This window comes from Orbilia oligospora (genome assembly GCF_000225545.1).
Source record: "Orbilia oligospora ATCC 24927 unplaced genomic scaffold scaffold00054, whole genome shotgun sequence".
NCBI lineage: Eukaryota > Fungi > Ascomycota > Orbiliomycetes > Orbiliales > Orbiliaceae > Orbilia > Orbilia oligospora.
The window spans coordinates 443,717-722,002 of NW_011645611.1; the positions used below are offsets into that span (position 1 = coordinate 443,717).

Sequence of the window (278,286 nt, forward strand, 5' to 3'; positions counted from 1 at the left end):
AGAATGTTAGTTCATACCCTTGTATACTGAGATTAAGATGATTTTTTGGCTAGTGAGTAGACTTACATCGCTTTACGCCGTTTGTAGTCTGATGCAGAGGTTTCAGTTAAGCAAGGACCAAAAATTTCGTAGTCTTTCGGGTCCTCCGCTCGCCTTTTACAGTTTGGTTTCGGTTTTGGCGTCGAAAATTCAAGGGGTGGTGGTGACCCAGGGACAGACATATCATCTTCGCAATATAAATAACTGTCCCGTCTACTTGTTTGGATCGGGGTAAGGTCGAGAACATCGCCCAGAGTCATTGTCAACTCGACAAGCCTTGGAAAAGAATCAGACGATTCGGAACTCGATTGCGAAGTCGGGGTCGTAGGTCTACTAATCATGGCTTTTGTGGGACTCGGTGGTGGCGCACGAGGTGGAGATGGCGGATCTTGTCGGCTTCGGGACTGGACCGTCGAGAGAGAAGTATATTTCTTGGTCTCAGGACTAGGTGGAGGTGGGTTGGGCGGGCGAGGAGGGGACGGAGGATCTATTCTTGTAACCTCAACTGGTGCCATATCGAATAATTAAATACAGCAGAAAACCTCAAAAGATAGACCTCAGTATAGTAAGCCTAGTTTTTTTTTTATCTTAGAAGCTTATTGTAGGCCTTTGGAATGTAAGTGTAAGCCGCTGCCGGGGTTTCTGCCCTTCGATAAAAAGGCTTAAATTTAACCAAGGAGGTTAGATTGAAAACCAAAGTTAACGAGGAGAATGTAAAGACCGTATGAAAGGGAGTGAAGGTAATCAAAGATTAAATATTTGGTAATGATATATACTTTGCAGCCCAAGAGCATATTATGAATACAAACTAATCTAGGTCTAGGAGCTAGGAGACGCTGGACGTTGACTTTATATATAGATTGAAGTCAGACATCTTCACATAACGGTTGCATGCCACCACCATGCCACCACCCCTCGAAATCTCCGCCGTATGGAGGACCAGTGGGATAAATCGAGCTATAGCCCCTCATCCTAGTAGGAAAAGTTTTCTAGAAATAATTATGGAAAAGGTGGGGCGAACTGTTGCAGACTTCCAATTGTATTCGATTACTGAGCTCATGGGTATCCCCAAACATTCAGAGCCGTTTAGTCGGTAAAAAAATACTAGTGACGAGGTTCAAACATAACATTCCTGAAATTTTGAGGCATCTGATAGATTCGTTTCTGTTCAAAAGTTTTCTTTGTTTGGGAGCTGGACTGCTCATCCAAAGATTCAGAATACTATTCGCACACAGGGCTTGTGATCCCTGCCCACGGATACAAGCCCGAACGGTCCCGGCGATCGAGTAAGATTAAGCCCAAGTCCACGGTCGCGGTCAGGGGCTTGACCTCAAACTTCCTCTGATCCTTGCCTTTTAGCCGCCACTTTCCTGCCCACCCAAAGAACTGGTTTTGGCGAGACATGCTTTCTTTGGGAACGAAGCTCGAGAATGCTTGAAAGAAAAGCCGAATATTGAGAATCCACTCTCTCATCCCTCGAAATATCATGTTTCCGCCAAGAAATATTTGTTTCGCGAAGCTCATAAGGCGATGTCTCGGTGACCACGCTAGTCAGGAACACTTTCATTTCTTCTTGTCTCTCAGTAATTTCGCCTCCGATGGCTGCGGAAAAATGCCTAACTACTGGTCATGGTTGAGATGCCGGGATAATGGAATACATCGACCCCAGCATTCATTTCCTCCCGCTTTCCGTACCCGTAGTTTGCTCGTGGCACGGTTCATGCCTACACAGTTCCGTAGCGTCATGAATATTTCTTCTGCACCCGAAAATAGAATTCTATAATCCCTCCAGGTACCAATATCCCCTTGGCAAGAATTTTGGAGGGTTTTGATGATAAGAAAACTACCCCGACGCAGGAGACTTTCATCCAGGCAGGTAGATTTTGGGGCTAGTACCAGTTATCGTATCGATGGAAGGATTTACCCCTGACATGCGCACACCTGAAGAGACCTGCGGATCGGTGATGAAATTGCCTCACTTGGTTAGACAGACAGTAGGTTGGAAAGTTTGATAATTTGTGACTCAGATTCCTCAGTGCGAAGGGTTGCGATATGCCGCAAAACTAGTCTATTTAATGGGAGGTGGGATGGAACAAGGGTGTCATGTCGTTTCCACGTTCCAGACCCCGTCTTGAGTTGTAGACTTTCAAAAGACAGCTTCAATTGATCACCCCATTGGCGAAAAATTGGCAATGTTTGAGACTATGCCGTTGAATTATGATTTCGGTAGCTCTATTGGAGTTGGCTTATCTGTACATGTAGCCTGATGAAGCGGGATCGGGTTCTTGTAAATCGCGATTGAAGAGCATTGGGTTGAAGTAAGATACAGGGCCACGAGCACCACTTCCAAACGAGGTGGACAAAAGTCCATTAAGCAGGGTGTAAACAGTGGCCGTATTGCGAGAAGAGTTCTTGAATATCTGTTCGCCCCGCCGTGACAGCGAGTGCCACTGCACTCTCTGAAGTTTGACTGATCGACCTTGCCGAGGTGTCTGGGTGAACGCCATGATCGAGTAGAAGTTTGACGACGTCCTTTCTCCCATACTTTACTGCCGTCATCATGATTGACTCCTTTGCCGGCGATCGCATCACTCCTCCTGTCAGTGTATCAACAGCGTGATCGATAGGCTCCTCAGGTTTGAGACCTTGTGAAAGCAAATACGCAACAATTTCAGTGTTACCAAAAACCACCGCGACCAATGCAGCCCTTTGCATTGCGGCCAGTTTTATGAGACGATCGTCGGGTATTTCACTAAGAGCGTCCCAGAGAACCTTCAAAGTATCCAAATCCTGTGTAAGACACATTGCTTCTTGGACTGCGAAAGTCAAATGCTTCCACCACGGTTGATCCCCAATAGCCTGGCGTAAAATTTCAGCGTGCCCGGCGATTGCCAACTGTCGAATAATAGCAATTCCGCCGTGTATCGAATTAACGTTATATGTGATCGAGGTTTCGAAAATTTCACACCAGTGCGGGGCACGCAAGTACCCAGTTGAGGTCTTCCCCAGATGGGGGAATTTGGTTTTCGTCCGTTTCGCGATGTCCAGCATTTCTTTCAATATGTCTTCATTCCCACGATATGCGGCGACCATTGTAGTAGCTACAATGGCATCCTGGCAGTTCGGAATACGCTCCCGTACGCTGCGGTACAATTGGATATCACCTGTATACACTGCGAGACCCATTACGAGGTCAGCGGACCGGCGAAGGACCATTTCTCCATCCTTCTCGCACATTTCTATGGGCTTATATCCCGCTCGCTCGAACAAACTCCACAGCCATAGGTCTTTGTCTATAATCACGATAATCTCGGAGAGCATTCTAGTATTGAAAGAACGGTTGGGAAACTCCTCCTGAAAGTTCTGCTCAATCCAATCAACTGCCCGTCGAATAGCAAGTGAAGCAGCGTTTAAGACATATCGCGTCGACGACAAAGCTAATGTCTCTAGGATTGGGACGATATGCCAATGCGGAGGCCTTTGGAGCATGTGAGGAAAGCATCGATGGTATGAATTTTCTAGAGGACGTTGGAGACTCCCATCACTACGGCCATAGTTTGAAAGAGGGTCTAGAGCTCCTTCAATACAAATCGCCCGGAGTACGGTTCTATCCCAACTTCGGCTTACCCGCCTTAGGATAAGGGAACTCCAAAGTCCTTCTTTTTTGACTACTTCATTGATAACCTGCTGAAATATCTCTTGCGGAAACCGTTCCATTATTGTAGTTATTTTCGTATAGCCGGCGCCGGCTTAGTTTTGAAAGATGGGAGTTTTGGTTTAGATAACATTAATATTGATAGGAACCAGACGTGACTCGACTCCTTTGAATGTGGGGCACACCGCAGCTGCGGCGCCCTTACGTGACTCTAACGCTATAACTGCAACAACGGATAACAACATGAATGTGTTAACCTGGGACTAACACGGGCCCGACTGTGACAACGCAAACCTCGTGTGGTATTTTACGACAGTATATATATGTACTGGGCGAGGGTTGGCGAGACAAATCCAGGCCTGGTGCATACATGAACTAAACGAAGCATGCACTAGCGCACCGAAACTAGATTGTATTTTAACTAGATCGGTGGTGCAAAGATAATACTTGCTTGATAAAGCTTCTATTGATTAAGGTTCTATGTTCTAGTTGTCGTATCGTTGTTCCGGGAAATGCCCCCGACTTCATTCCCAAACCCGATACCCGGGTCATTTCCACCGCCAGGATATTCGTTCCCACCATATTCCTTGTCAAATGCAGAGTGAGGCACTACGGGAACAGGGGGATAGTTTCTTCTACTCCCCAGTCGGTAAGCAACAAACACAGCCAACAATAATACGGAGACTCCAATGCCCACAGCTATGCCAACTATTGCTGGGGTTCCTAAACCTTTACTTTCACTTCCGGGTGTAGGAGAGTTAGAATCTAGCGGAGAATCTGAGCTCTTCGTTGGCGTACTGCCCTCCGTATTCGGCGGCCCATCAATCTTATCGGTCGGTAAAGTAGTATCGGTGCTTCGGCTTGTAGGCCTAGGCGTGGTGGTACGAGCTGACGAGTTTTGTTCGGTGATCGTCGACGAACCGCTCGGCCCTGAAGTTTCCCCGGTCCCTGTAGTCTGCGGTTCCGAAGTTATGGACGAAGTTAGGGGCGAAGTTGGCGAAGGGACAGGTGACGGAGGGGGATTCGGAGTTTGGGAAACTTCGGGGTCGTTCGATGTTTGCCCTGCAGCTGAAACATCGAGGCTAGGGCACGCATATGCGGATCTGCACTCTGCTTGGTTCTCTGGACTGCTCGAATTTCCTGTATATATGTTCCGGGTTACTTTCTACTAATATTTCATGAAAGGTATGCTTGGTCGAATATTAATATGCCACAAGGACGTAAGCTAATCGCTATAGTAATACACGACTTTTGATCCGATCTTCGCAATCCTCTAAGACTACTAGACCGATATATCGGAACACTAACAGCTATAAATAATATCATGGAGGGCATGCTCTGGACGAAAAAAGAAGGGCCCCCAAGTTTCGACAGATAGTAAATTTAAACTTACCTGCAACGCACTGCCTGATATATTCCAAGCATATGAAATACGCTAGTGAGCCCTTATAGAGCTGAGTGTCTGGCTGCAGAAATGTTTCGTCGCACTGGCATTGCACTAAGAAATTTGTAAGGATGCAAGTATTAAGCCTTACGTTATCGAAATTCCCGCATAGCGTCTCGCAGACGTTTTGTTGGCTGGTGCACCATCCATCGCGGATTATTGGCGAAACAGAGTCGGGATCTATCGTTTGAGCGGCTGAAAGGTTGGATCGGCTGGCAATGAGAACTCCGAATGCAACGAGGAGCTGGAGGGACATCCCGAGACGTTCTGGGTAGCCGAGACTTCTAGACTTGATTTTTACTCGAAAAATGGTCGGCCCCTTAGAAACACTCACCTCACTTAGTGTGGTTTACGGTTAGAGAGGTCATCGCGACATCGATTCACCATGGTGTGTTTTTGAATTTAATTCAGCCAAACAGAGCTGAACTGAGGCTGTTGACATCGTGTGGATTGGAAACCGCCACATGGCTTGGCGTCGCCATGGGCAAATATCCGAACCCCCAAATTCTTTTTAAGATACTACATAATATGCGTTCAATTCGAGCCTACAGGTAAGTAACTATATTGTTATTGATAAGAGCGAGAGCCCCTAAAAACGTATGAATGGTGGTCGTTGCAACGTACGTTGGTAATATTTTGCACTTAAAAAATCTGGCTGGTAAATATCCTAGGGATTGAGTATCCTCACTAGCAAATACACTTATGTTGGCACGTCATGGGGACTTCAAACTTTCCTAGGGAATATTTATAATTATTGATTTTACGTCACTTATATTATTTATTTCCTAGATATTGTGAGTTTTTATGACCAGAAATTGACTTGTGAAATATAAAATTCCTCGCTGTCAATATATATGAATCGAATTTGCTTTGGTAGGCATAAATAGTTTAGCTCTAATGCGACAATAATCTTAAAACTATGGCAGTTTACAAGAACAATTATAACTGAGAGGAACATGAATTTATCAGAAAAAAAAAAGAGAGAGAGAGAAAAAAGCAACAAAATACTCGAAAAAACCACCCTTCTCATTGTACATAATTGAAGACCCAAATAAGCGATCGATATTCCAGAACGGAGAAGACGGATACGTAGCAAGAAAATACAAATGAATGACTGTAAATAAAATGTATTCTTAACAGTGTTTCCTGACAAAAATAAATTCGAAGATTGTTTTTTAGCAACCACCATATCCGTAACCCCATCCTCCAGTCTGAGGAGGCTGTGAAGTTACACCTGGATAGCCCATTGGTTGAACTCGACGATTGTAGTCTGCCGTGCAAATAAAGCTAGCACCGCATTGGGGATTGCCGCATAGGTTTCCGGAGCCGCCACCACCGCTAGTTCTGGCTGGTGTATAACTGGAACTTGATCCCGAACTATGGCCGTGATGTCCATGGCTATGGCCGTGACTGTGGCTATGGCTATGGCCATGACTGGATCCGTGGCTACTATGCCCGTGACTAGACCCATGGCTACTATGTCCATGACTAGATCCATGGCTTTTGTGTCCATGGCTAGACCCATGGCTTTTATGGCCGTGGCTAGATCCGTGGCTTTTGTGGCCGCTGCTGGATCCATGTCCAGATCCGCCCCCACTAGAGGTTTTTGTACTAGATTTCTTATGGTCTTTGGGAGTTGTACTAGTAGAGCTTTTCTTGCTACCAGAATTTGTATTCTTCTTGCCGTCTGTCTTGGAGCTCGGGGGCGACGGTGGGGATGTCACTGGATACCCATACCCATACCCATACCCATATCCATATCCATAAGGATCAAGCCCTGGATAATAACCGCCCATGTTGATGATTTAATTCTTGAGATATATGTATATATATGTGTATATCTTATAAGTATCTTGGGAGCGTTAAGAAAAATAAGATACGGTTGTGGCTTCTGTATGAGCTTTAAGTCGAAAATGTGAACAAAATTATGATGGAAAGGTTCGGAATGTAGGAAATAGGTAAGTCGAGTTAAATCGTAGTATGATAGTGATTTGATAGTGAAGAATAAAAAAGTTCTTGGATTAGATGTTGGATGATTTATAGCCAGTTCTTAACACCGTTAGGATCCAAGGATATATTTCCCTGACTAATCAAGAAAGCCTACAAAGGCGTATTGCTGTTGGAGGAAGACGTAGCAGCCAACACAGCCCCCGCCATCGAATCCGCTCATCTCATCCCCGCACAGCTGCCTCGACGATTCAAACGGGGCGGCAATTCCCCATTTGAACAAGAAATAAAAAAATAAAAAATAAAAATAAAAAATAGGGAATCATGCACAAGTATTCCGCAACTTTGACAAGGGTTCAACTTATCCTCGGGCTTGCTGAAAAACTGTGCATATCAGGTCAGTAGTTTGTTTCTGAATAGCTGGATCCTTCGGGTGATGTAGATATCGTCATGCATACATGCATAAATATGCACAAACCCTCAGAAAGTTGATACCGAGGATCCTCAAGTTATCCTTGAGTTGTGTCCACTGCTCGGAACTCAGCCTATGCTCAGGGATAACAGGAAAAAGGAGGGGAGATTTCTTCCTAAAATTACTTAAGTAAGGCTATAATATGGGCTTTCAAGCATATAATAGCAGCATTCTTATTAACGTGTCCTAAATATTTAAATCCTAGAGAAGGTACATGTACGCACATACGTACTACTGCTAAGGATTCAAAGAAAAGGCCGAGACTCCAAGGAAGGTTAAAATGTGTTGGTGACTCGAATCTGCAACATTTGCTCGAGACAACGGCAGATCAGCGGTTCGCCCGGCGCCCCATATCTGCAGGCAAGCCGTGGGGCGGTTTGCCAACCATATCCAGGCCAGAATGGGATGAGTGATGAGGTGTACTAAAGCTGTGGTTTAAGACTTCGAGCCCCTCATTAGATCTAGATATTAGCAAATCGAATCAGCGAAGCAGGATCCCTCAAAAATCAACACGCAGCATTGCATTACATTAATATTAATTGCCAGCTAATATTGTAGGACATTGTGAATATTGAATAGCTAGTCTTTCGGCTGGCCCTTCTTCTCCTTTTCTTGGATTATGAATTTTAGCTAGTAGGTATTATTACGTATTGGTACTATTTGTATTTGGTGTGTAGATAAAATATTCTAACTCGAACGTAACCATATAAAGGCTTGCCCGGATATCGATATATCGGTTGCAATACTAATAAGCTAGTACGGGTACACTATATATTAGGTAGATCTACCTAGTCTCGTTACTAGAGCTAGATCGTCATCTTTTCCCATCGCCAGACTAGACTCCTCAATTGCGTTGATCAACCGTGGAAAAAGCGAGAAATACCTTTTCAAGACATCTGGAGCGAATTGAATCGCAACTGTATTCAACGTAAGTCTTTTGTCCTAACTGTGAGAATACAATGTCCCATCTTTGCTTCTTCTTTTTGGGCGCTTAGTTTTATTGGCTTTTTGGAGGCAGATGGCATACCTGATTTGATTTAATCACCTGTACAAAATGGTCGATATCGATACATGCATGGCTCGAGTTACGTTCAATCGATCGATCCGTTAATCGCCAAACATGCTAGTACCTTTGAATGTTTTTGGCTAGAAAATTACTTTGCATCGGACTAACATTTCTTGATGGTAACTATACCTGCTAGAACAAAGATATTCAATAGCTAAAACTGCCAACAATGAATGGCATGTATTCCATGTACAATTATACTGGCACGCCCGGTACCGGTGGGGCGACCAGCTTCTTTGACCGTCGAGGACTTTTTGGTGACACAAATGCAAGCTCCGGTTCACTCGGTTCGAGGACTTCTTCCGTTGCCGGTGAAACCGATCACGACTTACTTTCGTTCCTCGCAATGGTCCAAGTAAACGAAGTTGATATTTTGCCTACGACTTGGCAGCCAGACCTGGGCAGAGTTGGTGCAGGAGGTACAGCTAATATACAGCAATCTCTCTTCGATAAAAAGCTGAGCTATGTCTTCAAGCGAATCTATCGAGGAGTTGATGAACAGTATGCTTATAAAGCCTTGGTCTCCGAGATTTCGATCCTGGGGCACGATGACATCCGCGGCCATCCTAATATCGTCAAGTTGGCGGGCATCTCTTGGGACGTTATATCATCCCTGGAACCTATCTGGCCAAGCCTGGTTTTCCAGAAGTCAGATCATGGGGATCTGAAACAGTTTATGAAAACTGAAGCGGGAGCATCCATCGATTTCAAGGCGAGAATGAAGCTTTTTGACGACATTGCAGTTGGTATCACTGCCTTGCACGAAATAGACGTCGTGCATGGTGACATCAAGCCGATGAATGTTTTGATCTTCGAACGGGAATCGGAAGAGAACGATTCTAGTGCTGTTAAATATATTGCAAAAATAGGAGATTTTGGATATTCGAGCTTGCACGAAAAGCAGGTCAATGAAGAAACAAAAGATGGCATCCGAGTTCCTATTTCAAGGCCATGGAACGCCCCTGAAGTGACAGAATTTTCATCGACATTTCCCCTTCAGGAAGCAAAGCTTACAGACGTATACTCCCTTAGCCTGGTGGGCCTATGGCTCCTATTTAACGATCGACTCCTTGAACTCGGAGTTGATGTGGGGAGACCGGTTGCTGATCCGGAGTGGAAGCGCGATGAACGATTACAAGAAATTACCTCGACAGTGGTAGACAAGCAGGATGGGCTCGAGCCACATGAAGTCAACAATATCAAGGAATTTTTTAAGTTGACATTGGCAGAAAACCCAGCCACGAGGTCTGTTGACTGGAAAGAACTCGTAAAAAAATTCACAACTCTGGCGTAAGGAAGTTTCTGGAGTCCCTCGAATAACTTTTGAGTTTCTAAAAGATCTTCTTTAGTCCCGCACAATTCGAAAACGGTGGATACAGCGACTACGACCGATGGGTCATTTATCAGCAGCATGCTTCATTGATTGTACCGGATGTGAATCATAAAAACTTTGATCCTAATGCGGTCCGTGAGGCCTACCAGGGCCACCGGGCTGCTTTCCAAAATCCTTACAACTATTGGAACCCATATCACCCCGTGAACATTTATACCAGCCCTCTTTCAAGGGGGTATTATACGAACCCGGACTTGTATCCTGACATAACTAAGACTAAAGGGTCTCATTTCTTGGTACGTGGCTTGCAAGGAAGCTCATCCCTTCGATGTTTCCCCATCACTTTCTTCCCAAAAACTTCATAAATCTTTATTCATGTGCAATGCTATATAGATCTACAGAAGTTTCAGACAGCTAGTCTATGGAGACTACCGTATCTGGAAACACATATTCGAGACTCTGAAGAGAAGGACTTCCGACGAGCGTGTTCAACAGGCAGACCACTCCAAGGCCGCATATCAACTTGCATTTTGCTACGAAATGGGCTTTGGCACTGCCCCTGATGCAGAGCAGGTCACGTCCTACCTCACAAAATCTGGAAAGTCAAGGGGAAGTCTGAACCACGAGATCGGACTCATCCGCGAGGATAAACAAGCCGACATGTTTATGTTCAAGAAATTGGATGGCAAGATTGAATTCATCCAACACGTTGATCATTACCTGGCAACTGAGAAGCTAGAGGACGTGCAAGCGGCCTATAGCCCCATAGCCCATGCTGCTAATGCGCATTTCGGCGAGGATCATCCTATATCAATTCAGCTAAATAAAATTCTCGCCTCGAGTTTCCGCGCCGCCGGTGATCTCGACAAAGCCGAGGAGTTATATAATCGTCTTGCTTCAGTATGCGAAGAGTTCTACGGTCCGCGCGCCCCAAATAGACTGGATATATTGGAATGTCTCGCAGACTGTAGTAGGAAGCGGGGAGATATTGCGAAGGCAGAGTCGGGGCAAGAACAAGTGGCTGCTGCTTATCTGGGCCATCGGGTAGCTGCTGAACACAAGGCCGATGCGCTCGACAAGCTTGCAACGATCCAAATGGAAAAGGGCAGCTGGGCTGAAGCTGCAGAGCTGCAGTTCGATGTGGTTAAATTGAAAGAAGAAAGATTTGGGGAAGCACATAAAGAGACAGTTGCAGCTCTTTTGAAATTAATGAGCTGTTTGAAAAGCCAGAGGCTTCTCCGACCAGCTGAAATAGTTGCACTTGATGCTTTAACAGGATCAGAGGAACGTGCGCTTAGAGAGCAAGAGAAAGATATTATTGAGGCGCATGCCTGTCTGTCTTCTGTTTACGAGAATATAAAAACCGGACACAGACGACTGAAGCCCTTCAAGGTCTCAATTATGGATGCATATGGGTTGGGCTATCCCTGGCTCTTGGCCGTAAAGGGTTCTCAAGAAAATTCTGGTACTTAGTCCTATGCCGCAGCTGAAGCTGATCCTCCCTGTCCGGGCACAGGAATAAATAGGATATCCTCCCAAGGCTTATGAACTTAAAAAGGGTGCCTGGCAGCATGTTAATGTTGATGATGAATGTTCGAAAAATTTGTTAAATATCTATCTTACCGTGCTATTCTTCCAAACATACGCCCTTCACTTGTAGCCGAGACTGAGATATGGAATTTGAATTTCCGAATCTTATAAATCGGTGCGGATGTATCATTTCCCAATGATTATTCATAAGCCCCGCTCGAAGCACAAATAGGAATATACTAAAGTAAATGTCCTTGGAACCCTCATTGCGATTTCGCCTTGCCTTCGAATACTCCCTTTGCAATCTCATCCCACTCGCCCTCCCAGCGCCTTTCAACCTCTTTCATCGCTCCCTCTTTCAAAACTTCTAATTCATTACTATCCCCAAATAACCTCACAAGGGTCTCTCCGAGCTCCTCTCCTTTTGTTTGTCCTGGGTTTACTCCAGCCTCAAAGACAACACCATTAATACCATCCTTGACTAACTCGCCTATAGCCTCGAACTTAACGGCGGCAACCGGTATGCCTACACCAAACATATCCACAACCTTCATGGGTAGGTCTACACCGGAGGACGACGTATGTAGGCATACGCCTAAATCTGCACTTGCAAGGAGTTTTGGGTACTCCTCTGCTGGTAGAAACGCCGTCCGGATGGTAACGCATGATTTTGACTCGTTCAACTCGTTTATTAATGGTTCGTAGTGTTTTAATAGAGGGCCCTTCCCCGTGATGACTGCAAGGATGTTAGGCAGTTTTGCTGATGATGGTGATTTTTTTGCAGTGGTTGTGTAGTATTGGAGAGCGGCAAAGAGAATAGAAAAATCCTCATCTGGTGTCCAAGAAGTGGACGAAATAAGTAATTTTGTATTGTCGAATGGCACATTTTGCGCCGTTAGACGGTGAGTAGAGAGAAAAGCGTCGCGCTGCTTGTGATCGAGTGGCTGGAAGATGGTCGGGGGGCGATCATGGAGTGCGAGAATCGGTGTGCTACCCGATACACAATTGTAAGAGCCATGCTAAGAATGTCTACAAGACGATTTTTTTTTGGATATTGCTACATACGTGATACCCCAGTCTTGCCGTAGCACTTTTCTCATTTGGTCTGTAACCGTAAAATTGGCGTATGCCGAATTTCCGAATTTTGTTTCGTACCATTTCGATATCTTGACGAGTGGATGGTCGTCCCCCAATTTCAACGCCAGAATTGAATATCCAAAGTTGTGCCAGTCAATTACTAACCGCGAATTTCGGACAAAAGCAGTGATACGAGCTACGATAAGCGTCGGTATCGAAGGCGGGTTTTGGACCAATATGTAGGAAGGTGGGCGAATGATGTAGAAAAGAAGATAAAACAAAGCCGAAAGCTGGAAAAGAACCTTAAACGGAGCGATTATCGGGAATAGAGCTTTCGAGGAGACCCCGAGTACAGGGGGCGGAGGCGGGAGGGGGATTATTCTGATGTTGGGAGACGATAGAATTTCTGGACGAGGCGTAGACTCTGTATATCGAGTTATCAGTACCAACTGAAATAACTAAAAATCCTAAGCAGTTAGAATTGAACTTACCGTCGTATCCGATTAGATCCACAGCCCAGCCGTTGGCAGCAAGTGATAAGGCATGGTACTGCATGCGAGGGCTTCGGCCGATATCACCAAGAACCAAAACAGCAACCCGACCCTTCTTTTCTTTCCCTTGCGTATGCGAATGTGTATTTCGTGAAGGAAGGCATAATATGGCGGCGGTTAGTATTATAGATGTCAGAGTTATTAATGGAAGTAGCGTGTCTAGGGAGCCCATGGTTCTAGTAGGCCAGTACGACTCGGCGACGTCAAGTGGGGGCGGGGTCTTCAACTACTGCGGGTTAAACAGCTAATAAAAACCACATGCTGGAGAAAGTAATCGAGACCTCGAGGATATTACGGTCTTCGAAAGCGACGGCGCACGCACGCTTTTGTTCGTCGAGATTGACGTATAGTGAAGTTGAACTTCAGATGTGGTAGCAGATTCGAAGCAAAGCACAGAACGGAAGCCGCGTTGGCGGTCGTGTGTCGAGGTTCATCAGCCACACTCGGGCCACACAAGCCACACAAGCCACTTTTCCTAAACAGAAAATACAACAGTTAACAACACATAGAGTTGTCGAAGAATATCAACGAGAACCGAATGCGCAGTGTTGGAGACTCAAAACGAAACACATCAGCTGCAGTATCCTCGGGGCGGCCTTAAGGCGAAGCGCTAATTAGCACATTCGGTCATGGCCGGTCTCGTTTCTAGACATCACCGTCATGGCGCATGCATCACACTAAGGTGGTGCTATACACAACGCAAAATTTTCATCATGCGCTCAGACATTCATCTAGCTAAGCTAAGCTGGTCGGCGCCGCGGCGCTAGCTCAAGATCAGCGCGGTGTATGGAGTATATACGACTGGCTCCACCAAGGGCTCCGAAATCGCGAACTGGTAATCACTACTATGTAAATCTGATGTATCGTGAGTTGGTGGCGCTTCAGCTTTGTTGGAACTTGCATTTTAGAGCCAGCGAACACCAATGAGGTACTTGAACAGCAGCCAAATTTTAACTTTCATGCAGGTATGAATACCTGTCAGCCGCACAACCCGTTAGCCAAGTGCCAGGTAACCTCAAATTGGACGCCAATCTAAACCGGGTACGGATCTGGCAACCAGAATCGAAATCAATATGCACAATTTCATCAACTAGAAAGCCACTCAGCTGCTTGGCTGTCAAACTCTGTTTTCGGGACTATGTATGTTCGAATATTCATGTATGGTACATGTTGTATGCACGAATGTTGGGTCACAGCTAGTGGCGGGCAAACCTTCATAAGCCCGGCAGGGCCTAGTTCACATGGCCAGCTAACAGCGCAATGATAGGTGTAATAAAGGTAGCCGCTGGTATTCAACCAAATTAATTCAAATGGGTGCTGGGAAGGAAGTTTGACTAGCTGGACTAGAAACCAGCGCGCAAACTCAGCCCTAGAATCTAGAGCATGCACAAGTATCCGAAGGCCTGGATAGGGGTAAAGCAAGTACAGGTACAGGTAGCCTGGATTCGGGGCTAAGGTACAGGTACTATATAGCTAGAAGAATGTGCACCAGTCCATTGGAACGTTCCTGCAAGGACCTAGATTTCCACGACGATCGACTGCCAAAGACGTACAGGAACGAAACGATCGAGTAGCAAAACTCCAAAAGATTTGACCGACATGCTTTTGAAGTCTTTTATTGTCGGATCGAGCTTCGTCGCTCTTGTATCCGCTGGATGCAATGCTGACAACTGCTTGCGAGGTATAAGCACTCCTATTGGGATTTCTCTATCACCCGGACTATCTCCAAAAATATCTGACTAACGTATTATGTTTGTGTCAATGATTAGCCATCCGTGCGACTTCGCGGCTTGCCTCTGCAAGTGTGGATTGTGCTTCTTTCTTTGCTATCCCTACTGTGTAAGTCTAGATTGCGACGCCAGCGCCGGTACTATGGTGGGCCGAGAATGAATGACGCAACGGATATCGACATACTAACATAATACTTACATGAGTGTAGAACCTACACGGATACACTGAGTTTCTCTGAAACTTCTTTCTCCACGACCTTCATCACCAAAACGACTACTATCGAGCTTACAGCCACAACATCAGTGGATACAGCCACTACAACTACTCTCAACATAGCCCCTACCACAACTCTTACAGTCCAAGCACCTCTGAGAAAGCGAGACGAAGTCCAAACTATACCCGCGTATGCTTCACCATGTTCTGGCGCTGTTAGGTTTTCTAGTGCTTGCCAATGCATTGGAATTGTATCACCCACAGTGACCCCATCAACGACAATCACAATCTCGACTACGTTATCGTTCTCCACTATTCAAACTAGCATCGAGACTTCGACCATCTACACTACAGTTTCTACCAAAACCCAAACAAATGTAAACGTTGTTACAAATACTGTTGGCGGTGTGGCAATACAGACTATTAAACCATTCCAGATTGAAGTCAAGTTTCCTGACAATTCAGTCAAGTACCTCAAGCCTTTCGTGCGATTTCCTTCTAGTAATCCCGTTATATATACTGGATTCGCAGATACTAAAGCTGAAACGCCGCTTTGGTACCTTGATGGCACTACAATCAGGAGCGTTGCTGGAGATGTCTTAGATTGTCAAGTTGGCATCACGTGGGGTTGGGTATATGCTCGTAATTATGACGGCGGCATATGTGTTTGTTCAATTGACGCCGCGCGCCAAATACAATGTACAGGGTCAGGAAACAGCCTTTTTGTGGCGTGGGACTTGCGATTGTCAATTGCTGCTAATGCAGGTTCAGTCTGGGGATCTTATCAGTTTGTCACTCTCAAAGCAGTTGTGTAAAGTTTTGAAAACCTGTAGTTTCTTGAGCCCAAACTAGTTCTCTTAGTTAATCTTTCGAATGCCGAAAGAAATAATTAGACTTGGGTTTCAGCCCTTTAAATATTCCTTGAATTCATGAAAGGTCCGCCCACCAATAGTTGTGCAAGTACTGGCCAGTAGTAGTATTTGATCTAGTACGTTTCTCCTAATTGGCCAACCAGATGTATTTTCTTTTATTACAAATTCGAAATCAACTTTACATCTGAGCAGTCAAACCTCGAGACTAGTAGCTACCAGCCTCCAGTTTTGACGCATGTTTCCAGTTGGAATATGCATATATGCATATGGCAAACTCGTTGCTTTCATAATCCATTGCTGTCCTTGATACAACGGAACCTTTTGAACCCGTATGCACCCCCACAGGCCAGCGGTCTATCCCTTCAAAGGTTTTCTGATTTCTCGTGCTGCCGTTTTACCCGGGAGGCTGCGTTACACGATGCTCGTTCGCCAAAATTTTGCCATGACTAGCGTATGTATAGATATGTATGCATACACGTTTCCCATCGTGTTATCCAAATAGCGTCCACGCAGCCTAGAGCTCAAATAAATTTAACTTGACGGTTAGCTTTCAGTCTCTAGATTTCCTACTCGCGTCTAATGTTAACCAGTTTCTTCGGTAGGCATAAGTATCCCTAAATGAAAAAATGAAAGTCCATCAAGCTTAGAATTTGGATTTCGGCGTATCGAAGTCTATCGCTTAATGACTACAAGTCAATTTGCTAGACTTCGATTCAGGCTGACATATCATTTCCTGTTTCGTTTGATGAAGTGAGACATTCAAGCCAGGTAGTAGCATAGATAATACTGAGCGTACCATGTGTTCAAAGTCGTTTTTGGTCCGCTGGGCCCATGGGGGCGCTCAGTTTGGTATTGATTGCACAGAGTAAGACACCTTAATCGCGGAGAGAGCTCGAGTAGGGTCGAGCCGGATGGTATCACAAACCGCAAGCCTTGAGTATCTAGGACGTTTCGGTAATTTAAGCTTATAACCTTCCGCCAAATCTTCCCGTTTCTGATATCCATAGCTCTGCAGCTTTGTGGGTCATCATATCGGTTCTTACGTATACCTTTTTCAAGGAAATAATATCATACCATAATACTAAGCCTTTTCTGACCCATTAACCTTAATGCAATGAGTTTGGCCCCGCGATATTTTGGGATCATTGAGCCCCATCTGTATATATATAGGATGGCGTTAATCCTTATAGTGGCTTGGGCTATACATTTACTTCAGTGCGTCTATATGCACTTTTTTTTTTCGAAGTCTGGTTTGAGACAAGCTTTTTCCATCAATACTTGACCGTAATCATAATAAATACTTCCTTTAGAAATATTCGAAATTCACTCAAACAATGACCGTCTGTATGGAATTGTCTTGCTGTATACATGTAGTGTCTGAGACGATTTTAAAATTCGATATCGTCACTAGCTTTTAATGTTTGTCTCGTACCTACGATAGTTCCGGGCCGTAGCTAGTTTCCAAAGCCACAAGAGAAAGGGAGAAAATGGGGGGGGAACGGTATCATCTGCATGTATGTCGGTAATCGATTCGAGGCGAAAAGGTCGGGGCTAGCGAAAAGGAATGGGCAAAGTATGCATTTAGTAGTTTGAGGGTGATTTTCATGGAGGAAACCGTATTGGGTATAGCTGCTTCCATATTCTAACGGTCAAACAACAAATTTTGTGTGAGGAACAAGTACTTGGCCTTGACCAAAGAGGAGTTCCCAAACATCACGTCCGAGTATTCTCATTCTAAGCCGCGGAAAGCTGGCGCTTTGGCTTGATGCATCAATTATGTCCCGCATCGATATGGCTGGGTGGCTTTTGCAAATTTTGCTTAGCGGCCTTTCGCAGGTTTCGTCATTTTGTTCTGTGAAACCACCCATGCGCATGCAGTATATTGGGATTAAGCTGAGGGGTTGTTGCTTTTAAAATACCACAATTGACATATTCTGTCTGTGAAAGTGGCCGGTATATCTCGAGGTTATTGTCCTTTAATTAACCAGTGGGAAACCGTTGAGAAGACCCGGGTATCTCTTATCCGTGAGCTAAGCCATAATATTATGGTGCGACCCGCATGCATGCACAACCTTCAGTCTCCACTTATAAAGTTAAAGCACTTAATTGATGATCAATCATACGATACAACATACGTACGCACCATACCTCTAATGTTGGAATCATCATGCACAAATAGTAATCCGTCGATACCTTCCCCAAATAAGGGTAGTCATGGAAATAGCGGCGACGATTGAGGCAATACTGGCAAACCATGGAGCAGATACAGAAATGCGATCGATAACGGACAGAAAGACTGAATTAATAGCTAGGCTTATATTAATATATATTGCTTCAGCGTGAGGCAGTAGAGGTGAAAAATATGTATAAATACATCGCCAGCTTCTCCAGTCAGTCAGATCAGATCAGATCGACTCACTATCTCATCAGGCAAATTTACTAATATCTACTCATCTGCAGTGGATTATAGTTTATATAACCTGCCCCATATCATAATATTAATACTAATATATCTTGGTATAATATCATCATAAGATTTCAAAATGAGGTACTCTTCGATTATCCTGGCTATGGGCCTAGGCCTCGTCACATCCGTAACGGCCCAAGTCGAAACAGCACGAATTATAGGCTGTAATGACGATAATTGTCTTTGAGGTAATGTTGAACTTCCTGGTCCAATACATTACAACCTGAATTCTAATTCAAAAAACAGCCCTCAAAAACGCCCAGCGTACTGGTGCCTTCCAAGAGTGTATTTCCTTCTCGTCGGCAATCCTAAACGAGAATCCTGTGTGAGTTCATGCATATGCTCAGCATTGGTATCTTGACAAAAGACTTGAAAGGAGTTCTAACGATGAGGCTAGTACTGAGACTGTAACCTCTACAACCACCGAAGTGGCCACAACCATTACTCCCGGGGCCGGAGGGACGGGGAATAATAACAAGCGGGATTTCGTCAATTTCAACCGTCGGAATGTACAGCTGCCGGGCTACGCACCAGATAAATGCGTGGGGAGCGTTACAGCTCGTTACTGGAGTGCCTGTTCTTGTCTTATACGGTCTTCATCTCGCATTGGAATCACAGTAACCATCCCGACAGTCACTGTAACAGCTACTAGTTGGTCGACTATCCCAGCTACTGCCACAGCCCTCGCCACCAATGCACCTCCATTTAAGATATCCTTTGTGGATGGAAATGGTATCAGCCAATACTTGTCCATGCAAGCAGAAGAATCAGGCGAATTTGGAGCCCAGGATGCCATCTTCACCTCAGATTCCGGGGAAGCGGTGCAATTCAAGGTGGTTGCTGACGGAAAACTTGCCGATGTTGCCACTGGAAAAATAATTCACTGTGATATGGCTGGTACTCCGGTGGCGTTTACTTGCGCCTTCTTCGATAGTCAACAAGAATCTATAGCGGGAAAGGCGCCAATGAAGTGTGCACGCACTGGAACCTCTGAACTTAAATGTAGCATTCCAACGGGAGATTACCCTGTATGGGCTATTCTTGGAGGTGGTACCCGTCGAATGAGACGTAAACTTCAAAGGCGAGCAGACGAGACACCTAAGTTTGGCATCCTCCCGAACGCAGAGGCATTGGCAGAATTCATTGAAGCTGGAATCAACATCGCCGGAGCACTGTTGAACAATATTGACGTTACCAACCTTCCGAGTAATACGACGACGACATCGAGTGGACCAACAGCTACAACTACATCTCTGTCAGAGACTACTACTGCTACCACAGAGTCTGAGTCTGATACTAGTACTACTACAGCGGCGCCCCCATCCTCTACAACAGAGCCCGAGGAGTCCGAGACCACCACAACGGCGCCATCATCTACCACAAGTGAAGAGCCTGAACCTACTTCAACGGTGTCACCATCTACCGCAAGTGAAGAGCCTGAACCTACTACAACGGTGCCATCATCTACCGCAAGTGAAGAGCCTGAACCTACTTCAACGGTGCCATCATCTACCGCAAGTGAAGAGCCTGAACCTACTTCAACGGTGCCATCATCTACCGCAAGTGAAGAGCCTGAATCTCCTACAACGGTGCCGCCATCTTCTACAATAGAATCCGAAGGGTCAACTACCACCACACCAGCGCCTCAATCAACTACGACGGAGCCTGATGAGGAGCCCGAGACCCCTCCTATAATTTCCCTTACCTAATTTCGTGATTGTCACTATCTTACCTATCTAGTTTAGTCTTTGTAGTGTAGGTACCACCTCCTCACTAGTGGAATCTAGAAAGGTATCAATATTCAGATATCTTGAATTCAATTAAACTTAATCGTCACAAATAATTAATCTCCGTAAAAGTTTTAGAAGAGGAGTTATTCGTCACGATAAATAGCATGGGGGTTGTTTAAGCTGATAAGCTGGTAAATAGTGCCGCTTTTTTGGATGATTGGGATCAAAAGTCTACAGTGGAAAAGGGGTGTAGGGTGTAGAGTTCTAGGAGGATCAATTTATTTAGTACTACGACTACAACGGAGAACAATGGTACTGGCCTATCCCTTAGACTTTCATTCTCGCATCAGAATTGACTTTAATGCGCCGTTCTATTTTACAGAATCTCTTGAAAATGATGATTAACAGGTGCTATCATTCATCCTCTTCCTCCTCCTCCTCCTCCTCCTCCTCCTCCTCTTCTTCCTCTGGCGCAGCCGGGGGTTGAGAGCAATATGGTAGGTCCACCGTTGTGGTCTTTCCATAAACCACTCTGACGGGCTGTTTAAGGTTGTAGAATCATTAGTAGTTAGCCAATTTCTGCGTATTCCAAGTTTACATTGATTGTAATATATATAGCCGTTCTGCGCCACGATGATAGAAGATTTTGAAAACAGAAATAACTTTACTTACAGTCCCTCGTGTTGACGTCTTGACTACAACACTGCAGGTAGACTGTGCACCGCAGTTCACCGCAGTTGGCTTAGATTCCACGTGCTTGAAAACTGTTTTAGTAGCTGCAGCGCCAGACTTAGCGTAGGTCTCTGTAACCGTGTATGTGAATTGGCAATTCGCAACAGCTCGTCTGGCGAGGGAACCAGGGACGTCCGGAATGTCGGCACCAGGGATAGATAAAGCTAATGCGGTACTTGAAGAGCATGGAGAGTCAGTAATATCCTGCGTTAAATGATCAATAGTGAACTAATGGTATATATATATGCATCTTCTCGGATTTCGGGTGATGATAGCTGAAGCTAGTGGGATTGGCTAACCTGGCCAAGCCGATGGCACTTGTTAATGTTACTAGTAATTGCATCTTGGTACGCGAAATGACGTCTGTAAGCTACTGAAAAGGATCGGCACTCAATCCCGTCCGGGTTTGACGTTGAAAATATTAATCAATATGATACAAAGGAGTGACGAAGGTTAGGAGCAACGCTGTAGGGCGAACGCGGACGGCCACGCAATCCAGGATCCAGAAAAGATACGCAACCAGGATAAAAGAGCTACCAGATTCAAAAAGAGACTCGGCAAAAGGTGGATTGTCTTATATATCAACGAGCTTTTTGGACAAAGCAAAACTATTTCTACAGAAGAGGAACCACGTTGACGGGGGGCTGTGCACGGGAGCCATAGCTAATTTAATCCAATTTAGTGCTTTTCATTACGATTGCATAGGACTTCTCCGACTGTTACCATGAATAAGAACCATAATGGACTGACTAGTCTTTTATGCGCGCATATGTGATAGAGCTGTCAGGTTAGTGTTGACATTGTTGCATCTTAAAAGAACAAATATTAAGACGCAATTGTGGCCATCCGATGCGATTGCAGCAAAAAAATCTTGCGAGGAGGAAAGAGTTATCTCGGGTTTTGTGCCGTCCTTAACTGGCGGCTCGGGCAGCTATAAAGAGAAGCCTTTCTCGGGTTTGGATTGATATTCGAGTAAATACTTGCGGTGGAAAACCTGGGCAAGACTGGGCAAAATGTGTACGTATAGCGGCAAGATACACGACGAATCCATCGAATCGACCTGACTAACATAGTGTGCTAGCAATCAATAGTGACGCTGTTGTGCATATCAAATTGCAATTGATTTTGAGGTTTTGACTAAAACGACCTATATACATTCCAACAACTATTGAGCTTTCGCACCGCCACTGCCTGTGGCAACGATAAGGTTTCTTTGGTAGCTGAAGTGGCTGCAGCTGCTTGAAGCGAAGTTCAGCCGGTGCCTAGATAAATAGATTTGCAGGAACGCATCGCATTCGGGTATGCATATCTGTGCCATATTGCATTTGACACGAGGGCCTTAGTCTCGAGCCTTTCCGAATCCGATCCGACGAATGGGATATCTCCAGCTATGATCAGTTGTCAATTGCTTCGAAGCTGAGAGCCATCTCGAACCAATCAGGAAGCAGCAGTTTGTCAGCTATTTGGTTATCGAAGCTACCCTAGCTCTGACTCAAGCCTAAGATTTGAGACCTTCGACTGATAATGCAATTTTAACATGTCAAGATCATGTTGGATTTGCATGTTTGAGCACAATCACAGGGCAGTGACTTGCTTTGGCAGGTGTTCCCACCATGCCATGGATCCTTTCCAACACGCAAAGTTATTCCTGATTGTGGCCTGATCCTTCTCTGTTGAACCACAGGCTATTATCCAGGCATGGCTTGGAAGGGAGAAAGAAAAAGCCACCGTTGACTACTAAATATCCGAACCCCAGGTTTTGACAGCTAAATCGCTGAGAAATCTATTTGAATGAAAGCTCGCCAAATGGGTCCAATATTATGTGATCGATTGGGTGGACTCGGGTGACAGGGGTATCCGAAGCTACGATGTACCGTACCGTGTCGTTTATAATTATTACAAATGGCAATGGATTGCAAAAGGTTACTTTCGAATTCGATAGAAAAACTTTGGTTATCAATTGGGGATGCGAGCTAAACCGAACCCCAGCTGGTCTTCTGTCTTACAGACCAACCGTCCGCCGAGAAGAGCGATATTTTCTCGAGAAGTGGTCACTCACAGTCATTCGTTAATGGCCTGAGTGGTCTAGCGTTAGATACAAGGGTCCCAATTTAAGCATGCATGGCGTGCATATGAGCTTGCGAAAGCGATAGCTGAATATATAAAACGTCGAGAACTGCCCTTTTTACGGAGCCATCAGCTCTCCTCAGTTTTATTTGTAGATTTTTGGAATCTCCACTTTCGCCGGTTGTAAATACCCAAAGGCTCTGACTAAACCCCGAGAATATCTCCACTCCGTCCTTCGAAATTTCAGAAACTATATATACCCTATCCTTCTCTCCCAAAATCGATACGTGCGCTTGCGCAGACTCCGGTATCAAGAATATCAGCTCTTAAAAACAATCGATATTGTCACCGTCTTCAAAAAAGTCCTAGATTTTCCTCTAGACGAAAACTTCTTCCTTACCGGCATAAATTCCATACTCTCCCCTTACAATCCTCTGTCTATATACTTCGAATTTCCGTCGAATTTTCAGTGCTAGTTCACTAGAAACCAACCCCTAACGAAATCCAAAATGGTTGCCGCACATTTTGTTCGCCAATTCTCACAATATGCCACACATGGCTATCGACCAGTTGCAAGACTATCTACTTCCACGATCATAATGTACGGTTACCTTCTGGGTGGGTTGACTGTACCATTTGTGGCTCCTGCTGTTGCAGGAAGGAGCGATGCACCAGAATCGGGAAGCACTTTGGGTGACTTTGCCGGGCACTGCTGTTCGAGGTAGATCTCGAGCGTCGGAAGCAAATTTGGAGAAGTTCATATGGCCGTGACCGACAGGCGTTTCAATTCTTCGCATCCTGTCTCGTTGGTTGGGGTGCTCGGGTTCACACGATTTTTTTGTTTTATTTTCGTCAGTCCCTGTGGTCTTCGGTCTGTCTATTGGCGTTCATGGCGTGAGGTTTTTTGTATAATAAGAACGGTCTAAGTTATATATATTTAATGTGTTCTTTGTCGAAGAACAAAGTTTGATGACTGTATAAGGTCGAGTAGCGTCAGTTCTCGTAAATGTACAATTTTGTGCTGCCACTAAGTCTATTGTAAAGCAAATAAAGTCCCTGAATCCAAACTACTCCCATTATCATATTTCATCTCAGTTCCTAAACAATTCCGAACCGCGATTCGGATTGTCGGAGGCCAACTCAGCTAAATCTGTCACCTCTTCTTGCTTTGTATGGCTGGGTGGCCTCGAATTTACTTTTCGATGTCACCCTTTCTTCTTCATTATCTGGCGTATGTCTTGTCGGTGCCGGTTCTTGTAATTCCGATAACTGGGCTGCGAGATGATCGCGAGGGCTTTCGCTTTGTGTGGGAATCGGATGCCCAGAATTTTCGAGTTCTTCGTTGCCTATAAGCATGATTCCTGATGGTCAGAGTATGGTAGGAGAAATATAAACTGCCTTTAGAAGGTACTGACGTTTCTTGAGCATGATACGTTGCATGTGCTTCTCTCGTCTGTCGGCGTCAATGGACTGTTTGGCAAAATAGTAGGCCGCTCCGCCACCTACATAGAAATATCAGTATGATCATTTTAAATTTAGGGAGTTATCAGGCACGTTCATACCAACTATTAATGAGCCCCAGCCAACCCTAGATATGGGTAAGGCTTGTTAGTATTCAATCGAAGCCGGTGATCCGGATTTGCATCTGAACCTGAACAGGCGTACCAGAAAGATTTTACCTAACCAAAAGTTAACATGATACTTATATTAGGAGCACGCTGGATGGAACTTACTGTATTCATTTTGAAGAGAGTGTCGATTGTATCACGAAATGTACATTTTTACAAGAGTGTGGAACACTATCGGAGTTGGCCCGTTGAACCGGGCTGGAATTTAATTCACGGAAAAGCAGCGCAGTGATGTCAGGCCACCACAGCTATCGCACAAGCCACACAACGCGCATTTGTGGCTGTGCGGATCCTGACTAATTACCGCCACGCTCTGTAGTTAAGCAACGGATCCTCCCAGCAACGGCTAAAGCTTCTACCCACTTTCACCATCGCCATCGGCCTGTCCTAAGAACCTCAAGAGTTTGTAAGCAACGATGGCGACTAAGCGTAAAGGCTCAATCAGTACGCGTCTACCATGACCCGAAGCTTCTTCCTCCTTTCCTCAGGACATCTTGGAGCTAACGAAGCGATGTGACTTGCTATCTAGCCGAACTCGCGAAACCCGCGCCGGGGCCAAAACGAGCGAAGCCTGATGTCTCGAGCGACGAGGATGACGATGACCTCGAAGAGGAAGTTCCAGATGAGGAAGAACAGGGAGCTATCTCTCGTATGCAGTCTTTTACGCGATACGCGATATTTTCAAGTTGAAAGGATAGGCCTGATGGTTTATGTCCTATATAGGTGTCCTGGACAAGTTCTCCTTCACTGGCGCTCGCGAACGGTCAGAGGTGCCGACGAGTGATACGGTATCACGCCTCTTTAAACGTGATGAATTGAGCTTCTTAAAGATGAAACCGGACCATGAGAGCCGACCGATGTGGATCAATCCACGAAACGGAAAGATTATCCTTGAGAGCTTCTCGCCGTTGGCTCCCGCTGCCCAGGATTTTCTGACCGCCATCGCTGAACCGCTTTCGCGCCCCACGTATCTTCACGAATATCGAATTACGCCACACTCGCTCTATGCTGCTGTAAGCTAGCCTATAGCTGGTTGTGACCTAAATTTGTTCTGATGTTTTGTCCCTAGGTCTCTGTTGGGCTTGACCCTAAGGATATAGTTGCCGTCCTTGATCGTTTCTCCAAAATCCCTATTCCCGATGAAATCGTCCAATTCATCAATGGCTGTACCGGGTCATATGGAAAGGTTAAGCTTGTCCTAAAGCATAATCGGTACTTTCTGGAATCATCAGACATGAAGATGCTTCAGATTCTATTAAGGGACCAAGTCATCAGTGAACAAAGAGTATTCACTGATGTTGGCGACGGCGATGGTATAACGAAAGAAAGTGCTCCGAAAATGGGGGCACTCGTAATTCCAGGTACCAAGATCGCAGCCGGAGTTGCACAAGGACAACAAGTTGTGCAGCCCAATGGAGGAGAGAACGAGGAACAAAAGCCCGAGACTGCTGAAGAACTTTTTGCTTCCGTCACTGCTCTTAAGGAGGGCGAGGAAGACGACGACGACGATGAGGAAGCCGAGGCGGTTCATTCGTTCGAAGTTTGTGCCGAAGGTGTTGAAAAGGTACAAAAGCAATGTCTGACACTCGGGTACCCTCTACTCGAAGAATATGATTTCAGAAATGACTCCCGAAATGCAAACCTTGATATGGATTTAAGGCCGCAAGCTCAAATTAGACACTATCAGGAGAAGAGTCTGAGTAAAATGTTTGGTAACGGAAGAGCGAAGAGCGGCATCATTGTTTTGCCTTGCGGCGCGGGTAAGACGTTGGTGGGGATTACGGCGGCATGTACGATTAAGAAGAGTGTGGTGGTTTTATGCACATCCTCGTAAGACCTCACTTATCCATACCGCCAGCATATCAAAGGCTAACAATCATCTAGTATGTCTGTCGTCCAGTGGAGAAATGAATTTTTGAAATGGAGCACAATCAACCCTGATCAGATCGCCATTTTCACGGCTGAAAACAAAGAACGGTTCCGAGGAGATGCTGGTATTATTGTCACCACATACTCCATGGTGACGAACTCTCGGACACGCTCTCATGACTCTCAGAAGATGATGGATTTCCTGATGGGCAGAGAATGGGGTCTCCTCCTTCTCGATGAGGTGCATGTCGTCCCCGCCAACATTTTCCGAAAAGTCATCCATTCTATCGCAACTCATGCAAAACTCGGACTTACAGCCACTTTACTCCGTGAAGACGACAAGATCCAGGATCTAAACTTTTTGATTGGGCCAAAACTCTACGAAGCCAATTGGATGGAACTCTCGGAACAGGGACATATTGCAAGGGTTCAGTGCGCCGAGGTTTGGTGCCCAATGACGACGGAGTTTTATCAAGAATACCTCAACGAAACCCCGAGAAAACGTGCCCTCTTCTACATCATGAACCCTAGGAAGTATGCTTCCCATTTATCCTATGCCCTTTGCATTCCGTACTAACGAAGGTTTAGATTTCAGGCTTGTCAATTCCTTATCGACTATCATGAAAAACGTGGAGATAAGGTCATCGTCTTTTCCGACAACGTTTTTGCTCTTGCGGCTTATGCCCGCAAACTCAATAAACCCTATATTTACGGCGGGACCCCACAGCAAGAACGTCTCAAGATTCTTCAAAACTTCCAGCGTAACGAACTCATCAACACAGTTTTCCTTTCGAAAATTGGAGACACCAGTCTCGATCTCCCCGAAGCGACGTGTTTGATTCAAGTTTCATCTCACTACGGTTCTCGAAGACAGGAAGCACAGCGCCTTGGTAGAATTTTGAGAGCTAAGAGAAGAAACGATGAAGGATTCAATGCATTCTTCTACTCTTTAGTGAGCAAGGATACCGCTGAAATGTACTATTCATCGAAACGACAGGCATTTTTGGTCGACCAAGGGTATGCATTCAAGGTTATTACGCACCTTCAGGGAATAGAAAATCTCCCAGGCCTGGCGTATGCCACACCGGCGGAAAGAAGGGAGTTGCTTCAATCCGTACTCTTGGAAAACAGCCAGAACGCGGATGTCAATTCTATAGAAAAAGAGACTGATGGCGGTTTCTTCGATCGTACGCGTGGAGACTATAAGCGGTCTGGCCCGTTGGTCAAGCGAAACAATGCTAAACTCTCTGGCCTTTCGGGTGGCGATACTATGGCGTATATGGAGCAAAACGCTAGTGCGAATAGGAGGATGAAGGTTCCACCCGGCCAACAGAATAAGTTTATGAGGAAATTGAAGAGCGACGCGGTTAAAAAAGCTCGAGGCTAGAAATCTCGTGATTTGGAGACTGACGCTTTCAAACAGGCAGTAGCGAAGGTAGATGAGCGGGAGAGTAATAGAGTGCGAGGTGATAATAGAAGGAAGAACCTAACCGAGAGAGGTTGGGGGGCCGGGATGTAAGAAATCATGTGCGAAGCATTTTTGGAGTTATGTTTTACTAGACTGGGGTGTATATTATTGTCGTTTTACATGGCATCCATCAAATTGACGAGAAGCCAGAGATATATCTGGGAAGTGACGAAATATGAATAAAAAGGTCAATAAAACCGTATTTATTTGATACATAAGCTTTTTTTGGTGTGTGGCTATAGACTAAAGCTCGCGTATGATTTGGGTTACGAGCTTTCGGGATTTAGATCGGTGATGAACGAATGGTGCATGCTTTTATATACGTATAGTCTACAGTTTTTCCTAAAAGGATGATGCCGTGCATTGTATCATGATAGCCTCGGATCTAACAGGGCGTCCAGAAACCACTACTCTAGAAAACTGAATTCGAAGTCAGGCGAATTTAAACAACCGAAACAAGACAACTCGAATGCCTATTCCACAACTTTAATCCTGTATGCTTTAATTGGCACCAGATAGTAATAGTTCGACTCACTCAATAGCCTCGTTCGTATTGACTATTACGAAGCCATCTGTAATGTCTTCTCCCACGCTCTCCCCGCTATGGTCTGTGCCTCTCTAATATAACCCTCATCAACAAGAAAGTTCTCCGCTGCACCCCAGCACGCATCCGTGAATGGGCATCTTGCAAAGTGAGCCCCTCCCTTAAACCTATAGTTATCCAAACACCCAGCACAAAAGGCGTGTTTCACAGGTGGGAATGCTGGGGTAGAACCATGCGTCAGAATCCAGTACATCGGCGGCACGTCTTTGCAGGTGACTACTGGATTAACCATGGGATTTTTACAGAAGTGACAGATCTGATGGGGTGCTTCAGTTGTCATCATGGCGTAGTAGTGTCTCTCGAATAATGAACGCAGCACGTTGATTTTGGTCGCAGGGTATAGAGTTGAGCTCCCAGATGCAGTTTGACGCGGCCTTGGGAAACGTCGGGGGAATAAACTTGCTCGCCATTGTGGCGGAGCAACAGAACCGGGATAAGCTGGTGGGGTATAGGATGGTACACACCCGCGACAGCATATGCATAGTTGATTTGTTTCTAAATGCCAAAAGTAGACGGGGTCGTTGTAAAGTTGCAGACATACGCTGCATTTCAAGAAGAAAGGTTTATTATCGACATCGATTTCGCGAATGTAAATTTCTGCTGCTTGCCGACTAGTGAGCCCGGGTCCGTCTGGCCCTGCTCCAATTATTGGATCGTGTGGTAAGAGCGACGAATTGTTGAAAGTTGAAGGTCTTCCATTTAGGCTTTCCCAAGAATTCTGTATTTGGCGGATATTTCGGAGATCCTCAACAGCAGCACGGTAGGCGGAGGAGCGTAGCTCGCGATCTGTTGCCCATAGTAAAAAGTCAGGCGAAGGAGTATAGTTTCGAGTATTTAGCCTTGGATTGAATCGAGTTCGGGGTCGAGGAGGCGGAGTAGCGCTAAAAATTCCATCCCCGGATACTGTGAAGTAGTGGAAGTCGCAGTATGGAGAGAACTCATTACGAACATTATCAAAACAGCGACTATTCCCAGCATTGAACTGACAACGTCCGGTGTATCTCCGAGGAGGCTGAGGGAGATCCCAACCTGGTACATCCCAAGGCCCATCGCTAGTGCCAATATTTCCTGAAGCTGACTCCCAAGAATCAAAGAGTCCCTGACGAGAGGCAGCGTAGCGTGCTTTGAGGTTGTCCAGAAACTCGGAACGGAAAACATCTTCGTCTTCCCATGGGGGTTCGATATCACCGACACCCGGCACATCTATCGTGCCATCTAGATCTCCGTTTATGGGGCCCAAAATCGAAGAATCTTCTCCGATACCATCAACTCCAAAGTTATTTCGAAATCCTTGGCGGTACCTATTCCAGTGGTTGGCTCGACGGAGAGTCAACGCTAAGTCATTAGGGTTACGTCCGTTGGAGTTGAGCCCACCGCCCCAATGATGCGATGTATGGGGCGCAAACATCTGAAGTGCTGAATTAAAGACTGATTTGATAACGTGCTACGTTTTTTTAAGGGTAGAGATATTGTGGTTGTTCGAATTCATCGAATCTGAGTGATGTCGAGTCTTGATTAAGGAACTTCTTTGCAAGATTTGTATTTGAGGAGGATACATGTATATTGGGATCGTTAACCTAAGTGATGCGCCCTTTAAAGATTGGTCGGCCGGCTGAAGAGAAAGTAATTAAATTAGGCTTGTAACGTTTCAGCCTATATTCGGGAATGATAGTGGCGATGATTGCGATTTTAACTTACAGATAGAGTCACAATAGTGGAAGATTTCTATGTATAGGAGATCCCGACGAATCGCTCCCACGTGCTAAAGCCGCGTTGCGCGGGCTAAAATGCAACATTCCAAGCTATTTTAGCTCGAATAGTTTACAAAAACCTGACAGTTAAATTAAAGCTTATAAAGTCCATCTTGATATTTCTATAACTGCCTCCCGTATACCGCACACACCCATGGCTTATGGATTTTCTTAAGAATTCGAAAGTGGAGGAGCTAATGGCTTATGATTGTGGGCAATGCAAAGAGGCCTAGAAGGTATGCTGATATCAATAAGCCCTACCGTGAGTCCGTGAATTTTAAAAATCTATCCTTGAGCTCTTTAATTTTTTGGGATCGCGATTAGTCTGGTCAGCTAGTCTCGTTTATCGGCCATAGACCTATTGAATAGCTGGTTGAATGCTATAGAATCATAATCTGTTCCTTAGCTACAGAAATCAAGCTTTCGCTAGCCAAAGCTTAAAGAGGCTATGACTTTCCTAGCGCTAGCTGCCACAACGATCCTAACTAAATCCCAAATGAAGATTTCTTGAAGATACATAGGAGCATGGCTCGGAGCTGGGGTGCCGATATAAACACCAAATAGTCGTGTTTCGCTTCGGCCTGAAATTTGAAGAAGTCGTAAAGAGGTCTACGTAACATCGACGACTGGAAAATCGGTAAGAATGATCCTCGCTCGGGAACACTCCCGACTTGTCGGTGAACCTTGCCAAGATGGCCAAGACATGTGGACTAGCGGATAGGTGAATATCTTGACTTGGATAATATAGAAAAATACTAAAACCGTTGGTTTCCCAATATGAGAGGAATCATATCACTGTAATGCCGAAACTAGTACTGCAAAGTTCCATCTGTGGTCATAACGATCCATGCATTTCGCTTAATGCAAGCCTAAATTTACTCAAGGATCTTAGCATCCAGCTGGTACTTAAATCAAGCTTTCGAATAGAGTCTACAGGCCGCAAACTTGCGGGAATATGCGACCGCTAGTTTAAAAAACCATTGTCACCTTACGGTCTTTCTCGTTAAACGAAGTGTTCCCGCGCTTAAGTCTAAATGCCATGTGCAACCGCTCAAGACACTTCGGAGCGAAGTCTTGTTATCTGAATACGACATAATACCCACTTTTGCAGTCAGCTATCCAAGAACATCAACGGCTCTGGTAGCTTCAACGTCTCCAGGTGCCAAATGTGGGGTGTTCCTCCCGTTACAACCAACTTGGTTAGGTTCAGACGAAACTGTGGAGGTGTCAAACATTTCAAAGCAAAAATGTATATAACAGCCACCGCTATCCCTCTTGAGATCATGGAGAAGAAAAGAAAAACTAAAGGGTTTATATCGTAAGATTTTTCCCCATTGGCAATTTCTCTCTGTTTTTATTTTTTCGACTTTCATTCATTCGTTCCTTCAATCACTTCTCTACGCTTGGTCTTGCAATTTGCCAGTTGGTTGAGGCTTTGAAAGCTTCCCAAATCCACTCTCTGCATCACACTCATTTTACAACAAAACCAACACGTTCATTCACAATGGTCGCTATTAAGGCTTCTGCTCTTTTGGCGCTTCTGCCGTTACTTGCTATTGCCGACGAGGCTCCTGGCTTTACTATGGACCTGAATCCTGGAAAGTTGGTCCCTAAGATGCCAAGCGGCTCCAAAGAGGAAGCCTGTATCAAGGCCTACAAGGAGCGCCACGTCGAATGTGTCCCAGAAATTATGCACTTGATCACACTAGGTGACCCGAACGAAGTACCTACTGAAGATCAACTCAAAGAAGTCTGCACAAGCACTTGCCTTGACAGCTTGAGAAAATGGATTCGTGGTACCAGCGACTGTGGACCGGAGAAGTTCTTGAAATTCCTCAAGCTGTCGAATAGCACAACGACAGATGCTGGATACAAGACCGCTGATTTACAGCAATTCTTCATCAATGAGGTTTATTGGGACAAGTGTCTTACGGATCTGTAAGATTATCTGTGACGGCTATTTCTTTTAGCATTTCTGGAAGAGTCACTAACAAAAAGTTTGTACTATCAGTGGCAAGCCACAAAACGGCGGTAGCAAGTGGTGTGTCCTTCAATGGGAAGCAATCATCGCTGCAGAGAATAACCATCTTCCGGATCTATTCGCTACTTCAGATCCAGATGATTTCTGCAAGGACCAAACCTGCGGTGCACAATTCGCTTACCTTTCCGCACCTAAAAAGTATATCAGAAAGCTCGATGATAAGAAGGGACTCAAGGCTGGTGAAGATCCAAAGATTGAGATGATCACTCTCAAAGACGCCTGCCCAAAGATTGATACTAGCAAATTCCCCAAGAGAGAAGAAAAGGTCACAGTTGCCGAATCAACCGCGGGAGCCGAGAAGGCTGAGACTGATAACAAGGCAACAAGCGAAAAGTCTACGTCGGAGAGTAGTAAAGGTACCGAAGCTAAGCCAGAGGGTGCCACGAATTCCGCCGCAGTGAAAAGTTTCCAGGCTGGCTTTGCCGTCTCTGCCCTTCTCATAGCCGTTGGGGCCCTTATCTTGTAAACACTGCATTTCTTTCGAGGAAACTTGAAAAATAGCAATTGTGATTGGGAAAGGGATTATAGAGGGTTAGAACGGTTTGCTGACGAATATTGAATTTACGTGTCCACGATTGAAACAAGTTTTTAGATTTGTGATAACCTTATCCGAATCTATTTTCTCAGTATTGCGCTCTTATTTTGAATTGTACGTTTCTTTATGGGCTAGGCATCCTTTGGAGTTTTTCTGTTGTAACGTTACTTAACTTTTTCTTGGATTTCAGAAATCAGGTTGAACAAAATTAAAATGTAGCTTTGGAATATTTGCCTTCTACGCGATTAAAATCACTTCTTTGGGTAAATTCGCTCGTTGGATAAGTATATACCGCCAAAATAGTGATATTAGCGGAATATAAGCCTCCATATACCATGGTAGCTAACCAGGATTAAGTAATTGAGTAATTTTTTGCAGTCCTGGATTTCGATATGTTTTTTCTCCATTCTATATGAAACTGAATATAGCACTTTTTAAGGAATCAAAAGTCCGGTGCAGCTGCTTTGGGGCCAAATCTTCTAGCTGGTCGGAACAACGGGTAAATTTATAAATCTGGGAGCGATACCAAGGTACATGGCGTTTTGATAGCCTCCAAAGCACCATGGATACAACCTCGTACAATTTTACGACGATTATCGAATGATATCATAAAACTTTGTATCTGTGCAACCCGAAATACAGAATATAACTCAAAGCGTGTGAATATTTGGCCACCGATATATTATAAGCTGATTGCAGGGTAGTTACATAGTATCTCAGAACTTTAAAGGGCAACGACCCTTCATGCATGGAGTACCTTTGCCATTAAAGGTATCTATGAAACTATAATATAGGCATAGAGTCTCTATTTGTACTGAATATCTTCGTGTACCTTGAATTCAAGCTGCAGTTGTGGGTGGGGCTACTAGTAAACTCCCATGAATGGTCACACATAGTTTGTACTGTATTAATAACTGGGCCATGGAAAGGACAGCATTCCATAAATAATGAGAACCTAGTCTAGTTTTAGACGGGCGGCCGTGAGAACCATATGATTTGCATTGCATTGCAGGAAGTAGAAACAAGCTTCACATGCTTTGTTAGGATGGCACGTACTATAATCGCTGTACGGTATTGCACTATGAAGGTTTCGTCGTATGCGTACTACGAGCTTTGGAACTGTGGAGAAGGGTTCGAGACCTTCGCGAATTCGGGGGAGCTCCTTGGAAAAATATATCATAACTAGTAGCGCTATAGCTCTTATATACTATTTATACACTTATCGTTACAGTTAAACCGATTTCACCCCTTCCTATCGTACATTTGGAGTACACTTTGAACGTGCTCGCGCGTCGCAGCCTCGTGGGATATATGGCGGGAGCTGATCCCTTTCGATAAGAGTAATTCTGAATATACCTCCCAACCGCCTTTAGCCTTTCAAGTTATAAGATAATCACGTCTCTGGCACTACCTTTTATTATGAATGGCACCAAATTCCTCCTGGGTCTTATATCCCTTAAGACTACCTTCCTAATAAGCCTTCTAATAAGTTCATGTATGCCGACGCCGCAATCAGGAAGTCTAGCCACTTGTGCCTTAAGATGCTTGTCTTCCTCCGACGTACGAATTTTAACAGGTTGCGAGGCAGAAACCTGCTATTGCAACAACTCTACTAACTTGAAAATACTCAATGATTGTGTCGATAAAAGCTGTCCTAAGGGGTTTCAGGGGACAGATAGGGATAATCCATTCTTCGGGGACTCCTATTGCTCGAAGTCCAATTCCGGAATGACTATAAATCAAGTGGACACCCCAACGTCACTAGTACAACTAGTAAACACGGTATCATCATCAAGGCTACTAAGTAGCACCGTTTCAGTTGCAAGTTCGATGGCTACAACCACAGCCACTGCAAATCATGGCGCCGCTGCTACCGCTGTGAGCACAACACTCCCTGCAACAAATACAGGAACCGTGCCACCCTTCCCGAGCGAACGAAAACCGGCGGCGGCAATTATTGGGGGTACTATTGGTGGAATTTCAGCAGTTATATGTATTACGACTATAACAATACACAAAGTTCGGAATAGAAGGAGAAGGAAAAGAGCTTTGGCAAGACTTGCGGAACTACAAGGGAGAAACTTTGATAATGGATACGAAGTTAATGGAATTTCTAGGGCAGGTGGAGACGAGGGAAGTCAAAGCACCTGGAGTGGGGGTCCTATAGTGAGTTTTGTATTGGATGGTAGGAACAGGAGGGACACAGTTATGACTACTGGGTCAAGATTATAGGAGTTATTAGTCGAAGAAAAAAGAGGATACTGCTTCAAGACAAATATCGTATTAGATTCTGCATTAAAAATATGAAAACTCAACGGGGATTTACCTATCGGAAAGGGTTTGTAGTTTCCATAAAGTTTGGTCGGAATTTTTGGTGCATAACAAGTTTCTATATATCCGTCAATATATATCCCCAAGGGTATTAAATAACGAGAAAGGAACTCACCATTCGATTATTTTCGTATAAGTAGCAATGAAGCTCTAGGCTGATATCGACAGACGGTTCAATTTTTGTGACTCTTTAGGAGCTTTACATCACCTTTGTCACTTTCAGCCTTGGTGTCCTTTGGGATGTATTTTGTTGTCAGTTTTGGAGCCACAGAATGTGTCCTAGTTTTATCCGTGGAAGGAATATCGACCGAGACATTCTTCATTTCTACTGTATTTTCGTACTGGCCGTTGCTAGTTTCGTCATTGCCAATAATGGGATGAACAATTCCATTTGCATCGTCCTCCTTTTGAATCATCATCTCCAAGCGTCGGCTATGATATAAAGCCCGGAAAAGTATGAAGCAAACGAAAGCTGACGAAAGGAAGATCAAGATGATTTCCCATGGAGGCAGGATATGAGAAGGTTGTGGAACACCACGTGGAGGACTGACGACAGTTCCGACAGCCGTGAAAGTAGCAACAACGAAACCTCTGGTGACAATGCTAAATGTGTGCGTCGAGGTTGTCGAGGTTGGAGTCTCACTGTTATTCTCGATCGCCTCGTTCGGGAACTTAATTTCAGCTCCTTGGCCTTGTTGTCTTCCGACTAACGTACCCACGACATTCTTAGCGGTGTTTTCTGGTTTAGCCTCTTGTTTGAATTGAGGGTAGGCGTAATTCGGGATCAGAGGCGTTGGAGTCTCGAGGTTCGTGTATACGACACCCTCGAGGTTGACGTTGACTGTTGCCATCGTGAAATCTCGAGATCTTAAGCTATGTTCTAGAAGTTTTCGAGACTTTTTCCGGTGTTTGAAAATATGGAGCAAGAAGTAGGAATCAAATAATGTATACTTAGATGAGCAAGGATTTGTAGGAAGGAAGGAAAGGAGAAGAACCTCAAGACCTTTATAGAAAGGAGTGAAGGGTGCGGAATCAATAGATACTTAATATATTAGGATTATTTTAATTTGGTTAGAGTTATGATAATGCATATGAAGATTAGGTTTAGTAGAACTCTGGGTTGAATAGAATTCGAAGAAGATGAGTTGATGAATAGAAGGGCTTGAGTTGGATGGAAGAGTATACGTATGAGTTGATGAATAGAAGGGCCTGAGTTGTATAGAAGGGTATGAGTTGACGAGATGAAGAGTAGGAGGTGATGAATAGAAGAACAGGGGTTGATGAATAGAAGAGTCTGAGTTGCAACCTTGGTGAAATTAATTAATAGTGATGTTCATTCAAGCTTCAATACGGTCTCGACACTAAACTGGTTAAGCTTCAGCTTCAATGAGCTTTTCCTTCGAAGCTTCTCAAGGCGTTTATGCCCACCAAGGTCTGAGTATGAGGCATATTTAGATCTCTAGACGATATCATAGGGATCACGGTCAACTCCACTTATGTGAACTTCCCACCCTTCGACATCCAGCATTTCGTCACTACCTTCCTCCTCCACTGTTTCTTCCCAAGCTCTAGGCAATGTTTCTAGAAGCTTCTGTCTCATAAATGGAAGATAGCCCCTCTCGGTATTCGAATGGAAACAAGCAACGATACTAGTTCCACTTTCCTTAGCAGCAAGTGCTTCATGGTGGCTCATCTCACCGGTGAAAAGCAAGTCGGCTTTAACATCTCGGAAAACGCTTCCCCCAGATCCAGCACATATCCCAATTGTTCTTATATCCCGTTCCGTCGGTGTAGCCGTATGACGCTTAGCCAGAGCAACCTGTAGATAACTCATCCCCAGGAAACTCTTGACCCGTTCAACGATGCTTCTGATATCCGTAGGCTCCTTTAGTGTCACTAATCGACCGTACCCAGCACCTTCGTGTTCTGTTCCTTGAGCAGAGGCACAAGGTTGTATTGCCGTTCTCGAAGCTTCGTACTCTTCACCCCCCGAGATCCCACTGGCCAGCCAATCATTTACCCCTCCTCTAACCGCATCAACAGCAGTATGCGGACTGTACACACTAATCCCGGCTTGTACTAATCGTAGTAGAGTTGTTTGTTGAGTGTTATCGGTAGTCAAAGACTTTAAAGGGCGAAAGATTATGGGATGGTATGTGACCACCATCGCCGCATTAAGACTGATGGCTTCGGTAGCTACCGCTGTGGTCAGATCGACAGTAAGCAAAATTCTCGGGGCCCTGAGAGTTGAAGAGGATAGCGTGAGTGGTGGCGGAGAGAGCAGTAGTCCGGTATTGTCCCAGGCTTTGTCCGCAAGATGCTCAGGATATAGGCGCCTTAGCGCGGTAAGAATTGTTCGGAGGATTGGAGATGGTTGAGTAGACATGTTGAAGCTTTTAAGTACTGTCGAGGAGCAATTGTTTCTTCATATATCAAGCATCAGGTATACATACGGTGGAATCGAGTACAGTCCTGCTACCAGAATACTTATATACATAAATATATGTTTATGTTCGTGGAGGCTGGATATCGATGCGCATCGATGCTTTCTAGATCTATGCATGCAAGCGATTTTGATAGCGCGACCAGACTTGGAACACAAAAATAGAGCAAATCAGCCATGCAAATTTACCACAAATTGAATTATATTTTTGTGTTGGCCTGCAGAACAGATATCATACGTATCGATACTACTATGGGTAGACTCGACTCGATGTATCTAGACCTATACTTCCAGGTCTGGGTACGAGACAAACCTATAGCTATAGTAACCAAAGCTTGCATAGTTTGGCTACAAGACTACGTACTGTGGTCTTTATATATAAATTGAAAATGTCGAAAAATTCTGAATATAAAGTAAACCAGCCACCAGTCTCCTTGAAGACACCTCTTTTCTTGATGTTTCCTACCTCACCTATTGTGTTAACATTTCCTATCGATGTCGCCCGCCGTGGGATAGCCTCTCGGCCACCGCTGTCGGATCTTTTATCCCGGCCCTTAGTTGGTCCACTAACAGTCCGGGGCGCCTCCACCTTGAATAAGACGTAAAATGGTGGCATACCGACGGGATAAAACTCTTCGCTGTCTCCCATTATTTCGTCCCAATCCTCCGGACTTCCCTTAACCTGAGCAACAAGGACTTGAGTAATTCTTTTCCCCCCTAGCGCGTTTGAATGATCGTATAACATTCGGGAAATTGCTCGTCCGAAAACAGTTGCTCGTAAAGCATCAAAGGATGCCTGCATCTGAGCATCATCTGATGACTCTTCGAGAATTATATATTCATAACCGTATGACCCGTGAATAAATTTAGTCTGTATAGAGCCTTCATGGAGTTTGAAGATATACCTAGCAACTGCTAGGAACTCCAAGTTTATAATAGTATCCGCTCCGATATATTTGAGGCTGGTTACTGTGACTTTCGGATCCCTGGGTTGCCGGTGGGCTTCATTGAACCATACACGATATAGTATCTCTGAAAATCTCTGTTCTTTAGGGTAGGCTCGATCAAACGATTTAAAAGCCATTTTGATGACTAGGAGCCCATCTAAACGAGAATATGTCAGAGTATACGCACATAGTGGACGAGTACCTTCATCCAAAGACTTAACACACGTTTTTCGCTCCACCGTAGGAGACTTATCTGTTAAGAGATAATAAGGGATGAAACTCGTTTCCTGCGGGTTCAACGACCATCTTTCAAATTCATATTCCAGCTCATACCCGTTTTTTTTGCTCATGATTAAATCCGAACCGGCACTAGAAAGGTCCTCCTGGCGGCTTGGCTTCGTGTCAGTCCGCATCTTTCTTCCGGCCTCCACACGTTCTCCGTACGTATCGTGGTCTCTTTGGGGGCCCTGTATATAATCTTCCCGTTGTACAGGTTCAAGAGTTCCAAGTTTGTACAGAAGGTGATGGGCTAGAGTTCCATCAGGACCCATACTGGAAAGCAATACGACTTCTTCAATTCGTATTGTGCCGAAGGCTTCGGAATGATCCTGAAGCATTTGGGCAACTATCTTGCCGCTTTCACATCCGACAAGGGCATTAAATGCTTTAGTAACTCTCCTATCTTCAGGCTCAGAATCGGACCACGGCTTTAATTGCATGCCACGGCCAGTAAAATCAATCATCGGCGCCCACTCTTGGCTCGCCGCAGAGAAATCCTCGATCCAAAGCATAGTCGACTCTGTGCCACTCTCAACTTGTGCGAAAGTAGAGATAACTGAGTTGATAACTGATAAAGTACTCGCGTCTTGTGGGTTTTCGATGATGACAACAGACAGAAGTCTCAAATCCTCTGCTTGTTCAAACGAAATCGGTACCGAGGGGTCTTCGATATCCGCCAGACGCAAATCCCATTCGAATATCTCGTGAGCTCCAACCCATATTCGATAACATATTTCACTCATAGAGCTCTCAATTGGTGAACCCATATCGCCCTGGCGATTTATAGCTTTTATGATTAGTATATGAGATTCAATTGAAACTTCAAAGTTATATAAATGCTCGCCCGGCCTCCGTTGTGTCGCTGTCGGCCTTATGTTGTCTACCGATATTATATCAAAAATTCTAGGCAGCATCGGGTCTCTGTCTTGACTTTCTGTCACATAAAATTCCAGCATAAAACTAATAGGCCCCCTCCGATCAAGTGTAGTGGGCTCTGTGTCCTTATAATTAATTTCGTAGTTATTGTTCGCTTTTGTGATGATTGTTGAACCTCTTTCCGATATATCCGGTCGACTAACGATTCGGAGAAGGTCCTCCCCTAAGTTAGCGGCGAGATTGTAGGCAGCTAAGTCACCAGATCTTATGTCCTTGGGAGGATTGGGTCTTATATCATCGCCTGCGGGCCCTCTTTTATGAAGCCGTTGAAATGGGGCGCTACGTTGTGTATTCTGCCCCGTCAAAAGGTCACTACGTGTACGTTTAGGTCCGTTTGAGTGAGCTAAAACTTTGCTACTGTTCCAGTTCGAATGTATATTTTCAGGTGTCCAGTTGTTCTCTACAGTTCCGAATCCACCATCTCCGCCCCTTTCATTCTTCCTAGAGTCCCAAGCTGAATCCAGCTAGAGAAAACATGAAGATAATAATTAGCAAAGAGCTACTAGATAACAATACTTTCCAAATAAATCAATTCGAATTTAATCTCTTACAACATGTGGACGTAGGCTGGGCCAAGTCGGGTCATATGGAAGCTGAGGAGGTTTCCAATCATCCTGTGGTAGCCTCAGGCGTGCAACTCTGAAAAGTATACATGGGTTATCTCCACCAGTCCCATAGAAGAATATCCTTATCTGAACTACCGTTTTACGACCAAAAGCATGTGAATGTTGGTTCAAAAGATATGCTACACCCCGTCCATTTTCACTACCCAAAATAGCATTGAAAGCTTCTTGCTCTATAATATTGTCCGAAACGGCATCCAGCACTATTAAAAATCCGGATTGGGTCCCAACCTCTTCATCACCTTGCACTTGTCGTATCTTTTCCGGTAGAAACTCTGCAACTGTATTTATAACTTTTTGTGTGCGTGTATTCTCGACATCTTCATGGATAATATACTTGAGGCGCCCAAGCTTTTTTAACCCATCTGCACGTAAGGTACTGGGATTTCCAACTGATCCTCTGACCTCTTCATACCACACGCGAAACATTATCTCTGAAAATAGTTCTTCCCTCGGGTTTCCCATATCCCTTTCTTTGTACGCAGAATGAACCACTAACAAGCCAAGATCGGATGAAAGGGAGAACCCATAAGGGAGGGTTTCTTGCCCAGGCCTTTTGCCTACGGGATTTTTAACAAATATGGAGAGTAGGGACCTCGGTGGCTTTCGACCAAGCGCCAGTAACACGTCAAGAAACGGCGCCCCGCCAATTATGTCTTTTGCATTCTTGACCGGGTCGCTTCTAACTGATTGTATTTCGAGTTTGTAATTAGCAGCCGCATCGCTAATGAGCAAAGAACCGGTTCGAGAAGTGTCAAATTTCGGTATTGACATCAATCGAAGTCGATACCCTCTCAGAGCTAGCTCTCGATATTCCTGATAGATTTCTGGGTCCGAAGAGTCTCCCATTTCTATGTATTGTGACGAATCTAGGCTTTTAAGCGTATCCCGCTTCCGCAGATCGCTTCCATGTTCCGGTTGACATTTTATATCTTGCTGGGATGGAGATGGCCATCCTGTTGAATGATTGAAGATAGCGTGCTCGATGTAATCAACGTCGCAAGCTTGCGGGATTGTTCGAGCAAGAGTCTGGATAGGAACCCATGGATGCAGAAAGAAAATGAATAAGAGGAACCACAAGAACGGAAACATTTTTAAGATACTAAATTTATAGAGGTAACAGTATACGAGTAAATGAAATTTGGAAAATCTTGGGCGTGGAGATAGAATATGATAGATCTTGAACCTAGTTATTGAAAGACGATGTGCTCTTCTTATAAATATATAGTACAGAGGAAGGGGAGGGAAGGGATTTTTGAATACAAGCAAACACTGAGGTATAAATGGAAGTTAAGAAGAAGTCTCTAGTAGAAGGGTGCACTAGGCTTATTTACTATCCACATAATTGTTCAATGTACGTATACCAGGTGATCCAGACTCAAGATGATTTTTTGTTGGAGGAGGGTTGCTCTGGCGCAGCTTAGCCGAGCATTTCGTCTAAAATATCTCAGAAACCCAGTAGACTTCTATGTAAAGCCTGAACCAGAGCTCTAGAGATTTGTCTAGAAATAGGTGTATGGGAACCTGTGGGACAGCGCGAACATGTGTACACAACTATCGTTAATATTTCTGTTTAATTGGCACGAGAGTAGTCTCATACCCAGACCTGGGAGGCACGGAAGTTACAAACTTAAGTATTTCTTCCCAGTCTTAGCACGAGAAATAGAGACAATTTTTCACCACAGCTCGCCCACAAACTGTGCAAGAAAGTTCTTGCCATAAAGGCTCATGCTCGCAAAGCAAGTTGTCCGTATAGAGTCCAGAAATTTTAACTTTAACAGCTTCGAAACAGCACAAAAATGAGGAATCGAATTGTTCGACGTCAGTTGGTCTCGTTCGTTTCAGTCCGTCCAAAATGTTAGTTAACAACTAAACTTTGACCTTGAGATCGATCTGACCCCGGCTATGTGCACGGCTGCGGCGCACCTGGCTTTGAGACTAATATGGCTGCAGGGAGGCAACGGGGGATTTGTTGTTGGTGTTGCGTTTCGAACGAGGAGGCTGCTCTAAGCACCTCGCGCCCAAGGTTGAGATGGCTCAGGCAGCGGCTATATACTTAGGTAGCTGTAGCTAGCTATAAAGTGCCTACGAGCTGCTCAAATCTAAAAATACGCCTCCAATTGCGATCCAAGACTTCATTAAGGCGAAAGTGAAGTGCATGATATGACGTTTGTATTTACGTACTGTACCTATAGCTAAGCCCTTCGAATCGAATCCAACACAGCTGCACAGCAAGTTTGGAATTTTGAGTTTAACTAAGTACCTAGGTAGCTACCGCGTCCAAATAGCAAGAAGGCAACTGTATGATTATAAAAAACACCAGTACTGTAAAACATGTTGCAAATAACATTGCAAAACAACTTTGCAAAACAATTAAGAGTCAATTGGGCAAGAATTGAAAAGAGTTACACATGCACAGCCATAAAGCAGGAGCGCAGGTAAAAATATGATCCGTGCGCCTACCTATAGTTAGGCCGCCTTCGGAAACGAAGGTGCGGTCCTACGGCTGGTCAGGGCACGGAGTTATATACGTGAGCTTTATTGTGACTTAATTATATATCGAACCACGGTAATCCAAGGGTTAAAGATCGGGACCAATAGCACCGAGGAAAGGGGTACGTAAGCCTGGAGCACTTAATGAACTACACAATATATTTTCCAATGCAATGGGATCCAAAACTATACTATCTTATCAAATGCGTGACCGTATGTCGCGACATATCGCAATTATGAGTTTCAAGCAAACTCTAACAAAAGACAATGAAGTTTACTGAGGCCCTAGCAAAACTAAATTTGAAGTCCGAGAATTGGACTGGGCCCACTTTGTCGCGAACCGTGGAACCTCCCCTTGTGACGTCTGAGAACGAGACCTATGGAACCTTAAATATTGGTTATTGGAATCTCATTCCACGAGAGGGATCCATGGAAAATAGGTAATTTTGGGTGGAATCTAGAGATATACTCACACTAGAACCTGATTCATGACCGGATACCGGCTAGATCAAAGGGCCATATCTGATCCGATCTGATGTGCAATCCCAGCTTCGTTCCTCTCCCTCAATGTGAATGGTGGAGTATTTTTTTCATCCCAACACGGCCTGGCCTGTGCTCGTCTATTGAAGACGATTCCCTGCCAGGATCCCTAGTTTAGAAAGACTGGCGTTGCAAGGGTTCCGATCGGTTTCACGGTAGAACGCTTCTTCGACCCGGCTTGGCGCAGGCCGCGGGTCTCTAGGATGCTGCATCCCTAAGATATCCAGATTCTCGCTCGCTTTCAAAATAATAGCCGAAAGGCGGAGAGTCCCTTGACGCAACTGCCCTTTCCTTGTCTATTCTTACTCTCCTAGAATTTCAGCCGAAGATAGACAGTTTCTATTCGCTTTTCGAATTATGGAACGGATGGTCGCTCCGAAAAGGGGATTATTGAAATGCCTCTGGAATCGGGGCTGCAGAAAGCGCACCTTTGCGCCAACGGAGATGCCAATATTTTTTCCAGAAAAGTTAATTGGCGTCCGCGATCGATTGCGAAACATCAGTTCCCAGGGTACTAACGGACGAAACCTCCGCCAAGGACTATGGTAATTACTATAAAGTAGTACTAGTTATAGCATGTGCAACCAAGAGCGAGGGATATAAAGTGTATATGTACTCTCTAAGTCTTGGTACCATATCGTCTTGATATCACCGGTCAGAATACTTAGGTCTCAATCGAAGTTCAGAAGTATCATAATACTTATCATTATTTTACATATACAGCAGAATATTTTTGTTTGCTGCGAATTCGAAATACTCTCAAAATGCGTATCTCGAAGCCCTTGGTGTGGGCCTTTTGCGTCCGCGTTACCTTCGCAGCCTTTGGCATCACAACATCAGGAAACAACTTCGAGGTTGATACTGGAGCAGGACTAATCTATCAAGTTAGCAAGTAAGTTTGCATAAGGCTAGATTCTATGGGTCTAAAACCATAGGCCTCGGCTAACAGCGACGTCTTAGATCAACTGGAGATGTTGTTAGTTTGAAGTACAACGGTGTAGAATACCAAGACAGCAGCAAGTACACACATATCAATTCCGGTCTTGGAACCTCGACAGTCTCTGGGTCACTTGTTAGTGGATACACCAAAATTACTATCCAATCTAGTGGTCTCCCTGTCACCCAATATATCGTATCCAAGAGCGGCGATCCGACACTGTACCTTGCAACGTATATTACCGGGGAAGTTGACCCTGGTGAGCTTCGATGGATCGCACGTTTGAAGAAGAGCGTACTTCCAACCGGTGTTCGACACCCAGTTTCGGATACCGTGGGGGGAACGGCAATTGAGGGCAGTGATGTTTATCTCGTTAATGGTCAGACAAGATCTAAATTCTATTCGAGCGAGAGATTTGTTGAAGACAATGTCCATGGAGTTACCGGCAGTGGTGTTGGCGTTTGGATAATCATCCCTCCACAGGCCTATGAAACATCATCTGGTGGGCCCTTCATGAGAGACATCAATAACCAAGGCGGTTCGGTCCAAGAATTATACTGGTATATGAACTCTGGCCATGTTCGAACCGAGCCATGGAGAATGGGACTCAAGGGGCCATATGCTATGACCTTCACAACCGGATCGACCCCCTCAGCGAATATCGATACTTCCTTCTTCAGCTCCCTTTCTGTAAATGGCTACGTTGCCCAAAGCGGACGCGGCCGTGTTTCTGGCACCGCCAGTGGAATTCCTAGTGGGTTTGAGGGCGTTGTTCATTGGTATAACAACGACAATCAGTACTGGGTTAAGTCCACGGGCTCTTTCACTTCTCCATACATGAAGCCGGGAACGTACACTATGAAATTGTACAAGGGTGAACTCGAAGTTGCTAGTTCTAGTGTATCTGTTACTGCCGGAGGAACGACTAGCAAGAGCATCGCATCAACTGAGGCTAACCCATCCATTGTTTGGAGGGTTGGACAATTTGATGGTCAGCCGTTCGAATTCAAGAACGGTGACAAGTTCTTGCGAATGCATCCTTCAGACTCTAGAATGTCTTCTTGGGGTGGCACATACACAGTAGGTTCTTCCTCCGCAAGCGCATTCCCTATGGCCGTCTTTAAGAGCATCGGGGGTTCCGCCATCGTCAAGTTCACACTCTCCTCGAGCCAACTCGTTCAAATGACCCTCCGTATTGGTACCACTCTTTCTTTTGCTGGAGCTCGCCCGAGTGTTACAATCAACAGTTGGAGTGGTAGCATCCCAGCTGCTCCCGTCAAGATCGATTCTCGAGGTGTAACACGTGGCGCATATCGTGGTTACGGAGAACAGTATACTTGGACCGTTCCAGCCTCTGCTTTTGTTTCTGGCACCAACACCCTTACAATTGGTGTTGCCTCCGGATCTGACGGCACGGATTACCTCAGCCCAAACTTCATCTTCGATGCTGTTGAGCTCCAAGGACCTTCTGGTAGCACGGGCGGCACAACTACCGCAACTACTACAACAACTAGAACAACTACTGCCGCCACTACAGCTGCGACCACCGCCGCCACAACTGGTTCCCCCGGTGGCTGCACAGCAGCGGTCTACGCGCAATGCGGTGGCTCTGGCTTCACTGGCTGTACCAATTGCGTATCTGGCACAACCTGTAAATATAGCAACGAGTGGTACTCTCAATGCTTGTCCTAAATAACCAAAGATATCTTGTAAATACCTATGCTTTTGTACATCCGTTGTCTTGAATCTTGTTCAAAGATGTAAATATTCGTGCTACTAAGATTTTTTTGCGTGGGGCTGGGTACGAGACAAGTGCTACTAGTATATATCTAAATATAAATTTGCGCACCAGCGTTGTTCCATATGAAACGACTACCTCTAACTTTCAAGTTATATATGAATATTAGGTAGTTGCAATCCGTTACGCAGCAAAACGCCTATTATAAGATATTCTAAAATCAAGATTCGAACTTCCTGACGCAACAAGGTAGTTAGACGTCGTCCAACATTTAGACTCATTCCCCTACTGAAATTCGTTAAGTTTCAGACAAAATAGTCCTCGTACTTCGTTGCACTCTTAGCAACACAAAATACATTGTGTTATTTTAAATTCCGAAAATGGATGCCGAAGGATCGGCAGGGGACGACGGCCCGAAGAACGACACACAACGCAAAATCCGGCTGTTCCGAATCAATATCTTCGACGGTTAACAGCGAACCAATGCAGGAAGCCAGCTATTGAACAACTGCTTTCTAGATTTTGTAAGTAAAGTACCCACAGGCATTTCGAAGGGCCCAAATATAAGGGTTTCATAAAATCTCATCGTTATATTTATCATTTTCACCGTCACGTCAACCCGCAATACCCCGATATCAATTGGGTAACGTTGAGATATATCGATATTATAAAACTTCAAATATCATGAATTTCATATACACAGCCAACCCATCTCGTGTGATATTCGGGAGCGGTACACTCTCAAAACTTCCATCAGAACTTACTCGACAAAGCCTCAAAGCCCCTCTGATTCTCTGCACCCCTCAGCAGACCTCTCAGGCAGAACATGTCGCCTCCCTGATCCCCTCAGTGGCAGGCACCTTCACAGAAGCAACTATGCACACTCCAACCCACATCACGCAAAAGGCGCTGTCGTACGCCCAGTCTATCAATTCAGACAGCATAATATCCATCGGCGGCGGCTCCACAATCGGGCTGGGTAAAGCCCTCAGCATCCGCACAGGTCTCCCGCATATATGCATCCCAACGACCTACGCAGGGAGCGAAATGACTCCCATTCTCGGAGAAACCGAGGACGGCAGAAAAACTACGCGGAGTGATCCGAAAATTCTGCCGGGAACTGTTATCTACGATGTTGATTTGACCATGACGTTACCTGCCGGATTGAGTGCTACAAGCGGTGTGAATGCTATTGCACATGCAGGTGAGTGTACTTTTCTTTTCTCATTTTTTCCTTTTTTTATATATATATTCTTTTATCCCAACCAAGGTTTTTGTGTCTTTTTCTCGCAATATAATTGACGGAAAGTGGGAAAATACGTGTGCTACGTCACAAAAAATGAAGTATACCGTCTTGCCAAAAAGAAAAATCCAACATGCAACCCACTCTAAGCCCCATTCACAACGTTTGTAACCAATTCTAACCATATCACATAAATAATATACAGTTGAGGCCCTTTACTCCTCAACCGCGAATCCAATCACTAGCCTCCTAGCCCTCGAGGGCATAAAATCCCTCGCCCACAGCCTTCCAACAATCACCAAGGATCCGTCGAACGCTGAAGCCCGTTCTCAGGCCCTCTACGGTGCATGGTTATGCGCATCCTGCCTGGGTACCGTCGGCATGGCGCTCCACCACAAGCTCTGTCACACATTGGGCGGTAGTTTTAACCTCCCTCATGCAGAGACACATACGATCGTCTTACCCCATGCTATAGCTTATAACTCAAAGGCTATCCCGGCTGATATGCTGGCAAGATTAGCGGATTCGTTACCGGAAAGTAACGGGGATGCGGTGGAAGGATTGAATGTGCTTTTGAATAAACTGGGGGTTAAAAGAGCATTGAGGGATTATGGCATGAAGGAGGAGGATGTGGATAAAGCGGCTGAGATTGCAACTAGCAATCCATACTATAATCCAAGGGAGATCAAGAAAGATGAGATACGTGAAGTGATTCGACGAGCAGTTGTTGGAGAGGAAGCTAGAGCCGATATTTGATTTCTGTTCTTTCTGGACTAAAGGAAAAGCAAGAGTAGTATATAACAAGAGAAAATAGACGTAACAACAACTTTGTGATAGGTTCCAAGGGAGGACACTATAGATTCGAGATCATTGATAGGCACTTTGTGGAACCGGAGGCTATATATACAAAGGCTACGTTCAAAGCACAAAAGACACCATCTTACCGTATCTTACATAAACCAAGACTAGCTCGCATGCAGCTTGCTCACACTTAGACCAATTGGGATAATACCCACTCTGCCTAGACTCGCCCCCCTCCCTGCCAGACATCTGAACGAAATGCACACTATACGAAAGCATTTGTGCATATGCGGACGGACGCTCCCCATACTTCCAATTCCCTTCCTCCTCCATCAACACCATCCTCACAGGGAGACGCTTCCATCACCCTAATAACACACATATGCAGCATGCAATAGAACCGAATCGAAAGATATCGAAGATTGAGTCCTTTTTTTTTCTGCCTTTCTCAAATCCTGACCTGAATCATAGCATATTCCATCTCCCATCCCCCTTGTAGTGCATAGAATTGACATTACATGGTCACTTTTTTCCCTTCCTTTTTCCTATTTAACAGATATGCTTACACAGCCTAACCCGCGCTTGCAGAAAAGGGAACAAAAATGAGAGGGCTGGCTGGTGAAGAAAAGTGCCCCCCAACCTTCATAAAAAGGAATATCAAAGAGGAACGTAAAAATGTTAAACCCGTTTTTTTTATGACGTGGCAAAAAATAGGTCTCGCGTGTTATAGGCATAAGGAAAACAACCTTGCCGGACGCGGAAACGCGAAGCTTGGTGCCTGCAGGCGCGGTGTCCTGTGCTTTGAGCTGCAATTGATTCGGCGTGGGGAGGCCCGTCGCAAACCGTCGTGGATGACCAGGCAGAACGATTCAAAGCCACCGATTTCTTGATTTTAGAAGGGAGTCTATGCAATGGGACGCATTGACTTCCAAGCTTCGTATGCGCCCAAAACACCTGATTCAATGGGTTAAAAACCTCGCAATCACACTTTTCAAACCCAAAGTCACTAAGGTGAGATATCACCGAGCCGAGGTATCTGCAAGCTGCAGGCATGCGCTGAAGCGATCTGTTGCCAAAAAAAACCCCCCCAGATACATGTATAATGTCAACTTTGAGGGCCGATAAATTTCATAATAAAATAAACTACGTAACATTATGAGCGACTCTGTTATGCATGGAGAGCCGTGGCCAAGGAAAGAGTCATTCGTAAGAAAGCGACAACAATAATTGTAGCGCATTTTATTCAATCCATGAACCAATATGCTACTGGGTTATGCGGGTTTCGCTATATTTCAGAATTGAAAAAAATAAAAATAAACTGCAAAGCACGCTCCGCTATGATGGTGTGATAAGCCCGAATGATATGTAAGAAGAAGAAAACATAGATTCGACAAGAGAAAAAAAATACCTGCATACTATGTAGTAGAGAATTCTTAGATGCCGATTGGTGGACGAAGTGGCGCTTTTACCAGGTCCAGAGAAACAAGATTGAAGGGCGTATTCGCAGGAAGAGACCTCCACGAGAAAGTTATCTGGTCCATCCAGAGAGTGTCCATAAAGATCCAGGATCCATAAAATAGGAAAATAGAGGATAGAAGAAACGCATCATGCAGATTTCGATTTTTTTTTCAACGTTAAAGAAAAACTGTAAAAATTGAAAGGCATTAATGAGATTCGTTAAATTTTGAAGTATTGAGTTTTTTGAACAACTGAAAATTAGACGGTGAACAGGAGAAAGCGTTAGATTGACAAAAGGCTATATCGCTATAATTGAACTTATGAAAATTAGTAGTTATATACCCATAAACTTTGCTTTCAAAAGACCATAAAATATTGACAAAACTTCCAAAGAAAAGGTAAAATGAATCTATCATGATCATGACGCTATGGCATAAGGATATCATCAAACGGTAAATCAGAGAAAATGCTGCAAAACGAATAATTATGCCGAAAAACCCAATAAAAAACAATGTCCAATGTCATCCGGAGTCCCATGTCTGCGCAAAAAGTTACATAGAAATATGAAAAAAGAAATCGTCAAAAATAAAATAAAGTAAAATAAACAAAAGGGTATATAATGAGATTTTTACCACTCATCTCTCTGCCTGAGATATCTCTTTGCTAGCTCATCCTCACGAGAGGACAGCTCCATCCAGTGATGGGAAACACACAGTCTCAACGGATCACACTTCTCCGGGTCAACTCCTCGGGTAACTGTTGAGTCGTTGCGGAAAATATCCTTAGTCTTGCTCATCGGCATAGTGGCCAGTGGTAGCAATGCCGGATTAGTAAGATAAAAGATAGCAAGCTCGCGTTGTGCAGTTGCATCTCCTTCCTTGGCTGTAATCAACCACATGCTGGCGGCGTCCTTCATGGAATAACGGGCAATCCATTCAGAACCTTGCGGCTGTGGAGACTTGGATTTGAGATCTGGGTTCTTGTCGAACTTCTCCTTGGAAATAGCGGGTTGGGCAGCAGCAGACTCTGGGGTACGTCTCTTAGTATGATAGCCGACAACCTCATCAGCAACCTCTACCATTGTCTTGACAACGTCAACCTTAAGGCGGAGAGCAGCATTAGCCATATCCCAAAAAGCCTTGCCTTGGACAGTGAGGTCTAGTTGGTAGGAGGGGATGAAAGAAGCGACGAATTGAAGATCCCGGAAGAGAGTGCGTGGTCGAATATCAGCCTGACGGAAGAGCTCCTGCCAGACTTCGACAATGATTTCTGTGGAAGGAAGATTGGTTACCACTGGGGTACGAGAACCAGTTGGTGTCATGAAGGGAGATCCAGAGAGACCAGCGTGCCGGCGCTCGTCCGCATGTGCAAGGCTTTCGTCGAGATTAGCGGGCTGAGTTATGAGGTTGCTCATACGAGCGCTCAACTCACGAGCAACAGGCTCAAAGTCAGCAGATGGAGTGGTGGGGAATGTTCCACGGCGAGTAAATGTCTTGCCGGTGGTTGTTGTGAGAGAAGCAACAATGAGGATTTCGAGTTCATAGAGAGCATTGAGCTTGTCGAAGGGATTTGGGTGAGTAGAGAACTTTGTGAGAAGGCGGCGGAAGGCAACGGCATATGGGAAGCTTTGGTAGGAACCCTTCTTGTTGTTTGATGATGCACCAGTGGCAGTAGTCGCAGACCGGGCAGTAGCATCGCTGCTGGAGGAGTTGTCTTCACCGGAATGAGGCTCGTGACCAACAGTCTCATAGGTAGCTACAGGGGCAGCTAGTTCACCCTTCTCACCACGGCCAAGCGCTTCCAAGATTCCATTGGCGTGAGAAACGGATCTCCTCAAGCTTTTGTTGCTCTTCTTGCGATTCAGCAATTTCTTAGACGCAACGGTATTCAAACTCTTCGAAGAGGCGTTTCGCTCTTGCAGAGCACGTTCTTGGTCCTCGCGACGTTGCATGCACTCATCGGCAAGGCCACCCGAGAACCAAGCATCGGTTTCACTGCCCTGGCTCCAAACGTCAAGACCGAGGTCGCTCAAAAGAAGTCCGATGAGTGAGGTTTTGAGGGAGGAGAGGAAAGCTTTCTTCTCTTGGTTTTCACCTTCCATGGACCTTGAAGTGCTCAAGGTTGGAAGGGCAGTGTTAGCCTTGCCACGAGGAGATCCTGCCAGTGGTGTCACACTTCCAAATGGACTCCAGAAAGCAGAAGTTGGGGTAGATTCCATGGACAACTGAGGAGTTGGGGTGTTGAAAAGGTCGTTCTTATCCATGAACGATTCTGAAGCACTGCCTCGACTAGCACGTGGGCGATTGTTTGGTGTGGTTGAGAGAGCGGAGAAGGTGCTGACGATGCTTTGAGATCTCGGGCGCCCAATACCTAGACCGAAGAGATCACTTGCGCTAGCCTTTGGTCTAAGCTTGTTGAGCTTGTCGCCGTCGGCATCAACGTTGTCCATGGTCATATTTAACCCGCCAACACCAGCGAGGTGGAACTCTCCCTTCTTACGGACATTGGCAAGTTCTCTCTCGTCTCTTGCAAACAACTCGCTAGACCAAAGAACAGGACCTGTAAGGATCTCTTTGCCCACAAGCTTGTTGACACACTTGTCAATCTCGCAACAGAAACGATGGATTCTTTCCTCTCCAGTGCAGAAGTTTGTGACGGAGTAGCGCTTGAGCCAGGCACTAGTGATCTCGGCTTGCTCGTCGCTAAGCTTGTTCGGGCCGCCGTTATCAACGGGAGCGGCGAGTGTATCAATCAAGCTGTCACCTTTGAGAAGAGAGAAGCTGCTGGTTGACATGCGATGGGTGAGACCAGTCTTAGCACGTTGTTGAGGGATAGGACGACCATCCTTTGTCTTTGGTGGAATAGCCATCTTCTTAAGAGCCATGGCAACATTGCGAGCATCATCATAGGCGGCAGAGTTGCGAACATCTGTGACGTACCACATCTTCACGCGAAGCGCCTTAGTAAGTGCAAGCATGTCGTTGGTCGCAGAGTCGTGTCTCTCTTGCGCCATAGTCAACCACACAAACCAGGCCTCAAGGTGCTCGATGCAGGCTGCAGACTTCTCGATAGAAACACGGAAGCCGCGGGAGAGGATATGAAGAAGTGGTGCAAACCCATTGCGAGTGAGAGAAGGTTCAAGTTTGCGAAGGAGGATGGTAACAGCGCGGTGAAAGATTTGACCGTCGACATAAGCTCCACGAGCCATGCATTGAGATTGAGCGGCGGACAACATAGTCAAGAGAACATCAGCGTTGCCCTCCTTACTAGATTGTCGGAGGCGGTCATTGCTGTCGCGTGGGAGATCAAGTCGCTGACGTTCTCGATCAGGGCTGCCATTGAATAGAGCGCTCAAGCCACCAGTGGCTTGAAAGTACGGATTCTGGTCTTGGATATAGCTGGTAACAGTAGAGGCAACCGGAGCAGCGTGCTTCCGGTTAGTCGCAACCGATGTTCTATTGCTGAACTTCTTGGATTGGTTCTCATCTTCTTCGATAAGTTCCTCTGGCACCTCATACTCTTCTATCAACTTCATAATAGCTTGCTTGACTTGATTATAGTCTCTGGACACCTCACCCGGAGAATCGTCGTCACTATCATTATCGCTACTGCTATCGCTGTCATCATCATCCTCATCTTCCCAATCGGTTTTCATGCGACCGGAAAGAGCTTTGCCATCAGCGGAGACAAACAAGACGGCCCATTTCTCAGCACATGGGTGTGTTCTTCCGGAGGTTGCCTCCGCGCCGAGTTTGCGAGTCATCTCAGTGATTGCCATCTTGACGTCCATCATGAAGACTTCAAGTTCATCATCTGGCTCGGAGGTAATAGACTGGATTGAATAGATAGAAGCCTGGGAGGACTTGATATTTGGAGCAATGGTGAAAGAGTTTGGAGAGCCAACTAGGGAGTTAGCGTATTTTTCGTCCATGCTTCCATATTGATTCTCGAGCAACGGGGCATTCATGGTAGAAAGTCCGTTGTCGCTGGTAATAGAGGAGCTACTCTTGAAAGATGCACTAGCATTTTCGAAGATGCTTGGAGGGCGCGATACGGCTGAGCGACCGGTATTGATTGAGCGACTAAACTTCTTGGAGCCAAAGTCCTTCTCAGATGAGGAAGTAGCAGGCCTCTGCGAAGCTTGGGGGAAGAGGGCGTGGAAAACGGTAACAACATCGGTCGGGCACAGAACCAGATAAGGTTGGACTTCGATAGTTTCACGAGGAGATGTGACAGCTTTGACTGGAAGAAGAATTGGGTTGCTATCCTTTGGACGAGGATTGCGGAATCGGCCCATGATGCTTTCAACATGGTTGCGAACGATAGGGTCAATGGGTCGACTCGATTTCCTATAGCGATGATTGTGAGATATGGTGGATTATTTGTACCCGAAGATTGAAACAACTTACAATTCAACAAAGCAAATGCTGAAGACGTCGGTGCACATCCTCTGGATTACCCGACGCAGAATCGCTTGACGAGCGTACTCACTAATGTAATGACCCACCATGATGCCATGATACTAAATTCATTATTAGCAAAAATTAATACTGAAGGCGAAATGCGTGACAACATACTTCAGGATATTGGATGGCAGTATTGAGGTATCTACCAAAGAACCACTTGGCGACAATAAAGACCTCGGCGAGCTTCTTCCTCTTAGGATCCTCGATCTTCTCCAAGATGGCATGTCCTAGTTCCAGGATACCCTCAGGAATACCACCAGCGCATGGCTCGTCATCCAAAGTCTGGAACAATGACCTAGATGCATTGACGTAAAACTCCTCTTCTTGTTTACGGATAAGATCTTGTCGGACTTTGTCGTTAGAGGTATCCTCTTGTCGGTCCAGTTGCAACACCGCGGCGCCATCCTGAAGCATTTTCATGAGGCAGACCTCAATGTTGTTCCTAGCAGGCCATTCTCTCATGGAAGACCATGAGTCCATAACAGCATACAAAAACTTTTCACCTCGCTTCTCATTGAGAAGTCGAGCACAAACAGTTGACCAAACATCAGTTCTTCGACGATCCTCCTCGGAGTCCGGTCCGCTGGAATTTGCGAAGATAGTGTGGATAAGGGTATGGAGAGGGTCAAGTCTATGAAAAGCTAGTAGCTTATCAACGGCAAGAGTGGGAACTGGAGCTATTGGGTTAGGAGTGACGTTTTTTCTATTTGTAGGGAGCACTGATTCCTGGGTTTGTGTGATTTGATTCGACTTTGCAATTGTGTCGAGATCACTAGGAGAAAGTTTGCACAGTCTATCCGCAAGGAACTTTGGATTTGACCGCAGTGTGGCAATGAAGGAGAGGATTGTGTCTCTCGTCTGTGGAGGAATATCTTGGAGAAAAGTATGCAAGGATTTAGGGCGTTCCGACTCTGAATCTCCGTAAGATATTTTGGTGACATCCAGTTCAGGCTGAAGCATGGCCAATCGCTCGCAAGAGTCCTTGAGGTCGTGAACGGCATTGTATAACACGGCAAATTCCCTCTTCTTGTCGTCCTTAAAGTAATCGACCATATGGGTCCTAGCTAAAGCACCACATCTTTCCAGGCGTGCCGAAATACCAGTAGATATTAATTGGCGGTGCAACCGTATCCTGGATTGTGTGTGTTTGAGTTGTTGATAAGACTGAAGCCTAACAAGGTGTGCAAGCTCCGCCAGAGAAGTAGTGTTGCCTCCAAAGGTCCCAGACGGCGGAGGGGGGAGATGATAAGTCGCTGAACTAATCAATGGTTTAGTGTAGGTTGCCGCGCGGGCAATAATTGCCGTTTGGCTGTCGCTTCCACCAGTGTTCTGTTTTTGCAATTGTAGCTTGCTGTCGCTATTACCAGTGTCATGTTTTCGTATCCGGCTTTCCTTTGGCTCGCTATTTCCAGTTTGATGCCGCGATAGTTTGGTCTCCTTCGGTTCGCTATTACCAGTATTATGACGAGCGAGAGCACTTCTCGACTTGGACCTCGCTAGTCTTGTGCGAGACTTTGCCCTGGACTTAGCCTCTGGCTTGTGGCTATACTCATCCTGTGCTACACCCATCTTGGCAGTTGGTTGTGATACTGTATCAACTGGCTTAACAGGCGGGACCGGGCTAGGGACGTTCAAAGATAGAGAGGTAGCAGATGACGAACGTCGCAGATGAGAAGAAGAAGGAGAAGAAGTTCGAGAAGAAGGTTGAGAAGTTGTGGAAGGGGGTGAGGGGGCTGTATTAGATGTCGAACGAGGGTCTACTTCCAAGAAGTCAAGACCGAGAAACAGAAGCAGTTAGTTAGCGCATTGATTGAAGCTTTGCAAACTACAGTAAGGCCGGACTATGCAGGTGATATGTACGTATGTATGTATGTATGTAATGTATGGGGGTATATGTATGTATGTGTAAATGCCAAAATAAATAAAAAAAGAATAAAAATGCGAGTGATCGAGAGAGGTAAAATATGATGAAGAAAATGCCCCAGACCAGAAGAAGATATGGGAAATCTCAAGGGAAGATTCCAATGTAGAGGAAAGGGAATGGCGGGCAGGTGACTGGGGGAGGAGCAGTGGTATAGTAATATCAAACCAGGCCGGACAGGACTTGATTTGAGCTACTGCTTGCTGGACAAATTCAATGCGAACGGAACAGCTAGAAACACCACGCAGAACTAGTATAGTTCGGGTATCAAAGGAAAGCAAATTCGGAGGAAGAGCGAGAAAACAAAGATTGGGAGTGAGAAAGAGGGAGGGAAAAAGAGAGGGAGGGAAAAAGAGAGGGAGGGAGGGAAAGAAACAAGATCAGACGATAGTGTGGGAGAAAGAAGCATGTAGGAAGTCAGAAGTATGTCCTGTGCAGCATGTGTATGGGTGGATGATATGTGAGGTGTCTGCAGCATGCTGTCGGTTGACGGTGGACAACACATCATGCAGCGGTGGTTGGCCAGTGAGGAAAGTCCCTCGGCCAGCAAAGCAGCATGCAGCCTGCTGGCTATTCCTGACTATTCCTGACTCGGGTCCACCTTCAAGGCAGAGAACACCGAAAAGAATACTCCGCTGTCAGAGATAGCGCCCTCGTGCTGTGACATATAAGACCAGCCAGCATAAGGGACCCCAAGAGAGCGAGAAGAGAAAAAAAACCGTGCATGAAGTCCAGGAAAGAAAAGAAAAGAAAATCAAGATTTCCAATTCAAAAAATTGAAAAGCGAACGAATCGCCACTCAGCATGCATTAAGAAGAGGTAATCTCGCTTTCCTCGTCAGTGGGACAGTGGAGGGAGAGATGCAAGAGCAACAGCAGCAGAGGAAGAGGGAAGAGCAGCAGAGCTAGGAGATGCAGGAGCAGAAGCAGCAATCATCACGGGGTTGTGGACTTACGAGATGACAAGGGAGATGTTAATGATGTTGTCGATATCGTTTTCATCGATCCATCGGGTTTCTGACGGATAGTTGGATCCGGCCCACCTGTCCGTGATGATTTCTTTGGATTATCCAGTATGGCGACCTTGTCGAATTAATTCGTTCTCACGATAGTTCTTCCGGGAGGTTGGACACCCCGTAAATAGAAACGAGCAATAGCCAACGGCCGTCCCCGCTAACTACTTTTCAACGCGCTTGATTTTTTTTGTAACAACCGTCAAGATATCAAATAATCCCGAATTTGGCAAAGAGCGAAAAATACTTCAGTGTTCAGCTTTCGCAATATTGGCGCAAGAAGCGCAGGACGATATAATATCGATGGAGCCGCTATAGTTCAAATGCGGGAAACAGCATCGAATTGCGACAAGGGAAAATCTGCGAGGGAAAGCGTATACGTATGTGCCTAGATGATTTCGAGAAACTGGAGAAATCGCCTCTGGGGTAAATCAGAGGGGGCCCAATGGTATGGAATCGCCAACGTATGTACGAAATCGATTTTGAGGCTTTTTGTATTTCTTTTTTGTAAAGAAATCTCGGGATGACGATGGCCTGCCTTCTTGTGATGTTTCTCGATTATATTCGGAGCTAGACCCTGGCTACAGAAAATTCCTGCTCTTCTTGTTGGTCAGAGAGGTCTTCAGCCTTTTTGGAGGTCGTGACCGTAATTATCCTATTCGACGATAAATATGGGGGTAGATCTCAAAGAACCAATATTGTTGGCTGGCTATATACGGTCGAAGGGCCTGCGGAAATATGTGCGACTACGAGAATCGAGCGGAAACGGTAGCTCCTTTAGAGTATCAATATCTCGTGTAGAATCGGGATTGGTTCGGTGAGTTGTTCGTGGGGCAAAACAGAGATATCCCACTACCTTTCGCAGATTTTGTAGATTTTTCTTTCGATTTCTTTCCCCTTCAGCTAGTTTTGATAACTAACTCTCATAAAGAAAAGAAAAATATTAGACGGAGTACCGTGTCGTAGTTCGGGCAATAAATTGTTTTGTTGTCACTGGGGGCAAATTTTGCAGATTGGGGGCTAAATGTCCTAAGCTTTTGCTTTTCGCGTCTGTCTACCTGAGGATAGACTAGGATAGTAATACTGAAGCGTGGACAACTCAGCAGAATGTGAAAGATCCTGAAGAAGGAGGAGGCGACGACCCCGTTATAGCTGAAAGATGTCCGCTTTGTGGATTTTGAAGATCCTCGCCGTGCCCCAAATCGAATATATCAACCCAGCCTGAAAGTTCCGAGGGGCTCCTAGCTTCGACGAGGTTAGTAAGTAGGTAGCCTTTCTCTCTTTCCGCGACTGACGACGACCTCACTGCGACAGCGGATTTGGGACTAAATGGCAAGCTTGCATCCAGATAGTGACTTTGGTGAGATGTGAAAAAGCTTGCATGAAGAAAGTACTGCAGCGACATGCACAATCTTGCAATAATGCACACCAAGGGCTTCTATATGCAGCCATATCTTTTCCCAATAAAAAGGGTACTGTTAGGTTTCGCAAGAACTTCCTCTCATCTTGCCATGCGCTGGTACAGCCAGCATCAGTGGCGGGGGAGTAGACCTATGATTTCTCGGTACTCCGTAAAGATCCCTGACAGCCAGGGCAGGTCGTTGAAGGAAAATTTTGGGAGGGTGGTCGAGGGAGTCAAGGGTGGGTGCAGCGATGAGTTGTCACTGCTTGATTGGCCCCTCAAGCGAACCGTCTCCTTGAGCCCAAAAGCTGGAAGAGCCCACCGAACTAACCTGAACGAATCGCTGGGAAGAAAACTTCGCCAGAGCCAATCATAAGAGCTTTGCATCGTGGTTGGCTGTTCAAGATTCTATTCTTGTTTCTCCTGGCACAGAAGGTGGAAATAAGGACCACAGGCCCACCCGAACCGACGGCTACCCATGAGATTTGGCCGCTGTTCCCGCGCGAGAACACTCGATCCTAGGTATGAAAAGCATCTTTAAGGCCAGAATCTTCAAAATTACGAGGATCTCTCGAGTAGATGCGGTAGAAATCTTTGCCAGAAACCCGAGCTCCAATCAGTTATCTCTGTTTAAAAGATATCGGCCGTTATCTTCCCGTTTTTGCTGCAGCAAAAGAGGGGAAATACATCCACACATCTGATCATGTGACTTCAAGTTCATGCGAGCCATCCCGTCTAGTAGCCTTGGCGTGCAGATTTGCCATGGGGGACCCCACTTCCTGGCGAGCGGCTAGAGTGGAGGGTTGTGAGAATTTGTAAGACTGACTTCTGGTAACCTGGCTTAGATTGGTGGGGTGAGTATCAATGGTGTCAGTTATCAAGAGGTCTTTTCCGAATCGGCTTCAAGGAGGGGCATTTCGGGTGGGATAGCTATTCAAGATACTTAGTCAGTAATTTATGATATCACTTTGCTTAGTCTTGAGTTTAGCCGTTAGAGCATAGATGTATAAATTGGCCAAAGCTGGTACAAGAACATACCTCAAATATGATAACTAAGGATGCTCACACTTGTTCTGCTGACGTTGCAATTTGATAGAAGATATGTGTTGGCAAGCGGTACTGAGTTTAGCTCATGAGCTCATTCTATCACCGCGATGATAGACGGCCTCAAGGCGAGGAATCTTATGAAACTTTAGGACTAGCCCCGGACGAAATTGTAGGCTCAGGACGACTAGATTCCTAGGCTACCTCTGAGTGTCGAGTTCGAAAGAAAAAACATCTCAAACGAAACACTGCATCATTGCAACACCAACCGCCAACATATGTCGGAGAGTTTTTTGTCTTTGTACCAGGTACGAAACAATACAATCAACTCCGAGTCTCTCAGTTTAAACCCGCAAAAAAAAGTACTCAGACAGATGCATGTACCTACATGTATCATACGACCGGAAGTCCCCTTTACCTAATACTCTTTTACCTAATTATCTTGAATAAAAGGAAAGACCTGAATCCTAGTCCCCATGACTCGGGCGTGCATGCATGTTTAAAAAAAAGGAAAGGAAAGAACGAAAGAAGAAAGAAAAGAAAAGGATTTAACGAACATTGCATCAATACATCTAAGGTGGAATATCGATGTCGGCTATAGTATTGTTGGCCATAGAGCCTACAATTAAAGAAGAACAATATATATGGTACCACGTCATACTCTAACCAGTAGTTCAATGTTCCTTGAGTGTTCGTGAGGTCTAGCCGGATCTAGAAGAACTCCTCTGCCACTGTACACCAATATAATATACTTGGGCACATACGATACATACATGTGCCAATGCTTAAAAGAAGAAATCGAAGCTAAAAAAAAACCTTTTTAGTTCGAACACCTGTAGGTTCTCAGAGACTACACTAATTTACAAGACCACTTGGGGGAGACCATTGTTTGATCGATTTATGTATGTCTCTTCCAAGAGAGAGAGAAAATAGCCATTAGAAACAATAAATTTATTTAGCATTGCGCAAATTGGTAGAATCGGTAGACCCACTAAATAAAAGCTGGCAGCTTACAACATGCAACATGTTGACAGCTCGTTAGATAAAACAGAATAGGATTACTAGCACAGTTAAAGTAACTACTAATACGGTTGCTATTACTATTGTTTCCATTACTATACTATTACTGCCTACTATTCTCCTACTTCTTAGTCCAGCTATTCGTTCTTTATGCTTGTTAAAACACGAAATGAAACGAATACTCCCGCCCTTAATTTCTAGGAAAATTTCTTATCTGTTAAAAAGAATCCCAGGGCAATTGTAATATTGTAATACTGTACTGGGCCCCGAGTTTGGTTTTAGCGAATCATTGTTATGAAACACCCTCTAAGGCAGCGCTCGTATACCTAGAGTTTATATAATTATCGAGAAAATTTGAGGTTAGAATACGGCATATAATAGTGTCGGTACCTGCGCGCTCCCATTATTAGTTTAAGTGTTACATGTATTTGCAAACATCCAGATATATATAAACTATCTAGGTATTTACTGAGGTCGGTATACGGCATGTTATTCGTGGCGAAGGATTTTGAGAACTATAATACTAACGTTGCGGCGTTGAATCGAATCAATAGCGTATTGTGCCCATGTTTGCATTACCTCTATCCCATAGCCAGCCTGCCATGCAAAAAAGATGCGTGGTAATGTTGATTTGGTGTCTATATATAGTACATATATCTATGGCAATGTTTAAACATTTTCAGAAATTCATTTCACGAACTCACTTTATTTGCATATGCGCATGATGGTATGATATCGCTAAGAGAAGTCCGGATACTTAGGCTCTCCAAATCCACATCCCGATTTCAAAGTACACTACCAAACTTGTAGCTGTAGTTTTAGATCATTTTATCAACTATTTTCATGCAGCTAATTTATTTTCATGCAGCTAACTTATTTTCATGCAGCTAACTTTGGGTAGCTCACAATTGAACCAACGCTATGGGCCTATCAGCTCTAAGCCTTAGGATAATACCAGTTTTGATATTCTCTCTGTTGCTTCTGGCCATCCCAACTGTTCAAGATAATGCTGGTCCCAAAGGAGGATCAACCGATGAGCCCCCAGAGGCCGAGCCCCCAGAGATAATCCTCCCAAAAATCGGTACTTATGAACAATATTCGTATCTTTGCGTTATTGTTCTTGGACAAAACTACCGACAGGAGAATGCATATCCAGCTAGATACTCCGACCCCAGCATTAACCTTGGAAATCTTCGCAAAGAACTCACGAGCATAGCACTGCCGCCCCAGCGTCACAGTATTTACAATGTTCGCAGCCGGCACCTTCCGGGCACCGGTCGTGGAACCTGGGTTCTTTTGATCGATGTTATACCTAGATATGCAATATATCTAGAGTATTTAGAAATTATTGAAAAGTATAGCGCAATTGTAAGCGTAGCCTATGCCCCATTAGGAAAAAAAGAATAAAAAAAACGTCAGAATGCTGATATCTGAGATCCGAGGGTCCTGCAAACTAGATATACCATCACAAATGCACTCCTGGGGTAACCGATAAGGCTCTAGGACCCGTCAGAGTCATGGAAAGAGAGCAAGACCAGCCTCCCGCGGATGATGTGGCATCGGATTATGATCAAGAAGAGTACCGTACCCGGGCAAAATCAAGACTCAAATCTAGATCTATCAATCGGGGTTTTGGTACAAGGTCTGCATCTTCAAATACTTCGGTTGGGGGGTATCTAAAACCTAGAGATCTATACTTTGATGGGTCAGTCTTAGTTCTAGATCCTGCTCCTCAAGAGCTAGTCATGATAGCACAACCCAGCGGTGTTCAGTTTTCAAAAATGAGGGGACAATACTATACATATCATAACCCAGGAAAGGGTGTCCTAACTTACGTTCTAGATTCGGGCTGCGACTTAAACTCTCGTGTAAGTGAATGGCGTGTGCAATCGAAATTTGAAAGATGCTTTAGGTTTCTAACGTAGCTAACATCATCTACACATTATAACGTACCCTGCCAGTATTTCTCGCACATAGATGCATCTTCTGTTGACTGGTTATTCAGCGGGCCCTTTCCAAGCGACGAGAGGTCAGACGACGATGGGCCCTCAAACCCTAAGGCTTATGGACACTTCGAGGGTGGTAATACATTTCACCCCGGATACCATGGCACCATGGTTGCAGCCTCTATTGTTGGAAAAAATAAGGGAACTGCACCAAGCGCTTCTTTGGTACCTGTAAAAGTACAGAATGGTCGTAACACAACACCCGCATTCGCCGAAATCGATGCATTGCTTAAAGTATACGATCATATGTACGAACAATATCTAAAGAAAAAGGACTCTTGGCCAGGTTTTGTGATCAATTATAGTTATGCTATTTACTCACTCAGTGACGGGAGGGAGGAGCTTTACAAGGAAATACTCCAAGCCTTGGAAGCGCCAGAGTTGAAAGGTTATTTTGTCGTCCCGGCAGGGAACGGGGAACCGGTAGGCGCACCACTACTATAGTGTATATGTAAGGTCTATGGGCCTATAGCGCTAAGCTGTCTGCGGTGCCAAATTATTATAGGACAATCCTATCGTACACTATCCCGCCATATTGAAGGCCAATCCTACCGCCCAGCTCCCACTCACGCATTTGGTAGTCGTAGGAGGTATCGACACTACAACTGGATTGAACAGCTATCAAACGGCAGATTATGTAAAGCTATTTGCACCTGGCACAGGCTTGAGGTACATGACTCCAGCGAGGGGTCTTGCAATTATGGGTGGTACTTCTTTTGGTAAGTTCCCAGTATTCCCCTTGGCCAAAATAACGCTCGAACGCTCGTATTCAACTATACTGTCTTAAGACGCTTTCTCCTATGATCATATGCATCAAAAGTATTGTGGTATACTCTATGAGAATGTATACCCTACGCAGGAGTACCCATATCATGAGAATGTTTTATAGAGTGGTAGTGCTAAAATACCCCGGAATTCTCTGTGCAGCTGTTCCTCTAGCCGCTGGCCTTCTAGCAACCCTCCTTAGTCGGGGAGTCAAAAACCCAGTTCAGCAAATGGAGGAATGGTCATACCCACGACACCAAAAGGGCCCAAACGTCATTTGGAATGGGATTACTAAAGACATGTGGCCAACTGACGAAGGAGCGGAAGAGTCTCAGCGGAAACATCGAGGGATTCGCGATGAAAGCGATTAGTTAATGGTACTATCTTTTTAAGCTTAATACGATGATAGCGGTTGGTTATATAATTACTTTGGAGCGTTTGCAAGAAGAAGAGGATTTAGACCATCAGGATTGTTGCCAATTTTATAGCATATGGCTGTATCTTACCCTTAAGATCAATTCGGACGTTTCCTCGGTGCCCAGGAGACTAGATTATAGGAATTAAGATAGACAAAGCTCGCATTACGCGTATACGCTACGAAAACTTATGATTTATTTCCACGGGTTTATCAGCTTGGAACATCATTCTCGGAGCCAATTGGCTATCGGTTGCATTGACTTCATGACAAATAAATCGGTATACAGTGCCAAATTGAATTAAGAGAAACCAGGTCCTATTTCATAGCCAGAGTTCAAAGTAGTTTACACTATGCCAGAGCCTTACTTTCTCCCGGTTGCAGCCAAAGCAACCATCCTTAACTTCCAACCACCTTCCGACGTTTCTGGAATCCCATAAACTTTCGCAGCTTCCACGAAAAGAGGACCCCACCTTGCCTTCTCTTCGTCAGTCCAACCTTCAAATGCATCTTTCACAATAGAAATCAAAGCATCACCGGTTTCCGATGTCGTAGAAGTATAATCCTCAACCTCCCGAACTTCCACATCCTTCCATCCCGCCTCCAGCATCCTTTCCTTGACCCATTCGTTTTCCTTGAACCCTGGAGGAGCCGGGAAGGTCCAGTCCTCTTGATCTGGCCTGACCTTCTTGATGACGTAATTAACCAGTGGTAGCCACCCGACTACCTTCCAGGAGGTGATAACAGTCACGGATCCTGGTGCCGCGACACGGTACATTTCACGGTACCCGGCTTCATAGTCTGGACAAAAGAAAACACCGAAAGCACAGATAATGTGAGAAAAGGAGTTTTCAGCGAACTCAAGCTTTTGAGCGTCCATGATCTTGGTTTCAATTTCGGGGAAGTCATTGAAGAGCTTTGAGACATGGTCAACCATGCCAGGTGAGAGGTCGGTGGCATTGATCTTAGGAATAAATCCTTTTTGATGGGTAGAGTTGATTATGGCCGTAGTAACTGCGCCAGATCCGCAACAGTTATCAAAAATCTTGGATTTCGGAGTGATTGGAACGGGAAGGTTCGCAATGAGATTTTTAGCGACACGGGCAGGCCAGCCGCCGGTCAATTTTTCATAAACATCAGCAGCAGCAAATCGGCTGGCGAGAGGATGATTTGGCTCAGACATTGTGGAGTTGATTTTGTAGGCTGGCAATATTGGGAGTATGTTAACGTTGGTTTGGTAGCTGCGTTTGGGGAAGTAAACCCGCTTGCACTTGAAGAACTGTGATTGAAAAATGGCTTCGAATTCGTTGCTAAGAACTCCGCTGAGCTGTTTGATGGCTGGAAAGATAATTACCCCGGATTTTCGAAGGTCAGAATCAACGATCTAAATACTTTTTTTCCGGACTAACCTAGCTGCAGTAGTTCAGCTGCTCTTCTGTTAAAGCTCACGATCGAAGCTTAGCAGGGAACGTTCGAACTAAACTTGACTGCTCCACACACGGAACGTACAAAACATACAACGACCAACGTTAACGTAATTTGGGTGCATCTAAGGCCGCATCGATGTAGCTGCAGCCTGTATTGATAAGCGAAAGTGTCAAAACGTCACCAGTCGCTTCGAGTCTGGGATGGGATATCTATAATCTTCAACCTGAGGTTCCTTCGGATGCTTTATATGCAAACACACGGAGTCCTCCTGGTCGCGAATCCAGACTGGTCTCATATGTTCACCATCGAAATCTCGAGATATCGGCACCGAGAAACCTTAGTCACTTCCGGCGCAACCGAACACGGCTTGGAATGCAACAATGTTGTAGCTAGTTAATTGTGCAACCATAAACGCATCGGTGCATTTCTGGACCGATTCGAAATATCAATATTGATCAATCTAGGCCTATAAAACTGAGCTAACTAGACAAAAGGATTTTCACATTTAGTAATCGAGGGTATACCGTACCCGACCTGCTACACCATGATGTTCCATCTGATAAGGCCGACAGCGGAGCGTTATCAAAACGATCTGTGTGCGAGTTGTGCGGTTTCTGAGCAAGTTTTGCGTTTCCGAAGCGCGAAGAGGTATCCCCAACCCCTCAATCGGCTGACTTTGGTGGGGCTTCCCCGGTCTGAGGCCGATATGTATCAAGGGCGCTAGCCTCTTCGTCACAAATTTACATAATTTTAATCCAGCAGAACGGGAATCATCGGTCCGACAAGACCGTCCGGAAGATGAAGTTCGAGGTTGGCCGACGGGCACGGGGTGTTTGTGGAACGTTGCACGGGGTTAAGGACGAGTTTATTTTATTTTATTTTCCGTTCAATTTAATTCAACTAGTTTTGGATCCCTCGAGACGAACCTCCCTCGCAATGTATACCCCAGTTATACTATGCAATTACAAAAACATCAACATTCAATAGAAAAAAAGGAAGGGAGACGGGAGAAAAAGGAAGAACTAGAAGAGAGCTCTAGAGAAGAATGGAAAAGGGAGGAAAAGAAAGATGACAAAAGAGAGAGAGCTAGCGAGAGGAACAAAGGAGCGAAAAAAAGAAGTCAAAGAATAACGAACGCCAAAAAGAGAGATACAGCAAGCATATTCATCCAGAACTCCGAGTACTTCCAAACAAAAATTTATACAAGAAAAAAACCAAACCAACTGACGCAAAGCAAATCCTAAGGCCCACTTAAGAATGTTATTGCATCCGATTTTCAGTGTTCAATTCCCTTGAACATATTCTTCACAGTCTCGACCTTACAGCCGCCACCGCCGCAAAGTCTCACAAACTCGTAATAAACCTTTGCAACAGTTTTACACCACTTCCTTTCGAAAAGCTGTTTCAAATGAAAGACATCCGCCTTTGGGAACTGTGATTTACACTGGTCCATCAAATCTTTTTCGAAATTATCGTCGAGAAGCTTTCGGTTCGGTTCAGTAAAGCGATTCTGTTGCTTATAATTCCTATATCCGAAATCATGGCGATAACAAGAATATAAGAATTCGTATCCGTATGGGAAGTCCTTATCGATCTTGAAAAAGTCGGCAACTTTTGCAGGGACTGAGCAACCATCTGCGTCGTAGATCAAAGGAGGAGAGTTTAAACCCTTGTTCCGATGATCTTCGATGAAGCCCTTCATATCGGTCGAGAAAATTGCTTCATTGGTCTGACATTCGACATCGTTGCCGCATGATGGGTTTCCAGCATCATGATCTTCGTCCTTCGGACCCCCTCCGAAGAAAGAAAAGATGGAATCGAAGAACCCACGGGCCTCAACGGCAGAACTGGAGGCCTCCCCACCGTCGACGTGGATGTATGGCTCTTTCGCAGGGAACGGATTCTCCGCTCTCAATTTAGCATATTTGGATTCTAGATCTGACGGACTTGAGTCTGCCGGTGCTGGTAATGCTTGTGAGAAGGTAACAAGAGTCGCAGATACGACTAGAAGAATGTTCTTGTAGAACATGGCTAATTAGGGAAATTATTAAGATTATAATATATGGCAACCTTCCTGAGGTGAGTGAGTGATAGTACAACTGTAGTATTCGATTATCCTGGGGCGACCACGAGAATTTATAAATATCATGGTGAAAAATCGGCTGGAATGAAAGCCACTCTGATCTCGGAATATGTGTGTTTCGAATAGTGAGAGGCCAGGAAACCAAGAAGTCCAGCGACAACCCCAACCTAAAAAAAGGCTGTGCACCATGGATTAAAAGCCAGGAAACTATTAATATATTATACCAAGGGCCAGCTTGTGGAGAGGAAATTAGAATAAGCTGTGGATTCGAATTCTGCGCAATCGTTTTACGGCCGCATGTTCCAACGTCAGGACCGCGTTGGAGGCGATCATCACTACACATTCCATAAGACATGGATCCAATCTTATGAGATATCCCTTTCCCCACAGTTTAAATTGGGATCCGCTGAGATATCTTAACAAATCCAACCAAGTGGAGGGTATGTTCACAAAATCCTTTATGTGGCAGGAAATTCCATTGGGAGGTTGATGTCTTCCAGGTTGCCATCGTGTCGACGTACAAGTTTCACGAATGCTGTACCACCGACCACCTTGATGCATAGCAACATGTGCACACCATGAATGTCCGGCGCCGAGTCTACAGAGCGTTAAGATAACGTTCGAACCATATCGACCCCTCTGAACTTAGGCTAACAGCTGTTTCATGAAACTGCACAGCTGCACGGCGTTAGTTAATACTACCGCCTCCACAGATCAAAGGATTGACAGCTATTCTCTCTATAACTATTCGGTACGCGGTACCTGCTGTGCGAGTGGGTTTGTGGGAGCACTGCGAATCGGTTTCGCACCCTGGCGCCTTCCCGCCACAAACCTATACACTATGTATCAATGGTTGCCCTGGATTTAGGCGTAGAGAAGGGAGTGATCAGCGCGGAACCCGGCTATTTCTCTCATTTCGAAGCCCAAAATGAGGATGACGAAGGACCAGTGAAGGTGCCAATCGGTGGAATGGTGGCTGGCTCGCCGTCCCCTTGCAGGGTGGCGGTCGGGTGGTCCTGTCAGAGCTAGGGGTCAAACTTGGTGGTGTGGGTCTTAAATGATCTATCTCTAAGGGCAAACCGTCAGGCGCCTTGTGCCACATTCCGAGTTTGTTCGATGTTCGATATACAGAGTACATAGCTTGTAGCTATGGATCAATTGGCTGGCAGCCTTTATGTTGGTATTCGCATTTTGATTCGGACTTATCGTAAGTTCCAGATAGAAATCCCAACTTCAATTGAGCTTCCTTTTGCAAAAAAAAGTTTATAGTAGCCGCCAGAAAACAGCCAATCGATATATAATTTCGTATTCAAGGCACATACACAGTACACATGTGATCGCCGGGTCCCACTATCACGAAGCTATATTACATACTAATACTCCACGAGACTTCGGGATATTTCGCGATCCTAGAACCATGGTATATCTTTTTAATTTCGCTCAATCTCGCCTCCGTGGATCCAACCCTGTACTATGTATCCTCTCCATCTCATTCAACATTTTCGAAACTTCGCCTCAATTTAGCAACATATTGATGAATGTTATAATTGACATGGCTTATACAGCATCGAAAGTATTGGATTCTAATGAATTTCAAAGACTTTAAAGTAAAGCATAATTTGCAAAGCCGCGTTATTATTATTGAAAACTGTACATACGTTGGTGTCAATAGTTTGACAATGTCACCTAGCCTCGAGTCCTCTCCTTATGATCCTGAAACAATATAATTTACTCCTTCGAAGACTCGGCAGTATACTCGACTCTGGGCCCAACCTTGGCCCACGCTTCAGGATGTCCAGTGCTCCTCACCCAAAGTGGCTCCTCCCCATTGCTTTGCTCCTGTTCCTCTGCCGCATCAAGTGCCATCTCTGCAATTTTCAAGTATAAGCCCGTTCCAACTTCAAATCCCTGAGTTTTGTCGTACTGTTGGGAAACTTTCTCCGCGTTTACCAGAGCACGCACCGTCTTGCTAACATGTCCGTCGTCCTTCAAACGAGTAGCCCTAGCGGCCACATCAGCCCATTGGCTGTCCCTCTTCCTCGGTTTGTAATTCTTTACTTGATCAAAATTGATATCCGCGCATCCCCTCGAGACATACATATTAACCACCATCCAGCCAAAGTAGTTGATTAAGACCGATTTCTCGGCGTTGCCAAGCCATTTCTGTCGGACCCAAACGTCCAAGAATACACTACTGGTAACGGTATGCATAAGGAAGAAGTCGAATTTGACCTTTTTATCCAACCTAGGAGTGGCCGAACAAATAAATGCAGCCGCAGACGCCAGTTCCGCCGATGCTCTAGCGATGGCTTCGTCGCTAGCAGTTGGTGGAATGTACCACTTTGAGGCAAGTGCGACCATTTCTTCAAGGGCGTTGGCATAGACGGCCTTATTCTTCTGCGGGTCAGACCATTTTGTGGATTTTCTGAGCTTCTCGGATCCATGCGCCTCATTGAAGAGCGAAGTTATCGTTGTACCGTTTCCATACTCTACGTTCTTAGATGAAGCTGCAGTTGCCGCTGCCATGCATGCCTTCAAGTACTTCCCTGGCCAGTCATCGTGCACAGCTGTCTGTGCAAGTCCCTCGGCAATAATCGCAGGCTGCTCGAATTCGACTCCATAACCAACATGAATCCAAGGATGAAGAAAACCGGCGACAAGCCGCTCAGGCATTCCATCCGCTACCGCCTTTTCAGAAAAGATATACTTCTTGATCGTCTCCTGCCATCCAATCTTTTCGATAGAATCCTGGAAGTATTGGAGAAAAGTGGCATAATTTTCGGCGTCTGCTAGGTATTTCCCCCAGTCGTCCGAGTTGGAGATATCTCGAAGCACTGGAGGCTTTTTGTCCCCGATAGGGATCTGAGTTTTGACATTGGTGTCGTATGCGAATTGGAGTTCTTCGGCTGTGGCTCCGAGGGCATAGACCGAGAGAAGATGGTGGGCCACGTGGTTATGTAGACGATCTTCGAAGTCCCAGAAGATATGGAAGTTATCGTGGTTTTGTTGTAGTAATTCATTCGCTTTCTTTGTGCTTCCATCGGTAGGTGTGCGAACGGCGGCCCCAGAATCTGGCGACCCTGTCAGTGCAATCTTTGATGGGGATGATGAAGCCATTTTTTGATTAGTGTAAGATGTATTAATCAATTAATTAATATATCAATACTAATTGCAATTTTGAAACGATAGAATTGCTTAAGAGTCGATATATATATAATCAGTCAGACACGTTATGAATCCCTTCGAAGTGCTGATTAATACCCTCGCAGTTGTATACCTGATACGTAATGCGATGTCGATTTAAATACCGAATATAGCATAAATTCCCGGGCAGCCGTTTGGTCGAGACCAAAATGATCAATAATCTCCAGGCCAGTAGATAATAAGGCTAACGTTAAGTTACTTGGTAAATTATAATCAGGACCCCACCCATCAGCCTCATTTATATATCTCGAAATATGAATGGCGAATCAGGTAACTCCAATTAATGTTCGGCCGATTAGAATACGAAATCTCGAGATTCAAACTTAGAACGTAAGTTGACGAGAACGCGAACGAAAGCACAGAGTGCTTAATAATTAAGATTGGAGTGAATTCTATTAGAAGACAGAAAGACAAACACAAACAGGCTCTACACTCTGCATGGCCATGGGCAAAGCATTATAGTCAACGTTATAACGTTAAGTTTTCCTCGAGGTTAGCACGCGCGCGAGTGACGTCGACAAAGCGCAATGTTGCACAAACCATTTTTAATCGGCCGAATGAGGAAACTGCTGAACAGCTCTTGAGAAAAGCAACTCGGTTATCACCGACGAAACGATGCGGGGAAGCCAATTACAACATTTGGTTTGTAAGCTGCCCTGATCTAGCTCTTTGCGGGAAGCTCGAAACTGGACATTGCATTGAGGTAACCTCGGATTCTCTCTTCCAAGTCGACTAGTCGGATATTGCTTGCTTACAGACCCGAAGTACACGTTTTACCGTATTACCATAGCAGAATGTGTCGAGCTCTTTGAACGCGAAATCTAGACCTAGGTGGATTCACTCAATTCACATTAACTAATAGTCTACTCCACCATATACATATACGTATATACGCCCAGAACGATGCCGTGCAAAGGCATATACCACATCCCAACTGCCAATTCACCGGTTCCAAACACACAGATCCTCTTCGAGTATGGTCTCACACCGGAACGACTAGAAAGGTTAAGAGCGGCTGTTCTAAGCCACTTGCCTTTCCCTCATACTCCGGAGCCTGATTGGGATGGAGGCTCAGTCACTGAATCCACGGACGAAGAATCCGAACAGTAGAGGACATCTCGATATTACTATATTCAAATCCATCCCGCGGCTACGCTCTCTAGTATAAATACCGAGGATCGCAAACCCGGAATTCAGAATTAATTTATTTAATTTTTAATAGACATAGTCTCATTTGACTGTGTCTTCAAATCTCCCCCCTCCCCCCGAAATGCAGGTCGATGAGGAAGCTGAATATGTTGCTGAACTTGTAAAGTTCAGATTGCACTTTGGCCAAGTCGCGGCTGAAGAAATGCCATCCAACGATCAATAATTAATCGGACCCTCACCGCGCCGGAAGACACATAACCACCGACAACCAAATACTTACACACACCCCAATACGATGCCCTGTAAATCCACCTCGAGAGCTTTCTTCCCTTACCTCGATTCCATCGAAGACCCAAAAGACCTCTCTAGATTTCTCGAGAAAACCCTTCTTTTTGAACGGCAGGTTATAAAGGTTGGAAAAGCCAAGCACCCTCTCGATCAAGAGAGGACCATCAGATACGGCTTGGGGATTTGGCAATCCAGGGTACTTCGGCGGCATATTCCGGGTTTTGATTCGTAGTGCTCTGTAGCTAACTTGGTATTGATCTCTTTTGTTAAGATACCGAACCTACGGGGATGGGGGGTAGTTTCAATGATTTATGATGGCCGGTTTAGTGCATTTATGGGGTTATATTAAAGGTTGAAGAACTCCTAGTCTCGAGGCCAGAAACGTTCGAAATCTTCCTGTGGTACCCCCTCTGCAGATCTGCTTTACATACTTAGTATGTGCATAAGTATGTTCGGAGTTATCTCGGGCAAGCCCAACACCAAAATTGCAACACCCTCTGTTTTGATCCCAGAGCGAATGCAATGCATAATTAGCTTTCTTAATATCTCAGTTTATGATAAATATATAGTTAGTTTTATAAATTTTCCGTTCACGTTGTGTATAAGAGCTTAAAATATGATGCGATATATATTCAATTGAATCTAGTTATACATAGGAAATCTATACAATGATAACATGGTAATATCAAACAGCTCTGGTAGACCCCTAAGCCTCTTCCTGCCTAGAGTCAGCGGAGGATCGCTTTCCATAATAAGAGCCATAGGACTGAGGAGCAGGCTTATTTTGGGCTCGGTTGCCGCCATTGCCCGTGTAACGGTTTTGGCCGTTGACAGTATTGGGCTTAGGCTTCTGGTTGTTTGAGTTGCTTGATGGTCGGTAAGTGTAAGTGTAAGTGTAAGTAGGTCTGCGGTTTTGGTTATTGCTGTTGTTTGGCCTTGCATTTCCATTGTTGTGGGGAGTGTAGTAACCGTTGTTATTGTTATTTGCCTGGTAGTAGCCGTTGTTATTGGTCTGGTAGTATCCATTGTTCTTTGGGGCTGGGCTGTTGTAGTTGTTCTTTGGAGCAGGAGCATTGTAATTGTAGTTGTTCTTAGGGGCTGGAGTGCTCTTAGGTCTGGGAGCTGGAGTGTTCTTGGGCTTAGGAGCTGGAGTATTCTTTGGAGCCGGGGCATTGTAGTTGTTATAGTTTTGCGAGGGAACATTCTTCACGGCGCTTCTTGGTGGAGGAACATTGCCTTCGAATTGTCCCATGACATTACCCTATAGTATAGTGTTAGTGAGTCTATCCAAATAGTATTTTTGGGATTTATATAGTATAGATATTTTACTTACTGGGCGGCGGTAGTTGCACTTAACATATGTACCCTGAGGACACTTCTTAACCGCGCAACCGACCTCAGTTGTAGCCTTCCAGACCATCTGAGTCATATGACCAGTAGACATTGCAAAGCCCTGGCGACCAAAGTTATAAAGCCTGAGTTCATTCTCATACCACATGGTCTGAACCATGCTCTCAGGGCTTCCAGGTCCATAGAGGATATTTTCACCGATTGAATCTCGTCCCAGGCTGCGGCTATGTGCAAAGGCACAGGTAGGGGTGTTAGACTGGGCGTAATTGACTAGATCCTTGGACCACTTTAGCGCGGGGACGCCGTGTGCTTCACGGCAGTTGTTATGGACCCTGAGCATCGCATCCCGGTATTGGGATTCGGGAAGGAAGCTGGAGGTGTCTGTTGGTGGTCTGTAGCTGACGGGGTTGTATGGTTGTTGATAATAGTTTCCGGGTGGAGCAGACCTCTTTGTAATGTCATCTGGTGAATCCGCGAATTGGAATGAGGTTGGTTTGATTTCGACTGGTTGGCCAACTTGTATTTCTTCTGATGAAGGCTTTTCTACTTGGGGTTCTACTGGTGCCGCAAGAATTGCAGTACCGGCAGCGAGGGCTGAGATGATCACGGAAACCTTCATCTTTTCTGATTTTTAGATATACGTGTGTAGACGTTTTAAGTTTGGGTATGTAAAGTCTTATATGTTCTTGTAAGGGAGTGTACTGTAAAGATAAAACCTGGCCGGCAGGGACAGCGTATAGAGCCAATTGGTATTGAAATCCTTAAACGGCCGGAAAAAAGAGTGGATAACGACAGGAAAATGAAAAAAAGAACTGTAGAGAGTGTCTGATTTTTAAAAGAGCTTGCTGGCAAGCCTGCGAAGCTGAATGAATGTAGTTGTGATCAAATTGCCCTGTGAGGAGTTTGTTGGTTGGCGATAGTAGAGTGGGTCTATGCAATGGGCACCGAGGGGGGATTTTATATTTTCGATCTTCGATAGTCCCTTGCTTGCAAGTTAACTTGCATAGCCGCGATCTCTGTCGCATTCTTGAAATTAGCATGATCTACGAACTTCTATCGCGGTTCGACATTCTCCGAAGGGAATAGCAACGCTTAAACGCCTGGGGTGAACGGGTGTCTTCGAAATTCCGAAACCACGGTTCGACACCAGGAGGCCATGTCAACTTCCGCCACCACGCTTCCTGATGTCATGCAACCTTCCCTTCGAAGGACGCAAGGTCGGAATCAGGTTATTAAATATGCTTCCAACCGAATCCCGGGTTCCCGCCAAGCGTAGGCGGGCGTCTACCCAGGTTTTCAGCTGTTGGATTTTTCTTCGCGAACTCTTGCCTCATGTTGAGACAAGGGGGAAATGAACTTCCCCAAATGCGTATCTCGTTCCAGAAAATGCACAGGGGCACTAACACACCCGTCCTTCGTGGAGTTGAAACATCAAAATGCAGAAAGAAAAACGAGAGCCCAGGGAGAATTAACGTTCTCCGTGTCCTACTCTGATATATCGCCGGGGCTCGACGATTTCTTGGGTAAATTATGCCATAGGTATCCTTCGTCGCGTATATTATAGGTAGATACTTACATACTTGGTTACGTATACATAGTTATGTCAAAGCCGACTCGAGGGGCTTGAAATTTCGAAACTACAGAATTTCAAGCCGCTTGCTGTACCTTTTTTTGGTGACGAGCTCGCTTTTAATTTTGGATTGACGACTTTGACCAAACAAACAACTTCCCCGCTTTGGAATCTAAGATCGCTTCATGAATTCATGAATTCAATTACTATCGAGGCCGCGTAGCACATCCAGGGACTGCTGCACTGAGTGGCAGTTAATTGATCGGTCGGAATGCCTTGCATAGGTCTCGAGCACCCCTTTCACATCGGGGAGGCCACCATTTTCGCGATCATCAGCCCCCAATCTCCTGTTACACTTTCTTATATCTTCTACTACAACACCGAGAATATTAAAAACTCCCAACGGCGAAAGGAGAATCGACGCAGACAATCGAAAAGAATACTGGAACTAAATTCTCGAGGAATGCCGTTGATCTTGAGGATCCACCAAATAAATACCGGCCCTGGAAGATAATCATTTCAATTAATTCTCCGTTATAATTAGGCCCGGAGACACTCAAGATCTTCTTCCACATGCATGGCATTGCAACCAGATGCAAATTCATGTTTGGTTTGTTAAGTTCAGGCCCGCCGCATGAGACCGTGCCCTTTTCAAAACCTCAAGCCAGGGCACTTCTGGTAACTTCAACCCCCTGACATCTATGTCAATATTATTCGAATCGAACGACAACCCCGCTGTACAGTACTGGCCATGCCTTGTTCTATCTCCCCACCACTTGTGAACCAATTCCCTCTCCGGATTAAAAACGGCGTCCAGGTCGTTTCGAGAGACTATGATAATCTCATGGAATCGTATCGGGTATTGGAGGCATTCAAGTACGAAATGCTGGTTGACCTGTTGGCGCACTATCACAGGTCAACTAATCCCAGGCCATGCCTCCTCCATAGAATTCAGGAACAGAATCGCCACGACTAGCATTCTGAATGCGATGCTATCTAAGCTTTTGGGCCCACGATCGTACGATGCTTAATTCAGTTTATCCGGTCCTTATTCGGCCTCAACCTTGCAAGTCTCAAGACAGGCAGACCCACTCGAGATCTAGACCAGCGAGTCCCTGCTGCATCTCGTCGAATTTATAAACAACATTAACACAGTTAATATTCCCACTTCACCTCGGATACAAATATAAAAAACACCATGAAAGGCGGGATCGAAGCATGTTATTTGGGTTACCCTTCGGCGGGGAAAGGAAAAAAATGATGCCTCGAGCTCGCGGTACAGGTACGCGCAGCAAGCGTCTATATGGGCATAAACTAGCTTGGTGGCGGCGGCTTGGCGGCCTTTTAAGATTGCTGCCGGCGTTTTCGTCTTATATTCATTGGCTTCGCACTTCGGGATACCTTCAGCCGCACGCAAAACACGAAAGGCACATGGATTGAACCCTGAGAATTCATTAAAGGGGAGAATATGTTGTTTGTATATATTTCAGGGCCCAACCTGCTTCTATTTTAACCTCGAATTCTAAAATTAATTCGATTAAGCCAGCTTCGCGACATTCGTTTGTGCCTAGATTGAAGTATCTAGACATTTGATATTTAGTCTTTCAACTTTAATAGTTCTATATGTCTTTTAATATTTAAATTTGCGACTTTGATGCAAGTACTCGCCTTTTTTTAAAAAAAAATTCAACTTGATCAATTGAGTGTACGAGGACTATATCAAGAGAAAGATGGTTCGAATATCTTTGTTATCAATCGCGGTCACGGCCGGATTGATCCCGACTTTCGCTTTCGCTCAACTAAGCCTGCTCCCCACTTGCGCTGTAAGAAGACATCTTACCTAGTCTAATTAGTTAGGCATATTACATTCAAATAAACTTACTGACTTGAAGATTATGGACAGCTTTCCTGCGGAATTTCTAGTATCGGTATCACAGGCTGTTCCCAGACAGATTTCAACTGCATTTGTAGCGCGAAAGCCTTTCTGGCCACAGTCACGGAATGTGTAACAGTCGCATGCACTGCAGCGGAGTATCAACAAACCGTTGATGCGGCTATTGTCCTCTGTAGCGATGCGGGAGTAAATGACTTGCCCATCCCGGGGGCAAGTTCTACGACGACTTCTACGACGACTTCGACGACTGCGTCTACTACTGTAATTACTACTACTTCAATCACTACTACTGCAATTACTACTACTGCAATCACTACTACTGCAATCACTACTACTGAGTCTACTACTGAGTCTACTACTGCGTCTACTACTGCGTCTACTACTGCATCTACTACGACTACTGCAACCACTACTACTGCGGTCACGACAACATCTGAATCCACTACAACCCCTGCGGTGACAACCACGACCGATATTACGACTACGAGTACATCAACTGAATGTCCAACAATTTGTCTCGACTTCATTGATAATTGCGGATCTCTGTGGGGGACTTGCATTCCAAGTTGTATCGGCCAATCTATTCCAACTTTCACACCTCCGCCATGTACTTCCAGGACGACTACGTTCGTAACTACCACTACTACCACGCCGACAGCAAGGTCAACTACTACATGTAAGACGTCATCAACTACGAAGAAATCTTCAACAACATCTAAGAAGACAACTACCAAATCTGTTCCAAAACCCACGCCGAAAAAATGCACGACTACTATCAAAAAGGTGACGACTAAGAAGACAACTACCAAAAAGACGACTACGAAAAAGACGACTACGAAAAAGACCACAAAACCTTGTACAAAGAAAGCTTCGCCAACTCCAAAGCCTTATGGAAAGCCGCAACCCGCGAAGGGAAGTAGATGCGGTTATGATTCCCGGGGTCGTAAATACTGCATCAATTGAAGCTAGAATGCCGTCAGTGGGATTTTCAACGTAGATTTCGATATCTAGACTTTGACATTGAGAATTTTTTATTATACTGTCCATATTTATTTGAAGTCTTCGAAGCTTCCATTTAAGTCCATAGATTATAATTATTGATCTAGTTTGATGAATAATTATAGATCATGGTCCTGTAATTTTATTCACGAACATGCACATTGTTGATATATTTCTATGTATAGGGGGCTCCGGCTCCCATCACTATTGGACCTCCAATCATACACTATTATTATACCCATACTAAAAGCTAAGGCTTGAAATTGGTCCGGAGCGCTAGCCAGGACCGCCAGAAGCATACTTGACTTCATCCATTTGTGTTGAACCGTGTTGTAACCAACTTCAAAGGCAGCTGAGATGCCCAGTCTGTCGCACATCCCAAAAAGACGTCGGCCAAAACCTAAATACGGAGCCATATAAGAAGTATGCGTATATGTTACGCATATGCGGACACATGGTCTCTTAATAAGGCTATATAATGGACTGGTATAATATCTACTAGAGAGTGCCCTGCTTGCTATCACCAACCTCATCACCCATCAACAGCAAATTTAAACCTTCATCAAATAAAATACCCACCAATCACATCAAACAATGCCGTGTAAAGGTACCAGCACTCCGACGATGGTCGGTAAGTCTTTCACGAAGGCTGACTGGTCCCTCGTATTCCATCGCCGTCGCATCTTCGAGAATCACTGGCAACGCGAGAGAATCTACATGGGCTACAGTCTGTTGAGCTCCGAGATCGGGTTTTTATATAACACGTCTAAGAATTCGAAGCCAAAGACTGAGGCGGAAAAGCGAGCATTGATCATTGCCTGGCAGGAGCGAAAATTGGCTAATTTGTTAGAACGACGTCGTTGAAAAGTGAGTTATACAAAATTCTGCTTTGACCGGATGCACGCGGTCAGCCTGCACGCTGCACTATAGCTAAAGCTAATCATTTCTGACCCGAGACAAACCATTCGGAGAACTTCCTTTACTTCGACAACCTTTATTTTTAATCTCTCTCAAACTTTTTACTTACCTCTATCCTTCGTGAGTACACAGGTTATACCTTTCCATAAAGTTGTTCTCTTAGTCATATTAATATCAGGTCTTAGCTTAGAACAAAGAAATGCCCTGCAAGTCATTATGCGCGCCGTTCGAAATTCAAACAGACCTACCAAAAGCCCTGTGGGACCAAATAACAAAAAGAATGCGTCGAATCACGCGGAAGTCAGAGGCCGGGGCAATCATACTAAGCCCGCTTCAAATACGGAGACGAATTCAATCAGAAATCGCACAGTACAATTATCGGTCAAGGAGGTTACGGCTCTTGCAAATGCAGCTACAGGATGCAGCACAACTCTAATATTCACCTTTTTCTTTTTCCCATTATTATTATTCCAATGCTAAATTGAGCCCAAGGAGGAAATTATACTAGACCCGTTTGCATACTTGCTTACTTCAAACCATGGTCTAGATGACAATAACGCAGTACCATGGTTCAAGTATATAGCTTACCAGCACACATCGTGGTACTCTCGGGGTCGAAGCTTCCTGCCTTGTAAATATTCCCTTTAGTATTAATACAGTAGACTCATCAAGATTACTTCTGCCCGCCTTATCGAGCCTCGGGAAACAAATGGTCTCTAGACCCTTTATTGTGGAGTTTATGTCGTATACGTCAGTACCTAGGTTTGCATGCAACCAGGGCTGCTTGCTGCAACGATACAGCAAAGCCGAATCAAACATGTGCGCAGGCAGCCGAAAGAAACCTCCCAAGCAATACAACTCGCCTTAGATTAAGCTAAGGACATTGCATTACCACGCATTCAGTCCTCAAATATATATATATATACTGCGGTATCAGCCTCCGCAAAACAATATTCCCACTCATTCCCCATCATCTGTACGGCCGCTCATACGGTTATGAGACCATAGCCGCAAAAATCAAGAAGTATCCGACGGGATTTAAAGTCTCTACGTCATGCCCTGCAAAGCTTCTACGGTACCCCTTGATTTTAAAATCCAAGACAACACACCTCGAACGGTTTGGGATATAATGGTTCAAGAAAAGAGGAAGCTCTCCTGGATATTGAATCTTCAAATAGACAGCTTGAGATTGCAGACGGATATTTGCAGAAGTCTCTACCTGCAAAGTATGTCGCAGTGGCGGTGGAACAACAGCAACCTGTCATTCGGCCCTCCTAGGCCTCGGCGATGATCATCTGAAATCATCATTGATATCGACTGTCATTGATATAATCAATGACCCCTACGATCAAGACTTCGAAATTAAACCAATATTGTTCTGGAATACTGTTTGGAAAACTAGTGGAACATTTTTCTATATGATTATTAAGTCGTCAACTGGAATCTACAGCTACAGCTTGCGAACTAGGAAGCGCTAGTGTTCCGTTCTTGTATTCCAAGTTCACGTCGCAGCAATTTCTCGAGATCCCAAAGGCCACCTGCTATGGCAAGACGAAGCACCGTTCGCCCAAGCCCGTCCTGTCCATCAACAATGGCTCCATTCTCTAACAATAACTCGGCCATCTTATAAAACTTCTCTTCACCCTTTAGACAGAAAAACAGGGGCGTCTGTCCCATATTATCTTTCGCGTTAACGGAAGCTCCCGCATCAATTAATTGCTTCGCAATGGCGTACTGCCCCATTTCCACCGCACAAAATAATACGCTTTTCCCAGTGTGGTCGAGGCTACCAAGATCAGTCCCTGCTTTTAATAACAGTAATATGATATCGTAGTGGCCCCTTCTGGTAGCCTTGAATATCGCTGTTTCGCCATTCGCATCTTTGGAATTGGGAGAAGCTCCGGCATCAAAGAGCAGCTTGACGATGCCATCTAATGATGAAATATTATCCACAGCTGCGATTAATGGCGTTCGCAGACTTCTAGTTTCGTATTTATTAACACTAGCTCGTCCGCCATGTTGCAGTAGTGTCTGAACGATACTCTCGTAGCCTTTAGACGATGCTACATAGAGTGCTGTCTCTCCAGATGCAATGATTGCATCTCCATCTGCGCCGGCCTCGACCAAAACTTTCAAGACTTCCGATCTCCCATATTCTGCTGCACAATAGAGCGGCGTTTTCCCTAAAGTATCCAGCGCGTGGATGTCTGCCCCACGATCTAATAGCATCCGAGCAATCTCAAATCGATTGTGAATTGCCGCTTCATGGAGGGCTGTGTGACCGTTCAAAGCGACTACACCGACAACCGCCCCATGCTTCAACAAATATTCGACGATATGGTTATCCCCCCTCTTCGTCGCAATATGAAGGGTGGCCTCTCCCTTCTCACTCCTTGCGTTTATGTCGGCACCACTATTTAGGACCAACTTCAAGATGTCCAGATTCCCTTTTCCTAGCGCGGAGTGAAGTTCCCAAGTCTTCTTGGTACCATCAATGGTCGTCCGTTTCTTCAGTATTAGTTGCACCATGCTTAAATTTCCCGTTCTGATCGCTACTTGCGCGACCGTACTCTTTGCGTATATCTGCTCCAGACGCTCTTCTGCGGTTGGATCTATTATATAATTGACAACTCCTTCATGTCGACCGATTATGCCTTCGTAAAGGCATATCCCTTTGTTATCATCCCACCCTTCAGATTTCTCGGTTGAAGATTCGTTGCCTTTATGTTCAAAAAGAAGTTTCAAGACCTGTAAATGCCCATGTTTCGCTGCTGGACGTACTGCTGTTCGTCCGTGTAGGCGGTCACGGAGTGTCCAAGGAGTTACGAAGACTTGTGCACCCTTCGTTAAAAGGATAGTAACCACACCCACATGGCCAGATCCAGCAGCTAGGTCTAATGGAGTTCGACCGGTTGAGTCCTGTTGTTCGGTATCTACTCCCTTATCGAGAAAGTATTGCACAATCCTCTCGTCTCCACGGTTTGCGGACATGTGAAGCGTGGTCAATTTCTTGGACGGTTCTTCGGCGGATATATCGGCGCCATGGGATAACAGCAACTGTACAATCTCGAAATGGCCCTCCATGGTTGCAAGGTGTAGTGCCGTATACCCATTCTGGTCCCGACGGTCGATGGCAACATAAGGTTCATTTAGCAAGAGTCGAACGCATTCGATAAACCCTTGCTTTGCTGCAAACATCAATGGTGCCATATTCGTCAAGTTGTCTGGTGTGTTAATGTTTAGGGTATTGTTCTTCAGCAAGATTTCCAAAACACCCAGTAGCCCATGTTCAGCTGCGTACGATAACAAAATTTTGCCGTCCTTATCTGATATGTTAGTTTCGACGCCATGTTGGAGAAGTAGCATTGCCATTTCTGTATTTTCGTGGATTATGGCCCAGAATATCGCAGAAAGACCGTCCAGATCGTCGCGAGCATTTAGGTTAACATTTTTCCGGCCGGTAAGGTATTTCATCATGACGATGTTGTTCCGCTTTGCCCAATCGATTGGATTCAAGCTGACTTCAGGTGTATAGCTATACCCAGGGACTAGATCGTCCCTTGCTCCACTTGCCAATAACTGTTTCTTTTGGTCGTCGAGACCTCTTTCTTCTGCGATCCGGAGCCCAATCCAGGCATATTCCCGAACCTTTGGTAAAACATCTGGGTCCTTGTTTTCCTTCAACATTTTAGATATCCCGCTAAAACCTAGGTTGGATATCGTTGTATCAAGTTCTCGCATTGCAGCATAGTACAACTCTGCAAGTGCTTCAAGGGCAGTATGGGCCCCGGCTACAACCGAAGTATTTGATAGCCATTGCAAAAGACCCTCTGCATCTAGCCACTTGCCATGGCGTTTGTAGGTCTCACATTGTGTGAGGACGGCGTTGAGTACATCGCCTACGTTCGGCATCATGTTGAGGTGCTGGAGAACTGGGAAGATGCACATATAGGCATCTTCTCTAGATCCCAGACCACTTGTTTCAAATCGATCTGCTAGTGACTCGACAGTACTATTTTGAAGGGCCATGGCAATGGAGTGTCTTCCCGCCTGGTCTCGGGTTTCAGTGGTCCCCTGAATGTCGTCGATGTCTTGCAGAGCGGCCGATAAGAAGAACATGAAAACATCCTGAGCACACATTGTGATAGTAGAGTTTTGCGTTTTAACGGCGAAAACCTCGGGTTCTACCTCATCGGCTGGGAATGGGCTTAACCTTCCAAAAAGGTGTTTATCGACGGTGTAATTGCGGTTTTTGTGGATTAAGTCTCGGCGAATCGGTCCACATGTTCCTGACAGCCTTCTTTGAACCCAGACGTGATACCAAGTATTTGTTTTGGCAAAGTCCCTGGTAGAAATTATTCGATGGTTAGGAATGATCTCGTCTTCCTTTTCGTCTCGTATATCGTATACGGTTATTGATAGAGCCCAGAGTCCGATTAGAGCCTCTAACTGTGATAGTCTGGCTTTCCACGACAGACCGTCGCCTTTCTCAATGAATAAGGCGAATGTGTCAGATATTGGGACACCTCCGGGGATTTCTTGGGCATGGCGCCTTGATGACAAACTGGAGAGCGGGAAGATCTCGCTAACCTGTCGAGTACTAGCTCTAACCGGTGCCCCTTCAGGCGGATTTGAAAGAATTGTCGGTCGGCTTAGGCTCGAAATCATAGTAGTATTCACAGCGACTTTCCACTTGAGAATCTCACCAGGTGAAGCGGTAGACCCCTTAAGTGTAGCTAGAACTTCCATCACACCTTCTACAGTCGCTGCGAGCTGCTTAGCAGCGACTCTGACCTCTAAATCATCCCATGTAGGGCCTTTGACGCAACTAGTCATGTCTGTCAGTTGTTCACGAGCTTCTAAAGCTTGTGTGACATTCTCTGGTGAGCCTCGACCGATATCGAAATTTAGTTCCAAGCTATTGCTCCGCACGCCCGATGACTTTCGCATCGGTCTTGGGACAACTATCGATAAACACCGTTTTAGTTAAATACTCTAAATCGATATTATGCGACTTAATATTAGGGGCATACATTCCAATTGGGCACCTTTGTCGACACTAATAGTCATAGTATCGGCTTTGAACAAATGCAAAGCAAGTAGGTCCAACTCATGACCATGTAGAAGCCTTGGGTTTTGCGAAAACGGGTGTTTTCCTCCATTTCGACTATCATAAGAGCCCAAGACATTTTTTATGCTATCTAGCCGTTGGGTTCGCAACATCGCTCGTATGATCGCCATCAATATAGTAGAGCCGACTTGGAACAATATCACACTGGCGTGTAGAGCTCTCAGTCCCACGAATTGGAGTATGAACCCAAGCACGGAAGTAATAACCGCAATCCATAGCATAATGACATCTCCGCCTCCTTGATCGGCTTTTGTGGATCGGATATAATGTAACTTCTCGGAGTACCCGATGAAAGATCCGAAGACTTGGTCTCCAATGTTCTGGCCACCGGGTTGGACCCAGTATATCTTGCACTTGTTTTTAGGGTCGGGGTCACGCTGCTTGTAGTGGACCTCGTCGGTGCTGCGTTCGATAATAAATGCGCAGAGAAACATGCCGAAGCAGACTAGAACCGTACCGGAGAGTGTCATGGGGAAAGCATATGGTTCTGCTGGTTTTTCCGCAGCAGTTAGGAACTTGTCGGGGTAGGTATACACTGTGAGCGCTGCAAATACTAGCATCCCTAATTTCTTCGGGTTAGCCAGTACTAAGAACTCAGGTCTATGGATTTATAGATACCAGCTTGTAAAACCACACCAACAACGGCAGCACTATACGTTACCAATTTTGGCAACTGCGTGATCCCCACATTGAGAGAAAGATTCGGCCGATGATATCTTGACTTCAGCTTCTTTTCAAGATCCGTATGTCCAACCCCGTCTCTTAACCGCAAAAGCAGATCTCTACTAGAAATTCCGATTTCTTTCCAAAACGGTCCACGGACGTCCGAAAACAATCCAACCGTTAACGCTCCCGGGCTATCATCCCTAGCCTTTACCATGACCTCGAGGATTCGAGGTTCTCCGAAAACACGGGCTATACCACCCTCGTTGAATAGCTCCGCTGTAGTCTCTGAAGTGCATGATAACAGCTCTACTTCGGCTGTACCGGGACTTTCTTGGGCCCTGCCTATGAATGCGCGCATGGATGGAGTGCCGCATACCCGAATTGCCGATACGACGGCGGTAAGCAGACCCAATGGGGCCATTGCGAATATTACATTGTCCCATATGCTTAATGATTCGCTCAGGAATTGCTTTGATACTTGTTCACCGAAGAGGGTTATTAACGGTGCCTATTTTTTTGATCGATTTCAATTCAGTGTTAGTATAGTTCTGTCGATTTAGAGTATAAGAGTGTTAAGCTGGTGGATATACCAAGTCTGTGGCGAAATTATTTGTGAACTCCTCCCAGTCCAGTGCAGATACACAGGGCACTAACAGAAGGAGAAGAATCGATCGCGAACGGCCTAAGGGCATAAAACTTTCAGATAAGTCTCGATCTTGGTGCATAATGGTTCCTAGCAAATCTGCGATAAAGATTTACTCACATATGTGTTGCATGTTGTATTTCGAGGTTGACAAAATCCGGGGATCGCAAAGGAGAAGCGGAAAACTTCGCGTTTTGTCTGAACTCAAATTGAGCGCCCTAGCCTGACAACCCACCTTCGACGGTGCAAAGTCTCTCAATTCTGTCGGGATGCTATTCGAAACGGATACATGATAGCATAAGCGTCGGGTTTTGATCAATGTTTCGGAGTTGAATGGTTATGTCCTTTTGAACCTTCACAGTCACGCGCTTACTTTTCGAGGTTCAAAACACTTGCGACCCCCTGTTAATTTTGTGGCAGTGGACGTCAAGGTACCAATGGTGCAGCCTCACGATGCGGCCCATGCACATATGTTCTAATGAGCCACGATAGCGCTTGAGTTGATTGAATTTTAAATTCATATTGTTCCCGAAGCACTAGTATATGAAAATTATTTTTGTGGGGAGCGACACAATTAATTGCAATTAATTCCACCGGTTTGTATTCGTCTTTATCCTGGCCCTTTCACCTGCTGCAGTGATGCAATGCAGCCTTTGCATTGAACGAGGCTAGAACTTTGCGCAGGAGGATGCCTAGTTTTGCATTGCCATGACAAGCACAACCTCGCCCAGAAGGAACCCAAGGCTTTCTGATCGGCAGCGCAACTTTCTTGGAATAAAATTTAAAATACATGTCTAACGTATAACCATAGCTTCTCAGTTTACAGAGACACGAAAATTATGGAGCCTTTACAGCCTAGCTTGCTTTGTGTGATACCATACGTAGTCTTTCAGGTATACAATTTGCTTCGGAATTGGTGCATCGATTCTCCATACCTCGAGGGTACAATCGAGAGCGTTATACGCTATCGGGGAGGATAGGTGTAACATTCCATTGATAACACGAAGAATGGATCTGGATTTCTCTCATTACAAATGCCTATAAATTGTGTTAAAGTTCTTCGTATTCTTCAGAAGCTGCTTGCTGCTGTTTCCTTTGCTTTCTAACTTGACAGCTCGATCACTTAAGCAATTTGAATGTTCCTTCGCCATATCGATATATCGGTAACTCCTGCTTTAGTATATGCATATACGAATTATCTAGTATATTCAGTTTTAGTCAAACTATAATCTGAACTCAGTCCTGGTAATTATTATTTTTCCTATTTAAAACATTGCCTTCGGGCTTCCAGGTAAATATCATTGCATAAGAGTTACCCACACAAAAGCTTTATTAATCAATTGAGTTTGATTCCTTGCGGGATGCGGGTTCGATCTACGGATCTGAAATATAAATTCAATGCGAAATCAACCCATTAAATTGTTATGATAAATGATAAAATAATCTTGTTACCATGCTACTAACAGGGGATCAATAAGAGCTTACATACCTACTCCGACACTGAACAGGCACAATGGAAACCCGTGTCGCAAACGAGACGCAAATATCACCCCCCTTACCCGGGCTTACACACCACATAACAGCAAATAACAAAGAGGGGAAAGCAGTCATCCACTCCTCCACCCCGGCAACATGGATTCCCCTCTTGAATGACAAAATGGCCTTCAATGTCGTATACACCAATACAGCTACTCCTCAACTTTCAACCACTGCTGATATTGAATCTTACCATAAATTGATGCAAAATGGGGGACCAGGTCTTACAATGCAGAGAGGAACTGTCTGTCGTATTGTAGATTTTGGACCGGGAGTGGAGCCGGTTATGCATCGAACGCAGAGTCTTGATTTTCGTGTTGTCATAGAAGGGGAGATTGAATTGGGCTTGGACGGAGGAGAGAGTGAGAAGAGAGTTTTGAAACGCGGGGATGTGGCGATACAGAGGGGTACAAATCATGGTGAGTGGAAATATCGATGATATCATTACTTGACGAAATGGGAACTGACTTGGATAGCCTGGCGTAACGTAACACCAGATAACGGGTGGGCCAGAATGCTGTTTGTACTTCAATCATCGGAGGAAATAAATATCGAAGGGAAGGTCCTACGAGAGGATGTTGAGGGGGCTAAGGAGGATGCAGAATGGCTTAAACAAAGATAAGGGGGACTTACAGTTGGCAATTGGTAGTACGCTATCAATCAGATCGGATTAGCAGCGGCCATTAAATTGTATACAATATATGCAGTACTTGAAAGCGGTATTACGCCCTTCATATGGGGCCAAGGGGTAGAAAGATGATTGGGTTTAGTGCCTGGCGTAACCAAGTTGCTCTGTTATTGAACCTGGAGCTATGGATAATAAGATGGTACTATCTTAATTACAATGATGCACTACGAAGTTTAATCGCATGTTAAACCTAGAGCATCTATTAGCTATGCATGGATCATCATTTTATCTACGTATACGTAGATCACCGGCCTGTGGGCTCATATGATCATCCGTTAATTGTTCCGGAATTGCAAATGAACTGCCAGCAGAAATACCTATGTGATATTTTTGAAGTTTGATTTATATACAATGCGCGCCTCAAGGACGTTAAGATTTACAGGATAAATTTTGTCCAGCATCGAAAGAAAGTTAGGAATTGCAAAGAGAAGTAGCAACCAGTTCATATCCCGGACCCACCGACCGGCTTGCGCCAATATTGTTAATGGATCGAACGCATAGCCAAAACTTGATCTTCAGTAAGTCTCTTCATATATTGTCACATGGACTAACTTGCTCCCTGTATTCTAGTTGAGACACTGAGAGTAGTAGGCATTTGAAGATTTACAACTTCCCGTTGAGCAGCATTTAGGGCCAGTCCAGCCAATCCCTCCACATTGTCCCCAAAGTGCAGAGCAGGTGCCTCCGTTGTTGTTGTTTGGCGTGGTGGTTGGGTTATTTCCAGTTCCAGTTCCGGTTCCGGTTCCACCCCCACCGGTATTGCTGATAGATTGTGAAGCCGACCCGCTGCCACTCCAACTCTCAACAGCAATAACTTGGAAATTCATAGTTCCAAGTTGCATCCCCAAACCCGCCCAGGCCTGGAAGTGGTTCTGGAGCGTCACAGTACCGCTGCTGCGTGCTCCATTCCTGACGGAAATGAATTGGGTGAAGGTTGATGTGCCTTGAATAGAAGGTTGGTTGACACGGGTGTTCGTGTAGATGGTATACGTGCCGCCGTCGCTACTCACAGAGCCCCTGACGGTTCCGAGACCACTGATTCCGACGTTTGTTTCCATAACGTAATACTCGATGAGCGGGTTGGTAGTCCAGCCATAGACACCGAGGCTGCCTAGTCCACTGGAGACGGAGAAAGTGCCAGAATATGTAATCGCACTATTAAATTGATTTGTCAGAAGTCTGTATGATGCTACCATTGTTAGAATAATCGGGGAGAATGAAATGGAATTCGTACGCAGTGCTACCAGGATTCCAACCGACTCCGACGACGAAGTCATTCTGGGTATTCCAATTCACCGAAAACCCGTTTGTTCGGGGCGAAAATTGGACTGTCCCACCAGTGGTATAGTCTTGGTTATAGTTCGTATTAGAACGGCGAGCTAGCGTCTCATTGCGACGAGCAATAGCTAGTGGGTGGTCTGGCCCGAACAAAAAGTTAAAATCGCCTCTTTTTTCGAGAGTATTCTCGCTAGAGGTAGGGATGGCAAGAGCGAACGCAACGCTCGAAAGCCCAAAGGCAAGGGTAGAGAGTGCAACCATGGTGGCTATAATCAGTAGTATAGGAAATAGAAGCTTGTCGATATAATGCCCAGAAGGTAGGCCAAGCTCGCCAAGTAGGTCAAGCTTTATAGAATTTGGAGCCGATGCAGGATGGCGTTCTTGGAAGCCTTTTAGCCTGAACCTCTAAGCTCTAGTTCGATGAAACCGGGGGAAAGGAAGACATTATTATCGAATCATACGTCATTCTTTAGAACGTCGAGAAGGGGCGAAAAGGATTAATATCGATTTCCAGGGTCTATTTAGGCATATTTTCAACTGGTCTCCGTCGAGAGTCAATTCTGGAGAGGGAAGTAATTAAGGAGCATCTGGCGTGTGTATTACAGATCGAGTCTGCCTTAGCTAAGATGCAGATGGTTGGTTGCATCTGTGTACGCGTATACGTGCTCATTGGCCTCAGGATAAAAGAATAGGATGATTTTTTTGAAATCGACAAATGTTCAGATGATCTATTTCGCCGGCAAAATTGGAGTTTCTCTTTAGCCTATGGAGCCATAAAATGAAACACTTGCGGGGTGCATTCGGTAAGCCGGATCGTCGGGAAGTGGCTTCTTTTACGGGAGGTAGTCAAGCTTTTGCCCCAATTCCGTCTATGCATTATGTACCGACCGAAAAGGATATAAATATAATTTTTATTATGGCCTTATTTGAAAGGTATAGAAGCAATGAGATATCATACCAATCATTTACTTTGCATTTGTGCTAACCTGGTCGGACGAATTAGACGGTCCCGGTTTTAATCAACTGACACTATGGATATTAGAACAAAAATAGCATAGAATTTGAATCTCGCCTTGACTATTATGCTCACTAAGCCGGATATAACCACACAGCACTCTCGAACAAAGATATTATATTATCCGCGCCCGTAGTTAACAGTTTCTGACTCTTTTTTCTGACATGGCCTGGCAGCCTAAAGTTTAAAATTTTCGAAACGGCAATCAGAACCCGGAAACATATACGTGGGCTCCAAATTCTGTATACACCGGCATCGAACAAAAAGACAAGGAAGCGGCTATAATTTATTTCGCAAACCACCAAATTAAATGCTTTTAGGCTAACGAATAAAGCCAGACACATCGTTAACTAGCAAAAGGAACTGCTGCCCCAAAAGCCTGACACCAGCTACTGCTGTGTTGTTTTTGTTGGAAACTATATCTTATAATTGTGTTGTGGTGATCGGCTAGCAACCGGACATACCAAGCGGCCTCCATGTGGTACTAACTGAACCACATCAACCATTCATATTCCACGTTATACACCTCAACTGCCGAAGTACCCATCCTTTAAACTCCAAGGGTAGTAAGCACTGCACTATAGGGTACAAGATGCCTTGCAAAATCTGGATTACTCCTGCGGATTATGTGGACTACGTTCCCCCAAGCAAAGGCCTGACGGATAGAGTCTCTCGATTCCAGCTGGAAGAACGAAAGAGGACTCATGCGCGTAGACCTCCGTGGGCTGGACACAGTACTACCGAGACAATGAGTTTATTGCGACGGATTGGTACCCGGAACGGGAGCCCATAACCAACAAAACTGAATACTGGGGTGTCATCCGCTGATACTAAGCAGCTGTCGAATTGGTTCTATCTTATAAAGAGAGAACTTAGCATAGTCCTTCAGTTTTATATTTGTTCCGTCGAACCAATCCTATAAGTTCGTTCAGTTTGTAAGCTCCAGTTAAAGAGAGTTATTCAATGATCACCTAGTATATCCTTGGAATAGTTCGAGTCCAATATAAAATACAGCGGAGGACCCTCGATAAGACTGTATATATCGTATTAACATTTGTACTCAAGTACCCACCAGATCTGGTTAATTACGTTAACATCATTCCGTCTGATCATGCCTTGCGACCCTTTGTCCCACCTCCGCGAAACTCGGGGCCCATATGCCTCACTCAACGCGCGGGACCTTGTAGTCCTCGATCGGGTTTGAGAACTTACATTTTGATCCAGTTTTGGAGATTCTCGAAAGTCTGCTCATTTAAAAATCTATGCTTCAAAGAATCCGAGCATCAAAAGACCAAGCTCCATCTACCAACCTTAAGAGGAAAAGGAAGTAGGCATTGATAGAGCCATTCAGGGCTTGGACATCAAAACGTTTAACTTCCTAAGGGCTCGATAAATGATAATATTCAAACAGCATTCACACATCATAACATCTTCGAATACTATATATAGTAGCTATTAGTTTTATGTGTTACATAATTATACGTTTCACTTCATTGAAAACCCATGAGGCTCATGTGCCTAGGTCATTGAGCGTCTTAACCCCAATCTTTTACCTCTTGTTTCTTTGGTGCTTGAGTTGGCCTCAGGCGGGTCTGAATTAGCACTTTGTTCAGTGCAAGGGATATCCGGATTGGTGCTGACAACATGCAGTTTCGCCAGCCAAAGGCTGCTAGGACTGCATTTTCGAAGCTCTTGTTAACTCACGAACGCGCGAAAATTAAGTACTTATCAGCGGGGCTTTAATGATCAATTGCGGGTGTCTAACTTCCCAATTCCTCGCCTTACCTCCTCTAAATAATCTCAGATTTCAAAAATTTTGTTACTTGAGAATCGAATCAAATCGGATAGGTACGGTGCGACTAGATTTAGAGCAATTAATCCCTGTCTCGTGATACCAAGCTCATGCCCTACATATATGACATCCACAGTGAGCTTGACGTTTGACTAGACTCTATTAAAGTTATAAATGTTACGAAAAGAATGGTGTGCCCAAAAAACTAACACAGCTTTAGGTAGTCGCGCGATCGCAATCAACTAGTTAAAGATACCTCATATGCTCAACGACATCCGGACACGTCGACACCCAATTAATGCGATTGAGAGGATCCGGTCCGCGCCGTACATCACAAGCTTCTTAAGCCATAATTCGACTGGGCCTAGGTACCTTCCAACCATAAGGACGTTTTATGCGCGGAGAGTATCGGTTTGGCCATTGATCACCGCTGCGTTGGTTTTGCCAACGTTTTGATGCAGACTGGGTAAAAGAATAGCTCACAGCTGGGATATCTTGAGGGAGGTACGTGCAGCTTTTGTTCATGGCAGTACCTAATTGACTAGGGCCACCTTAACCTATATAATCAATCCTCGAAAGGATACGAGACGCATGTGTGCACAGATCCAGCAGAATGATGGTTGGGTGGAATCAAAAACCTGTATATAAACCATAACGTCGACAATTATATCTGAGCACAGACATTGACAGTCGGGTTTCAAAATGCACGCTCCATGCACGGGCCTTTTCCAAGGAAGCCAAAGCCCATTTGGGCCTAATGTATACTGCGGTAGTGTTACCCGGCTGCCAATTTTTCCGAGTTGACTCCTGCCTGGTCCCAAACGCCCAATCACAACCAAACCATTTCTACTCATGGCGCAACAGTTAACATGTTAAATAGATCCTGGTCTGAAAGCGGCCTTCAATCGGCTGCTATTTGGATATCCAACCAAGCTCGAGAAGGACTTGAATTACTCAAATTCTGAGTACCGTTCGCAATCAACTTATCTTTATGTCGCGAGGATTTTCTATTCGTTATATGCGGACCGGTTTGGGGTTCGGTTCCGGTATACAACCGCTTTGGAGAACCATCAGCTGCAATTGTACCTGGGCCCGACCGTATAGATACCTGCTCGACAATCTCAAAATAGCACCTTGAAAAGCAAGACAAGTGGCCAGAATCACAGGAAGCCAGGTTGGCCAACGAATGGAGCACGCGTAGTGGGACCAAAGTTTCAGGTGGCTTCTTCATTCCAATGGGAATTATGATAGAAAATGCCGTTGATAACAGCCTATCTTTCCCTTCAGCCTTTATTTTTCCTGGGCGACTGGTATATTAGCGGCTAGTTCCTTCGCAGTGCTTGTATCTTGAATTTCAGACCCGACGTCCTTGAGCCCATATTAATACTGTTAACCCGCGAGAATGCCTTGCACGACGACCGCATATCCGTTTTTTGACCTTTACGAAGATAGTATCCTAGGATACCCGCAATTCCAGCCTTCTCCAACATTTTGGTGGGCAAGATTGAAGGAAATGATCAATGAGGAATACGCTATCTTGAGAGTCGCTCAGATATATCAGATGGAGGCGAGGGAACCTGCAACGCTACGAAATCCAAGCGAGAATTGTGAACCAGAACCACTGATTCAGAGATTACGCAGGGCATCGGAGCCTAAGCTCTGAGTCAATCAATTCTCTACTCATACTTACGTATACGGTAGCACGCCGACAGTGGAACACGCAATTTAACATTGGATTCTGTATAGTACTCTGGTGCTCGACTGGAGCCTGGCCTTGCAGCTCTGGTTCAACGAGATCTCCTCCAATCCCGACCGAATTTCGAACCCCTCTCACTACATATATATACACTCATTCAAATTCAGGAATTCCACAATGCAGTTTCGCCAGCATTAGTGCCCGACATTTTTTTTGGAAAACCGCAAATTTTTGATATCAACCAACCCACAAATCGGTCAATTGTACATGTGGTTATACCAACTTCTTGTATTTTCGTTCGGGTCTACTCGGACAACTCGCCTGGGGGCAGTCAGACTTTCACGAAAATCGGGCTTAACCTGGCTTTTCTTCGATCCTGGAACCAACATATATAAATAAATATAACCCGTCGGGCTCCTATGAATTAAACACCGTCGCTCGATTTGATCTTCAAAATATCTACACGACAGATTTCAATTACATCGTACACGTTATAAAACCACTATACCACATATAAAATGCCATGCAAAGCCTATTCAGTCGACTACCTACGATTCTACGACCTCTCATACTATCGACACTCAATTAGCCGTATGATCCAAGTTGAATTCCTTGTACTTCGAGAGCGCTGGATCGAAAGGGCAGAAATCGAAGCAAAAAACAAGTTAGAAATATCACAAACTCAGTCGTCTGCTCGGGATGTGCCTGATTCTTTAATACAGAAAATCAGGCGGCGAAATTAAACGCCAGCTATGGCAATCTATGTGAGGATATCTATAGATCCTAAAAGTTGGAAGGGTCATGACATACATATATATACTATTTTTACAAAATTATAGAGACTAGATGAGTGCTTAATTTTGGTTTGAATTATTTTTCTGGCATACATACACTAGTTGTTATAGAATCTTACTATCTTCTACCAAGGTATTTCCTTCATCTGTGGAATTACGCCTCGAATTTGCTACGTCTACAAGCAATGTATCTAACTTCGTACCGGGTTTCTAGCATTCTTATTGATGTATTTTTCACCGCCTGCAGAACCATTGTCACAGTAGATACATGAAGGGAGTCTTGAACCTCCAAGAATACATATTTCGATCCTAAGTAGAAAAGAATGGACTATAGTACTAGACTGTTGGAGGAGCCCTCGAATCTGATTGCTTATACGAACAACGGTGGTGTACGTTATCTTTGATATTGAAGAAGAAGCCTATCAAAGCTATGGTTGCATCCTCTAGTTACGGAATTATTATTAGTTCCATTTCATTCTAATTCGAAATAGTTTGGAGACTGGACTTACATTATGGAGATCTCGTCCACACCTCTGTCTATTAGAACACCATCCCACCTAAATCCTATGTTGGTGCAGCAACTAACAAGGAAGAAATAGGAAGAAAAAAAAGAAACCGCTTCAAAACTTTTTTCTTAATGATATTATTCGCCTTCTTAGAAATCCAGATTTCTAATATATTCTGAAGACGGAATTTTCGAAAGGATAGGCCTGCCGCCACCAAAAACCAACCCGCCACCTAGCCAACCAACCAGATCAGCCACAAAGTACATTCCGTATGTTTTATTGTGCAGAGACTGTGATCTCCACAGCTGTATTTTCTCTAATCTTTTTGATAATAGGAGTTCCGGTAGCCAATTTGTAATTCCAGCTTTTAAATATGTCTCTGCGAGCTTCGGTCTCTCGGTGTTCTGAGATTCGACGGCACCATCTAGACTCCGTTGCACATCTTGAGAAAGCGACTTCCGTGCCGAGAGTTACTTCGTGAGTACGGTCGATGTACTCGAGACACCGTTCGGTCTCTTCGAGGGGCCAGGCGTGTGCTCTACAAGGCATCGTTGTGGTTGTGGTTGTGGTTGTGGTTGTGGTTGTGGTTGTGGTTGTGGTTGTGGCGAGGTGTTTGGTGGTGGGTTTGATATGGATATTGAGGCCTATGGAATTTCATATCATATCAGATATCAGATAAAAGCGGATATACGGCAAATGTGGGGGATAAAACTAACCTGGAGTATAGGAGATGCACTCGTGTCAGCAGGATTATTTGATCGGTCTAGCCGTAGGATCGTCGAGCAAATTCGCAAAGGAGTTTCTTAAACTTCTGTTGATGGAATGTGGTTGTTACGAGACTTAGTTGACGTGATTGGTGTTAGGTATATGTTGAAGTTCCGCACAAGATTAAGGAAATGGTGCATGTGCTTGATCATGGGAGGAATCATCAACAATTATATAAACTCCTATTCGCAATTGCAGCCATATCCGGCTTGAACACAGGCACACTTCCGTGTGCTAGATCCGTCAACGCCATACCACATCAAGTCACACGAATGACCCTCGAGAAGGTTACTCCCGTCGCCGATATCCAGGGTACAAGAATACACAGTCTAGTCATGTCACGTCAAGATTCCAGAGAGAAGGGCGGGGGGAAGTCGTTCCCCGTACGGAACTAGGCTTAGCTCCATACAAAAAAAGTCCTGAATCTTTGAAGCTATGTGATAGTTTAGTTCCAGGGACAGGGTGGTATAGTGTTGTTGGTTCCGCAACATCACGAAGAGGAGAGATGTTGCATTTTGTTTCTGTTGTTTCTCCTGCTTGGAATGCCCACTGGATTTGAAATGCTAAGGTTCCATATCAAGGACAGAGCTGCAGGGTTCGCTTTCAGCCTCATTCCCATTTCATTTGACACCGATGCCGAAAGCATATGCGTCCCGTCAGCTCAGTATTAATAATTTACACTAAGACGTTTCAAAAAATCAAGTTCAGGAATACCAATTAGCTTTAGTATTCGATGTTCATGATGCTAGCTTCTTTGTTCAATCAATTATAGTTTTAATTTTGTGCCGATTCGGTTCCAGCAATTTAACACCGGGAAGCCACTCGATTAAATTATTTCGAGCCTTCGCGTCGGTAGCGGCTTACCCCGCAACCAACAGGGGATAGTTGATTCGGGGGCCTCGCGTGATAGGCTCAGTATCGATCCTAACATCTAATGTAGGGTTGCCCCTGCATGCATGTTGTGACTTGTCTTAAGGCCCTGTCTTACTAGGTCTCGAGGCTACTATCTTACCATGGTCTATAAATTTTCAACGACTGGTTGCTTTCATGAGAAACGGGCTGGACCGGCATAGCTAGCTCCTAGTTCAAATCCGTCCATCACATTCCTTCAACATTCTAGACATTTCGAAACCGGAATTCCTTCAGGGTGAGATTTTCTCTTTATCAACTAGACAAACAAAAAATTGAGCAAGGCAGCCGAATGATCTGACAAGAAACTTGTTTCTAGGCTTATTAAAAAAATGTGCACGCGCTAGAGTGGTTGTTTCCAGGCATGTATTCTCGATTCAAAGTCAGTTCGCAAAGCTGGCTGTTCGGCGATCACCAAGCCTAGATTTAAACCCAACACCTAACAAGCTAATGGAAACAGACGGTGAGTGTGTTAAATCTTTATCGTCGTTCATAGCGTAGCTTTCAAAAATCGTATCTTAGTCCGTTTAGATGTTATTGTTGCATGTTGTTAGACATATACTGCGTATGATTCTATTAGCTAACTATGTAATTATGTAATGGAGAGCATTGTAAATTATAGACTGGATAAACTCTTCGGAATAATATTTAATTTCTGCATGATGAGACAGTATATTAATTTTATATTCACAGATCACATCTTGACATCAATTTGGGAGTTTGACGAGTTATTCCTAGGACCCTTAGTGTCATCAGAGCAGGCTACAGGGTGGCTACCCAACATTAACAATCCTGGTCTGAAGTTTTAGACTGGAGATCCAAACCGATTCCTTATATAACTAAGTAAATATTTGATGATATAGATCTAGTAGCTATATAATGTCCCAAGTCTAGATGCTAGTTTTTACACCTGTGGGATACATGCATGCGTTGGCCTTGTGGTATCTTGATCAGCTCGCAATTGGATCACGATATCACCACAGGATACTGTTGTATGGCTTCTAGGTCGGGACCAGACGTTTATGATATCATGATAGGCATTTATAATACATGCATGTGGAATGCGCATGCATGATGTTTGTTAGGTCGTCGGCTGTACAGCCGATATCGTCTTAATTTCAAGTATCAAACGTGGCCATTGCATTGCATGGTAATTAAACTAGCCCGAGTTACCCCTCCTACAAGCGCAGTACAACATTGAAGTTTCACGGCTTTGGTCGATAGTTTTAATCACGTCTTAGGAATCTCAGCATTACAAGATTTACAAGCAGCCTAGAGCACTCGATAGAGTCGGTTCAAAAAAATCCATCGCAGTCTAGCCTCCAGCTGCTTTACATGCATGATACTAGATTTTGACATTTAATTTAATATTTGAATTTTATCGGTATATCAGGTGCCGGCTAAAGAGATATATTTAAAGCCCTCGGGGTCCATCGATGATATTAAATTATCAAGACCCAGATCAACATGTTTTTCCCGATACGCTACCAAAGTAGTAACTAGCTCCTGTCGACTGTTCCGATTCCCTGTAAAGTTTCCTTTTCGTCTCGACATCCTTGGTACGCGTGTTTTCCTTCGAACAATTCGCAACCAGTTGCTTCGTTCAGCAGGCCGCTACAGCCTATTGTTACTTCTCCTTTGCAGTATCTGTTTTTCCACCAGTTCACCTTTTGATGCTCTTAATTTCGAATTTCGAACACACGACCTTGACTTTGCTTCGCCTCTGCAACTTAACTATCCAGAGGATCGTGAAGATGCCGTGCAAAGCTCACCCGCCGCCTTACCCCGCTCTAGATTCAGCCGCAGACTTCCTCGCCTTTGATGTGCACACGCAAATGAGATTATGGGAATTCAGATGGACGCATTCGACACAACCTTATCAGCGCGTCGAGGGACCGCCTTGGCGAGCCACGGATACAGAATCTCGTAACGCTAAAGAGGCAAATAGCTCTTTAATAGACAAGATCAGGCAAGCGAAAGGTCGGATTTGAGATATCTTGCGCCAAAACGGCCTCTTGATCTCCCTCTCTTCAAACGTGCAACCCTTTCCCCGAATATCACGGGATCGAATTTTTTTTTTTTTTTTTTTTCCCGCTCCGCACTAAGGATCATCGAACTTCTGGCCTTTTGCCACTTCCTCGGATTAATGGCGGTGTTCGGCGCCGCCTGCTAGCACCCAATGCAACGCACTGTACAAATGTCCTGTACAAGAGCCCCCCACCGTTGACAGCTGTCCCAGCTGTACCTCCAGATCAGCTGGACCCTGGATATTCCAACTACCCCTGGGAAAGTGCGACACGAGGCCATGCCGAACATTTTGGCCAGTGAGGATTCTCTGTGAAGCTGCATCCGATTGACCGCCATGTCAGACATTTGGAGCAGACTAATGAGTTTCTACTGGCAGCTTGAGCAGTAGTGGAACCGCTGGCATGCACCTCTCCCAGCGGACAAGGTGACATTTCCGGGCCGGATTAGGAGATAAACGCTAAGACCTTCAATGGGGGAGACTTTAAATTCTGAGCACAGTCGCCATAGCTTACTCCAAAATCCTCGTCTTCCCCCGTCCTAACGCTCGCCGTCACTACTACTACTACTACCACTGCTCCTGCTGCTACTATCGCAACTTTCTGCCCCAATTTAGCTACCTACTCATCGAGACCTAAAGCATTAGACGTCTAGACAATGCCTTGCAAATCTCACCCACCGCCAGCGGCGAATCGAACTGCAGTTTCAGTCCAAGACGAGGTTAGAAGATGGGAATTTACTTGGCAGTACGGGGTTATGAAGGCGAAGCTTCGGAGCCTCGTCTGGGGCTGGGGAGGATCAGGGTGGCATATCGGCCAAGTTGGCGACGGGCTACTCGATCGGATCAGAAGCATCAACCGGGATATATCCAAGGTCATCGCGCGCAGTTCAACGACTGTAGGCCTCTAAATCGTGGAAATTTCGAAATTTTCTACATATAATCGTTATACCCGCGCCCAGGCATTCGATATGCGGCCCCCTTTATTATATTGCCACAGTCGGCGCACCTATTCCTCAGGAGGAATATACTACAGTACCCCATATTCCTATTTTATTTAATGACTTCTAAGTCGAGGCCGATACCCTTTCCCTCTTCACCCGCTGAACAATCGTACCGGAATTTACGCTCCCATATACCTTCATAATATATTTGCTGCACTCCTTCATTCATACACCGGCGTTGATAGTAGCTTCCTGATCCGATAAAGCTTCCAAGCTGGTTATGACAACACAGGCGAAGGAGCTTAAAGTCGAATGATTTCAAGAGAACGATTTTTTTAACACCAGCTAGTTCGCAAAGAGGTTTAGATACGCAGATCTCGTAGTTATGGAGGCAAGGTGGAAGCGCTGAACTCTTTTTTTCTTACTTCTTTTCATTTGGGAATTAGAAGGCGTCACGGGACATTTGTCAAACCATTGCTTAATTAATTGATTGATTGATTACGCATATTTATAGAGCGCAAGTTTACAAAGAATCATGATGTTTTGTATGTACGCCCGCTGCAGTCTTCGTTAGTTCTTGAGCTCTTCCTTTTACGACGTACCGGTTATCTGCCCAGGTATTGGCACCAACTATATCAATTCTTCCTAGACATGAGAACTTCTGCCGTATTGTCTGTAAGCTTCGAAGGACCGACAATATAATAGGTTTCGCTGATAACCGTTTCCTCAACTAAAAAATTTTGAATTTGAAAGAACCCAATAGGCGACTACCTAACTGTCTTTCTCAACAATATTCCGGAAGAAACCGGTAACCCGCCGTGTCCGTTTCAGGGTGAGACGTGTAGACGTCTAGGTTAAGGCTGGACGAAAAGCCAAGTAGCCCATTCACCTTCTTATCTCACCGTCAAAAATCACAAATCATCACTAGTCCTGATAGCTACGAGCAAGATTAATTAAGTACGCTGCAGGTTGTACATGTGGATATACTTATTATGAGCTCCCTTGCTTTGCGAACGAACAATTAATTCGCAACATCCGCCGGATACACGTAACCAACGTTGCAACCATGCCCTGCAGTGCCTGTTCCCCGTGGCTACCCGTCCCTTTAGGCCTACGGCTCCGCAAGGATGAAGTCTGGTACCGAGAACTGATGTATAAACATCTGCAGAGGGGTCCCGAACTCCTCGAGAGAAGGTGGAAGGAGTTTCATACACCCAGACTTGACCCTCCAGGGCAGGCCGTCATCGAGCGCATTCGAAGTACCAGTGCGAAATTGCATGCGAAAGACCACTAACCCGCAATTGAAGCCATGATTACCCCTCCGCTTTCGAATAAACATGGGCAGGAAGCAAGGGCTATACTCAATTCTTACCAAGTCACCGTCGCAATTGGTCTCAGGGCGGGCATCTAGGGTTCGTTCCGTAGGTTTAGCCAACTGCCTTGTTCAGAAGCCTGGTTCCGAAGGGGAGAAGGTGATGCAACAGGGACAACACAATTGGCGAAATAGGAAATTGGTCGTGCGACACCATTCCGATTCTAGATTCGCTCTTTCACCTTTGAATTTCTCGAAATGCTTATATCCACCAGTATACAGTTTAGCATGGCAATTATACTCCCATCAGCATGAGAATTGTCGAGCGTCATTACGAATCTTATGCTAAGTTGGGGTTAGCGAAGAACAAGGCCAGTTCGGATGGCGGCGAGCGTTCCGAATTTCACATCCTACTCTGCGAAGATCTGGGGCAGTTCTTTCGCTATATAAGGATGGGACCCGTACACATGATACTTGGAAAGAATAGAATACTCCACAGAATCATCATCTCTGGTCTAGGAGCCTTCTGGAGAAATCTGTAAAGCTTCTCGAATATCAACGTCAAGATGAAGTCCGCTCCAGTTCTCGCTATTCTCTCGCTACTCCCCGCCGGCAGTTTTGCCTCTTGGGCCGGGAATATCAATTACCTTTCTCCTTCTATGCACCACCCTTCTCTCGGAATTTCTATCCGTCGTGTGGCAAAGCGAAATGTCCCGGGTACAGAATACACCCCTCAGCAGCTTAACTTCACACATGGAGTTGCAAGTGGTGACCCGCATGCTTCGTCTGTTATCCTCTGGACCCGAGCTGCGCCAATGATGCACTCAGTTAACGACGACGGTGCTGTCACTGGACTATCGCCAATGTTCTGGCATGGGCCTGAGGTTACTTCGACAGCCCCGGTATGTGTGGAGTGGAAAGTTGCCAAGGATAAGGCAATGAAGCAGACAGTTTGCAATGGGAAGGCATATACTAGCTCTGATATCGACTTCACAGTCAAGGTCGAAGCCAAGCATTTGAAACCATTCACCAACTACTACTACCAATTCAATATCTGTAACTCGAATATTAAGAGCCCTATCGGACGAACAAAGACTGCACCAGGAGAAAACGATCACCTTGCAAGAGCTCGCTTTGCTGTGTACTCCTGTGCTTTCTATGGTGAGATACCCACTCCATCTGATGCCTAACATCAGAATATATACCAAGATTTTGGGGTATCTTAATATGCTAACCAATGTTTCTTATAGCTTATGGTTACTTCAACGCCTATGGCCAATCTGCTAGAAAAGACTCAGTTGACTATGTTCTCCATTTGGGTGACTATATCTACGAATACGCACGATATGGTTACACCGGTGAAGGTCCTGACATCGACCGTGTCCCCCAACCTGAACACGAACTCTTCACCCTCTACGACTATCGTGAGAGATTTGCGACCCATAGAACTGATGAGGATCTCCTTTTGTCCCATCGAATGTTCCCATGGATCGCAACATGGGACGATCATGGTAAATATTAAAATCCCATATACCCCCAAGCTTTAACGAGAAATATCATATTAACTATAAACCTTTAGAGGTCGCAAATAACGCATGGCGTGACGGTCACTTCAAGATGAACAATACTGAGAACACCTTCATCGAGGATGACCCGGTTAGCGTTGGTCAGAGGAAAATGAATGCTGTTCGTGCTTATTTCGAATGGATGCCTATTCGACAAGTTGATATGGATGGTAAGATTTCACTCGCTAATTTCCCCCACGTTATTATCAGTTCCGAGTGTTGAAGACTAATGATAAACTTTAGACAACCTTCGAATCTGGAGATCAACTGCCTTTGGAGATCTTGTCGATTTAGTCATGTTGGATACCCGCCATTACGACCGCTCTATCACTACCCTCTGGTATAACGATGACTACATCTCAAAGATTTCTGGTGAACCAAATAGATCCCAAATGGGTCCTCGTCAGGAAAGCTGGTTCTTCCGTCAACTTTCCGAGTCTCATAAGCGTGGAACTACCTGGAGACTCGTCGGCTCGCAAACAGGTAAGATTTGCCCCTTCTATCAAAAAAAATACGCCTTTTTTTACGTAGTAGTATTAACAATTATTCTATAGTATTTTCATATTTGAACCTTGGAGACCCAAGTGAACCAGATGAGCCTAGTTTCAGATTGGACGCATGGCAAGGTTATACCGCTTCCCGTAACCGCACTCTCCACCATCTATATAGCAACAACATCCCCAACAACATCGTCCTCGCCGGCGACTCACATGCCAGCTGGGTTTCCGATCTCGTCTGGTTGAACTCTACCGACCCAGATCCAAGGCCAGAGGACCATCCAGACTACGATCCAAGAACCGGACGTGGCTCCATCGGTGTTGAATTCGCTTCCACATCGGTTGCATCCCCAGGTATTGGCGGGTGGGATCCAAAGCGGGAAGAAACACAAGAAAAGTCGGATTTATTCATTAAGACCAATCCTAGCTTGCAATGGACTGACCAGCACCATCGCGGTTATATGGAACTTGATATCTCTCATGAGAAGGTTAAGACGACCTACTTCGGTATTCCATCTGTTCTGTCTCGCAACCGTAAGGAGATTCAGATGGCCCAGTTTGAGGTTTATAGGGATGAGAATAAGGTCCACAGACCTGCTGGTGGATTTAATACCAAAAGTGGTTCTGCAAAGAAATACCCTAAGGTTTAATCAAACCTATGCCATTAAGCATATGCCCGTTTTGACACAATGCGCAGGGTTTTCGTTATGACATTCGATTTAGCTACGATTTCTAATTACTAGACATTTCATATATATAATTCAATTTACTGCCTTTAAGTTTAAATTTGCTCTAATATTGCAATCTTGGTCTACTAATGATTCCCGTGTCATTTGGTTCACGAGATGAGTCCGCGATAGAATTGAATTCCAGGACGCTAGCCCTGCTAAACAAATTATACCACATATTTGATTTTGAATCGAAGTAATCATAAGTCTTATGCCCGCGGGAATTTAAATTCTCGATAAAACAACCTTAACGCCTCCGCTATGCTGCATTTAAGATACAATAACAATCGTAAAACAGGATTTCATAACCTCTACCTCTAAGATGGGGCTTTGTTTTGGGTGACATTATGTCTATCGCTAACCCCTCCGTTTTCACCCGCCTTCGGCTTCTTTCTAGGCTGCAAAACATTAACTACCGGTTCCGGCTCTTTTTCGGGCTCTTTAACCTTTTTTCGTGGTTGAAGAATATTGACCGTCGGTGTTGCATTTGCGACTTCGTCCGTTTTTCGCCTGGGTTGTAGTACATTCACCGTCAAAGCATCGCTAGCGCTAGTGCTCTCCGATTTCTTTCGAGGCTGCAGAATATGAACCGGCATATCTTCGCCCTTAGATTTCTTTCTTGGTATCAATATGTTGGCTGTGCCGTTGCCTAATTCTTCCTCACTCTTTCTCTTCCTCACTGTCAATACGTTGACCTTCGGTTCGTTCTCATTCACGGGTGTCGATTCACTATCTTTCTTTATGGCATCAGGCAGCTGTTCCTTCCCTGCCATTTGAATCCACAACTCCGAGCTTTCCCTAGCGCACTTATTCCCTTGGAAATCGCTATCTAGTAAACTGTGCATCAATCGGTCATAGTCCTTTTGGCTCATAACTTTGCCTTTTCTCCCAGTATCATTGGAAGTAGCATTGGTGCTAGAGAAACTGCTGGAGCGGCTGTTCAGCCTGCTAGACCGTCTTAAGATAAACTCTCTAGTTGTCGGGTTTCTTAATATCGACGCGATAGTATATGTGGATGCAGACCTGATATCGTCTGGTAATTTGATCTTCCTCTTCTTTGGGGTATTGTCTTTTGAATCTGGATTGGGAGATTTTCGTTTCTTCGAGACGGACGGGCTCGGGGATTTTGTAGATTTCTTGCTCTCTTTGCTACTTTGACTGCCGTTCAAAACATCTATCCCCTTTCCTTCACTGTTCTTCGAATATTCAAAAATCAGACTTAGGAAACCCACACTTTTCCCCAGACTACACTCTTGTCGAAAGGACATCAACTCCCAGAAGTCCTTCATGTTCCTGCAGCCTTTCCATCCTTCCTCCTCAAGTTCATTCAAAAACCGGGCTTTAGGGTCGTCCTCAAATTGAGGAATGCATTCCCTGACAGGTTTTAAAGGGTGTGAATAAGGGTGTCCATGAATCCACTCCTTAGACGGAATAACGTTTCTAAGGTCGGTTGCTTCGAGACCAGGAACAAGGAGATAACTTTTTGGTGGCTCCGAGAGATGGCCAAGGTTTGAAATAGAGCTTATGAGTGGATCAAACACTCGTGCCCACCAACGGATCAATTGAATATCGGAAAGAACATGTTTAGATTTGTTATTGATGGAGTTAGGGAAGAGGTATTGGTCCTGAGCTCGAGCAAAGAGTGTCAAATGAGTTGGAATCCCAGGACGGTTGTACTCAGTGATGAGGTATTCGAGGAAAGCGGTTGTGGTAGCACGAATTGGAGATGCCGAGCCCTTTGGCACAGGGTTAGTCGGCTTTGGGAGAAACCCTGTGCTATCAGCTTTCGAGACAAAAATGGTAGTCGAAGACCGGGTCGTGTAGATATGGACTTCGATCGCGTATACGATAATAGAAGTGGAAACGGAGGATACGGCGAGAAAATGACGAGTGAGTCTCGTGGTTAGTGGTTTCTGGCCTCGAGGAGCAGAATACAGCGGGTCGCATCGAGTTGGAGGGTGGGAGATATGGTGGATACTGAAATCTGAGGAGAGGAAGCCTGAGAGAACGGACGCGAGAGCTGAAGGTTGGTGAGAGGGAGCTGCCTGTGGGGATTCAGCAACAGGTGCTATCGCTGAGATCGAAGCTTGGATGGATGCCATTGAATATGGAGGAAGGATACGAAATGAATTATCTTGATGGGATGATGATAAGGCTATGACCGAAGCTTAGGTCTGGTCGCAGTTGACAAGTTCAGGAGATGGCGATACAAATGTGTTGATCGGTGTGTTGTCGCTGCATACACACAACACAAATCATATTAAAAAAAGAAAACTGAAATCAAGACCGTCCGAACCCCAAATATAAGAACGACCAGCAGAGATAGACAGAAGAATCAATCCCGCAGACTGAGTAAAGAAAGGATATTGATAGATGGAGAATAGATACTCGTATGGCATAAGCCGGGTAAATGGATTCACCATAATGCTCGGCCCATTCTCTTCAATCGTACCATCCGTTTGTTCACCTTCTCCCACCACTGCTCGGAGTCCCCGGAGGGAACATACTCGCCATTGACCCAGTGTATTTTATCTAGTATTGAAGGCATGGTATATTCTGGGCGGCGGGGAGCGGAAGCCAAACTACGATACAGCCGGTCTATTTCTGCCCGGATCTCCATACGCCGTTCAGTACGGACATGTTGTCCCCAGAGGCGGGCATAGCTGGTGCCAAACTTAGCATCCGCGATTGGGACCGGTGATGGGAAAGCAGAGCAGGGCATCTCGAGGAACTGTCGTCAGTAAGATTTAAACAGAACGTGTAGTTTTCATGGTCATCACAGTCAGATCGAAATCTTGGTTGCCTGTTGTTGGAACCATTTTGCCTGTTCTGGTAGCCTTGCTAGCGTGATTCTATCAGATCTTATCAGATCCATCTCTCGGCTTGATCTAATCTAATCTAATCTCCGCCAAAACTCTTTCAACTCGCAAAATTCCACAACTTCAAAGCTTCAACTTCACCTTCACCAAAACATTAACATTCTTTTTATATCTTTTAACAGCACCTCCAAATCTCTCCAGTTCGCCCGGGAAGGCTCTCCACCATCGCAATGGCCTCTTCACGGTCCTGCCTTCGTCCGGTTCTTTCTTCCTCTCGCCAATCTCGTACAATCTGCGCTCAATGCTCCTCAACCCCACGTCCACATACCCTCCCCACCAATCATCAGCGGTCATCTCCCTCAACTAGCTTATCAAACCGTCAATTCCATGCTTCTGCATCGCCAGCTATCAGTAGACCTCTCCAACAGGTCCAACAACAACCTGTACCCCCTCAGATCAATACCCCACCTGCCGGATATCGTATGAACAAGATCACACGTCCATTCGTTCCAGTCGCGACCCACATGCGAGTTCCGTTCGCCGTTAATACTTCATTGGATGTCCTCAACGATATGTACAACAAGCTTCTCGGGGAAGGTGGTGCGAATGCTCTTACAGATGACATAAAATGGCAGTGTGTAACACACAAGAGTTTCGATCACGGATTGCAGCCTTATAACACCAAGCTTGCCTTCTACGGTTCGTATCTAATACGAGAAAAAGGAATATCATATGGACTTAGAAATACTGATTGGGTGCTGCATACAGGTCGTAGAATAGCTTACCTTCATACTACACTTTCCATGATCCATCAGCCCGTCGCTCCCACACCACAACCCAACGCCATAATCGCTGGAAGTGGAGAACCAGAAATATCGAACGATCCAACACTCAAGTTACCCGTTATTGCCAGAAGAAACCCCGTAAACAGAGTTAGCTATATGTCGGTACAGAATCACCTGAGCTCAACAAATCTTTACGGCATCGCTCAGGCATCGGGCATGGTCCCTTGTCTGAGATGGAAGCCCAGAAATGTAAGCCTTTTTTCAGTAAAATGATTTAGTTTGGTCAGGGAAGTTAACTATTTTTGACAAACAGCCTGCAAACTTAACCGATTCCGGTGTTATAAAGGTGGCAGAGGATACGATTATGGCCATTCTTGGTGCAGTGGCACTTCAGAAAGGTGGAGATGCCGCGAGAATTATCATGGAAGAACGGATATTGTCAGCTGCTAGAACAATAACTCGATTAACGGAAGAAAGGCGATAGAAGGGGGCTATATATTTACTCTCCCTTAAGGTAGGCGGTTTACACTTCTACATGTATTATATTTACGGCGATAGAGTATTTTTTTGTATAAAAGCATATAACGGTATAATTGAACTCTTTAAGACGATTCCCTCTGGCCCCTATAATATTGTTACTGTGCAACTCGATATTTGATTGCTTTGCATTTTTCACATACCCAACACCAGCGTCACCAGCTCCGGGAGTATACTTCCATACACTATTCGATATGCATGAGTTTCTTCTTCGAGATTTCTACCGCTAATTATAAACTCATAAATCCGCAAATTGGTAACTTTCAGCTGGCAGACCGCTTAACGGAGCGGCGGTCCTCATTCCTGATTTCCCTAATATAACACGCAATTGTCTGCGTGATAACGTCCGTTTCAACAAACGGAGTGTGACTAAGCTCTCTTGTTTCAATATCGACAGATACAATATAGGCAAACAGTGCAATATCGCTCTGCATGAAGGCTTGCATACATCAGGCGAGACGCGGATTTATGTATTCGAAATGATCAATCTTTTTTTCGGCGCAGACTTTCAACTCTCGTATAATAGTCATGCACAGTATAGCGTAGTTTAGCCTAAGGTCACATAAATGCACGTGGACATGGAATTCTCCGTCTTTCATTAGGTGTAGATTATGATCAAACGGGGACCCGGGATCCGGATAGATAGATAATAAATTTAAAAAGTTAAAAGCTTAAAGTCAGAGGTGGGGGAATATAAAATCCAGTAAATGCATAGTTATATATACGGCAGTTAAGCGTTGCACAACGAGCCGCAAGTTTGAAGTTTTTCATGATATCTCGTTCGTTTTGCGCGAATACTTCACCGAACTTTTTATACTGAGCTCAAATACACTGATAGAACTGCCCAGTGCCGACTCGATATAATAGAGCACTACTGACTAACACCATTTATAAATTTTCAGTGTATCGATCGGCCCGGCGGATATTCCAGTCCGAAAGCGCCAGCGAAAGCGAGAATTTTGGGCAAGGATAGCTGAAGGCTGACAAAGTCTTGGCTTCGTCTAATATTTCTATTATCGTAACTCTTGATCCTGGCAGGCTTTCGTTTCTGTATATTGGATAATTAATTCTTTGTGTCACAGCGCATGTCTGCGCGGTATCGACTCAGTTCAGCAAGTTGAAATCAAGGGGACGTCAGGAGGGATATATTGTATCAGGAGATAGTGGTGACCGTGGTAGAGTATTTTTGTAGGATACGTAGTACCTGGTTTATTTGACGAAGGGGTCTAGAGGCATAAAAGTATAAATTGAATGGGTTTTGTCTGATATATTCAGTTCATCCTAGATACTTTATATATCTTCTATACCTAGATTACGGTAGTATCAGCATAATTGTAACTGGGCCCCGACAAATAGACCAAAAATACACCACCATTTATTGAGTTTGGAACTCTACAACAATGGTTTCTGTTAAGCTCATGGCCGTGGCAGTCCTGCCAATTGCATATGCACAAACTCAAACACTATGGGGTCAAGTAAGCATTCGATGCCACATGCATATGGCCCACTTACCCAGTTAGATACTAGTAGTTAGATATTGACTTATTCCTAAACTTTAGTGCTCTGGTATCACCTACAAAGGCCCAATAGAGTGCCCTGACGGCGCTACATGCACAGTCTACAACCCTTACTACGGACAATGCATCCCCGCTCCGGATCTCACCACCACTCCTCCTCCACCCACCAAAACTACAACCGCAACAGGCTGCACTTCATCAGTCTCTACCTGTACCACTATCACCGTCCCCGCACCTTGTGCGACCTCCATTCTAACCTCAACATTTTGCTCAACTTACTGCGCAACTGCTGCACCTCCCAGAATCACCGTTCCAGCTGAAGCTCTTGTAAAGAGATGCATTCCTACACCTTATACGACGGGCTGTAGGACTACTACTTCTACTTGTACGACGGTGGTGGGGCCAATCCCATGTGCTACTGGGCTTTATACATCTACGTTTTGTTCTTCGTATTGTGCTAGCACCACTGCGCCGCCAAGAATTACTGTTCCGGTCGCCGCTCTTGAGAAGAGATGTATGCCACCCATCACTACCAAGGCTTGATTTCAGCGGTCAAATTTGTCAGGGTTCATGGTCAAGAATGATCTAGATATTTAGTGGTATAAAGACATATATATAACCGGCAACTGGGGAATATCAGCCGTTTTCAAGAAATGTACATATTTCAAGATAAAATTTAGGATTGGTTTTATTTACAGCGCAAAGGCTGGTTATCGATAATACTAGAACTCACTACGTTTTTTCCGCTAAATTTATTAAGATTTAATCTAAGTTTGCAAACGATAGACGGGTATTTGCAAGTATAATCCTTCAGACTAGTATCTTATATAGTGAACTGCAGATCGAAATCGAAATTTTGAATGCTCTAGGCTTAAAATTTCGTCGACCAAATCGCGGAAACCAAGGAACTACAAAAATGTATGTGAACGATCAGCTATAATTATAATTAATATTAGGGAGCCTGAGAGAACGATTTTCCGCTTCCCGTGTTATACTACTACACAAGCATCAGACAGCTAATATCGGGTGGCTAGTGTCGACATGTCGCCAACCTCTAGACCGGGTTTAGCCAATTTCAGTCCGCTTATAAATTGCTCAAGATAAACCGACTATTCTCGAAGGCCTACCAATAGATCAAAAGAATTTTATTGTTTCCCTCGGCTGATAAGCTTAAAAGGATTGCATAAAGCTTAATATCATCTGATGTCTATGTTTTTATTTAACAATATATCGGAAGGACTGGCCCGAAGGTTATGTTTGCCGAAGGTACGCGCTATAGTATAACAATCTTAAAACCTCCATCGGGGAAACATTGGAATTTTAGAGATTACCCATCCGTCAGTCCTTAGCAAAGTTGAAAAAGAGCCTCGAAGAGAAACGACTTTCCATAAATGAAAAATATCGGGGCTTGGAAATATGTAACGTCAACAAGATCTATCCATGCAATTGTTGCATTTTAGAGGGCGACAAGAAAGCTTACCACAGACACAACGCAAAACTAGCCTAAAACTGCTGAACTAACTCGCGATCGATCCAAGTTCGACTAGAATATCCAATCTGATGTTATGTAGCGGATCCTCTAACCTCTAGGGTGTCCTGCTAAAGTTTGAATTTGTAGAGAAACGAGAGCCTCTAGAGACTATAAAAGGAGGCCTGGAATCCTCACGAGTCTCAAATATCCTCCTCCACCATCAGTCTTTGCGTCCTTGTGATCTTCGATAACACTCCTTAAGTTCTTTTTCCTCGAAGAATATTTAGAACAGTTTTGAACTTCTAAGCCTTCCAGTCTTTACTAGTCTCGTAAACCAAGTTTTTACCGAAGCTTTATTATTTCAGCCTTGCTCATTGATTGCAATTTCGAAATAAGATATATAAAGCTGATAGGAGAAAGCCCCTGAACTGCTCAAATCGCGAAAATGCAGCTCACATTCGCTATCCCGGCTCTCCTGCTCCTCAGGTATGTATAACTTGCTGTTAAGACTGTAAAAGCACCGCATTGTACAGAATTCGATCAATGATGCTAATGATTCAATGCATGTAGTTTCGCCGACTCAGGGTTAGCCCGCACAGTCAAGTATCCTACCGTTACCAAAACTGTGGTTAGCTACCGAACCACCGTTACCGTTAGATCACCGGTTAAAACCAAAGGCTGTATCTTAGATACATTCAAGGTCTTTGTTTCAGAGAATGGTTGGAGTTGCACCCACCCGAATGGCGATCAGATCGGTCCTAGGCCAAAACCTTCTAAGCCCACCGACAAGCCCACGCCAACAGAGCCCACGCCAACCAACGATGACTTTAATTGTCCTCCTAAAATCATCACAGCGACAGCCAAGAATTGCCCTGCTATAAAATGTGCAGTTAGCCGACCGGAACCCTGCATAGCATATGATATCAGGGCAGAAGAATGGGACTGCAGATGCAGTACTAGGAAGGGAATAGTATCAACCTATACGCTTCCGTGTCCATCATGCTGCCCGTCGCCGCCACGCCGTTACTGGAATCCGGGGTGCAGGGAGACTCCAGTTACGCCGTTAACGAAGGCGCTGCCAACGAATGAGACAAAAGAAGGGCCAAATATAGTTATTACTGAAAGCGACTCAAAGGAAGATGATGTTGAAAAACCAACGCCAACACCAAGGACAAAGGAAGATCCAAAGCCTACGGATACCGAGGTCATCGTTACCGAAGCACCAGAGCCAAAGGAGACCAAGGACGTAGAGCCAAAGCCAGCTGAGAGCGAAAAAGAAGATGCTGGGAATCCTGGGGGCAAATCGACAGAAGAAGTTGAAGAATCGACGGAAGAAGATGGGTACTAAGTACAATTGAGCTACTGGAGTTAGTCATGGTGAATCCTGTGGTTTAAAAGAACTCAGAAATGTCACTGAAAATTCAAATTTCATTCTGATACATATGCATATCAACCGAATACTAGATGGCCACCAGCTACTTAACTTTGACTTATCATTGATCATCCGCCCGGTAAATACCCAAAGGTCTAGATTCGATACCGCACTAGGTGAAGCGCTCTAATGAATAAACAGGTGTAGAGTATCTATACCCAATGGAACGACATACGTACATAAAGAAATACGTAACGAACAGCCTTCTAGAAATAGAAAATTTATAAATGTAATTGGGTCTCCGTCATGCCTAGCGCAGCCTAGTACTAGTGCTGGCTAGTGCGAGTGCTGTCTTTGAGCTTAAGGGTGTGTGTAACCCAAATGTCGGAGTCTGAGATCTCCGATTTCCAGCCTTGCCAATCAAGGGCTCCTGCAGCGCCGACTAGGAAAATAGCCAATAAGGCAGCTCCATTCTTGCCAAGGCAGACATCAGCCAATCAATTGAAACCTCGGAGAGGGAAATACCGAGAATGCGAACCAAAAAAAGTTCGGTTAGAATTAGCCAGGGGCTCTGAAAGCTCCAGTATCTGTGCAACCTTCCTGGTGGTGAAGTCCGGAGAGTCGGCTTGGAGCTTCACATGTTTCGACAATTCTAGGCTTTGAGGAGGAAGTCCTGGAGAAATACTTATAAGGAACGTCGCGCCTCGAAGGATATTTGAAGTTCCAACCTCGCCACAACACATCAGCGACACAACTCGCTCGAGACTATCGCTGGCAGGCTACACGATCCCGCTCTCTCACCAGACTACGACGCGGCCTCGAGACTAAGTTCTTACGCAAATCGGCCAACTTCTGTCAAGATGGGTCTCCCGTCGAAACCCGTGGGAATCGGAAAGATTCCAACCTCGGACTATAAAACCCCATTTACGGACTACTCTCGATGGCGTCTAAAGGACGACCATGGTCGTCAGACATGGCATTACCTCTCTGAGGCTGAAGCAAAGAAATGGAAGCAGTCAACTGCAGACAAGTACTTTCTTGGCTTAAATACCGTATGTATACGCTTTCGTGTTATATTGTGCAAGCCAATTGTCTCACCCTTGAAATCTAATGATAGGAACAACCCGAACTAGCGCCCCCGAGAACCCCGTTGGATGTCGCCCGTAATGGGTTGACCTTCTTTTCAAAACTGCAATTGCCCGGTGGTAACTGGGCATGCGACTACTCTGGTCCCATGTTCCAACTTGCGGGGATGGTAATGTGCTGGTATTCGACTGGAATCCCGTTCCCAGAAGATTGGGCTATTGAGATCATTCGGTACCTATGCAATCGTGCACACCCCGAAGACGGTGGTTGGGGTTTGCATACCGAAGGCGAAAGCTCCGTGTTTGGTACCACAATCAATTACACAACCCTTAGGCTCCTAGGGATGCCAGCGGATCATCCTGTCGCAGTGAAGGCGAGACAGAAGCTCCACGAGATGGGAGGAGCATTGGGTGTTCCCCATTGGGGTAAGGCCTGGCTTGCAATGATAGGTTGCTTTGAGTGGGAAGGAATGAACCCTATCCCGCCAGAACTCTGGTAAAATTACTTGTTTCTCCCACTATAACATGAATAGTGTTAACACTGGTCTGATAGGCTACTTCCTGACTGGATTCCTCTGCACCCTTATCGGTGGTGGATTCACACTCGCGCTGTCTACCTCCCGATGTCTTATATCTGGTCGAAACGTCACTCTCGACCTTTGAATGATCTAACCCGTGCTCTCCGTGCGGAACTCTTCATTCAGCCTTATTCATCCATAAACTTCGCTGCTCACCGTAACACCATCCGCGCTGAAGACATATATCACCCACATACCCTCGTTCTCGACCTTTTCAATACTGCCTGCACATTTTGGAGTAAATATTTACTCCCCAATTGGTTAAAAAAATGGGCAGAAGACTATGTATATTCTCTGGTTGTCCGAGAGGACGAAAATACACTCTACGTAAACCTCGGCCCCGTCAACAACCCACTCCAGATGTTGTGTCGCTATATTGCAGAAGGTCCTGATAGTCCCGCGGTCCTCGGCCATATGGATCGTCTCCAGGACTATCTCTGGGTCAACGAAGAAGGCATGCTGCTTAATGGTACCAACGGTGTCCAGGTTTGGGATACTTCGTTTGCTGTTCAATCCGTTGTTGAATGCGGTTTCTCGACTCAACCCGAATGGAAAGACATGCTCAACTCGGCCCATCAATTTTTGGAAGACCAGCAAATCTCTCTAGAGATTAGTGATGAAAAGCAGAAATGCTACCGACAACAACGCAAGGGTGCTTGGGCTTTCTCGACTCGTGATCAGGGTTATACAGTCTCAGATTGCACAGCAGAAGCACTGAAGGCTGTTATACAGATCCAAATGACACCAGGATTTCCAGAGCTTGTCTCAAACCAAAGAATGAGAGACGCCGTCGACGTCATGTTGGCATTGAGGAACCCAAGTGGAGGGTTCGCCAGTTACGAAGTTATCAGAGGCATCAAACAATTAGAATGGTTCAATGCTGCGGAGGTTTTCGGGAGAATTATGATTGAGTATGAATACCCCGAATGCACAACAGCCGTAGTAACAGCATTGGTCTATTTCCAAAAAGTAGATAAAGTCTATCGCGCTGAGGAAATCAAGCAGACTATCAAGAACGCTGTTGATTGGATTATATCTGCTCAAAGGAAAGATGGAAGCTGGGAGGGCTCCTGGGGTATCTGCTTCTCTTACGCTATGATGTTTGCTCTTGAATCTCTCCGTCTAGTTGGATATACCTATGAATCCTCGGAACGAGTTCGTCTGGCCTGCCAGTTTTTGGTGGACAAGCAGATGCCTGACGGAGGGTGGGGTGAAAGTTACATGAGCTGTGTAAAGGGCCAGTGGATCGACCATGAGAAGAGTCAGGTCGTGAATACTAGTTGGGCTTTGATCGCTTTACTTCAAGCTGGATACCCAGGAAAGGAGGTTATCAAGAGGGGTGTTGATCTATTGAAGAGCCGGCAGCAAAAAAATGGGGAGTGGCTACAGGAAGGTATTGAGGGTGTGTTTAACAGAAGCTGGTATGTATTTTCTGGGGTATTTCTATCAGTGGTGATATGCTAACATTATCTCGTATAGCATGATTACATATCCTAACTACAAGTTCGCGTTTCCGATCAAGGCTTTAGGGATGTATGCGGCGAAGTATGGCGACGAAAAGCTTTGGTAGACCTTTTCCTCGGATGGATTCCTTTTAACTGGGGGTTCGGCGTCCCTTGTTGGGCATCTGGAGTAATTAGCACTGTATACAAACTAAGGACTCTTTTTGGCGTATAGAATTATTAATGACTAATTCAGTCTATCACGATCGGGCTGAGAAACAAAGATCATGCGAGCTGCGTAGCAGAGAGCACCCTGAGCCTATTATACCTGTTACAAACATTTAACGATCCCATATTGCATCGCCGCACCCGATGGGGGATGTATTTATGCCGGCGTCCAATACCGAAATCATGCGAACATTCGCAAGGCGCACACGAACCCGGCATTGGAAAAGGCGCCACTGTCCGCAGCCGACCCCACCCTGGCCTGATCCTACTGCATATTACTGAGTAAACCGAAAATTTTAACGCATGTTAGAGTTGGGTGGTGACAATCGACGATCTTCAGAGCTCCCTGACTGATTGCGCGACTAACGAGTTAGCATGTTCCAAGGTAGCGTGCTACAGCTGCATGAATTAGGGCAGTCAAGCAACCAGAATTAAGGCGAGACCTTCGAATTCGTACTCGGGATATGATACGACTCGGTCCCGCTGCTGTTCTTTAACTGTGCCCTCTAGTCGCAGATTTAGTTCACAGGAACTGGATAAATGAAAGCTTCGAAATCAATAAACTTGGAACCAGTACTATTCTCGATTTGCCAAGTGAACTAGCTTTCTCGGAATTGTGAGAACCGGCTCGGGAAGCCACAGCGTCAAATCCTGTAAGACTATTGACAGGTATATATATTCTACAGAGGACCGGGAAGCAACCCTTTTCTAGCTTCTGCCAGCGTACATACTCGCGTTTCAAACCCCGATAATAGCGGTGGGGTTCGGTAAGATATCTATAGATCGCTAACATACGCTGGCCAGAACCGCAAAACTGGCGAGTCTGACGTGAGAACCTGCCTGTTGTTCGATTCACCACTATTGCACGTACATACAATTATTCCCAACCCCCAGACTCCAAAATGCAGCCGGTACAATTGCGGCTGGATGAGAAAGAGAAAAAAAAAAATGATAAATTGAAAAGGAGCACACCAATACTCGCCAAGGTATGCGGGTTCTTTCCTGCTCGGACCACAGGTTATCAACCAATTATCTTGCGAGCAGCATAACCCATGCTTACTATCAGCGGCTATGGCAACAAGCTCTCCCGTTGTCATTGCAGCCTTTATCAAAAACCATGATTGGGCTGGGGGGGAGGCTAAAATACTCACTAGGGCTTTTAGGGAAAGTGGGGCCCAGACGCAGGCGCGAGGCACAGCTGGCTTTCGTCCCTCTTCTACCAAATTTAGGTTTACTAAGACCCAATACGAGATTTCCAAGAAGCGAAAGCAAGTGCAATTGCTGTGACAATGCGAATTGTGCATACGGCGGGCCAGGGAAAATTCAAATCAGAACAATGGGACGGGAAGTTGGCAGGGGTATGCACCTCAGCTATTGTTGCTGCAGAACCTGTGACCTTTAATAATAGGTCGGTAAGTATAAACATATTGTGCCCCGACATCGAGTCGAGTCAAGGGGACTCTTCTCGAGTACCACCGCCGCTTGTAAAATTTCCTTCCTGTGGGACGTTTGGCTTTTATACCCGCGAGTCTATAGTAAAGATTTCGCTGTTGGCGTTTTTTTTTTTTTAATATAAATTATTTTCACCGCTACATAAATTTCAGCCTCTAGATATCTAAACTTTTTCTTCTTGGATATATTGGAAAGATCACGGTGGTATCAGTTTAATTTATAATTTGGCCGATCGAACTTCCCTTGCAGCTATGTCGACGAATGTTACCATCGATCTACCGGATGATTATAAATACAGACTTTACGATCCTGTAACGGAATTCTGTTCGCTTTATCTCCACTCAAGTAAGCCCAATTCTCGTTTCTTTCTCTCTTTCTAGTTGATTGCACTAGGTATAGAACTAACAAGATACCACCGCTAGCCGCCGTAGTTGGGGATCAGCTCTATATCGTACAGGGATATGCACAATATATCAGAGATGGCAAAAGAAAAGGCGCTGGTAGTAAGTTCACTGAGTGCTGAATATATCGATCGAGCAGTACTAGTGAGTTAGAGCGTCGACTGATAAGCCTTCGGAATGGCAGATCCCAACCTACGCTATATGAATATCAATCAAAGGATACCAGTCGCCCGAAGTGGACAGTTTATCTATGTCTCCAACAGAACCCAATACCCAGAAAACGTCCCGCAGACAGTAAGCCCGGCGTTCTGGTTTCAGGCCAACGCGTTCTCTCTGTATATGGTAATGGGTGGTACTGTGAATTTTCAAGGTCTCATTCTCCAAAATGAGGATCTATATAACCCAGGGAGCCCTAGGGAAATATGGCGGGGTAGTACTGTCTTCGCCGATAACCCAGTTTTTGGCCCTAAAGCAAATGTTTTCAGGAAGTGGGAAGCCTCCGCTTCTGGCTTAGAAGACCCGACTGGGATGGTCGCATCACGAAATACGTACTGGGACGACTCTTTGCGGAAGGGATACATTGTAGGAGGCTGGGTAGACGCCATCACGAATCCAACCGACAGTTTTCTCATTTGGGATTACGATACAAACGTTTGGACCAACTCCTCGCTTCCCTGGGGGAGATCCTCTGGGAATGGCGTCATGGGGTCTTTCCGAATAAATGACCGTCTGGTACATATCCATGTTGGCGGTGAAGTCAATGGAGTCTTTATACCTATGAACACAGCACGGATTTACGATTCGGAAACACAGGATTGGTATAACCAAGAGATCTTTGGGGAGCCACCAATCCCTCGTGGCGATGCTTGTACAGCGATTGTGGCTGCTCCTGACAAATCGAGTTATCAGATGTATATGTTTGGTGGTTCCGAGAGTAACAGCAAAACGGCGCGATATTTAGGTGAATTGTGGGTTCTGAATATTCCTTCTTTCACATGGGTACTCTTGGACGACTCGAGGGGAGATTTTGCCCCCGGCGCACGGTCTTCCTCTTCATGCAACATTTTGCAGAATCATATCCTTATGGTTTATGCTGGGAAAAAGTCAATCACAGCAGGGCAGGCGGCAGATTGTGAGATCAATGGGAATGCCGCATATTTCATGGACTTGAATACTTTGAAGTGGCTCGAAACATACGAAGGGAATAATACTAAGCTAGAGTATTGCGTCCCCAGTCCGGTATACGAAATAATAGGAGGAAACAAAGATGGTGGAGCAAAAATTATAGCACCGCCAGATGGGTTCAACAGCGAAGTTTTAGCGACACTATTCTCTATAAATGGAACGCGAGTGGTTAATCCTAACCCACCCGCAGAGCCGTCAGGTACCGAATCAATATCTCGGAACAATAATAATACGGAGACCACTTCGGTACCAATAGGTGCAATCGTTGGGGGGGTCGTAGGCGCCATTTTACTAGTCACCCTTGCCGTTCTAGCGTTTATCTTTATTAGAAGGAAGAATAGAAACAGCAAAATTATGGGGGCACATAACGACATTCCTGTAGGCGGCAGAACCGAGCTACCGGTCGATTCTGAAGGAGGAAGTTACGATCAGAACTTGACAGCCTTCAAAGACCCAAGGGCGGAGTATTCGGGCTTCTACCAGAGTACCGTTCTCGGCGCCCCGACGACTCAAGGAGTATATATTTATGAGCTTCCGACAGCTTATGGTTATTCAAACACGGGTGTAAATGCGCCGGAGCCTATGCCGCTGCAGGATCATGGTGCCGAAAATCCGACTTCTACCCAGTCACCAGATCACGAATTGCCTCTGCCACCGACCCCCCCGGGTGTCCCAGCTCCCGAATACCGAAATCAACCATGATGCGCAGTAATATTCCTACATATTTGCAGAACGATTTCAGTTTTTTGATTTTCGTTATAATGATTTTTAAAATTTTTTTATTTTCGATTTGAACTGCACAAGCATACGTACCTTACCATCATTGCATGTCTTGCATTGACACTGGGCACGTGATATTGTCTTTGAGTTATGTTTTTTCTAGCGGGCGTTGGGTAAGTAAGTACATAATATTTACATGTATATATATATATAAACTAGCTTAGTTCGCAGTTGCGTATCTAAAATTGGAATGCTCATGATATCATATCATATCAAGAATATAACTTCGAAATCAACTTAACTCTAACCGATAATAAATTCAACATTTTCGAAACTTCGAAATTTCGAACCATGGAAACGACTCGATCCACGATATCGATATCCAGAATACGAACGCCACACCGTGATTGCGAGCAGATCAGAGGCTTTTAACGGAGCATTAATATTAGCAGCATGCTAGCATATGCAGGCGCGCTCACCTTCCAAATTGTCCTGCTCTTATTTGCGATGATAGCGGCTAGGGTGTGCCCTCCGCTATAGCGCTAGCCTGATCAGGGAAATGCTGGCAAAATAACGGCTGTCAATTGGTCAGCCTAGCACTTGGAATGTCGCCAAGAATTATGATACTGGTCGAATCCGTGACACGGATCTGACACGGCATGCAGTCCAAGGGATGGATTTCAATTTATTGGTGAGCCTCAAATTTTAAAAAAACCTGTTTCAGAGAAAATCCTCAAAATGGGAAGCTTGTCCGGCCAATTTCTTGGGGTTGGGCTCTGGTATCCTTCTTTACACTGTTTACCTTCTTTCGTCGACCTAATAATTTCGTCGTTTAATTCTCTAATTCTTGAGATATCGATATCAACCCGAAGCTCTAGCTATACCCCGGATCTGGAGAGGAATGCAAAATAACACAAAATAACAAATCTGATAACATTAAGAGATTAAAACCAATATGAATATCAGTGCGCTCGACCCGCGAACTGATTTCTGTTCTGTTTGGAACCATGCCGGTAAGTCCAACCAGTATATTTGAACGGCGCTATAGCGCCAAAATTAACATTCGGGAATATGCGAGTTCAAATTCGTATATCAGTGTCACTCCATATGCACAGCGTTCGAATAGATGTTACTACGCGCGCGCATGCATGATCGCGAGCCTATCGACGGAAGCATGAGTATTTTATCTTTTCTGGACATATGCTAACTATATTGATAATCTCACGGAGTAGCACTTGTCTATAGGAATCAACTTTATATAGCCCAGGGCGATGCAGCTTACAGGGTCGGTCAGGCGGCCTCAAGTTCTGATGTCGTCCTCCAACAAGGACATAGTATGTCGAACCCTTACGACAAATTAAAGAAAGCACAGCTAACGAATGCCCCGGCGTCGGTCCTTAATTCTGATAGACCCTTGGTTACGTTATATCTCCCTCGATGATTCGTTTTCCATTACCGACTTTGGAAACCAAATATCTATCGTTCCTTCACGTATATCCAGTAGAGACCTCCCACAACGGAAGAATCCGTTGCTTTGGGATATTACAACCCCAGCATTTTCGGATGGCGGGAATAGAGGAATTATTATATCCACTCTGGGCCTCCCGGTTGGCAATATTAGCGAAGCAGGCCGTGGAAATTCCATTTACTGGTCCTTGGCTGGTAATCTCACGGATGAAGCGAATTTTGGAGATTTTAATCCACCGAGCGGCGCGTTTGATATCGACTCTCCCTTCTCAGACAATACGAGATTTTATGCCTCCAGGAACAGCTATTTCGATAATGAGTTAGGCTTCGGGTATGTTGTGGGTGGAATGGTAAACAATACACCCACTGCTTCCTTTCTCACTTATAGTCCCGGCTCGCCCGCATGGCGAAACAATACCTTGCCATGGGGCACCACAGCTGGAGACGGAGCTATGGGAACTTTTAAAGTCAACAATCGCACCATTCACGTATATACCGGAGGTGAAGTTAACGGTGTGAATTCCGATCTTGACATAGCTCGGATATTTGATTCACAATCCAATGCGTGGTACGACCAACCTTTAACCGGGTTTCAAGGAAGAATACCATCGCCTCGCCGGGGTTCGTGTACAACTGTGGTAGCGGCCCCAGACGGCTCTAGCTACCAAATGCTTGTGTTTGGTGGCATCTCTGACGACGAAGGCACATCACCTTTCTCAGAGCTATGGGCATTGAATATACCCACGTTTACTTGGGTTCTCTTGGATAACTCCGCGACATCTGGCAATACCCCACATATTCCTGGTGGACGATTCGGTTCATCTTGTCACTTGATCAAAGGGAACAAATTGATGGTTTTTGGAGGATCCAAAGTCAGAGAGGTGCAAGCCATCACAGGGCCTCTAAATTGCGACGTCAATGCAGGTGCAGGATTTGTCATGGATTTAAACAATGCCACATGGCTAGAAACCTATGACGGTCGGCAAGCGGACTATACAGTACCCGAGAGAGTCCGAGCAGTTATTGGCGGCGGTCCTACTGGTGGTGCGACTATGGGACAACCTGTAGACGGCTTCGCAGACCCTACGCTATCGGAAATTCTCAGGGTGCCCATCAGTACCGGCTCCCCCAGCTCAACGCCAACAGGGTCCGGGGATCCTCCAGCCCCAACATCTGGTTCCGGCGGGGGTGGGATATCTACAGGGGCTATTGCTGGAATTGCAGTTGCTGTCGTACTCGTCGCCATTGGAGGACTGTTCTTCCTGTGGAGATGGAGAAGGAACAAAAAGGCCCAGAACTTGGAAGGCGACGGCCCGAACAACCTCAACGGAAAATCCGAACTACCAGGTCTTTCAAATGAGCTTGGATACAACCAGCAAAAGAAGATATATAAAGATAACGCAGGCAATGTTATCACGCGGCAAGAGTTGGGAGGAGATTCCGTCAACCCTATGGAACTGCCTGCTGGAGATCTAGACAGCCAGCATGTTATGGAGCTTCCTGCTAAAGATCCGATGCATCCTGTTGAGCTCCCCGCCGAAGTACCATTCGCCGAAGTACCATTCGCCGAGCTTCCAGACCGACAGCTCCCAACGCCACCGGTTCCACCCAAGGCACCCGGAGCATAACTTTATTTTACAGCGTGTTTTGACTATCGGCGTTTAATAAGTTTACCACGAGGTTTTTGGAAGGTCTTTTAAATTTAATATCCCTTCAGCCCTAGTATAATACCTAGCTATACTTACCTAGCTTTCGATCATGTATATATATTTTATTCCCCAACGATTTCAGCGACACTTTTTAATCAACATCCGATATTCCATCGGTATTACGAGGCCTTGGAACAATAGTGTAAAGAAGAATAATGTTTAGCATTCGATATCTCATCCCTGCAAGAAAAGCTAGCTAAAATGTAGTAAACGACCCGCCCAGACGCCAACAGATGCGTATATCCGAACACAACTTTAGCTAAACAAGACTTTCTGGACCAGCAGACTGCGAATTAAAAATACAGATCATAAACCACTTAAGAAATAAAACGGAAGGAGAAACGAAGCAGAGGTCGTGAGGATAGCCCTACAGGAAAGTTGTATTCGCAGGTAATGCTATTATAATCCTCCGTGATCCTCAACTAGATATGAGATGTGGTTACTTGCGATGAAATGGACGGGAGCTATCTTTGCTCGATTTTTCGGATTTTTCTCGTTGCTCTAACAGGCTAAGCCTACTCTTCAAGCGAGGAGTCATCCCAGGATCAGTCATGAAGGTTTTTTCGTAGTCAGCTTCTGCTTCACTATCTGAATCTGGGATAGTAGGAGTTGGCGTTCGTCCAGAAGGTTGAGCCGCGCTTGCTTCCGGAGTCGCAGTTTCCTTTTCGTCCTGGATGGTTGCTTTACCTTTCCCCTTGTCTTTGCGGCGAAGATGGTCAATTTCACCTGTCTTATCTCTTATGATAGTGTCTCCTAGCCTCTTGAGTCTAAAATTACCCCATGGCAAAGAAGAAAGATCGTTCAGGTCAATTCCATTAAAGTCGATTTCGCTACCTTGCTTCGGCCGATGTCCTAGTTCGTTCAAGATCTGAATACCTTCTGAAATCCCGGGATCCGTAGCGATAATTGCTTTTGAGAGCTCTAGTTTCCAGATGCCTTTGTCCAGCTGCTCTAAGAAAGATCGAGCCGGTCCTCCGCGGTATCCAAACTTCTTCAGGACGTCGCGGATATGTAGTCGACCTCGAAAGACGATCCGTTGCTTGGTTTCATTTTCTCCATCCATGATAGGAATACTAACAGAAGGATCGAGAAGTGGATCTTCGTCCAGACGATTAAGGCTTTCGAGGCTTTTGTGATAGCGGCTTTCTTTCTTTCGGAAATCTTGAAGTAGTGACCCAACCCGGTCAGAATGGTAATGTTGAGACCTGGCTGACCCGTCCTGGGTATTTCGATCTTGGAGATGCGGCAAGAACTTCTGATCACGCTTAAGTTCTTGTGCGTCGACCTCGAGATTTTTTCGGTAGTCCTTCATTGTAGATTCGATACGCTTGATAGTGCCACAAAGACTCTCAAGGGAATCAAGAGTTTCGTCAAGTGTGCCTCCGGCAGAGGTATAGCCACGCGGATCTCGAGCAGAATTCATGTTCCCCGGGTGAAGGGCTTGTGGGTTGGCAGTCTACATATGTGGTTAGCATATACTTACGATAATTTAATTCCAATTATATTGAATATTAAGCACTTACCGATTCAGGGGCTTTTGGAGATGAATCAAGTGGATGTAATTCTTGAGAACTCGTACCAGCTTTTGTCGTGAGTGTGAGGCTCTTTGAAGCTATGGCCTTCGTCTTTTCTTTAGCTGAGGCTGCCTTAATGCTCTTTCCAACAAGCGGCGAATCGTCCTGAAGGTCTCGAAGGTCCCTGTAAAGACCACTCAACCTAGTAGGTAACCCAAGCTTGCTCCCAGAAGCTTCCTCTTGTTGAAGTTGTCCTGGTCTTGAAGTAATAGGATTTTTCCTGATTATGGTGGAATCTGCTGGAGTGCCTCCTTCGGAATCACCTTTTGGTGTTTCAGCCGAAACTTTCCTTAAAGTATCCCGAACGTTATGGCCAGCTCTCAGACCAGGGAAAGATGTCACATGTTCTGGGGGCAGAAATGAGAGTGGCATCGCTGTGGGCGGTTCTGGACGCCCAGGAGATTGAAAACCACGTGGAGTAGCCAGTGCCGTTGACATTCCGCTCTTTTGAGTCAAAGAAGACGTACTCAGACTTTCAAAGACCGACTGGGTCGTAGGACGCGGAACTGGTTGTGTGGAAGATCCACCAGCCGACTGAATATCCACCGCGAATGGAGAAGAGGTCGTCCCGCCGATGGGAGGAGAAACATACATTGGAGTGATTCGGCGGCTCCCTTGTTGTTGGGTGGTGGAAGATCCAGCTTGCTCGACACGCTGACCACTCGACTGATCCGTATGAGGATAAGAGACCGGTCTTTTTGGTGGAGCAGTGCGTGGAAGACCAATCCCCCTTGCCTCGATACCAGTTCGGACAGGAGCTGGAGTTCGTGAGAACTCTTGAGGAGCCCGTCTAGTGCTTCGGCGAGGTGCTGTTGGAGGAGGAGTAGGACGAGGCGGCGGTGTGATTTGTCCAGATGACAAACCGGGCGTAGTGGCAGGGCCAGCCCATACTGGGTGAGGGGTGGTGACCTCACCGACTGGTGAATATAACACCAAGAACCTCGAAGCGTCAGCACTGGTTGGGGACATTGGCAACGCGATTGAAGCTGGCTCTGGAGAGAGTAACCTCCTGTCAACCCGATCCAAAGGATCGGATGCCAGGAGGCCCGAACGTTGCTTTGGTCCTGGTCCAGCAGCTGGCCCAGGAAGAATCACAGTTCTTAAGCCAGGGAACTGTGGGCCTGGTGTTGGCTTTGGGTGAGGTGTCCTTGGGGAGGACCCCTCTGGCTCAGGGACACCAGTTGGTGTCCCCGAGTTTAACTCGCGCTCTAGCTCGAGAGCGCGAGTTCTCGAGTCAGAGACTCGAGGTGCGAAACGCTGCTCCATCTGCAGCATTTCTCGCCGGAACTCCTCTGTGCCTACATTGGCCGGAGGCTTCGGCTGTACGTGGCGAAAGGGATTTAACTCCCTTTCGCCACGACGGCCAGCAGCCTCTTGCCGATGCTGCTGTTCCATCGCGTGTTTTGTTAGTAGCGTTCGTTAAACCCACAAGAGAAGGCAAGTAGGAGAGTGTCAGGTAGCCAGAAGCAGCTAAAGATGCTAGCAGAAGGTAGATGACAGACACAAGAAAAGGTAGTAGGAGGGGTGATGACTAGGGAGGAGGTGGGATGGATTATGAGATGATGAGGTGGTGGAGGTGAGGAAGTGAGAAGGTCAACGACAAGTGATGGTGATGGTGGTGGTGGTGGTGGTGGTGGTGGTGGTGGTGATGATGAAAGGAAAGGCAGCTCTTAAAAACTTACAGGCACAGAAAATATTTGTGGGCCGAGAGCCCTGAAGCAGGCGGAAGCTTCCCGCCATGCTTCCTGGAGCGAGGAGACTACGACTTCACGGGCGGGGTAAGGAGCCCTAGGGCGTACGCGTGAAGATACCGAGGTGGGCCGACTGGCCCCCTCTTCCTCTTCCTCCTTCCAACCCCGCCGCTTTTCCCTCAACCTCCCTAGGATCACTCGAAACACTAAAATGCGATGGCCAATCGGCCATGCAAAATGCTTGAACAAAGAGCAGGCCCACGGAGGGCCGCTCAATCCGGGAGGCTGCATGGGATGCAGAAATGGCTGTACCAAACACCAAATGGAGCAGGCCAATACCGTGGGCGCCATCTCAAATGGCGTCTGCATAGTCTTCTTCGGCACCGGAATAGTGGTTCTGTTTAGAACTGGTAAGTTAGCTTCTTTGTTAGAATAGTATATAATATATCAGCGATTAATGGCAAAAAAGGTTAGGTGTGGTTGTAGACACGGTATTACGAATTCAGTATAGGCCCTGGAGTGTCGGATACGTCTCAATGCAGCTCATAATGTTGACTAGTAAAAAGTCATCGAAAATGGACGACAGATACTTCGAGTGCAAATTCCATCAAGAGGCCTGGGACCACCTGGCGAAGATATAACTACTCACCAGCTCAGGAACTTGGAACGAGCGAAGGGTTGGACGAATGAGCAGCGGCTATAATAGAGGTGGCAGTGATGAGGTGATGAGGTTGATGAGGTTGATGAGGCGGAGGAGAAAGAAGATGTGAAGGCAATGGTGCCGGGTGGAGGTGGAGGCGATGGTGATGGTAGAGGTGGAAGTGGAAGTGGAGGTGGAGATGGGTAGAAATGGTGATACTAACCGTTGAGGTTCGTGTCTTAGAGAAAGCCGACAAACAACCATTTCGAGCTAGCACTTATCCTAAACGCTACCGACGATATAACTTAGGGAGAGTAACCTGAGGCTAGAATGGCTATCTAATTTTAGATGCATCGATGGTGGAAAGAAAAACCCTGAAGGTAGTATAAGCTAAGGGAGCAGCATGTTCTACTAAGGTCGAGGCCATAATGCCATAGCACTATAGCGTTATAGCATAGTTGTGTGTGGCCTTACTTTGAGAGTGGAGTGATTAATGGTGGATGGTGGCGGACACAGTCGAGGAGTCTGGCAACGAGGCAAGTGGCGGAGGGGTGAAGGTAAGCAATCTAAGTTTTAGCCTCCTGGGACTTAATGCCTCCAGACCAGCCTAACGTTTAACAATGGCAGTCGATATCGAACTTCAATCGATCCTAGATTACTTATTGCACGTTGATATAATATATACTAGTAATTATAATATACGCCTGCTAGTTCGCGTTCGCTCGGCTATCAGAAATGTTTGTGGTTCACGTTTTGAACCGCACAGCTAGAGTACGCGTGCGAAGACCCATCCAGTTTGCAAATTTCTCGAATTTGGCAAATAAAAACCAATATTTTGCAGCAGTTTTAATGAGGTTAAAGTAAGATTCATTAACACTCTGCTGCGCAGCTCACATATATATGCAAATCGATATCGTGGAGAAATCGATTATGTTGTTCCAATATCTGTGTAACATGAAGGCTGTTGCATTTCCAAAATAGGTTCGAGCATCTACCAAATTTGGTTTGTCAACAATCAAATCGATCTTGGCACTTAGTCGGCTTAGCTTATCTCAGCGTTGCTACTCCACAGCTAAGGTTAACCAACGGCTCACGCTCGCCCCAAGTCACTTGTAGCCTGAACGGAACGGATCATTAAATTTCCGCAAAATGTCTTTGATACCGGAGAGGTCATATCTGGGTCCGGTTGCGAACGATTCTGTACATCCTTCAAAGTTTAAACCATGGATCGATTCCAACGGATCGGGTCGATGTACATGTCCGCCCTCAGAGTCAATACTGATCCGAGGAACTAAAATTAACTATTCTGGGACCCAAAGAATATTATAGATCTTAGGTTATCTCGTAAACCAAAATCCTAGGAGCCCGCCTTCTGACGCAAATCCATATTTAATTGGTCTCTACAGTTTGTGATGCTGTCCAAATGGATGTTTTTTTTTATTTGGTCTACAATTTCAGGCTGTCAACATGTTGGGCGCAGGTTCTTGATGTCTGACTCAGTTATGCTTCGGAGGCAGGCCTCCGCCGTTATCCATGTTAATTGAAGGTCTCAGCCGTGGATTACTTGAATAGCCCTTGTTGGGAAGAGAAAATCCAGTGCACTCCTGAGCTCCTGCTTGTCGTCTCCAGACTGCTAGTCACTATTTTGGGTGAGGCAATGTATCGATGCATCTTAAGCTTTAAATGATTTAATGACTTCGGTCTAGACACATTAGTCTTAACCTTGTCTCGTCGCCAGACTCTTCAACTGTGGTCTTAACCTAATAATCAGTAAGTCTACACCAACAGGCGCCACGATATATTAACCCCAGAGTTTTTGAATCCACAGTGGACCATGGTGTCGATACTACGCCTAAATTGCGCTCCTTGTTGCGAATCGTTGTCCCGCAGTGGATTCAACGGTTGCATTTCCTGAAACTAGTTTTCCCCACCCACCTCTCCGACATGTCTCCAAAGTCCGGCAGATAAGCAAGAATTTATTATTTTCCAAGAAACCCAGCTTTTGATAGTAGATTTTGGTGAGGCGAGTGTCCGAAGGGATTGAACAATTTTCAAGAACAGCAAAAGATTAGCCGTTTGTTCGTCCGGCTTGGATGCAGATTGTGACGGGCTGGATATTGTGGCGCTTGGTTGTGATAACATTCAATATTCATGCATCTCAAAGTGGCGTTGTCTCTAGAATTTCGGAACCAAAGTCGGATTCTTGGTTATGAGACTGGATTCGAGGCGGACGAAGGCCAAGCCAACGGCGCTTTAGCTCCTACGAATTAAGCCGAACCAAAAGATAACTTCTCGAGCTAGGGCTACGAAATAAAGGTTGGCCCATTGATATCATTTGTGACCGTTCCCACATGTATTAGTCGTGACCGTGCGGGTCTGACCGGCACTGGCCAAAGTTTTCCGCCACTAGTATCCCGTCTCTGCCCGACGTTTCCTAATATGCTATAGCTCCAGAACGCTCTACTATGTACTAGTATACTTCCAAGCTTGTGGAGAAGCTTTCACGGCCGAAACACCCAAAGCCTCGCACCCGCTCTGCTATGGTCGTGTTCATGCATATATGGCTTGTAAAACAGTGTGGCTGCACTCGGGATCCGATGATCAAGTGAGCTAGTGATTATAGCTGTATATGTTAATATGTGTACCATAAATTTGATATCTTGGAAGACATCCCGTGAGAATGGCTGCATATACCAAGACCTTGACATGCGAGTATCAAGCCACCAAATATGGGAGTTGAGAGAGATCTCAACCTTCGCTCAAGGTGTTATATTTCCATGTCTATAGCGATACGGGCTGTTTCGTTTCAATTGTGATGGATGCCACACCATTCTACCGTTCCTCTCATATCTTCGGCTCGTTCAGATGTAATAAACCTCATAAGTTACCTTATATTGCAGCTAGAATCATGAGGGGAAACTGGACTCAGACACACGTCCGCACATGAACTTCTGTCGCAATTAATTGCAACTAATATATATGGATTTTTTCCAAGGCGCAATTTTAACGGTGTCACACAACAGCATAAGATTAGCGACTAGATACACACACCAAGATCAGTGAGCCCGGTGCCGTCCATGTTTGGCACACATTGACGGATTTTTTGAACCATTATCAACGGTGATATAGGATGCCTGGTGAGAGCATCACGATATACAAGCAACACTTTCAGTTCGTATAGGTGCTTAATTTCGCATCGTAATGGAGGTGCAGAAAACCTCTCCCTTCCCCAGTTACTCTCACCTCCATTCTATTGGAGAAGACGGGGAACCTGTCTTACACAGGAAATCCAAAGCGGGGAGAAAGACAGTCAGCTGCCGACCCCATCATGATTCTCCGATTGTTCTAGTGGGTGAAGAGTTAGCCTCGCTTGCCAAAACCTGGATAAACCCAGGAGCGATTAATATATTTTTAAGGCAAATTTTCTTCGTACGGATCCATCTATACCCCGTTTTTGCCCAAATTATGGACCTGGAGAAGATCTGGACACTCTCTGCTGGACAAGGGGATCCATATTATCGTCTCCACTTTTGACTGTCCTTTGGCTTTACCCAGCATTGAGACGGGCGATGCCTGGGCTATATTGAGATCGGCGGTGCCAGACACCTCGTTTGCTCACATGTCCGCCAGTAGAAGTTGCCTTTGGCCCATGCTGCAGAATACACCGTGCTTCAGGCTAAATCTGTGTTGTTGGGGACTCTCCTGCAAGCTGCAGGCTGGAACAACCCCAGTCCCTGACTTGAATGGGTTGCTTTTTTGTCGAATTACGTCTCCCCTGATCCATGCTCAGGCCGGGTTGGAGCTGGAAAAAGTTAATTGCGGTGTTCGGATGAAATCCCCCTGGTTGCGTGTGACCGGTGTGATTCTCTTAGCAGGCCCAAGACCGAACGCCGTGCAGAATTGTTCCTCATGAGGGATGGCGCGTGATGCTGTAAAATGTTACAGGAATTTTTTCGACTTATCATCAGCGGAAAAAGTGTTCAAAAATCAAGTACGAACGGAATATGAACCTCCGCAAACTAATCAAAAAACTCGAAACAAGTTTTTTCAGTGATTTTTGAAGTCAGTGCTCAGCTTCGTCATTGCGAACAAAGAAGCCCAAGCTCGATTCCCGCCGGGATGAAGCTCCCACGTGGGAAGGCCGAAGGGACCCCAAGGACCGTTTAGGAGAGCACAAGTCCGTGCACGGGAAAATAGATGCCGCGGCTCGGCCTGATGAACTTGTCTTCCGTAGAGTGGTTGGATGTTAACTGAGGCCAGGCTTCAGCATAAAAATCGTATACGCATTAAAATGCTAGCTGAAACGTCATGCGTGGAGCGTGAAGTGCAAGCTCAACAGCAGAAACGAAGCTGAGGAAGGTTCTACTGTAGTCGTCTTCCTGTCCAATTTCGCTTCGTTGGAAACAAGCGGATCTAGATTGCGCACAGATGTGTGACGATTCTGAAGTATGTAACAGCGAACCTGAGGGTTTTGTCCCGTGCTCGCGGTACCGAGTTCGATTAAAAATGCAACACCATGACCCCGAATCCCTACCCTCGAACATTCTGTGATATAAAATAAGAGTTCCAAGGTCTGATCGACGGTGCGAGGCCCGTACCAGAATGTAAATGAAAAGCTTTTTTTTTGATTTTTTTTTTTTTTTGATGTGATGATTAGAGCGATACATTAAAAATTCCTCGTGCAAAGCTTGCAAAGAATGTAACTGGTGGACCCGAATGTGTGGATTGTATCCCATCTATTGAAATCTACGTCAAAAATAACAGTATTTTAGGTGAAACACGAACCATCGGATAGTGAGCCCCATAATGGCTTTGGACCTCAATGTAGACTAAAATCTATATTTAAGGTTTCGAATTTCCTACAAATAGCGACACGTAAAAGGGGGGAACACTCTGTGTATGATTCGTGGATGCATTGAATTCTGAATTCGGGTATCTAAATATACATAAATATGATATAAACATGATAAAATTATATACTGGAGGTGTCCCCTGTGGTCTTTCTCCGAGCTCCCACTAGTCTGAGCTGACAAAAGCAATTGGGGAGTGTGGTTGCAGAACGCCAACGGAATGAGTCCCCCCAGGAGATGGAATAATATTTTACAAATGCGCACTATTGTGAGAAGTAGAAGAAAAACCCATTTTATGCGCCGCTAATGTTGGAATGTTCGATAATATGATAAAAAGTAAAGGTGAAAAAAATATAAAAAATTCGCATTATACGAAAAAATTCGCCACTCTCCGTCAATAGATTAATTAGAGATATCTGGGTTTCGAGGCTGGTCGAGCACCCTCATACTTTTCAGCAAATTCAGCAGCCGCAGTAGGGAGCGCAGCAGCATTGGCAACTGGGAGGGGGGCTGGTGCAGCGGCTGGGCTAGGGGACCTTCTGCGGTTCTTAGCAACGGGTCTGCACTGAGCATACCAACCACCATCGTCAGTAACGCAGCTTGCACCGGCTGGGCAGAGTGTAGGCGAGTTCCACGAGGAAACGCTTCCATTGACATATGTGCTGCCACCGCAACGACCATACTATTTGAGATATTAGTATTCGTTCGCCTGTTATAATTATTAGAGCCATGAATTTGACATACCAATGTTTGAGTACCAGCTCCGACTGTATTGCAGGCGCTAGTTGGGAGATTGGGGATATTGTTACAGATACCATAAGAAGGATTGTAGGTAGTGCACTGGTATCCGCATGGGCAATTTGAGGGACCGCTCCAACTGATAGAGCTGCCGGCTGCGTTGACAGTAGCACCATAACATTGACCATATGGGGTTTGAGTGGCACCGGTTTGGGGTGTGCAAACTGGAGCTGAGGTTGCAACGAAATCATAGGGAATTGGGTAACAAAGATTGGTACGCCAAAGGCTGGTTGGTGTTGGCGTCGTGGAATAGCAGTACGCGTCATATCCAGGGTTTGTATATGTCTTTGTCCAACATTTCATGCCATTTGGACAGATACCATCGACTTTACCATTGGCCTTAAAGCAATGACCACCACATCGGTCGCTATTTTAACCATTATAAATTAGCATCTATTATTTAATGCAACTGAATGTTTGGTACATACCCTTGAGCAGTGGCATAAGAGTAGCTTTGGGATGCACAGGCCCAGTACTGCCTTGGACTGATAGGAGTCTGCGATGCAGTGACTGGAGTACATTGGCTGTACCAAAAGTTGAGTGGGTTACATCTGTAGTTGACGGGGCAGAGCGTTTGCACGTCCCAGGCTAAAGATTATTTTTTTATCAGCATCGTCTGTTGCCAAATAAGTTATATAATTGTATGATGAGGTAAACTACGAACCTTGTGTGATAATACCGTCTGAATAACCACCACACTGTTGGTAAGCCGTGGCCATGTTGGTGAGTGTGGTTTGCCAGTAGAATTCACATTGTGAGCAAGTTGTCACTCCAGAATATGGTGAACAAGTGGTAATCGATGCAGGCCCGACGGTCGATGTTGGAAGGCAGAGGCTGCTACCACCGCTATGGCAGTGACAGTAGAACTCAAGAGGACAGATGGTTTTTGTTGCTATTCCTCCTACTGTTGTAGTTCCACCACAGGAGGAGAATGGTAAAGCTGCCCAGAAAGGAATTGGTGTCAAAGGGTAGATAGTTGCATATGGGTCGGCTTGTCTAGGCAAAAGGTCGTTCTTTCCGATATCACCAAATAATGCTCTCTTCTTAGGACATCTATTGGCGACACAGAGAGGTAGACCAGCAGTAACGGTCTCTACACAAACCAACAAAGCGGCTGCGGCCACCGCGAACATTTTGCTGTGAAGCATCTTGAGGATATGGTGCGAACGACTTCTCCTCGCGCTCGATGGACGTCTGGACGTAAAGTTAAGTGAGAGTTGAAGTTCAAGATTTGACCAAGTCTGCAGAATCCGAAGATGAGATGAAATGGTCAAGAGAGCTGATCCTGTACCTATTAGGGCCCCTGGACTCTCTTTTTTCTCGGCTCAGGGAGGTCTCTGTGTCTTATATACATTGATGATATGGAGCCGCTCCTCAGGATGAACTAAGTTTTCTGCAGAATTATCTTTCGTCCCTTGCCCCTGTTTTCTGCGGGGAAATGACAATAAACCACGCAGAAGTTCCGGAGAAGGTGTGAAGAGACATTTTGCCTTGTAGTCCTTCTCGGTGTTCATCCTGTCGATTCTAAATTAATTATGAACCACTCGCTGCGTATTTCATCAGCCCGCATATCAGGAATCTGTTTCCGGGCGAGAATGCTCACCAGTGTTGGCGCACTGTCTATCGGTGTTCAAGGGGCCCTAGCCGTCCCTACTTTACGCAAAAGTGCCTAGTATTTTTCCAGAAATGGGCCTGCTTCAGTCTACGGAGCCCTGCACATTTTACATTGAGTTATGTTGGGTATCACAGCACCAGACCCACCCACCATCTCGGTGCTAAAATTTTAATTTTTGTTACACTTTCTTTTTTTTTCTTTTGGCTTCCCCAGGTCAAGATCCCAGATCCCGTGCTCTTAGTGGCTGAATATTTGCTTACGTTCTTTTTTCCTCACTTGTGGAGACGGTCCGACTGTGAGTCCGGAGTAACTGTTTGGGGTTGCAGAATTAGTCTCTTGGCAAGATTCTGGTGGATCTAACAGGTTTCTTCGCTGGCTAAGGATGATTTGGCATTGACGTTGACGGCACAAACGTGGATGAAAGTATGGATGTATCGTATAATGACCATCAAACGATCTCCTCTCTACATACACACTTACATACTAACTTATGTGCGACTGCACAATAATTCAGCTGTGACGCGACGGCTGGCAGTCCACTCTATGGGTTATGAAATGCTCACACACCCTTGGCCTTGCAAGCTTGTGGCGGTTTGGGTGCGAACATAAATCGATTGAAGAGATTAAACTTGAGATGAATGGAACCACCATCAAGGTAGCGAGCTGGTACCGACTTCAGCACGTTACAAGTGCATTCACGTTGTGATACCCTTTAGACGGCTGCATGGCAAAATTACAATATCCATACATGCTAACGATAATTTCGTCAAGCTGAACAAGCGATCAAGCAAAACGGGAAATCGGCATTCTGCACAAAAAGCAGGAACAAGAAATTTGACCCTGACCACGCCTATGCCCTGAGCGTTTTATGTGTGTGGCGCTTGTCGAGATTTTCTTCTTCGTCAGATTATCTCCTTTCCGTTCAGCTGGGCGAGCCGTTATCATCACAAGAATTGCTAGGCTCGAACGTGGCCGCGCAAAGACCAGACGTTTGAGCTTAAATCCTGAATGGGAAGGGACAAAAGCCTGTTGGACCTAAAGCCTAAATCAACACGGTCAACCTAATCAGACCAAGTGGTGGCCACCAAACCTACACCATATGCGTGAGCTGTTATTTTTGCCGACAGTGTGAAGAAGCTGCTAGTAGATGGCCCTGGACCGCGTGATTAATCTACTGCTGAGGAAGGCAAATCTGGACTTTGAAGCCTGATGGCTGAAATTCGGGAAAATTTTTCCCAGCGTAGAGGATTTCGAGGATACCCACTTTTGAGGCGCTCATCGAGATCACTCCTATATAGTGGGTTCCCTATTACATCCACACCTGTGAGAGATACCCTTGCTCAAACCACACTGAGTCCAACATTCTGAAAAAGGTGTCGAGACGCTGGGCATCTACACTGTAGTACGCTGGAGGAGGAATTCTTGATGTCAAGACATTCGGACTTCAAATAGCTGGTATTCCCCTCCATGAAATTATCAGGCTCAACCAGCAAAAGGCGTCTGTTTTTTTTTTCTATCCTCCGCAAAGCCTCGTCGCAATGATTGAAACTCTGGAGAACAACGTTAGATCTTCGTATTCCGCTGACCATTTTTGTCATAGAGAGGCACACCAATAAGCCGTGCCCTTCTTCCGTCCACAAGAGAAAACAATGGTGAAAAAAAGGACTTGCGCTCAGGCGAAGTCTGTGCTCGTATGCAAGGACCATCTTCATGTCCCAGTAGTTTCGTTTCAAGCAAAGGCATCCTTCTTGCTGGTGGTCACAGCGCTCTCCTGGCAAAAGTCAAAAACCAAAAAAAACTTTTTGTGACAAGAGTGGTGCTTTAACAGGGCATGGTTCCCTGGCGACTGCAGATCTTGGCGCATGGATTGTGACTTGACCGGGAAAAATGCTTTGGTCAGGCGGAAAGACGGCTTGTTCTCCCATCTTGGCCCCTTGTCATCTCGTCGCTTGGCGGGTCATTCAGACCCCTGCTACCCCGCTATTTATCCGGCGCCGGTCATGCGGGATTTTCGGCTGATGTCAACCAATCAGATTCTCAAACCTGTCGCTCAAAAGCTTCCAGAAGGAATTCCGGAGAAACCCAGTCCTCAGTGCTTTTGTGGAGCGGCGGTCAAGGCGGGCATCGAGAATAAGCTAGCCTTCTGGGAACTAGACTTGTACCCCGCCTTTTCTGTTCTGGTGATTATGGTCTTGTTCAAACAAGCATACCGCGGATGTATCAAAACCAGTTTAGCGATCACCATGTTCCATACTTCTAGCTTCTTATTTTCTGGGGTACTTATGAAAAAGTTAATGGACAGTCGCCATCTGGTGGAGACTTTGATCTCGATAGGGGAAAGGTAAAAAATCTTGTCCCGTCTCTTAACTTATGCGGGTGCTTTTCTGTAAAAGTAAATGGCTGGCACAATAGCAAACAAAAAATATTACGTTCACCTTCGAGACGAGGGAAATGCGCTCGATCAAGGCTGCGCAAAGAGAAGCTTCATTAAGCCTGCGTTTCAGTTATTGCTGTGCCGTAGATATGTCAGTCCAGGATTGTCTTATCGCCTTCAAATTTTTGTTCCTGAGTATCGATACCAAGAACGAAAAAAGTCCTTGGCCCTGTAATTCAAAGTACCATCGCAGCAGTTATTGGTAATAAAGCCTGTGCAATTATGCATGCTTGAGCATGTATAAAAGGTTTTAGATACGATTCAGGAGCCAGTCAGGTCGCCAGGATTTCGCCAAGGGCCTAAACATTATATCTGCCCCATTATATCGCGCCATCCACAATACTTGCCCTCAACGGGATACCGGCACTCACCCATATTTATATAGCTAGCCGCTCGAGTTTAGCAAATTATCTTTTCCTCAAGCTCCTCTTGTTCCTTAGCGACTACATATTTCAAGTTTCAGGGAGAATTGATAATTGTAGCCTCAGGCCTCCAAATACACATAGTTTCAACAAAGCTCTCTACTTACAGCAAAATGTCTGCTGACGAACCCTACGTCCCTACTGCGGTAGATATCTCAACAACTGGTTCTCTATGTATGTACTTTGCAGGAAACGCTGCTGCCAAATGGCAGAGTATTCCGTCCAGCGGCATTCTAGAATGGTTGTCGAAGTACTACCTCACAACCGACACCCCAAGCCCGGCAGACATTCTCGCAGAAACAGGCTGGAGTGAAGATTTCTATATGACATTCGAAGCCATGATGGGTAACATTAGCGATATCGCACCGGTCTATGCTGATATCCTAACCTTGGCCCCACACCCAAAGGTCCGCACCTTCATCATTCCTGTATTCGCTGCCTTCACCGCGATTTCCACGATTGTTCTTGCTCTCAGAATTTGGTCCCGTATTTCGATCGCCGGAAAGTTGCAAGCATTCGATTGGGCGACCCTATTCGCTTACATGGTGATTGTCGCGTGGGGCGGACTCGCCGTACATGAGAGTACTGCTGGTAAGTAATCGCTACCTATCTATAACTACAATCAATATGTCATAGATTTTAACTTAAAAACTTATATAGTTGGCGGCTGGGGATTTTACTGTGACCAAACTTTCGAACAGGCACATGCTTATGAAAGGGCCTGGGGTATCTTGACATTCACCTATCCGATTGCAGTTCTCACCATCAAAGTTTCATTGCTCCTGTTCTATCACCAACTCTCTGCCTGGAGGCCACTCCGCATCAGCGTCTATGTCACCGGATTCATTTGCTTCGCTAACGCCATGTGCGGTGTCTTCCTCTGGGTTTACCAATGCACCACTCCTAATCTCTGGGATCATATGGTCGATCTTTCTAACAACATGAGCTGTCCACTCGACCAAATGACCGTTCTTATGGCCGTGGGTGGAGTTGGTATTTTCACTGACGTCGTCATCTGGTTGATTCCAATCCCTATGGTCTGGCAGCTCCAGTTGAACACTCGAGAGCGCGTCCTTGCTGTCTGCACATTCGGTGTTGGTTTGGTTGCATGCGTTGGCTCTGTTATGAGACTTGTTGCAATCCGTCGATTCTTGTACTACGGAAACGAAGACGGAAACGACTCTCGTGACCCCATTAATGCTTGGGCTGTGTAAGTGCACCCACTTTCGTTCTGAGCGTCACCTTCAAACAATTTACTAACAATCCGTTCCAGTGTTGAAATGAATCTCGCCCTCATCTGCGCATGTGTTCCTGCTCTCCGCGCACTTGTTGTTAAGCACGTCCCAAGAATTATTTCGCGTACTTCCGAAGGTACCGATGTCAGCAAGGGCTCCAAGGGTTCATCCAGCTATAAGGGACACGGAAAACCAAGCATTGTTAGCGAAGAGGAGGGAAACACCAATGCCTCTGAGCTTGGAGACTATCCAAGAAACTCCAACACTGAGAAGCCAGAGCCAAATGTTAAGGTCTGGAGCCCTATCACGAATTACAAAGGGGAGGAATATTCTCGGATGCAGGACTGATTTGCGAAACCTGTATACTTGACCGCGTGTAGTTCTAAATTCTTACCCTCGGGCGATTTCCTTCTCACATTTGTTTTTGGGTCCACGGATTTGAATTTGGGACATTTGGGAGCTATACGGCCTGGGTTTCTTTCACGTATTTCAATTTTTGCTTCCTTTTTTTTCTTTTATGATTCCTCTCTGAAAGCTAATGAGCCGTGCCATTGGCTCTTTTCATGACATAATTTTAATATTCACTTGTATATATTCTGAGCACGGGGTTGGCGACTGGATGTGGCGTGAACGAAGTTATGGTCTTAAATTTGTATACATAGATTGATACAAAAGCAGGAACGATTTCTCTTCAAACCTTGATCCTCGTATTTTTAATTCCGATCAGTTGATATTCATGCTACAAGCAACATCAATTGTCATCGGCAAATCAGGTCATTAATGCATTGGCGACTTCTCCGCTGTGTCGCGAGTTATCAGAAAACCCTAGTTCATCGCGGGCAGACAGCACCCTTCGAGATAGGCGAGTTTCAATTTCTCAACTTTCGGCAAGATTATACGAACATACTGCGTATAGCTACTTACTGGCCATAAACTTTCGGTTCGGTCTAGATATCGGGGTCTTAGCTGTTTCATTTTTTTTTTCGAATTCTCTGTGGAAAAACATTTTGGAATCCTCTCAACCTAAATTAAACCACTCGGCATCTCATCGGGTCTACTCCATCCGAGAAAAATTTGAGGGCTACCGATGCGACAACACCAGTTTGCAAATTTGTCAAGGCCAACTGTGTACTCGTATTTTACCATGAGTCGTATTCAACTGCCGGGGTATGTTAAAGTATGGCCTGTGCTTTGAACACACTGATAACAGCACTTCTCTCGGGGATTTTCATAGAAGCAGCGCTGCCTGTACATAATCTTCCATTTGAGCTGAGCCGTCTGACATCTCATCAAATAGAAACTTTGACAATTGTGGTGTATATCAAAATGTCATTAATTCCTGCACTCAAGTGTAGCGGCTTCGGCAAAATTTGCTCTTGGAGGGTACAGATTCTCTCTTCCCCTCTCGTTAAGTGCGAATATATCGACGAAAAGACGAATCCAAAAAAGCCTCCTGCAAGGGGCAACCATATTGCATTTACAGAATAAGCCTGGCGAGATTGGGAGTTCCCGTGTCTAGAAGACAATACAAATGTGCCTGAGTTTTGCTGTTCCTGGGGGCAAGTAGCCTGTAAATCCATAGTTTGCAAATTTGCATTTCTAGGTCAGACTCGCTAAACACCCAAGCGCAGTAAATCCATAAACCGGATTAGAGCCTAGACGTATGCATGCATCGATGGCATTTTGGCTATGTTGTTTAAATGTTTCATACCTTGGTAGACGTGGTAGGGGCTGAAATTAAAACTCACTAAACCCCTCAAAAACCTGTTCAAGTTCTGTGCTGGTTCAGGGAAGCCTGACAATCGATTTAATTGCGTTGCCATTTTCAGATTTCAGAGCAAGGCATTGAGAGAAAGTCTAAGCGCTCTATTCACGGAAAGGGTTGCCGGCCGCTATCGGATGCTGGTCAGAAACTTCTTGGTCTGCGATCTTGGTGCAGTTGATACACAGGATATGCATGCATCCTCAGGGTCTGCCGTCACCTGGAACTTCCATACATGTAACGGGTGCATATCAAAATGTCTCTCGCCTAAATTCAAGGGAGAGAAATAACTCATTTTGGCAATACCTCTTGTACGCTTCCCAATATAGGTACGGACGAAGTCCAAGCTTGCCATGCATATGCATGCATGTAGCATCTAAGTTATCCAGTTAGATCGTACTTGAAAGCTCGGATCACCATAGCCATAGTTACAAATGACTTAGGTCGCAGAAGTTGGGTGCATCCAATTTTCCCTATCGCCGGGGCTATGGCTGGCGGGATTTTGTTGTATCCCAACATCCTAGGATATTTTATAGAGCAGGCAGTGCGGTGTACGTGTGCATATCATGATTCCGCATTACCACCATCCTCGCTCCGAGTATCCCGATTGTTTGGACAGCTAGCATTTTAAACTTCTAGGGTTTTGAAGCTTCGTTTATTATTCCTGGATTCATTAAAGGGGATGTCGACGCTTTGATGTCAACTTTGAGCATGAGTAGAATGTGGAAAGCTTATTGAAGAATTGATTGAACTGGCGCCATGGCTATGCTATAACGCTAGCTAGATGCGGTTGAAATCAAAACTCTCCTGATATCGATACATCACCCCGATGCTCAGTACTGTTACAAAATTGTATTACGGGTAACGGCTTCATATCGAGTTCTCTGACGAAATATTAGAATATACTTAGGTAAGAGCTTGTGAAATCCTGTTTGTAAAATGGAGTCAAAAGTTTGCCAAGTGGGAATGTGGATACGATGGCTTTCAAGTCAATCATAGCGACCATGCTATTCAATTTAGGAGAATTTATACTACAGATTAGAGAGCCACTTATGATGGTGGACCGGAACTAGGCATAACCGATTTCCTGGCAGTGCTTGATCAATTGTACTACTCTACTGAACAACATACATGTACATTCTGCCCCCTGATCTCGTCATCCCCATCTAAATATCGAGATATTCAGCTCTATATTGACATGCTATCTAGTATGCTGAGTTTCAATACCGAAGCGAGTATCAAAACCAAATGAAATCTGGTTGACACTCGCACTCAATCAACCAGAACGAGATTATTAGATATAATATTCCACCATCTGTCAAAGAGTGACCAGGAGGTGGACTATATTTTTTCCGATGTCTAAGTCCGAGTCTCATCCCCAACTTGCGGTAAAAAAGGTATAGGCTTACATATTCTAATCATTTTTGCCTCCACCTGCGCTGCGTAGGTGATTTAATATTTCGCTATACAGCACTCACTGAGCGAATCAATCGGACTTCAAACCTCATTCAAAGTCTGAGGGCGGGTCAGATGAACATCAACCATGCACGTTTAAACCTTTGGGGAAAAGATTTACAATGGAGCGTTTGAGTACATACATACACGGTAGCCAATGTCTCCTAGCTTACGGACCCCGCAGTCGTACTCCTTCTCTAGTGTGGAGATTACCCGCTAGCTCAGGTCTTCATAGGAAAGATTTTCGCCTTAGAACTACCCCGCACTCTCGCTTCGATGGAGGATACCTGTCGATCCTCTTTGTAAACCCACAGCGGGTTTCGCGAATTCGAGGGAAAACAGTATAGCAAGGATATAGAAGCAACAGGCGTAAGATAGCCCCTATGGGTGAAGACCCAGAATATACGCAACGAAACTGATTAGTTGGGATTATAGAGCACCTGATGCAGCCCATCACAAATGCGGGCTCTCGAGGAGGAACCAAGTGGAGATTTGGTTTAAAACCACAAGTGGGGACAGACTTATAGAACTCCACTCCTGAGATTCCCCCCTGATCCATTGAAGTTTTGAATCACTCGAAACTCGCCTTCGATCTACTTCCTCGACGGACATCTGCGAACGCTACAGCTCATCAAAGTAACATTACGCGATGAAATCGATGCATCAATGCCTCAATTTAGAAAACATGGTGATGATGATGCGTTGTTAACGTGGAAATATTCGAAATGAGGCCTCTACGCCACGCTTTCGCGCTTTGACATTGTGACGGAACAAATCCCGACAACCACGATGGAACTTGTAAATTCGGAGCTAAACTTGATCATGATACAAGATTTTATGCCGGTACAACACTTGCTGTCTGTGCTGTGCTGGGCAATGCATACGACTTCCAAAATCGACCGCGAACAGACAAACCATGTGGAGAAGCTTTGGCCAAGGCCTGAGCGTTATCCCAAAAGCAGGTGACCATAACGTGGACTGGAACGTTGTGGTGGCGAATCGAATCCGAAGATTCAATTTAAAAAAAAAAAACAGGTCTAAGCTATGCATCAAAAGGTTCCAAGGGACCTTCGACAATTAGGGGAAGAATTTTCACCTAGGGTGTATATCGTAGAGATAAAAATATAACCGAAGAGTGTTTATTACGCCAAATATTCCAAAGGCGTATTATAAAATCATGCTATCATATGGATAGCCTGTGCATGTGGAAATCTCGCCTAAGTTACAACCGCGCCAAATAACGACACAGTACTTAGCCTTTGACACAAGAGGTATCACATTTATGCAAATTGTTTGAACAATGTCGACTTATCCCTGTTAAAAGCAATACTCTGTAAAAATCTAATGGCGCCTCCGCCCCACCACTGTGCCGGAGAGATTATGGAATACCAGGTGGACCCGCAATAGAACATTTTTTTTCACATTCAGGACTATGCTTGATCCGTGCGGTGCTTCTAGTCCCGTGAAATCCACATCCTGCTCCAGGGAAGACCTTGGCAGCAGGATTTTGGCTAAGGCTCAACCCATTGTATTTGCAAATTTTTATTAAACCCTGTAATTTCATGGATTTCCTTCAGCCGGGCTGGGGAGCCGTCGGAGAAGTATGGTGGCGGATGATTTCCTTCACGCAAGCCCGGATTAATCTGGAGTAACTTGTTACAAGCCAAAATTCTAAGCCGGATCTGTCTTCCCCATACCCCATATCCGCCATCCGATTCCGCCCTCCCTTCCTCCAGAAAATATAAGTTGTAACACATGCCACCTAAAAACTGGGGATTAATCACCACATACACTTGTCCAATCACTTTCTACGCTTTACCATCTAAATACCATACCTCAAAACCGGACCTGGTTTAGTCTTAACGGTCGTTTGCGAAGACCCTAGCCATTATCCCAACCAAAGTAAGCAAGCGGGCGAACTATTATTTTCATATTGAGCTCATAAGAAAGACTTTACTAATCCAAAGCTTCATAGATCTTTAGCCGCATTCAGAATTATTTGACAAAATGGTTCTTCGTCGAAGATGGTCTATTTCGTCCGGATCTGCTCCGGACGTCACTGCGATTGCATCGTTTCGATACCAAGTCGCTATCTCGAATAGCATAATCTCCTCCATCCACACTTGCCCTACCCCGGTTTCGAGTCCTATCGAGCCGCCGCGCAGTCGCTCAGGCAGCTCTAGCCTACAGAACCCTCTTCTCTTCTCCCTTCTACAGAGAGCTGCCTGAAGAAGACCACGAGCCCTTCAATTTAAATTCGGGCGATTGAAGGGTTGGTTTGTTTATTGCATTTTACAGTAAGTTTACAGGTCCAACGATTCGCTTCAACCGCTTGGTGCTAACAGTCTCCTAAGGTACAAAAGGGCTACATCAAACATATAGCATTAATATCATCGCAGCATGCATGAAGACGATGTTGTAATATAAGGGATTGTTTCGAGTCGGTGTTGGAAATAGGCGTTTGGGCATGCTCTTGAAGAAAAAGGCGGATTTTTGATTAATGCAATCAGCGGAATACTGACATTAATTACCATGTACATATATTAAAATATCGGGTATACTAAGACCCCGTTTCTATCCTAATGCATACATAATATAAATTATATATATATAAATTCTTTCCCATGTACATGTGTATTGGGCTTGAATGCTGTGGCTCATTGTAAAATTTGAACTGAGATGCTAGGGAACTCAACTACCCTTCTTAACTAATCGCACGACGCATACGCGCATATAATCTAGAGATATCTAGATAGGAAGTAGTAGATATGCAAAGCTTGGTGATGTAAATAAGCAAGTAATAAGCAAGTAATAAGCAAATGGACTATAGCCTGGGACCTGCAGGAATCAGAATGAGTAAGAGATGATGAGTATCTAGGATGACTAATTATTGAGTAGGGCTGGTCTCATTAGGTAGGGCGGTATGGGGTATAGTGGTATGGACATGTATATAGAATTTTAGGGAGGAATGCATGCTAAGTTATGTACAAGATCGACAGGCGCCTAGCTGAGAGGTTAATTCAAGCTAATGTCATGGCATCAATTTATGAAAAGGCTCTAGGCGATAGTCTCTAGGCGAAACAATTCCTCACGCCTAGGAATCACGACTCTGTCCTTAGGCTTCTAGCGGTAAGGATTATCCGATTAATAATAGTATCATTGTGTAATTTATCCTTCTATCGTGCTTACTATTGGGTCCGTTCGGAATTAACTGAGCAGCAAGCTTTCCCTTATCGCCTACGGGCTGGGATACGAGACCAGCCGGGATCGCAATTCTGGAATGAATTTAAGACTATAATCTCGTTCTTAAACACCTGTTGGAAACAAATATCCCCGACTTGGTCTCATCAAACAAAATAATACCCTTTGTGACGTCTGGGAACGAGACCATATCGACCCTATCCTGAAGTTCTCTGGATTTAGATCCTCCAATCCTTTGACTGTAGTAAGTACAAGTCAGCTATATGCAGGACTAAGATTAAAACTGTGAGTTTCAGGCGCTATATACATGAAAGATTTTGGCCTAGGGAGAATAAAACCCTATATTTTCATGCCAGATCCGGTATACCTACATGCGTCGTTTCGAGACTTCACAAACCGTATGCGGATTCTATTTGCATATTGATACTCGAGCTCAATTGAGTGTTGAATTCATGATGAAGGAATTAATGTCTTTTGTATCATTTTATAGTATAGAATTGGCACAGTTAAGTTAACTAAGAAGAAGTTAAGTTAAAATTTTAATTTTTAATGCTTCAGTAGAAATTAGTTTCATACCAAGACGGGGTGCCTCGCCAAAGGAGTTTCGGATACGAGACTAAATAGAAATACTTTATAAATAAGGTGCTTCATCTATATATACCCAGTCTTTGAGTAATAAGGCTGGATCTCTGCAGCTTTCGAGAAAGGGCTGGCTCCTCGGATTGAGTGGTGGTAAAGCCTTGCAGCGTTTACCATCTGACGAGACAAGTGTTTACGCTTGCGTTGCGCTGCGTTGGAAAATTTGCGTTGCGCATTTCCCTTTTGGGAGACGCGTAAATTGAAGGTCTTGGCTTGGCAGGGACAGCTTAAGCCCACCAGCGCGTCTTCCTGTCGTTGCAAGCACCTTCGACACTCCCAAACAAATACAATTTTATCAACCACTCGAAGCCGCTATCGCCAAATCACCCCTCCGCATCATCTTCTACGACCCCTCATCTAAGACCTGTTTTTATGACTCGAATTGGGTCGTTGTCGTCCTGTCCTTGATAATCGTAGCTGTAGGTAGCTCCCAACATAAAAATTCCTCAAGAGAGCGGCTCCTAACTCCCCACGTGCGCAGAAGCAACGACAAGCGATCTCTTTGTGCATTCCGTGGTAGCAGCGGCAGCTGTCAGACCATCCTTTCAAGACCACCTATCCTTTTGAAAAATGACGTCCGAGCCGGGCCAAGGTGATACGATGGCGTCGATTCGTTACACTCTAGAACCGAGTAGTCCTCTTTCCTCTTGCCCTCCTTCGCCTTTGCCCTCTCCTCCTAGGAAGCGGTCTGTCTCGCCGGCTCCAATAACCTCTCTGCCTGATACCGAGGCCACCAAAAAGCTATCTAATCTCGAGCTAGATGGGAAGAATGATCCACCAGCTAAGAAGCGGGCGAAGCTAACACCTGCCCAGAAGGTGGAGAAGGAAAAGGAAAAAGAGGAGAGGAAGCGAGATAAAGAAGAGAAGGAAAAAGAGAAAGCTAAAATTGTAGGTAGTGAGCTTTGGGTTGGGTTTAGTTACAGGCAGCTAACCTCCTTGTTATAGAAAGCAGAGAAAGATGAACAGAAACGGCTAAAGGATGAAGAGAAGGCGAAGAAAGACCTAGAAAAAGCGGTCGAAAAGGCCAAGCGCGATGAAGAGAAGGCCAAGCGCGATGAAGAGAAGGCTAAAAAGGAAGTTGAAAAGGCAAAGAAGGACGAGGAAAAAGCTAAGAAGGAAGAGGAAAAACTGAAGAAAGAGAGGGTAAGCTGTGGCATTCCTTTCAAGAGTAATGGGGTTAAGTACCAGAGGAAAGTCATAGCACTAACTACCTGAAATGGCCAGGCACAACTACGTATGGATAGCTTCTTCAGGCGCAAAGCTCCTGCGGTTCCAGTGGCAGCCTCGATTTCGACAGCTGCACTGCCTACAGCTGCTCCCGCAAAGGCTACTGATAATCCCACCTTGCGACTAAGCCCGGGCAATACCACCGTCGCCGTTGATGTTGACATGCTTGACAGCTCTGTTAATCGTGATAAAAAAAATGATTACACAAAAACATTTCAGCCATTCTTCGTTAGACCTGGAGTAAAACTCGCACCTCTGCAAATGGATCGTGGGGTTGAGAGCGGCTGCCAGGCAATGGACAAGGTTCTTTTTAAGTCTATCACTGCTTCTTCCGACGAAATGGACATCGACGATCCCAGCAACCGGATCATCGTGGATTCTACTATCCCAGAAAAGCCTACGCCGTCCGAATTCAAGGTCATATTTGGCTTCCAACCTTCCAAATGGAAGAAAGGGGGCATCTCGACGTTTTCGACGAAACAGATACTGGCTGGACTTAATTCATCACCCATACCAGATATGTTTAGCACGAGGAAGACTGACAATACAGATTACGTCACAGAACTTCGGAAACTTTCTCGGAAGACCTTGAAATACGCTGAGGACGTTCGTCCTGCCTACCGGGGTACATATACCAGAGTGCCTATCACTTCCGGCCTTCGCAAAGGTCGAAACCCGTTTCAAAAGAGCTTGCCTGGCGTTGAGTATGGCTATGATTCAGAGGCGGAATGGGTCCATGAACCTGACGACGACGGTGAAGATATTATGAGTGAAGAAGACGAAGATCCCATGGAAACCGGTAGCGCCGATGAAATGGAGGATTTTCTTGATGATGAAGAGGAAATCGTAAAAAAGAAGACAAACCTTGCTGGACCTTTAATTCCTGCTGCGTCAGGGCTAATGTGGGAAGATGAATGCCCCCGATCCGATGAATTGGTGCACTATAGGATCGGAGTCTTGGTTGGTAAGTTTGTTTCTCGCAATCCTGGCCTTTTTGATATACAAGGAACCTAATTTTTATGAAGAGGGTGGAACGACACCTATTGACCCCTTTTCCGTGAAATACTGGACCCCGGAGAAACGAAAGTTGACACCTCAATCCAAAGTGGCACAAGCAGTGCCTGAGAAAGAAAAAGGCAAGGCACCAGTGAGCACCTGGTGGACTGCGGCTTCGCAACAATCGCATCATGCTACATCCTCGACTCTTGGTCCAGCGCTGCAACCTGCAATGTCGGTATCACAGAATCCAAGCGGGCAAGCAGTCTCGACGTTGGGTGGGCCGGTTGCTCCTCGATATGGACAGAATATTCCACCTCCGCCTCGAAACCCGTCCGTAGTCTCCAGGAATGGTCTTGGGCATTGTTGGAACGGAAACCAATTTGATAGATCTTCCTTTGCAACACGCTTTTCGGATGGAACACCGTATATCCAAGGTATACAAGACCTAACGGCGAGAGCTGCATTGTCTAAGCATCAGGAAGATGCAGGTCCCGTTACCCTTCTTTCCCTGGCAGACCCGGAGTATGCGCGGAAAATGGGAATTCCCCCTCCCGAGCATCAGATATTTTTTTCCATCTACCACAATCTCGATTATTGTGGGTTTTCCGACTATGCTTTACTGGAAGAGTGTCGTAATTTCATAGTAGGAAACGATGCAACCAGAGTAGGAATGCTCGAGGCGCTTAAAAAGATGTAAGTTACAAGAATTTGGGAAGAAAGAAGTTTCAGCTTTTTTTCAGCTTTGATTCTAGTTTGACCTCAAGGAGAATCTGTTTTCTAATCAAAAGAAACTTCTTTGCCCGCAGGTTCAACCAGTCAACAAAATCTATGCTCAAAAGCTTCATGAACAGCTACTGCAATCGCCTGTGTGGAGAGAATCTTGAAAAGCGATGGTACTGTGTGTTTAGAAAGAACGGTGAGAATGTGTATTCATGACCAGGCACTGGGATAACCAATCATGCTAAATGAATTTCCTTATTTTAGAATATTCATACTGGGAAATTGATCCGAAAGTCTGCAGCGACATCCGGCCCGGGCAGCCTATAGCTCCTGATACAAACCAGACGGGGCCCTCGCAAGAATCATGAAGCTGTTGTCCCGAACTACATTCGACGATTTGGTATTGTCCTCGCTATTTACACTAGTAATATACCCATAAACATCCGACTCTCCCACCGATACAAGAGAAAGCAGCGAAAAGGACACCCTACATTCCTCCTACGAATCCCTTATGCTATTATTGACTAAAAAAGCAGGCATTGCATGATACACCGGCGTTCAGGTTTCAATTCCTTTTTAAGTTTTCTGATAACCCTTTCTAGTTAATGTGTTTCCTGTCGTTCCATATTTTTTTTATTTGTAGACACCCGTCTCTGGCTCGGTTTACGCTCTATGAAGATGGGTATTGTATTTCGTGTTTACTTTTTCACCATAGTTGCATCCTCTTGTCTCACGTTTACCGCTGTTACGAATCCCTTTCCTGAAGAATAAAGACGAACGGTCGTTACTTTTATGACCTCTTCAGACTGTACCGAAGACGAAGCATTGTTTCCTCCTTAGCGTTTGCATGATGGACTGAAGGGCTTATCACAGAGGGTGCTCTAGTAAAGGAAATACCCTGTTCGCAGATATAGATAGATGCTACCGCTGCCAAAAGGTTTCTGGGCATGCATGAATGGCCGAAGATGTTGCATACTCAGAGCTTTGTTTCCACTTCGAGCGCCTAGGTTTAAGGCTACATAGCCTTATAGAATTGCAAGAACCGTATACGAAAATATGGGACAGACTCTACTGTCTTGTTTGATATCTTTCAAATCTAAAAACCGATTGATTGATCTATTCAAAATAGCATAGGATATATAATATGGTATATAGTTGATACATTCGCCCTTGCCGACGGCCACCCTAGACGCGCTATAGTGCTATGCAATAAACAAACTGACTCCAAAATGGATCGGTCTAAACCACTTACACTATATAATCGACATAAAGCGGGAAAAAAAAGAAGAAGAAAAAAAGACTTCTTTCAATCTGCAAAAAGATCTTACGAGATTAAAAGAGTCTGTGTATAATACCGTTCGAAAATTTTTTTTTTTTTTTTTACTTCCCCTTCCCACTCCTTTCATAATCCCTCGCCGCATAGGTCGCCCTATTCGACGGTCCAATTCCCGGACTAGGTTGCGAATTAGAACCCCCATGTCTCGGTAAACTCGTAGGACTCAATACCGCTCCGGTCCCTCTATACCCCGTAGCACTAGCAGTAGCCCCACTGCTACTACTACCGTCCCTCTCCACCTCCATACTACCCCTCCCACCGGTCCTCGTCCTCCTCAAACTCAACCCAGCCATCCCTTCCACCGCTTCCTCCGCCAAACTACTAGCATACCCTTCACTACCATATTCATCCCCTTTGCCCTTCACATCTCCTTCCTCACTTTCGCTATAATCGTCGTCGTCGTCGTCATCATCTTCATACCCATTATTCGTAAGATACCCTCTAAACCTCCCCGTATTCCCAGCACCCCCACCTCCACCACCACCTCCACCACCCAATGTCGTATCACCACCAATACCGCCAACAACACCCGCGGACCCAGTCGGCGGTCTCTTCCTCTCAAAATCTTGTGCATGTGCCGTAGTCATCAACGTATAAGCCCTCAACAATGGCGTTCGATCAGGCAACAAGTCCACATTTTGAGGTACACCACCCGCTTCCATAGCACCGGGACCCAACCCGATTCCGATTCCGACTCCTGCTCCCGAGGTTCTACTGGTACTGGGTCTTCGGCCGACTTGCAAGGGGGTTAATCCTCCGCTTACGGCAGCGATCTCTTGTTCTACGCGGGCTTCTGCGTCTGTTACTCTGGCGTGTGCGGCTGTCATTCTGGGGGTTCTGCCTGCGCCTGATGAGGTTCGTCGGGTTTGTGATAGCATTGAAGGGAGTGGGACGTTGTAAGGTAGTGGGACGTCATCTTTGTAGGCTCGGAATTTGTTGACGCTAGAAAGAAGAAGAAAAAGGAGAGGTGTTAGCGGTTAGTACTTCCCATCGATAGAAAACCCTTGGAAGGGGGGGGGGGGGAATGATGAAAGAATTGGTTATACATACTTGGCACAATGTTCATTCTCCATCCTGAAGAAACACCAGATAAACCGTCTGCCGACTTCTGCCAAACTAACCATGAAACTCAATAACGCCGAATGCTGCACCTGATTCGCAAATATTACGTAGAATATCCAACTGAATCTGATGATCGGATCTACGATCATGGCGAGGTAATAGGCTATCGGTCTTCGGAAGGCTAGCTCTGTTCGTAACAGCCTGTTCGGTGCGTACCAATTCAGAAGCGACCAATCCATTAGGAGGTCCCATGTCGCTGGAGTGGGAAAAAAAGAGGTAGAAGCGTTAGTATTATTCTGATTATTGGGGGTCGAAGATTGGATCAAAAAGGTGAACACTTACAAGTATAAAACGCATTCACCCCTGCAAATATTATAAACGCCGCTTTAATACTTTCATTCCCTTTATCTATTCGCCACATACTCAACGTCATATAATACAATATACCGCATCCGTACTTCGCCGCGTTGGCTAAATGGGGGAATGCATTTCGAGTATCATGGTAACGACGAAAGCACTGTAGAAGACGCCAGATCGATGGAAGCGCGGTGAAGAATCCTAGTAGTCTAGAGTGGGAAGAGTTGCATTGTCCGGGTGTATCCCAGTTGACGGTCCAAAGACAGAAGAAGAGAGGGATGTTTCCCATCGTATAGGTCAAGCTGCAGAAGATATCGCCGGACCAGAAGTCACGGAATTCGACTGGATAATAGCCGGCCCAGAAGAGACGATACTAGTGTTTTCACGTTAGCAAGCGGTAGGATTACAAAAGTGCTCTGAAAGGGGCTTACCAATGTGTATAGCAGCCACTTTCGGGTGTGGAAGTAACCAAACTTGAACGGATTAAACAATACGACTAAGACGAGTCCAACGTATATTACTGGAAACCATATTCTATCGAATCCATCGCCCCAAAAAGTCGAAAAACAGAACCACATCAGTAACACTTGTACGAAGGCGAACATGGCCGGGAGCTAGCATTCCCATAATCATTAGTGAGCTTCATCACACATGAAACCGGGGTACTAAGAAAAATCTTACCTCTAATAACTCTCTCCAGTCGAGCTTATTCCTAGTATCAAACTCGAAGATGAAAACATAGTTGATCCGAGCTCTCACCCATGCTCTACAACATACACTGAACAGTAACATAAATATCGTCGGAAACGCAAAGCCAGCCCATATCTGTAGCAAATAACTAACTTGCTCATCATGCCGCATGCCATATCCGTCTTCCAGTCTGTAGAAGGCTTGGTATAATGCTTGTACTAGGAGCGTAATTGACATGCCTAGGTACAACCCCGCTCTGAAAACAGCCCCTGAAGCGGGGAACCTCTGTTCTCGAGTTCTCAAACGTTCAACAGCATGTTTTCTTCTCCCCTTTTCATAATGCGTAGCAAAGATATCCTCCGTTCGAGCGATTAACTTCTCGATCTCTTCTGAACTGGCAAAACTCGTGGGATGTACTTTTTCTTCCAAGTATTTGCTGGCGATGTGTGTATGCGCCGTCTTGTCGAACTTCTTGATAATTTTGCGGAAGGCTTCTCGGTTTAATACGGAGTATGATTTGAGGAGTTCGAGTGAATGATAATACTCGATTAACGCAGCCTTCAACTTTCGTTTCGCAGTCTTATAGCGAACGTGTTGGGTCTGAGTGCGTCGAGTGTAATCATCCAGTGAAGTATCGGTCGTGGCGCGATGGGCTGGCTGGGCTGGACCAGCTGCATCTTTGAGGGCAGAAGAGGCTAGCTTTGCGATTGTTGGACAGCTAGTAGTATCATCCTCAGGTGAAACGGTACCTGATTTGAAAAGGTTCCCTTTAGTATCCATGGACATTCGTTTCTTCACAGAGGAAACAAGGCCCTTAGGGTGTTTCCAGTCGAAATTAGGGGTAGAATTGAGTTCGGCTTCTGCGCGTCGCTCTCGTTCCTTTTCTAAGATACGGTTTCGGGTCATTATGGAAACTTGGTGTTCTATACGTGCAAGACGATCTTTGGCTTCTGTTTCCTTTTCTATGTAAAAATCATTGATCTTGTGTAATTGCTCTGCCAAGTAGTTGAAAAATTCCTTTTGGGCGTCCTCTGTCATCTCGAGATAGATTTGAGCATTGCGAATGTTCGGTAGGGACGCTGGACGTCGGTGGCCGCCGGAAGTGACCCGTTGACGGAAGGTATCGAAAACATTCTTGAATATCGGGTAGCTCTCGCTACGGGAATTAGAAGGACGTTGAGGGGTAGAAGGTTTCAATCCATAATCGTCTGTTGGGAGGACCGTATGAGGTTCTACATCTCCATCGTGGATATCATGGACTACGAATCGCGGTGTCCGTTCACCCTTCGGTGGGCCCGTACCGAGCGACGAAAGCGAAGAATCATAGGTACGTGCCCGTCGTATGGAGACGGACGTTCGGTCTTCCAAAGGTCGTGCAGGCTCCGGGAGATCTAGGGCAGGCGGTAATGATGGTTTACCAGAGTCGCCGGCAACGCTTGCTGGACGTACGCCCACGGGTCCAGGTGATATGCTACCATATCCACCACTTCCAGGAACACGCTGACCAGCCTCCGACAAAGGATTGAGGTGTCTTCGCTCGTTCTCATCGCCCACCTCGTTCTTGGCAGCCTTCCAATTTGTATCGTCGGGTGTAGTCACACCTTTCCGAGAATTAGGACCTCGTTCATCGTATTCGTCTTCCCCTTCATCCTCCTGAATACTCAATACCGACTGCTGAACGTGTTTCCTCTGCCCGGGAGTCGAGTTACCGACAACAGGAGAATGCGCAAGTCCATTTTGCACTGGTGTGACCGGACTGGCGCCCGGCTTTCTATTCGGTGCGTAGCTTCCATTCGTATCATTTATCGGCGATGGTAAATGTTGTTTCAACGACGAGGCTGCATCATGCGAGGTCGAACCGGAGCGAAACCTTTGGGTTATACCGGCGGCGATACGAGGCGATGGATGCCCGAGGGTCGATGCACTAGCGGCTTCGGCATTTCGAATAGCGCGTCGTACAGCCTTGAGTTTCTTTTTGGCGCCCTTTTTTTGTTATCCCACCGGAGTTTGTCAGTAATTAATGTACGGGTAGTAGAGGATACACAGGTCGAAGGGATGGTTTGGTACCTTGTAGTCGAGATACTTTATGCGCCACTCCGGCACAAGATTATTTTCCAATTGCCTGTGTTTGTGTGTAAAAGATTGGAATTAGTTTGCTAGCGATGACGACGACGACGACGACGACAAGAAAGAAGGACTTGGTAGTTTTCTAGGCGAAGAGCTTACTTTGCGAACTTCATTGCCGAAGTGAGGATGGATTACCCACAAGACGCACCCCTGACGGCGACCTGGTGGCTGGAATCTAGGTTATATCATCGGCTTCACCGTTTTATTGGTATGCAAATGTAAACAGGTTAATACCGACAGTTCTATGTCGGCAATTATATTAATTAATTCAAGTTTATAAAGAGTAGTAAGTAGCCTGTCCGTGGCAAGACGATGGAGAATTAAGAAGAGAAGAAGAAGAAGAAGAAGAAGAACCGGTCGCTGTTTTTTTTTCTGTCTCGTCCTTCTTCAAGAGCTGCCTTTCAATCAACTTAACTTGACTTAACTGGACCCCGGCACCGATAATGACGCCAACGCCACTGCGCCGTCTGCAGCTGCAGCAGACCAGGCCAGGCCAGCCAGACGAAGAAGGATGGATGGTTAACCCCAGTTGGATGCAGGTGGAACTCCGATTCGATTACCGCAGCATTACCATCGAACTAAGTCTTAGCTAATGCCATAAACAGAATACGTAAATTCTTAGTCAAGATATCACAAAGTCCAGCTGGCCGAAAAGCCACGCTTCAGAATTTAGAATCCGAAATTCAATTAAATGCATAGCACACGGAGCCGCCGTTTTTTTGAGAAACATTCAACAGAAGAAGAAGAAAAAAAAAAAAATTAAAAATCTGGTGCAGGAAAATTTAAATTCCCCTGAAAAAAAGTTTCAGTTGCAGCAAACAGGTGGCCGGACGTGGGCTACACAAGAAATCCGGCACATGCAAAGGAAAGGTTGATCGGGTGTTCCAATTGGTTCGCTTCGACAGCTTTGGCCGTTCAGTGCCACAGACCGATATCATGCTTTGTTGGACGGCATACCGCAGTATTCGATACTTGTAAGTTAGAATTCGATTTCAACGACAGTGCAGTATTGTATTCCGATTCAATCCAAAGAACTAGAACATGCACGAGGTAAGCGAGGTTGCAGTTGCATGGGCTGGTGCAGAATTCTGGTTGGCCAATTGGACAACCTTCTTTCTCCTCTTCTTTCTCCCCTATAAAAAAAATAAAAATAAAAAGAGTAGTGCCCAAGTACCTAAGTAACTACTTGAGTCGGTAAGTATATACCTACTTAAATACTACTATTGAGAAGTATACAATCCGTATAGATACAATCAGAGCCTCACCGGAGACTCACCGAGACCGTTGAATCAAATTGAATTGAATATAACACAAAGTTGTGTTGAAGATGACGTTGAAGTGAACATTGAGTTCCTGTGCAACCTCAGCTCGGTTCTCCTTGGATCTATCTCTCTGCAGTTCTGTCACCTGTTGATATCAGCTGATAGCAAACTATATTCTCGTGTCTGTCAGGTGGTGTACTGGATAGATCTATACTCCTTGGATTCTTCCATCTTCCTAAGTACTTATATATTGTGTTACTTGCAAGCCGACTCAGTGTGGAAGTTAGTACACCTAGCTAGCTTAGGAATGAATATTCAAGCTCAAGTCGGTACTTGCCGATTACTTAAGTAAGTCTTTATAGTAGCCTTTTAATGTCTCCTAGCAGGTACTTAGACACTTATACATGTAATTCGATACATTCATGATCATATGATCATGTGCCTATTTGGTCATTCTATCATCATCAATCGTTATCACCATCATTTCATTAGAGTAGCCACGTGATTTATAAAAACCAGTATCCTACAGATATTCTGCAAAAACGTTATCGAGAATTATTACTTGCCTAGGTTGTCCTTTTAATTATTCGTTTGTATCGATCTATATTAATATAACTGTGAATATATATATTGAAGATGATTGATATCAAGGAGTCAGGTAAAACCCAAACAAAGTGATGCCCTTTGTGACGGCTGGGAACTAGACCAGGTAAAACCGTAAGTTGTATTCTTATACGCTCGATTCCATTTAATTTGTAGGCCCCCCGTCTGGATTTCTTTGAATTCGATTAATTAAACGGAGGTAAATCAAGAAACTAGAGAAGCTCGTAAGTATTTATAATTTAGCCTTGACTACGCTGACCTGCCACCATAGCTATAGTCTTAGCTAACACAAAGGCATTCTTCTTTTTCTTTATTATGTTCCCGCTACGAGATTCACGGCAGATCACTGATTGCATTGTTGAAGAATAGGTGCTTTGATGGTTTTGTAAGTCGTCGAATAGAAGATCATATAATCCTCCGAGACTCTCCTCCTCAATCAGACAAGACGTCAGTCAGCACTTGATAGATGAAGATATCGATAGTTCAGTTTTCAAAAATTTTTGAAATTGAGTTCTATCTATCTGTTATTTTATTCTCTTGCACCCAATTATTCATCGTATAGTAGGCTCCTTTTCAGAGATATCAAGCTTCTCAATTGTAACTCCAGCCTGTCCATCCTTCTCATCTCCCTCCTCATTCTTCTCTTGATGATGGCTCCCCTCATCCCTCAGAACATCTGCATTGTCCTTCTGTTCCTTCTCGTCGCCATCTTCATCCCCTACCACTCCGACTCCACTCTCCAATCCCTCTGCAAAGTTCAACACCCATTCTACCACATTACTCTTATCATTAACCTCAGCCTCGTACACACAATCATGTCCAGCAGTATTTAGAACTCCAGGATCCGCTCCGGCTTTCACCAGCACCTTCACAGCCTCGATGTTTCCATTCAAACAAGCCCAGTGCAGCGGTGTATTCCCACTTTCGTTCGGGAAGTTTAACAGTGTGTGTAAATATGACGACAGTAGTGTAATAGTTGTTCCGTCCGATGTTATATTCGATAACGATGTCGATGTAGTAGTAGTATTATTTGTAGCAGTAGTAGTAGAAGTAGCAGAAGACGAAACTTCAGGATGCACAACCGGTGTAGCCAACGGTGGTGATTCTAGTGATAATATGTACTCCACAACCTCGACATGGTTATTCGCTGCTGCCATGTGTAGACATGTGTTCCCGCTGTAAGGGTCGACTGCCGAAGCCGGTATTTCGAGAGAATACCGGTTTAGAGATTTGGAGAGTTCGGAGATGGTTTCTTTAAGGTCGGATAGTTCGCCTTCACGGCTGAAGTAGAGAAGGTCATCGATTGTGTCTTCGTCCAGAGTGGGGGGTGGGGGGTTGATAGTTGGTTTGGCGGGGCCGGATGTTGGAGCCATGGTTGGAGGCTACTTTTTTTTTTTGAAGAAATCTTGGATGGTCGGATCTTTATTTATCGAGCGAGGGTCGATAGACTGGGAGATCGAGTATAGGTACTTCTTACTTCTTACTTCTTAAAGTATCGATTTTGTGAAGTTTGAAGCTTCGTGTGCTTGATTATCTTAGTTTGATGAGAGAATGTCGAATTGAAGGTTTTCAAGCTTTGTCGCACAGAATTTTTTTTATATTTCGCCGCACAAACAACACAACACATTTATATTAACAGCGACTCAAATTCGATTCGATTATAATACAGGCATAACGCTTCTAAGAAAACAAGAACAGAAGAAGAAGAAGAATAGGAAGAAGAAGAATAGGAAGAAGAAGAAGAAGAAAGAAAAAGAGAAAAAGAGAAAAAAGAGGTATCGGTCATAATAACTATTTCAAAAACGAAACATCATAAAAGAAGGGTATATAAGTCATCTCTAGTAATAATACGCTGTCTCCTCTTTTCTCCTCCTCCTCTCACGACTAGTACTATGATCATGACTCCTCCTCGGCTCCTCAATCTCTCTATGACGATGTCTATGCCTCCCAACTTCAATTTCATCTTCATCAATTACACCCTCATAGCTCTGTTTATATAGCTCCTTACTCCTTTCCCTTACTTCATCTCTAGTCTTCGATCTTGACCTGTATTCGTCCCACTTTTCTCGTCCTTTAGTTTCAATGAGCTTCTCGACCTCGGCGGCTGCGAAGGCGGCTAGGAGTTCCTTTGCGAGAGCGTGAGAGACGGGTTTTCCTTGTGCCTTTTGGTGGGCTTCGAAGGCGTGGAAGGCGGCGAAGGCGGCAGCACCGGCGAGGAGTTCGTGGGAACGGTTGCCTTTGTGTTCGTGGCGGTGGGTGGAATCTGATTCAAAACGGTATTTGTTAATATTTTGGTCGATAGATTTGCTTTAGGATTGGAGATGTATATATACCTTCTTTATGATGGCCCATGGTTTATGATTGGATTATGTATAAGTATATAAGCCGAAGTGTAGATATGGATGTAGTGATTCTTCGACTTCGAGCAAAAGTTGTTTCTTTTCAATATATATATATATATATATCTCTTTCTATGTTGTATTCGACGGTATATCTGATCGTAGTATCGATATGATATAAAAGGAGTTCTTGGAACGAGATTTAGTGTAAACGCAATGTGTTTCCTCTGTTGTATTCCGAAAATGATGATATCGAGAAAATAGAATATTATACTACACAGTCGACTTCATTCCTCTTTATATACCACCCCATCTATTACCTAGTAAAAGGTTTCTTATCTAATATGATCTAAGTAGTTACTTTATCTCTATGACTCCCTACTCGCTTTCCTTAAGATCTTCCAATAATCTAATTTTATCCATTTCGAATCCAAATTTACAAAGCAAAAAAAAGGGCGTTAAGCCCCGGATTACATGATCTCATACCCCCTCTAGACATCAAAATGGAAGAAAAAAGAAAGAAAAAGGGACCAAAGAAAAACAGGAGCTCGGTTCAATTCAAATCGAACATTCTCCGAATATTCCGGTAGTAAAACCCCCAAAAATAAGCCTAAACTAGTACCGACAAGAAGTCAAGGAGATACCTCTTAAGCATTTTTTAGTAATCCTTAGGTCTGCTGGTCGATTTTGTCATCACTCGGCATTCGGAGCTTATCTTTTCTTGACCTACTTGGGTATCTATAACCCCCAGAACGGTTTAGTCGACAAGGCAGTTTTTTTTGTTGATGATTGATATCATGATCAGACTAGAGCATTATAGGTAAAGTACCTATTCACCTACTTAATACAGGAACCGGCAGTTTTTGAAAACCCGACGCTAGAAGGACGTCAGAAGCTTTCGAAGGATCTTCTACATAGAAAGAAAAGATGTTAAAAAACCGGTGCTCGGATAACGGGTATCGTATTAAGCCTAACGGATTATTCAGCCCCCCTTTCCACTTCTTTCGCAATTGGAGGGCAGGATAATGATAGAAAAGGTACTTATAACGTTAGCTTGTAGTTAGGTCACTGAAGCTTATAGGTCCGAATTAACCTGGTAGCTTAAGCTTGGCTGGCAGCTTTCAAGCTCTGAGACTTTTTTGGTTTTATGAGCACATGCATAATGACGTCATTTTATCAGATCCTCATATCGGTACCTTTGGAGCCTTGGATATCGATATGGCTAGGTCTGACTAGGGTGGTTTTTAGACTTTTATTGTGAGATTTTGTTGCCTCGATGAGCTGGGATGGTCATATGGCTTTTGTCTCCAGCTAGGGTCGGAATCCCGGGGATTTCCTCGGAAATATCAAAGTCATTCGGTAGTGAAGGCTGCTTGGAGAGCTCCGGGGGGTTCACCCTTCGTTTTCTCTCGTGCGCCGGACTCTTGCCGCTAATGATAGGTTGGGTAGTGGTGGAAGAGACAAACCCTTTTGGGAACACTGTGAATGGTTGATTGGTTAGGATAGACGACACATTATTACCTTCAATGACCATGAAATATATGGGGCCCCTGTCTCCCATCAAAACCGGGCAGCTGTATGTAATGGGGACCAAGATAGCATGAGACTGAAAACTATGTGCACTAAGATCTTAAGCTTTGTTATGAAAACTGACTGAATTGAAGTAACGCATGACGATTCGAGTAGAAATAAAGCAATGCGGAAAGAGTAAAGCAATGGAATATATATCAAATAATGCAATAAGAAGTGTGAAAACAGATAGAAAAAATAGGAAATCTGGTTTGCAAGAAGACAATACTTAAAATGATACGCATGAATACAAATGAAAACTTGTGCCCCATTTTACATCCCTGCTCTTACAACGTCTGAAAACTTTTATTCTCATGATTAATATAATGTTTCTTTCTCTCTTTCTTTTTTGAATTTCTTCAACCATTTTGAAGTTTGAAGTTTGAAGTTTGTATATTTCTTTTCAGATATATCGTTCTTTCTTCTTTTCTTTTTTTCCATTCTTTCTTTGCTTTCTTTTTCTTTTCTTATATTTCGCTCTTTTGCGACCCGTTTTCGTATAATTTTTCTACGCCAGGAACACCAGGCATCAGCACTCTCTGGCATTTGGTGTAAATAAGTATATAAAATATTAATATTCACGAAGTGAGGCATTAATGTACCCCCCTCATCCCCAAGTTATGATATATATAGAAGTCTCATACTTTTCCCTCTTCAAGCACTACCAAAAGGTAGTCATTTACTACACCCTCCTGACCAAAGCCAGAGCATCTCTATCACGTCCCCCCCGGATCCTAAAATACCAACGAAGTAACCTCGCCGGAGTTTCCCACTCAAGCCACTCAAGGACCGAAATACAGGCGCGGACAGGATGGATGTCAAGCCTATAATCGTATTCCCTGAGATGTGTTATGACATAGACTTCTTCTTGATCACTTCGTAGTGGAAGGATTTTGAATTCTATGTTCATAAATACTTTTAGCTTTGTGGGGATTGAGATTATGTAATTGAGGGTCCTTGAGAGGAGACGATGGCTCCAGCGGCAGAAACCGGAGGGGATTTTGAGGATATTTTTGAATGTTTGGGTCCAGGTGAATCCTGTTGTAGAGGATGTGGATGTGGATGTAGATGTAAATGTGGTGTTACTGTTGCTTGTTGCATTCATGTAAAATGCTGCCGAATGGGTTACTGTCGTTGTGATCGTAACAATGTTGCTGGTTGTAATAAATTGAGTCGGGTTTGGATCTGGGATATATGCTGCTGCTGCTACTTGGGCATAATCTTGATCCCGCGGTGCAGGTGCAATAATCATCGATTGACAAGATGCGGCAGCCTTTTGGGTGTCATAGTAAACGCTAAGTCCGAAACAGACGATAACGCTACCGATACACAATATGCAAACTGCAAGGATGATAAACATCGACAGTTTAAAATGGTCTCGTTGTACCTGTGGAGGCGACATCTCGAGACGGTAGTAGTACTAGTACTAAGAGGATTGAAAAGTTTAATATTCTTGGTAAGGCACATAGGTAGATTTAGGACTTAATTATTATTTTTTGGTAACGTAATATATATATAATATAATTAATGTTATCGATATCGATTGTCAAAACGATGAAGTTTTTGGACAACAGATCTATAGTAGACGTCTGCTTGTCAGAGGTGGAAGGAGTTTTGAAAGATAGAATGAGAAGAGAAGAGACCAGCTAATAGGTCTCAGACGGTTTGCCACACTTTATATAGTATTGCCATTGGGGACAACCTCAGGCCTGCTAGACATATAGCAAGGCAATTAACTGTAGGAAATTCACCATTTTAATTATTTATACTCTCCCGTGATGACGTGTCATGCCACGTAAGCAATGCATAACTGACGTGTCCGGTCTACTGGTTGACGTGATGCTGACTATAAAGGAAGAAGAGGGGAGGAAGAGGAAGCTTCGAAGAGGCGGCCTCGAGGAGGAGCACCGACGTCGACAAGGCCTCGTCCAACCACCTAGGTCGCCGACGCAGAATCTCGTCTTATGAAACCGCCACCAAGTATTTCCTGCAGGAGAGTCCTTCCTACTGGGATAAATTTGATATTTAATGGAGGGTCGACTGCCAAAAACGTAAGTTCTTTGGAATATATAAACCCAGAGACCGTCCCCCCAGACCAAAAAATCCAACCTTTTAAGGTCCGAACCGGCCCATCGACCGCAAAAAAAGAACTATAATGGTAGCCGAAGTATGAAAAAACAGCAGAACAAAATTCAGGTCAGGTTTAATTCTTACGCATATGCATATATGGATGGGTGGCCATGGGTAATGAGTCAGACTTTTGCTATGGTCGCAAGGCTGGAAGATTTCCATTTAAGCACCTGCGATTCCTGCAAAATATTGGCTTTTAAACAGTTGTTGTCTTGACCCCGAAGCTGAGGTCTGCAACCAAAAAAAAGAGGAATATTCGAATTTAGGTGATATTTTCTAACCAGCATTCCAAAGTGCTTCTATCCATGGTATTTGAATTTTAACTCGAGGAAGCTCTTGTGAAAAGCGGGGGGAAAGATGCTTGCGGAGGGTGAAGCCATGTCGACAAATCCACATGAACACCAAACATTCGAATAAAATCGACAGAGACGGCCGACGACACCACCTTAATTATGCATCTCAAGAGCTCTCCTCTCCTACATGCCCAAAGCAGCACTCCGACAATCCTTCCGATCCCGTCTTTACTGCATATCTTCTAACAATCGCCGACGCACCTTTTTTCAAATACTTCGAATCGACAACTCACCCCTTCCTCAGTTATAAATACACAGATCGCTGCACCGATATAATAGGCTCTTGGACCCGACTACCCAGTGTTTGTTTACAGAGAAGCGATATCACAAAAACAATAAACAAACAACCAAATAAACAACTTTCAACTTTTTTTTCTCCCGTAATTTTTTTCTCGTTCGGGTCGCAATAGCTATAGTCGAAGGGGGGCGCATGATCATGAAACACCGAATCGGCACAGAAATTCGAATAGATTCTACGAGGTTCGTCGACAAGCGAGAGGTTGCGTTAACGCAAAAAATACAAAAGCAATAGCAGAAAGGCATAGTCTTGGGATCGAAAAGGAAGAAAAGAAAAGAAAGAAAAAGAGTTCCCCCAAAAAAACGCTTTGCAAAAATGGATCGTTGAAGTGAATGGGGAGGCAGACCAGCCGGCTGCTTTGACATGCGCGCAGAGAGTTCCTACAAAAATCCAACGCGAACCCGTGTTGTTTACTAATCCACAGGTTTATGACCATATGCATCTGAGGGACTAAATCCGAGCGAAGAACTCGAGTTCTAAATCTACAATTGAAGCCTGAGCTCTCTATTTGAACGGGAACGTTGGAAACTAGCCATTCTCTGTGATGAAATTCAATAAGCACCGGTTACTATACATTTCGCAGCCCAGAGTACTCGAGTCCGAGAAGAAAAAATGCCAATACACGGATAAAATATGCTAGTGATCGTACAGCCGATAATGAAACAAAACTATCATACACAAAATACCGCCCGAATGCTTTTTTTTAATGCCGTCCCTAGCCTAGGCATCAAGCCTATCCAAATTCATTATCAACGCTATAATATTTTCAGCGGAGTATCCTCAAGTTTCTACAGTCTAGCCGTTAATACCACCGGTCTCGGGATCCCCCAAAGGTCTTTCGTTATCACACAAATTCCTTGGTTACGACGAGGGTCGAATAGTAGCTTCGTCGTCATCGATAGGTCTCTCCTCATCAGAATCGCTCATGATGGCGCTATCATCACCATACTCATCGGCCCGGTACATGAAAAATTGGACAAAGATCTAGTTCATAGCTATTAGTTCTCGCTGCATTGCAAACGTAACGTTTGAGGGCATTGACTTACCACAAAATCTAGTCCCAAAGTCCCCAGACTTCCTAGGAGCCAACTCGCGTTCACGGCGACATACCTCCAATACCCTTCTCCGTCTTCCACCCTTCCAGGCTTGTAGGCCAAAATGCTGATCACATATGTCACATTCCCCAGACATGCGAACAAGAAGAACAGAAATGCAACGCCTTCACACGATTTTCGCTGGTAGTTCAAGACTATCTGTGGAATTCGAGACCCGAGATATAGTACTGCGCACAAATATCCGAAAATCTGCCCGTAGAAAGAGAACTCGAGAGGCTTGTGTTCGGGGATATGAGGATCTTTCGTATTTCCGTTTGAAGGAGTGAGATAGTACCCAGCTATTCCGGCGAAGATAACAAGCGAAACAGCAATGGCGTCACGAAGTACGCTCTTCCAAAACTTATTACCATTCCGAGCTTGTTGTCCACGAGAAGCGCCTGTGCCATCAAGGTCCCCCGTCGAGCTCCCACCAATTGGATACTCGCCGTTGGTATAAATCTTATGTATACTCTCCGGACGGGATGGTGGAAGGCTGTGCAAAGGGTTTGCGGGTGATAAGTGATGAGCTTGATCCGCCAGGATGGAGAGGCTGCCGCGACGCTCTTCACCGTAGAAGTCGGATATCGTGCGAGAGAGAAGAGGGGATTCTTCTGTTGGATCATGTTCGGAACCTGCCGTACCGGGACGAGCGGGTTCGTGATGGTGCCCATTGGTGACAGGCGACTCTTGCAGGGGTTTCTGGGCGTATGCGCGATAATAGAAGCATTGGATTAGAAGAACAATATCAGCGAATGTGTAGTATATCGCCAGGATAAGCTAGAAATCGCTCAGTCAATAAGTCTTAAAATTAATTAAGTTGGCACTCCAACAGTTAACGAGGGTGGGTTCCACACCATTGTTGGTATAACGCCTTGCAATATCCCGCCCAGGACATTGAAGATATCTCCAAGAAGCCATAATATCAGGAATGTTAACGATAGACCCTCTGCAGAACCTCGCTTGAACTATGCAAAACAAAATTCATCAGTTAATCAAAGGAAACAATCAAAAATTTGGCATGAAATATATTAATATTCTCCAAATGGAAACTTACATTCTCGACAATCTGCGGTGTAAAGACCACAAGCCAACAGGCAATCGATACCGATCTATTCCGCAGCACAATCGAATCCTTCCCGTCAGCCAACAAAGATCCTCCCGAAAAGAAGTTTATAATTCCAAATCCATGTACGTGTTAATCCCAGCCGGAAAATGTTATATTTGACATTTTATGATCCAGGGCTTTCATATATTAATATTATATTCGCAGCAGAGGAACAAGTTGGGTAAATGGTTCGCTATTTGTGTTTTCCTACCCTGTAATCCCGCTGATTGCTTCGATGCTTAATGAAATGCTTTGCGAGGGAGGATATGTGGCCGATGTGTAACCGTCCCCGGCCGGAGGTGTGTCGAAGTGGTTATTTGGCATGAACATTGTGCCGACTATGAATGCTCACTCCGGGAGATCTAGATGTAGTTCAAGAGACTCCCGAGGCCGAATCTGGTTCCTTCAAGATATATTCCTTTGAACAAGCTGACAAGCCGAGTTAATCCCCAATTTGAGTCTCTGATGATGGCGCCTGGTGCTCTCTTTCTGAAGAATGGCTAAGAAAAACAATAGATATTTGCAATTAAAATGTTTAAAACCCACGTGGCTCTGTCGATAAGAGCCCTTTGAATCGAAGAACAACTGTACAATGCAGACGAGTCGAGTCTACGAAGGGAGAGAAAGAAAAAAAGTCCCCGAACTTGCGCTTAACAGGTGAAATCCGTTCCTGGCTATCGAATCGGTATGATGCCCTGCTGTTTCTTCTTCCGGAATTGAAAACCAATTGCAACTTGAAGAGGCTGATATGACGTCGTTTGTTACCTTCGAGCCAATCGAACCACCACCGCTGCGGTATTAAATTCTTAAAGCTTTAGAGGATACTGATAGTTAATATCTCTCTCCTTCGAAATTTAAAGACTCGTATAACTAAAGACGATATGGATCCAGCTGTACCCCGAAAGAATCTTCGAAATTGGCGGTTTGTGCACATAAAAGAGCCTTAAAGTTTGCGGTCAAAGCATTACAGTGGATCCTCGATGCTGGTCAATTGCCACAGAAAAGGGAAAGAAAAAAAAGAGAAAAAAATTTGAACTCCGTTCGCGCGCCAAATTTTCAAATCGCCGACCTTTGACGCAAACCCTCGACCGGAGATAGTATAAAACTACTATACCAAGACTCAAAAACAACGCTAGAGTAGCATGCTAATTCATGTCCCAAGGAAAAAAAAAAAAAAATCATTTTCTCACAGCTAAATTTCAAGGGGTATGAAAAAATTTTTCTCCCTTCGCGATGGCAAACCACATTTTAGCGAGTCATCATGCGGTGACATCCATCCACCAGAAATCTGGGGTAAAACAAGAACCGGATTCCGTACGAAGAGAGCCCGTCCGATTCGGTCTTAGTCGCAAACCTGTATGCACTTAACGCATTATGCAACCCGACCTGGCTTCTTCGTTCCAAACCGCACCAGAGGGCAAGGATTCCCCGCATTTCAGAGTCCATTCAAGACGCACAGCTGTCATGCATCTTTCGGGGAATATGCTTGGATGACAGGCCGGCCCAGTGGGGGTACACCTGCTGCTAGTATTTGGAACATTTACTCCGTACACCCCAGCCAACCGCAATCTGTTCTCACCACCGGAGAGGCCTAGAGGCGGATCCGGGTGTTTCTCGTTTGAAGTAAATTGTATTATAATATCGGAGTTCCCGAAAGGATTCGAGTCTCAATGATGTGATTTGGCACGGAATGTTGGGAATAACAGATTTGCTGACTGTCTAGATTCATAAATGATCATGCCACAAGCACAATACCTTAGATACCTGTGCAGCCTTGGGTCACGATATATATCGTCCGCGCAGTATAGTATACTTGTACCAAGCCAGCCAATCAATATTGCAATTGTCATCGCTCGGTCCCTAATTTAACAAGAGTTGAAATATTGATCGATATCGACTATATCCTAGTCTGGCCTTGTCTCAAACCAGACCCTCGTCCGATTCAGAATATTTTAAGTCTAAGGGGCTCTGCTGGTACACGGTAAACAGGTATATTCTCTCCCATTGATTTGTTATATTTTTATAGTGGTATACGTGTAGTAGAAGATCGAAAGGAATGCCATCCCATTAAGCACAAAACCTTGCCTCCAGATCTCCCGCGCATTAACTTTTGATCAATTCCATCCCATCCGGCTTGTATTTGTTGAAACTATTTTTGTTTTTTCTAGTCCGCCATGCAATCTTTTTTAGAAAACAAAGGCTTTGCTCCTTGCTCCTTTCCCATAAAAGCAGAGACGAGACAAACGGACCGATACCGACATAAAAAAAATAAAAGAAGGAAACTAGAAGGAAGAAAGAGAAATAAAAGAAACGGAAAGAGAAAGAGAAAGAGAAAGAAAAAAGGGAGAAGAAAAAAGAACAGGAACAAGAAGCGCTGTAAAGTACAATCACCATCTCTCCAGAAACCCCTCTCGCTCTCGTAAGTGTAATGGATCTTTGCATGAATAGAAAGTGACATAGAATAATTTTGCCTGTGTGAAACTGAGGGGCAAGCCATGAATCGAAAGCCGTAACGCTGAAAAAACAGAACTCCAGGTTCTCGCCTAGGTAGTTTGTGCAGTATCAAGGAAAGGAAGAATAAGAGCAGATTAAACACAATAGTAAAAAAAAGAGTCGAGATGAGATATTACAAGGCTGTATGTAATAAAAAGTCTGTATTAGAAGACTGTACCGTCGGATAGTATCATTATTGGCGGTTCCCTGGTGTTCGGCCGGGATACTTCTGCAAGTTCTCGTCCTCCCTGAAATAAATGTTAGATGGCTTTGCTTGGAACAGAATATTTTATCTCTTGATCTCACCTTCCAAGTTCCTCCCTCGAGCATCTGCGCTAGGGTTAAAGCGTCATGTCCTTGTAGTCCTAGCATCTCGTTGACTTCCGGCAGCAGCCTATCAAGCAGCTGAACCGTAAGAGCCCTCCATTCGACAATGACGTCGTCTTCAGCCGAAAACATGGGAACAACTTCCACGCTAGGTTGCCCTTCCTTCTTGCTATTGGCGTGATAAGCGTCAAGGCCACGCTTTGTATGTTGTGGTTTCAATGTAATTAGGCCGGTATCGATAAACAAGCCACCATTCCTATACTCTGGAAGCCCCGTAAGAAGATGCTCGCCAATCCACTGGATGCCCATCAATTTCGTCATTGGGACCATTAGAGAATAAGTGAGCCATTGGGTAATTTTATGAAAAGGGACTATTCGTTCCCAGTATTGCCCGGGAGGCATCGTGCTGCATTGCCAGGCGTCACCGAGCGAACAACCGTCGAGTTGTGTTCGAGACTGCGGCCAGATTGGGGTGAGACCTTCGCAGAGCACCGTCCAGAGCGTGGTGACTAAAACGTAGGGCTTCCCGTCAATAACCTTGGTAGTCGAGTGATTCAAAAGGTAATCTAAATCAAGAGTCAGTTTAAAAGTTATGCTAATCTACCCCACAGTTCAGTATTCTTACCAAGCATATTCCCAGGCCTGTTATCGGTGCCGAAATATTCTTTGTTATCCAAGGCCTGGCCTAGCTTTCTGAGCAATCCCGCCCTTCCGTGAAGACCATCGATTGGGTTTGTGGCAGTTATTTGTAGCCCTCTCGCCAGCGAATCCGGCATTAGAAGCTTCAGCGCCGATCCGTCTACTCTGAATGGATTATGTGGTTCACTCGAGAACAAGCCATCCTTAAACATGTCCATACTAGCAACAGCTAATCCTTCGCTTCTCCGATAGAATCTTCCATTGTCCTTCGACTTGTAGACCCATTTCGTCCCAGCACCGGCGTCGAGCAGTACTGAAATCAAGAATAAATCTATCAGACGCTTTGTCTTTTCAATAGCTTCTACATCGGGACCAAATGTTGTAATTAGCAAGTCGACACGTTTCCTCCCACCGACTTCAAAATGTTGCCATCGTCCATGTGGTGGAATCGTGTGGTAGTCTGGCGCATAGTCTCTCTACAACCACCAATCAAATCGTCAATATTCAATTCCACGAAAAATAAAAAACACAAGCAAAAGCCTAACTTCTTCGACATTATAGGTAATGACGAGTAGGTTCGTATTCGAAAACTTGCGTTACGGCCAGGGTGTTAAGAGATCGCGTACCTTGATGATCGATACTACGTAACTGACAGTCTCCTCCCACTTCGTCTTATCGAAAGTGAAATTTGTCAATTGTTGTTTAAGAGCTGCATCCATTATGCACTTTGTCCGGTCTCGAACAGCATATAGACTTCGCAGGTAGGCGACTGGGTCTCCGTGTGGGTTTGGCGGTGGGGGTAGTGACATAGATGCTGGAATTGTATCCAAGGCGCCATTGCCGTTGGCAAACCCCATCTTCGACCCAGGTGTTGTTGGGGATCTCACGGAAGAATTAACGGATGTTGAAGAGCCTTTTTTATTAACATCAGGCGAGGAAAGGGAGTTCGATTTCGAACTGCTTCTTTTACTGAAAAGACCCATTTTGGAAGTAGGATTTAGAGCTGAGGCTCTCGAATGACAGACTTCTTTAGTGTCGGCTCAACTTGGCCGGTTTCAAGTTCCAAGCCGATTTGCGTTCCTGGAGCTCGCTTTACGATATCTAGACGTCGTGTTGTCTGCTAAATTTGTATCTTCGAAATGATATATAAAATCTGATATCGGTCTGTGCCTGACCTTTTGTATCTATTCCACTGTTGTTCCAAGTTGGGACGTTAAAGCGAGAGGAAGGTGAACTGATATCGAGCAATCGCCCAACTTTCTAGTTAGGAAAGTGGAAAACCGGGTCGCGTGGTAGTGGTCCCTCGCCTAAGCAGACTTGGATGCCTGGCTTGAATCAAGAAGCCAACTTGGGGGTTCTGTTTGTTCCTGTTGCAAAGGCTTAGCCCTGCAGCTAGATAAAGATCTAGTAAGTATAACTGAATCGCACAACAGGAGAACCCTGAATTTGAAATTTCGGGAAGAGCAATATTAAGACTCAAGGGGAAAGGGCCATCTCTTCTGCCTGCCTAGAGGGCTGACGTCGTGAAGATGGTATACAAAAGTTGCAACCGTCTAACGAAGAGTTTATATTATGAATTCCCCAAGCAGGTGAAAGGGGATTCAGCTTTGTCGACGTCGCACAGACCTCGACGAGCTAGCAAGGGTAAAGAATAAATGTGCGAACGGTCTTAAACCCGAAATGGCTCGGATGATTCAGTGGAGTTTGGAGGAACTGAGTCTTCGATCAAGTTAGGTTGTCTGGGAAAGTGCCAGGCTCAAGGTCCGATAACGCCTTGGATGTTTGGTATCAGGATCGATCGAGACCCATCGACGTCGACAAGTGCAATTACGCATGCACAGGATAAAGAGAGACAGACAGAAATTGCAAGCCAGGAAAGGGGCAGCTTACAGCTAACAATTGATTGAAAGTGGATTTGAATGCGAACGGGCAGTTTAGAAAGGAGTTATGCTTGGAAAGGGGATGGTTGGTTGTTGATGGGAGGATGGATGGATATGTCAGTCAAATAAAAGGTATATGTGGAGCGGCTTGAGATTATGGCGGTGAAGAGGAAAAGAAAAGAAGCGTTGACCTGTTGTCGTCCAACATTCAACCATCCACCCACACACACCACCACCACTAACCACTAACGACCACACTCCACTCCACTCCTCCATGGCTGGCATACCACGGCCGCTCCACTCTGCTTTGCTCCACATTCACGCAGCTAAAAAGCGCTGTCATAAATGGCAGCTGTGAATGCTTGGGAATAGTGGCTTCGAAGTTGCATCGATAGCTTCATGGCATCTATGCTTCAGGAATTCCAAGCTAGGGAAATGTCTGATACCAGTGTCTGCTGCGGTCTCAAATTCGAAACAGCCAGCCAATTGGCCACAAAGAAGCAATGCAGGCGACCAGTTTTCCTAGCCTGCAAAAGCAACGCCCGCAGGTGGAATGCATAGAAGAAAGGTGTATAAAAGGAGAAGCCGACAGGAGAAACAGCATATGCAATTCCCAAACCGGTGCCAGAGGAATCACCCAAAAAATCATCTGACCGATGGAACTTACCCGAATACACAACGTACTCTCTGAAGTACTTTGGTGGGTTCGGAAGGGGCTTTATATCGAAACAGCACTGGAAATGTCGCTGAAAGACTGTTTGGATCCGCCGCAATTTTCAGGAACGTTGGAGTGTGCAAGTATAGCGGACACTTTGCTGATGCCTTCGACAGTCGTTGGAGCCAAAATGCACACCGAAGGTCACAAGATATACTGACGTCTGCACTTCGGTTTGTTGGAGCCGGTGATAGATTCGTTTCAAGATTGATTTGATTGTTGCCCAAAGTCGAAAAAGATATGCGATTGTATGTAATCGCCTGTCTTGAAGAATAAAAAACAGACAAAGGGGAGAAGAGAATGACCTGAACACAAAATAAACAAATGAAGAAACAAATTTCGGGCCACTCACCAGGTCGCAGAAGAAGTGGATGTAGAGCCAAAGGGCAGGAACCGAAAATTGAGGGCTCGAGAGCTTTTTTGTTCGTTAGCCCGCTAGTTGTGCAATCGATAGCGAGGCCCAGAGCAAAGCAGCCTCCTTTTGTTCTGGTCTGTATTCAGTTTAGTACCGATCTAGCCGTCGCACCGGCTCCTGGGCACGATCCCGGTGGTGGCAGTGAGTCCAGGTCCTCTTCATATGCGGTACATCGCTGGCTGGCATTTCAATTTGAGGGATCAGACAGTTTGTTCCAGGGCGCCCGAATGGCTCGGTTACATGGCTTGCACCTACTGGGTGCCACGGCCGCTAACTGACTAGCTTGAGTATCCAGGTTCCCAACAGCTAGCACCCGTGCAAAATATATCGAGCGGGACCTCGGTCTTTGTGGGTTTATACTGTCAATCAATTGCAGCAATGGTAAATACTAAGCTAATCTATCAAACCTCGAACCCTAACATAACATATCCATCAAACCCTTCTAGATCCAGATCGCTGGAATGAGCGGGGACGCTCAATCGGATGTGAACAAACAAGAGGGTCATTTTGTGTGTGACGGCCCAAGCAAACACTTAATCGTAGGTGTGGGCGCGACTTGGCGAGCAACGAAGGCTTGCTGCAGAGCTGGTGCAAGGTTCCGGTGGCCCCCATCGGTCTCCACTTTTGTGCTTGGGAAGTGGGTTCAAAAAAAAAACGGGTCGCCACTATCCACGACTTCCTCTGAAAATTTCTGTCGTTCCCTATTTGATGCATCGAAGCTTGGCAAAAAAGGGACTATCAAGTTGATCGAGTTAGGGGCAAGGAAAGCTTCCTTGTGAATGGAATACTCCTGGTCTACTATCGGGAAGAGAAAATTTACAATACAGGGGTTCTCAAAGGACCCAGTAGGCAATCGCCCCTCTAGCGGAAGGCAATTTGATTCATTCTCGCTCAGATACGAAAATGCGAGCCATTATCTTGAATGCTCAAAAGCCCCAAACGACACCTGCAGATATTTCGGTACCGCAGCTTAGTCACATTGCCAAACAAATAGTCAAGGCATATGAAAATGACATTTTCTGTGACAAGCAAGCATCATAGTGTGGATTTGTTTGAAAGCAAAACTCAAACCCGGAAAGCAAAGGTTGAAGGGTTTTCATCATATTGAACCGTCACTCCCCCTTCCCGTCCCGGAGTCACGGTCACGGTTATAACAACCCATTCCATTGGTGCATCTTTTACATTACTTGTGGACACCATGCTGGGCCTCGCAAATCCAGTGCTTTGGTACCATTAAACCATCGGAGGAAGAGGGACATTGGCTATGCTCGAGAGGGAATAGGGGCGCCCCATCTCCCCTCGTAAATCCAGCCTGAGTCCGGAAAAAGGAAGCGTCGGTCACATTGCTGAAGCGATGGCTTAAGCTGGAGAAGGGACTAATGAAGTCCAAATTTTTTTTTTTGTCGATAACACATCTCCCAAGCCTTTCTTTTCTTCTTTCTTTCTTTCTTTCTTCAGGGCACTCCCAATATCGCAATACCCTCCGCACCTCGAGACGATATGTCAAATGTGAGTTTAGGCCATCATCAACCCACTCCCAGGAACAGGGTCCAGGGATCCCGACAAGTTGCGGTTTGATTTACAGAGTAAGTCTCCAGGAGATGTGTATGCCGTTCTCCTTTTCTTACGGACCTTATCCTCGATCGTTCTGGTTGTTCCATAGCCCGCAAGCAATAGCACAAAGTACATATCTTGCTTACTTGGCTTGTGGGCAGCCCGTCCTGCGATGCATGACCTTGAACAAAAACGAACTATCAACTCCCCAGTCATAACTACCTAAGCAGTATGCATGTACACAGACAGTGACGATAGACGAGACCCCGCAAAGTCGACGATATGCCGCAGAATTCAAAGCGGTCTGTCCACACCTCAGCCAGGTTTGCCTAAGGCAGTTCCTGAAACGGGTGTTTAACTTGGTAACTCTTGGTCCTATTATGCATCGATGCATCACGTGGAAATATTAAATATCCATTGCAATCGGCAACATGAGCATATGAGAACACTATGCAATGCATGGCTAGAATCGATTCATAGAAGTTTGAATCTCAACATCGACATTTCGATAGGCCTAGCAGAAACGAAACACCCGCAGACTATCTAACCATACTTGAATATGATCTGCCCTACTATCTCATGTTATCCGCCTTGTGCTTGCGTCACAGCTGTTTAAGGAATGTCACTACCTCCTCAGCCTAGAGGTGTCGATCGCTTTTACAGAGTGGAGAAAGGTTCGAGGTTTGCGTACATATCCGCTGCTTGTTAATTGCCATCCTCCTTGAATACGCTCCTTTGCCGCACCTTATTTGCATCCTAGAATCACTCCTTCTTGAGGATCGGATGAGAGATCTTTCATTTCGGCCCTCGATCCGGTAGAGGACCAAGCGCATAATGCTTCCCAAAGTCTTAATATGACCAAACCGCCAACCGTCTTGATAACTGTATGTTTATTACTTTCCCCAGCGGAAAACAGAGTTCCGGGATACTAGACTTGGGACCCATTACTCCGTAACGACAAGATCATCCCTTCATGTTTCGCGGCGATGCCGGAATTTGACAGAAAGTCCAGAATTTTCCATTTTTCCAGAAGGCCGAATGGAGGGGAAGGGGAAAAACCCCCCAAAACTAATTCCAATAGCCTAGAGGTTCACTTTTAATACAAAACCACCTTCTGAATATGCACACATTCTCAGCGAATCAATCGTCAAACGCTTCCGTGGAATGGGCCGGCTAAAGAGGCTCAATTGCTCCAAATACACCTACGGAAGTTCCCGCCATACATCTTTCCATTCCATGTGCGCACAAATAGAGACCCGGTGAGTAGTAGTCAGAATTCAACCCCGCTATCGTCGTCATTGATGCTCGGGGAGTTAGTGGTCAACATCCTCAAGGAGATATTCCATGCCACCCGCCTTCAGCTGACGAATTTACCGAAATGTTCTGCCGCCTCAGTCGATTGCCGTTGATCTTCTTCCACCAAAAGGCACTTCCCATGGAATTGGTACCGCCTATTAAATGTCTCGAATAGAAAAGCTCCAGCCGCCCCAATGATCAAATTACCAATATACACTAGAATGAAATTTTCATTATGGGCCATGGTCTTTTTACAGATATTCTCAGTTTTGATGCTTTGTACTGGAAACTACCAGGCCGCCGGCTGCAATATCTCTCATCCGCCCGCTTTCCTCATTGAAGATTAACCCCTCTCAGGAACAGCCAAACGCAACTTGTAGCCTCGGTCGCCGTTTTCCCTCTCCCACCAGCGATCTTATACATTTATGATCCGTGATATTATAAGATTCGGTTCTTCGGTTCCTGTGAATGGCCAAAGCTTCTTTCAAATTGCCGAATAATGCAATATGCTTCCGCCTCCCACTCTACAACTATGTTCTGAGTAACAAGTTTTTGCAATTTCCCTTAAAACTATGGAGTACTGGCATATATCGATATAGCACGCTCGTGCCCGAAACAATAATGTTCTGAAGTGGAGAGCAAGTTGTGGAGATCAAAGATTTCTCTTTCCTCTTCATATTTTCAAAATTGGGGGGTTTCCCGATTACCTTTCTGGCGAGATTAATATTAATCGCGGCCCACCTGTTCACTCGATTTCCCTTGTGGAAGCATCACAGCCTGCCGGGTGGAATTTAACCGAAGTCCAACACGGGAATGTGAGCGGTACCTGCATATCTGACAAGGTTGTGGGTACTTTGCCCATGATAGTGATAACTATGCCCATGTTATTCTCCAGGGCAGAACCCCTTATTTCTGCTTGTGAACCCTCCGACTTTGTTCCTTCTGTTTTGTTTTTTTACGTTATCAAAGAAAACTCATCGTTTGAGCAGTTCGAAAATTACATAGGCTTATATCAGTGTGTAATTGCTCCACCTCAATTATCAATTGCAATGGCCCTAGACAGTTTCAACTAGGACTAACGTAGTTAATAAAATCGACCGAAACCTCGAGCTGTACATTCAACGGTCAGACCAAAGATGGCCAGCTTTGCGGGTGCCTTGTCGCGAGTTCGGAGATGGCCTGCAGAATACTCATACACTATGCATGTAGCACGCGGTATTTTGCCCCTGTTAGGTACTCGTATAAAATCGTATACTCCTACATCCTATCCGTCACCCAGCTCGTCGTCTCACCGCAGAGGCCGGAGGGGTTCCTAAGGGTTCTTGTTTCTAGATACGTATCCCGCAACTAGTCTGCCTCATAGGACCCTATATCTTCACCTCCAATCCGTATAGAATTATTGTTTTCTCCCGTAATAATACTCTGCATGTAGCTACACTGTCAGAGTGATCAATAGTGTCAACTAACCCTGTCAGCAGGCGGAATAAGCAGAGTAATATAATGCCCTTGCTACGGATCTGACCCTTATATCCTCTGTATCAGAAAAGAAAGCTTCGAGCTATAGTCACACTCACTTATGTACCTAGGTACATGTATATACAAACACACGGGAAGTCTGGTTCTCCCCTGTCAAAATCCGCACCATCCCAAAAGGCCATTTTAGGATAACGTTACCATTGGTCTTCGCATGGGTATTAGTATTCAACCTGTTACAAGTCAAGTTGAAAGCCATTAACAAGCCACAGAGACCCGGAGCTAATTCTCGTAAGGGCCTTCATTTCTATTTACACACTCTCCCGAGTTCCCCCCGTCTTTGTCGACAGCTCTTCACGCTATTTGATCGCTCCTTTGCGAAGAACCATACCGGTGCACCTTGCTTTCGCGGGAAAGGGACACGAATAATTGAAAAGATCCTATATCCTACTGTCAATCTCTGAGAGGGTGATTAGAAAAAATTCTTAAGATTTAAAAGTGTGGAAGCCACAGAAGAAAAAGAGCCAACACCCGGCGAGCTCTAGCAGAATGGTCCCCACTATACAACTGTCATACGATAAACGTCCGAGCTATATGTGCTGGAACTGGCGGAATCCAACGATTTATGTTTTGCCACACTATATTCCATCTTCCTTCCTTTATATTGGCAGCGAAAAGAAGAAGAAAAGTAAGACACACCAATACGAGGTTTGCTTCGTGGGGAATGAGAAGGGGAAAAAAAACATTTCTCCCTCGTTCTCTCCTTTTGCCACGAGCGGCCGCTTTCGCTTTGCAGCAGATAGATAACTGCGACCAGGGAATGCACACGTAAATCGGAAACAAAACTTTTTTTCTGGCGGATGGCTGCCGTTTACGCCGATTGGTGGCCATGGGCGGCCTTGGTACTGTCGGTGCGGCTCGTCCCAGTGCAAGTAATATAATGCTATGTAACTCTGTATACCATGGTTCAGAGGCTCCAAGACTTCGGCAACTGTGATGACAAGGCATATATGTAAAATTCCTGGTTATATATACAGTATATTCATTATACTTTGAGTTCGATCTGTTGATCGAAACTGCGGTAGCTAAGTAATTATGTACAGAAGACTCTACTCAGCTCAAACCGGTACAGTCAGGCAAATCGAGACGCTTAGCCACGCCTTTTTGGAATGGTGGACATTATTGGAATATCAAAAGCGAAACTTGAGAAACATGCAAGGGATGGTATAGAAACAAGATGAAGAAGTAATTGAACGCCCCTCGGAAATGCTAACAATGCCCCCTCGTGGTATCTCAAACAAAGGAAATGGTGTATGTTGGTTCAAGGTAAAATTTCCGAACATGACTAGAAAACTGAGAAATAGACGTGTAAAATATTTTTTGTAAAAAAAAAAAAGTATGCGTATGATCGAGGCAGAATGAACTTCTCTGTGAGTAGCCTGTATCAGACCCATACCAATCCAAAACGCCGTTCGTACATTCAGGTATATTTGTAGATCTTGACATGTATCTTTCGGAAGATACGAGATATTGTTCGTTGAAGTTAACGTCTAGGACTCCCTCCAGTTTCTGTCGGGGTTCTGGAGTCATAATCAACATCCATCAACGCGTCTTCCCAGACAGAATTCTCCCCTAAGGGGCTAAGACGTGGGCTTGTCACCGTTGGTGAGGCATGTGTACTTCTCCTCCGGCTGAATGGTCTTCTTGAGAAATCATAATCGCCCCAGTATGTAAAACTGTTATAGTGATTCTCGTGCGATCCTTCGCCGACTTGTGTAGATAATCTCGAAGTGCCATGCACAGTAAAACTAAGGTCGGGGTCAATCGCCGACTCCAGGCTTACGAGGCTCTTGTTCCGAGAGCCTGGCGAGGGTATAGAAAGTGAGGATGATGATGGTAGTCGTTGTCGTGATGTCTCTATCGATAATTTGGGGACCCGTGTTATGGGGTCTATTCGTAATTGAGAGCCTTGGCTACTCGATGCTGACGGTGTCTCAGGAAGACCTCGAGGCTTAAAGTTTAAAGGTGGTGTTACTGGTATTGTTGTGTCGTACTCAACTGGTATTGGTACAATAGGTATTCGTGGTCTTGACGGGTTTTTTCTTGGTATCATTGGTGGAACAGGGAAGTCTGCATGGGGGAATTCATGAAGCGGTGATGGAAGTAGCGAACTGGGTTTCCGCATCCTGCCAGATTCCTTTCTTTCCACTACTGGAGGAGACGGTTGAGATGGTAGTGATGGTAGTGATGGTTGAGATGGTGGAGAGGGTGGAGACTGTGGAGGTAGGGCAGGCAATGATTCATGTCTTCCTCCGGACGGAGTCATAACGAATGGACGAAGTGTAGTAGCAGCCTTCTCCAACTTGCGTTCTTCTAGTATCTTTTGATGACGCTTCTTAGATCGTCGATATAAAATAATACTAACTGTGGAGAGGATAACTCCAATAGCAATGACCAGCACTACGACGAAAATAAGAATCGGGCTGACCCCTTCGTCCGATTCACTTTTCCCTGGACTAGATGTACTAGTTGGTGATCTTGTCGCCACGGACGATGTTGTTCTGTATGTAGTTGTCATTGATGACATTGTGGGTCGCGGTGAAGGAGTTGGTGCAGTATCCGTCAGAAGGGCTGTAAGGTTTATGCCATTATCATCAGGGGAAGGTCTAATGCTTTGTTCCGCAGGGATATTCGCAACTGTAATCTGGCTCTTGACGATGACAGACCCGGATTCAGTGAGGGTGGTTAACTGGGGTACAATAATGAACCCCGGGTTCGTATATGTAGTTGACGACTCCATTATAACAGAATCTGGAACTAGAAAACTGGTGCCACCGCCCGAGGAACTTATGCTCGTCGAGGCTACTTCTTGTCGGGGTTCTAGTCGTGTATGGGATAGATTCAGACCCGTCCCCCTCAATATTTCTCCATCGTGTTGGTTTTGTTGTATATTTCTCCCTTCCTCTCCCCTTCCAGTTTGATATCGCAGGAACATAATAAATCAATGCATGTCGAAGAACGCAATAATGGCTGAGTCTATCAAAATTCGGTTTAATAAAGGTCTGGGTCGACCTGTGCAATAGAAATAAGAATTTGAAGCCGAAATTTCCTGCACTAATTTCTGCTGTTGAGACAAAGTTCAAGGTTGAGTTGTTGGAATTGTAAGCAAATGTCGACGTCGGATGTCCAATGTGTATAACGCTGGCGAGTAATTAAATTGAAAGTATGGTTCCGAAAACCCAGGAACCGAGATCCTAAGTTTCAGGGCAGGTATATATTAGATCTACTCCAAACCGAGACTATTCCAATGAAATTTTAGTGGACGGCATGCTGCATTGCCAATGTGCATACGTTGTTCCGTCGATTGGTTTAGAGTTAGTCTGCTTCGAGGATTGGACACCAGGGAAAAAGTCTTGCTTCGAAACTCGGAGAGAATTTGTACCAGAGGGTAATGAATCTGGTGAGTATTAGACTTTACTCTTATTTTCCCCTCGATGTTATTCAGGTCTCTTTTGTCCTTTAAAATTTTACCAGGGAGAATATAGTAAAGAGTATAGGAAATAATAATACACAGTCCTTGTATCCAAATATTTCCCGCTACGCAGGGTGGAGGGAATGCAATATCCTTTATGAATCGGCAAAGTCCTTGCGCTCAAGCGCTGAGACCGAGGAGCATGCAAATAAGCGTAGTACGAGCTTGGTAGCAAAAGAAATATTCATGCTGACGAATCCACAGTTTCTTTTATGAGCTGCACTGGAAACTACCAACTGCATGATGCTACGACCTAATAGTTTGCTCAGGCCGCAACAATCCCAAAAAGATAGCTGATATGCGTACTTCATGCACACCTCAAAACTCGACCGACACCTAAAGCAAGGTTATCTGTGACAGGAACAGAAAAAAAAAAGTCCTTCTTCGAGTCCGCGCCGTTTTAGGGCAGAGTTACGAGTAGGAGGATACCTGAATCTGGGCCTGGAGCGGTTAAGGGTTCTGCATGATACAGCCTCGCCTAAAAGAAGGAGGCGTTGATGTCTTGCATCTCGTTGACAGGTCCGCCCCTGTTGTTCCATCTCGGCAACAGACCCCAACGAAACCAGGGACCAAAGATTTCTTCCGTTTGCAAAAGCTGGGAATTTTCGTTTGGAGGTTGACCAACTCCAGGCTTCGTGATGCACGAGATGTAGCGGTGGAAACTTGGGCTTGTCATGACGGGATCTTTTCCGCCTTAGATGGATACAAAGTGGAGCCGTTATACGTTAACTGTTCAGCGAGCTTGCAGTTGGTTTGGTCGACGGATCGGACAGCGGTACGGTCCATGGATCTAAAAACGCTCGAAGTTTGAGAAGCACCAAGAGGACCGTCGACTGGAGACTGATATCTGCCACACTGTATGGAGTACCAATAGTCTCTCTATCTTCGATTCCTACATGTATATAGGCCATACTTTCAGGGGTATACCTTTTTATGATATTGGCGGCTCCGCATATCGCTTTGCCGGCGAAAATCCTGTTCGTTGTACTTACATAAACCAAGTCATGTTGCCCAAGCCTATTGGATCCACGGTCATATAAAGTCGCCAACCATCCGAGATCTTAGCACTTTTCAGATCTTTGCCCGATATCGATTGTATACGTAGGTCACAATGCACCAGGTAGCACGTTGGCGCCTCTGACGGCATAGGAGCCTAGTGGGGGGTTTGCCACTGTGGGATTTTTGCATATCTGTGGTGGAAGCTTTTGTAAACCAATTAATTGGCCGATAGAGATAGGAAAGCGCTGCGGCGAGGGGACACCGATTTGCCTTTGCAGCAATATCCTACGCATAGATACCATGGTTGTCCCAAATTTTTACCTAGTTATATCCAAACTAGCCCATGCGTGTGGATACCTCGCATAATTGGAGATTTCACGGGTATTGTCGTGAACCCATTGCAAGTGTCGACAAGTCCCCATCATAAGTGAGAGGCCTTGCAATTGACGATTGGCCAATCGAATGTTTGAGGTAGGGCATGGCGTGACAATTCAACAATGATTCCTTCCATATCTGTTGATCTTGTTGTTTGAGAGTCTGCAGGACTTTCTCCAAGTGGGATCCGAGTGCCCCTTCGAAAATCCAGCCTCCATCGACCTGTTCCGTTTTGGCGAAGATGCGGTTTCAGATTTATGCGGTTGCAGGGTCTGATTTCAGATCTTCCACAACACGGCACCTTTGAAGGCTCGAAGGTTCTAGCGTGTCCACGGTTTATCGTAGTGAGTTCAGTGTCAACAAAAATATACTCACATGTACTCACATAGATGGCATAAAGTGCTATATACCTATTGTAAGACCCTAGGCTTAGTCTTATGAACTTTAATAGGTGGGCTTAATATGGCCTTCCACTCGCAAGGGAGCCCTGCGATACCCGAAGTACTCTACATATTAAGCGACCATTATTTTATGCGGGCCGAATATTCGAATGTAAGTACCAATGCTAATTAATCGATTGATGATCATTTTCATATGAATACCTTAAGTCCAAGCAAGGCATGATGGAAGGCTTATACCTGATTGTTTTTTGTTGTTTTTTCCCGATTTACAGTGGGCAAAGTCTTCGAAAATAGTTAAGTAACGGATCTCTTTTGACTTGCTCAAATCATACCTTTCTTGCCGTGAACACTGTTCCTGTAATACATACGTTAATCCACGGCGAGAATAGAGAAACGTGGGTATTGATATTCATTTACTGTAAGTAGCGATATGATTTATTTATAAATTATAGACATATTAACATTCTCTCAACCAATAGGATTCGGCTAAAGAATGGAATCTCGATACGAGAACTGAAAAATCATATATATAATTATAAAATATGGAATAAAAAGAGGGGAGATGCAAGCCTTAATGAGACATTTACACCGATAGTGTTCATCTCTACATTCAAGAGTGAGATTGTTCGATAATCAATGCTATTAAGAGTAACACCGACGCATTGTCAACATGATTACTTAAAAATGTTAAAAATAATGACGTGAATCCAATTGACTGGCTATAGCTTAAATACGATATACATTAGGACAATTTTTGGAGATTTAACCCTGCAGCTGGGATACTGTAGTGTAACTCGATGCCGATGTGCTTACATACTCCCTCATTCGAAGCTGATCATCTGCATTTACACACACCCTAAAATGCATTAACTGTATATCACTACCAATCAAAAATACGATCATGATATGCATATGCTAGTTAACCCTTTCCAACTAGTACAAGAATGTGCATTCTTAGCTTTGATACCCCGGGTTTTTCTCCAGTAACATTTATACACACCCTACCGTTGTGGCACGGGTTATAATAGGAGTAATTGACCTCAATTGATTACTCCTCACCTATATAGACGGACCACTAGCTATCGGTCATAGTACTCAAGGCTGCATGGAGCACCGTGCTACGCATAGCGCAATATCTGCATCTTCCTCGAGGGTACATTTAGGATATTTTACTTATAGCTTCTTACTAAATTCGGAATCTTTCTCAGTGGCACTGCTTGCCGATCTAGCCGGCCCATATTTTGGACACAACATTGATGAAGGTGGTAGAAGGTAAAAATATCAGGCAACTTCCACTTCGATCAATTGAACGAACTTGGTTGAAATCCTAGTTTAGTTACTAGGGTAAAATCCGACCCCTCCCGGACCCGCCTTGGCCCACGCAAGTTTTTCTTGGATACGAAAGCTTAGCTCTGCAGATGGACCCCTGCTCGAGGACCCTCACAGGAAACCTCCACCCAATAACAACTAACAAGGAGCTGAAAACCCCTCTTCGGCTGCTTCCTTTATTTAGTAAGACAGTAGATTCAATTATAGAACTAGGGTTGGAAAAAGTCGCTGAACGCGCGTCCCGATATTATTCCCTCGATGTTGTTCTCCCTTGTAGCTGAGATGCAAATGTACTGTCCCGCTTGCTGGTTTAGTCCTACTCAGCAACTCCGGCCGAACAACGCTGTGAACGTACGAGAGTTTGCATTGGACAGGGTGCTATGACGAAATGTATCACTTTACCTGAAAGCGACATGTACGTATACTGCCTCGCTCTGTTATGTCCGTACGAGCTGAGGGCGGCAATACTACGCTTTCTTCGAAGCTGAGCTGGTGCGGGGTGTACCGATAATGGCTTCGAGCAGTAATATAAAAGCCTAGGGAATCAACTGATCAATTGAACAGAAAACAGATCATCACTTTCCATTCCATCCACATAATCAAGTAGATCTCACAAAATCCTGTGTAACCAACACATCTTACCCGATTTCGGATATTTCCTGATTTGATCATATATATTCCCTCAAACTCTCAACTTTCATCCAATATGTCTAACTACGGTACGTACTTTGGTTTTTTTTTATTGCACTAGTATATCCGTAGCGTCAACTGGATCAATTGAGGTGTAAATACACCTATTTGGGGACCCTAGCTAATTTTAAAATTTTTTGTGTTATAGACGACGCCTACGATAGCTATAAACAGGTGCACCACGAAGGAAAACTCAGTCATGAACTTCTCGCCGGCGCTGCCAGCTTTGGTGCAATCCACGAATGGGAAAAGAGACAAAGAGAATCTGGCGAGCCCGTGAAACATGGCGTCGCGAAGGAAATTATCGGAGGCATCGCTGCCGCAGAAGTCGAGAAGCTGTTCGAGACTAAAGGTTTGGATGCATGGGACAAGCACAAACTAAAGGAGCAAGCCGAAGAAAACGCCAAAAATCTTTACGACCAGCAGTATGGCAACCAACCTCAGTACGATCCAAATTATCCACCCAACGAAAATGTTGAACACCATCACCGTCACCACCATGGGGGATGGTAAATGATCACGACAGGAGCGTGGTCACGGGCTAATAGGGAGCCCGGGCTTTCATATCTAGTCAATTATACATGGACCTTGTATCTTATATCTAGAATAAACCAGCTACCTAGATATCAGTTATCATTTGTTAGGATTAGCTTGGGTGGGACCAATCAATATTTTTTTAGCGCTAGGTTACTCCCTGATAGCTTAGGCTACAAGTCATTGTCATGTTCATCTCTCGTTATATGTGATAAGTGTGAGCCTACATCCGCCTCTAATATTCAACCGTAAACACTTTACTCATGAAAATTGATAAAATTTTCGAGCACGAGACCTGCTTAAGGACATTGCCACAATTTCTAACTTGATAATCACCAAGTCGAGAACTCTGGGGTCAGAACTGTTGGCTGGGCACGCTAAGAGCCTTGTGGAACCCGAGAAAATCTTTAATGTAGGGATTTCATTCGCGAGTGGCTTTTCAGAAAAGCTTTTTCGGAAATTTTGGCCCACTTGCGGAGTCGAGTCGTCCTCGAAACCCGGGGAAACGCAGGGAACAGAAACCTGATGAAAAGTTGGATCGGTTGGGCCTTGTCGGTAGGAAAAGTGGCCTGAGTTCAAGTAAATTCGGCTGCGTAACAGAGCTCTATGGTTTCAAGCCTATAACCGCTGACCATTAGTTCTCGGAGTTCTTCCCTCTCTCTTCCTGCTTTACGCCCGTCTAGGTAAGCTCGATCGCGCGTCACGCCACTGCTGTGCACTTGGTCGAGCTCACAGGGCTTCGCACGGGAGGTAGAATGCCGATGAATTTGGTCATAGGCTCTAGAATACTTCGACGTCGCTTTGAAATATAGGGCTGGGGTGGTATGATAATATGTCGGCCCGAGTCGGTAAATTTCCTATAAAACAGGCCGACCCGCAGCCGCTCCCTGCAGTATCCACCACACATACAACACGAAATTAAGTTAAATCTCGAAAAAAAGATACAATCCTCTAACCAATAAATTTACTCTATCGAAATACCCTCTTGAGTATCGAAATTTACCATTGTCTAAAATCTATACGTGACACTCGGTCTAAATATCAGCTACTCAAACATCTATCCAAAATATCGACAAAGCTGTAAAGCTGAATTACCAATAAAAAAAACCAGTTTCAGAGAAATCATCTCAAGCTGAATCTCGAAAATATAGTCCAAATCAACAATGGGGCATCATCACAGTGGAGGTAGGGATTTTAATAGCTCTATTTAATTACATATTGACAGTTGGCTAACTTATTCTATAGAAGACTCAGATAACGAGTCAACGGGAAGTGGCCACCACCAGCACGACGCCAGACTCAGGTACGTGTCCGTGCGCATATGGGATAATTGAGTAAATATTTGCAAATACGAATAGTCTAAACTTAGATTTTATTTTCTAAGGGCTGATAATACAGTCGAAACTATTGTTGCTAACGATTCCCGGGTTTATTGTAGTCACGAACTTCTTGCGGGTGCAGCGGCATTTGCCGCTTTCCGAGAGTTTCAGAAACACCAGCGCGAGCAAGGACGTCCGGTATCCCATGCTTTAGCCAAAGAACTCCTAGCAGCGTTCGCTGCCGCACAAGCGGATAAACTGATTGAAACTCGAGGCGTCGAAAAATGGGAAGAATACAGAGAAAGGGCAAGAGAAGAAGCAAGGGAGAAGAGCAAGGAGATGTACCAAGATCGGTACGAACATGAAGAAGATGGGGATGGTGAAGAACACAAGCACCGTCATCGTCACCACTTTCACCGGAGAGAGCCTTCGGATTAATCCAAAGAGGTGGAGGTAAATCAAAGTGACGAATGTTCCGGGCTTCACTTTGCCGTAGGAGCTCATGGATTCTTTCTATTTCTTCCCTTTTTCTTATGACATATATTTCATATCAGGGCACGAACCCGTTCTTTTTAATATGGCGCTATGGGATGCTTATGAAGTTTTTTTCTTTGTTCGCAGTTGGTCTAATAAGTGGTTTAGGCACAACCCGACGATTTCTTTTTGTGCTGCAGTGTATGAAAATCCGAACTTTTTTTTGTGGATATGGGGAGGCTGGTTCACGAAATCGCTCTATTCTCTCCTTCCTGAATCTTATTTTACTTCTTCTTTTTTCATGACCCCCTATTCCGCCCTCTTATCTTTTTTTTACCCTCTTCAATTGATGTAATTGACATATGGAAACAATGTTATTACAAGGCATTCTGTATTCGATTCTGGGGTTGTCTGTGACGTGGTTGTGCACATGTACTACCGAAGTCTCAAAGTATCACGAGACATCTATGGAATTAGTTGATCTGTGTATGTTATTATATTTTAAACTTGTATGTTCAACTATGAAACAACAGAAGAAATGGTTATTATGTACATTCGTTTAAAACCCTCCAAAGCTTTGCGAATTGAAGATTTTCGCACCGGATATCATTAATAAAACAACAACAGGAAGCAGGTATTGCAAGTATTTAGTACAGAATTAGACTTTAAATATTAACCTGAAAGGTGATATACCAAGGCCGTCGAGGCATAATATGGGTGTGAAAGAAAACCGTTTGGTGGCGAACTAGCGCTGTTATGGGTAAAGGAGATTGTAGTAGGTATCAAGACAAATCAAAAACAAAGGAGATAACCAAAGACTGTAAGATTGTTAAAAAGAAAATTTGGAAAGGCCCGACATTAATTGTTATTCCCGCGCACTGAGTGTGTATAACCCGGAGCATTTCGTCCTCATCTCCACTTACTCAAATGCCTTGCGCTCTATAGAAACTGTCCTCATACATTTAGACAAGTCGTCTCTCTCTTGATCTCCCTCTCACATCCTTGACAACAGTCGACCTCTTCCTTTTCAGCGTGGTAAGGGCACCGAGGCTCCTACTTCTCCTCTTTTCACCTATAGAACTAGTATCAGATTCGCTAGAATCACTTGCCATACTGTTCCTAACATTATTACCACTTTCATCCGAGGAGCTTTCTAGTAGACCACTCGATATGCTTCTATCAGTATCTAGATCGCGGAAGCTGGACATATCAAGGGTAGATAGAGTTCCCGCACTCATATTCCTACTAAGCCCATGTGTGTCAAACCTGCCTCCAAACAAACTGTTAACAGCAAGGCTATTTTGAGATGGCTTCCCAAGCAGTACAGGCCCAGTTGCATGGCTTAGTGCGGAGTTGAGATCGCAGTAGCTTTGATCTGGGTGGAAGCTCATGTAGCTACCTCTTCGCTTGAATGTTGGATTTATGTGCATCTGCGATAAATCTTCCTGGCTTGAAGAATAGATCTGTGGGGTTGGGATAGGAACAGCCGCGTTTAACGGAATTGGTGCCCCGATGTCGGCATCCAGTGGAGGGGAATATGAAACTTCGCTGCTGTTGGCAGTAGTGAAGCTTAGGGGGCTTGTAGCAGATGTCAAAGAACCCCCCGCGGGGTTCGTAGATCCTGAGGTAAGTGCCAGTTCTTCGACATCGTCAATTTCGAGTTGGGCGCTCGGGTGAGAATATAGCTGAGGCTGAGGGATACTGATGTTTGGAACAATGCTATTTCTACGAGCTGCGATAGGTGAGCGACTCGACGGGGGAGCAACTGATGTTGAATATCTAGCGGAGCCTGATGAATAGAAGTTATACATTGACAAAGTTGGAGAGTAGGTACTTGATATTACGGAGTTGTTTATATCAACGTCTATGCTGTCGATTGTATCTCCTAGTTGGCTTGGTCGTCCATAACGAGAGGTGTATCCTGACGCGATGGAGTTGCTACGGGTGAAAGTTGCGGTAACATCCTCAATATCTGTGCAGGTTTCCAAATCGATATCCTCGAGACGCATGTCGTTTGTGCGGATTGTGCTTCTAGATAGCATTCTCGAATGTAGGCTTTCGGTACTGGGTTTAAACTCAATAGTTGTCCTGCACGATCCAGAGGTTGAAGTTATACTGATACAACGAGCCAGTTCTGGTTCGATATACTCAATATCTTCCAATGATAGACGGTTTATATTGGTCCCGCTTCGGTTGGCGTGAAAGAAAGAGTCTACAGCTTGATCGGCACAGCTCTGGTGCTTAGCATGCGAATCGGATGTTGGCAGGAAACTATCCCTACTCGAAGCAGCTATTTCACCTGAATCGTAACTTTCATAGATCGGGGAGGCGGAAAACCTCGTATTTACCTTCTCCTTCATTCCCAGGGATAGTCTTGACATTGTGGTATTTGTACTGTAGGAATGTGGCCTTGTGTTGGCTGTCGAAGTGATTTGGCTCCAAGTTCCTAGAGACATGGTATTGTGGGAACGCGATTCATCCGTGATAGTTTCGGTAACGCTGTTATCATCTCGTAGGTCGCCCTGTGGGAGAGCAATCGTGGGAGTTGGAAGGGCTGGTGGAGGTGAACCGGAAGGTCGACGAGGAGACCTGTAGCCGGTATTTCGGCGGCGCACTCTACCTGGTGTCCCAGGTTCTGTAGAATCATCAGTCAGGCAAGGAGAAGGAGATCGTGCCAATGATGAAGAATTCGATTTTATTGAATACCCCGGAGAGATAGGTCTCAGAGGTGACTTCTCGGGTATAGGCAATGGTCCAGAACTACGTTTGAACGTATCAAAAATAGAGCTATTTGTTGAGGAGATACTCTTGATGGTACCATCAATTGGAGATTCTGGAATTGCTATCTGCAGCTTCCCAGACCTCCTTGAAATAGGAAAGACTGGGGGGACTTGGAAGTCAGGTGGCGGCCCACTTGCACCATCTACTCGAACACGTGTAGGGCTTGCTTTGGGGCTTTCAGCACCATTCATCCAAACAGTTGGAATTCCGGAGGCATCTTCACGGAGACTGTTGGAACTTGCGACCCGTGAAATACCCCGAGGGGTATTTGCACCACTATGTCCAGGGATATTGAGGCCCGCTACCTTTCCATTCGTGGAGCTACCGGCCACAGATCCGTCAAGGGATGCTTTCCTCTCCCCCTTAGGAAATATAGAGTACCTTTGAGATGATGTTGATGCTCGCCGGTTTAGACCAGGGGTCGGTGAGTGAGAATGCGATCGTGACGGAAAAGGGAACATGTCAGTATTTCGAGCGAGGGGGGCAAGTCTTTCTGGGCTTTCGACTGTATTTAATGTATAGGCTCTCCCTCGAGGGCTCCCACTAGGCGCCTGCGGTTTCTTTTTATGTGTCTTAGTGCTGCTCCTTCGTACAGCACAGCCGCTTTGGGCTTTGGGAGACATAATATATCTTCCTGGACCATTATTGCCATAGGCGGTTTGAGGGCGAGTGAGCCCCGCGACAGGCCTAGTAGACGTACTGAATGGACGAAGCTCAATAGGAAGACTAGGCCGATGCCTCGGAGCTGTGTTCCTAATTTCAGTTGGAGGCCGGATAGGAAGTTCTGGAAGTGGAGTATCCGCGGAGCTTGGGCTGACAGCCCTTGATGTGTGGTCACAATGATCTGAATTAGCAGCAAGATCACTCCCTAGGTTCCTTGGGATGTGCTGGTATGGCGGGTAGTGGACCTTTTCGTCCGGCTTCCAATGTTCCTGGACGCGATGGCATAAGTTAGATAAGTAGAAATAATTTGTCACGGATTAATGGTGAACTTACATCTTCGCTTCCTCCATCATTCTGTTCCCTAGTTGTAGTCCGAGCCAACAGTTTTCTCTTGCTTTCGGCACTGTTCTGGGATGCGCTTCTCTTAGCTCCCCGCCCGAAACTCCCAGATTTCCTACCAACTTCCCCTTCTTCGCCCTTTGCTAGCTCCCTCCTTCTTCTATACCTACAGAAGAAGAAAAAGCCAACAAGTAGAACGATTGCTGAGGTTATACCAGCAGCTACGAGCCCCACCACAATACCTGCTACATGATCATGGTGCTGATCATCTGGTTTCGAGTGTGCAGATGATTGGGTTTGGTGAGCGACAGAAGTTGTAGCTGTGTCTTGACGTGCCGCCGGTTTTGATGTCGAATATGGATGAGGGGAAGTAATGGGCTGTGTAAAACCAATTGTAACTACAGTTCTGGTTACTGGCTCTGCAATTGGAAGAGCTGGTTTGCTCTCAGGCGTCTTTACGGTTAGTGTGGGTGTAGTCTCTACTAGGCTTTGTGGTGAGCTAGAGGACTTTGCACGAGGGATTGTTGATAGAGTAGTTGCATGTCCTATGGTATTGGTAATACCTATGAGTAAAATGTTAGTTGACCACTATATTCAACTTTGTTGGGGGGGCAATATCTTGGATTGTATCAAGCCTAACTTACCAGCAAGGTTTTCCAAACCGACCCAATTTCTAGTAATCCTGTCAAACTCTTCCGAATCGACGGTGATGGTTTGGATCGGCGCCCTCTTCTCGACAACTTTAGGCAGCCTATCCCTAACATCTCTTCTCTGTGGTCTATTCATTGAATAATCGAGTGACTATTATAAGCCGTAAAGCCGTAAAGTCGGATATAGGACAAGAGAATCAGAGACTGGGACCCATGGACCAATTAGAGTCGAATCGATCTTGGAGTAAACCGTTCGCAGACTGACCCCGAGAAAATTGACAATATCGGCTGTAAAGTCGACAGTAGAATTGTCACTGGGTTTACCGTGAACAGCGCTGCCGGAATACCATAAACTATTCAAGCTGGCGATATCGAAGATTTTTAATACAGAAACTGAATCGAAAAGACAGAAAAAGGAGGAACAAGATCACAATGTTGCATTAATGAGAGGACGATGTTATTCATGTCATGAAAGAGAAATAGGAAAATAACTGATAGTAAACAGGTTAGAACTATCGGGCACATTGAAGACTATATTGCGGGACCAACAGCCAAGTATACAAAATATAATATTATTTGCCATGGTGAATAAATTCTAGGGACTATTAGAATGTATCGGTATTTTAGATTGGAATATTCCATCGTGCCGGTGTGTGGTAACAACATATTATGAAGGCACAGTGCGGGCACATGCGAGCATATGGCCTCTTCATCTAGGCAACGTGTTTACGCTGCATTTCGAGAAGGAAAAAACATGTCGGCTACGTTTCAAATAACACAATGAAAATATATAACGGTATGCGAAGATCAATGGTGTTTCATTGCTGGTTATATTTTACCAGGATTTAAAATGCTCGGCTCGAAGGGATGGAATCTATTCCTAATACCGATATTTCAGCGTTGAAATTGTGGTATTTGAGCATTGGCGATGCGGCATGTGTTCAGACCCTTAGAAGCCACGCCCCGCATATGCGCATTAGAAAACATGTGGCTCATTCTTTCATATCGCCCTGTGGGTATTCAGGAAGCACTAGGGCTCATTGGACTTGGTGCTATTGGTGAAAAGAAAACGATTAACCGATTACAATACCGCCGCAGGGATCAATTTATTAGGGAATGGCGACATACGCGTAGAAAAGGCGACAAGAAAATGATTTGGTGATAAAAAGGATGAGGAATGCAGTTTGGCAGCCACAACTTAGCAGCCACAACAGGAACCTAGCAAGTACATATCAAACTAATGATGTGGCTGTGTATTATGGCATATTACCATTTGGAAGTGTCAAGGGGCTTTGTAGCCTCGAGACGGGTTTTGCAGGTCTTTTTTTTTTTTTTCTCGATAAGACCGCATGCAGTCTAGAGTTCGTGCGGCTGAGCTGACGAAACGGTTTGCTCATTATGTCCGAGGCGCAAAACTTATATACCATGTAGCGGTGATGTCTTACTGAGCGAGGCTCCCAAGCCTAAATCAGCCTAAGTGCGGGGCTTTAGGGCTGAATGGAAGTATTTTATAATACAAACTTTGGGCATTTTTGATGGGATATATCTCGCAGAGACATTTAGATATTTGTAAGAGCCTTAAGTACTAGATATGAAGTTACTGTACCTGGTCTAAGTGAAAAAGTATAGGTACATTCCTCATAGTTATCGTCTCGACACTCATTCTTCGAGACATTGTCGGTTCCTACTGTTTTAAAGGTTTCTCAACGATGAACTAAGCCATTTAGTGCATTTTTTACCAGAAAATCGTTCAATAACTCTTAGCATGGGGAGCGGGACGGATGTATGTTTGATAGGCCTTCAAAAGATCGAAAACAGTTGACGGCAGGACATTAACTTCCTATGGTTGTAGTATTGCAACATATCCTCACACTAGAGCTAGTGCGCAATCACAAGTTTGTCTCAAAGACTTACCGCCCATTATGATATCGATAAAATACTTAACGTTCCAACGAGCCGGGTTCCCCGTAAGACTCAGCAGTGTGTTCCCTATCCGTTAACATAATCAAACGAAAATTTATGTTTATATCCATTTATCATTTGTATATACAACACCCTGGTGCCCGTATTTTAGATATTCTATGCAAATTAGATACGCTGTATCGGTCAACCCCCCCACTGCACCTCTGGTTTACCACTCACCTGTTTATTAATTTTTGATAGGACATTCTCTTGGTATCAGCTGTCAACTACCACCTTGATTCATATCAGTATCATGTGTTAATAGCTGATATATCTGATCCATTACATATTAATATTGTATAAAATACCTATAATAATATTTTTTCAGCTTAGCTAAATTCTTTTTGCAAAGAAAATGTAATACAGTCGGTATTCGTGAAGACGCGCGCGTGGCTATCCAAGGGGGGATTTATATGTAGCATCCGGGTTTAAAGAATACGAAAGCGAATAGCATTTGAGTAAGCTTACGTTATAACGTTAATGTATAGTTGGGATACTATGAGATCCAGGGGCAATCAATATATATGGGATGTTACGTAGCTGGAGTGAGTTATATATTATGTCGATTGTTTTTATATAAACCCACTGGGCTCGAGACTACCGGGTCTCTGGTGAGCAGTTGATCCCTTTTTAGGTTCGTATTGATATCAGTCCTGTCGGATCAGGATCCTGCCACCCTGTAGAATATATTTGTATGCGAGCGGTTTCATAAGTTTAGCTAGGCAACATGCTAACATATACACTGAAAACTCAGCTTGCCGAAGCGTTTTAATACAAGACTGCACTGAAAATATGCATAGTTCTCCATAAATCTATTGCGTTGAACTACGTTGTATCTTTTAAGCTTATATTGATCCGACAACTTCGATCGCATCGCATCCTACTCAACTGAAAGTGCTGCAATTAAATATGCTCCTAGTTCTTATATATTCCGAGCAGTTAATTAAACCAATTAATTCAATAGAGCGAATGATACATCGTATTCAAGTTTTATATTCACGTAGATCATTGGAACCACTGTTAAATCAAATTTTAAGATACAAGTCTGAGATTTTAATTTGATAAATACTAGTAGATTTTTGATAGCCAAAGAATCTTCATATGACATTTTCGACACAGCTATTATAACTAAGTATCTACTGACATCTACATGTCTACCCCAAACCAGAATTTCATGCATGTCACGTTCTTAGTAGCAGCGCAGCCAATGAAACCATAAGAATCGACAAGCTAATCAATTAGCTGACACCAACTAACGTTACCGTCACGAGCCAGAACGGAAAAAAAAGAAAGAAAGAAAGAAAGAAAGAAAGAAAAAAAAAATCGCTGCGAAAATCGATGGTACCCTAGCTTATGTGCGGCAACGTTACAACGTGCCACTTTAGCTTAAGCGACGCATGGCTCCATGGGGCCCATCGGATTGTCATGACGGAGACCCGCATGAAGAATACCCACCTGTAATATTTAATCCAAGGAACTGGGAAATGCGCGGGGTGCGGCAGATATCAAGCAGGGCGGCTATCGTGGAGGGGATTTTTTTTGGTAATATGTGCGGTTCTTATTAAAATTTTGTTATTTTATACTAAGGCTTCTGATGATGATGAACCCCCCCTCAGCAATGATATATTATTTTTCTGGATTATGACACTCTTCATTTGAGGCTTCGAGGGAGGAGTTTGTTGTTTCTAAAGTTCAATGGGGAGCATTATGTCATATTCGAGATGACGTCAGGGATTGATACTTAGATTTCAAAATTCTCGCTCAAAAAGACGTCGACGCGCGTTAAGAGGTCATGGCTTTCGGCGAGGATAAGTTATCACTGCCACTAATATTATTCTTATAACGCCTCTGAAACGATTTCAAGTTTTCCGCTGTCATATGCATGCCAGTTGCAGCTTCAACCTTTTCCTTCTCTCTTCTGGAACATACTGATTTGCATATCTTGCAAGATATTGAGACCAATATCACGAACTCATTATAATTAAGCACCCACCTCCTTTCTCCATTCCAATTCTCTCGTGATAGAAAATGTAAAATGCTTACCCCTCCATTGAAAGATAATTTCGTCATGAGTACATCACCTTACATTGTCCCTCATTTCCCTAAAAAGTTCCGAAACGACGAAAAAGAAGAAAGAAAAAGAAACACTATAGCTATGGGTTCCGAGTTCCGAAGCTTGAGCTGATCAACCGCTTTGGAGCATGGTCATAAAAAAGTATCTACCCTGTTGATACCCTCTTATGCATGGATCACCCGAGTTTGTATTTTAATATGTAAGTCCCTTTTTGTTCGATAACCGCGAAAGCGTCAGATCCTCAAGTACCATCTTCGCTGCTGTCACTGACGAAGGGTACTCCTTCTTCTGTGAGAAGGCACCCGCCTTTGAAGATCACCAACGTTAAGAGCCGGGAAGGAACAAAAAGTGGGTACCTTACACAACTCGTTCACTTGACCTTTAATTGAACTTGTGAATATCAAAACTTGGCCCTCGCTGCTTCGGATACAAATCCGTTTGCCGAGGCCCTGTTCTTGTTCTTTCTGATTGCCTAAAACTGAATTACGATGATAACCGGAAACGGAGACCCGGATGGGATAGCTTAGGTGGATTTTCTTGCCGTCCGGGTTTCTTCTGCTAGTTTTTATTCTTTCTGCATATGAATTCTGTTTACTTGTTTGAGTAAGAAAACCCTCGGCCTGAAAATTGCCGGCTTAGCTTTAAAAAAATAAAAATAAAAATAAAAATAAAAAAATATGCTGTAGCTTTGTTTCTAACTGATAGTGGCAACATAGTCAAAACATAAATTTGTTTTTTCTCTTGTTCTTAAAACAAAAAAAAAAATTCATCCGAAGAGTCAATTGGGGCTGAAGAGGAAGAGGATGCAGATGTTGCCGCCCATGCATGTCAAGGAATTCCGTATGAGCGGTTACCGCCCAAATCCTTTTTCCCCCAGAGTTACACCGACCTAGAATCACGTTGGGGAAAGAGAATTCATTCGCTCGATTTCATCGGGAAGGGGAAAAAAGATCATACGAGGAACAGCTTCCAAAAGTCTAGAATCATGTAAAGTGATGACATCATGACTTTTTGTGCTAAACTATCTCGATTGCTAGTTCACTCCTCTGAAGCGAGGGGTGAGAAACTTTTTTCCCCTTCTCTTTTTCCCGTGCAGAAATATGAGAAGCGATTGTGGTTGACCTGCCTCATGCATTTGCATTTTGCTCGAGAAGGTTTTTGGCCTTTTGTCCAAAGTAGACCTGGACAAGTCATGGAAGGGGAAAAAAAAGGTTCTGTTGGGTCCGTGGGAAAGAAGCAAGGGGAGCCTGGTCGACTTGCATGGGGGGCAGACTTCCAATCTTTCCGGTTCGCCGAATGGGAAGCAGTTGCTGTCGAAGGTGCATATTTTGGGAACACGAATTGGATGTGTTGTAGACGAATGTGCGGTTGCTGCAGTTAATTAGTTCTCTTTGCAGTGCGCGAGAGCTCTTGGTCAATATTCGTATCTGCAATTGCGATCCCTGGGAAAACTTTTCATTCTCTCCCGGTCTCCCAAGCTTTTGTGCTTGGAATTTACGATTACTCAATGAGAATAAAACCGCAAGCCTCTGGTTGGATAAGGTGTAAATTTGAATAGGACAGAAAATCGTGATCCAGCTTTTTTTTTCACCTTTCTTTCCGGCAGACTTGCAGGTGGTTGATGACGGCCGGACTTTTGAACGGCTAGCAGTAGCTTGGGACATTAGCTTCGGGCTTCGACGGTTCATGCAGGTCTTCGACGGAATGGGATGTTTACATAAACCCCAAATCGTGAAAGGTCCTCGTTTAGGATAACGCCGACCTCCCCATATGATCTATACGAAACAAGATAAGATACGTGCGTACTTCCAAAAGTTTACTCACGAGCGGGCTTGGTCAGCGTTAAGCTTATCATAACGAACACGGGGTACCTTATCAATTTGTGGATCGAAAGGCAGGCCGGCCTCTCTTTTTTCCTGTTTCTTTTCACAGAAATTAAATTAAGAGCACAGATAATATATCTGTCGCTCCTCCCCACACAACCGACATTTCGTTTCATGCGGTCCTTGCGAATGCGATTGCCTAATCTAGTAGAGTTATTGTGCACGATCGCACAAGGTGGCGCTTTGCGTGCTTAATACACGGTACATTTTTTTCCTTCTTGACCAAGCTCTGTTGTGCCAGCTGTCAACGGAATAGATTCTGGCCCTGAGGTTGGTGGAGATAGTCGAATATGCAATCCATCGATGCTCTGCCGTATAACATGGCGTTGATATCCCAGTACATATCGATGTGATTCTGTTGTAGAACAATGCAATAAGTACTCAGGTATTCCAATGAAAAGGCACCGGGATGGGATCTGGTCTAGCTAGCTTAGCTGCAAGAGGGAGAGCTGCATTTGGCAGTTCGACGAGGTGGAAAGATTAATTGGCGCTTTCCACGTGTGCAAAATAACGAGAGAATCTTCCGCGGACATTAGAAGCTTTCAAGAAATCAAAAACAGATGGGCTCTCCTGCAGAAGCACGAAAAGGCTAGAATTTCGACCTATGCTATACTTTTTCATGCAAATGCAGTGGCACATTTTCACATAGGTTTTTGCTTGCATTCGATAGCTCCGATTGACTGACCCTCGCTAGTTAATGGATATATTAAATTTGCAAACTTGCTCGAATTTAGGCCTTTTAGGCTCCCAAATGTTCAGAACGTAATCTTCTTGGTGCAAAGGTAGGTGAAGCACTTACCCAGCCGGTTGACACGGTAGAGAATAGGTGGATTTGATTGGGGAAGCAACGGCAGTCGGTGGATGGATGACAGGACCCAGTTGGTTTTAATTTTTGCCCCCCCGCTTTCATCCCATCATTCATCATCGTTATCATCATGGGTCAGGTCTTGTAAAGCTTGAGCCGTGGGTTCTTGCCGAAGACAGGAAGAATAGCCTGGCGAGTTTGGCCATGGAAAAGGAAGCTGGAGATGTCAGGTTCTGAGGCGAAAAGTGGATAATTACCACCACCACCCCCATCAGCTCGAACGTTCTTACATAAAGATTGTCGAGCAGGCATATCCCTCGTTGGGCGCTTCTGGTCGTTTCGGCCTTGGTTTGTTGTAATTTCTATCTCCATGGGTGGTGGTCTTCAATGGGGATTACAGAATTCCAACGTCAGTAAGTCAGTAAGTAGGTAAATAGTAGACACTTGACATGTGTAGAGTAATGTAAGTAAGGAAGTATGTAGAGAAGACAGAAGAGAGAAGAGAAGAGAAGAGGATAATAAGTATCCCTCGAGACTACGCCGTAGACAGCAGAAGTATCCAACGGAACCGCACTTAACTTTCGCATGATCGTAAGAAGGTTAACTTTCAACCATTCCACGAACCATCTACCTACTATACTTCTAGCCTAGCTAGCTTTGAAGCTTTGTCAATTCTGTTAATTCAGCCTCTCTCTTCTTCTCTTCCTTATCGACATCTGTCTATCTGTCTCGCTAAGACATTAAACGGAGAAAAAAAAAGAAAGAGAGAGAGAGGACTCAAAGGGCTCCTCCCACGCCGGCCCCCGACCTGGTCTCGCTTGCATCTAGTCCATTGCTTTTGGATCAGTAACTTCGTTCAATCTACCCGGAATCTTCCTGGCGATTGATATAATTTTCCCTCAGTGAAATTGTCATCAATTGGATCGAATTGATTTGAATCAATTGAGATCCGGTCCAAGAGACTAACGATCAGTGCACGCTGCGGGTTTTACATGCTGTGCTGCATTGGCACCGGCATTGGCATTGCAATATTGGCAGCATCGTCGACGTCTCCGTCTGCCATCTCGAGCTCCCGCTGGAGTACAGTACATGGTACTTACATACACGGACGTACGCACACCTAGTCAAGAAGTAGCTACGGCTACGGCTACCGTATACCAGGCATACAATCCATACACGCATACTTACAGGACAGGCCAGAGAGTACACACGTAGTACATCTGCAGAAGATACCGGGATCAGGAAGCTCAGCCTTCTCAGCCCTTTCGGCTAGTCCTCTTGAAATACAAATACCATAACGTCCTCGAAAGCGAAAGCGAAAGCTGGACGTCGAACACCCCGTCTACGAAAGCCTTGCATGACTGGTCCTCCCACCATTTGCATTCCTTACTGTAGTATATACTGCAGCATTGTGCCGGCTGGCTGATTACATACGTGCTTTGGTAGACACTGGTTGATTGACTGACTGACTGACTCCGTTAATCGACTACTGCCTGCATGCACAATTGTCCGACCAAATACGAACTTCCTCGAGCCTTCTGGATATCTCCTGATATCTCCCTGACCTTCGCTTCCATAGAAAGGATAGGTGTCAGTGTCGGTGTCAGCATCATCTAAGCGCAGCTCGTCCCTGACAGCTCTCAGAATCACCTACATTCGGAGTAGTTCGAGAGAGATATTTTATTTTACCAGGACAGCTCAGATATTCCCTAGCTGGCTAGCTAGCTCCGCCAGGCGTGGCTCCTGCTGCTGTTGCTTGTAACTCAACTTCGATCTTCGATCGCCTTCCTGGGCCGGACTTGCATTCGAGCTGTGATTGGTAAGTGGCCGGGGTGCTCCCACTATGCCTGTCCGGGCATGATATGACCTGATATGATCTGATACTTACTGCTCCAAGCGAACTTAGAAGAAGGAGGTTGGATACCACCGTTCTCTTCTCTGACCACCGCTTCCTGGTACAAAAACACTGGGCTAGAAGGGCACTTTTCGTCATCGATCCGAGCTGGCGGAACTAAGTACTCCTGCCTGAGTACAAGTACCACTACTACTGCCACTAAAAGTCCAGCCCGTGGTCTGTTGTGCCTTTAAGTACCTTATCACGCCGTGCGGCCGTTCGAAGTCTCATTTCTTCGATTTCTTCGCTTTCTCCGACTTCTTCGACACCCACCCCGCAAAGAAAATATACAAAAAAAAATAAATAAACAGAGGCAGAGATCCTCTAAATAAACATCTTCGCCCTCTTCGACATCCTTCTTCTGATCCCGCTGGTCAATCTACGTATCCGACCGACTAATTTCGGAGTGCGAATTGCTTCATCTACCAACGACCATTTGCCTAGTCTCCCATCTTCATTCCCGACCGTTTAGATTTCTCCGACCGCTTCAGTCAAAGAGCACTACCATCAATCATCTTTTGCTCAATTCGATGAGATGACGACAGTCGTCGATTATCATTATACTGCCCCTTCGGCCTACGACTTCCCCGCTCGACATCCACATCACCATCATCCTCACGCCATGATAAAGCACCATCCTCAGCCTCTAAACCTGAGCAGTGCTATACCTCGCGGACTTCCAACACCTTACCTCCCTCCACCAATTCCTTCGCCGTCGGCACAATCAAGATCTGCATCGACAGGGTACACTCCGTCAAACCGCCGAACAAACTCCACCGGCTCTTCTTCCCTACATCGCTCTACATCTAATGGTTCCTCCGGCAGCTCAAATGCCTACGTTACCACTTTACGCAAACAAAAGGCAACTGTATGGTGTGACCGTGCTCAGCGAGAAGATTCCCGTTTCCTCGCCGCTCAGAAGGCTGCGAAGGCAAAGGCAGCTCTCGAAGTTGCTCGTGCAGCAGCCCAACAAAGCCATCATAGAACGAGTGAGAGCGGCAGCTCCATGCACCGTGGGAAGATAAGTCACCACCGTGGTGGCCGGAAGAGCAGCAGCGTAGATCACGAGTTCAGCACGAACAGAAGTTTGGTTGCCGGCGTACCTGCTAGGCTCGACATTGACGACGATACCTCAGGTGATGAACAGCCCGGTAGCGGTAACGGCAGCGTATATGGCGGTGCCGCACGACGAACAAACTCTGGGCGGAGCTCGATAAACTCCACAGGCCAGAGACGGTTCACAACTACGACTACGTCGTCAGGTGGTGATAGAACCAGCGGGCCGGGAACGCCACAGCTACAACTTAGGGTTCACGATTTACAAAGCTACCCTAGCTATAACGCAACCCACTCTTCAAGCCCATCGACATACTCTCGGACGTCGAGCATCATAGATACAGCACTCCCTGAGGTGCCAGAGCCGGTAGAGAACTCCAGTGCTATGACAGACATCAGGAGAAACAATAGTGGGAACAGTGGTGGCCTCCGACACGAATACCTTCCCGCGCATAGGAAATCTAGTAGCGTTAACAGGCAACACCCGAGCCCAAATCAATCTGATGCTATGCTCCAATCACATCAACAGGGTTATTCGAGCGAGGGATACCCGCTTGGATTTTCGGAGGGGGCCGCTCGTCCGCGACCAGCTGCCGTTACGAGGGCAATCAGTTCAAGAGAACCTGCGGATCTGAGACGGAAAGGTAGTATCGACGATAGCAGGACGACCACTATGGGGCGTGTCCGCTTGTTCGTTGCGAATCCGGATCAGTAAACTGTGGGGCTTTACGATATTACCGAACAGAGGGCCAGCTAGAATCTGTGATTCTTCTTTCCCTAATCGACTCATAATTTCCCTTTCTTTTTGTTTACGAAGAAACGAGCGTCGGAGGGGTTCCTTCCCATTCTCCAGAACCTGACCGCATTCCTCGCGTAATTCCGTTGACAGCGACATTCCAAATCTCTCATTTTTCGACATCTGAAACTACCGTCCTAAATACGCAATTCATGCGGCCTTCGCTTTCCCCTGTTCCTCGATTCTATGTTTTCACACGAGTTTTACGTCTGCTCTTCTTCCCGAGCAGCATCACCTACGAGTACTATGACACGATCGTTCTTCATACCAATTACAAAATTATCGTTTCACCGACCACGACCATCATTGCCTCCATCGCCAGCATGGAATCCATTGTATATAGTCTTCTTTTCTCTCTTTCATTCTTCTTCAACCTAGCGGGACAGGAACAACAGTGGCTACGACGTCACATTCGAAAGGGCAATTTTTTTTCAAGGACCCTCACGATCTCTTTCTTTTCTTCTCTTTCTTCTCTTTCTTCTCTTTCTTTCTCTTTTTTTTCCCATTGCGATCAACAGCATTGGCAGCGACAGCAGCAAGAAACTGCTTTTTAATACCCGAGAGTCATTTTGGTTTTCTTCCTTTCGTTTTATATATAATTCTACTAGCCTCTCTGTTGATATCTCTTTCATCTTTTTTCCTTTTTCCTTTTTTTTACCCTGTACAAATACAAAACACTCGTATACCATCGTTCTCTTTTTATTCCCTCTTCCAAATTTAGCCTTCTTTATACCACACAAAAGGTGTCTCTTTTCTATTCTTGCTTTCTTGGGGGGATTTTGGATTTTCATTTGATGACATTCGCTTTTCTTTTATTTTCTTTTATTCTATTCCGATCTAATGGCGTATATACCACAATAAGTTTTTTTTTTGTTCACTACCCTCGCCTTTTTTCAAAAATATTTTTCAGTGGAATACTTGTGGGTATTTTTTTCATATGGAGAATTAATATGGCGTTATCTTCTCCCTTTTGAGGGAAGAGAAAAAAACAATTTCAAATTTGGTTTTGATTTTTTTGATATATAATATATGCTTGATGAACTTCAGTGCTCGGTACTTGATGTGAGATCAAAAGGTCGTAAAGAAGTAGTGGTAGATATCTATGGTAACCACTCACGGGACTTAAGGACTGTTTTGTTTGAGGGGAAGGGCAAGGCGATCTATATTCACTGTAAGACGCCTTGGTCAATGCAACGGTGCTGATAGGGGGTTTATTGGTGGAGGATTGTTTATTATGACGGGAAGCTGGAAGCGGGAGGAGGAGGTATAAACAAGATATGAGCCGTAGCGCCATGGCTAGGTACGTAAAATATAAAAACTAAAATAAAAACGCCGCCCTATTGACAAGAGATCAATGCTCCTTCGTTTCCTTCTTCATTCATTTTCTCTAAATATAGAGGTTGATAGGTTTTCTTCTTTGTTTACCCGCAGGTTACCATTTCTTCGCCTCCATTCCATCTGGAGGACTCGTCTCTACTTTTCCACGCCCAACTTCTCCCCAGTTAGTGCTCAATGCCGTTCCGTTACTTTCCACATAGCTCTTCATCATTGCACGGCGAGTATCTGGATCGGCGTCTTTGTAAAGCTTCTTGAAGAAACCGTTAACGGGGTCAGCTGAGAATTCATCTTCGTTAAGATCTGCGTAGTCGATATTATCGTCATCCTGATTTTCCTTCTCTCCGCTGGCCGTCTTTGACTTTTTCGAAGATTGAGCAAGGTCATCGACGACTTTATCCCAATTCTTGGGACCCGTTTTAGAAGAAGTTGGATAAACTGGCGGTTTATCCTCTTTCTTTGCAGTAGAGGTCGATGTGGAGGTTCCCGAGGCCGGTTCTGTGGTTGATTCTAGACTAGCCCATTTTTTATTCGTTTCGACCTTTTGAAGGGTGAATTCTACTTTTGTACCGAGGATTTTGTAGTATGATGTTGAAGGATTGATTGTAGCGAATAGAGGGTCTAGGGTGAAACTAAAATCGGCGCCGGAAGGTAGTGGGAAGGTTATCGATAAAGAGTTACTCTCAAGCTCGACGGTTGTGGATTCCTTGGGGACACCCTTGACGAAAAGGGAGATGGTGACGGAGTTTGCTGTTTGGTACCATTCGTGGCGGATTTTGTCTGCTGGAGTGCTGACACCGGCTGGGACGGTAGGTTTTGGTGGTTCGACGGCAGCGGGAGTTGATTCGACTTTCTGGGTCTTCTTTGATTCTTCGTAGTCATCGGGAAGTTCTTCGACTCTACCGCTGTCTCCTGCTGATTTAGACGCGGAAGTCGAAGAAGTAGGTTTTGAAGGTTTAGGGATTTCCCTATTTGGGATTTCCGTGACCGTAACCTCCCTCCTATCATCATCATCCAAAAGCTTGGAAAGGTCTACTTCCAACTTCTTCTGCCAAAACGGAATACTCTTATCCTTCTCATTATACTTCTCAGCCCATGCGAAACATGCACCAGCATCACCATACTGCTGCATTAAAAGTAAGGCAATACCCCTTCGCAGCTGGGATGTAGACAGCTGATCCCGGTTACCCTTACGTTGAGCTAGGACTACAGCTATTTCGGCGTCTGAGAGAGCATCTGAGTAGGATGAAGCACGTTGGTAGGCCGTGGATCGTTTGATGTAGTAGTCTACGGAGGTGGGGATGCGTTCGATTGCTTGGGAGTAGTAGGAGATGGCGGCGGGGTAGTCTTGTGAGGAGAGGGCGGCGGCACCCTTGGCTGCTAGATTTGCAGGGTCGGCGGACATTTTTCTCTCTTTCCTATCTTTTATGTATCTAGATATGTAGTTGTATTCAAGCTACCCTGGAATGCTGAAGCTGGAGGTGGATGTGATGATGGTGGTGGTATGGTGGTGGATAGTAGGCGATATATGTAGGACGTCGAGATGACCAAGTTAAAGAGGGACGACGTGACTGCGAATTCGAAGGTCATGGAAACATCGATGCCCGAATTAGACGGCAATCCACTTCCAGAACAAGGATCCTGTGCGACATGACACAACACACTTTTGGTTCCCTCCGTTGAACGGCGGAGAGTTTATAAGTTATGGTATTATAATTTATATTTCAGCCTTGACGAGCTCGACAATCGACTTGTTGGATACTTAGGTAAGTTCTTACTTGCTTGCTCTAATTACTCATTTTGCGGCTTGCAAGGCGGCGAGCTGTAGACTATATATTGTGGTCATGGCACCTTATGGTGCATGGTGGCGCGGGTGCGGCAGAAAATAAGAGTTTCGGCTGCCATTTTTGGTAACGAAATCCTGGATCCTCGTGCGGGCTGGGCACCGCCCTTAAGCCGTCGTAACGTTGATTTGACATCCTGTGCATTAGTATGGTATTGTATGGTATGGCACGATATTACGGGATTTTTGTTGCACTTGTCAGCCGTAGATAATACTTTATACATACTAAGTATATAAGATGCATCATCCCCTTTGTTTGAGTCGAGTCACACTGACTAGTCTCGTCAACTTGCCTTTGCTCTAATTTACAATTAAACACCGTTCCCGCTGGAATTAGTCAATATATATTCACGGTTTCTAGACTGTATCACATCTTAACTAACCTGTGTCCGTTCACTATGGGCTTATTCAAGAAGAAGGACAAGACGGCCCGCACAAGCACAGCGTCGGGAGCACCAAATACAACAGTTACTCATACACAGTCCACGCAGAATCCATACGCTTACTCACCCCCCCCTCCGAGTTACGTATCTCAGCCGGCATACAAGGAGCCGATTTCATACGGTCGTCAAAACAACGAACCTACGACATACGGTGGATCCATCTATAGCCAAAGGTCTACCGGCGAGCAGACTAGTGTAGCTAACTACGGCGGATCCGGGTCAGGATATGGCGGTAGTAAGACACCAGAGCCAGCACCATACGGAGCCTCAGTCTATGCCAATAACAACTATCCGAGTAATCTAAACTCCAGTAATCCGTATGGTACCTCAACTTACGGTAATAACAACCGATCGAGTAACGTAGCTTCCGGTAATCCATACGGCAGTGCACCAGCGCAGAATCAGTATGGCAATCAAAAGCCTCAGTCAAGTAATAACCCTGTTCCGGACAACAACTATAACTACTCCTCAGCCGCAGCCGGTCGAGGAGACTACCACTACGGCAGTAACAGTTATCAAGATTCATATTCCTACCAAACCACTGCTCTCGCGGAAGACGAGCAAGATCCAGAACTCATCAAACAAGAAATAAAATACACCAAATACGCTTCTAATTCCTCCACTGTAAACGCCTTACACGCTGCCGCTCGCGCCGAACAAGCCGGACAATCCACCCTGTTGAGTTTGGAACAACAGGGTGAATCGCTTTATAATACCCAGTTAAACCTTAAAATCGCAAAAACCCACGGCGATATCGCAGCACACCAGGCAAAGGATTTGAAAGTGGCGAATAGACCGTTATTCATGCCGCATGTTAAAAATCCATTTTCATCGGGCCAAGAGAAAGTTATTGATGAACAGGTTTCGCTCGAGAGAGAGAGAAGGCGACGTACCGAGCAAGGTGGCGCGAAGCTCACGCATGAGGAAAAAATGAGGAAGATGGGGTTGGCACCGGTGGGGGCTCCGAAGCCTATATCGAAAGAGGAGAGAGCTGCGAGGGATAGACAGAAGTCGATGTATCAATTCGAAGCGGATGAAGAAGATGAACAGCTGGAAAGGGATATTGATACAAACTTGGACTTGTTGGCTGGAGCGTCGAAGAGGTTGAGGGGTCTTGCTGGTGATATTAACCAAAAGGTCGATGAACAGAATAGATTGATCATGGATATCAATGGTCAGGTAGGTTTTGTTAGAATATTTAGGATTAAGGTTATTGGTGTTTTACTGACTGGACTTGCACTTAGGCTCACGAAGTTGAAGACGGATTGGTACGGGCTGGGCATAAGTTGAGGCCGTATGGGTTTTAGTTGCATGGCTTTTGGGTTCAACCGTTTGGGTCTGCTACCTAGCTGGGTACGTAATTAGTATGTAAAAAGGTGTCTCGTACTTTGGAAATACTTGTTTATGTAAGGTAATATAATGTTTAACGTTTAATGCGTATGTGCGGGACGGCTGAAATCTATCAATCAACCTATTCACAAGTACTCCCCCCCATTGAATTTTGAGCCGTCATTCGAAAATGAGGGTCTGAGACAAGGTATAGCTAGCGGGTGAAACAATCAATTGCGGGTCGGCGGGCTGGATTAAGTTAACTTAGCGAGCTCAATTACCATGGCAGTGGTAAATTGTCGAATCGAAGGGAGTGATAAGCAGGCTGCATAATTGCGGAGTCAATTTTTCTTTAGTAATCCTTGATGTCAATTGATCTCGTGAAGCTATTATTGCGTATAGTGATCGGTTATCTTGCATGTGACTTCGGCGATACCGGGGTCCACGTATGCCCCGGGTTCAGCCGGCCGTTCTGGGAACCCCTCTTTTTGAACCATTGCCTGCCCTGTGGCTGATAATAACTTTTGTGGTGAAGCTAAGTTGGACGATATATGTGGGACCTGCAAACTATTTATGATGGGATATTATCGGATATTGATCCCATTCCTTGAACAGCGGCCAGCGAAGGGTAGTTGGCTATCATATAGATCTAGGATAACCATCAAGCTACGATATCATCAACCAAGCTTGAGTAATTGTCCTAGAACACACATGTTATCTCAATTGGTTCATATGATATGACTCTAATTACGTATAAAATGTTGGGGCAGCTAGCTATGCAATGACAACTTGTATTTACGCTAGCAATCAATCGAAGTCCGTGATATCACGATACACTGCGGCTGAATTAAAGTAGATCCCGCAAGATAAGAACGGAAATCAATCAATGAAGCTGACAAAAGAAGTAATCCTAAGAAATACGCCGTGCATCAATCTCAATCGAGAACATTCGATGGCCAAAGCTTAAGCTTCTGATAGAAACCCCGTAAGCTGGGTGGTTAGCGATATGCCGCCATACGCACGGATCGACGTTTATAGGTCGCATTGGGATTTGTGACTGGGTATAAAGACGGTAGAACCGGCGTCACGGTTGCGAGGGCTCGAGGAAGGGACAAGGATACAGATAAAGGGAAAGTATATGCGGGGTGAGCACGTGGCGACGTTGAACTCGAGGTTTATATTAGGCTTATTTGAGCGGAAGAATGTGCTCGAGCTCTCAAATTTTATCATACATGTATACCTAGTGAAGTCGTTCTGTCACGTAGTCGTCGCGTCTTAAGATTATCATGTCACGCATATAATGCTCATAGACATGTGCCGTCGATAATGTTGTATTTAGGCAGTACGTTGTAGAAAAAAGAGCCTAAATCTGACGACAATATGCTTTTTTGATTTTCGGGAACTAGTGTATCCGGCCTACTGGTACCATTACTAGTCTCGGTACTGATACCGCGGGTACCATACAAAAGTGTCTTCTACAATCTCGGGAAGCCGAGTAGCGTCCGTCTAGGACATACACGCTTAACACAATCAGGTTGAATTACCGCATTCGTCCATCCCCAAAATACCACATACTATTTCTGCGTTGCCGGGAAAACTTTCCATCTTGGCATTACATTTCTTCAATCACAAGCCTGTCAACATGGAGGGATCACATGCCAAAGTCAAAATTTTCCCTTCGTTCCCCCCATGCCTTGTCTTTCCTGTGAGGAAGGGCGGCTGCATGGGAAGAGCGCCGTAGCGAACGATACCCTAGCAGGCTTAGTCTGGTAGTGGTATTATAGCATGATAGTGGAGATGGGCCTATTGATAATGTATGCACATGTCGGTGGCATGTTTGAATAGGGAAGCTGTGGATGAGCGGAGAAACCGAGCTCCATGAATGAAGGTAAAAGATCTGGTGTTCTTTCGTAGACGGTTGGGGACGTTTCATAGTTATGTGTCCTTACTCTCGTAGATCCCAAATTATCATTAGTTCTTACCGATTTTTTCATTTAATAAGAAAAAACCGTGCGGAGAAAGGTTGGATATTAGCTACATTGGTGGGGAATAATCGGACGGGGATGTCAAATCAATCTGAAAGGATTCTTCTCGCACGGGCTTTCCCCAGATGAACCGCATTACGAGCGTATGCACGGGCGTTTCCAGTTCGTACTTCTCTCACACACATTATTCTTTTTTATTCTTTTTTTTATATTTTTTCTCGATCGCAGAGGGAGATGACATCGGCATTCACATTCCTCGAACTAGTACTCGTATACAAAGAGTCGATCCAAATCAGAGGATTTGTTCGGTCGGTAGCGGGGTTCCCGAGCCAGAAATCCGAACTTTGTCAGTCCTTGGTCGAACTCCGAGAAGCAGCTTCCTCTTTTTATATAGTTTTTCTCCGTTCCCAACGAATTTATTTATACTCTTTCGCTTGCCCTTGTCCGTTGTGTATCTTATAACCATATCTTAGTTGCTATTGAATCTTGTGATTCGGGCGGGAGCCTCGTTTGTCACAAGCTAATCCAATCCGCCTGATCAGAACCGTCCCACCGCACTTATCTGTGCTACCGCTCGAGACTTTGGTCTCTTTACTGTTATACTACCCTTTTTCTTCCCGTTTTCGATTCGATTAATATTATACAGCTCGGCTCGACTCGACTCGATCGATTCTCTACATTTTAAACTGGATCTGCCAATTTAAAATCATCTCAGGAGTTAAAGATTTAAAAGAAAATTAAACCCGTTTTTATTTCAGCATTAACGCCTTGTCATTGCATGTCGTCTGTTTGAGTAATGGCGACACGCCTTCGTTCACAATCCACCACCCCCAAACCCCCCTCCCCTGACAAGGTTCTTCCGCTCTCCTCGAGTACAACATCTCAACCGACTTCGAATTCGTCGTCTTTGGCTTCATCTACAGTGGTTTTCAATACCACAATGTTCGCCTCTGCCCCCGCAGCAGTGCGCGACCCTTTACCCGCCATCCTTCCTCACGAGTCTTCGCCAGAGGTCGCACAAGCACAGACACAACAGACACAAGCACAAGCACAAGACCCCTCGCACGCCTCACCCGTCGCCGCATCCGTTGTTCCGATGTATTCCTCCGTCCCTCTTCCTCTCGTCGACTACTATTCTCACCATTCCGCTCTATCTAACAACTCTGCTGGAATTCCTATATCAACCGCCCGCAGCATGTCCATCCAATCCCTCGTTTCAACAAATTCTTCAGCAACTATAGCGGACGACGATGCGTCGTCTATAATTTCGCATACCACCACGCGCAACACCGAGGACTCGGCTTCAGTTGATGGGGATCTCAGTGTAGATATTGACGATCCAGATGTTCGTATGGCCGCAGAGGCGCTTGGTGATTTACGTGCAGATTTTGTATCAAGTCCCAAAAGTGTACCGAACAGTCCACCGCAGAAGAATGAGAAGAGGGAAGAAAGACGACAGGAAACTATGATGGAGATGATCCAGGGACAAAATACATTTTTAGGAACAGCAGTCAGGGCAGGAAGAAGTGTTTATAAAGGCGGGAAACGATATAGTCCGCGGTTTAAGTACGGCGCCGAAATAGTATGTTCCCTTTCGTTCCCTTCACATCGCTTTATATATCATTCTTCTTTTGTGATTGAGTTTAATCACATTCCTTCCATTCCTTCCATGCCTCGCCAATATATTATTTTATGCATGCATGCATGACAAAAATCAAAATTTACTATCCGCTAACACATGTGATTGACAGGTTGAGCGCGCCGCCGCACCAATGACCTCGGTCGTCTCTTATGCCGCCCGAACAACCGGGGTAGAATCAGTTCTACGTCGCAACCTCGAAGCCCGTCGTCTATCATCCTCTGGCACATCATCACAGTCATCTCCTTCACACTCACAACCATCATCATTGACAGGTTCACACGTCACCAAGCGTCGGAAAACAGCATTCGAAGAAGGGCATACCGGTTCAGGTGCAGCGATGGAAGTCGATTCTACAAGTTCTTCCATGGGAGAAAGAGACGGTAGAGACAATGAGTTGACGCATAAACCTGCCACCGATGTTGTATCGCTGAACTGGCAGAGGAGGTTAATGCTTTCGACTGCCGGAGTCGGAGTCGCACTTAGCGAAGAATCACTCAAAAGTTTAAAGTACTGTCTCGCATGGCTTCGATGGGCCAATGATCATCTCGACAAAGTTATCATGGCCCTTCGTGGGGTAATAAGCGAGTACGATTCGGATAAATCCCGCGCAAATGGTACCAGCGGGAAAGATGGAGGTACCGACGAAGGAGACGATGAGCGAAGCGCACAGTTACAAAATAAAATCGAAACTTTGAGGAAAGATGTTATTGGGACTTTAAAGAGAGTGGTGGACGTCGTCAGCACCTACGCTGGTGGAGCTCTACCCGAGAATGCAAGGGTAGTGGTCAAAGCATGCATCACGAATCTACCTAGGAGATGGGCATTGGCTGCCAAAGACGACAACGCTAGCGCAAATGCTTCAGGGAATAATATGGCAGTGGTAGTCAGAAGGGAAGAAGCAGGGAAGAGAGTACTTGTTCTAGCGAGGGAAGGACTTGAAATGCTGCACCAGGTTTCGGCAATTGTACAATTGACACTCGAAAGAGCAGAAGAATGGTGCGAAAGACTGGGGAGGAAGCGGCCAGAGGACGGTGACTATGGTAAGGTCGGGTGGGACGTTGATATGGAACTGGACGGCGTAGGAGAGGAAGCCAGGAAAGATCGATGATGTTCTAGTATCCCCCCCTCTCTCCCTCCCCCCCTTCTCCTTTCATCCCCCCTCCCTCTTTTCTTGGGACCTTTTCCCCATTCATCTCCTTTGCATGTTCTTGATATTGTTATTATTATTCTTTCTTTCTTTCATCCTTATCTTTCTTTTCAACTGCATCTTTGGGATCTGCTTTGTATTGGAACCAAAAAAAAACTAAAAATTATCCGGGCTCAAAAAGCATATATATTGTATACTGTTTTATATCAAGGCGGGATGGGAGCTGGGAATAATCACGGATTGTACGAGCTTTTTGCAATTGGATTATTGGGTATTCTGTTTGGGGATTCTTTGTGTATTATTCAATATGATTTCCTGTCTGTATGCTCTGTGGATATTGATATTGATAGTGAACTTACTGTAGTGTACCAGTATACCTTTTCTTCTTCTTCTTCCTCTTCTTCTCGTCCTTCTTCTCTTTCTTATTATTATCCATGATATATCTCTCCCATATCTGGTTAATCGGTTCCTTGATCAAGCGATGATGTCTTTCTTACCGCTTTCACGTGGTGGTCTCGTGGGATTTTATAATTATCAGCTCAAAGGGATCGATGTAATCAATTTTAAGATTCCTTTTGCCGTCGCAGCTATCGAATTGTGACGTCATCGGTGCATCACCGCCCAAAAAACCGTCGCACTCTAAAGAAGCGGAATTATAAATACAGCGCAGTTGAGTTTCATTTGATTCAGGTTGATTGAATTTATAAATCGCTGTTGTGTTAATTCAGAAGATAAATAATTTAATCTGTTTTCGAAATTAAATCATTGCTCATCGCTTTTTAAAACAAAAATATCATCCACGATTCGCGAATCTAGATCTCAAGATACCCGACTAAATTAAAACGTCAATTCACTATAGCACTAGCAAGCTTAGCTTAGCACTACGACATTTGCCAAATAACTCAGACGTTAGAGGAACCGACTACGAAAGCCCAAAATAAAATAGAGAGGGAAAAATAATAAGTCAACATGGCCTCTCTCACATCCTCTGTCGAAAACTTCGTCTCTGCCATCTTTGGCATCTTTCGCAACGTCATCGACTCAATCTTTGCCGTTTTCACATCGATCCTTGCACTCTTCCAGTCCGCTGTTGTCGGTGTATTTGACCTGGCCAAGAGTTTCTTGAACTTCCTGTTGTGTGAGTACAATAAAAAAAACAGCCTCATTTACGTCATATTAACTTCACAGAAGAGAAAGCTAATGTGTGATTCTTAACAAAACTTCTAGCAAATATCTTCGTTCTATCTGTTATTGCAATCGGGTTCGTTCTCTACACCGCCGTTTTGCAGAAGAACGCTACTGGACAACATGTTGGTGCTACTGGCAAGAAGAAGGCTGTTTCTTAAACAGTTGTTTTCTAACGGGATGCTTCTTAGCTGTCAACATTAAGGGATCAAAACCCCCCATGGCAGAGACGTCCTTTGAATCTTCTTATGTCTTTTTTCTCTTGTCTTTTCTGTTAGAGGGTTTTCGTTGGAAAATAGTAAATTTCTCTACAACTTTATGGGTTTTAAATTACGGTCTGGTTCTGAAGAAAAGGCGTCTTTCTGATGATGGCGTATGAGGATATCAGAGATACTGTGGTTTAATGAAATTCTGCTTTACTGTTGGTCATCTCGTGGGAATGTTACGTGCAAAGGAAACATGTTACTTACTATTATGAATTTAATTGATTCAACGTCGTCATTCCTGAGAAAATCCGCGATGATAAATTGGACTAGGCCCGTAAGAACTGACCTTTGATCAGGTGAGAAGCCTGTACAGGAAGATGTTATAGTGCATCCTGAAATGGCATAGATTGGAAGACTTCGTTTGACAGTTCTTTACCTCTTTTTGTCTTATGCAGTTTGACTTTTATAATTAGTCTGGACTTTTATGGCTTGATATCATGCATCGAGGATTCGCTGGCGCAAATCTATAATTTATCTCACTCATAAAATAGACTATACTTGGATTAGATTAGTTATGATATCAAAATTAAGAATTACGATTGTATACCCACACCGATATCGCATCTTTTTGATTGATATCCAACATCATGCCACTAGAGGAGGGTCCTTGCGTCGAAAGAAGAGTAGATGTTCTGTGTTTCCGGCCAGGCCAGGTCCATTATGGATCCAACATACCAACATTCATAACTCCAAGCCCACCGCCATAACACCCGAAAATATATCCTAAGGATTTCCCTCTCTATTTTTGAGAGGCTTGCATTAGAACAACTTCAATGTTGTCCTACTATGTTTGTGCCATCTCAACCATTTCGCTGTGCTGCCACAGATTGGTTTCATGCCTTCGATTCTCAAACGTAACTGTTTTCTTTCTCTCTCTCTTTTTCAGAAATAGAACTACAGATATTGGATTATACCCAACGTTGTAGTTACAGAATGACCGTTGCAATTGTCGATGTCTACTATTTTATTTTCTTTTCTTTTCTGTAGAGAGATAATTCGAATGGATATATTGTTCAGAACGGAGGTATGTGGCCTATAGGCCTGATTTTCAATCCCATCACTGCATGCAGTAGTGGAGTTCTAGTGTTAGCTATTGCAAATGACAGGCAGGTCTAGACGGCATCTTTATCATGGAATTGACGATCAATAGTTGTATTCTTGACTAGAATGAGTAATTTCAAATTTATTCGCTTTCGTGCTCTAGCTACTCAAATACCCGATGTCCGGTAATTGCACATCCATGGGTCCATCAATCCTCTATCTTCGCCGAAATGACAAGCCCCCACAGGAAAATCGCCACCCAGTATGTTTCTGAAGGCAGCCACGATTGTTTTTGCGTAATCATGCCCCGAGACGAATTTATATGCAATCACGTAATTCCTATTCAATCCCAATCTTATGGATCGAACTTACAATAGCTTCGTTTTTATCATGTGCTAGAGTGTAAACGGATCGTATATATTGCCTATCACTCTTCACACCGGAGGTGTGCCACAAAGTATTGCCACCATCGACCATTCCATACCCAGCTAGGCAAGAAAATAGGCTATCTGTATTTGGATGCCTATATCTAAATTGCATGCCTAAGGAAAACACAATTATTTCCGAGGTTTAAGAAAACCAGGATAGTAATTAATTCTGTCCACCTGCACAGCAGTTGGCATTCAGACCGGGCCCTGCCGCTAGTGCTTCTAAAGTCATGTTCGAGTAAGGTGTTACGGTACCATACCCTGATCAGCATGCACTATTGCAAGAAACCCTACAAGCCGTTTTATTCACATTGTGGATAGGGCACGTGGGTGCAGGAGACGAGGTATTCCAACATGACACACAACTCCTTAACTTGATTGGGGTTTCGAAAGAATCTCATGCTTCTGGATCGCATAGGAATCAAACTTGATTTCCTGACTCACGGCATGCATGCTATTTTCTCCAACGGGGGGCGGGTTCGGAGGTATGCATATGTGGTTCTGTTCTATTAGTATCTTGTACGTAAATATATACATGTTCTAGCCTCGATCGAATTTCAAACCTCGAACCATATAACTTGCATACGTCTTTGCATAGTTCTAAAAGTGCTACCAAAGGGCGGTATTTCTAGAAGCCGGCTAGAGAAACAGTTACTGTTAGCATGTATTTTTGTAGGGAACTAGTGTGAGATTGGAAGCTAGGAGTTTGTCGAGGTAACTCGATAACATGTGGACAAGTACTGGGGACTTACCATAACGACTAACATATATTAGTAACATGCCCTGCTAGCGCAATTGGTACCATGGTACGAAAAAGTGGCGTAAAGACGTTCTTCCGGCCGCTCTGTAGGCCAATTCGTTTTCTCCTCCATGTTCGATTTCCGATTCTTGCGAACAGCACGCATGATGTGGTGGTGCATGCCTACCAACAGTTTCTCGCTGTGCATCATATCATGCATCACGTACGTATCATGCTAACCGTAGTATTTTAATATATGTTATCGATGAGAAGTGAGATTCCAACTTGCTAACGGGTTGTTGGACCGCGGCAAGTGGAGAGACCCTTGATACTTAACTGTTTAGATCTACAGGGTCTATAGTTGGCCGTTTCCAAAACAAGGCTGGGTAGGATGTAGCAAATTGTGAGACTTAGAGTTTGCGGCGACAGTGATATCGATCGGTTTCTTGCGGAGCGGGTTTGTTGTACATTTGCTATAATTGTGAGCTCCTGTGGTGCGGGCGGCCTGGTGAATTTGGTGTAATATTTAGATGACTACGAGGGCATGTGTATATATATGAACAGAGGAATTAGACTAAGCGGCGAGGGTATGTTGACACATTTTTTCTTTCTCATTTCTTTGTCTTGACTGTTTTAACTATTTTGCATGCTGTGGATCTTCTTTCGTTTTGAAACTTCGTCGATTTCTAGTTTCCTACAACAATTTGCATAAAGATATATATTTCGGATCTAATCCATATATATATATATATATTGCCTATGCCCCTTCCGTTTATTCCTATACCAATCTCTATTGAGATCTAGCTTACCTTGCCCATTATATGCCATAAACATATAACGACAGGATCCGCTCTATAGTACCATGAGCGAAGCCTTCGGCATCCAGTTAGCATTCATGTTAGAGGACAGTCGAGAGAAGACTTCACCAGCTACCGATATGACCATGGCGGCGGCTACCACTGTTAAATCAACATTAACCCGAGCCTCTCCAAGTTCAGTCAGAGACACTTCATTCTGCGAGAACTTTTACAAGTTCGACCTCCAACCTAAGGTATCCACGACATGGCCTAAAGGTTACAAACATCCCATTCATGAATGGGAGTTTTGTCCGTTACAACAGGGACATTCGGTTCATCCGACTATGGAGATTACACGTAAGAGTCGTCCCGTTCGCCCTACGATTGAAATCCCCCCGCACGGGAGGAGTCTGGCTCCCCCACATGGAAAGAGTATGTCGCTATCGATGAGGGCTTCCCATAGGGAGCTTGGGTCGAGAAAAAGTATTGCAATCCAATCGCATTCTCGTGCACGGGCCATGTCGGAATCTAAGGCTCGTGGTTCCATGGTCGTGTCCCCAGGTCTGTGGCCGAAGAAGCGTTTAGCTACACAGAAGTTAAACTACGATAAGAATCGGCCTCTTCCACCATTACCACTGAGGATCAAGAAGAATGAAGGAGAGGGGCTGCAGGTCAGTCTTAGTTTCAGAAGGAAAAGAGAGAATATGAAGCGTCGACAGCTACAACAGCAAATAGAGCTTGCGGGTATTCAACCGAATACCGGACCCACCCCTATCAAGATGCCGCCAAAATATACTCAAGAGCAATCTCCAAAAATTGAGGCGATAACACCTGGGATGGCGGATGCAGAAGTTGTTACGATCGGTTTTGAGGCTTATCCACCCCCAATTCCTGCGATCAATCAAAAGCAACTATCGAATAGGCATGTCTCTGGGGACAACCATGATGATGATGATGGGTTATCATTATTTGACTTTAGTTTTGTTCCGGGTGCCAGTGTTGATAGAGCGCCAGCTGAAGAGCCTATTTCTCCCTTCAATGTGAAAGGAGCAGTGGATGAAAACCTCGAGACCGATCTCCCTATCAAAGCGAAGAGGTTCGGCTGCCTACCAATGAAGTTGCGGCTTGATCTTCCTGAAAGCGCGGCATCTGGGTCTCCAACTGCATCACACCCTCCGGAAGATGAAGTCACTGAGATGGAAAAGATGAGAGAGCAAGCTGGGTCAAGATGCGTCGGCAGGGAGGAGACCGTGTATAATCAAGACGGTGTCGAGGAAAGACGATATGTTTATTACCCAACCCGGCTATCGATGGATCTTCAACGGTCGTCGTCTATTCTTCAGCAAAAGAGGGTTTCTCTGAACCGCCAACCTCCATCTTATACTCACTTCCCACCACACAACTCCCAGGGGGGTGCATGTGAACATCAAAAGAAACCGTCGACTTCGTCGTCGAGGTCTCAGATGACTTTCTCAACCTTTGGTGGTACTGGTCATAACCATAAATACGATCATGATCATGAGAGTCAGGTGACCGACTGTGAGGACTATGAAGCCGACGAAGAGGAAGACATCAACGAAAACTATACCTGTGCTTCGTCCTTTGTGAGTGCCAGCTCGTATCCTTCGTCTGAGATGTCTGCTGGTGACGATGGTTGCTTCACTCCAGTCCCACAGAGGCTTTCAGCTGCATCAAAGCAACCCACCCAGAGCGAGAAGCATTCATCTAGAGCAACTACGATTGAAGTGGATACCACACAAGTTCTTCCTTTACCCTATGAAAGTAATAGACCCACATCAGCGGCACCTGAGTCTTCTGTTCAAGCTTTCCGGCCTATAACACCGAGGTCATCGTATGATATCATCGCTTCGGCAGCGACACCTCATATCAATTTTGGTCTTCCTCCTACGTCTATCGAACACCACGCCCCAAGGAAGACTGCCAGTGCATCTCATATTCTTGCTTCTGAGAGGCCTGATTCTGTACAATTGTTCATCTCTGAATCCCGGTTGAGTTCCAACTCATGCAGCAACCTCAAATCCGTTTCAGACCAGACCGTGCCGCTCGTGCCGCCGGTTCCCTCTGTAGAAATTAGTCGAGCACTAAGCCCAGAAACAACAGCATCTCACATCAACAACAGTGAAGGGTTAGGAGCCCAAAGTCTCCATCCACCTTGTCATAAGATGTTGGGCCGGAGAAGCCTAACCCCAACCCCGTCAATGTTTAGGAACGGCGACGGAGGAAATAATGGCAAACTCCGTGTTATCGAAGAAGAGCCTCATCAACAACGACCAAACACCGCTCCCGCTGCGCCGGAGTGTCAAGGCTCTAGGTCGTTCTTTGAAGACTATGACGACACAGAGGATGTCGAAAGTGGGTTTTCCAAGGTAAAAAGGTTTTTGGCTAGATGCCTAAGTGTGAAGTCACGTCCACTCTCAGGTGTTCATGAAAGTGGAGCCATGAGAAAGAAGTCAGAAGAGAAGAGGAAAGCAAAGAAGGCCGAGGGCGCACAAGAGACCATGAAAAAGAATAAAGATAAGAAACATGAAGAAAATCCAGCACCACCGCCTAGACCCTCATCAAGATTCTCAAGGATCTCAAGAATTTCTAAACTGGGAAGGAGCAGCGGCAAGTGGAGGTGGAGTTATGCAATGATGGGAGCTACATTTTCATGAAAAAAAAAAAAAACTTTCTCTTGAGTCAGATCAACAGCTTAATAGGTGTTAATGGTGTTTGAATGGTGTGGTTTTACTGGGCACCTTACCTGTCTACTCTTTCTGTTGAGTAGGGTTCATAGAATATTGGAGTTAGGGTGTCTGCTTGTTTTCTTCTTCCAGTTTGACTTACATATCAGGCGCGTTTGGTGTTCATTCATTTTGATACTCAACAGAATTGCTGGAATCAATTCTGAATCTTGTCACTCACTATAAAATTTCCTTTGTTAATAATTGCGAATGTTGTCGTATCACAGGCTTCGCTGCAGCAGAAAGGGTTTTTTTTTTTTTTTTGAATGCATGGGGGCCGGCCAACTAGTCGAATTGCATACACAATCGCAACAGCACATACTTACTTGTAGTTATAATTAACTTCATGTGTCCAATGAAACCTAAGGTTCTAGGCATTGCAAACAACTTATCATAGAGTGAGATTTGTACTGTGATATCGAATGTTGTTAAATAGAAGTAGCCGTGCATATGCGCATATGGGCCGGTTCTAGTCTCGGTCTTGTGAGAACGATTTGAAGGAAATGCAGCTGTTACATTCTTTGTGTTGCCGGTTGCGACAAGCGTTGGTCTCAGTCTCGGCACTGCGTCTTTAATCACCCAGCTTGGGTACCAAGCTCAAGGCTGACAAGAATGACCAGATCGATTTTCGATTCCAGCCTTAATTCTACTCGTTACATGTATACAATCACAGGCGGGGTTTCAATATCTCTACTTTGCACTATGAATGTCTACCCCTGGCTTATAACTATTCGGTGTCTTTTAATCTCAGCCGCAGTGGACAGAACAGAAAACCATGTCGGTCTCATTTTAACCCAAGCAGAATTCGAACACGAGGCATTTTGCCGGCTGGGCAGGCCAAGGGTATCAATGATCGTAAAAACGATGGCAAACACTTCATGATCATCGATTTCGAATTTAGGGAAGATAAAGAGCGAAAACGCCACTATCGCAATTGGTTATCGAAGCGCGAATCCGAGGCCGCTCAGTCGAAGCCTCCCGTGCTGCAGGCTGCATGATGCAAGGCGATACCACCTCAGCCAATTCGGACCTGTTCAATCGAGCATAACTGAATTCTTCGAGAGAGCCAGATAATCATGTCATTCGAGATCACACAAATCTGGTCCTACAATGATTGTTTCCCCGGTTCTTGCAATACATTGAACCAAGCAAAACCTACCACGCTTGCACGACCTGAAAATTTTAATTAATTGGGGATTTTCTTTCCTCGAATGACTTCAGCCCTGAATACAATCCAAGGGTTTATAGCCGGTGGGGTTGGTGTAATATTCGGAGAACCTGCCGAAAGATAAGACGCTTTGTTGGCATATGTGGATTCATGCGACGTATCCTGCCCGTCGTAAATCCGGTATGATCCGAGATAAAAACAAGACGAAGGCAGCTCGTGGGTGCGCGCGCAAGGAAAGGAAAGGAAAATTAGAACCATAAAGGGAAAAAAATTCATGAAGCCCATGCAGATGCAGGCAGTTTTCAGGTCAACTTGCATAAGCTGAAAGCTCTGAAATTATGACTTCGCTCAGCGCCAAAATGGCAAGTTGACCTCATAGAATCGTTTTATTTTCAGAGTGGGGGTAGACGTGCATATATTTCGATTCCGGTATCCGCTAGCGCTGGCTGCTAAGCTAAACCGAGAGACCTGTAGGTCTAGTTTGGTATTTGACTGACGGAATTGTTGATCTATGATACTATTATTTCAAGTGGCCGTAAATTTATATCGGCTTATTACTAAGTGATACCATACGCGGGGGAAAAAATGATGACGGTTGAATCAGTTAAAGGCACGTTGGCCATATGGGGCCATCTTCTAGATCGACAGGTACCTACGTTCGGCACCTACGTCGCCCTTGCAGTAACCGATTGGCTGCGCGCTGCGGAAAGCAAGCCGGATTTTCTCGCCACTTTGAGTCAGCGGCATGAAATCTAGATGGGTAATCCTGGTCGTTGACGTTCAATCCAATCTTATGCCACCACTACATGCCTTTCCACCAGGGTCGTTTCGCCGAAATGGCACTCCTTTTGGAGACCAAGACCTAAGAAACATCGGGGCCGCGATAACTACACCACAAATATAGGTGGAAACATGCAGAGGCATTTCTGTGCGCTCGAGCTGGAGCTCGCCTCCTTATCATACATGTATGTACGTGCGAAGTATCAACCTGGCTATCCACCTGTTTTCTAGGCCATAATGGGGGGTCCCAACATCAATATCCAGCCCTGCTGATAGAGAAACGACAAAATTAGATCACATCCCGCTGTTATAATATACAGAGTTAAGGATTCTATGCCACATATGTACCGGAACCCGGATTGTAGATACACGAGGGTGCCTGTTTACCCTGGAGGAAATATAAATATGTCGTTCCGCCCCACACGGGTAGCACGAAGATCACTACGGCTTTCATCCAGACTCTATAGAAAGGCCTCCTCGACCTTTAATTAATTGTCATTGCAAGATCCACATTCGCTTATTGGATAACGAGTGGAGGACTATCGTTCAAATCCTGCTTTATATTCCTTAACTGGTTATATATCGACCGGTCCCTCTAGTTAAATATAACTCCTCTCATTTAGCACGTTATATATATCAAGATGAAGACATCAATTATCCTTGCGGCCCTCGCTGCTACTGCTTTGAGTGCACCGGCACCAGCACCACGCCCACAAGATGTTGACTTCTCTGGTCTTGACTTCTCGTCGGATGATTTATCTACTGGTCCAGACTTTGGCACAACCAAAGAGTCTATCCCTTTGTCCAAGCCTGCAACCAGCGACATCGTTGAAGACATCAAGGACGACCCGGCCACTCCTATCAGGAAACTTCGTCGCGATGTCAAGGCCATTTTGAAGCGTGTACCTGGAGACTGTGCTCCTCAGCCTATCAACAATGGCCCGCAATTCATCAACCTCGAACCTGTCCCTTGGCAAGAGGCCGTTGAAGCCGCCTACCCACCTACCAATCCCTCGACTCTTGGCCCCTATAAAAAGGTCTTCGACGGCCTAAGAGGTAGCGTCAGCCAAATTGGCTACCGTGGGCTCACGACCATCCACGCCTACGATATAAATGCCTGCAAGACTCTCTGCGATAAGAAGGCTCAGTGTCTTGGTTTCAACTTCTACGTTGAACGAGACCCGTCCCTTGACCCTGGCGATTTGTGCCCTAATCCCTCTATCATCACAAACTACAAGTGTACCCTTTGGTCTTTCCCCTTCCTTGCCGGTGCGGCCGATAACATCGGCCAAACTCGAAGACAATTCAAAGTCGTCATTGCAGCATCTGTTGGATATGTCAAGCCGTACGCTGCCAGCAATCTTGCCAACTTTACGAGCTACGGACAAGATCTCTATGGATCTATCAATGCTCCTCTTCTGAATGGAGATAACACTTATTTGGGCGTCAAGAGTTATCCAAATGCAGATGTTAATGTCGACTACTTTGAACCCGCTGTTTGTGCAGCTGCTTGTGATGCACAGACTGCATACAATTCAAGGCACCATGCCAGCACTCCCTGTCAATATAAAGCCTGCGTAAGTATCTTACTATATTCTACGATTCTACTTTATGAACTTTGAATGCTAATACATTATGTGCTATAGAACTTCTTTGACGCATATGTCGTGTTGAAGGACGGCAAGGCGCAAGGGCTGACTTGTACCCTTTACACTTGGACTTGGGCCGACAGTTATGCGGTGAATGGTGGGCAAGTTAGATCTGATGGTGTTTACAAGGTTGCAAATTCATATACCTATACGAATTCGCGACTTCCTGCCCCTCCCTATATCGATACCTGCCCTGTTTGAACCTATGGCTCTAGCTAGGCGGCAGTTTCTACTCATGACTCGTTGCTTTCATCCACGAGCATTTTAAAAGGTAGACTTGTTGTTATTAATATTATCATCTGATTTGTTCGAAACTTCGCGCAGGGTATAATATCTAGATATCTAATGGTAAATTTAATCAGAAATTTCGGGATATAATATAAGAATTCATAGCATTCTCGAAAAAAAAATGTCAGAGCCTGTTAGGCACCTTCGTTAATTACGTTACTATGTTGCGCAATTACCAGTATTTATATAACCATCAATCTCGTGAATTTTTGATACATTCTCAGTCTTAGGGCTGGCTAGGCGCTAGTGCTTAATGAGCAGTTAGTGCCAGTGTCTCTCCATTCCATGTCCCTGAACGTCTACACCCCTGAGGATCTTCACTAACACATGATATCAACCCACGATCGATATTAGATGTGGAGTTTCCGGTTGTGTGACGAGATATGCAGGTCCTCTTTCCCTGTTCAGACAAGCGGGATGGGTCTTGCATAGGCAGGTAACGAGCCACGGCATATAAGGGTCAATGCAGGACGATATATATACTCTGTACCACTGTTCCACCCTTATATCTGGAAAGTATTCTAGCCTATTGTCTTTCTTCACACTCTTTGTTACTATAGACAGAATCAAGATGCGACGAGGTTTCGTTGCTACTGCGGTCGCAGTACTCGCTTCAGTGTCACTGGTGCTAGGTGAGGAGGGGTTTCCACGATACCAACCATCCTTCCAGCCACCGGGATTACGCAAACGATATGAAGAAATCTTGAAAGTTGAGCTCGAAAAGTAGGGAGAAGATTCAAAGCGCGAATCCTATACATCAATAAATTGTATATATAATATCTAACTTCATATATTTCATTCACCAATAGACGGGCTTTAGATAGTGCTTCGAATCCTAATGCCATACCATACACCGAGCTTTGGTTTCCCCAAAAGGTCGATCACTTCGACCCTTCCAACAACAACACATTCCAGCAACGATATTGGATATCTACTCATTTTTACAAGCCCGGTGGACCCATTTTTGTTCTCGATGGCGGAGAAACAAGTGGTGCAGGTCGCGTCGAGTACATGCAAACGGGTATTGGGCGATATATCACCGAATACCTTGGAGGCATTGGAATAGTTCTCGAACACAGATACTACGGCAAGAGTTACGTAACTCCAAATCTAACAGTTGAGAATTTGAAATGGTTGAACACGGCACAAAGCTTGAAGGATAATGCATATTTCGCGGAAAATCTGTGGAAAGAGCTTCCTGCGAATTTATCTCACATACGGCCTGATAACGCGCCGTTTATCAGTTATGGTGGGTCTTATGCCGGAGCTAAGTCGGCGTTTTTACAAATCGAGTATCCGGAGATATACTATGGGTCTTTGGCATCGAGTGCGGTGACTTGGGCCGGGGAGAACTTTTGGGAGTATAACGAACCGGTGAGGAAGGTTGGAGATCCCATTTGTATTGCGATCTTAGAAGAGACCTCCAGGAGAATAGATACATACAGCAAGGTGGGAGGACCCATATGGACGGATTTCAAGGGACTTTTTGGAGTGAAAAGGCTGGAGGATCGTGATGCTGCAAATTTTATATTTGGTATCCTTGGAATCTGGCAGCTCGGGAACTGGGATAAGAATCAAAGGGGTGCGAAGGATTGGGATAGATTTTGTGCGAATATTACCGAGGGTGTGGATGAAGACTACAGCAAACCAGGTTTCCCAGAAAAGGTTTTGAGGAGCAGACCTGATTTTGATCTGGAAGAAGGTATTCATAACTTTGCAAGGTGGACGAGGGCGTCATTGGGGAGCAGTTGCGGTGATGAAGACCTTGTGAAGTGCGTAGGAACGTGGGATTTGGGGGGATACGAAGGCGAATCTTTGAGCGAGAGTTGGAAGCTATGGACATGGCAAGTCTGCACAGAGGTAAATATCCCTTCTACTAAGATGCTTCGATCGTAATACTGATGAGAACAATCTTAATATAGTGGGGATATCTTATTCCAGGAGCACCTACTGGTTTCCCGACCTTAGTGCCGCGAATTGTAGATCTCAAGTATCTTCGCCGAATATGTCAAAATTCTTTTAAATTGCGTAAGTTTTACCTTGGCTCCGTAGGTTTGGAGTTCTTGATATTTCCTTACTAACAACTTTTAGCCCCGGATTTTGTCATAGATACATCCAAGGTTCTAAGATACGGTGGCTTCAACCTTACTGCTCCAAGACTGATGTATATCGACGGAACCCACGATCCCTGGCTCTACGCCACGCCCCATAGTATAAATTCTCCGCAAAAGGATAGAAGCGATCGGCTTAGTATTTTGATTCAAGAGGCATGGCATCATAATGATGAAAATGGTTTAGGGGATATCTCAAAGGAGCCGTTGAGGATTCAGGATGTGCATTTCCGAGAAATCGAGGTTGTTAGAGATTGGATTCTGGAGTTCCATAAGAATAAAGGTAATACATGGGAGCCTCCAATGAAGGTTTGAGTGTAGAAACACTGTTTGGTTTACGAGACAAACCCCGAATTTTCTCTTTGCTTCTCCGACACGCGGAGATAAGAAAAGAATTCGAGTGAATAGTTGGACCCTGATGAGTTAATGACCTAATCAAGAAAGACAAGGGGATGGTGGACTTATCCGAGTAGAAGTTATACTCTTCGTCTGTATATTGTGCCGGGTAGCAGTGTCAAAGTTGGGAGGCTGGCTGTCCTATAACTGGATTCTATAATAATATCATAATATAATGATAACATCTGTTATTTACTCAGCTATCTACCTGTCATTCGGGTTGTAGAAAGGGATATCATACAGCTAACCGTGTCAGCACTTTACATATTAGCCAATCATATACTGCATCCGACAAAAACAAGCTTTTCTCCACCTGAGGCCTGGGTACGAGACGAACCCAGGCCGTCATTGCAGATGACCTCAAGAATTGGTAGTCACACGGTACAAGGCAGAAAGATCCAAAGATGAAAGACCGGGATTCGGTTCCTACGGCAAACGTCTCTGCATCTCCAAAGGTGTGGTCCTTCAGGGGGCTGCTCGCATGCTTCAACTTCTTGCTGCCTGTAGCATGTAGTTACATAACTAGCTTGTCCTTGTCGGAACAAATTTCCGGGCGGAGAATATCTACAACTACGAAACGGGCGTATGTTGCGCAATCCGCAAAAAAAAAAGGTCTGTGGCTTGAAACACCCGCACCTTAAGTTGACAGCTATCGACGGGTCTCGGCTTGCTAGTGGCCCTGACCCTCGGCGTGCTTGAATACATGGGTATCCTTCTCCCACATACAGCGTATAGCGCTTTTATCATCCCTTAGTAAGGTGTGTTAGTGGGTTAGTTTACGCAATGCTTATGATGAACTGGCAGATCACAAAAAACGATTTGCATATTACGCTCTTGGTCTTTTTTTTTCGGTGGGGAAGGGGGTGGCGTGAGAGCTCTAGAGATTTTCCTACGTCACGGTATACTACCAGCGTATATTATTCGGATTTCGACGCCGCCTAACAGGTTGTTGCAATATATACTATGTAACACCCTTGTGTGTGATGTACTTCCAAGGCTTCGGGGTTATATAACCCGGCTAATCCGGCATTAGATCACAAGCCTGGTACTTTTGACCCTTGTTGGGCTAGATCTAATCTGGTGTGGGTGAATATATGGGATAGATTTACATGGTTTGGAAACTGCTTCGATTTGGCACACCGGAGCAGGCAGCGGGGAAGATGTTTTTTATACTCACATTAGAAAGTTGGGGAGCTTGTTTGGCATATAAAGAGAATCTAGCTTTTGGATAGGCAGTTATGGGTAATATGTACTCCGCAGTTTCAGGACGAATATCGCTTTAAGGTTTTAGTGATCGAATGCGAGACACCAGGTGGGACAAAAATTACTTTATTCTGCGAGACTTCAACTTACCAAGAAGCCTTGAAGTCCGCTCAGAGATCGTTATTTTGGTTAAATATTTTTATTGTTAAGATAACGAATGTATATATACTCGTTCAGTCATTCGTATTTTAACTATAAGAATTATAATATTAAATACAAATGGTGAACTCCAAAACAAAAAACATCGAACTCCATAAACGACCAGACCCGATGCAGAACTAATATAAACGGAACAGGTATATCTAATTGACGCACATCATCGAGACTCATTAAAAAAGAAAGAAAAGAAAAAAAAATCATCGGGGTATCTTTGTTGTCTCGTGGTCCTCCTCAGTTTTACCAAAAAAAAAGAAAAGAAAGAAAGAAAGAAAGAGAGAAAGAAAGAAGGAAAAAGGAAGGAAGGGAAGAAAGAACGAGGGAATTAGCCCCATCCGAACTGCTCACAGTGAAGAGAGATGCTTGGTCCATTAACCGTGATAGCAGAAGCCGTTGCATTTCTAGCGCATCTCATAAGCTCGGTGGGACCACAGGCTCCGACCGCAACAAGGTCGTTCTGGGTGGCATTTCGGATAGCATCTTGTACGATCATGTCCATCTCCGGCCGGCCATACTCAAAGATATCTCCTCTGAGGCTTCCGTCAGAGCCAATCCTGTTGACTTGTCTAACCTTAGTATCAATGACAAGTTCCAAAGCCTTCTCTGGGATAGAAAGAAGATCGGTTGAGTTTGCATGCGAAGGGCCACCAGGTTTCTCGTCGAAGGTTAAACCGGAGTCTGTACTATCCTGGACGGGAAGAGATCCTTGGAGGTCTTCTGCTGTTGCATTTGTTGGAGACTCTGGGTGTGTATTGATGAGATCCGAAGGCTGGCGAGTGACGAAGATACGCAGGTTTACGATAGGACAGTTCTGTAGTTCCTCAAGTTCCTTTTCGAACCATTTTGTATGGGCTAGTAAAGTGTATTTGTTAGTCTTAATATTAATTTGGTTTAGCACATTAGTTGGTTGGGATCGATTGCAACTTACATCTTTCGCGAATAACCCAAACAAACTCGATGCTTTCGACAGAGCACCGCTTTAGATTGCGGGCGATGTCCGTAGCAATAGCGAATGAAAATGATCCACCGCTACCTCCAGCAAACAGGACAAGACGGTTCATCCTTCGGTAGTCCGGAATATTGCCATATGGGCCATCGAAATAACACCCAAGGGATTCACCAGGATTCAGAACGGCTCTGTCATATAGCTTGCGAGTGAACCCTCTCTGAGCACGGATGATGAACTCGAGGGAGTCGGCCGAAGAAATAGTAAAAGGGTGACTTTGGAAGAGCTTGATTGATGGGATGTTGATAAATCCATGAGATGCAGGCTGGAAAGTCGCAGTTTTATTGAGAACAACCTTGACGCAGTCTCCGGGAAGCGGGTAGATGGTAGCTTTGGTTCCTTTGCTGTAGTGAAATCCACGGAATAATCGAACCAGGCGATCAAAAATCCACATAGCGGATGCCAGGTACAAGGCTGCGCCATATGTCGTTGGCTCGTGGAAACCTAGCGAGGCAACAGCACCAAGAGCGCAGATGATGTGGACGATATAGAACCACTCATATGCTCGTCTGCGGATGAATGCAAAGGAGGATAAGAAGAGTATGGTGAAGAAGATCCAAGCTATCAGACCTGCCCGATATGACCAATCTTCTTGACTGAGACGGGATAAGAAGCTTCCACTCTTCGTCCAGCTATATATGTAAAGGCTGTTTTCGATGTTAGTTAGAATGTTTATCCTTCTAGAATTCTAGGTTTTCCAACTTACGTGACATGGATAGTGCCTTGGATCCAACAGAATCGCCCCGCCCACCTATGGAGGACGTTTAGTCTTTCATGAGAGTACCCTGTGATGAAGGTAAAGGGATTGTTCTTCATGGCCAAAAGAAACACCAAAGCCAAATTGACAAGAGAGAGCCTTAAGACAACAGTACAACAAAATGTTAACACAAATCACTCCCTTCGAAGATACTATGGATTGATATTGGGTTAAATCTTACCATCCACATCTTTTTGAGATGAAACCAGTCCCGTACTTGCCTCCCCATCCCATTCTATAAACAGCGAAAAAGACGTTGAGACCAGTATACACAGCTATTAAACCAAAATGCCCGTTTGAAGTGAATCTGGGCATTTTTCGCAAAGCGATTTTTCGAAATCCTCTGTAAGAAATCAAAAATCAGCCATCCCGATGTCAGTAACATTAAAGACCAATCGATTATTGGAATTACATACCGGAACGGTGATGCAAGCATTCTTCCCATAATTCCTCGACGGCCTTGAAGGTGCATAAATGTTCTCGAAACGTGAAAGAAGATGAATAAAAAGATTATGGCACCCAGGCCCAATCCGTACCATTTCGCCATTTCGCCATTCACGAGTGACATCCAGTGGCGGAATGCACGAAGCTCTTCTTGAGACATTTGGCCAGTACTGCTGCCACCTGTAGAGTTGCCTCCATGGCCGCCTGCGGAGTGCCCACCAGAGCCAGCATCGGCACGAGCCCAAAGTTGTTGAATCGTTGAAGCCATTGTGATAATATGATATACCAAGTGAAAAAGTCTTGGATATATCTATGACCTTGGGCCAACTTGTTGATGAAATATGCAATATTGCTGAGCAGCTATAGATATCCGCTCAAACGACAGGTTGGGACGTCAAGTCTTTATAATTCCCATTCACCGCGGCAACTGGTACACTTTCCAAGCTGTCTTAATCAACCCAAGCTCTGCATGGGTGTAGATTGATAAGATCCCAATATGGGATCTCATACTCTTTCTCCCTCGCATATATTTTCTTTATTTCCTGTGCCTTGTGCATTTGGTCATAGGCACAAGCAAGGGTAGGAGGTAGTCGCAATATCATTCCGGTGCTTGAAGACGTGAACGGGCGGAAGCACTCTGCGGAGTCGGGTTACAGGCTGGAACTTGCCACTAGTATCTCCATGATAAAAAGAAAATATTCCATGGTTAGATCTAGGCACCTTAAGTTTTTGACAAGAGGGGGGTTCCCTGTGGATACCCCTTCTGGGCGCCCATGGGCATTGTGTCGCCGCGGATACTTACAACCTCTAAATAATATGGGGGTCATCCAGGCTACCCAGGTACGGCCCTCCGGGGCCGACTAGCTTGAATCCGCTCTTAAGTAGAAGAATTTCAATTTTTTTTTTTTTTTTTGAAAGAAAAGGTTGTTTTAAGTTTTGTGTATGAATGCTACACTAATCTCTGGGGAAATAAAGAAACTTACATCAGAACAGATGGAGGTAGCTATTTTCAGCGTATAAAACGACCCAATCGCGAATTTACCAAGACGGAATACCAGGTACATAACTTGCGTGTATCAATGGCAAGACAATGCTGCAGTGCTTATCTTTTCTGCATGAAGAGGTTGGGCGGAAGTTAATTTCTTTTTGAATATTAGAATGTGTTGGATATATAGCATTACCAAGTTCTTAGATAATCTCCGTGCCTGCAAAGTATTGCAATATATATCGCGGGGAGGCAGCCGTTGGGCCACGGGGAAATTCATACGTGTACGGATCTGGTTAACTGAAATAAAAGTCTATTTGATTCCCTTGATCAAAAGAAGCTTCCATTTGGCCCCGTTTGAACAGCCCTAGTCCGCTATGCATGGTTCCACTGCACTGTTTAATGTTTGCCCCAGCGCCCTATATAATACTGGCAAATTTAAGAGAGGCAGTTAGCTATCATAGAACCACTGAAAAGTTCGAATGATTCGCATTTCTATTATTTTAATAATGAAAGTTAGGTTACATACCTCGGCAAATTTGCCCTTGAATACCTTCGTCATTCTGGACCGTTCCAGATGGTCGTCCCTGAAAAGTTTTTTATTTATTACGGACCGGCTCTGATTTATGACAGCTGCAAACCGGCCCCAGGGTTCCCGGTCATCGGAAAACAATCGCCTCGTGAGCAAAATACAAGTTTCTTGCACGGATAGGGCGCTGCAAGAGCAGATATTCAACAATGCAATGGGACCGATTTTTTTATTTTTTTATTTGACACTAAGGATGACGCAGACTGTCTGCATAACTGTTATGCTCATGAGATCTTCTTTCAAGGTTCGACTGTATATAAAATATGGAAAAAAGTAGCCAATCTAGTGACCCTGTGCTAAAGAGCGAATTGACTCGCTGACTCCGGCCTGCCGCCCCATGGCCTATATTCGCAAAAGGTGGGGAAAAAAAAATAAAAAAAATACATGAATAAAAAGACAAAAGATTAATGATCTTTGAAGTCGGCCGTTTGACGTTTCTTAGGTATCGATATCCCGCGAGGAGCTTTCGATTTCGAAAGCCCGACCAGTCCGATCAGGCAAGCAGTCAACTTAGACAACCAGGCACTCTTCCCGGAAAACTATGGCTCCGAGAAGTAATAAGCCCGGTGGAGTACATTGGCATTTTCTGGGCCCGCAGCTTAGCATCACTCTACCTGAGGTATGAGGGTCCAGAGCTATTTTATCTTCAACACCGGGAGAACGACACCCGTCCCGTTAAATTTCAGCACTCATGGCCATGAAATGTTCTTGTAAAATGGCATCATCTATTTGAAGCTACCATCTTTGGGTAAATGTGTTGGATAGTATCTCCAACAGTCGCTTGTCGGATACCAACCTTCCAAATCCAACAGCTGCAGCCTACCCTGTCAGTGGGGGGATAGTTATTCCATATGGAAGCAGGCTTTTGCGTAGCGAGGAATTCGTCCTGTAGGTGAGAATATGCGAATGCCTACCGAATGCGCTGCATAGGTGGGACCTTGGGCCGTGTTCTCGGGGAAAAACTATTATAGCCCAAAGTCACAGAGCAAGTCGGAGCTGGCAGGTTAAATTTGCGCTAGGTTACCCTCGACAGCCACAGCGCCGTTTCTTCTGAGAAGCTCAAGAAAGGCAGTTCGCCTTGCGGGTTTCAATAGGACGAACAGCATACTATACTAGCCAGTGCCAGCGAGGTAATCAACAAAATACTGACAATCCAAATGTAAGCATTCCATAAGCATGCCATAATCCAGTGACACCACCAGAAAGAAGAACCCGTCTTGTCCTGTCGACGGATGAGGCTATCTGTCGTCTACCAGTCTATGCCTTGTAATTGGAGAGGCGGCTTTTCGGTGCCTCGGTTCGACGGTTGAACTTTCCGACTTGCAGGCCTTTGCTTTTTTAGCCTCCTCCTCCTCGCCTCCTTACCGCAGGGTTCCACAGTAAAGCGTGCCACACTTTAAAACTCCAATCTATCTTGCATCCACTTTTCTTTGACAATCCATGAAAATATGGAAACATTTATTTTCTATAAAACTGGATGAAATGCTTGTCATTGTTTCATGTACATGGACTGGCAAAAGACGTCACAGAGGGGTTCTGACCTACACTCGGTGATGTTGCATATTATATTATTGGCGGTTGCACCTGCATGAAACCTCTTGACGTTGACTTGGCTGTCCGAATGTCGAGATTCTCGTTGATTGCTCGATTTCGAAAACTCCGCATGAACTACTGAAATGCAGCTAGAATCTTCGACCCGCGGAACATTAACAATGTTCGAATGTTTGGAGGGAATGAGAGCCACATGTGATTATGTCACCCGCTTTGACAAGGTTATTTCCCTCCCGGTTGTCCTTCATCCGATACTCTGTCAAGTTCTCAACTTTAGAGCTTTTTCGGAAAAAAAAAAAAATAATAAAAAATACCCAGACCATGTAAACTCGAGAATATACGTATACCCCTGTAAGATTGGAGACAGAAAGGCAAGATATGATATGATTAGATCCTAAGACCCCACTGGATCAAGATAAAGAAGTTAGAACATCATGATCCCGCATGCGCATGCTGCGCGCATTTGACGACGCCTTAAAGTGATGTTATGTTCCATGCATTATTGACAGTGCTACCTCCCCAAAGCTAACTAGTACACCATTCTCCGGCTGATGATCAGGATAAAATCATATCATATCATATCAAGATTAGATCCTCTTGAGATCTTGTGTGCTGATTATCTCCTCGGCATGATATGATAAGATTTCCGCTGATCTACCATTTCTGTACAATTTTGAACGTTTCCTGTTAACTGCTGCAGCTGTTAGCCGGATTGGTTTCGACAGAATATGCGCATGCGCATGTGGGCAGCTGCATAGAGGGATCCAATCTGCAGCCTGGATACCCGTGTTCTCGCGCCCACCATATCCCGCACTCGAAAGTGACCCCACCCGAGTACTCTACAATCGAAGAATCGGAACATGATCGTCTATTTCACCTACCCTTTACAGATGATATAAACGGGAATCCGAAGTCTAAGTCACTTAGCTCCATGGAACGATACAATTTAATCGAATCAGATGCGATCTAATCAGCATGATTAGGCCTGATAAGACAGCTGTAAATATTTCCATCGACGAAATTTAAATTTCGAGAGCTCGCATGAAAATTTTTGAAAATATCATCGAAGATTACGCATCCCGCTTGCCTCCCCGATCTCGGAAGATGACAATAACTAGCTTTCCGTTAACATCCCACCCGCCTAGGCTGCATGCTGCAGATGGGCTTTGAGGCTAAGCTTTTTTCTACAGTTTTAGCTTCAAAAAAATAACTATTTTGACATCTGATGCCTTGATAATTCCCATATCTCCGGGATCTAATCTACTAATCTGATCAATCTCCACTTTTTTCCTGCGTGGACCCTGTACAAGTCCATCGACTTGCACCGTTTTGGGAAGGCGCCTAAATAATCCAACGGAACCTCAACAACCAAGCAGGCTTGAGTGAAAGCTTCTGTTGAGTTAAGCATTTCTGGATCGCTCAAGAACTCTTGACATGCATATGTTGGGTTCAGCCGTGTTCCATTTGAAAAAGTTTTTCTTGATTAATCCTTGCCATGTGGCCATGAATTCACGTTCAAGTGTTTATATTTGGAAAAAAGATCCGAGTAGGCCGACATGAGGGGTGCCTCTAGCGTCGAACTCACGACGGCTGGCTTATAATTTCTCCTTCATAGGGTACATATACTAGCTAGCTAGCTAGCCAGACTGGAGGCGTAGGGCCCTAGGGGCTTTATGATGTGGCCTGATATCATCATGTTTTGATCCACGAGAATCGAACTCGTGGAATCGGAGATCATGAAATACACGAGATATAGCTTCCGAATTTGACGAGTCGTGGAATCGATCTTGGTCACAAGCCTGAAGTTATAATTGCATTCGTGATATTGAAGGCAACATATTTTTGAGATCGATCGATGCCCGTGGCCCTGTGGCTGCCCCGAAACCTGTAACATACGGGCTTTATGTTTCTAATTATCGGGTTCAACTTAGTAACCTGTTGAGAGTCTTTCCCTAGCTTGGGTTTACAACCCGCCGGTTTGAAATATTGCGGCCGCTCCCCTCCCTGGATGAGGGATTGAGTCCCCTTGGTGGAAGTATTTTGTTATCCCCAATACACCGAACTGCCCCGGGCTCGTATTCTATAATCGTAACTGTCCTTAATTAACTTAGCTTCCCCAGTGACACTACAGACATGAAGATATTAGCTAATAAATTAGATATACAATACACGTAATAATATTTTTAATTTTGAGAATGTACAGAATAACGTAGTTTACACTTTTGGACCCCGAAGACATGCCACCCACAATTGTAGAAACGCCAGCATAAATCACAGCAAGGATATTGCGAAGGACCTTCACCCTAAGTAAACGCTTCTGAAGACTCTTTGGCATTCTGCGAGGTCACTACCTGCCCAAGTCTCAGCGCTTTTCGCTCTCTCCCCAATAACCCCCAACATCACACCGGCAAAGCAAAATGCCGCAACGTCTTCCTTCAGCTCATCGAGATGTCTGTCGTTCATGACACCAACTTCCCCCCACCCCATCCACCCGTCTAATACCTTGCACATTCTGCTTGCGAACTCCTCTTCGAAGAGCATTTTATAAAGAATGCCCTCGCATATCTGCTGCACGTTAACCGACGTTGGCACATAGCCTTCCTTCTTGAGATATTCCAAACAGGCACCGGATACAATAGCCTGCGTGACTCGATGACTCGTTAATGCGAGTTCTTTCTTCCTGAACTCCTCTTCCTGTCGCTCTCTTTGTTCATCCCGTTGCTTTTGTAGCATTGCCTGCGCACTTGCCATCTGCCGTGAACGTTGTGCTTGTTGACGCATCGCCTCTGGCATGTTTTTCTCCAACTCGCGCTGTCTCATCCCGTCTAAAAATTCTTTATGCCTCTGTTCGTGGAATGCTTTGACTTTAGCTTCCCTTCGAGCGACCATCATTGGGGTGTCTTCTTCCTCCAAAAGTCCGAGCCAGACAAGGGTACCGTGCGGCATTGTATCTTTTTGCGCGAACCTCATAACATCCATCGGAATCGAATACTTCCACAGACCTTTGTGGTATTCCCCCAAGGTTGTCACAGCACCAGCGGCGAACCAGACGTTCATATTGCAGGTGGCTCCTGGATATTGAAATTTAAGATGCTCTATGCGGAACGAACCGTAGACGTCTGATCCGTCTAGTGTCTCGATTTTTGCATCCTCGAGCCCGGTAGATCCAAGGAATAGTCGAACTGGGAGCCGGGACTTCGAGTCCTCAGCACCCCAGTGGGCTGGTGTATTAATCGCAGGGAAAGGAGGTGGCGGGGCTTCTTTCTCGGCGGCTGGAGGATCGGCCTTGATATCGCCAGATTTTTCGCTAGATTCACCAGCTGTGTCCGGAATCTCTGCTGGCTCCTCTTCTACGGCTGGCTCCGCGGCCTTTTCGAGCAGTAATTCGCTGCCCTGAAGTCTTGCCCAGTAAGGAGGTAAGCTACCTTCGTTCCTTGAACCAAGTTCATCGGCCCAGAAGAGACTGAGACTTAGGTGTCCTTCTGCCTCCTCAGGATTGCTGACAACAAGGACACTTCTCTTCGCCGAGCCAGAGGTAGTTAACAGCCTCGTCATCCGAGGTGTTTGTAAACCCATTGTCTTCAGCATTCTGACGCCCTCCGCGTCTGGTACTGCCCCTCGGTCCAGCAAAAATGTCACCAATTTTTCAAAATCAATTTCTGCCTGTGGTTGTACCATCCTTTCCCTAAGTCGCAGATGATAATGAACCCTTCCCGTAACTATTTTATGCCAATGGAAAATTGTCCAGCTACCCCCGCGGATTCCAGATCTTTCGTCCGATTTTTTCCAGTATTCGATGTCATCTCTTTGTAAAGGCTGTATCGAATATCGAGGGTGTTCGACTTCGACGGTGCCAGACATTAGAGAAGTACGCGTAACAGCCTTGAGGTAATTACGACGGAGTTCTCGGCGGATGTGATGCTGAGTGATTATAGCGACAAGAAATGTATAAAGGACAGGCATAACACCCAATACAGCGAGCGGAACACCGATGTAGGTGATAATATCGGACGCACTCGTTCCATCGTCGCTGTTGCCCATCTTGGTAGTTTCCTAGCCGAATTTGAAGTTGCTGGTTCGGATATTATAGGCTGCTGGTATTTTGAACTCGGATTCGGGACAATTGGGTCGACCGCACGTATCGAATCTATCGGACTACTCGAGTGGCAGGTCTAGGTATATAAGATATAATTCGTGAAGGCCTTCGAGGAGTCATAGTTAGTCATGCTCGCTCCATGATGCCGAAATATCGGTTATCGATTTCAGGGGAAAGACTCGTCGACTGCCTTACCGCTTTCCTAAGGCACTTTTGACATCCAAAAGTGCAATTCTCCTGCCGCTGCGGGACAAATGTTAAAATCCGCTCCGCGATGTTGTAATTTGCACGACAACCGACGCAACAGTACGATAAGACGTTGAGATGCCGAATCCCAGTGCTTCTGCCTATGGATATTGTGAATAGATAGTTGAGAATCCCATTTTGACAATGAAAGACAGTCGCGACACGATTCCGCGAGGTCTAAGACGGGGATAGATTCAAAAACGCTTGGACCCACATCGAACTTAAGCGGCGACCCTTAATCTCGCCAAGGCCTGTTCCTGAATCTGCGTCTTGGGCACACGGCCTGTGTGGTCAAACAAAGGGCAGTTCACGTGGTTTGCATCATATGGAAATAGATTTCACGATAAGATAGAACTCAAAGTCCATATATACATAGTAGATATTATGTATTGACAGTATAGTAGCACATACATAGTAGACAAAATCAAGAAATGTTATCAGATATAACCTTGTCATAACTTTAATTTTAAAAATATTCTCGCTTGGTGTTTTTAATGCTGCAGAACATACGGAGTACCTAAGACAGTTCAGTGACAAGTCTGATTACAGGGTAGATATATATCATGATAATCGATAATAACGTTTATAACCAAGGATATTATAATACAGGCCTATAATGGACCTAGGGAATGGGACGGAATGTATGAGCTTCTAGACCCATAAGCCCTAATGCTACAGAATTTCTACAGAAAGTCACATGCGAAGATATAAAAGTCTACGGAAGTCGGCATAAGTTTGGGACACAGGTCGTCTCACCACCAGAACAGTGTTGCGTAGATGTTTTCTTGGCCAGGGTTGGACTTGTCCCTTCGCTTCAACGGCCACATATCTTTCTCCATTCATCCTTGATGGTTTTTCTCTCTCTTTGATTCAGTACAAGACTTGTAAAAGAGAAACCAATATATCCTTGACACTATCTACACAATACGTATAGTACGACGAGGCCATTTTTGGAACTGACAGATATGAAAAATTGTCAGCTGCTTATTCGAGCAATCTCAATCACCAGCTGTCTGATCACCAACGGGAAGCCTCCTGTCAATCTTCGACGCGGCTGAAACGACCTGTTCCTGCTTACTACAAGTTGGGGGTTCTCGACCTCTCGATCCTAAGTATGAGAAGACGTCCCCTCCGATTTTAGACGGATTCTAGCCCGTGGAGTGCAGGTTCGGGTAGGCGAGGAGGGCTTCAGTAAAATACCGAAAATCTGAAACCAGCCCGCCCTTGATTCAATACATATTGCCAAACACTTGCAAAGTCCGCAAGTGACTATTTGGGACACATGCAATATATACAATAACCGTCGACAACTCGTACCGATGCGTATTGTTAGTTCCAGTAGCTATCTGCCGCGCCGTACATGCCACTTCATCCAATTTCCCAGAAATGAGATTTTGAATAGATTCATTTCTCCTCACAGATGCATTGCATATCGCATTGTCTTATTCAAGTTCTCCATGCCAGCCAACGCGAATCGAAGAACAGTGAGATGCCAGCGAGCGAGAGGATGGGGCGCCGCCACGATCTCGTTCAAATTTGACCAAATCAACGACGGTATCTGCCGTTCCCCACCACTTTCCTCATGCCACGATTCGACGGAACCGCAGGCCCAGAAACAAGATCGGGGTAGGGCAGCCTAGACACAGCTGTTTTAAGCTCCATGGTGTTAAGGCAAAGAAACCCCATAGGCCAGGCCGGAAAACCAAGAACCCAGTCACTAGCTGGGAAATAAGACCCAGGGATCGACCAAAACGTCGAACAGTGACCCAATCACCAGCGACATGCCACCTTTGGAAATCAACCCCTCCGACGGGCGCAGAAACGGCGTACTGGGAAAGTGCCTGTCGTCGGCTCGTGGTTTCACAAGAACGAAAATGGGAACGAATGGGAATCTCTTTCTATTTTGTCGCAATCGCTTTCGACGATTTCTCTTTGTTAAAATCGATAATTTCTCGCAGAGTGTCGATATTTTGCGTTTTTAAGCAGATCAAGTGAGAATTCGGCAGCCTATCTATTCTGAGAAACAAATTTATTTTATCCTCCCCAACCGCATTTTCCTTTTATTTTATCACTCTATCACGGTTATCAAAAAAGATTAGACAAAGGGTGGTACGAAGCTAAGCAAAGGTAGTCAATGCCGTCATTCGTTCCCTAACTTCATGCGCTTGCGATCCCCATTGTAGATGTTTTGGGAAGGGTCCATCCTTTGGAACAGCTCCAAGCGAAACTACCACAGACACACCTCCAGACAACTGGCGAGCCTTCTAACCATCTTTTTTGACAGCTTCCGACTTAAAAGTAGTCTGCGCTCTTTTCTTTTGATTATTCACGTCTTTGAACAAAACTTGCGTGATTATCATTCCCAACGGGTTGGAATTGCTGGTCCGGCTTATTATTCTTCTTTCTTTCTTTCGACGCTTTGTATACACACATTCTTTTAGTCGTTTCTTGCCTGGATTTTCGGTCCCAAATTATAGGCCGTTGGCTTATTGTCTCTTTATTCCTTTAGAGGCGTTTAATTCGATCAAGCCTATCTTCCTTTGCACTGGCTTTGCAGCTCACATTTGACGGAAGTTTCCTCGTGTTTCCTTTTCGTCGCCACCAACATTGTTGCTTCGACTATACTAGTATCATGTCGAGGTAGTTAGTGAAGGACCCAACATCTATACCAACTATATAGATTCGACGTGTGCCCCCGACAAGGTCTTAGAGGAAGGGAAGGGAAGGAAGGAAGGGGAGAGAGGTGTTCAACAGCGCCATGGATAGAGCATATACCCTCTCCGAAGTAGCGCAGTGGCCGAAGGCGAATTATGTCAACCCAGAAGTATATGGAACCTACCTACCTCCTGTAGAAGGCCTTCTATTGGCTTTATCGTCGACAGCGGTGATATTACGAGTGGTAACGAGGGGGGTTGTGACAAGAAGCTTGGGTATTGATGATATAATTATCATTCCGGCTTGGGTAATATAAAGTGGGCTCCATGAGAATGAGATGTAAAATACTAATACAATGCGTGTGTATATAGGGTTTCGCAATTGCCGACTCGCTCTCCCACTTCAAAACTCTCAAATATGGTTGGGGAAGGCACATGTGGGACATCGACTGGCGGAATGCGCAGGATATTCTATTCTGGCAGTGGGTTAATGGTTGGGCGTTCTCATTCAGTGTCATGTTCACCAAAGTCTCGATTCTCTGCTTTTACCTGCGTGTCGCAAGCGAGAAAGGATTTAGGTGGGCTATCTACATCGTCCTGGCTTTTTTCTTAGCATGGAGTTTAGGCCTAGCGATTCCGATGATCTTTCAGTGCCAACCAGTGCAATCAACATGGCAGCTGTTAGGGCAAGGTATTTCGAAAAGATCTTGTATTCCTTACGAGTCCTTCAAACACTTGAATATGGCACAGGGAGGGCTGAACTTGATGAGCGACATAATTCTATTTTTCTTGCCATTAACAACAGTTATAGCAATGAAAAGGCCAATGAAGGAAAGGGCGGCATTGATCGGGCTGTTTTCTCTCGGTTTACTGTATGTTTCCATTTCGTCTGGTTAACTCGTTATTATGGGAACAAAACTAATGGGTCTAGTGTCTGTATATTCGCAGGTCTGAGACTAAAGGCTTTGCACAAAACATTTGAAGGCGATCATACTTGTATGTCCTTTATCCCTTGAGGCTTTTTTGAGACATCGTGGGCTAATAATTAATGACACAGGGTATGGCTATGAACTCTGGCTTTGGGTTAGTCTCGAAGTCCATATCGGTATCATAATTGCGAGCCTGCCCGGAATTAGACTATCGTTTATTATGCTATTCCGCCAAGTTCCCCTCTTCACAGCTCATGATCAAGTCGAAAGCACACTATTCTCCAATCCGGATTTGAAATTGACGGCAAACCCTCTAGCGACTTCGAATGGCCGCTACTTCGACGATAACACGACTATTACCACAATATCAGCGATCGACCGAAGTGGTAGCGGCTCAGGGGCTCACGGAAACGGCATGCTCAAACATAGCCCATCGCTTCTACAGCGTCTGAAACTGGCTGGAGGTGGACATAGGTCGAATAAATCAATAACCGATGAAAAGGATTTCGATTTTAATTCACAGATCGGAAGGTCTAGAAGTGCGACTTTGCAATCCACACTAGGTGCTGGGGATGACTTTGAAGAAATTGCAGTGCCACCACCGACATTTGGGGGGTTTTTGGTATACAAGAGTACTGAGATCACAGTTACAAGTGAACCTGCGTATGGGTCGCATGGAAATGGGGGGCCAGGGAGTTCTCTGGCTCAAGATTCTCCACGTGAAAAGGAGTTTTTGTGATCACGAGTCTTTCTTCAAAAAAACACGCCTCGAATACGGTGCCGAGCTTTCGTTCATTTTCGGCTGTGTATATCGACGTATACAAAAAAAAAACGAAAAAAAAATCATATACCCAACTTTATTTCAAATTATACCTGTATATTTTACTTAAATTTCTTTTTGGTTTTCGCGCCTGGAATTCTTTTTATACGGAGTTACTGTTTGGTATTGATTTGGATATGCGGCAATAATGAGGTTAACAGGGTTACCTGGACGAGTTTACGGAAGGAAAGGAGCCGCTATGATATTTGTAGCCCAACAAAATTATGTATATATGACTATAAAGGATTTATCACGAATTCGAAACCCATATGAATACCTCTAATACTTCCACTCAATCCCTTGCTTGTATTTCTCTATCCTCACAAGTTTATGCCTAGTTTAAAGGCGAATGCGAAAAGATGCAACTAGCCTACGGCCCGTGCATCGTCATGATAACTGCAGCAGCGCTATGCACATATCCGGGTATACTGCACAAATGAAAAGCCCCTTGACCGATAATTTAAAATTAAAGTTCCTGGAATCTCGAAATTCCGTCGGTAGGTGGAACTATAGTAGCAAATACTCCCTGCAATGCCCCAAGTCGTCATAATCTTATGCAAGATATCGATCCGCGAGGTACGTCTCTAATTATTCGCCAACTTCACGTGCAGGATATTCACCAGATTCGTAACCATGTGATAAAATACAATAGAACTGCACTCCTATAGCCTTACGAGCATATAGACGAGGACGAGGCTTCCATAAGTCTGCATACAGTATGGGAAGATCATGGCACTCTCAGTGTGAATATGGTGGCTAGTGGGTGAGTGCCGATGAGATATGTTCGGATATACGTATGAGGCATTACCTTCCGATAATTGGAGCAATGTCCAGGGTATTCATAAAAGTCCCGGATAGACTGGCTTGATTAGAAAATGATATTCCAGTAAAAGTGACTTTATGGTATGAGGTATCGGGTGAAAGAATTACTCTAGAGTGTTATCTAAGCTATGGTACATCAAGGGTGTTCTACACTCATCATGTCCTGCTGGCCAGTCTTGTAACTCGTTTTGTGGTAATTTTTGTGTTGGTGTCACAGATCTCTCGGCTTCAAGACCGCTGGGACAACACGCGCGACGACCATCTGTAGCTGTCGCTTTTACGTGTCGAAAGAAAGCTATCGTAATAATTAAATGTAATCTCTGATCTATTCACCCGAACCCAATCCAATCCATCACCATCGCCAGTCAGCCCCAAAACTGGCAGGGTATACTCAGGCTTCATACTTTACATGTCGAGATCCAAACACTAAGTACTGACCACCATGTGCACCATCTAAGTTTCTTTCCGGCTTCTGTCCACCAATCAGGTGCATCCATTTAGGCTTCACCAGAACCTGTGGCGCAAGAGCTCCGTTCACAACCATCCACCGCCACTTTCTGACGAATCGGGGAAGTCTAAACGTGCTTATATTGGCTGACGTTAAGGCCTTCTGTGGCGGGTTACCCCTCCTTCTGCAGGAAATTCAAGCACACGCTAATACTGGAACCCTCGTGCGTGCCAGCGAACAAACCCCCCAATCGTCAAAGTCAAAAAAAGTCCCATCGGCAAACTCGAATTCCATCTTGTCTAGCGAAACGGCGGTTTCTATCAGGATCTGGCGGCTGTTGACGTCGATTAGGAACTGTGAGGATTATATCCCTTTACCCTAAGCTTGCCGTGACGAAGCTTTGTCGCTTATACCGAGTTGGTTACCATGTTAGGTTCAACGATTTGGTAATTTTGCAGCTGCCACTTGAGAGCTTCAAGCACTCCTAAGCATTAGGATTAAGATTATTTGCCGCTCCGATTTGCCCCCCTGCTCAACCTGCACAAGACTTACTCAAACAATCTCCACTTGAGTGTCGGCGACTCTACTCTTTCCCTCGTATCAACTTCATTCTTTGACATCCAAGGACATCTTTCTGGGGTAGTTGCGTGTCAGGATCCGTTTGTTAAGCACATCTTTCAGCAGCCTCCTATTCTAAAGTCAGCCGTAGCTCCACTCTTCTCAACTTCGACTACTTACACACCGACCACAGCCACCCCACGAAAGTATCGGAAGCTTCATTACAACTAAACTACTTAAGCACTTTTGAATTGGGAACTTAGCTCATACCTACGACATTCATCATGGCGGACGCAGCAGCTTTGGCGAAAGAGAACACCGCGAAAATCGAGGCGGCCATCAAAGCGGTTCAGGAGAAGAAACCCGTTCCTGAGATCGATTTTACCCTGCATACTATGGAAGATGGGACCACGGTCAGCACACAAGAGAGAGTCATCAAAGGTACATACAACCTCAAGATATTCATGATATTATGATATCGACCAGTTCCTCCTCATTGCCCATCGGCCTTCGCCGCTACTATCTACGGAGCCTAACTGATAGATGGGGTGATAGATGTCCAAGCCCCTGCTACCCAAAAACCGACGGATGAGCAGTTCTACGACCCGACAGATGCCACCAAACCTAATCTCACATTCCTGAAGCAGCACTTCTACCGGGAAGGCCGTTTGACGGAAGAGCAGGCCCTCTTCATCATCCAAAGGGGAACCGAAATTCTTCGGAAGGAGCCGAATCTGTTGGAGATGGATGCCCCTATCACAGTATGCGGTGATGTCCATGGCCAATACTACGATTTGATGAAACTCTTCGAAGTTGGTGGCAATCCTGAAGAAACCAGATATTTATTCTTGGGAGATTATGTCGACAGAGGCTACTTCAGTATTGAGGTAAGTTCGATGATCTCCCTGCTCCATTGAATGTTAGATTGGAGTACCTAACAAATGAAACAGTGTGTCCTATATCTCTGGGCTCTCAAAATTCATTACCCAGATACCCTTTGGCTACTTCGCGGAAACCATGAGTGCAGGCATCTCACAGACTATTTTACTTTCAAACTTGAGTGTATGACGTCATCAAAAAATGATTTTTAGAGGATATACAACTGATGAAGCTTTGGTGAAAAGGCAAACACAAGTATACCGAGAGAGTTTACGATGCATGCACAGAATCGTTCTGTTCCTTGCCGTTGGCTGCCGTTATGAACAAGCAGTTCCTTTGCATCCACGGTGGTCTTAGTCCGGAATTACATACCCTCGACGACATCCGAGCTGTAAGATAGTTCTTTGAGATCTGCTACAACTGCGCTTTCTAACTCCATGTGGTAGATCGACCGATTCCGTGAGCCACCCACTCAGGGCCTCATGTGCGACATCTTGTGGTCCGATCCATTGGAAGAGTTCGGCCAAGAGAAGACGAACGACTTTTTCACACACAACCATGTCCGCGGGTGCTCTTACTTCTTCTCGTATCCTGCTGCCTGCAATTTCCTCGAAAAGAACAACCTTCTCTCGGTTATCCGAGCCCACGAAGCGCAAGATGCTGGATACCGTATGTATCGGAAAACAAAAACGACCGGCTTCCCCAGCGTTATGACTATCTTCTCTGCACCAAATTATCTAGATGTCTACAACAACAAGGCTGCCGTACTGAAATACGAAAATAATGTTATGAATATCAGGCAATTTAGTGAGTGGAATGTTTAAGAAACATGGTCCAGGATTATGAATTGCTAATTGGCCCTAGATTGTACACCCCATCCGTACTGGCTACCTAACTTCATGGATGTCTTTACCTGGTCACTCCCCTTCGTCGGCGAGAAGAGTTAGTATTCAGTCTGTTCCTGAGCTACCCGATATACACTCTGACAATCCTCTAGTCACCGACATGCTTATCGCTATTCTCAACACCTGCTCTAAGGACGAACTCGAAACCGAAACACCGCTCTCTGCTGAACCTTCCTCGCCTCCAATTAGCGAATCGGGTGGGGATCCAGAAAATCTCGAAGCCAAACGCCGCGCCATCAAGAACAAAATTTTGGCCATTGGTCGTCTTTCGCGTGTTTTCCAGGTCCTCCGTGAGGAATCAGAAAGTATCACAGAGCTTAAAACCGCCGCCGGTGGCAAGCTACCGGCTGGTACATTAATGTTGGGTGCTGAAGGTATCAAGAATGCGATTCACGGATTTGAGGATGCCAGAAAGGTCGACTTGCAAAATGAAAGGTTGCCACCTACTGCCGAGGAAGTTAACACCAAGGAGGAGGAATCGAGAAAGGAAGCGATCCAGAAAGCAGTCCAGAGCGCCGATAAGGACCCGCAACTAAACAAGATCGCCAGAAGGATCAGCATGTAAGAATCTTTCATTAAAGTCGACACGGATGATTAGACGCTAATGGCTTTTTTTTTGACAGATCTCGAAAGGGCGACTGAGGAATACTTGGACTGTGTCCTCTTCCTTCTATTTTCAGCGCTTTTAACAAGACTAGCGATCTCGTTTTCAATTCAGTGGCTAGATGTATCCTATTACCCACGCCGGTTCTCCGATTATGACACTTTTCTATTCCTGAAGATACCTCTCTTCCAATCCTGTATACGGAGAATCTGGCCGATTGCTCCCTTGTCCCTTTTTAGTACACTTTTTTTACTTTTGTTTTCCGGGAAACTTACTCTTAAACTATTGAAATGGAAGAAGTTCTCGTCTCTTTTCTTTTGGTCTTTTGATACAGGAAACGGAAACTTCGAAAGTAGATATGATGACAATGGAAATACGCTATAAAATGGTTAGATGCCGTTGTACCCATTCTTTGGCTCACTCCTACACCAAGGCCCCGTAATCTGTAGCCTTTCATCGTTTTGTTTCGCTTTATTATTTTGTTTGCTCTACCTCTGGCGGAGAGGGCGGATCCGAAAACTAGCATGAAAAACAATATGCAGCCTACTGCAATATACTGCAACTGGGCAGGGCAGGGCGCGAGCGGTGTTACCCCACACAAATAGACCCGTGCCTATGCATTCAAAGATACAAACCTTATGCAACGCTCAAACCTGGCACAGCTATAAGTGAGGTCTTTTAATGACAGCTCACTAACCGTTACTAAAGATCAGCTCCTGTAATGTCAAAGATGTTACCAAGGATCAATGACGTTGAAATGCAATCTAGGAAGTTTGAAGCGGTGCCTTTCTGGTCTACTGCATGCATGTAACTGCAGTGGAGCACAAACAACCCATAAACGCCGCAAGCGTTACAGCCGGACGAGGATGGATTGTTCATGAAGGACCTTGTCGAAGGATGTTGATATGGGCTCAATAGAAGGGTTAAGTCAGTAAGTAAGTACACCCTACCTAGCGCAAAATTGGATGATTGGATATGAGCATTAATTATTTTTTCTTGATTGCCCTCTGTTCATGCAATCACTTTTACCTACAGAGAGCTCAGGGAATGATATTTCCAGATGGATGGTGTTGATCCTGGTTCAATCGTTTTCTTACTGTGACAATCGATATATCATCTGACACCTGTCCTGTGTACAAGGATGTAGACGTTTAGTATATGCCTAGCTGCATAGCGACACCACTTTTTTGGACGTTTGTACCGTTTATTTTAACATTTGATTGGTATATATCATTTAGCTGGAATTTTCCATCGAGCAAGGGGAGGAGAACGGCTGGCATTAGGCGTTCGTCGCTAGCTAGACACTCGCTTTCTGGGATCTCATTTGGGTTGATACGGAGTTGCCGATTATACATCATGCGTCTCGGATCACCCGTACATGATCCTACAGCAAAAACTCCCCAGAGATAGGAAGCGGCGTCTTAGAGGATTTAACCATTCAGCTAGCTTTGGGGGTGTTCGGGGTCGCTAGCCAGGACTACAGGAGGGGCTCTCACACCCCACTAACGATCTTGTCCTCGAGACATAATATTATATTGAAGTTGTGGAAGAAGTTACGTTTCATTTTCTTGCTTCCGCCTTGTTGCAGAATGAAAACATGTGTAAAAAATAAGCAGAAAAAAACGGTTGCCCGGCGCGAAAATTGATTACAGTAACCCGCAGCTGGGGGTTGGTAGGGGTCAAGATCTGGGCTTGAGGACGAAGCTCGGCTACATATGCCCGGCGCTAGTTTGAAGGAACTAAAAGAACCGAAAAGGCGTCGACGCTAGGAGGTGTTTCGAGCAGGTCTATTTTCGAGGCCCCCCTCATCCATATTTCGCAAGATAGACAACAGGGCCTGCGACCGGACGAAAAACTTGGTATACTACTTTTTGGCTTTTTATTATTATTTAGTCTTTGCTTTTTTATTCTCTTCTAGATTAATTTAGCACCGGGCCGGGATTAAAGGTTGAGGGGGCTTAATACGACTCCGAGCCTTGTGGTTGAGCTTGAAATACGAAGTTGGTCGATCGGGATAAATTTAAATTTCCAAGGCTTCGAGACGGATGAGCTTCGAAGTGGGGCTAACCACCCTCCGGCCCCACCCCCCAGATCTCACACTTACGAACCTATTTCAGGTCCTAGGAGCTATGGTAGCTATATTCGAGTGCACGCACTTCGTCTTTTATAGTATTTTTTGACTAGTTTACATCAGTATTTTGACACCTAGAGGTAGCAACATTGCGATAGAAAAGCTCTGGACTGACGTGAAAATATGTCCTAGTGACTATGTATTACCATCAACTTTATTATTTTTGACGCCACTACAATACTAACCCAAATATATATATTTTATGCTATATCTGGAATGTCAAGCTCAGTCCCTCATATGATCATAGGCATATGCCTGTGTTTGTGACTGAGCTATAATATTTTCCGGATATTACCTTCCAGTCACATCATAAAGACGCATCAAGCCGAGAGCCTTAAACCACCTATTCCGGGATGGGCCCTTCTTCGGTAATCTACATACCGCCGGGATAGGGATTGATCGTTCGTACATAGATACGGCAAGGGGGGATGGTTTGAGAGGCTCGGTATGTGAGTGGAAAGCACCCGAGAACTTTGTCGGCGCCCGGATTCTTGCGGATCGGGTTTTCTTTGAGTAAATTGAGCGCGGATCTACTGTTAATCTATGACGGAAGCTGTTCGAAGGCGAGAGGTTTGGATCTGAGGTCTAGATCTGAAGTCTAGATTAATTGTGGAATGTATCTGGGGACTACAAGCGCTAGTTAAGTCGCATATACGAATCACATACGTCGTGGTCGATTTAAATAAAAATTTAAGTTTCTACCTCCTGCTATCAGCATTCGTACCGAAGTGGGAATCCAACTTTGTATTGTGAAGCCGAGTTGATCGATACTTTTGCAATTAAAATAGTTTTTCTCATTCTACTGTGGTTTTAAGGAGCTGTTCTCGACAAGTACAAAGTTTAAATTTACTAGGCTCGGGATATATCGATGTATCTAATGTATGCGTTTCTGGCCGAGTTTCGTCCGATCGAGATGCAAGAAAGTACTCGGGGGGGAACTACTATTCATTTTCAAGATTATTAGCACAATTGTACAAACTATACCCTCAGAAACGATTCGGACATAGATCTTTCTGTAGGACGTAAGCTCGGCCCTAAGAGTTCTTTTAGGATATGTATAAACTGGTTTCGTTAGCACTAGGTCTACGTATACGGTACAGGCCCGCCGCCAAAATATGTTTGAGGAACTCAAAGAGAAATTAAAGGATGTGGTATTTTTTCTGTGTTGTTGTCTCCGTCGAGGATTCAAGTTCTCGAGAAATACGTGGATTCGTGAGGGTGACGTGACATGGCTTGCTCTTGGAATGGGGTAAAGGAATCAATCCTGAAATTGCTCTCAGCTACCCATGGCCATATGGCCAAAGTATCCCACCTGGAATATCAGAATAGCATCTCCATCCTCCCAGAATAGACCAGCACATGGCCAAGGGAATTTTATTGAGCTCTCAAGCTGCAGACTTAATACCTCAGCTCAGGGGTGGCGCTAAGTGTCGGAAAACTTTTTGGTAACGAATGAAATCCTCACGGCTTGAGTGGCAAGTGGATCATGAATACGAATATATCCGGGTGGGTTATGCGCTAACCGACCAAGAAATGCGAGGCTGGATGGCGTGTGCGCCGCGAGAGACCTATATCACACGATGCACGATCATTAATACCGGTGGAAATTTAGGCCGGTCCTGGAACCTCAGGGCCCAGGGGCCGGGTGCACATCAGCGCTCTGGTCTCCGGGCTGCGCTTATGCCGCTTTTCTAAGAAAATTTGACGAAATGTTGGATTGTTCATGCACAGCTAGTTCACAGACTTTGCCATTTACGGTTGGCTTGGGATTGCCGGAAGTCGGTCTCTCGGGCTGAATTTCGTGTCACACCAGGTAGCACACCGTTTCGGCTTCGAATGTTTGATTTGACAACCTATTCCTGCTTGAAAGCCTCGAGAGCAACGGGTCAAATTCTGAACCCTCAAGAGGAACAAGAGGAAAAGTTGTACTGGTGTAGGCTATGGTGCATTGTTTGCGATATTGGATTGTTCGATCGGCGGAATATTCTCTCCACCTACCTTAAACCCGAGGGGGCGTAGTTTTGATGTTCTATTCTTAAAGGAGCTATTCTTTATGGTTGGTATTCAAATAGTAATAGACTCAAGGAAACCGGACTGTGAGGCTATTCCAAGGCTTCATTGTTCACATCACTTCAAACGTCTCATGATCAACAAAATTCAAAGTCTTTGCATGCGCGATTCCTTCCCACCTTAACAATTTTCCTCGTGCCAAAATATATGGGAATTAAGCTTACCGGCATTCCATTATCCCGAGTAAAACTACATAGATTTTAGGATGTATCCTAAAAATATATTTGCAAGGTCACTTTGCAACTTGTGTACAAGATCCTGTAAGTTCTACGCTCTTGCATGTTATCTCTTCCCTACATGTACAGACCACCAGCCGTTTAACGGTCATCCAATTATATACAATACCTCGTAAATCAAAAGCCGTGTTCGATCCCGAAATCATTAGAAATGGCTCAGGAGCAATATGTTCCTCCACACCACTACGAGTAGACCCCAGTTAGGAAGATAGAATCTTTTCACTGCCCACCCTTTCTGTCTCTAGCCGTTTTCCGCTTCAAGGAATAGGGTCTAGCTCATTTCCGCCTACAATATTTTTGACCGCCGCTGTTTGGAACCTCGTTTTCCAAAGGCATAACAGTAACTTCATCCGTTCTTAATTTAAATTTTTTATTTCGAATTTCGATTGATGAGCTCATCGAGGTTGCCTCAGCCTTGGTGGGCGGGCAGATTGTTGCTTTTCAGTGTTTGGTGTTCTTGAGATACTCCTCTCAAACTTTCATGCGCCAGCGACTCGCTGGATGACTTGGGTGTTTGTAATGATACCAGTCTGATCACAATTTTCGATAGTGAGGAGAAGGTGAGACCCTAACTAAACATCGTACTGAGTGATATGGTACTTGATTTTGAGGTCTAGATGCGTCTAATTCTGCGAGCATTGAGTTGGAACGTTGTATATTCCACACATAATTCCTTAAGATATAAAGTTAGGATGGATAGGGGTCAAGTGGGTGGTAGAATTCTGCTAATCTGCTAACTAGATATCGTCGGTGCCCTCTGCTTAATGTTCATTAATGAACGAGATTGGCCAACAATAAGTTTGCAAACTCAGCTTACACATGATCATATGAACCCGGCGTTTCGCCAGTGTTATATTTCTAACATTATGTAACTTAAAAGGCTGTGGATAATAAATAGAACACAGTTTCTAAATGCTCAGTAGGTTGAGTAGATACAATAGGCACAACGTACAACATCAATATTTAAATAAAGCGGTTGCTTTGGCGTCATTACAACTAAGCTTAATTGTTCTCGAGGCCCATCATCGCTTAAATCTTCCTTCTTCTTTCGCACTATCTCGATGTTCACAGATGCGGTACTCTTCTAGCTTCTGCTACCACTATAAATATTGAAGGGTTTTAAATTTAGGTTAAGTAGGATAGCTATATTACTAGAGTCTATATATGCGTATTCCCTGCTCCTCAGATCCAGATCTGTCTCCACGAGTACGTCCCGTGATCGATATGTTGCTCCTTCGAATCTGCAAAGCACCTGTCATGAAGCTCCCGATTGACTGACAGTGCCTGCGGGCATAACTCTGCAACAGTCAAACAACAAGAACGACATTTTCCCCCCAAGAAAATACTGCAAATTCCTGGCTCTATTTTTGCATGATACTACAGCTGTTAAAGTTGTTTCTTAGCTCTCTAGGACAAGTTTCTACTTCGGGAACCGACCCGGGGTTTGAGGGTACTTTTAGCAAGAAATTTTGAGTTGGTCTTGGTGTTCTATAAATTCATTCTTGTTGGAATCAAAAGGTAAGTGGCCTGTTTGGGTGGAGGTCCATAAGCACAACTCTCCCCGCGGCGCTAACTCCTGCGATTTACTATTGCATGCAGACAACTCTGCATCTCGTTGGAACCATGGATTGAAGAAGAAAACTTAGACAAGGGGTTATGACCACGAGTCCAAACTAAAAATCGATGTTCGGTTTACAATTTGTTTGCTCTCGCGCAGATCTCGTGAAATGTGGACCAAGATGTTTTCATTTCGCTATTCCTCCAGCGCACAGGGCATCCACGAGGCTTAACACCCCGAACATCCACATACTTCCAAATACCGAGTCTAGACTGAGTCTGTCAAAGGGGCTTTTGCGAACTGTGGAGCTCCATCGAAAAAGTTGCTTGATCATCACAAGTTGTAGCATCGATATCCCGATTTTGCTCAAGCTGTAAAGGGAAGTTCGGATAGAATGGTCTCTTCAGCTTCGGAATATCCCTTCAACGGGCTCTGTTATCTGTGCTGCTCATCGTTTTGAGATCAAGCGGTACCAAGGAATGTGCCAAGAACATGTGCATTGGGCAAGCTCATGATGCAAGGAAAAACTTCAGGCACATTTTGGTTTGCAAACTTAATAGTCCAATCGGGCTATGACCTCAAATATTTGGTGCGTCTTCATTACCTGGTAACTGCCTACCTTAGGTGGGGCAATCCAAAAAAGGTGGTGGTCGAGAATATTCGTGGATTCGTCAGCTGAACTGGTAGTTTCGCTGTTAACATGTTTGATGTGGTCTTAATTGTTTGATCTAGCTAAGACAACAAGCTATTGATATTTCGGTAGTTATGAGCAAAGCCCAGACGGATCTAGTTCTTTTATAACATCCAACATAGAATACTTAGACTTCAGCAATCGGATTCGGGTTGTTGAGGATATAAGCTCACGAGTACTCGAGTTTGTATAATTCTATAACGTATATACGTATATAACGGGAACTCTGTTATTTTGGGGCTCTGTTGGTGTCTTGTAAGAATTTATAGCTATAGGCAGTTTCGATATGCGCTGTGGGTCAGCCGGCGCTGGAGACCCGTTTTCGAGATTCCAACAAAATGTTTAACGCATACTGCCGTGTATTTCTTCAGAACCCATGCGACAGTTAGACATCGTAGCGTTGTCGGTACACACTACAATACGATTGTAGCTGAATAGACAAAGTGATTGATTTTTCTAGTTCCTAGCTCTTTTGAACTAAGTTTCAGTGACTAGGAGCTCATCGCCGTAGACTTTCTCACTCTTGGAAATCCTACCAACGTTAACGCCTTAACAATGCGAGGCCAGGTCATCACGAGAGAGAAATCCCCGAAACCCAAATGCCCCAACATTTCTGCATCTCTCTGGCACAAGAATTCTCAAGTTATGACGAAATGAGTTTAAACCAAACTCCAAAGGTTGCAGCGTCGACCGCTATTGGTGGGCTAGTTTCTTGGTTGTTGGTATTTGGCCAGGGTCCATCGTCTTTTAGAAGCCATTCCATGGTGTCTACATAGCATGGGACTCAATTGGCCGGACTCGCGAAATTAGATCATAGTTGTTAGATCATTTGAGGATCTGAATACAAGTTGGATTTTGTTCCGGGTATATTGACGTCTTGTTGAGGATAAATCGCAGAAAATGTGCTTTTGTAGGGAGGAGCTATTCGATCGATCGAAAGATAATGTGATATCGAAAACCCGGCTGGGAATTAAGGGATGGGCTCGGAAATCGACAGGCAAATTTCCCAGGTACTAGAACTCTCGGAGATAGAAATTGTCCGGGTAGAATAATACCCCGGTAATGTAAGCACTGCTACCTGATGTACGTTCGTTGGCGTATCGTATAATATACTGGTGTTTTCATTCCATTCCGGTTAGAAGATCCTACGGCTGCGCGCATGTTGGTATGAATCTGCGGTTCGGCAGGCTTTAGACGGCTGTATGTGCCCCATGTAAATTTCTCTTATGAAAATGTCTCGTCGCAAAGAGTGACATCGAGTCCGGGTATATCGTTTGGAAATACATGCATCCGAATCGAATGCTTCTCATGATTCCTTTTTTTTTTTTTTTTTTTGAATTCCGTTGCGATCCTGGCCCAGAATCCTTGTGTTACACGGATTTGCGCACGGGCGATCCGGGCTTCTTTCGTCAGGGGCTAAGCGCAGTTTTCCGGCGGGCAACAGCAGGTGATTTCCCCGTCTCTTATGCCTACTGTGGTATGGCCTCGGCCCGTTTCTGGACTATGGTCTCGGATGCATTCACCCAGCTCAGTTTTAATATCATGAGTGATAGCCAAAAAAAAATTTAACATTTGGGAAAGCTGAATCAAAAAGAATCCCGAATCTTGAAGGGTTGGGTGTTAAAATTCACCGGATATGGCAAGCGAATACTTACGTGGTTATCGGGTAATACATCTCGTGATTGGCTGGTCCGCCTACCCGCTACAACGGTTCGGCCGCCCTCTCATGGACCGGACTCCATCCTGAACCAGGAGAATTTCCCACCAAACTTGAGCATTACAGCACCATGGCTGTACGAAAGAGAGGCAAATTTTAGAGTCGGAAAGAAAAACTGATACGGAGCAGTATTTGAAGGCCACTGCAGGCAGGCCCCCATACTATATCTGTGTTCTTTTCTTTGCTATTAAGTGCATGAAGTGGATGCTGAGGGATTCTGCAGACTGAGACACAAGGTGATAAACGAGAATGAACGGGTGAAAATACGACTTGATTCATATCAGCCGGCGGAGAATGTGGAGACTATGAATGCCAGCAGACCCTTGCTCATGCAGGCTCACTGCATTCCTTTTCGGCAGCAGACAAGACGCACCTCAGCGGCACGGCGTCTCCAGTGGCCACGAACCCCCCGTGCTGTGGAAGTGTGCTACCGAAAAAATACTTTTGACGCAGGTTAATTCGCACGAAGAGAGCTAGGACTTGCAAGTTTTGGAAATTGCCCGCGCGGGAAATGAGCACACTTGGTGGGCGAGAACCGTCTCGTCTAGGATGCAAGCAAGCTTTCATTTCCTCGAATTTGATATTAAGGCAGCTAGTAGACCTGAGAAATGATTTGGCAATATTCAAACGGGTGCGCACACTGTGCCATGAATATGTTTGGCAGGTAAAGGATGCTTCAGAGGTGTGCTATGGCGGCAAAGTCATGTAAGATACATACGCGCCTGCTCAGTCAGAAAGATTTAAAGGTTTCATCATTGGCACGAATTGTAATCCGCAGCACTCCGGAAAATGGTTGCCGAGGGCTTATGACGATAGTACTACTAGAGAGAGAGCTTCGGCGAAGGTTGATAGCGTAGTTAAACTATTATTCTGATAAGGACATGCACCTGACAATACTTTCTAGTCGCTGAAAATTTCCTTTGAAAAGTCCGGTCTATCAAGCGTATACATGCACATGTATATGTCTTACATGCGTATGTTAGAACTTGTGCCGATACTGCCCTAAATTATCAGGAGCTCAGAGTACTGCTCTACTGGACAGGATCCGAGTTCTACATTGCTCGTTTCAGGATGAACATATTCTAAGACTTTACACACCGGGCAAAGAGCCAAGATCGTCGAAATTTTTATTTTATTTTGTTTTATTTTCCCTTCCCGAGTTTCTCAGCGGGAGGCCTCGGGAGACTAGGAATCAGTACGGTTAAAGAGTTTCAATTGTGGATACAACCCGACCACACCCAGGCTTCCAGTCGATGCTCAGCTCGTAGGGCATCCAAAGCAGATGTTTGATTGTGGTCCGATTGACGAATTGGTTCAGTATGGGTGGGTGTTTATGAACCACTCCACAACCCCTTGACCCTTGAATTCGAAGCGCATGAAAATACGAGGAATCGCAACTATGACCACCTTACACTGCGGTTATATTACCCCGCGACAAATTTGCAAAATGTTCAAAATTCCATGATTACGAGGGTTCGATGGGGAACCCAGCAGTATAGGCTATAGAACTACATATCTGCTTCGCTCAGAAATGTCGGCGAGAGATCGGGCTGGCCGATACCACTAAAATATCGACGCATGTGGGTTGGTTCTGGCTAGTCGAATTCAACAAGATATTCATATGGTGCTCGATTTATTCGTTTGATTTGAGCTAGCTAGCTTCGCTCAGTGCATTGAATCCTTTAAAGCTCTAAGTTAACGGAACGCACAGCAACTGGTGGTTTAACTCTGATACAAGTAGCTTGATTCCAGATCGAGGGATCTTATAGCAAGGCTTATACCTCTGTTGGAATGTATAGCCCTCCTGATGTGAGTTCGCGGCACGGTACGGAACTGGGAGGGAAAAGCTGGACGTACTCGGAACCCCAGAGATCTGGGCAACTGGCCAACCTGAATTTGGTGGAATGTCAAAGAGGTGCCTTACAAACATGTCAACCCAATATTGCAATTGTCCAAGCACATCTTAAGCACATGGTAGGGATATGAGCCAGGACCAGATATACTAATCGATTTATTATTGTTCTTTAAGTAATTATCTGCATTGAAATTTTAAACTAAATAAAAGCGTTGACCAGCGCGATGAGGAAGGTTGCAAAAAAAAAAAAAAGTATCTCGGGCCAGCAAAAGACACAAGGATAACACTTGCGAGAGTCCTTTCTATTTGAAAGGTCTTTATGGGTATCTTACTATACGAGCAGTTGGGCGGGAATTAAAGAGTGGAAAGGTTGTCCAAAAATTCAGAACTGCGTACCGATCGAGTCGCAACATCGAACAGGGGCGTTGGGACCGGATCGATAGATCGGTAACAAGGCGAAGAACTTCTTAGAAACAAATACACCCCGAAAAGAATTGTGCATGAAAGAGAAAATCAAGATCTGGAACGAAATGTAAATGAAATAAACATCAAACGAGGAATAAATGAAATAAAAATAAAAAACAAAACATGTTTTCATGGTGAAAGTTAGTAGCCGTTTGAGCGCACCATTGCGGTCCACGATCGAATGAAATAAACGAACCCAAGCAAGAACAATCCGTAAAACTAGAAGCGCTTCGAAGTAAATTAACCTCCAAACATTTTTTAAACAGGAACTAGAAAGCCTCCCATGCAAACTTCAAGTACGACACGAACAAAAAAGAAAGCCAGTCCCATGATATTTTCAGTGTAAATGCAAACAGAAGCAGAGTATTTATTTAATATAAAAAAAAGAGAGGAAATTTTGCCGCAGCCACGCGGGAGGCGAGATGATCATTGAAATGACGGGTTTTGAAATGATGCATGAACTCATATAAGGAAGCATATATACTCCAAGGAGAGCGAGCGAGCGTCCCCACGAGTGGAAAAAATAAATAGTAAAACATTATTAAAGAGATAGAGACTTAGTGGTGTATAACCTTTGGAGGGTGAAAGAGGAGTCAATTCTGTCGCACCCTTAAACCAAGGAAACTCGTAACAAGGAAACTCGTGAAGCTCGAGGGTTCGAGACCGTGATCTGAAACTCGATGTTGGAAATCGAAGATATGGCGTTAGAGAAAATGTTAGAGGCCCGGCAAAAACTTTTTGAAAAAAATAGAAAGAGATAGATTGTTGGAGAGTAGTGGCGATCATATTAAAAGGCTCGCGACAGCCATAGGGTTCTTATTTGTGGGACGGAAGGGTGTAACGCCGGGTTTTTCTCTTCCAGGTCGCTGTAGAGTTTCAACTCGATCCTGCCATCGAATAATGTTGGTGTCCCTTTTTTTGCCCCGATCAGCAAGGCCCCACAAGCTTTTAAATGGTGGAAGTATATTGGATTGATTCTTAAGATCCTCTGACAGGCGTCGAGAGGCCTTAGCTTCGAAATCAAAGCCTTCGAAGGGGCTTGTTGGTGTAGATGTATGGGAGGAAGGCGGCGGGGCGATGCTAGAAGTATCATACCCATCAACATCTGAGATTGAATTCTGGTCGAAGCTGTCTCCAGTGGAGGAGTCACTATCAGAGTCGTTCGCGCAGTTCTTCTCAACTTCCATGCACTTCGGCTCCTCAAGCGCAGCTTGTATAACCTTTGAAAGGTGAGGTACCATGGTTTCTTTCGAGTGTTCGACAATCGATCGTCGAGTAAGCTTACGTTGTCGTCGCCCTTCTCTTTGGGCTTCGCGCCTTAATCTTCGGATGTTCTGCTTCTGAAGAATCTTCATTTGTTCTGGTGTCCGTACAACTCCGGTAAGGATATCGGGTCGATCACTATAAACCCACCAATAACGACGATTGGTTGCTTTAAGGAGACCAATATCGGGATTTGGGGCGGAGGAGCGACGTCCATGTGACTTGTCAATTCCAAGCATTCGATAGTAGTGAGATTGGAGGCCGGAAATTGTTCTTGGTCCCCATCTTTTACCAGTGCGAGCGTCAAAAAGTAAGTTCCATAGTTCAACGACTTTCTTCCAGGGTAGTCCAACGCTATCACGTAAATATAAAATAGCATCGGCTTCCTCCTGTGAATACATAGGCCGATGGTCCCTTGGTGTCCTTTTGGCAGGCTTAATAGGTTGTCGTCGAGGGCTGCCACGGCTGGGCGCCATATGAACTATCGATGGGGGAGGTGTAGTTGCGCGAAGGTAAGTGGGTGGATAAGAGAATGCGGCTGCCGACAGTAACTGCATACCCTCTGCATCTTTGATGCTCGGGATATAGTATTTCGCGTTCGGTGCCATCATTGGGTATTCAATTTCTTCTGGTTTGACTAAAGGGAACATTCCTGCTACCGTAATCTTCTGCAGACAAGCTTCCCGCTCTTGCTTCTGAGGGATATGTGCTAAATCAGAGCTCATAACCATGATCTAACTTAAAGTAATTAAGGCCTATTGCGGCGGCGTTTTTGCCTATCTAGTAGATAGCGGCTCAACTTTCGAGGAGTGCCTGATATAAATTGAAAAAGGGTCTGAATGGTTTAAATGTTTGTAGTCCGCGTTGTATTGTCTGGAGAGAAGACGGCACGGCTGAAGAAGAAGAAGAAGAAGAAGAAGAAGAAGACTGTTTCTATTCGGTCCTCTATGAAAAAAGAAGGTCCTTGGGGGGAAGAAGAAGAGTAGTGATGCTTCAAATCGTGGATATTGTCAAGCTTTCTCGATTATCGTTTTCCGAGTGCTGTGTGGTATCAATTGAGGAAGCATTTCTGTCAAAGTGGAACGGCCCAGGTTGTTATATAATCTGGACGCCGGACACTGACACCTGCGCCAAATGCAATGGATCCATAGGTCCTAACTGATTAGCCCTCTTAGCAGGGCTCATCACTGCACCTTTTCTCCCCTTTTGCTTTTTGTTCCCATGTGTAGATGCGGCTACTACGTTACGAGAACCTGCTGTTTGAACATTCAAACGGCTTTTGGTGGAGCCCAGTCCCATGCATGCCATCGTGCGATACGGGGCCGAAAAGAAGGTGGACAGGACCAAACTATCGCATTGGGGACACCTACCTGCGGCGGGCTTCGCATACTAGTTCAAGGCCATATTTGCCCGATTTTCGCTCACGCTCGTAGCCGCCAATTATTTGACGCAGCCCACTCAACCCTTCGAAAAATGGACGAGTGCTATATTTTGACTAGTTCCAACGACCAACTTTTTTTTTCTTTTCGAAGTGGCCTGTGGGCCAGGTTTTGATAGGATCTTCGAATCCATGTTGGAATGTGTATCCTCACTACCCTAGCTGGCCCTCGCAGGAGATGCTTCTGAGGGCGTCGAGGAGAGGGTGTGGTGCTTGAAAAGTGCCTCGCGACTATGCAATCCCCGGTCGAGGTTTGCTTCTTCGAAGGTATCACGGGCTGGGGAGTTCCCTGTAAAGGGTGTCGAGGTCTCGGGAAGTGTCCCTTAGACCACTGAGCCTGAGCTGTTGCGGGCAGGAAGGTGCGCTAATGTCGGTGTTTCGAGAAGCATAGCAGGCATGTTGGCGCAACATTCGCACAGAGTGACCTTGGCTGGCAAACCTGCCCACGATATCCTTGCATTGAGCAGGCGGATATAGCCTCTGGCGGTCCACAAGCCGTGGAAGGGCCGAAAGGTGATGACAGTTTTCGCCTTAGACCCTGTGCCTCATCGATACATGCGCATGCTCCTATGCTTTGGTCTCACAAATTCTGTTCTCCACCTTGTCAGTCCAGAAACATGATAGTATCCGGACTGGACGAAATTCCGAGTATACTGCTGGCGATTGCAACACCATGTGCATGTCCAAGGATAAGCGTTTGAAAATCCTAGAAGATTTCAGGTCCAAGAAAACGTATTTCTTTCAAATTTACATACCCATGATGATATATTACACTATAGAGTAAAGTGTAATTATTCAGAGCAGGGGTTGATCTGAAATGTCTAACTTTAACTGATAAGAAGACTCAAGGATTTCCCTGATCTCGAATTTCCATGATCTGAGTCGGATTCCGCAGGTCAGTTCAACTCATTTCGCTAACCCCCAAGTTCAGGTCCTCTCGCTCCGATTTCCCCAATCAAGCCCGAAAAGTCGCATGTCACTCGCTCGCGGTTTCTGCGTCTCGGAACAACGAAATTGGCAGCAAGTCACCCTCCAAGCCGCCATGCCACAACGAGTATCGTTCGACAACGAACGAGTACCCGGCAGTTTGGTCGCATAATTTTAGCTGGCAGCATCCTCGAGCGCGATTAGTTCAAGAACCCGTGCTCAGGTGGAGGTCGTTCTAGCCTATTTTTGGCGACACGGGTCAAGCAAACCATTCCAACCAAGATAAAAACATCGTTTTGAGCACCGTTTGGATGACCATACATAGAGAATTTGAATACGTTCCCCGCTGCTACCGCGGACACGTCTATGCCGGCCTATTTTCGTCGAAAGCTGCAGGAAGTGACGGGATAGTTCGTAGACGCACTCCGGGCTCAAGACCAATCAAATCAAAATACAAATTCAGTTCTCGTGCAATTTGACACTTGCCCAGAACAATAGTTCATTGTCGACATTTCGAAATCCTTGAGATACTAGACATTTTCGTATTCCCCATATAGGACTAAAATTAACAGACCACCGTTGTCAGAACACGTGATAGCATTCAGGCTCTGGCCTTTAGCGCCAACATTAAAAGGTTTGACACAAGCATAAGTCGAGTATCCCATCGATGTCAAGATTTCGTGATGTTGTCGCTGTCAAATTTTAGATCGTACCTTGCAGATTTAGAAACACAGAATTATCTTTGAATGTTTCATATGTTGCGTGTTCGTCCAAATATAGTTGACGTCGATGGTTGTATTTGGGAGCCGACTTTTCTCTGTCTAAGCTAGGTCCGGTCCTCCGAAATACGTCTGTATGACCAGTGATATTTTGGAGAAAGAGTTTGTTGGGATAACTGGACGGGGATAACCTGCTCGATGATCGAAATGAAAAAAACAAAACAAGAAATGCTAGAACCCCAAAGTTGGTACTCCCGGGTATTGGAAATTATATCGTCGGGAAAGATTTCCTACGCTGAAAACCGAAAACGAAATTCTCAAGTCACCCCGGAACTAACATATTTTAACAATGGGGCGTTTTATCAAGGTCAATCTGTTCTTTGGGACTACTTTGAAGAGATTTTCCAACAGGACGGCAAAAGTCCAACTGCACAACATTCGCGACCCTCGCTACCATCTCCTTGACGTTGGATACCTCAAACAATATGAGATTCGGGTAACCTTGTAGACATGTGGTCGTATGCATGGCTTTCGGTGTAGGATTAGGTGAAAAATCGATTTTATTTTATTTTATTTCATTTTTTTACTTGAAATTTGGATGTCGACACCCCACCAGTCAATGTGCGGGAGTATCCCAGAAGATTTTTGATAAAACTGTCGACCCAGGAATTCCTGTGAGCTTAATGCAATGCCACCACGTAAAAAATAAAAATAAATCGACGACAGGAATATCAGTGCCCGCATCTCATCTTAGATAAAAAATACCACTGCACATGATTCGATGGGCACTGAGCCTCTGAGGCGTGAGATGCTCATGTTTCAGGTTGGCCCGAGACCGTGGTTCGAATGTTCATGATATGCACTTAAGCGCTGAATTCATGAAAACATCGTTTCACACCACACACTCCAACACGATGCATATGCCCGTCGGAATAGGCATGACTAAACCACGATTTGCCTTGACAGCAGCCCATACCGCAGCAGTATTCGCATTATCCATGCTTTATAATTTAGAGAGAGAAAAAAAATCTTTCGTATGAGTACTAACTGCGCGGGGGCGGGGTGCTCGTTTTTCAGTACCTTGCATGGCGTGCCCCAGAATCAGTACTATCAATTGGTCATCTCATGTCTCCGCATTGTGATATAACATTGCTGACGGTCCATTGTCTTAGAATTACAAGGTACCCCGAAGAAATAAAGTCACTATCATCAAATTAGGCCTTAGGATTGACAGGTATGGCGATATTGGCAGATTAGGAGCAGGGCCTGTTCCCAGGGTATTATTTGCAATCTCAGACTTGATCCCGTTATCTTTGACACATTTCTAAGAGAAGCGCGGTGGCGACTCTCGGGCGGATCCCGTACATCGCCTCGCCCCACCCAGTCCGAGATTTCAGACTAGTTTCGCAATTATTTAACGAGCGAGCTTGCTCCGAGCTCACCTGCTAGTGAGCTGCAGCGCATCTTTCAAATTCTGATTATGTGGCAAAGTGGGACCCGGATCACAGGCGCAGCATTTTTCCATGCACTCGTGCCGCACTTATGATGGGATATAATCCGGAATCACTTCGTGGGAATTCCAAGGTAGTCTACATGGAGCCTTGAAATGCCTCGAAACGGTCTACGGTTACCGTTCGACGTCTACGGTCGAATTAGGCAGTAGATAGACAACGGGAAGTCAATGCAGGAAGGTGGCGACTTTTTCTTCTGTTATACCTGTTGTCCTAGTCATGTGCACTTCGATGGTAGCGAGCTGTCAGGGAGGCCAACCTTCGATGTTAAATTATATTTGACATTGCAACAGAGCCGGGGGCTAACAACTGCTAAGAGACGGCATGTGGTTTCGACATCGCGAACAATTGCAACATTTGTTGGCCCAACCTATATCATACTGGATCTAGCGGCGGAAATCGCACAAATATGACGGCAAAGTTTCGGACGACCTAGCTAGGTATAGTTTACAGATTCGACTATATCTTTGCCATGTGTTTTGATAACATGTATCATATAGGGGCTAGGGTTACATAAGATATCCAATCTCGATACTAGTATGCTAGGAGGAGGAGAGAAAGATCGAAAATCGGGCCTTTTTGTGTTAATTAATTTTATGACCTGCGAGATTTTTATCTATTCCTGCACCCTTCCTTTGTCCCAGGAACTCAATTTACAATTAATTGTTATTATTCAGCCACATAAACAAGCATAATTGTAGGCGTTTTCCCAACGTTATGTTTCGTAGATGCATCTGAGTAGTACCTTCTCCTGACAAAATTGACAGATATTTGATAAACCTACAGGAGGCAAAGACTTTTTTCTCGAGAAGGATGAAGCTTAGAGCTCTCTGCTGAAGAGCGACATACCCCGTGAAACTTTGCCTCTCCCTAAAGCAACGGTTGTGCAGCTAGCTGTAAATTGCGCATAGTGAGCAAAATTTTTTGACTGTGAGGGTAGACATGCCGATATCGAGTCCCGTCATGACTCAAAGTGTCCTCTGCGGGGTATTCTGTGAACATGGCATATAATCAATTCAAGAACAAAATTATCTTAATTGGGTGGTCGTAGCGTGGGTAAATAGCTTGTTGGAGAGCCAAATGGTTGGCTCCATTTCACACTCCATTCAATTTGTAAAATCGGATCGCGGTCTTTACGTTTCTAGACTTCGAACTCTTAATCATCAGGCATGAGAAACGGTTCGCCCAGTGGTGTGTGTTCCTGATGCATCGATTTCAATATTTTGTTTCTCAAATTACCCCGCATCACTACCACATCAGTACCAACTCTCTCGCAACTACTTGCAGCTAGGAGCGCTTGAATAATTTAGTCTTGTGGTGTGCATGGCTATGTGGGGTGGCGGCATCTCCGATAAATCTAGTTTTTGGGAGGACAAGCTTGCGCTAGGAGCCGCATGCACATATACGCCAAATTAATTATGCCTTCAATGCGGGTGTGTGTGCGGTGTTACGATATTTGGCTGAGAAACTACCAACCCAACTGCATATAGCAAGCGCACAGACCCATCTACGTCCTCGTTTTTTTTTTTACTCATCGATGCCTACATACAAGATCGCAATTTGTAAAGTCTATAACGTTTAGATAACCTTTTTTTTTGACCGGATGTTAAACGATGGGATCTGACGCCATCGAATAAATGCTCCATGCTCTCCGATCGGTGTAAAATGCTTGGCTTTTTCATAAATCGTCTGCCGTTTTTGAAGCATAAAATGCGCCCCTTACGGCATATGTTGTTGCATGTTATGTCCGGTACACACCATCTAAATCTGCAATTCAACACAGCCACGTGAGCTCGTGAGCCAATTAGAAGAAAAAAAGTCACCTCCAAGCTACAGATGTGCCTAACAAACCTACCGATGATCGGGATATATTTTTAAAAGAACTATCTAATCTGTTGGTTCTCCGGAGCATTGCAAAAAGTTGCACCTGACATTTAAAGGTCTATATATCGTAGACGCTTATCCAACCGTCGATATCATACGTCTCGTTATCGGCGCAGTTATCGGCGCAGTTATCGATACTGTTATCAGTAGGACACCCTCTTTGGCGACTTTTACGAAGTACTTGATATCATACCATTTGGATTACATTACTGTTATGATCCCATTAGGAGGACAAAGCGTCGAAAGCATAGATATCTAGATCTTCGAATGTGAGAAGTTATTCTTGGTATCATAACTATAACATTACCTTTCAGCGCTACCGCCGGGTGCATCTGATCAAAAGTTATATGCCGGATTTGTATATACGGGTAAATAATTATACTAAGTACCAAACAGTCTGAAGACCGAGATCGAGAGATCGAATTGATGCAATTCATTAATCCAGGGAATTTAGTTCCGGCCAGTGTGTATCATATTTCAGGCTCCTTGTTGTCGTTGAACGAGCTCCGCCGCGATCTTGTTTCGTCAATTTGTCATTTTCACACATCCTCATAGAAACTGAGAGCTCACAAGTTATGAATATGAATCTAACTCTGGCAAACTTGAAATCTGTCAAAGTTTGAAATTCGATGTGATATTTCGATGTGATATGGGGATGGGGGCTAACTCTAGCTCGATGTTCCGATTGACTTCGAGACCTGTGTTGTTATGGTTTGGAATATGTGTTGACAACGTTGTATTTCCTGTTAAGGTCAGCCCGAAGTTAGCAGTTGAATGGATGTGTGTAACACGAGCATCAAGACGTATATTCTGCCCCTCAAGACTAAGCTAAGATTCCTCATAGACTGGTACACTAGTCCACTCTTGCGATGTTGAAGTTTCATGTATAAGATACTGATGTTGATGATTATCGAATTCGAATATTCCATCCAAAGTCTTGGAGCCAGTTGGAGCTTTGATCATACGACCAGCCAGATGCCGCCTATCCCCGAAATGATTCAGGTCGGCTTGGCTAAAGCGATCAACCAATCGGACGGCCGTTCCGAGGCCGGTTTTATGCCGCGACCACCAAGCCAGCGAACGAGATGCTTGTTTGGCTTGTCCACGCTCGAGTGACGTACCCCACGTTCTCAATCCGCGACAAAGGCAGCACGAAACGTGAAGAGCTTGCAGGGAATAAGAGGCGAATTGCTCAATGCAATCGCGATGGCGGGTTTCGAACGTTTTTTTGGGGGGCGGGATATTTAGCGTTTTCGCCAGTTTCTGCCCGTTTTCTGTCCTTTCTCTCGAATTCCTCATATCCAGCGTGTACATTACATTCTCGAACTTTGGACGGTCGTTTCTCGCATTTTGAATGCTTTGCAATTTCAGTCGTTTTCGATGTCGACAATATCCCAGGCTTAAGACATTCGTTGCTGCTAGATCATATTCTTTCAAGTCTCTTTGATCAATTTATATTAATATTCGACTTGTCACCGTTCGTTTGTTCAGGCTGCTTTGGAAGGCTTCTGGTGCCCCTAATTGTCCAACATTCCATATAACAACACGTCTACAGCGACTTGGTAATAATTCAATCATCTCAACGGCTTCAAGTTAACGCCTAGTGTCGGTCGCCATTGTTCTCTCTTGATCTTGATTAAGAGAAGAGAAGAGAGATATATATATAAACTTGCTGGATCTGGAAACACCAGCCGATTTTACTCAACTCTGTATCGCGGTCTAGCCTGCAAGTCGACAAGTCCTGCTAGCTATATACAGCCAGCGTAACTAACCTGACTCAACTTCGCCTCGCGTGTCATCTGGCGATATCGATATCGCAACCTTTTCAGCTATAATGAAGGCAATTGGTCTCCCAATCCTTGCTGCCAGTCTTCTGGCGACAAGCTCACTCGCTCTCGAACCAATTACTATAAAAGGTTCCAAATTCTTCCATGCGGATGGTTCTCAATACTTCATGAAAGGTAATTCTGTTATCCAGCTATTTCGATTAAGGATATTTATTTCCGTGAAGGCAAAAGGTGTACTGATACTTTGTCATATATGGATAGGAATTGCGTACCAACGTTCTCCATTTGATCCACTTCTTGACAAGAAGCAATGTCAGTTGGATGCCGACCTCATGAAACAGCTTGGTGCGAATGCAATTCGTGTCTACCACGTCGATCCGGATGGGAACCACGATGACTGTATGAAGATATTCGAGGATATTGGTGTTTATGCCTTTATCGACCTTGACACTTTCCATACCTATATCGAGCAGGTTAGAACACTACTACCCATATTAGCCGAATGTCGGAGCAAGACGCTGACAAGATACGAAATAGGATGGACCTCCACACTGGAACGAAACCCAGTTGACCGAATACACCAAAGTTTTGGATAATCTCGCTGGTTATTCAAACCTTGGAGGTGTCTTCGTTGGTAACGAGATCATCACCAGGTCTAATGGATCTTTTGCTGCCCCGTATATCAAAGCCGCTGTGCGAGATATCAAAGCGTACATGGAAGAAAAGAAGTTCGCTCGAAAAATTCCGACTGGGTATTCAGCAGCAGATATCGCTGAGTTGGTAGGTTCTACTCACTATATAAAGCATTGGTTGGAGAAAGTTTCATGAATGTCGTTAACGAAGGCTCTAAATACAGCGTCCCAATCTCCAAAACTACCTTGCTTGTGGAGATGACTCGTCCGTCAACGTCGACTTCTTCGGCCTTAATGCCTATGAATGGTGTGGTGAAGCTACTGACTACCATGTCTCCGGCTATGACATGCTCAATAAGAACGCTACCGACTATCCCGTACCCATTTTCTTCTCTGAGACCGGCTGCAATGTTCCGACACCAAGAGATTTCAAGGATCAATTCGCAATCTTTGGTCCCGAAATGCGAGACGTTTGGTCCGGTGCGATAATCTACGAATGGATTCAAGAAGACAATAACTACGTTAGTATATATCCGGCTTAAACCATCCTAACGAATGAACCATCTAACTAAATTCAATTAGGGCCTCGTCGACTATGGTCGAGCAGACCCCAAGACAGCGATCGGCGGTGATACTTGGGCTCGCGGTGGAAAACCCACCCCTCTCCCAGACTTCACCGTTCTAAAATCCGTCTGGTCCTCTGTTACCCCATCCGGAATCTCAAAGGACAAATACACTTCTACTAACGGTCCAATATCTTGTCCTGCATCCACATCCGGTATCTGGAACGTCGACCCTACCTCTGCATTGCCGACATTGGGACAAACAGCTGTCTTCGCCGAAGCCTCTGGGGACCCGGTAGAGAGGGACAGTACCGCGACCACTAGTACCGGAGCTCCTGCGGAGACTTCGAGGCCCAATTCCGCGGGTAAAGTGGTGGTTGTCTTGAATAGTTGCTTTATGGCCGCAGTTCTTGCTGTGGCTGTATTGCTCTGATTCACTAGATAACGTCTAAGGATTTATTTGACGTGCGGCCTGATACATGAAATTTTAATAACTTATTTGTTGTTTTTCTCATTTTAATTATATTTTTCTTTCTTTTATTAAAGAAGAAGGGACTATTCAAGCAGGATTGCTATTGTGGGTCTCGCCCTTCTCTGGTTTCTACAACCATGCGAACTTTGCTTTTTCGACCTGAGGTCCTTATACATACGCCTTTTTTTATGTTTATCATCACGTTTCATAATTTTTTTGGCCCTTGGGAGTTTTCGTCTGTTGGTACATACTTTGGTGATAGAAACATACATTGGTTGCATCATATATCTCTATGAATTCCTGAATAGTCCTCGCCCTCTTATTAGCTGGCATGGAGTTAACACCACTATAGATAGCAAGTGCTTCTACTTTCTTACGAGTCAATTGTGCAGATATTACACCGAAGCTATGATGGCTAAATTTGGAGCATCTTCGGATGGTATCTTGATATTAATACAGCTTCGAAGTTTCTTTTTTGAAATATTCCATTCGGCTGGAAAATATACAATGGTTTCAGATTGGAATTTATCTTTGTTTCTTTTGTACAAAATGCCAAATGAACATTTATAATATATGCCACTAATACTCCATTACCCAGTATAAAATAAAAAGGAAACCTATTAATTAAACCAAAAAAGGTCAAAGAGTGGAGTTTTCGATTAATATCACTCGAAAGCCACGGTTACCCAACATCAAGAGCTAGATGACTTTTCCTAGCCTATTTCCTCCTGTTACCGCCACCCTGTAATATATAAACCATCCTTATAAAGATGTTGATGAAGTCCAATTCGAGTGAGATGGCTTCGTTGACTGTATCCCTCTTCTTCAAGCCGGCTTCGGACATTCGGCTATGGTACAAGACCTTTTGGATATCATACAGTGTGATACCGCCAAAAACTGCGAGACCACCATAGAGCCAAAGGTTCTCGGTGAAGGCTAGGGTACGGGCGGCAGTAGCGGGAATAACGAGCGGTGCAAAGCCAGAGAGGGCGACGACAGTGAGACCGGCAAGAAGAGGGCCACCGAGGTAAAGGTATTGGTCAGTCTGTAAGGTCGTTCCGTTAGCATCCTGTACACAAGCCGATAAAATTATTGAGGTTAGAGAAAATATACCTTTGCTGTAGCACCGACATATGAAATAGCACCCATCATTCCGACAGTGTACAATCCAGCTCTAGCGAGAATAGCTGGGTTAAAGAACAATAGAGGGCTTAAAACAGCTGCCTGAGAGACATTGAAAGCCGACCATAGAGCATGTTTGGCCACGTAGTTCTCTGGTGGACACGCGTACGTCGCCATCATAGTTCCGATACCACCAACTAACGATATACCGGCAAACACCCATGGGTTCATTGCCATCAATCGATAACTCCATCCCACATTGTGAAGGCCTTTCGCCACAACACCGATCATTCCGACACCAAGGCCAGTGTACATGAATGTCTCATGGAGATATTCCCGTTGGTAAGCTGGAATAGGTCCTTCACGGGTTTCTCGGTTGAAGATGAAGTTGATGGCAAATGCCGTACCACCAAAGACGGCGACAGCATAGAGACCTTTGTATAGAGCCGACTGGTTCGGACGGGCCACCGCGGGTTCAGTGGCGAATGAAGAATTGCGAGCTTGTTGGAAACGGGAGAACGGATTCGACGATTTGGAGAACTTCGAGAAAGTTGTCAGAACGGACTGACGAGATGCAGTAGGTCGGGAGCTGGAGAATGCAGCGGTGAATGTCCGCGGTTTGAGAATGGTGGCGGTCTGTTTTTTCGCGATAGATGTGAAGGCGACAGCTGGCCTGGCAGCGCAGCCGACGAGAGGACGTCGTAGAGACATCATAATGAGGTTATTTGGTGCTGTTCTGTATGATCAATGAAGTGTAATGTTGAAACTGGTGGAGTTGTTCGGGATGACGATGGAAGGTTTAAGAATGGCGACGGAGTTGGATGGACTGGATGGTGGGGTGGAAGACGATTATGTCACCGCCCACAACACAAAGCAGACATCGAATGTTGTAGAAAGAAGCCACTCACCGGACTTAAACATTCTCAACTCCGGCTTCACATGCGCAATGCATGCTAGCTGGTTACGAGACTGCATGCTAGCCTCCAATTATGACTTAACTTGTATTGGAACGCAATCCAAACGATGACAGAACCGGAACAGAAGAACGACCCCGGAATCGAACGAACGAATGAAAGGAATGTTCGTGAAATGAAATATCATCCCGAACAAGAAAATGGCTTAGTCATTGCACTGCACTGACAGCACTGGAAAATGTGCACCTACATACCCGAGAGTCAAAATCCAACAACGGTCCAGGGCCAGCCCATGGCACGCAGCGCTTGGGCAGGATACACACTACTAAGGCTTCCAAAACTAGCTATGGCGGACCTTCGATCGGATGCTTCCACTGCTGCCAGGAAATCCATGCTTGAAAGCCGCCTAGCCCCAATGTCACAAGTCCAAAAATGAGTGCAATGATAACGGCAATAATCGTCGCAATATTGGCGTGTCCGGCACCCTTGCGTTTGGCCCAGCGGGATATTAGCCCTCGAGGGGTTGGATTTTCCAATTCGTCATATATGTCGGCGAGTCTAGCGCCGAAGTAGAGATACCGAGTGTTAGTTTCATGCGGTTCTCGTATGGCAGATGCCTCAAATCGAAGGCAGTCTTCGTCGAATCCCTTCTCGATAACAAGCCTTTGGAGTAAAGTGACGGCCGATGGATCAGAAAGTGGGAATATAATTTTTTGGATTGAGTCGAGAGCTTCAAGAGCAAGCTGGCGAGGTAGTGCGCCTCTATGTTGATAATATTAATGAACCTTTCGCACCGTATTCACGGGTTTAGGAGGTAAGATATACTAACAAACGAAGGCTTCCCTCTACACCCATTGGCCCTTCCATGCATCTTGTGATTCTGAGGTTCTCTTTCAGGAAAGCCGTGTGGTGAAATATCTCTATCACACCAGTCTTCCTATTAAGTTTAAGATGATTGCTGAGGTCTTCCGTAGGTGAAAACGACAACCCTCCTTTCCGAATGAGTTTACTTCCAGTAATACTACTTTTCATCTCCCAGAATGAAGCGGAAGCGTCTTCACCAAATCCAGGATGGTCTATCATTGGAAATAAACCCTCAAGAAAAGCATGGAAAGGGGTATCCTTTAGCCAGTTAGGCGATACCAAGTCTCCGTTATCATGTTCTGCATTCTGATTAAGCCAATGGGTGGAATATACCATTGTAAGAGCTTTGACAGCTAATCCGATAACATGCTCTTGCTCGGATTCTATTCCCATATTATTGGCGTTCCCAAAAACCTGTTTCGCAAGTGCACCTCGAGTAATATTTGGGGTTTCCTTTAAAACCCTGATAAGATGGAATATCTCTTCGTGAGAGCTAACGACAGCGTCCATTCTATGATTTTCGAGATCATGGCTATATGAGCAAACGAGCTCTTTATAATGTCCGAAGTATCTTTCCAGAGAAGGCATTCGATTGCCAGGACATGTCACGAGGGTGCAGATTCCGGTATATCTACAGCCGTCGCAGAAGCTCCATCCCCACAAAACGTTGTAAAGCCCATTACGGTTTTCATCCGCCCTTTTTGCTAAAGAGGATGTCGATGGAGTATGAAGAGCCTGGAGAGATATCACAGCGATAGATATCCCCGTCATAGCCGAAAACTGTAATAGAAAAGAAAAGTATCTTGATGCGGATCGGTGCGGTGGTTCACTCTCATGGTTACAAGATAAGCTTATAAAAGTTGCTCTAGTACTAGTGTAATATATTCCAATCACTTTAAAACTACTATAATTGGCCTGCGGATGTAGGATTCGATGCACGATGTACCCATGCTCATGCAAGGTTTGAGGCGGAGTTTCGTCAACAACACGGCACGAATTAGCTATGTCGCTTAGATGCCTGGGGCGCCCTCGATCAATCAATTCTATCAGCCTCGGATCATGCTGGTGAACCAGATGGTCTGGCCTGACGTTACAGGGCTGGGTATAGGTTTAACTGTTCGGAGTCAGCTGTTGTTTATTTTCCGATCTTACATGATAACGAATTTCGAGGCACATCAACCTTCTCGGACTAACGTTGAGTCGACAGCTTGCAGTATGATTGCCTGAATTCCGAAACTTTAAGCACAAGATCGATTTGATACATATTCGATGAATCAGGATGGACCCGGAGCAAGAGTCGTGCAAGGGAGACACCGAAGAGTTACCGATAGAGCCAGTGGCTTCGCAGAGCGAACTCGATTCCGGCTACTTCTCGCGAGACAGGGCGATAACTTTAGAAATACCCTCGCAGGATCGACTAATTAACATCAATGACCCAGTTTCTCGAGCCCCAAAAACGTTCTCTGGAAAAAGTTTCTTCGCCAAGTCGAAGCAACCCGAGTTATTATTATTCCGCGATGCCCATATTCCGGATGAATTCTATTCTCGGTTCCAGGATCTTGTTCAACTATACGACCGTCCCTTGAAGAGCAAACTTAAGCCAAAGTTTATGTCTTGGAAAGTTAAGGTATTCGGAGAGAATGAAAACACAAAGCGGCCATATATTGTTATCCTGTGCGACGCGGCATCGACGAAGAAACTTGCAAAGTTTTTCTCAAAAAAGGAAATCAAACAACAATGTGAGGGTACAGAAGGGTTACCTCCATTACCTGTTTTAGTCATCACATCAGAGCCTAGAAAGGTTGACGCTGATAGCGATATACCCAGTGTTTTTGGCAGAGAGGATGTTCTGCCAGAAAGCTCTTCAAGTTGTGGTGAGAGCATAAAGATCGTTCATGGAGGGAAGGCAAAGATGGCGACCCTAGGGGGTATTGTGAAGGTTACCATTGGCGGAGAAGTAAAGCTCTATGGTATTACAGCGGGCCACATTCTTGACGAGGACCAAGTCGATGACGATGCATCTATTGGGGATCTTTCAGAATCATCTGAGCCTGATACCGAGTCTGAGGACGAAAGCTCTAGCGAAATGGATTCGATATTCACAACTGCATCATCGCCCGAAATACATGTACCAACGGAAGATGGGGGGTGTAACTTTGGATGGACAAAAATTGGACAAGTCATGAAGCCAATGGCCGCTACTCAAACCTCGGAAGATCGCAATCTAGATTGGTGTCTTGTTGAATTGGCTGATGAGGCTAAAAAGAGAATGAATATTGTTAAAATACTATTGGATCAAGATGGAATAGGCTCCGACGAATATTCGGTGTCTAACAGAATAGACACAGTATATCTTCGGGAATTAGGAGATGTCGTCGACAAACCAGTTTTATATCAACCAGGAACTGAGCCAGGGTATCTCAGAGGCACCATAAACACTATGCCTGCGTTCATGCATCAATCGCCGTCTAATAAGATGGCGAGGGTGTATAACATGACCTGGAACTCAGAATGGGATCGTGAGTCAATCGCAACATTATTGATTGAAAGAACTTTCTATCCGCTTCGGTCATTTTGCTAACTTAGCTTTCAGAGGTTTCCGCAGGGGATTGTGGCTCGTGGGTGGTGGACCTGAATGTTGGTTCATTTGGACGTGGAAATCACTCTCTTTATGGCCACATAGTCGCTGTTGACATCTTCGACGAAGCTTACGTAGTCCCGTTTGAGGATACAATGGAGCAATTAGCGAAGTACCTCGGGGCTGAAGCTGTTGGGCTACCCTTATGTGAGGATTTTATGAGTACCTCATCCGTGAGCCACAAGACACTCGACGGCAAACTCGCCACAGAGCCATCTAGTACAATCCTTCGCGAAATATTTGGCTATCAAAACGATAATGACTCCCCGCGCGATTCATTTCATGGAAGAGGAATACTCCGGAGTGATACCCGTATAGATACACTCGAGCCTTCAACAAAGTCCAAGCCACTCAGCGAATTCGAGTCTGCACTTCTAGGAAGTAAACTTGAATTCGGTTTCCATTCTAAAACAGCCCTTTGGAGAGGCTTTGGTACCTGGCGAGGCCCACCAGATTCACCCAGGCTGTTATCGGATGCCAAGGGAACTCCTCTCTTACCTTATGACTTTGATTACAATGTCAAACTCCATGAATATTGCCAGAATCACGGTTTGCAACCTCCAATCTATGGGGAAAATGAGATGGTCATCCCGAACAATCTGGGTTTGCGTTCTAAGTCTATAGTAGCCATAGGGGGCATACTCTATGGCGCATCGTTATGGAAGGAAATGCATCCCACTGCACTAGATGCAGACCAACTTGCTAGCCGTGAAGCACTTCGGAACTTGATCATTCATCATCGGCGAACTTTGGATATAAAGCCAGGGGATACAAAGCCCAAGCTCGAAAAGCCTACCACCCTTGTAAGCGAAGAGGTTCTGAATCAATTCCGGCAGAAGCAGCTTGAGCTGCTACTGCCCAAGATTCTGGGAAGTCAGGCGGTGACGCAACCATCAGCTAGTAACGCAACACTGGTGCCCGCGGCCAATATAAACCCAACAATAGGACCTAAGGAAAGAAATCATGAATTCAGCATGTTTCAAGAGCAAGATACACCTGCTGCTGTTCGGCTCAAGGAATGGTTTGTCGCCGCTAGGAAAAGACACCCCGCAGAAACCATCGACGCCCTCCTAAACAAGCAATGCGACCTTGAAGACGAAATGAACGACGCTAAATATGCGCAAGAGTCGATACAAAAAGAGATCCAAAAAGTTGAGGAAGTCTTCCTAGAGACTTCGATCGAAAGACAACTAGTGTTGACTGAGAGAAGACGTCTGGTACGGGAAATAGAATTTCTAAGCAGAAGGCTTGCGGCGACACTCCTGAAAATACATAAAGAGCGTGTGTATCTAAAGACCAACGGCATGTCCCGGGCCGCGATGTTCAGAGAACCTCTAAATGGACAATTGCACCTATAGCGCATGCGCACATACGGGGTGGTACTTTAGCATAAGATTTATAAAGTATTGAATATATCCCTAAGCCTTAGCTACATATTGTATCGAAGTAATATTCAAATATAACAATATGAGCCAGTCGATTTAGAATATTAATCTTCGATAATTAAAGAAAAACCTGGGCTCCCGTTGGATTTTATTAGCCCGTCCCGGTAGAGTCCCCTGGGTTTGATGTTGTTGTGGAAACCGGATTTTAGGCTGGTGCCATGCCCAGCCCGAATTGAGCCCCTTGAATTGGGCTCCCTGGTCCCTGCCTGCATGCACCTGTCGTGGAACCATGGCTCCGGCTGCTTTATCTCTATCGTTATCATATCGATACCGCCGCCGGGTCCAGGTCTGCAGTACGTGCACATACAGTGCAGCTCTGTGTATCTTATTCATCGATCGTCTTACATACGTCCTAAGCGGATACATATAGAAAAATGCGTACCTCGGACATACATCACATTCCCACGGCTGTGCTCCCTGTAGGGACTCAAGCGGCATTATCTGCTAGTCAAGCCCCAACGTTAGAAATGCGCGTTATCGCGTTGGAAACCAAACTTCGTCACCATAAGCCAGAGCACCCATGCGATTGTAAATACGAACTTTCACTACTCGAAGAGAAATTGGGAGGCCTTGATGAACACCCTTGGGAACTTCGAATTTTAGAAGTTGAACGAAAACAACGACGCGATGCGAAGGATGTCTCCAGGCTATGGAAGGAACTACGCGAATGTCAGGATCGGACGGAGACCGTCATTGCGGAGCATCGTTGGGCCTCCAAGCAAAAGGAAGGGACCAATCGAGTAGTCAAATCCTCGAATGCTTTATATCTGGTGGAACAGACAATCGAAAGGCTACGAGAATTTGAAAGATTTCAAGAGGAACTTGCGGCCTGCTTAGTGGTTTTAAAAAAGCGTTGTGACGAAATGGAAGGCGATATCCGACGCGTACAGCCCTGGATGATTAACGAAATGGTGGAGAAGCAAGAGGATGTTGCAGACAAGATCGTTCGATTGGATGGCAATGCAAAGACATTGCAAAGTCGAGTGGGCGAATTGATGACATTGAAGGGGATTGTTTCTAAAATATCCGACATAATACCCGACGATGTCAGTTCCAAAGTTAAAGAGGGAAAAAACACACCAATGGAGAAACTGAATTTAGAGCCCACGAAGGATGATTTTTTGTTGGAGACAAAACCTGAAACCCAAGCATCAAGGGCAGCAGGAAATCAAATACCCTATTCTGGCAACAATTCTGAACGGAGTATATGGGTGCCGCCTACATCGGTGGAGCCAACTCATACTCCATACATACACGGCATTCCGATGGTTCTAGAACAACCGGAAGGATGGGGGGATGTTCGGGCAGAGATATGCCGGGAGTTAGAAGAGAGTCAAAAGGCTTATTTTTCTTCACAGCCAGAGCCCCTAGAAACGAAAGAAAAACCCGAGGCTCCGGACGGTGAGATTGTTGGGATATCTGTAGCTGAGGCTCTGCAGGAAGACTCACCGAGCGATCCAGATATCTTGAAAAGGAAGAGGAGACGAAGAAGAAAGCGATCAAAGAGTGCAAGTCCAGCCTTCGCTGTCATGAACGAAGAAAGTAAGCCAGAAATAAAAATTGAGGGTGAGCAGTCGGACAAAAAGATTAATATCGAGCATGAGACATCAGCCGCCAGAGAATATCTCCACCCCTTGGACTCATATCAATCTACCGCTTTTGCCCCTGCCACTATGAACTGTGGCTATGCAATTGAGGATATCGATCCGGAAACGAGAGTGCCTACACTTTTTAAAAAACAATTTTCTGCTAGGAAGACGCGACCATCATTGCGAAAATCAAAATCGAGAAACATCGTCAAGAGCAAGGACAAGCTGAAACATATTCACATGAGCGAACTTTTTAAGCAGGGCAAAGGATTCAGCAGTGGAAGGAGTGCTGGCAAAACTGTACTGGATAGTGGAGCGATATCTGGCATCGAAGCTATAGTGCTGCGATAAAAATTCGTGCGAGATAATATATTATCATTTGGGTTTCAGTAGTGTTTCGAGGGGTTGGGAATAATTCAATTACTAGTTTTTAGCATTCCATATCTTGTATTTTAGATACCCTGTACCGACTCTCCGCATATTAGCGTTCTTTTTAGCCCTTAGACCTAGCGCACGCATCAATACATCCATCAATTTTTGGACGATAATGACACCATTCCAGGAGAAGCCCAGCGTTGTTCTTGTGGTATTTCGAAAACTCGCCCAAACAGGCAAGGTCCAAGCCAAGATGTTGCCGAACCCCGTAACACAGGATTCGGGCCACCAACGACGCGTCCAATCTTGATTTGATTTCATCAACGCGAGGATACACGAAGAAGGGGATCATGATAACATTCCTTCTCTTGTCCCCTTCTCTTTCCTTCACTATTTATCAGCGACCTTTCGAGTACTATCCCCCCTGATATCGCGGTTAACTTCCAATCACTCGTTCGCATTTGACATTTATTTCGAGGGTTTGTGAGTCCCCACATTATTCCGGACAGTTTTCTTTTTTTTTTTTTCTTCTCCGAAGGGATCAGTTTTTAATTGGCGGCTTTACCAGAACCCATTCAAGCAAGCCAGTTTATATTCGACATATCTAGTTTTTGCAAGATTCTTCAAGAGAGGGATGGATTTAACTGAACAGGCCATGGAGGGGTCGACTGGAAGAGGAAGGCGGGCATCAAGCCGTATCCAAAAGCTCGTCGAGGAACCTGTAGTTCCAGGCACACAAGAGGAATCTGATATCCCTTCCGAAGTCGTCGAGGAAGCTTCAAATGTCGAGGATGCATTGGATGAACCTTCAGAACCGAAAGCGGTTCTCCCATCGGAAGATTCTTCCATGGAGACTAGTCCCTATTTCGCGGAGTCGACACCGCAAACATCTACTCGGCGCCTTAGGCCCAGGACATTTCGCAGTCCAATAAAGGTACCACCATTACTACTGAGTAGAAGAGTAACACGTAGCGCTTCTACAACTACCCCTCGTGCACGGAAACAAGACGAGATGGCGACCACAAATGAAGAAACGCCTCAAAAGTCGAAAAGTGATAAATCTTTAAAAACCCCTAAGACCGCTTCATCGAAGAAACCACCAAAGGAGAACTCTGAAAAGTCTCCAAAGGACGCCTCAAAACCATCATCAAAGACCCCGGCCAAGACTCCAGCTAAGGTTTTAGCTAAAGCTGCAGCTAAAACGCCATCAACAACGGCAAAGACTCCAGCAAAGACTCCAGCAAAGACGACGGAGCCGACATCATCTGAGAACCCTACCAAAAGTTCCACTCGCAAATCAAATGCTTCTACTGCCACTGGTAGCGAGCCAGATCTAATCCTGAAGTACGGAGAGAATTTTGACTGGGAAGAGTACGCCAAATTTTGCATGCGACGAACCCGGTTGCCTACAGACCCATCTGTTACATCCGTTATCGAAAATATCAAGCTTTACGGAAACTGGAAAGGCGAAAATCAAAAGTCATCAGGAAAAGCTTCTGGTGCCTCGAAGAAAAAACAGAGCGTCGCAGAATCATCCACCGCGGCTGCAAGTGAGCCCAAAGAGGAGAAAAAGCGCACTAAGGAGGAAAGAAAGGTCGAAAGGGAACTGAAAAAACAGCGTAGGGAGGAGCGAAGGCGTAGAAAGGAAGAAAAGAAGAGTAAAAAGGAGCGTGAGGGGGAAACGAAAAAGAAGCATAAACACAAGAAGAAATCTCAGGAAGAAGAAGAAGACAAAGACGCAGGGACAGACGCTTCATCTGAAGGTGCAACTCCAAGAGACCAACAATCTTCGTCCAGCCCTGAGGCCAGTGGGAATACAAGTGCCGATTCTGCCCAGCCAACTAAATCTCGAAAACGGAAATCAGACGATTCGGAAACTCCAAAGCCCAAGAAAGCCAGGAAAGCAGACCCAGAAGCCGTTGATGCTGAAAGCACAGCTGCTGTTGAAGAACCTAAATCAACGACCAAACAGAGGAAATCTCCAGCCAAGCAGGATATCCCAAGCACAGCGCTAGAGACAGTTTCCGAAAGTGTTTTGAACCTTGGATCGAGCTCACCTTCCAAACGAGCTCCAGCGGGCACCTCAGTCATCGTTCCACCACCTGTCGACGCGGTTAGCTTTGGGCTAATCCAAGAAGAGGTCTGCCACAATCCTGTGGGTACCGCCTCTTGATCACCCCAAATTTCTCGCTGAGAGGACCCCTACATACTTATATATATGGCCAAAAAATGGTCTAACATTTCCTTTATTTTGGGTAGTACTATCTTTTAATCGCAACTGTTTTTCTCCAAAAGACTAAGGGTTCTTCAGCCATACCTGTTTTTCGAGAGTTTCTTAGGCGCTGGCCCACCCCACAAGATCTTCTTGCCAGTTCCATGGATCAAGTAAAAGAATTGTTTAACCCCCTCGGTTTACATACTGTTAGGGCAAAGACTGTATGGATGATGGCACACCATTTTCATCTGCTAGATCCCTACAAAAAGCCTCGTGGTCCCCAGTCTTGGAAAGTTCGAGCGGATTACAAACCACAAGATCCAACAGGTCTCAACCGAAAGTGGGGCTGCATCATCGGAGACGTCTACGGGTGTGGCACCTATGTTATCGACAGCTGGCGAATATTCTGCATGAAACCTGGTGAAGGGGGCTTCATTGATGGCACCACAGTGGGAAAGCCTCAAAAACGTAAAACGGTTTATGACGACACGCTTGCCTTACCTGTGGCTGCCTATCCGAGCGACTTTAACCCTGGGGATGAGGAGTGGCGGAAGATCTCTCCGGATCGCGAGGTGCTTGATAAGGAACTACAGGCATATATACGGTGGATGCATGCGAAAGATGCGGCTGGGTTCGGTACTGTGATATACAATCCATGAGTTCTTCCAGATTCCGAACTTCCTTATCTTTTTTGCTCTTCCATTCATTTATAGGCCGTTTCTTTCAAATTTTCATTTTTTTTTTTAGCTTAAAAAACATCGAATTATTTCCGGACCTGTATGCATTTCTTTGCTTCAACTTTTACCTTTAAGTGTACCTTGCATCTTTTTTGTGCCGACGATTTTGTCTCCTCGTTCGATGGCCACTATTACTAGTGTGTCCATCTCAATCTCATTTGCGGTTGAACTAGTCTTTGTTTCGCCTTTGTCTCACAGACTTTCCTGCATTCTCCTCTCTTCTTTTTTCATTTCTAAGTTTGTCAATAATACTGGCTGGTTATCTGTTTTTCCGTGCTATCGCGAGAGTACGTTTGTTAGGGGTATATCATATTGATCATTATTCCATCTGGAAACTTAAATCCGAGTTAAACATAAAGGACTGTATACAAATGGCTTCCTTGCCAATGTATCCCTAAGGACCCCGGATCCTGGCCAAAATCTTGAACGTGGTACACACAAGTTCATGGGTTGGGTCCTCAGAGACGAGTCCCAGGAACCGGAAACTAGTTGACGCAAAGCGGGCAATGTTACTAGGAATGCATGTCGAGGCTCGCGATTGAACATTGAATACATACTAGCTAAAGGTATAAGAGCAATCCTAGTTCCTAGCGTTAGTTGTGAGCATGGGCGTCTGTACACTACGGCTGTAATACAGCGGTGAGTCTTTCGGTCTATAGTATATTAGAGCTCAGTTTAGAGGGGAGATCCAGAGATATTAGTTTCTTTCTATGGATCTAAGACCGGGCCCAGATATTGAATTCAGTTTTGTATACTAGGATACGCTAATATATTTGCTAGGAGGCCTTGGACAGATATAATATTTGAGACCCGCTGTATGTGCGCCAACCATAGGGCGAGGACTACGAAATTAAAGATAAATTTTGCATTTGTCAACCATAATATCAGAGGCCTTGTAAAAGCCCTCTTGGCTAGAGCACTTCGAAGCTGTCTCTACTGTCCTGTCCAATAGCTAGCGGCAGCTTACCGACGGAAAAACATCTCCAAGTTTATTGCTATGCATGTGTAATAACTGTTGGGCTAACTGTCGAAGCATGAAAGCCTGGACCAAGACGGAAGATCTATGGCATTCTAGCTCGACAACCAAGTTTACACACCCTTGCTAGCTTCGGACTTACTCCTCTCGTCAGATGCACATACGGACCCCTTCCAGCTGCAGTTGTATCGTGATGACCGTACGCGTTGCGTTGAATGTATTTCCAAGAACTATCCAAGAATTGACCAAGACGGATATTCGACAGCCATCTCTGGGCTTCTTTGCTGCCGAACTCCGGCCGCGGCGAAATCTTGACTTCTCTTCGCATTTTCTTGGATTTCTCGGCTTCATGGACATGGAAACCTACAGATACAACGCATCGCCTCTCGGATTCCAACAGGATGGGCGCTCAGTAATTTTAATAACTGACATCTAACATATATATCTATTCTTACGGCGAGTTATGGGCTGTTCGCAAGCGGTTTAATTTTATACCTAAGGGAACTTGATTAAACTCTTGTCCGGTAACTTTGAGAGACTCGATTTCTCTATTATATTGCGGAAAGAAGGACGAGGTTTGTTTTGAATTTGTGCAACTGGTACGAGACTGACGCAAGATGGTGGAGAGCATGAGATAAGGTTATAACCAACGCTAAACTAGACCAGCCACATCGGACCGCTTCTCCATACAGGAAACCCCAGTGGGGTTTTCGGAGAATCTTTATCATTGGCTTTGGTGGTAGTTCCCCGAGGCGTACATCCACCACTTTCATAATTAGAATTGAATGAATCGATTCAAATCATAAGTGGATCATAGCCCATGGGGATCATACCGTGATCTAATTGACCGGCAAGTTCGCCTGTGGCCTAGGCAGTAAAGCGAGAGATCTCCACAACTCCAACTGCATGAAGCCAGTTCGTTTTGGATGGAATTTTGTTCCCCCGAGGTCATAGCTTTCCTTGCAGATATTGCCAAGAACACCTTACCCCAGGATCTTGTGCCCTCGGGACAGACCGTAACGGTAGCTCTGATTTCCACCAATGAAAGACGCCATGACAAGCCAGGGCTTTGCCAGGAAGTGCTTGTCATGAACAAGATTTCTTCTGCATTCTTAGGAATTCTTGAGGGGGTATCGATAGATGCAGGGATCTTTATCCGAAATGCACCCCGGGATTCGAACAGGCCAACGCTTCTCAAAATGCAGCTCTTCAACTTCCAGATTACTACCGCTTGAATATACCCTTGCCAACTTGTCGGGCGCAGGTAGAACTGGTGCGAACCTTGGATCTACGATATCTTGGAAGTACCACTGGAACGGTGGAACCAATGATGAAAGAAATTCGAAATGGTCTCGGATAGCGATATTACGGAGAAAATAGCAACCGTGCCCCGCAAAGTTCACCTATCCATAGCGATATGTGGAGAATCTTTCAATCGCGCGCGCTCACATTTACCTGGATGGGCTTTAGCTAGCTTCTCTATCTTAATGATCAGTTCCTCTAGCCCGTAATGATATAAATATGCTGTGAACTCCCTGAAACGTCAAAGGTTTCCTCCAATTCAGAGACCAGCCCAGTACGCTCCTGATTCTAGACGACATCGTCCTACTCCTCCCTGAGACGCAAAGATGAAGTTTGCTCGATTTGCAGCTCTTGCTGGTGTTATCACCACTGCTCTCGCAGTTGCTCTCCCAGAGTACTCCGAGCTCGATGCTCTTGACGACTCCTTTGAGCTAGAAAAGAGGACC

The 278,286-nt window shown here is 45.0% G+C and overlaps 74 protein-coding genes across 74 annotated transcripts in view; 36 read left to right on the forward strand and 38 right to left on the reverse strand.

Annotated features, from left to right (window-relative positions):
• AOL_s00054g159 (uncharacterized protein) overlaps positions 1–554 on the reverse strand; it is a gene marked incomplete at both ends in the record, with an annotated part of 717 nt that extends 163 nt beyond the window's left edge. Inside the window, one exon of the mRNA XM_011121475.1 lies at positions 67–554. Coding sequence (XP_011119777.1) covers positions 67–554 — 488 coding nt within the window. The remainder of the gene's footprint in view (positions 1–66) is intronic.
• A 1,855-nt stretch (positions 555–2,409) lies between these two features.
• Positions 2,410–3,528, reverse strand: AOL_s00054g160 (uncharacterized protein; the record flags this gene model as incomplete). Its single annotated transcript, XM_011121476.1, has 1 exon — positions 2,410–3,528. One exon carries the CDS (start codon positions 3,526–3,528, stop codon positions 2,410–2,412), a length of 1,119 nt encoding a protein of 372 aa, XP_011119778.1.
• Positions 3,529–4,172: 644 nt separating this feature from the next.
• AOL_s00054g161 (uncharacterized protein) lies at positions 4,173–5,394 on the reverse strand (the record flags this gene model as incomplete). Its single annotated transcript, XM_011121477.1, has 2 exons — positions 4,173–4,834; positions 5,088–5,394. 2 exons carry the CDS (start codon positions 5,392–5,394, stop codon positions 4,173–4,175), a joined length of 969 nt encoding a protein of 322 aa, XP_011119779.1.
• Positions 5,395–6,313: 919 nt separating this feature from the next.
• Positions 6,314–6,934, reverse strand: AOL_s00054g162 (uncharacterized protein; the record flags this gene model as incomplete). The annotated part of the gene is made up of 1 exon (XM_011121478.1): positions 6,314–6,934. The coding sequence occupies one exon, from the start codon at positions 6,932–6,934 to the stop codon at positions 6,314–6,316; it is 621 nt and encodes a 206-aa protein (XP_011119780.1).
• A 1,858-nt stretch (positions 6,935–8,792) lies between these two features.
• On the forward strand, positions 8,793–11,429 carry AOL_s00054g163 (uncharacterized protein; the record flags this gene model as incomplete). Its single annotated transcript, XM_011121479.1, has 3 exons — positions 8,793–9,913; positions 9,973–10,252; positions 10,350–11,429. 3 exons carry the CDS (start codon positions 8,793–8,795, stop codon positions 11,427–11,429), a joined length of 2,481 nt encoding a protein of 826 aa, XP_011119781.1.
• A 320-nt stretch (positions 11,430–11,749) lies between these two features.
• Positions 11,750–13,286, reverse strand: AOL_s00054g164 (uncharacterized protein; the record flags this gene model as incomplete). Its single annotated transcript, XM_011121480.1, has 3 exons — positions 11,750–12,476; positions 12,552–12,987; positions 13,055–13,286. 3 exons carry the CDS (start codon positions 13,284–13,286, stop codon positions 11,750–11,752), a joined length of 1,395 nt encoding a protein of 464 aa, XP_011119782.1.
• A 1,427-nt stretch (positions 13,287–14,713) lies between these two features.
• On the forward strand, positions 14,714–15,873 carry AOL_s00054g165 (uncharacterized protein; the record flags this gene model as incomplete). Its single annotated transcript, XM_011121481.1, has 3 exons — positions 14,714–14,795; positions 14,884–14,953; positions 15,054–15,873. The coding sequence occupies 3 exons, from the start codon at positions 14,714–14,716 to the stop codon at positions 15,871–15,873; spliced, it is 972 nt and encodes a 323-aa protein (XP_011119783.1).
• Positions 15,874–18,473: 2,600 nt separating this feature from the next.
• Positions 18,474–20,106, forward strand: AOL_s00054g166 (uncharacterized protein; the record flags this gene model as incomplete). Its single annotated transcript, XM_011121482.1, has 3 exons — positions 18,474–18,561; positions 18,644–18,722; positions 18,795–20,106. 3 exons carry the CDS (start codon positions 18,474–18,476, stop codon positions 20,104–20,106), a joined length of 1,479 nt encoding a protein of 492 aa, XP_011119784.1.
• A 435-nt stretch (positions 20,107–20,541) lies between these two features.
• On the reverse strand, positions 20,542–21,202 carry AOL_s00054g167 (uncharacterized protein; the record flags this gene model as incomplete). The annotated part of the gene is made up of 3 exons (XM_011121483.1): positions 20,542–20,667; positions 20,800–21,034; positions 21,159–21,202. The coding sequence occupies 3 exons, from the start codon at positions 21,200–21,202 to the stop codon at positions 20,542–20,544; spliced, it is 405 nt and encodes a 134-aa protein (XP_011119785.1).
• A 2,864-nt stretch (positions 21,203–24,066) lies between these two features.
• On the reverse strand, positions 24,067–24,668 carry AOL_s00054g168 (uncharacterized protein; the record flags this gene model as incomplete). Its single annotated transcript, XM_011121484.1, has 5 exons — positions 24,067–24,272; positions 24,342–24,428; positions 24,489–24,514; positions 24,592–24,605; positions 24,660–24,668. 5 exons carry the CDS (start codon positions 24,666–24,668, stop codon positions 24,067–24,069), a joined length of 342 nt encoding a protein of 113 aa, XP_011119786.1.
• A 302-nt stretch (positions 24,669–24,970) lies between these two features.
• AOL_s00054g169 (uncharacterized protein) lies at positions 24,971–27,810 on the forward strand (the record flags this gene model as incomplete). The annotated part of the gene is made up of 6 exons (XM_011121485.1): positions 24,971–24,998; positions 25,084–25,203; positions 25,278–25,567; positions 25,624–26,384; positions 26,439–26,957; positions 27,012–27,810. 6 exons carry the CDS (start codon positions 24,971–24,973, stop codon positions 27,808–27,810), a joined length of 2,517 nt encoding a protein of 838 aa, XP_011119787.1.
• A 641-nt stretch (positions 27,811–28,451) lies between these two features.
• On the reverse strand, positions 28,452–29,903 carry AOL_s00054g170 (uncharacterized protein; the record flags this gene model as incomplete). Its single annotated transcript, XM_011121486.1, has 1 exon — positions 28,452–29,903. The coding sequence occupies one exon, from the start codon at positions 29,901–29,903 to the stop codon at positions 28,452–28,454; it is 1,452 nt and encodes a 483-aa protein (XP_011119788.1).
• Positions 29,904–31,750: 1,847 nt separating this feature from the next.
• AOL_s00054g171 (uncharacterized protein) lies at positions 31,751–32,753 on the forward strand (the record flags this gene model as incomplete). The annotated part of the gene is made up of 2 exons (XM_011121487.1): positions 31,751–32,184; positions 32,258–32,753. 2 exons carry the CDS (start codon positions 31,751–31,753, stop codon positions 32,751–32,753), a joined length of 930 nt encoding a protein of 309 aa, XP_011119789.1.
• A 1,797-nt stretch (positions 32,754–34,550) lies between these two features.
• Positions 34,551–35,054, forward strand: AOL_s00054g172 (uncharacterized protein; the record flags this gene model as incomplete). The annotated part of the gene is made up of 1 exon (XM_011121488.1): positions 34,551–35,054. The coding sequence occupies one exon, from the start codon at positions 34,551–34,553 to the stop codon at positions 35,052–35,054; it is 504 nt and encodes a 167-aa protein (XP_011119790.1).
• A 272-nt stretch (positions 35,055–35,326) lies between these two features.
• On the reverse strand, positions 35,327–36,004 carry AOL_s00054g173 (uncharacterized protein; the record flags this gene model as incomplete). The annotated part of the gene is made up of 1 exon (XM_011121489.1): positions 35,327–36,004. The coding sequence occupies one exon, from the start codon at positions 36,002–36,004 to the stop codon at positions 35,327–35,329; it is 678 nt and encodes a 225-aa protein (XP_011119791.1).
• Positions 36,005–36,612: 608 nt separating this feature from the next.
• On the reverse strand, positions 36,613–37,539 carry AOL_s00054g174 (uncharacterized protein; the record flags this gene model as incomplete). The annotated part of the gene is made up of 1 exon (XM_011121490.1): positions 36,613–37,539. The coding sequence occupies one exon, from the start codon at positions 37,537–37,539 to the stop codon at positions 36,613–36,615; it is 927 nt and encodes a 308-aa protein (XP_011119792.1).
• A 376-nt stretch (positions 37,540–37,915) lies between these two features.
• AOL_s00054g175 (uncharacterized protein) lies at positions 37,916–41,230 on the reverse strand (the record flags this gene model as incomplete). Its single annotated transcript, XM_011121491.1, has 2 exons — positions 37,916–40,222; positions 40,310–41,230. The coding sequence occupies 2 exons, from the start codon at positions 41,228–41,230 to the stop codon at positions 37,916–37,918; spliced, it is 3,228 nt and encodes a 1,075-aa protein (XP_011119793.1).
• Positions 41,231–44,178: 2,948 nt separating this feature from the next.
• Positions 44,179–46,043, forward strand: AOL_s00054g176 (uncharacterized protein; the record flags this gene model as incomplete). The annotated part of the gene is made up of 2 exons (XM_011121492.1): positions 44,179–44,306; positions 44,375–46,043. The coding sequence occupies 2 exons, from the start codon at positions 44,179–44,181 to the stop codon at positions 46,041–46,043; spliced, it is 1,797 nt and encodes a 598-aa protein (XP_011119794.1).
• A 730-nt stretch (positions 46,044–46,773) lies between these two features.
• Positions 46,774–48,088, forward strand: AOL_s00054g177 (uncharacterized protein; the record flags this gene model as incomplete). Its single annotated transcript, XM_011121493.1, has 2 exons — positions 46,774–47,293; positions 47,538–48,088. 2 exons carry the CDS (start codon positions 46,774–46,776, stop codon positions 48,086–48,088), a joined length of 1,071 nt encoding a protein of 356 aa, XP_011119795.1.
• A 2,131-nt stretch (positions 48,089–50,219) lies between these two features.
• Positions 50,220–55,626, reverse strand: AOL_s00054g178 (uncharacterized protein; the record flags this gene model as incomplete). Its single annotated transcript, XM_011121494.1, has 3 exons — positions 50,220–53,940; positions 54,001–54,113; positions 54,169–55,626. The coding sequence occupies 3 exons, from the start codon at positions 55,624–55,626 to the stop codon at positions 50,220–50,222; spliced, it is 5,292 nt and encodes a 1,763-aa protein (XP_011119796.1).
• Positions 55,627–61,377: 5,751 nt separating this feature from the next.
• AOL_s00054g179 (uncharacterized protein) lies at positions 61,378–63,598 on the forward strand (the record flags this gene model as incomplete). Its single annotated transcript, XM_011121495.1, has 5 exons — positions 61,378–61,824; positions 61,914–62,324; positions 62,418–62,885; positions 62,968–63,181; positions 63,390–63,598. 5 exons carry the CDS (start codon positions 61,378–61,380, stop codon positions 63,596–63,598), a joined length of 1,749 nt encoding a protein of 582 aa, XP_011119797.1.
• Positions 63,599–64,006: 408 nt separating this feature from the next.
• AOL_s00054g180 (uncharacterized protein) lies at positions 64,007–64,825 on the reverse strand (the record flags this gene model as incomplete). Its single annotated transcript, XM_011121496.1, has 1 exon — positions 64,007–64,825. The coding sequence occupies one exon, from the start codon at positions 64,823–64,825 to the stop codon at positions 64,007–64,009; it is 819 nt and encodes a 272-aa protein (XP_011119798.1).
• A 1,521-nt stretch (positions 64,826–66,346) lies between these two features.
• Positions 66,347–67,099, reverse strand: AOL_s00054g181 (uncharacterized protein; the record flags this gene model as incomplete). The annotated part of the gene is made up of 1 exon (XM_011121497.1): positions 66,347–67,099. One exon carries the CDS (start codon positions 67,097–67,099, stop codon positions 66,347–66,349), a length of 753 nt encoding a protein of 250 aa, XP_011119799.1.
• A 1,782-nt stretch (positions 67,100–68,881) lies between these two features.
• Positions 68,882–70,270, reverse strand: AOL_s00054g182 (uncharacterized protein; the record flags this gene model as incomplete). The annotated part of the gene is made up of 1 exon (XM_011121498.1): positions 68,882–70,270. The coding sequence occupies one exon, from the start codon at positions 70,268–70,270 to the stop codon at positions 68,882–68,884; it is 1,389 nt and encodes a 462-aa protein (XP_011119800.1).
• A 2,230-nt stretch (positions 70,271–72,500) lies between these two features.
• Positions 72,501–73,763, reverse strand: AOL_s00054g183 (uncharacterized protein; the record flags this gene model as incomplete). Its single annotated transcript, XM_011121499.1, has 2 exons — positions 72,501–73,055; positions 73,128–73,763. The coding sequence occupies 2 exons, from the start codon at positions 73,761–73,763 to the stop codon at positions 72,501–72,503; spliced, it is 1,191 nt and encodes a 396-aa protein (XP_011119801.1).
• A 2,681-nt stretch (positions 73,764–76,444) lies between these two features.
• Positions 76,445–77,571, forward strand: AOL_s00054g184 (uncharacterized protein; the record flags this gene model as incomplete). Its single annotated transcript, XM_011121500.1, has 2 exons — positions 76,445–76,537; positions 76,618–77,571. 2 exons carry the CDS (start codon positions 76,445–76,447, stop codon positions 77,569–77,571), a joined length of 1,047 nt encoding a protein of 348 aa, XP_011119802.1.
• A 2,418-nt stretch (positions 77,572–79,989) lies between these two features.
• Positions 79,990–84,743, reverse strand: AOL_s00054g185 (uncharacterized protein; the record flags this gene model as incomplete). Its single annotated transcript, XM_011121501.1, has 3 exons — positions 79,990–83,489; positions 83,559–84,218; positions 84,275–84,743. The coding sequence occupies 3 exons, from the start codon at positions 84,741–84,743 to the stop codon at positions 79,990–79,992; spliced, it is 4,629 nt and encodes a 1,542-aa protein (XP_011119803.1).
• Positions 84,744–86,478: 1,735 nt separating this feature from the next.
• On the forward strand, positions 86,479–87,123 carry AOL_s00054g186 (uncharacterized protein; the record flags this gene model as incomplete). Its single annotated transcript, XM_011121502.1, has 2 exons — positions 86,479–86,920; positions 86,978–87,123. The coding sequence occupies 2 exons, from the start codon at positions 86,479–86,481 to the stop codon at positions 87,121–87,123; spliced, it is 588 nt and encodes a 195-aa protein (XP_011119804.1).
• A 632-nt stretch (positions 87,124–87,755) lies between these two features.
• AOL_s00054g187 (uncharacterized protein) lies at positions 87,756–88,728 on the reverse strand (the record flags this gene model as incomplete). The annotated part of the gene is made up of 2 exons (XM_011121503.1): positions 87,756–88,344; positions 88,424–88,728. The coding sequence occupies 2 exons, from the start codon at positions 88,726–88,728 to the stop codon at positions 87,756–87,758; spliced, it is 894 nt and encodes a 297-aa protein (XP_011119805.1).
• Positions 88,729–94,546: 5,818 nt separating this feature from the next.
• On the reverse strand, positions 94,547–95,288 carry AOL_s00054g188 (uncharacterized protein; the record flags this gene model as incomplete). Its single annotated transcript, XM_011121504.1, has 2 exons — positions 94,547–94,914; positions 95,216–95,288. 2 exons carry the CDS (start codon positions 95,286–95,288, stop codon positions 94,547–94,549), a joined length of 441 nt encoding a protein of 146 aa, XP_011119806.1.
• Positions 95,289–100,789: 5,501 nt separating this feature from the next.
• Positions 100,790–102,935, forward strand: AOL_s00054g189 (uncharacterized protein; the record flags this gene model as incomplete). Its single annotated transcript, XM_011121505.1, has 5 exons — positions 100,790–101,384; positions 101,474–101,734; positions 101,803–101,958; positions 102,032–102,271; positions 102,343–102,935. 5 exons carry the CDS (start codon positions 100,790–100,792, stop codon positions 102,933–102,935), a joined length of 1,845 nt encoding a protein of 614 aa, XP_011119807.1.
• A 395-nt stretch (positions 102,936–103,330) lies between these two features.
• Positions 103,331–105,115, reverse strand: AOL_s00054g190 (uncharacterized protein; the record flags this gene model as incomplete). The annotated part of the gene is made up of 1 exon (XM_011121506.1): positions 103,331–105,115. One exon carries the CDS (start codon positions 105,113–105,115, stop codon positions 103,331–103,333), a length of 1,785 nt encoding a protein of 594 aa, XP_011119808.1.
• A 314-nt stretch (positions 105,116–105,429) lies between these two features.
• AOL_s00054g191 (uncharacterized protein) lies at positions 105,430–105,735 on the reverse strand (the record flags this gene model as incomplete). Its single annotated transcript, XM_011121507.1, has 1 exon — positions 105,430–105,735. One exon carries the CDS (start codon positions 105,733–105,735, stop codon positions 105,430–105,432), a length of 306 nt encoding a protein of 101 aa, XP_011119809.1.
• Positions 105,736–106,062: 327 nt separating this feature from the next.
• AOL_s00054g192 (uncharacterized protein) lies at positions 106,063–107,101 on the forward strand (the record flags this gene model as incomplete). Its single annotated transcript, XM_011121508.1, has 3 exons — positions 106,063–106,531; positions 106,601–106,866; positions 106,931–107,101. The coding sequence occupies 3 exons, from the start codon at positions 106,063–106,065 to the stop codon at positions 107,099–107,101; spliced, it is 906 nt and encodes a 301-aa protein (XP_011119810.1).
• A 1,453-nt stretch (positions 107,102–108,554) lies between these two features.
• AOL_s00054g193 (uncharacterized protein) lies at positions 108,555–109,214 on the forward strand (the record flags this gene model as incomplete). The annotated part of the gene is made up of 2 exons (XM_011121509.1): positions 108,555–108,629; positions 108,714–109,214. 2 exons carry the CDS (start codon positions 108,555–108,557, stop codon positions 109,212–109,214), a joined length of 576 nt encoding a protein of 191 aa, XP_011119811.1.
• A 1,373-nt stretch (positions 109,215–110,587) lies between these two features.
• On the forward strand, positions 110,588–111,490 carry AOL_s00054g194 (uncharacterized protein; the record flags this gene model as incomplete). The annotated part of the gene is made up of 2 exons (XM_011121510.1): positions 110,588–110,628; positions 110,713–111,490. The coding sequence occupies 2 exons, from the start codon at positions 110,588–110,590 to the stop codon at positions 111,488–111,490; spliced, it is 819 nt and encodes a 272-aa protein (XP_011119812.1).
• An 884-nt stretch (positions 111,491–112,374) lies between these two features.
• AOL_s00054g195 (uncharacterized protein) lies at positions 112,375–114,747 on the forward strand (the record flags this gene model as incomplete). The annotated part of the gene is made up of 4 exons (XM_011121511.1): positions 112,375–112,566; positions 112,632–113,095; positions 113,153–114,598; positions 114,657–114,747. The coding sequence occupies 4 exons, from the start codon at positions 112,375–112,377 to the stop codon at positions 114,745–114,747; spliced, it is 2,193 nt and encodes a 730-aa protein (XP_011119813.1).
• A 1,803-nt stretch (positions 114,748–116,550) lies between these two features.
• Positions 116,551–118,587, forward strand: AOL_s00054g196 (uncharacterized protein; the record flags this gene model as incomplete). Its single annotated transcript, XM_011121512.1, has 3 exons — positions 116,551–116,644; positions 116,722–116,802; positions 116,885–118,587. 3 exons carry the CDS (start codon positions 116,551–116,553, stop codon positions 118,585–118,587), a joined length of 1,878 nt encoding a protein of 625 aa, XP_011119814.1.
• Positions 118,588–119,560: 973 nt separating this feature from the next.
• Positions 119,561–121,700, forward strand: AOL_s00054g197 (uncharacterized protein; the record flags this gene model as incomplete). Its single annotated transcript, XM_011121513.1, has 3 exons — positions 119,561–119,618; positions 119,838–119,939; positions 120,016–121,700. 3 exons carry the CDS (start codon positions 119,561–119,563, stop codon positions 121,698–121,700), a joined length of 1,845 nt encoding a protein of 614 aa, XP_011119815.1.
• A 520-nt stretch (positions 121,701–122,220) lies between these two features.
• Positions 122,221–124,750, reverse strand: AOL_s00054g198 (uncharacterized protein; the record flags this gene model as incomplete). The annotated part of the gene is made up of 2 exons (XM_011121514.1): positions 122,221–123,237; positions 123,305–124,750. The coding sequence occupies 2 exons, from the start codon at positions 124,748–124,750 to the stop codon at positions 122,221–122,223; spliced, it is 2,463 nt and encodes an 820-aa protein (XP_011119816.1).
• Positions 124,751–130,942: 6,192 nt separating this feature from the next.
• Positions 130,943–132,482, reverse strand: AOL_s00054g199 (uncharacterized protein; the record flags this gene model as incomplete). Its single annotated transcript, XM_011121515.1, has 4 exons — positions 130,943–131,218; positions 131,281–131,701; positions 131,763–131,922; positions 131,999–132,482. 4 exons carry the CDS (start codon positions 132,480–132,482, stop codon positions 130,943–130,945), a joined length of 1,341 nt encoding a protein of 446 aa, XP_011119817.1.
• Positions 132,483–135,918: 3,436 nt separating this feature from the next.
• AOL_s00054g200 (uncharacterized protein) lies at positions 135,919–137,388 on the forward strand (the record flags this gene model as incomplete). The annotated part of the gene is made up of 3 exons (XM_011121516.1): positions 135,919–136,396; positions 136,466–137,015; positions 137,079–137,388. 3 exons carry the CDS (start codon positions 135,919–135,921, stop codon positions 137,386–137,388), a joined length of 1,338 nt encoding a protein of 445 aa, XP_011119818.1.
• A 7,279-nt stretch (positions 137,389–144,667) lies between these two features.
• Positions 144,668–147,020, forward strand: AOL_s00054g201 (uncharacterized protein; the record flags this gene model as incomplete). Its single annotated transcript, XM_011121517.1, has 4 exons — positions 144,668–144,985; positions 145,043–145,240; positions 145,322–146,288; positions 146,350–147,020. The coding sequence occupies 4 exons, from the start codon at positions 144,668–144,670 to the stop codon at positions 147,018–147,020; spliced, it is 2,154 nt and encodes a 717-aa protein (XP_011119819.1).
• A 1,403-nt stretch (positions 147,021–148,423) lies between these two features.
• Positions 148,424–152,728, reverse strand: AOL_s00054g202 (uncharacterized protein; the record flags this gene model as incomplete). Its single annotated transcript, XM_011121518.1, has 7 exons — positions 148,424–149,321; positions 149,430–149,697; positions 149,889–150,171; positions 150,230–150,412; positions 150,480–152,471; positions 152,556–152,610; positions 152,715–152,728. The coding sequence occupies 7 exons, from the start codon at positions 152,726–152,728 to the stop codon at positions 148,424–148,426; spliced, it is 3,693 nt and encodes a 1,230-aa protein (XP_011119820.1).
• A 2,303-nt stretch (positions 152,729–155,031) lies between these two features.
• AOL_s00054g203 (uncharacterized protein) lies at positions 155,032–155,853 on the reverse strand (the record flags this gene model as incomplete). The annotated part of the gene is made up of 1 exon (XM_011121519.1): positions 155,032–155,853. The coding sequence occupies one exon, from the start codon at positions 155,851–155,853 to the stop codon at positions 155,032–155,034; it is 822 nt and encodes a 273-aa protein (XP_011119821.1).
• A 465-nt stretch (positions 155,854–156,318) lies between these two features.
• Positions 156,319–156,832, reverse strand: AOL_s00054g204 (uncharacterized protein; the record flags this gene model as incomplete). Its single annotated transcript, XM_011121520.1, has 2 exons — positions 156,319–156,743; positions 156,814–156,832. The coding sequence occupies 2 exons, from the start codon at positions 156,830–156,832 to the stop codon at positions 156,319–156,321; spliced, it is 444 nt and encodes a 147-aa protein (XP_011119822.1).
• A 1,239-nt stretch (positions 156,833–158,071) lies between these two features.
• Positions 158,072–158,380, reverse strand: AOL_s00054g205 (uncharacterized protein; the record flags this gene model as incomplete). Its single annotated transcript, XM_011121521.1, has 1 exon — positions 158,072–158,380. The coding sequence occupies one exon, from the start codon at positions 158,378–158,380 to the stop codon at positions 158,072–158,074; it is 309 nt and encodes a 102-aa protein (XP_011119823.1).
• A 690-nt stretch (positions 158,381–159,070) lies between these two features.
• On the reverse strand, positions 159,071–159,790 carry AOL_s00054g206 (uncharacterized protein; the record flags this gene model as incomplete). The annotated part of the gene is made up of 1 exon (XM_011121522.1): positions 159,071–159,790. The coding sequence occupies one exon, from the start codon at positions 159,788–159,790 to the stop codon at positions 159,071–159,073; it is 720 nt and encodes a 239-aa protein (XP_011119824.1).
• Positions 159,791–162,030: 2,240 nt separating this feature from the next.
• Positions 162,031–163,698, reverse strand: AOL_s00054g207 (uncharacterized protein; the record flags this gene model as incomplete). The annotated part of the gene is made up of 5 exons (XM_011121523.1): positions 162,031–162,153; positions 162,216–163,040; positions 163,118–163,228; positions 163,318–163,372; positions 163,580–163,698. The coding sequence occupies 5 exons, from the start codon at positions 163,696–163,698 to the stop codon at positions 162,031–162,033; spliced, it is 1,233 nt and encodes a 410-aa protein (XP_011119825.1).
• Positions 163,699–166,025: 2,327 nt separating this feature from the next.
• AOL_s00054g208 (uncharacterized protein) lies at positions 166,026–167,810 on the reverse strand (the record flags this gene model as incomplete). Its single annotated transcript, XM_011121524.1, has 4 exons — positions 166,026–166,109; positions 166,168–166,754; positions 166,814–167,303; positions 167,454–167,810. The coding sequence occupies 4 exons, from the start codon at positions 167,808–167,810 to the stop codon at positions 166,026–166,028; spliced, it is 1,518 nt and encodes a 505-aa protein (XP_011119826.1).
• A 7,893-nt stretch (positions 167,811–175,703) lies between these two features.
• On the reverse strand, positions 175,704–177,155 carry AOL_s00054g209 (uncharacterized protein; the record flags this gene model as incomplete). Its single annotated transcript, XM_011121525.1, has 1 exon — positions 175,704–177,155. One exon carries the CDS (start codon positions 177,153–177,155, stop codon positions 175,704–175,706), a length of 1,452 nt encoding a protein of 483 aa, XP_011119827.1.
• Positions 177,156–181,502: 4,347 nt separating this feature from the next.
• Positions 181,503–181,999, forward strand: AOL_s00054g210 (uncharacterized protein; the record flags this gene model as incomplete). Its single annotated transcript, XM_011121526.1, has 2 exons — positions 181,503–181,515; positions 181,635–181,999. The coding sequence occupies 2 exons, from the start codon at positions 181,503–181,505 to the stop codon at positions 181,997–181,999; spliced, it is 378 nt and encodes a 125-aa protein (XP_011119828.1).
• Positions 182,000–183,183: 1,184 nt separating this feature from the next.
• AOL_s00054g211 (uncharacterized protein) lies at positions 183,184–183,777 on the forward strand (the record flags this gene model as incomplete). Its single annotated transcript, XM_011121527.1, has 3 exons — positions 183,184–183,205; positions 183,266–183,323; positions 183,459–183,777. The coding sequence occupies 3 exons, from the start codon at positions 183,184–183,186 to the stop codon at positions 183,775–183,777; spliced, it is 399 nt and encodes a 132-aa protein (XP_011119829.1).
• Positions 183,778–184,775: 998 nt separating this feature from the next.
• On the reverse strand, positions 184,776–188,382 carry AOL_s00054g212 (uncharacterized protein; the record flags this gene model as incomplete). Its single annotated transcript, XM_011121528.1, has 3 exons — positions 184,776–187,526; positions 187,591–188,159; positions 188,241–188,382. 3 exons carry the CDS (start codon positions 188,380–188,382, stop codon positions 184,776–184,778), a joined length of 3,462 nt encoding a protein of 1,153 aa, XP_011119830.1.
• Positions 188,383–197,399: 9,017 nt separating this feature from the next.
• Positions 197,400–198,635, forward strand: AOL_s00054g213 (uncharacterized protein; the record flags this gene model as incomplete). The annotated part of the gene is made up of 1 exon (XM_011121529.1): positions 197,400–198,635. One exon carries the CDS (start codon positions 197,400–197,402, stop codon positions 198,633–198,635), a length of 1,236 nt encoding a protein of 411 aa, XP_011119831.1.
• Positions 198,636–200,148: 1,513 nt separating this feature from the next.
• On the reverse strand, positions 200,149–201,456 carry AOL_s00054g214 (uncharacterized protein; the record flags this gene model as incomplete). The annotated part of the gene is made up of 1 exon (XM_011121530.1): positions 200,149–201,456. The coding sequence occupies one exon, from the start codon at positions 201,454–201,456 to the stop codon at positions 200,149–200,151; it is 1,308 nt and encodes a 435-aa protein (XP_011119832.1).
• Positions 201,457–202,292: 836 nt separating this feature from the next.
• On the forward strand, positions 202,293–203,644 carry AOL_s00054g215 (uncharacterized protein; the record flags this gene model as incomplete). Its single annotated transcript, XM_011121531.1, has 2 exons — positions 202,293–203,516; positions 203,582–203,644. 2 exons carry the CDS (start codon positions 202,293–202,295, stop codon positions 203,642–203,644), a joined length of 1,287 nt encoding a protein of 428 aa, XP_011119833.1.
• A 2,803-nt stretch (positions 203,645–206,447) lies between these two features.
• Positions 206,448–208,401, forward strand: AOL_s00054g216 (uncharacterized protein; the record flags this gene model as incomplete). The annotated part of the gene is made up of 2 exons (XM_011121532.1): positions 206,448–207,233; positions 207,403–208,401. 2 exons carry the CDS (start codon positions 206,448–206,450, stop codon positions 208,399–208,401), a joined length of 1,785 nt encoding a protein of 594 aa, XP_011119834.1.
• Positions 208,402–209,409: 1,008 nt separating this feature from the next.
• Positions 209,410–209,786, forward strand: AOL_s00054g217 (uncharacterized protein; the record flags this gene model as incomplete). Its single annotated transcript, XM_011121533.1, has 2 exons — positions 209,410–209,578; positions 209,668–209,786. 2 exons carry the CDS (start codon positions 209,410–209,412, stop codon positions 209,784–209,786), a joined length of 288 nt encoding a protein of 95 aa, XP_011119835.1.
• Positions 209,787–212,961: 3,175 nt separating this feature from the next.
• AOL_s00054g218 (uncharacterized protein) lies at positions 212,962–215,571 on the forward strand (the record flags this gene model as incomplete). The annotated part of the gene is made up of 1 exon (XM_011121534.1): positions 212,962–215,571. The coding sequence occupies one exon, from the start codon at positions 212,962–212,964 to the stop codon at positions 215,569–215,571; it is 2,610 nt and encodes an 869-aa protein (XP_011119836.1).
• Positions 215,572–218,229: 2,658 nt separating this feature from the next.
• AOL_s00054g219 (uncharacterized protein) lies at positions 218,230–219,438 on the forward strand (the record flags this gene model as incomplete). Its single annotated transcript, XM_011121535.1, has 2 exons — positions 218,230–219,165; positions 219,235–219,438. The coding sequence occupies 2 exons, from the start codon at positions 218,230–218,232 to the stop codon at positions 219,436–219,438; spliced, it is 1,140 nt and encodes a 379-aa protein (XP_011119837.1).
• Positions 219,439–220,096: 658 nt separating this feature from the next.
• AOL_s00054g220 (uncharacterized protein) lies at positions 220,097–221,951 on the forward strand (the record flags this gene model as incomplete). Its single annotated transcript, XM_011121536.1, has 4 exons — positions 220,097–220,248; positions 220,335–221,385; positions 221,448–221,553; positions 221,617–221,951. The coding sequence occupies 4 exons, from the start codon at positions 220,097–220,099 to the stop codon at positions 221,949–221,951; spliced, it is 1,644 nt and encodes a 547-aa protein (XP_011119838.1).
• Positions 221,952–223,776: 1,825 nt separating this feature from the next.
• On the reverse strand, positions 223,777–225,926 carry AOL_s00054g221 (uncharacterized protein; the record flags this gene model as incomplete). Its single annotated transcript, XM_011121537.1, has 5 exons — positions 223,777–224,303; positions 224,380–225,104; positions 225,164–225,313; positions 225,396–225,557; positions 225,631–225,926. 5 exons carry the CDS (start codon positions 225,924–225,926, stop codon positions 223,777–223,779), a joined length of 1,860 nt encoding a protein of 619 aa, XP_011119839.1.
• A 5,155-nt stretch (positions 225,927–231,081) lies between these two features.
• On the reverse strand, positions 231,082–232,824 carry AOL_s00054g222 (uncharacterized protein; the record flags this gene model as incomplete). The annotated part of the gene is made up of 1 exon (XM_011121538.1): positions 231,082–232,824. One exon carries the CDS (start codon positions 232,822–232,824, stop codon positions 231,082–231,084), a length of 1,743 nt encoding a protein of 580 aa, XP_011119840.1.
• A 3,059-nt stretch (positions 232,825–235,883) lies between these two features.
• AOL_s00054g223 (uncharacterized protein) lies at positions 235,884–237,447 on the forward strand (the record flags this gene model as incomplete). Its single annotated transcript, XM_011121539.1, has 4 exons — positions 235,884–235,949; positions 236,152–236,651; positions 236,711–236,775; positions 236,837–237,447. The coding sequence occupies 4 exons, from the start codon at positions 235,884–235,886 to the stop codon at positions 237,445–237,447; spliced, it is 1,242 nt and encodes a 413-aa protein (XP_011119841.1).
• A 2,193-nt stretch (positions 237,448–239,640) lies between these two features.
• AOL_s00054g224 (uncharacterized protein) lies at positions 239,641–241,705 on the forward strand (the record flags this gene model as incomplete). The annotated part of the gene is made up of 7 exons (XM_011121540.1): positions 239,641–239,797; positions 239,912–240,243; positions 240,307–240,418; positions 240,481–240,626; positions 240,682–241,042; positions 241,100–241,177; positions 241,233–241,705. The coding sequence occupies 7 exons, from the start codon at positions 239,641–239,643 to the stop codon at positions 241,703–241,705; spliced, it is 1,659 nt and encodes a 552-aa protein (XP_011119842.1).
• An 11,544-nt stretch (positions 241,706–253,249) lies between these two features.
• AOL_s00054g225 (uncharacterized protein) lies at positions 253,250–254,461 on the reverse strand (the record flags this gene model as incomplete). Its single annotated transcript, XM_011121541.1, has 1 exon — positions 253,250–254,461. The coding sequence occupies one exon, from the start codon at positions 254,459–254,461 to the stop codon at positions 253,250–253,252; it is 1,212 nt and encodes a 403-aa protein (XP_011119843.1).
• A 7,582-nt stretch (positions 254,462–262,043) lies between these two features.
• Positions 262,044–263,624, forward strand: AOL_s00054g226 (uncharacterized protein; the record flags this gene model as incomplete). Its single annotated transcript, XM_011121542.1, has 5 exons — positions 262,044–262,170; positions 262,258–262,469; positions 262,534–262,776; positions 262,853–263,149; positions 263,211–263,624. 5 exons carry the CDS (start codon positions 262,044–262,046, stop codon positions 263,622–263,624), a joined length of 1,293 nt encoding a protein of 430 aa, XP_011119844.1.
• A 757-nt stretch (positions 263,625–264,381) lies between these two features.
• On the reverse strand, positions 264,382–265,499 carry AOL_s00054g227 (uncharacterized protein; the record flags this gene model as incomplete). The annotated part of the gene is made up of 2 exons (XM_011121543.1): positions 264,382–264,708; positions 264,777–265,499. 2 exons carry the CDS (start codon positions 265,497–265,499, stop codon positions 264,382–264,384), a joined length of 1,050 nt encoding a protein of 349 aa, XP_011119845.1.
• Positions 265,500–266,043: 544 nt separating this feature from the next.
• AOL_s00054g228 (uncharacterized protein) lies at positions 266,044–267,334 on the reverse strand (the record flags this gene model as incomplete). The annotated part of the gene is made up of 2 exons (XM_011121544.1): positions 266,044–266,461; positions 266,529–267,334. 2 exons carry the CDS (start codon positions 267,332–267,334, stop codon positions 266,044–266,046), a joined length of 1,224 nt encoding a protein of 407 aa, XP_011119846.1.
• A 508-nt stretch (positions 267,335–267,842) lies between these two features.
• On the forward strand, positions 267,843–270,559 carry AOL_s00054g229 (uncharacterized protein; the record flags this gene model as incomplete). The annotated part of the gene is made up of 2 exons (XM_011121545.1): positions 267,843–269,082; positions 269,157–270,559. The coding sequence occupies 2 exons, from the start codon at positions 267,843–267,845 to the stop codon at positions 270,557–270,559; spliced, it is 2,643 nt and encodes an 880-aa protein (XP_011119847.1).
• A 461-nt stretch (positions 270,560–271,020) lies between these two features.
• On the forward strand, positions 271,021–272,586 carry AOL_s00054g230 (uncharacterized protein; the record flags this gene model as incomplete). Its single annotated transcript, XM_011121546.1, has 1 exon — positions 271,021–272,586. The coding sequence occupies one exon, from the start codon at positions 271,021–271,023 to the stop codon at positions 272,584–272,586; it is 1,566 nt and encodes a 521-aa protein (XP_011119848.1).
• Positions 272,587–273,265: 679 nt separating this feature from the next.
• On the forward strand, positions 273,266–275,484 carry AOL_s00054g231 (uncharacterized protein; the record flags this gene model as incomplete). The annotated part of the gene is made up of 2 exons (XM_011121547.1): positions 273,266–274,765; positions 274,870–275,484. 2 exons carry the CDS (start codon positions 273,266–273,268, stop codon positions 275,482–275,484), a joined length of 2,115 nt encoding a protein of 704 aa, XP_011119849.1.
• A 2,682-nt stretch (positions 275,485–278,166) lies between these two features.
• AOL_s00054g232 (uncharacterized protein) overlaps positions 278,167–278,286 on the forward strand; it is a gene marked incomplete at both ends in the record, with an annotated part of 1,587 nt that continues 1,467 nt past the window's right edge. Inside the window, one exon of the mRNA XM_011121548.1 lies at positions 278,167–278,286. This exon is cut by the window's right edge and continues 462 nt beyond it. Coding sequence (XP_011119850.1) covers positions 278,167–278,286 — 120 coding nt within the window.